This window comes from Tenrec ecaudatus, chromosome 17 (genome assembly GCF_050624435.1).
Source record: "Tenrec ecaudatus isolate mTenEca1 chromosome 17, mTenEca1.hap1, whole genome shotgun sequence".
Classification (NCBI taxonomy): domain Eukaryota; kingdom Metazoa; phylum Chordata; class Mammalia; order Afrosoricida; family Tenrecidae; genus Tenrec; species Tenrec ecaudatus.
Window position 1 is genome coordinate 48,948,546 of NC_134546.1, and position 279,566 is coordinate 49,228,111.

Sequence of the window (279,566 nt, forward strand, 5' to 3'; positions counted from 1 at the left end):
ATGGTTCTCTGACTTCAATTTTAGCAATTTTGTTCATTCATTTGATGGTTCTCCGACTTCAATTTTAGCAATTTTGTTCATTCATTTGATGGTTCTCCGACTTCAATTTTAGCAATTTTGTTCATTCATTTTTTTCTGATAGGAGCATTTTTCAAACTGATGTCATATCCTTCTGAGTGCCTCAAACTAGGTCTTGTTCAAATATGTTTTCAAAAGAAAGCACACATTTATTTTGGTGCAAACTCTTTTTTTAAACCATGGATATATTTTTCATAATGTTCAATTTCCATGAACTTTTTGAAGTCTTATATTTTTAGTGCAGCATTTTAAGGTCTACGGTATTGATTACCTGTAAATGTTAAGCCTTGAAAATAATTAAATAAAACATCTCTTCACCAAATGTACTCAGCCATCGAGTTAATTCTGCCTCATGTTTAGTAAATACGCAATTCAAAGATTTTAAAATTCGAATTGATGGTGGAACCTTAGTGGTAGAGTGGACTGCTACCTTCAAGGTCAGCAGTTTCAACTCATCAGCTGTGGGAGTTAAGGATGAGTCTTTTTTGCTCCGGTAAAGATGTATGTCCTTGAAAACTCACAGGGCAGTTCTATTTTGTCCTACAGGGTCCTTATAAATCAGAATGGACTCGGTGGCAGTGACTTTGCTTCTTACTGATAATGAATGTTCAATGTCCCCATAGCAACTTACAGTTTCTGTGCCTGACATTTTTAATCTTCTAGCCATAGATAGTCAAGAAATACACTTACTGTTAAATATCAGCCTAGTCATTGCTAGACATTTTGTATATACTCATTAAAATCTCATATATGTGCACATTCTGCCACATTTACATTGTTTGGTAACTGCTTTAGTCTATCATATGAATAATTAACCCAATAAAAAACTAGTGTATAGAGCTATGAGGCAGTGAGGGGGCCAAGGGATGACACCCGCTCAAGATAACTGCAGCACTGGGTGTCACTTATTGGTTTTGCTCTGTACATGTCAGTTCTGCTCTGCAGAGATACATGATAATTGATTACGATGTCCATTTAATAGCATAAAATGGAAACAGAACATCCAGAAGAATGTTTCCCAACACCGAAACCAATGGTGAATTGGGTAAGTGCACAGCAGAAGATATGGAAGAGGAGCAAGCATTTACAAGACCTGGGAACACTGATGAGATGGTTGAGCTGCACGTTGTTTCAGAGCGGGAACACCGGGGCAGTGATTGGAAGAGGAGGTGAGACTATGAAGACTCTTCATACAGACGACAAGGCCCAAGTTTTGACCCCAGACAACAGTGCCTGGGGGCATATTGAAACAATTGGAGAAATTACACAGAAGATCATCTCTACGTGAACAGCGGCCTGTAGTCGCCACCCTCCACTGTAACCAACCAGTTCCTGCTGGCATCTGATGCTGTGGAATGATTAAATGACCGATATTGTCAAGAAAACAACTTTTCAAATTGAGACTCTGGATTCCTCAGTTAGGCAGGAGGAATCATTAGGGTCAACGGTGCTAAAAACAACAGCATCAGCAACCAAAAACTTCATAAGAACTCTTCCACGACAATTGAGCTTTTCAGTAATACTATCATCATCATACTGACAATAGACATTTTTATTGGAAGAAACCCTGATAGGGTTGCAGAATGCAAAAAGATCGCCCTTGATCTAAATCTAAGTCACCCATCAAGGACACGAACAGCGTTATGGTGCCTATTTTTTTTACATTGAAACCTACATCAAACAATGATATTTGATGATTGCCACGGGCAGCCTGTGGGGTGCCCCATGCAGGGAAGAGGTGGGTTTGACAGAAAGACTCCTGGTGAGGATGGATGTCCCATGCCTCCATTGAGAAGAGATGTTGCTGAGATGAACCTTTATGGAGCACCTCTTCCTCCTGCATATGGTAGCCAGGGTGATAGCCAAACTCAATCTTCCTTTCCCTCCATTGCCACCGCATAGAGGCAAGGAGCCAATGGCTATGGGAGACCTGGAGAGCATTATGGTGGTATGGTTGATTCCAGTGCTGATGAAATTTGGGACTTTGCAATAAATGCAGGGAGCCTATCAGTGTGGTAGTGGCTAATGGATCCTAGTGGCCCAGGATATGATTAAACCTGTGCAAAGGGTTGTGGACCATGTGGTGATCTTGATGGGCCAATTTTGAGTACAAAGGTATAAAAGGGGGGAGCGGGAAGGGAGGGGGAAAAAGAGGACCTGATGCAAAGGGCTTAAGTGGAGAACAAATGCTTTGAAAATGATGAGGGCAAAGAATGTACAGATGTGCTTTATACAATTGATATATGCATATGTATGGATTGTGATAAGCGTTGTATGAGTCCCTAATAAAATGTTTTTAAAAAATAAAATAAATGAAAAAAGCATTCTCCCCAATTTGACTGAACCTATTATTGGCAAAGGTGGATTAAACAAAATCGGCACGAGTCAGGATTTTCAATCAACACTGATGAGCCTTCAGAAGGGTGTGAAGGTCCAAGCATTACCATTCCAGGACTACAAGCTCAGATACAGAATGCACAGTGGTGGTTGCAGAACAGTATGAAACAGAATTCTGGAAAGTTTTTCTAAGACTAGCAACAGCTGAGATAGTCCTGCACCTTTAGAATTTGTATCTGCTTCTGTTAAAAAAGTCAACATTCCTCTGCTTCGTAGGTGTTCTGTATTTGACATACAGGGAAATCTGGCTGTTCACCAGCTGTGATGGCATGGTTCCTTACAAACTGAGTGGGAAGGGCAGGTGTACAAATACTAACAGTGAAATGTGGAAACAGCAGCAGAGTGAATGAATTTTAGTTTTGGTTCGTTGGTGGTGGTTTAAAACAAATGCCCCCTTGTAATGATTGTGAACACCTTGCTTTTATGTTCATTTTAACCTTTTGGGGGTGAGATGAGGAGGAAAAGTAAACAATAGTTCACATGTCCTTGGCTTTCAATTCAGAGCAGCCTTCCCTAATGTAGTGCTCTTTTGTAAGAAACTCATTCTAATTTAAAAAATAAATTTAGTGAACCTAAAAAAAGACTCCATGCATAATATACAAGGGAACTTCCAAAATTAGTTGAAGATATAATTAAAATATAATTGAATTTTTCCACAAAATTTTTGAAGTCCTCCCGTGTGTAGTTATTTGAAGCATATAATTTATATGAAGTATAGGTAATGAACTTAGCAAAGTTTATTCCATTCATTTATTTACTGTTCATAATAGATAATTTTGACAATCTCAAAAATTAGCTGAAATCATGTGTGTTCCAGGACACATCATCCTGAGATGGTGCTAACAATCCTGAAAGCTAAATGGAAATTAACTTATTCCCAATCAGGGCACATATCCTTCGGTGCAATTTTCTATTCCTTTTGGGTATGAAGAAAAGTATCTAAGTCATGCACATTAACAAAATATAAAGAGGTTTGTTTTTCTGCTAGTTTTCCTGTCATGGTGAGTTGTTATACATCTGGAAAAAAGCTACTTGAAAACAGAGGAAAACCTAAGCACAAGTCACTGTTTACTGAAGTAGCCCCATAAGCGTGGGGCTTGTTTTTAAGCCTCTGAACTCAAGGCCTCCAGTCAACAGAGGCAGCTGTTGTGTTTATCCTGTCTGAGAAAACGCAGACATGCTCAAGCATTCATCTTGGCCCACTTATTACATTAGAGAGATTTTAATTTTTAATGTTTGTCTTAGCTCTGTGCAAGAGATGAATCTGTCTATACTGAAGAAGTTGTATAAAACTGGCAGAGGATATTCACCAACAAAAATTTCTGTGGCTTGCCACCTACTATGAATGCTAGCGAAGCAAATCACCTCGTCATGTCTGCAGAGCCCACTGATTTCAGTCTTCGTGAGGAGCACAGATGTCAGACGCAACACGTTGCAGTAGTGTAGTCTGCTTTCAATTACAGCTGTGGTCTTGGTGGTGAGGGGTGGAAACTGCTCAATAAGTCTCTTTTTGATAACCCCTGGAAGGTTTGCTCCAGAAGTCCTTAAGGTAGACCCAAGGAGGACTGGCTGCCTGCTGGCTGACCTTATGGTATTTTGTTTAACTTGATCTTGAGAGCGTCATCATGCTGTGTGATCAGCACGACCGCTCTTTCTATTGAGTTTCCTTAGTTTTATTGTTCGTTTTAGAGGTAATGCGTGCAGTTAGGCTAAGGGTACTTGGGGGTTTCTATCCAATATTGGCTTTTTGCATGCAATAAAATGTAAAGAATGCTTGGGTGGTCAAGCTTAAAGCACGTCTGCAGCTGTGGTTCCAACTTCTAAGCTACATTTTTGTGTCATAATTACAGGTCCAGGAAGGTGGAAAAGGATGAATATGAAGATTTGTCATCAAATAAGAAGTGGGTTTTGGCACCCAAATCCCAGGATTCGGATGTGACGCTTATTCTCAACAAGTTGCTAAGAGAATATGATAAAAAGTTGAGGCCAGATATTGGAAGTGAGTGCTTATGTATGTTATTCCAATTAAACATGTTGTGATTATAAATATTTTTAAGTTTTTATTTTGAAATGTAGATTCACAAGAATTTATATAGACATTACAGAGAAGTCTTTGGTATTCTTTAGCCTAATGGTTACATCATCTTTTGTAGTAGTTCAATATGAAAACCACTGGTATATTCGATGTATATAGTTCTACCCCATTTTGTCCCATATATAGATTCATGTCACACTACTTTAATCAAAACATGTCATTGTGACCTCACCACAAAGATTTCCCGTCATCCCTCCCTTCATAGTCATACTCACTACCCTCACCAAAAAATCCTAATCCCCAAGAAATCACCGATCTCTGTTCTACATCCACATTTTTGTCATTTTGAGAATATGATATATGGAATCATTTAGTATATGACTTTTTGAGACTGGCTCCCCGCCCCCCTGTACTCAACAAATGATTTTGAGTTCCATTCAAGTTGTTACATGTATCAATAGATATTTTTAATTGTTTTTATTATTTTATGGTATGAATGATCCACAGTGTGTTTAATTATTTTCTTGGTGAGGAGCCTTTAAGTTGTCTCTAGTATTGAGCAATTATAAAGAAAATTACCATGAATATATATGTACAGCTTTTTATATGGACATAAGAAGATTTAATTTCTCTGGGGTAACTGATGGTAAATATGATTTCTGGAAACCATCAAACTCTTTTTTACAATAGTTGTATCGTTGTGCATTCCCACCAATCATATGAATGAACCAGTTTCTTTGCAATTTCACCAGCAATTGATTTTGTCACTTAAAAATTTTTTCTAACTTTAATAAGATTGATCATGGTAAAATATATGTCATAAAACATTTCAACCGTGTGTGTGTACAATTCAGTGATATTAGTTACATTCACTACAATGTGCAAAAATTACCACTCTCAATTTCCAAATTTTCCTTTACCGTTACTGTAAATTCTGTACTGTTAAGCAATATATCCTTGTCCCGTCTCATTTGCACATAGTAACCACTAGTGACCTTGCCAATCTGGATATTTAGTCTAAATGAGATCACACAATTGTCCTTTTGCATTTGGTATTTTCATGATTTTACAAAATTTAAGCCATTCTAGTATATTTACTGATATCTCGTTAGAGTCTTTATGTATCAACAAGGTGAGTCAAGGAGCCCTAGTAACACTATAGGATAAGCATTGGGTAGCTAACCTCAAAATTGGTAGTTGAAGCTCCCCAACTGCTCCACAGGAAAGAAAATGAGACTATCTATGCCAGAGTTTTTTAAAAAATCGTTCACAGCCTCAGAAACCCTATAGACTTAGCCTCAGAGGGTCATTTTGAGTCAGAATTGATGAACGGCAGTGAGTTTGGTCTGGGAAGGTTAGTAATGCTGACCTCTTTTTTTATAGATGGTATTTGCCTATTTTTTTTACATTGTAGTTTTTTCTTTTGTGTTTTTTGAATAATTTATGTATTTTAAGATATCGTCCCTTGTCAGACATATGGTTTGCTATATTTTATCTCAGTCGGAGGTTTATCTTTTATTCCTCTTAACCGGACTCGCACATGTTGATGACTATTACTTTTATGGCTGATGCTTTTGTAGTAATGTCAAGAGTGTTTTCTTGATCACATTCCCCACGTATTTTTTATTGTTCTTGCTTTTAAAACTCTTTAAAAGTTATGTTTTATGTTTTAATTAGTCATTCTTTGATGTAAATGCTACATCAAATGTGAAGTTTAGATGAAAGGTTTTGTTTTGTTTTGTTTTGTTTTCCTCTAGATATTCAGTGACTCCGGTACCATTTCTTAAAAATAAATACATAAAATCTAATCTTAAATTGAATTGCTTGACGCATTAAAAAATCAGTACTTATGTGGGAATACATCTAGGTTATATTCTTTCCCACTTACGTGTGTGCCTGTTACCTCATCAGTACCTCATGACCTTGATCTTGATACCTACTTATTAAGTCTACAATTGGGTAGAGTGAATCAACTTTATTTTTCAAAATTAACTCTTCTAGTTCATCTGCCTTTTTAATACATTTTTAATGATTTTGTTTATATCTTTAAAAACTTGCTTGGGGTTTGATGGGAGTTATGTTAAACCCATATACCAGTTTGGGGAAATTTTGCCATTCCAAACTCATAGCAAATATCTCTTTAAGGGAAATTTTAGATCTTTAATTTCTTTTATCAGTTTAACAAGAAATTTTACCATACACGTTCTGGATATGTTTGTTAGAATTGTATCTAACTACTTTTTTTTTGAATGACTGTAAATGGTACTGTGTTTTAAACTTGTTTTACTGCAATTTTATAGAAATGCAGTTAACTCATATTATATCCTTCAACTAATAAACATCCTTCTTGGTATTAGGATTTTAACTAGATCTCTTAAAACTTTCTATCCCATCATGTCATCTACACATAAGGAGAGTTGTGTGTATTAGTTTTCAGTACGCATGTATTTTATTTTTCTTTTTATGCTGGCTTCAACTTCGAGTTTGTTTGAATAGAGTGACGGGTAGGTTTTCCTCTTCCAAGAGCTGGAGATGAAAACGTTCACCTTTTCACCAATAAGTGTGTTATTATCATATATTCATTAAGTTGAGAAAGTTCACCAATTTCCAGTTTTCTGAAAAATCTTTTTGTTGTTTCATAATGAGTGGATGTTGAATTTTTCCAGATGCATTTTCTGTATTGGTTGAGATGGTCATGCACTTTCCAAGCTGGCAGTTACTAGCTGCAGTTGAGTTGATTCCCTCTCCTGGCTACCACCTATGTTTCAGAGTGTCACTATGCTCCATGGGTTTCCAGCAGCTGTGACCTTTACACCCAGCATGTTTTCCAAAGTATCTGTAGGGGGATTCGACCATAAACTTTTTGAATAGTACCCTAGTGCATAACTGTTTACAATATCCAGGGAATATTTATGTGGTGCATTACAATGATTTATTTTTGAATATTGAAGCAGCCTTTCATCCTTTAAATATACCCCACTTGATTATAGTGTGGAGGCAGAGATGGTTCAATGATAGAATATTTATCCTCTCTACAGAGTTGAGTGTTGGCCAAGTACCTTAAGCATAGCCATAATCCATCCACGGGGGTAACATGTGAGTATGATGTTGAACAGATTCACTAGAGTCTCTAAGTTAGATGGAATTTGAAAAACTACCTGGCAGTCTACTTTCTCACAGTAGATTTCCATCACCTTCCAGTCACAACTGATCATGAGGATGGCCATAGGACTGTGCAGATTTTCATTGTGTTGTGCATGGGATCACTATGAGGGGAGGACCAATTCATGAGAGCTAACATTAATGACTATAGTTTAAATTTTTTCTATCATTGTTTTTAAAAATCCATCTAGTTTGGGTAGCAAGGTAAAGTATCTTCATAACATGAGTTGTGAAATATTCTCTCTTTTGTTTTCTAGAGTACATTGTGTAGAGTTGGTATTAATTCTTCATTAAGTGTCTGATAGAATTCTCCACTGATATATATAGGACCTGTAATTTTTTTTGGTGGAGCTTTGTTGTTGTTAATTTCAAAATTTAAAAATCTACTTTATATTGGGTGCATGGAGGTGGTTTGTGCCCTTTATGTAATTGCACATTTTATGAATTGTCAAATGTTTATGTATAGACTTGTTCTTAATATTCCCTAGTATAGTTGTGACATACTTTCTATCTTCATTTTTCCTCTTGGTCGGTGTTTGCTAATTTTTATTTCATTGATGTTTCCCAAGAATTAGTTATTTGTTTTATTGGTTTTTTTTCATTTTCAATGACTTCTGCTTTTTCTTTGTTGTTTTCTGCTTTAATTGCTTTGCATTTGTTATTCTTCTTGAAGTTGAATGTAGATCTTTGATCACAGTGCACGTCTAGCGCTTAAATTTCACTCTCAATACTGCTTTAGCTGTTCCACCCATTCTGATATACCTTATGGTGGCAGAATGATTACACACTGGGATACTGACCTCAGAGTCAGTGGTTTGAAACAACCAGCTACTCTGCAGGGGCGAGAAGAGACTTTCTACTTTTGTAAAGAATTACAGTCTCAGAAGCCCACAGGGGCAGTATTACCTCTGTCCTGTATGAGTTGGAATTGATTTCATGGGAGTGATTTTAGTTTTTTCTCATTCATTTTAATTCTATTTGATCTATCTTTTTCTTTTGACTTGTGGATTATGGAGAAGTGTGTTTCTTAGTTTCCAAATAGTTGGGACTTTACTTTTACCATTCTGTTGTTGATTTTTAGTGTGATTTCATTGCGATAATTACTCCGTAATGAGTTTTAATTTTTAAAATTTGTTCAGGGTTTTTTTCATGGCCCAAGATATGTTTTGTTTTGGGATATGTTTTGTGGGCACTTGAAATAATGTGTACTCTAGTTTGTTGAATTTATTAGATTCTGAAGGTTGATAGTCTTTTGGGGTTCTTCTTTAGTCTTGTTAACTTTCTATCAAATTATTCTGCTAGGTGTTATGATGGGTTAGCAACTAACATATTAAAAAGAGATTTCTTTTTTCTCTAAGATACACATGATGCATTTGGCCAGGGCAATTGTACTATTAGAGAATATAGTGATTGTAGGAGGCACATATTTTTAGGCTATACCTGTGACCTCTTCCTCTTCTGCATAGATTCAGTTTCATTTAAAGAACAATAACCCTTCCAAATCCCATACTACCCAAGGCCCTACATCCTGAGGCCCCTCCCCCAGTCTGAAACCAAGCACTCGAGTTTATCTGCAGCAGAGAATTTGCAGATATGTGCCCAGAAGGATGCAGGATATATCACATAGATACCTCAGTTACTACCCCTTCTATAAAATGAAGGACAGCGACCAGAGCACTACTATGCTTCTTTCTAGCTTTAAAATTTTATTCATTAAGAGATATATCAATATTAGTATTTCAAAGGTGAATAAGTCCATTAATACCATATTTTTCATCATAATTATATAAAAGCAGTATCCAGTGAAGAGTGCATAGTTATTCTACATTTCCACTGAACAGGGAGATTTTTAAAATGTTACTGATTTCCTCATTAAGCATCAATCACTGATCAACTTTTTAAACAAAGCCAAAAAAGCTCCTTTGCATCTGTACACTCATCGCCCACGTGGTATTTTGCTTGCCCTGTGCATACCCCAGCCAATCACTTCCTGTCCTGCTCCCATTCACTTGTCCATTTGTTCTCCGATGTGGATAATTGCACCTAGGTTAAAACTGGGTGAGCTTGGCCTTCAACTTGAATATATCTGACTCTCTAGCCACATCTGTAGCTATATCTTTCATCACTTCACTATTTGTAGAAAGTGTAAGCAAAGCCTCGTGAAAAAAAAAAAGAGGGCACATGCCCATGCACTGACATACAACACAACACTTGGCAGGAGCTATGTAAATGATTTTGATGTATCATATGCAATAAAAGTAGGAATTTATTGATTCCAGGATCTACACATAATTGGGAATTTCTCAAATAAAGCAGCATATATACAATCTATGAATGAATGTTTCTTTTTAAAAAGACAACTCTTGGAAGGCCTCATGTGAGTTGGGCCTGAGAAGTCTTTACCACATGTAAGAAGAGCTCTGTGGTATTGCTGAAACTCTGGTGTGGACTGAGCATGATAGTGGGACAGGAGGAAAGTCAAGGGAAATAGAGGAAAGAACTGGGAGGCAAAGGGCATTTATAGAGGTCTACACAGAGAGACATGTACATATGCAATTATATTTATATATGAGGATGGGGAAATAGATCTATGTGCCTATGTATATAGGTTTAATATTAAGGTAGCATAAGTACTTTGGGCCTCCACTCAAGTACTCCCTCAATGCAAGAATACTTTCTTCTGTCAAATTGGCATTCTATGATGCTCACCTTCCCTACACAACCGCTGAACACAAAGCGAGTAAATAAGCAAATGTGGTGAAGAAAGCTGATGGTGCCCGGCTATCAAAAGATATAGCATTTGGGTCTTAAAAGCTTGAGGGTAAACAAGCATCCATCTAGCTCAGAAGCAACAAAGCCCACATGGAAGAACACACCAGCCTGTGTGATCACGAGATGTCAAAGGGATCAGGCATAAGGCTTCATCAGAACAAAAAAATCTTACCATAGTGAATGAGGCAGGGAGTGCAGAGTGGAGACCCAATGCCCATTTGTGGGCCACTGGAGATCCCCTTACAGAGGGGCCTAGGGGAGGAGACGAGTCAGTCAAGGTGCGATGTAGCAATGATGGAAATAAAAACTTTCCTATAGTTCCTAAATGCTTCCTGCCTCCCCCCTGCCCACTATCATGATCCGAATCCTGCCTTGCAAGTCTGGCTAGACCAGAGGATGTACACCGGTACAGATAGGAACTAGAAACATAGGGAATCCAGGGTGGATGATCCCTTCAGGACCAGTGGTATGAGTGGTGATACTAGGAGGGTAGAGGAAGAGTGGTTTGGAAAGAGGGAACTCATTACAAGGATCTACATGTGACCTCCTCCCTAGGGACCAGACCAAGAAAAGTGGGTGAAGGGAGACGTTGGACAGGGCAAGATATGACAAAATAATAATTTATAAATTATCAAGAGTTCAGAAGGGAGGGGGGATCAGGGAGGGAGGAGAAAAAATGAGGAACTGATGTCAAGGGCTTAAGTGGAGAGCAAATGTTTTGAGAATGATGAGGGCAATGAATGTACAGATGTGCTTTACACAATTGATGTATGTATGGATTGCAATAAGAGTTGTATGAGCCCCTAATAAAATGAAACAAACAAAAAAAGAGCTGACACCAAGGGCTCAAGTAGAAAGAAAATGTTTGGAAATGTTCATGGCAACACTTGAGCAAGTGTGCTGAATGCAATTGAATGAAGGATTGTCATAAGATTTGTAAGAGCCACCCAATAAAATGATTAATAATAAAAAAGAAGAGCTCTGTGGATTCTGCTTTAGAGATAAAAAAATCACTAAATAAGAAGCCATGGAGTAGTAGGTTCCTCTTTTGTTTCATGAGTGTAGAATTATAAGCATTGTCATTTAACTGGTTAACTGGTAGAAGTCCTCACGGCTCCTGGCATAGGTGAAGAGTATTTAACATTGGGAAACAGTGTTCAGTGGTGGAATCTAGCAACTTGATGATGTTCAAAGTAATTGATCCAAGAACGATGCTGCTGAATTACACATGATTTAATTTCCTAAGTCAGGAGGACTGTACTTAAAAGAATTTCCTATAAAAATCTGATATCCTCTTCCTTTCTTCACTACTTAAAAAATATGAAACTATCATTCATTCAGAATATTTTGCTGTGTTATTTTATCCTTAGTTCACTTTACTTGCTAGACACCATTCTGTCTCTTCTTCGGTCAGTACTCTCTTTCTACCAAGTGTACCCTGCAACAAGCTTTGCTTTCAGTCACAGAACAGTGAGGATGCTGTTCACTTTAGGTTCTTATGATTGTGAGAAAACAGCACTTTCAAGTAGATTTTGGTTTTCCCACGTTGGAGTAAACTGAGATTGTCACCTCTGATTGTAAGCCCATGAAATCTCCACTTTGCTTCTGGAATTCATTCCGAGCTCCTGAAATTGACATAAATAAGTAATCCTTTACCTGGTACGTTTTTTTACCTCTTTACTGTCATTTCCTGCTTTTTGTGCCTCAGTCATTGAACTCACTTGTTATACTTCAGGGATACTTGGTCACCAAGTCTCATGTTTTGTTCACCTAGACTCTTATCTAGTTTTCTTTTTGACTTAAAGGTCCTCATTTCTCCCACTTAAAACAATTAGCTCATTCTTTTTTGATACTTTATTCTTATGTCCCACTAGAAGCTTCTTTCATGGCCTGTCTCACTTAACCCTCCCTATTTGGATGTACTAAAAGTACCCTGGGTTCTTGGAGCATCAGTGAATTTTTCACTCCTCAGGGTTTTAAGAAATTCAAACTACTTTAATGAAAATAAATATGGCTTCCCTCTCAATAGCTAAGCCTTGTATACTAAATAAGATAAGTGATTGGGAAAAATAGGAGATTTATTACTCGTTTTTAAACATGAGTGGCTACAGTGCAGATGTGTATAACACATTGAAATGACCATGAGAGTCATTTACCATAAGCAGCATATCTGATAATTATCTCTTGGCTAGATCCCGGGAGAGGGAGCCTTTACTGTGGCTCTTCCTTAGAAGGTTACCTATATGGGCTTATTTCCCATGCTTCCCTAAAGCTTATGTTCCCAGTGTAGTCACCTAAATGTGGAATGAAGAATACTCAATCTTTAGGAACTTCCACAAGAGCAGATTGATTGCATGGATGAGGAGGTGGAGCATGCTTATTGCAGAAGACACAAAACCCAGCTTCCTTCTCAGATGCGTTTGCTCACATAACCAAAAGAAAAACAAGCTTTCTGTCTGTCATTGAAATGATTCTGATGTATAGTGACCCTGTAGAACTGCCCCTGTGGAGTTCACATACCCCTCCCAAATGGGAGCGTGAAGGAAAATGATGTGATCATGGTACCTTGGTGATCCAGCAGGCCCAACCAACTAAGTGGCAGGGAGGGAGTGTTTTAATACAAGTAAAAGAAATAAATGAGCCCTAAACTACGTTGTGGGGATGGTGCAGGACTAGTAATATAAACCCCTCAGGAACAGAAATGGGAGTAGTGATACCAGTAGGGGAGGGGAAAAGTGGGGGGATGTGGGGAGAAAGGGAGAACTGATCACAATCATGGACACATAACACCCCCCTTTTCCATGAGGGGGGTAAACAACAGAAACGTGGGTGAAGGGAGGCAGTGGTCGATGTAAGACCACTGTAAGATATGAAAATAATAATAATGTATGAAGGGTTCATGGGGGTGGGAGGGGGTGCAGGAGGGAAAAGGAGGAGCTGATACCAAGGGCTCAAATAGAAAGTGGATATTTAGAAAATGATGATGGCAACCTATATACAAATATGCTTAATACAATTGATGTATGGAGGGTTATGAGAGCTGTAAGAGCCCCCAATAAAAGGATCTTGAAAGAAAAAAGGTGCAAAGATAAGAAATTATAATTTGCTGTATTTAAGTGCAGTTAAATTGGCTCCTACTCATAGTAATCCTGTGAACACCATAAGTAAAAAATGACTATTACCTGGATTCTGTGTGTCATGACTTCTTATGTGTGCCAGTGCTCACCTTTTTTCAGAGTATATATTTTAATGCTGATTTTGATTTCCCTCTCCCCTTGTGATTTAGAAAAGGTCAGATGATCCCTGTTTTAATTAAACATTGAAAGGTTCCTATCTTGTTTTTTAACTTTTCCATAACTCCTAAACACATTAGCAAATACAGAAAGATCAATATGTCCGCCGGTGAATTCCTCTCTCTAGTTATCACTTCCTCTACTTCCCTGTTTGTGTAACTATGGTTTGGATCAGAAAGCTCCCGCCCAGTGAGCCTTTGCACGGCGAGATGTTGCCCTCGAGTTTTCATGGGGCTTCTGTTGCTCATCTGTGGGGAGCACTTACCTGTGCACCGGCATCCAGTGGAATCATAGGCAGGCTTCTCTTCCTGTCAAGAGGAGGAGAGGTTGCTAGTCCCCAGACCAATCTCCGAGAGACTGTTTATTTCAGAGTACTGCTAGCCCCAGTCACGCGTTCCTTAGAAGGGTAGGCCCCCCTTAAAGTACCCGGGCCCAAACTCCACAGTCAAGGGCTTTCTGTAGCAGTTGGTATCCGCTCAGCAACCAACAGTGAACCAGGCAGGAACCCTCACAAAGGCAGTAGATGTCGGAGCCCCACTGACAGTATATTGGCTGTGCATGTAGGCTTCATTCAAGTGATTGGCTACACTGCTCCAGAGAGACAGACGTGAATTAACCCTATTGGGTCGAAACCAAACCAAACTCACTAACATTAAGTCAATGCCGACCCATAGTACCCTATAGGACAGGATAGAACTGCCCCTTTTAAGTTTCCAAGACTGTAACTCTTTACAGGCATAGAAAGCCCCGTTTATCTCCCAAGGGATTGGCTGGTGGTTTGGAACTATAACCTTGAAGCTCTCAGCCCAATGGTGACCACTGCCTTACCAGGGCTCTGTGCGGATTATATGCAAGGTGATTTGTTTGCTAGGTTTCGGCAGCCCCAATCAGCTGTTTGCAGTAATGACCGGCAGGATCTAAACTGACCTCCAGGTAGATCTGATTTTGCAGGCCCAAGGTAGGGGACACCTGGAGGCATAGTGGTTACACATTGAGTTATTTTTTGTTTTGTTTGAATCATTTTATTAGGGGCTCATACAACTCTTTTCACAATCCATACATACATCATTTGTGTCCAGCACATTCGTACGTATGTTGCCATCATCATTCTCAAAGCACCTGCTTTCTACTTGAGCCCTTGGTATCAGCTCCTGATTTTTCCCCTCCCTCCCCGTTCCCCTCTCCCTCTGAACCCTTGATAATTTATAAATAATTATTATTTTATCATATCTGACATGTCCCTCACCCAGTTTTTAACCTTCAGGACTGCAGTGTGCAGCCTCCAGGTGCTCTGAGGGTGGGAGCAAAGGAGGGCTTTCTAGTCTCACAAACTCAGAGGCAGTTCTACCCCATCCTCTGTTCGTCAGAATTGGCTCAGTGGCAATGAGTTTGGTTTTGATTTGGAGGTACAGGGAATTCACAGTGTGTAAATTGTGCGAATGCTGATTTTCTGTTGCAATTCAGTGTAATCTGCCAGCTGCCAGCTATGAAGTGGAATGGAACTGGCTCACTCAGAATTCACACACAGTGAAGTCTGCCTTGTTCATTTCAGAGCTTCCCTGGTCATATGCTGGCTATGGGGGCGGCCTCATTCAAGCGGCTCAGCTTCTGCCTAACAAAAGCTTCCCTGAGCAGTTCTCAGCGTCTGGGGGCTAGGGGATGGACAGACCTCAACTGTCCCTTGAGGACATCTGTTCGGTTGCTTTCAGGGGCCTGAGTTATGGAGTGCACACCCTCAGACTCTTTCTGTAGCAATGCCAACCAGCTGGGCAGCTCACAGTTCCTGGTGTAAGAATGGTTATCCTGCTCAAATGGGTCCGCAGAAAGGTCTACCTTATTTCCAGAGACGTTTGGGGTCTTGTGTTTGCACAGGAGGAAATGTGGTTGTTAGAGAAGCAGACTTCTTTAATGGGCTTGCTTCCTCCCTTTAGAGCAACTCGTGCTCGGGAGAGGAGTCTGGGTGACATAGCAGCTGGTGGTTGATTGGTTTATTCTTGCCTTCCTGTAATTACCTGCTACTTATGCGCTGCTACCCAATTCCGAAAGCCTGAAGTCCAAACACGGTTCTTGGATGTCTTGATATGTCTGTGGAGGAATGTTGGGACAATGGGAAGCCCCAGTGGCACATCGATGAAATGTTCAGATGTTAACAGAAATGCTGCCAGTTTGAACCCATTGGTTGCTTTGGGGAGAAAGACATGGATGGACATTTGCTTCTGTGAACATCGACAGCCTTGGAAACCCGATCGAGCAGTTCTACTCGGTTTGATAGACACTGTCAAAACAGAATCAACAGCAGTGAGGTTTCGGTTTATGCTGAAACTCTTTAGTGTTTCCGAAAGTGGGTGACACCTCCCCTGGGGGTGCTGGAATGACCCAGGAGGGACTGCGAAAGCACACACCTACACTTTGCCCTGCTTTCCAAGTGCTTAGCTGCCAGGGGTGCTGAGTCATTGTTTTTCTGAAGAGGGTGTGGTAGATCAAATACATTGTTGTGGAACTTATGCTATTACTTTTCCAGAATCTTGTGTTTGATCTCATAGAACTTTGACTTCTGTATATATTATGTCAAATTTATTTATGTACCATCTTATCATTTATTGTATAAATAGTCATATAGTCAGATGAATCTTTAAGAGTACTACGTAGTCAACTATTACTGGTGTCTTGTGGTATCCCAATAGGTTGTGTTCCTAGAATTTATTATTAAATATAAATAGGAATCCCTCCTTCCACTGAGAATTTTAAAAGATAAAGCATGCAGCATTTGAATTGTAACTCCTTAGACAAATCCTAAAGAAAAAAAACAACTGTTTTCTAAATGTAACCTGTGAAATTAATTCACAAAAAGTTAGGAATTTCAATATTGCCCAACTGTCCTCGGGCACCAAGTATTGACACGTGTGTTTTTCTCCACAGTAAAGCCAACCATAATTGATGTGGACATTTATGTTAACAGCATTGGGCCTGTGTCATCGATAAACATGGTAAGAAGCTATTTTATTTTCTGATCTGTGACTCTGCATCTTTCTTCCTTCCATGCTCACTGTAGATTTTCCTTCTGAGATTTACCACGCTGGTCTAGAATTCACAATTGACTTATTAAGAAGGGAACATTTGTTCATAGTTTAAAGGATGAAAGTGGTAAAAACTAAAACAGGACTTCTGACACTCAAAGTGAAATATTGATCTCATGGTTTAGAAATAGTTCCCCCTCTTCTATATATATATTTTCACCTTATGGTTATCTTGATGAGATTGTTTGAAATTTTACAGTCATTAGTTATACTTGACCTCATGACCTCATGAATATAAGAGATGAGTATATATGACAGGTCTTAAACATAGTTCATTTTTACTAAAATTCAAGAGATCTAGATGAATATATATGACGGGTCTTAAACATAGTTCATTTTTACTAAAATTCAAGAGATCTACCTCATAATGTAGATCATAGATTACCCCGATCTGCAGGTAAATCAATTGTTTTTTTTACAGGAGTATGCATAGAATCACACATGTAATTTCTCTGAGTAGGGTATTTCTACAGACATGCAAGTAAACTGAACGCAGAATCAGCTGTTTTCAATTGAAAAGGCTTCTCTGTAAGAGAGTTCTCTGAGTGCTTCTGTTGTGCTGGAATGCATGTGGGTAAGGCCTTGTGTGAATCCTCTCATCTGAAGGTGGAAAGGATTTCAGGAACACCTCAAAGCTCTGGGAAACTCAAGGGACATGAGAATTCCTGTCCACGGAGTGGCTTCTCTGTTTCCATATGTGTACGTCTGTTCCAGGATTGTGGACTGTGTGATGCTGGGGTGGGAAATTGTCAAGATGGCATTCTAGCTTTCTAGTGCTCTGTGAGTAGGAATGACTCCTCCAACATTAGTAGCAAAATTATTTTTTTCATTGACAGGTTTTAAGAATATTCGTCTTTACTCCAATGATATAAAGGTTACATGTGTATGTAAATATACATGAATAAAATCCTCATGTAATTAATTTCCTGAAGAAAAAATTTGGCAAAAATAGCAAAAGACTAAATAGATAAGAATATTCACAAAATTCATGAGGGAGGGGGGAGCGGGGAGGGATGGGGAAAAAAAGAGGACCTGATGCAAAGGGCTTAAGTGGAGAGCAAATGCTTTGAAAATGATTAGGGCAAAGAATGTACGGATGTGCTTTATACAATTGATGTACGTACATGTATGGATTGTGATAAGAGTTGGATGAGCCCCTAATAAAATGTAAAAATAAAAAAGAATATTCACTTTACACAATTTATAGGTGGTAGACTGACTGTATCTTAAAAGCAATGTGTAAATATAATATTTACTTTTCCTGATAAGCAAAGAGAGAATGCGCAGTTATTAATTTTTTCATTTCTTTTCTGGGCTCTTAATTGTTATGTACCAATTTATTCATCACTTTCAGGTCTAATACTAATTTATTTTTTACATTTATCTTTGTAGAAATATAATTCATGTTCATATAAATATAATTATAGAAAATAATTTCTACACATTTCTCTGTAGAAATATAATCACTAAAGCTCTGGGAACTGGTTGTCTTACTTACAGAGGGGCTTGATAAAGTTCTGTTAACTGTGAGATGACTTTGGCTTTGCCATCTGGTTAGATAGAGCCATGTCCTTTATGAAACTTCAGGTTGCAGAGTAAGGTGATAAATCAAAGACAACCACTGCAGGTGCCAAGGATGCCCTAACACGGGGATTCCTCTTGGAGAGTTGGGAATTCAAACAGATTTCTCTGCTTAAGGAATTTGAACCTGAATTTTGGCCAGTAGGCAGAAACTTGGATTAGGATTGATACTAGCCCTTATGCATATTTGAGGTGAGGGGGCTTTTGGTGATAACAATGGGGTGCATGAACATGTTGGTTGATGAGACCTAAGCACCGTAATCCCTGTTCTGCCCCCTCATTGGCTGACGTTTTCAGGTGTGATGTTAGGAAGCCATGTCTTGTGGAATCTAAGAAACAATAGGAAAGGAGCAAAATTCTATTCCTAAATGTCGATTATTACTTATGAAAATTTTCTGAAGGCATCTAAGCTCTGGAATACTCATCATTTGAAATGAAGGCAAGAGTGCAGCATTCCAGTATGATTTTGCTTGGTTTTTCTCTGTATTTTTTTTTATCTATTTGGGATTCACACACAAGAACACTAGTCACATGGATGTTGAACTTTCTACCTTTTCCCAGTAGTTTTTTATGAATCTATTCTCTCATCCATCTGCTCTTCATGCTTCTGACAGTGGAGACCCTTCTGACCTAGCTTCTAACATGCTAAGACACTTTGCATCCGTTGATTGCTTAATTTTAGATGCTGTTGAATTCTTAATTTGCATACTGTATTTTTTAGTTCTAAAATTCAAATTAGATTTTTTTCCAAATTAGATTAGATTTCAGTTCTTTAGTAAAATTCTCCATTTTGGCTATCTGTTTTTTGACATCTTTCTCTGACTTAATTGGTGTCCACCATTTTACCTTTCTAGTTTCTAGTATCCATTGCGATAGCTACACAGAAACTCAGAGAAAAAATAATTATGATTACAGGGTTTATTAAGGATGTTAACAAATTGTAATGCCAGTCAGAAATGCTCAAGATAGTTGTTGACCAGGACATGTTACAAAGTGTTGGGTCTCTAATAAATATCCAAAGGGGCACACCGCTCTGCATTAAACCTGAACTTGAAGGCATTCAGCTCAAGCTCCATGGGTCAGAAAACCCAAGTGTCTCTATTAAGTGTCTCCCGCCCCACCATTTCAGTAAGCCTCAGATCAAAGACACTCAGCTCCACTTCCGTGGGTCAGCAAGGTCTGCTTCTCCAATTCAGTGCCTAGAGGCACCCCACTCCACAAGCCAGCTCGTGTACAAAAGCACTCCGCTTAACTTGCTCCATGGGTTAGGATATCTACCACTCTGTTCCATGCTCTGGGTCCTGGTCCTGCTGCCTCTGATGGTCTGTCTGTCATCTGGATCCAGGAGATTCTCTATACAGGGATCTCAGATTCAGAAGACAAGCTCTTCTCCTGGTTCTTGCTGGTGTAGAGATCCCTCCTCTTGATTCAGGGGGTTCATTGTATACATGTCAGGATGGAACTCCTGGGAATCCTAGTCAGAATTACTCACAGGTGAGTCCTATCAGTATCTTTCCCCACTTTCTTACCAGATGCATGCCGGGAAATGTCATTTGGTGGGAGTTCGAGACTTTGGCTGGAAAAGCCACATGAAGTAAATCACTGCCCCTGAACACATTAATCATCACAATTAAGATAACATCTTGATCTCTATTGTCTGTTTCAGTGCTTTTATCACTTTGCTCTTATGCTTGGCAATGTTTAAAAAAATTGTAGAGGCTTTGGATGATGCTTCCTCTGCCCCACCCCCACCCCTTCCTCTGTAGGCCTGAATGAACTTGAGCCTGGTTTCCAGACTTGGTGATGTCCTATCTGACTTTGGGTCACCTCCAATACTAGTTTATCACCTAAAAGGTCAGAAGTGAGTGTTTGCGGTGCATCTTATGACCACTCCATGAAGGTTTTAAATTCTAATTTTATATTCCTAGCATTCTCTAATGGCTAAAATTCTACCCTTCTTCTTAGCTATTTTAGGATTGCTTTTTCGCCTCTTGCTGTGTGACTTAAAAAGCAATCCTAAAAGAGTCCCCTAAAACAGTCTCTGGAGAAGAACACGAGCTTAGTAAAAGTCAAGGGGCAGAGAAAAAGAGGCAGTCTCTCCACAGGACAGATTGACACAGTGGTACCAAAAAAAAAAAAAAGGCTCACACATAAGAATATTTGTGAAGACAGTGCAGGATTGGGTGGTGGATCATTCTGTTGTGCACAGGGCCCGCTATGAATCAGACTGAATGGGCAGCACCTAACAGCTCTTTGGGACTTAGCCAGCAAATAGCGTGAGTGGGGAAACAATATTGAGGGTTTGGTTCAACATCTTTGTATATTCCCTGAGTTCTTGGCTCCTCTTATTTCAAAAGACTTGGTTTCCCAAACTATAATTTTGTTTCACACACTATAAGCATCTATCATTTCTAGCAGCCCAGTTCTCAATATCATATACCCTGCCAGTGGTAGACAAGTTCTAAGGAAGTGGCACGGAGGGGTTCGATGTTCCAGAGTGAGCCCAGACTCTCTGCATCTGCCTTAGAACAATATTTTGCTTGAAATGTGTTTTGCCTAACTTTTCTGTTTGCTTCAGTGGTTGCATTGGTTTACCAGAACTATCCCATTATAGCCCTGTATCATTGTTTTGAAATTTTAGGTTCAGTTGAAATATGGTTTGGTTCTTAATAGATAACAAAGAATGAATTGAAATAAGGCCTAAATAAGCTTTCTTACTTGCTTCAGTAGACTCCAAAAAAAAAATTCAGCATCGTGATATGTAGAGTTTATTCTAGGATCCAGTGTTTCAAAGTTTCATTAGGTAATTCTTTTAGCAATGCCAACATTAGAGAAATGAAATACTTGCTTATCTAGTTGTTTAAGAGGATGGGCATGGACATATTTCCAATATTCTTTTGAGACATGAAAAGCAATTCTTTACTTATATATTTTTTTCTTTACTTATATTTCAAATAGTTTTATTGTTATAGACTTCATATATACAATTTAATCATTCAACCATATTACAAAGATTTATACAATTATCACTACAATAAATTTCAGAATAGTTGTTTCTCATACTCATTACTGTAAGCCCTGCCATGCACCTAGGCCATTATCCATCCAGTTACTATATCCATAGATCTACCTATTCTGGATTTCATGGACAGAAAATCATACCCACCATCAACAGGAAGCAAGCAAACAAAACGAACAACAATGATTAGGTAAAACTTAGAAAAACCTCATTCAAAAAGAAAGCAGAACTATTAAAAATTGAAAACAACTTTAAAATGGGACAGACAGGAGATCCAATGATAAGGTATGGCATTTTCACCTAACTACATGTGCTGTGATTGACGTCACACTGCTATCTGATAGCAAGCCCTTCACATCCCTGGACTGTGCTCAGAGCGAGTGTACTGGAGGCATAGCTTACATGGGGACCCTGTAAATGGATTTGGGGCCTCCACTGCCATCCACCACTCTCTACCAAACTGCAGTTCACAATTTAAGTTCTGATACTATTCCGTCCCTCAGATTTTCATGTTAGTATTTATAATCCTTGAATCACACAGGCTGGTGTGCTCCTTCTGTGTGAAATTAGTTAATGCCTCAATTTTATGACTGCTTGTTTAAAGATGAGCCTTTAAGACCTCAGATACAATTCTTCCTGAGAGCCAGGCACCATCTGGTTTCTTCACCACACTTTGCTCTAGCACCCATATCTTCATGTTTGGTCATTCAGGGATTATCAAGCAGGTCCATGTCATGGGAATTAATTGCTCTTAGATTAGGATTAAAATAAAGTGACAGCTCAAAATTTATTCATACATCTATATCATATATGTGTCTCTACATGTATGTGTATATATTTCATATATAAGTCTCTAGAAATTTTTAAAAAGCTGAAAAGTGAGGATGTTACTTTAAGGACTAAGGTAAGCCTGACCCAAACCTTAGTATTTTCAGTTACATCAGTTGTATGTAAAATTTGAACTTTTAATAAGGAAGACCAAACAAAATTCAATTCATTTGAAATACAGCATTGTTGATGAACATTGAAAGTACCATGAACTGTCAAACTCACTGCTAACTCATAGCAGCCCGAGAGGACAGAGTAGACCTGTTCCTGAGAGTTTAGGGGACTCGAAAGCTCTGTCTTCCTTCTGAGGCCTGGCTGGCAGCGACTCCACACATCTGTCTTGGAAGAAGTACAGCCAGAATGCTCCTTAGAAGCATGGATGGTGAGACTTGTCTCCTGTGTTTTCAACGTGTTATCAGGAGAGCTCTGTCCTTGGAGAAGGACAGCATGCCTGGTAAAGTGGAGGGGCAGCTAAGAAGAGGAAGACCCTCGACTATACGGATGGACACAGTGGCTGCAGCAATGACTTCAAACATAAGAACAATTGTGAGGATGGAGCAGGGCCAGGTGGTATTTCTTTTTATTTATTTTTTATCGTTACATAAATTAACCCATTTATTACAGGCCAGAGAGGTTTCAGCTAGTGGAGCTTCTACTTGTCCTTCAATTCCTGCAGTCTTCTGATGGCAGACTTTTCTGTGACAGCAGAGGTGGTATTGTAGGTCCAGGCTCCACCGGCTACTGTCTTCATGCAAGAACCGCAGTGCCAGATGCCCACGGCGCGTCTCTTCATCTTGGTTTTGCTGCAGAAGGAGCAAGTGTACTTGGCATGTTGCCTGATTTCAATTTTCTTCGCCATTTTCCTGAGGGAGGCGCCGTAATGGGTCCCATATTTGCCCACGATCCCGACCTTCTTGGTGCGTTTGGCCATCTTGCCGCAAACTAGTGCCGAGCCAGAGAGGAGGGCCAGGTGGTATTTCATTGTTTTGTACACTTAACAACAGCAGACTAAATAAGTATGATGAAAAATACATTTGTACATTTTAAATATCCAATATAAGTTATATATATGCATAGTAAATTCTGAAATCACTATTGAAAAAAATCAATAGATGACATACAATGTAATATTCAAAGCATTCAATAGAACCAGAGGAAAACAAAAAAGAAAAAACAGGACTACATAGATGAAATGTAAAACAAATAGTAACGTAGGAAACCAGGAATGTATCAGTAGTCATATCAAATACAAGTGGACCAAACACTAATTATGAATCCAATACTTCAGTTTTGTAATGGCAGTATTTGAGCTTCTGATTATTTTGAAAACAGGACAACAAATGGTCATTATCTGAATCATGTAGAGAGTGTGACAAAGAAGCTGTGTACAAAAATATGATCTCCTTTGTATTTTGCTAACATTTTTTCAGTTGTCCTAACTGCTTAAAATAGGAAAGTTGATATAAAAATGCACCAATTATTGGCATATTATTTATGCATCCCCAAATAGATTTTACATCTCTCATCTCAAGCTATTTTCAAATAAAAATATATAATTGCTACTTTCAAGCGTATCCCAGACTGAGCTTTTAGCTGTTGCTTGGTAGCTAATTATAATATCCAGGCTGGTGACAGAGAAGAAGGGAGCTGATCATGGTCTGATGCTGGAAGAAGAGTGAGGATGAGAAGAGAGACTAATACCAACCAATATATTGCTTGGTCATGTGCTCCAGGGGCTGGGTGTCACACCACAAAATCAAAGGTTTTGGGGTAAAAACTTAGTTCATAGTTTGGTAGGATTGGTGAAACACCACTATTTTAGCACCCATTCTCCCAAATAAAGATTTCAATTTTAGCTTTGAGAATGTGCATTAAATCTTAAATCGTGAAGTCATAGCTCTCTGATAACTGGTTCACTTGACATGAAGTGAATATGTATTGGTTATATCCTGGTTTGTTGATGTAAAGATTCGATACATGTGCACCCTGCTACAGAAAAATAATCTAATCGAGCTTGTTGAGAGTGCATGAAAGATATATGCTATGTCAACATTTTATCCTAAAATTGTGAATGAGTGTGCAATATCTGGAGAGGGGAAGAGAGACATTAAACCAAAGATTAGGAAAATCCAAAAAAGAAGGTAAATAGTTAAATTCAACTTAAGTAAACAAATCACATGTTTTGAATCAACCAAAACGTATGCATCTGATGTCTACATGAGGCAGCCTTGTTTCCGATGAGTGAGGAAATATGCAAAGAGTGATCTCAGCTTTCCAGGTACACTTCCAAAATGTTGTGAGAGGGACTGGCTCAAAGTGTCCACAGTCACAGAGGAGAAACTCATAGGCACTGAGAAGTGAAGTTTCACTCAGTCCATTTGAATTCTCCTAGTGTTTTACGATCTTCTCACCGATAAAGCTAGGAGTAGTCTGGATGGCGTGCTGACCCTCCCTGTTTTTCTACATCTGAAACTCATGATCCATTCTTTGATGTGACGTGTTTGACTTTATTATTTATCCCCAAATTTATGATTCTACAGTCCTAACAATGGAGCTCTTCTCTGCATGCCTTTGACTACTAAGATGCATGTGCTAGTGGTCCTCTTCCCACCATCAGCTGCCATAGTCCAGTCACACAGGCAAATTTCGACCTTGCCTTCTACATTGTAACCTTAATATAGCTAAGCCCTGCAGTAGCCACGGGCCTGCATCCTGAAACAAGGTGAGACATCGTGGTCAGTGGAATCTTTCCTAATCAAATTAAATGCAAGTCAGCTCAAGTCAAGTGCCTCCTCCAGCTACAGGAGTCCAAGACACCCAAGGCACCGAGAACTTAAGAAAATACTTCTAAACCAAGAAGACAGCAGGCAGATGAGAGCGCTGTCAGTAGCCAGCAGCAATTGGTATTCATCTGTTGTCCATGTAGTGTGCATCCACTCATCCATCATTGAGGCACCTAAAGAAGTATTACTGCCTGCAATCTTTGTTCCAGGCAGAGGACTGCACCACTGAATCGAATAGTTAGACTTTATCTCTGAGGCAGAGGCATCTTAACGTACCGTTCTAAAAGTCTGTCCGTTTTCTCACTCTAAAGTTGATATATTAGGATTTTCTTATTGTTGTATTTTAACTACTTACTTCTTTTCCAAATACTCTAGAAATGATCCTCTTTATTGATGTTGGGCAATGTTGTATGTGTTTAGGATCCCATGAACAGTATGTCAGGGAATTATTTCAATTTTACCAGTACTGCAGGGATAACAGAATGAGCTAGACCTTCTCCAGCTACCAATTTCAAGCTGTGTGAGGGTGGTTGGTGTGGTTTGAGAGAAAAGTATGCCTAGTCTTGAGGTACTAAATATCACCCCTTTCTTCAAATATTTTGAAAGATTTATCTTTGACTTGTATTTTAATATAAATGACATATATATTATATTTTGGATTTTTTTCTCACAATAGTATTTTTAATCAAGAGACTTATATATATTTTATTTTAAAAATCATTTTATTGGATGCTCGTACAACTTTTATCACAATCCATCCATCCATCCATTGTGTCAAGCACATTTGTACATATGTTGCCCTCATCATTCTCAAAACATTTTCTTTCTACTTGAACGGTTGCTATCAGCTCCTCATTTTTCCTCTCCCTCCCTCACAAACCTTTGATAATTTATAAATTATTATTATTTTTTCTTGTTTTCCACTGTCTGATGTCTCCCTTTACCCCCTTGTCTGTTGTCCATCCTCCTGGGAGGGGGTTATAGGTAAATCATTGTGATTGGTTCCCCATTTGTCTCCCACTTTCCCTTTACCCTCCTGGTATGGCTACTCTCAATATTGGTCCCAAGGAGTTTATCAGTCCTGGATTCCCTGTGTTTCTAACCCTTGTATGTACCCATGTACATGCTCTGGTCTAGCCAGGTTCGTAAAGTAGAACCTGGGTCATGATAGTGAGGGGGAGGAATCATTAAAGAACTAGAGGAAAGTTGTGTGTTTCATCTGTGCTTCACTGCACCCTGACTGGCCTGTCTTCTCCCCACGCCCCTTCTGTAAGGGGATGTCCAGTTGCTTACAGATGGACTTTGGGCCTCCATTCTGCACTCCACACCTCATTCACATTATGACTTTTTTGCTCTGGGTCTTTGATGTCTGATATCTGAGTCCATTGACACCTCGTGATCACATAGGCTGGTGTGTTTTTCCATGTGGGCTTTGTTGCTTCTCAGCTAGATGGTCGCTTGTTTATCTTCAAGCCTTTAAGACCCAGGCGCTATATCTTTTGATAGCTGGACACCATCATCTTTCTTCATCACATTTGCTTATGCACCCACTTTGTCTTCAGCGACTGTATTGGGAAGGTGAGCATCTCAGAGTACCAGATTATTAGAACAAAGTATTCTTGTGTTGAGGGAGGCCTTGAGTAGAGACCCAATGTCAATCTGCTTCCTTAATACTAAACCTGTAAATATATTGTACATAGATCTATTTCTCCATTGTCATATATTTATATATGTGCATGCCTGTATTTAGATCTCTATAAATATCCTTCCTCGTAGTTATTTTTTCTATTTCCTCTTACTTTCCTCTTGTCCCACTATCATGTTCAACCTTCATTTGGGTTTCAGTAATTTCTGTCGGTTACATTGCCCTTGATCAAGTCCTACCAGGCCCTCCTTGCCATCAATTTTTGATCACTTGTTGTTCCCTTGTCTCTGGGTTTGTTAACACCCACTTCCTTTCCCCCGCCTCCCCCTCCCTATGTACCCCCAGAACTGTCATCCTGTTTTCTCTCTTCTGGTTGTTTATCCCGCCTATCTCAGCCAGATAGACTTTCAGAGACAACAATATGCACAAACACAATAGCGAGCAAAACAAAGCAGTGACACATCAGATAAAGGCCTTATTACTTAAAATCTACAATACTTTGCTAACTTACAACAAGAAAAAAAAAAACAACCAATTGTCCACTGAGGAGGTGGGCAAAGCACCATAACAGAAGTTTTGCAAGGGCAGGAATCCAAATGGCCAATAAATATATGATCAAATGTTACAGAGCTCTAACCATAAGAGAAATGCAAATTAAAACAACTGTGAGATACCACAATAGCATATTTTAAGAAACTTTGACCCTGAAATATATAGAATATAAGAGGTACCCCCCAAAACCGATGCTCATTTTTTAATATGAGTCTAAGGTTCTGAAAAAAAGGCATAACAGTGGATGACCCAAAAAGTCCTGATTTGTGGCAGTTGGGGCACTGGTTTTGCCACCACGACAATGCAGCTGCTCATGCAGCCATCTCAGTGTGCCAGTTTGAGGCACCAAACAGCATGCCTTTCATGCCCCATGTACCTTACTCACCTGGCCTTGCTCTGTGTGACTTCTTTTTGTTTCTGCTAATGAAGAGGGACATGAAAGGACAGTGATTTGATGATGTAGAAGTGATGAAGAAAAAACTGAGAGAAGTGCTGTCAACTATCTAAACAGATGAGTTTGAAAAATATTCCAAAGAATGGAATTGCACATTTGACAAGCATATTAAGTGTAATGGAGAGTACTTTGAAGGTAATAAGGTTGTTTTGTAAAAAAAAAAAATTAAATACATAACTTTGGAAAAACATTCCAGGTTTTTTGGGGGGTACCTCCTTGTATGTAATTACTATGCTTATAGTGAAATTCTACAGGTATACATCATTCAATATCCATTAAGGCGACATCCAACCACATATGTTAGTGGTCTGATAGGATCCTTCCTCTCTCCTTCCCTCCTCCTCCCTTGCCTTCTTCCACCTTTCCTTCCTTCCTTCCAAGGGAAAACACCTTTCCTTTTGCTTATAATTTCTCCCTAATTGATTTTTAAAGATCAACAGACTTGTAAAACTAGGGTACAGGTGGATGGTAGAGGGCACGCATCTGGGCATGGACTCACCAGTTTGTTAAATGGGTGGCCAAGGATGGCAACTGCAGGACCTGCACTGCTCCTGTGGGGAAAGAAAGAGCAGGCTTGCCAGGGCTGGTCAGGCTCTACTACCTCCTCATTTGCTTCTTTCAGGATTTGTCTTACTGCTGTCCTCTCAGCCACCGCAACTATCACCGTCCATTCCGGCAGACAGCCCACAGCTTCGGCAGCAGCAGTGGTGCCAGAGTAGTAACAAGGATGGCTGGAATGTGGTGCTCACACAATGTCCGAATCAAATGACATTCTTTTTCATAGAATTCATCACCATTCACATATCTCTGGTTTATATACATCTCAGGTCCACTTTAGAGTTCTTATCACTCGATGCCAGTGACCATTGTCAATCATCCTCCTGAAGTTTAGGGCAATTTGAGGCAATTTACAAGTGTAAATCTATGTAAAACTGAATAATGGGTAGGATGCAAGTAGGGGCATGGAGGACACACATCTGGGCATGTCATCTGGACATTATAATGTCATTAATATAGCCAGTGGTATAGAATTTAACTCACTGATGTGAAAAGAAAGTTATATAAGTATAGATCAGATATGAACCACATTAGATGAGTTTATTTGTACAAATTCAACTCTTAAATGATTAAGCATTTTTATATTAACAATGGAGGATAGTGACAGGGCAAATTTCCCTTGACATTCCTTCATAAGGACAGAATCCTCTCTGTCAGATGAATACATGTTACAGCAAAGCAAGGAGGGCCTGAAAATCATGAATACGTTGTGCTGCCGGACCTCCTGTCATTGGAATTCCTTTAAACCAGGGATCCAAACCAAAGTTCATGATCCCCATCTAGGCTGATGGCTGAGGGGTGGCAGTCATCTATTTATTTCTCACACTGGGAAATTTCCATCTTAAATCCAAGGGCTCTGGGTAAGTTTGCGGTAAAGTTCATCTAGTGAGGTTTTCACATCAAGTCCTTCTGGCCTTGCCTTTGAAGGATGCTTGAAAGGACAGCATTTCAAAGCACAGCAGTTTACAGCACATGACCTGGGCCACCAAAGGTTGGATCTAACTAGGTCAGAAGTGTCTGCTAAGGACATAGTGCTGGATTTATTCTTTCCTTGGGGCCTATATAATCACTGTTAAGCACTTTCCCCGTGGGAAGTTGTCGAGCTACTTGTTTATCTTGGAAGATGATTGCACAGGAAACGGAGGATACATGCAGGTCTACTTCCCTAAGTTAGGGTGCTGGTGGAGAATATTCGGGCCAGTGTACCGTTAGTAGAATGTACCATTGGCAGAAAGTGCCACCGATTCCCAAAAGATCAAACATGTCTGGCTTGGAAGAAGTACGTCCAGAATGTTCCTTAGAGGCAACGACGGCAAGACGTCATCTCATGTTTTGAATGTGTTCTCAAGAGGGACTGGTCCCGGGGGAAGGACACCATGCTTAGTAAAGGAAAAGAGCGGCGAAACAGAGGAGGATCCTCAGCAGGATGAATTGACCCAGTGACTACAACAACAGGCTAAAACACAGGAGCAATTTTGAGGATGTTGCAGGACCAGGTGTTGTTTTGTTCTTTTGTACCTAGGGTCACAGTAAGTGCCAACCGACTTGATTGCACTTAACAACAACATAGTTGCCAACTCGGCAAGTGGATAGTGCCCTAGTTGTTCCAAATGTTGACTGGTGGGGGGTTCCTTTTCTCCCTATGCCTTCTTTCCCTCTGTACTCTTTGCTCTCTCTGACAGTTTATTGATTCATTATCAAATCATCGCTCTTTATATACACGATGCATTTTCATCAGTTTCGGACATTGCTCTTCATGTTTCTCTGATGTTCGTGTTTTGCGGAACGGAAGGCTCCACCAGTTGACTTCTGTGACTGGGGACACATTTGGCAGCTGACACACAGAACGGATGTCCCAAGGTCTCTTTGAACACTTATTTCCCCAGACTCAGAATCAATCGCAGATCCTTCAATGGGGAAGTGCATTTAGCAAATACCACCTGACAGAGAGAGGAGGCCATGTCTCATGGTTGCTATTGCTTGTGAAACTTCAAAGTGATTGGATCTAGGACTTGGGTAGTGTTTAAAAGAGCTACCAGCACCTCTCCAATGTGGTCTCTGTGGTGCTACTGTGGAGTTTATCAACGCTCAGGCAGTCACCTGTTCGGCAAGAGTTATTAATGACCTTTTACACAAGGCTGGCTTCCCTTGTGATGGGTATTGCTGCTGTTGCTGAATTTCCCTGAGATCTGCTTCCTCTGTGCATTGTTGCATCCTACGGGAGTTTTTGCTCTTTCTCACCCTTAGGGCCCTGCCCTGCCTGCTGATGTTTTGCTTCCTTCAGTAGCTCTCCCTTCTCCAGCGTGAGACTCTGTCCCATAGGTACTAGTCATATCATCTCTGAGTTCCTCAAGCATTCCTCTCCGTCCTTCTGACAACAGCATCTGTGTCACCTGTACCTGGAAGTCCGTCAGGACTCTCCTCCTAGCTCTGTTAGCACTTGCCCAAAAAAATGGTCCAGAGGTCATATCTGACTTCCCCTCGCTTCTCTGTTGCCTAAGGCAGACCTCAAACATGCTTCCACCTTCCATCCTTCTTTCTCTATTCTAATGCCAACCATTCCTGCCATGAAAGTCTACTTCTATGCCGAGTTTGATAATTCATTGCAATAGTCACACAGAATGCCTAGACAAAACTCACAATTATGGGAGTGTATGAGGGAAATTACTAAGTTGCCACATGTCAAGATCAGTAAATAGTAAAGACAGTCATTTGTCGACAGCAACACCTGTCTTCAGCCAGGTGCTGAGTATAGCCCAGTTGTAGCCTCATGTGCATGTGGTCCCTTGGCTTCTGCTTCTGTGGCCTGGAAGACTGTCCACAGTGCTCTGACCCAAAGTCCTCTGTTCTGTCCCATTGTCTCTTTGCCTCAGTCGCTGGCCCAAGTCTGGCTCCCTTGGCCTGCCCCACGGTCTCCATCTCACAGCCTCAGGTGCCTCCGGCTTTGGCCTCCACTACTTCAGATAGAGATCGCCGACCTGCGCCACTTCCAGTGCTTCTGGGATTTCTTTCTAGTCCTGTGAGCTGATTCATCCTTATAGATAAGGGAGTGACAACTAAAACTGACCGATCCCCACTATTAGTCTTATACACCCCCTGTTTGCATAGGCTCACTCAATCATATGGTGGAAGTGCAAGAGACATGGATATTAAGAAGTTTCACTCTACCACCAACAGCTTGGGGCTGTCAGATCGCCTCTGACTTCACCAAGGAGGAGGAGGAGAATTTGCTTCAGCATCAGCCCTTGATTTATTCCTCTGAGTTGAGGTCAGTCGTGGCTGAGCTGCCTGCGGGGACAACGTCAAAGGGAGCCTCTGCTAAATCATAGACCAGACCAGGCTTGGGAAGTCACGTCTTTGCAACCTTTGTTTTAAAAGATTGTAAACTGGTGTACAGGCGAAACTCATTCTGGCTAATGTTAATATGCAAGCTAAAAAAAGAACTAGCAAACAAGTAAATCATTATCTCAAATGTGCCTGCAGATTAAAGTTAATTCTGGTCTCTCTTTTTTAACTTTCGGAACTCTGAGTCTCTACTGTGTTAATTATATATAAATTTTCTAAGACAACACGCTAGAATTGCCAGGCCATTGTTTATACTTTGTACCCGAGAGCCCTGGTCGCCTTTTCATAAACCACAGCTTCTCAGGAGACCAGCTGCAAGATGGGTACAGTGTTCCATTTGGGTGCTTTTTAGCACCAAAAATATAATGTGGGATAAAGAAAAGCAGTAAAATCTATTCCTTAAGGACTCTAAAATGTATTATTACTTAAGCATTTATTCTTTATGGGCCAATGTTTACTGGTTACTTGGGTAACTTACCCACTTCACCATCTGAGCTCCTTGTGGCAAATACAAAAGACAAATTAGGAGTCCTGGAGGAGACAGTTAATTGCAAGATGAGTGGTTCAAACCCATAAGCAACTCTGTGAGGAACAAATGAAGCTGTCAACTTCAAAGTACCATGGTTAGGTGCCATAGAGTCAGTTCTGACCCATACTGAAGTTATGTACAACAGAACGAAACACTGCACTGCACCACTCTCAAAACCATTCCCATTGTTGCAGCCACCATGTCAATCCATCTTGTTGAGGGCCTTGTTTCCCTGCCCCTCAATTGTACCAAGAATGATGTCCTTCTCCAGGGACTGGTTGTGACATCATGTCTAAAGTATGTAAGACAAAGTCTCCCGTCCTTGCCAATAAGGAGCACTCTGGCTATACTTCTTCCAAGACAGGTTGGTTTGTCATATTCTTCTCCAACACCACAGTTCAAATGCATCAATTCTTCTTCCGTCTTCCTTATTCAATGTCTAACTTTCACATGCATAAGAGACAGTGGACTATACCATGGCTTGGATCAGGCACACCTTAGTTCTCAAAGTAAAATCCTTTCATTGCAATACTCTAAAGAGGTCTGGTACAGCAGATTCACCCAATGCAACTATCTTTTGATGTCTGGACTGCTGCTTCTGTTGACATGATTGTGAATCCAAGCAAGACAAGAGCCTTGACAACCTCACCCCTTCTCCATCAATCATGATGTTACCTGTTGGTCCAGATGGGAGGATTTTTAATCTACTGTCCATCGAATCGTGCTCCATACTGAAGGCTGAAATCTTTGATCTACATGAGCAAAAGTTTCCAAGTCCTCACTTTTAGCAAGCAAGGTTGTGTCATCTGTACATTACAGGTTTTTAGTAATGCCACATTCTCCCTCATGTTAGCCAGCTTCTCTGCTTATTTGCTGAGCATACAGATTGAATAAGTATGGCGAAAACATACAACCCTGACACACACCTTTTATGATTAAAAAAAAAGCAGTATTCCCTTCTTCTATTCTCACAACTGCCTCTTGATCCAAGTACAAGTCCTTCATGAGCACAGTGAAGTGTTCTGGAATTCCCCTTCTTCTCAAGTCTATCCATCGTTTCTTATGGTCCACAAAGTTGAATGCCTTTGTATAGTCAATGAAATACAAGTAAACATATTTCTGGTATTCTCTGCATTGAGCCAAGATCCATCTGACATCAGCAGAGAGTCCCTTGTTCCACATCCTTTTCCAAATCCGGCCTGAAGCTCTGGAAGCTCCCATTTGTGGGTGATCTTCACCAAAATTCGACCTGCATGCAACATCAGCGATGTTATTCTATTGGGTCATCTTTATTTCTAATTGGGCTCAAATATCTGCAATCTTTCATTCAGTTGGCCAAGTAACTGTCTTCCAAGTTTCTTGGCAGAGACAAGTGAGTGCTTTCGGTGCTTCAGCAGCCTGTTGAAATATACCACCAGTTGGTATTCCATCATTTCCTTGCAGCAGCCTGTTTTTGGCTCATCCTTTTAGTACAGCTTCAACTGGTTCCTTCTATTGCTATTACGGTAATTTCCGAGAGCCTGGAATGCCAACTAGTTCTCTTTTTTTGCACACTGACGCTGTATTTTCTTTCTATCTTCTCTTGGTGCTTCCTCTGTCATTCAGTATTTTGCCCAGAGACTCTTTCAATATTGCGACTCAAAGCTTGAATTTTTTCTTGAGTTCTTTAAATTATGCTATACTGAGCATGTTCTTCCCATTTGGTTTTCTAACTCTAGGTATTTGCACATTACATTATAATATTTTACTCTGTCTTCTAAGCTGCCTTTTGAAATTTTATATTCAGCTTATAGTCGTTACATAATTTCATATCAACTTGATTAATAAAGTGTAGGGGTGGAGTTTAGCCTGTAACCAAGTAACTGCTTGATGAACTCATTTGGTGGTACGACCAAGATAAATGACTCATTGGAGGCTTGCCTCCCTCTCTCTCTGCCTTCACATCTTTGCTGTTGAGTCTATTGGATGGCTGCTGGCGACATGCTAGAGACCTGCCAGAGCCCTTTGATGCTTGTACCACCATTGGATCCAAAAGACTTTGTACCAAGTGGACTGTGATCTTCCTGCATTCTGCATCATTGGATGTGGCTGTGTAAGTCTGAAGATGTATTTATGGAATAGTATCAGACTTACGGAGTAGTGTCAAACTTATGGACTTGATCTGGGCCAGGCTGGGATGTTGGCTTGATATATAATTGCTTCTTATTATAAAGCTCTCTCTTACCCATTTACGAGTGTCACTGGATTTGTTTCTGTAGTCCACCTGGCCAAACACAAGCTGCTTGACTTCATCCTTTCTTCCATTTGCTTTAGTAACTCTATGATTAAGAGTAAGTTTCAGAGTCTCTTTAGACATCCACTTTGATCTTTGTTTCTTTATTTTTAATGATTGTTTGCTTTCTTCATGAATTACTGCCTTGACGTCATCCCACAGCGCATCAGGTCTTGGGTCATTAGTGTTCTATGAGTCAAATCTCAAATTCAGGTGGAATAGACTAAAAGTTGTATTTTGATTCTTGTGGACTTGTTTTAATTGTGTTCAGTTTTAACTTGAACTTACATATGAGCAATTGATGGTCTGTTCCACAGTTAACCCTTTGCCTGGTGTGGTAGTTACAAAATTTCATATCAGCATGATATGCAGAAGTATAGGGTTGGAGTCTAGCCTGTCAGTCAGGTCACAGCCTGGTGGTACCTCCTTATGGGTGTAGCCTTCTTATCAGGAAGATCCTGGGAACTTTCCCTTCCTCTCTCTACTTTTTACCCGTCTATTGGCAAGGTGCTCTTGAGACCTGTGAGCCCTGTGATGCAGCCACTGCCATTGGATCCACACAACTCTGCATCCACCAGCCTGTGATCTTCCTGAATTCTGCATCATTGCAGGTGGCTGCATGACTCTGAAGAGGGATTTATGGACTAGTATCGGATTATGGACTTTTTCTGGGCTGTGCTAGTGTGTTTGTTTGATATATTTGCTTCTTTATATAAAGTTGTTTCTTACACATATATTGGTATCTCTGGATTTGTTTCTCTAGTCAACTTGTCCTAACACACGTGGTTTTATTTGCTTATATTGAACTTTGATGATATCATCTCTTCCCATAGATGTAACTAATTTGATTTCTGTGTATTCCATCTGGAGAAGTCCATGTGTATAGTTACTGTTTTTATTGTTTTTTTTTAAAAAAAGATATTTGCTAGGAACAAGTTGTTGGTTTTACAAAATCCTATCACTTGATCTCACTTTCATTTCTATCACCAAGTTCACGTTTTCCAACTACTGTTCTTTCCTTTTTGTTTCCAAATTTTGCTCTCTAGTCCACAGTATTCATCAATGTATTTGGATTGCATATTTTATCATTTTCAGCCGGCAGTCTTTGATAGAATACTTCAATTTCTTCATCACTAGTTTTGTGTTGGTGCATGAATATGAATAATCACTGTATTGCTTAGATATCCTTGAAGTTGGATAGATATAATCCTGTCACTGGCAGCATTATAATTCTTGATGGATTATGTAATGTCCTTTTTTTAACCATAAATGGAATGCCCTTCCTCTTGAGTGTGTTATTCCCAATATTGTAAACCATTGGACTTTCTGATATAAAATTATCAATGCCAGTTCATGTCACCTCATAATACTTAAGATATCTGTGTTAGTCTGGGTAGACCAGAGAAACAAATTCATGTACACCCATATGTGTATGAGAAAGAACTTTATATACAAGAGCAATTGAATATTGAGAAAGTCCCAGCCCAGTCCAAATCAAGTTTATAAGTCGAATATTAACCCATATGTCCTATACCAATCTATAAAGTCCTCTTCAGACTCACCAAACACATGAAATGATGCCAGATGCAGGAGGATCACAGGCCAGGGGGTGGAAAGTCTTGTGGATCCAGTGACAGTAGAAGTACCTCAGTGCTGGCAGGAGTCTCCACATGACCCCTTCCGCTCCAGGGCTCTAGCGTAGCTCCATGTGTCTTGTCAGCAACCATGTCTCAGAGAGAGGGAGAATGTGTCCTGCCTCCAAAAAACTATCTCCTTAGCGCCTCCAAATGAGGTCATCAAGCTGTGACCTGATAGTCAGGCTAACCTCTACTCCTTCCCTCTTAAGTCACAAATGGACTTGAGACATTGTACTTCCTGATTTCCAGAGTTCTCTGTGACCTGTTACCTGATCTGTAGACCCTGGATTCATTTGCCTCTCACATCACAAGTCTGTCTAACTTTGAATTCAAATGCCTCCAGACTTTAGTGTTCCTGCCTCCCTTGGGTTCATCACCCAAGCTACAGGAGTCAGGAGAAATCCCCAGTTTAACATCTATGCCATCGACTAGGATCTGGACTGGATTTGCAAGGGTCTACAAATATGTGAGATATTTTCTTGATATAAACTCTTTCTTTCCCTTCACCTATTTTTCTGTTGTACGTCCCCCAGGGAGGAGGTTATATATATCTCTGTGTAATCAGTTCCCCCTTTCTACAGTGTAAGATATGACAAAATAATAATAATTTATAAATTTTCAAGGGTTCATAAGGGAGTGGGGAGGTAGGGGGGAAATGAGGAGCTGATACCAAGGGCTCAAGCAGAATGCAAATGTTTCAAGAATGATGAGGGCAACAAATATACAAATGTGCTTGACACAGAGTTGTATGAGCCCCTGATAAAATGATTTATAAATAAATAAATAAGCTCTTTGTCTCTACATACACATATATATGTATATATGTACATGTCATTTTATATATACATATATATGCCAGATGACAGGTCATTTATATATGTGTGTATCTATATATGTATACATACATATTATATGTGTACATATGCATATATATCAGATGGTATATTTGTGTGTACATGTGTGCATGGAGAGAGAGAGAGAGATAGCACTGGTTTGGCTTCTCTAGAGAACGCAGTCTAACACAAGGTTTGAAGAAGGTGGTTCTAAATACCAAGTACAACTAGCTTCCCACTTACAGAAACTCAGCCTATAATTGTTATGAGTATTTCCTCCTTAGATGTGTATATCATTTTTGTCCACTTATACAATATAAGATGAAAAAAATAAAAATAATAAAATAAAGTATAAGCTGTAAATGGGGCTGGTTCATTATTGGCTGTCCACAAATTTGTTGTTACTGTATTAGGTATAACTATGATTTCATAGTTGTCTCTATTTAAAAATTAAGTGTGGTTTAAGATAGGTATCGGTGCCCGAGTGGCAAACTGGGCGATTTATTGAACTGCTAACCACAAGGACAGCAGTCAAACCTACCAGAAACTCCATGAGAGAAAGATGAGCCTGTCTGCTCCCACAAAGACTTAGTCGTGGACACAGTCACTGAAGACAAAGTAGGTGCATAAGCAAATGTGGTGAAGAAAGTTGATGGTGCCTGGCTATCAAAAGATATAGCGTCTGGGGTCTTAAAGGCTTGAAGCTAAACAAGCAACCATCTAGCTCAGAAGCAACAAAGCTCACATGGAAGAAGCACACCAGCCTGTGTGATCACAGGGTGTTGAAGGCATCAGGTATCAGGCATCAAAGAACAGAAATCATATCATTGTGAATGCAGGTGAGTGCAGAGTGGAGACTCAAAGCCCATCTGTAGGCAATTGGACATCCCTTTACAGAAGGGTTGAGGGGAGGAGAGGAGCCAGTCAGGGTGCAGTATAGCAACAATAAAACATACAACTTTCCTGTAGTTTCTAAATGCTTCCTCCCCATCCACTATCATGATCCCAATTCCACCTTACAAATCTGGCTAGACCAGAGGATGTGCACTGGTACAGATAGGAACTAGAAACACAGGGAATCCAGGACGGATGATACCTTCAGAACCAGCAGTGTGAGTGGCGATACCGGGAGGGTGGAGGGAGCGTGGGTTGGAAAGGGGGAAACCTATTACAAGAATCTCCATTTAACTTCATCCGTAAGGGACAGGCAACAGAAAAGTGGGTGAAGGAAGATGTTGGACAGTTTAAAATATGACAAAATAATAATAATTTATAAATTATCAAGAGTTCATAAGGGAGGGGGGAGCTGGAGGAAGGGGGAAAATGAGGAGCTGATGCTAGGGGCTTAAGTGTAGAGCAAATGTTTTGAGAATGATGAGGGCAATGAATGTATGGATTGTGATAAGAGTTGCATGAGCCCCTAATAAAATGATTAAAAATAAAAGACTTAGTCTTGGAAACCCAAAGGGTTTATTCTACTCCATCCTACTGGGTCACTATGAGTCATAATTGACTCAATGACAGTGAGTTTTTAGATTACGGGTGCCAAGTTGAAAAAGAGTGAAAGTAGGAGTCAAGGTTGTGTGTCAACTTTGCTGGGTCAAAAATCCTCAGTGGTTTGACGGTTAAGATGTAGTCATCCCCCAGTAGAAGAGCTAACATATGTGATCATTTCCATGATGAGATTGGCTAAGAACAGTCAATCAATTAAAAGGCAATTTCTTTGTTGACATGGCCTGCCTTGGTTATATAGAAAGAGAAACAGAAAGGCAACGCTTGCTTGCTTTTTTCAGGGTATGGACTTCATCTAGCTTGTCATTTGACCTTGCACTTGTACCTGTGGCCTGCTACATTTTATTTATCTAGAGAATCCAGCCTAAGGCAGTTTTGTACTTCTGATAAGATGGTAATTGGACTTTTTGGATGTATATTGAACATTAAGTTCTTATTAAATATGCACACAAAATGAACATTTCTTTAGTTCACTTGTCTAGCATTACATATTATTAGTTTTCTATGTTAAATATTTTAATGAATTTATCATTTTTCCTCATTTTTGAGACACTGAAATCTTAACTACTTGGTTTGATGAATAGACTTAGCAAAATCTTGTGTTGTCTTCTTTTAGAAATCAAATATCAAAAGATTTTTATAAGATTGCAAACAAAATCTTGACTTACTAGTTTTGTAGAATCATGAAAGCAGATAAATTCAGTGTTAGCACATTTCCTATCATTTAATGTTTGTGACACTCGTCAACTGACTGAATATCTATTATGTTCTGTGACCATTAGTTATTGATTAACTTAAACTATAATTCTAGAGAATTAAATGGCTTGTGGAGGCCAAAAGTTGAATAAATTAGTAATGCTTCTCTTATAGCATCATTAATATTTGATACCATTTTAAACATGCAAAATGCAAGCTAAAAGAGACTGGGACTCAGTAAGTGATCTTTCAAATGCTTTTCTTTCATTGCCATTCTCAGAAGAGTCATTATAGTTGTCTGTCGCTTGGGAAAGATTTCAATTTGCATGACGATATCATCACAGATTTATTTAGAGTCACAGTTTTGCTATCATAATCTGTCTTGGAAGAATATAGCCAGAATGCTTCTTAGAGATAGGGTGGCAAGAATTTATCTTACTTACTGTAGACACGTCAGGAGAGGCCAGTCCCTGGAGAAGGACATAATACTTAGTAAAGGAGAGGGGCAGTGAAAAGGGCCCTTGCTGAGGTGGATTGACACAGTGACTTAAATGCTGAGCTCAAGAGGGAGCAATTGTGAAGATGTCGCAGGACCAGACAGGGTTATGTTTTGTTTTACGTAGACCGGAACCAACTCGGTGGCACCTAACAGCAGTAACTATCATAATTTAATTAGAAGAGATTTAGATGATATAAAACCCTATGTGATAATATGGAACATTTAAAATATAGTGATAATATCAGAAATTGAAGCGCAAGTGAGATCTTACCTAAACCTAGTAGGCACACATATGACTAAAGGCTTGTTGATAAATCTAGAAAATACCTGAGACCAGGCTGATGGTGAACTTCTCAGGAGTAAATTAGAAGGCTCATCAATGGCATTCCACAAACAACTAAAACTAGAATTTCCCCACCCCACCCACCAAGCCGCCCATGTAAATAAACAAGAAGCGCAATGTGATGCCTGGTCAGATTCCTTAAAGTTTGAAGAACTCATATTCCACATCCAGGAATATTGCTAACTTCTATCCATAGAAATATAAATGCCTCAAAACAAAACTATATTTGAACGATTGTCTGAACAACAGTATGCTATATTTGAATTGCAAATATTGATGGCTTAATCAATGCCGTAGGGTACTAATGCTGTACATGGGAACTTGCACTTGAAAAGACTGATGCTTACATCAAAAACAAGTAAATGCTACCTGGACGATTATGATTTTGGACCAGAAAATTCTCTATCATGGTGGTATGGTATATGTCACTTGCGATTAAAATTATCTTTCTGTTGAACATTACTGAAAATACTGCTATCAGTTAAGGATGTAAAATAAACTTAAAACCTCAAATGCTCACAATGTTACCGTGGAGAAAAAAAAAACACTGTAATAATGAAGGAGGCCTCCATATGGCGGCCAGAAGACTTCCATCAGAAAATGGAACTTGAACATATACACTGCTCATTGCTTTTCATGGGAGTATGCTTGATTGTGTTGGCATTGATGGATGGCAACAAATGAAAAATGCGATCCTCGGAAGTTCATGTAAGTCTGGGAATCCATGGTTTTCATTGATTGTCTGCCAGGTGGGCGTAATGCATCCGAGTGACTAAGCTCTTCCACTATCAGACTCACATTCCCTAACAGCATCACTCCGGTAAAACCATTCAACACCAGTCACACATTAGGATAGGTTTCATCACTTCCACTGTGAAGCACTGCACAAGACCGCAGACATATAACAGTGGCACACACTGTAAATACAGTTGCTCAAAACCTCAGATGTACAAAAACCCTCTTATATGGTAAAATATGAGCCTCAGAGATAAGCTCCCAAAAGTCAGAGAAAAGTCCTTCCTCAGAAAGACCAATGGTTTAATCCTTTCCTGCCTAATTTGATCATTTTAGGCAATTTTATGTTGTTGATAATTCGATTAGTAATGTTGGACAGTTTGTTTTATTGTTTAATTCAGGTTTTCTTTAAATGAATAGAAGTAGATATCCAAAAGAGTCGGAATCAGAGACTCAAACACAGACTTACACACTGATGTTTGAAGCAGTTAAATGTCCAGCAGAAGAGTAGATAAGCAATATGTAGGGTACAGCTTAATAACGGGATGCTACTGTTTACTAAGAGAAATGAAGTATTGATACATACCACAGTAAGACTGGAACTTGAGGACATACACTTTCAAAATAAGTCAACCACAAAAGTGCATAAAGTGTGGCCTCACATATATAAGAAGACAAAAATAGGCAAATGCACAGAGAACACAGTGAATTCATGATTACCAGGGGCAGGAGAGAGGGAAATGCTGCCTATGGAGCTCTAAGTTTCTGGACACGGTTATGGAAACTTTGCATTGATTACGGATAGGGTTGCTAAACTAATTATTGTAAATACTCTCAATAATTTGAACAGTGGTGTGAGGTTGAATTAGAGACAGTTGTGCAGGAGAGCTATTTATAACAATAATAAAAATGAGTAACTGCTAAGGCTATTAATGTACAGCCAAAGACCACACAGGATTTGGTTCTTTGACTTGGAAGTCTAGAGTAATTATTTCATGGGACTTCCTAAAGTAGTGGTATCTCACGTAGAGCTGGGATTCTTAAAATCTTGTGAGCAGCCATCTAAAGCACAAGGTTGCTGTTCACCTGAAGCAACAGAGGAATCAGGAGATTCAGCTATAAGTGGGAAATACAGAATGTAAGGCTAATTGCCTCCAGGAGAACACGTCTCTTTTGCCATAGACCAGAACTGGATGTTGCCTGTCTACCACCACTGAGCATTTTGAAACAGCAGTTGACACACCATTCACATACCGTGCATTTCAGCTGTTCAATCATATTTTGAAAATTGTGCAATCATCACCACAATCAATTTTAGGATATTTCTTCTTTGTATTTATTGTTGTTAGTGCCTCATTTCTCCCCAGCCTCTGAAGCCAAGTCCCTAGGAAACTATTTTTCAGTTACTGTATCTATAGATTTACGTATCCCAGATTTCAAATACAGAAAAACATACAAGTTCAAAATTTTAAAATAAATAACAACCAAGAAAAAGCCAGAATAAAACAGAAAAATATCTATCAAAAAGAAATCAGAAAATATTTTTAAAAACATAACAAATATACAGTAGATAACCAAAAGGACCATATGAAAAGATGTCACATTTTAGCCTCACTACATTCGAGTGATCCACCCTACCATGCACTCTGTCTGATAGCAAGGCCATTCCCATCTCTGGTCTGTAGTTGAAGGGGATTCACCAGAGGTTGAATCGACAGGGTGGCCCTGCAAATGGACTTTGGCTTTCACTGTCATAGGTAGCCTTCTGTAAAAATGGGTAGTTCGAATTTAAGCTCTTATGCGGTTCCCTTCTCTAGATTTGGATTTTATTATTTACAATCCTTGGATCATGTGCTTAGTCAATGTGAATTTAATTGACACTTCACTTACATGGTTGCTTTCTTTAATAAAAAACACTTAAGATCCCAGATGCTGTTCTTTGTGATAGCTGGACATGATCTACTTTCTTCACCACACTTTACTATAGCATCCATATCTTCAATGATTCCTTCATGAGGGCAAGTATCCAGTGGAGCCATACCAGAAGAATCAACTCTTCTTAGTTTAGGGCTACAATTAAGTGCAAGCTCCCAATCAATTAATGTATCTATGATTTATACATGTTTCTGGTTCACTTTGGACACATCATTATTATTTTCTTGAAGAATATTATAAATCATCCCCATGGGGCATATGATTATTCATATTATCAAAAATTTAGCCAATGATATAGGATTTAACCACCATTTGTCTCTCGATGTGTCTTACTGTGTTGGCTTGTGTATTGGGATGCTGGAAGCTATCCCACTGGTATTTTAAATGCCAGCAGGGTCACCCAAAGTGAACAGGTGTCAGGGGATTTTCCAGACTACAAAGAACGATTCAGCTGCCCACTTCATAGGAAGTAGCCTTTGAAACCCTCATGAATAGCTTGGAAATATTTTCAGACACTGAAAACCTAATGAATGGAAACAGATCATTGTCAAGGATGATGCTGGGCCTCTCCAGAACACAGTCAAAATATGACCATGGTAATATGAAAAGATAAATCTTGGGGATCTTTATTTGCTGATGGGCATGACTCAAGGAGATATAGCCATAAAAATTTGCTAATGATTGGACTTGGAATGTGCGAAGTATGAATCTATTAAAATTGCAAGTAATAAAAAATGAAATGGAACACATAAAGATCAATAGCCTAGGTGTTGGTGAGCTGAAACGGACTGATATCAGTCATTTGAATCAGAAAATCATATGATTCACTATGCCAGGCATGACACAAACAGGAGAATGGAAATTCATTCACTGTCAAGAAGGAACTTTGCCAGGGATGAGATTGTATCTATCCACACAGAAGGAATGCCAGTCAGTACAACAACTATTCAAATTTTCCACCAGATCCAAAAGCTAATGATGAAGTTGAAGGAGCCTTATCAACTACTTCACTCTGAAATTGATCAGCTCTGCAATCAAGGAGTAAGGAACGGTGGTAGAAAAATATGGTCTTGGTGGCAGAAATGAATATGGATAACACACATAGAATTATGCAAGACTAATGACTTGTTCATAAAAGTGCTGTTTTTTAGCAACACAAACAGCCACTATATACATGGACTTCTCTAGATGGAACACACAGAAATCAAATAGACAACACTATGGTAAGAGATAATAGAGTCATTCAATATTGTCAACCAAAACCAGGCAAAAGGCTGACTGTGTAACAGATCACCAATTGGTCATCTGTAAGTTCAGATCTAAGCTGAAGAAAAAGAAAGCGAGTCTATGAGAGCTAAATTCTGACCTTGAATGTTTCCTACCTGAATTTTGAGAACATCTTAGAGGAGCAGATTTGCTGTATTGAATGGCAATGACACAAGACCTGATTAGTTGTAAGACATCAAGCTGTCATTCATAAAGAAAGCAAAAGAATATAAAACGAAAGTAAAGAAAGAAATATCTAAGAAGAGACTCAGACACTGTCTCTTAACCATAGAACAGCTAAGGCACATGAGAATGAAGTCAAGAGCTGAATAGAAAATGAAAATAAAACAAAGAAAACACAGTAAAATATTATCATGCAATGTGCTAAAACCTAGAGTTAGAAAACTAAAGAAGCAAACATGCTCAACATGTCATAAACTGAAAGAACTCAAGAAAAAAAATTCCAGCCTCGATTTGCAATATTGAACGATTATATGCACAACGTATTGAATTATGGAGAGAGCATTAGAAGAAGATGGAAAAAATACAAAAGGAACTGCTTTGTTATCATTAATTAGGCATCATCGAGTTAGTTCTGACCCATAGTGGTCCTGTGCACAACACAATAAAATATGGTCTGATCCTGCACCATCTTCACAATTGTTCCTATGCTAGACGCCAGTGTTGCCGCCACTGTGTCAGTCCTCCTTGTTGAGGGTATTATCTTTCGCTGCACCCCACTTTACGAAGCATGATGTCCACTTCCAGGGACCGGTCTCTCCTAACAAGTCCAAAGTATGTGAGACAAATCCCCCCCGTCCTCGCCTCTGCGGAGCACTCTGACTATCCTTCTTCCAAGACAGATTGGTTTGTCCTTTTAGCAGTCCACAAGAAATTCAATAGTATTTGCCAGTATCACAATTCAAGTGCATCAATTCTTCTTTGGTCTCCTTTTTCAATGTCCACATTTCACATTCATATGGGACAATTAGTCCTCAAAGCAATGCCCTTGCTTTTCAATACTCTACAGACGTGTTCCGAAGCAGTGTGGCTCATGGAAAAAGATAACTAGGCTTGAGTAGAAAGGGTAATTACAGAACACGTCATTGCGCTCATGCAGAATTTGTGCATGACTCAGGAGGTAGGTGTGAGAGCAGAACAAGGGAATACTGTGTGGTTTAAAGCCAGAAAATGTGGGTATCAGGCTTGTATCTTCTTGCCATACTTATTCAATTTGTATTCAGAGCAAATAATCAGAGAAGGTGGATTATATGAAGAAGGATGTGACATCAGGGTAGGAGGAAGACTCACTAACAACCTTCAATATGCAGATGACACTTGCTGATGAAGATCAAGTATTGCAGCCTTTAGAGTGAATTACAACTCAATGTAAAGACCAACATCCGCACAAGTGGACCAACAGGTAACATGGAGAAAATGGTAAATGGAGAAAAGATTGAAGTTGTCAAGGATCTTGCCTTGTTTAGATCTGAAGACAATTGCATTGTGTGAATCTGCTGACCAAGACTTCTTTGGAGCATTGACAAACAAGGATGTTATTCTGAGGATGAAGATGGGCTCGACTCAGACCATGGTATTTTCAGTCACCTCACATGCATGTGAAAGTTGGACATTGACTACGAAGATTGAAGAAGAATGTAGGTGTTTGAACTTTGGGACTGGCAAAGAATATTGCCACAAAGACAAATAAACCTGTCTTGAAAGAAGTATGGCCAAAGTGCTCCTTAGCGGCCAGGCTGGTAAGACTTTGCCTTACACACTTTGGCCATGTTGTCAGGAGACACAGGTCCCTAGAGAAAGGCAAAATGCATGGTAAAGTAGAGGGCAACAAAAAGAGCAAGGCCCTCAATGAGATTGATTGACACAGTGGCTGCAACGCGGACTGGAGCAAAAGAACCATGGTAAGGAGGGCGCAGGACAGGGCAGTGTTTTTGTTCTGTTGTGCGTCAAGTGGCTATGGGGTGGCGCTGCTGGATCACAGCTAAGAAGGACACAGAGAATTTGAACACTGTAGATAAAAGGAAAATATATGTGTATAGGAGCATTTTTAAACCAAAATAAGTGGATTGTTGATTTGTACAGATTTTAAAAATTAGGTGACTGTACACTGTTTACGCCAACCTTGAAGGTTGGAGATTGGGCAGCACTAGGCACTGCATTCTTAGTCCAAGGGCGTATTTCAGTTCCTTTGGCCTGCTATTGTGTTTAAGATGAAACGCAGTTCATTTAGGAAGTGTTCCCAATCAGATCCCCTGTGTGCCCTATGAAGGATGCACCTCAAAAAGACAGAGTCTAACTGCTTGGTTGTCTAAAACACACAGCCTGGGTCCACAAGGGCTATAATAAAAATTGGTCAAATTTGTCTAATTAGGGTAGAATCCCGATCTCATTCTTGCGGTGGGGGCCTATATCCTTTCTGTTGAGTGTTTTCCCCAAAGGTTGGCTGCCCTGCCCAGCTTACCCATGGAGCAAAGTGTAGTCTCCCTCTCCTGGAAAAGCATGCTCCGCTCCACACATTCCCACAACCTTTTGACTTGGGTTTCTAGGAAGGTTCGGTGAGCATCCTTAAAGGAGTGTCTGTTGATTTGGGGTGCCCGGAAAGCAATGTTTTGTTGCAGAAACCAATTAGTCTTCTCCCTCGCCTCAAATCATGGGAAACTGGCCCATCCAAGACATTTCTAATATGTTCAAATGAGGTTTATTTTCGATTCCTATGTGATTCATGAGCACTAGAAAGGCACTCTATCTCTGTGCTTGGGAGGCCAGACTAGAGGCTTTGATGACTTGAGAACAGAAGCCTGCCTCCGCTTGCCGTTCATTCTGATAGTAGTGTCTTTTCTGATTGGCCAGTTTCACTTGGCCTGATGGTGTCCAGGTCCATGCATGTCAGGATGTGTTTCATGGTTCCATCGCGGGTTTTTGTTTGTTAGTTTGAAATAAACGTGTGTGTTATTGAGCCTCCAAGTCCACTTCAGGTTTACTTTGTCTCTGTTTTCAGTTAGTCAGACCCATATTTAGAACGGAGGAGTAAGGAAACTACGGGGTTTCTTCCCCCATGAAGCAAATTCTATCTATCTATCTATCTATCTATCTATCTATCTATCTATCTATCTATCTATCTATCTATTCATTCATTTAAACTCTCTATTTTTTGTCCTCCATCCACAATCCTTTCCCTCTCCACATTCCTAACCTTGTCCCTGGCCTCCTCATGGTTATCAAACTCCTGTCTATTGGTGTATAAAATGCCTTCTGTGTTTTTTATAATGATGATATTTAATGCTTATCGTTGCTAAGATTGACTGAGTTTGCTAACTATAATGGTCTCTACTTTTGTCCATGTCTTGCGGTGTTGAAGAGAATAACCATTGTTTTTCATTGGTGCATAAAATTCCATAGTATGAATGTATCAGAGCTTGTTTATTCTTTCCTTTATAGTTAATGGTTCGGAGCTGTTTCCATGTTTTTGCTATTGTGGCAATTGCTGCAATAAACGTAGATGTACAGGTGTCTGTTCATACTATATTCTTAATTTCTTTAGGGTATATACCTACCGTAGTAGAGAGTGCTGAATCATCAGGTCCTTGGTTTTGCATTTGATTCAGGAAGCATAATACTGATTGCTTTGAGGTCCTACAACTCTACAGCTCATTAGCGATGTAAAAACATTACTATCTCTCACGTCTCTCCAGCGTTTGTTATTTTCTATTGCATAAAATTTTTCCAAAAGTGTCAGTGTGAGGTGATATCTCATTATTTTAATTCATATTTCTTTTATTGCTAATGATTTCAAACATTTCTTCATATTATTTTAACTGCCTGTCGTCTTGGGTACATTACCTATTAATGTCTTGTGCCTATTTTTTTGATTGGATTATTTGTGTTTTTCTTGTTAATATCTTGTAGTTTTCCACAAATTTTGGAGATTAGCCCATTATCTGATGTATTATCACTGAATATTTTTCTCAATTCGTGGGTTCTCTGTTGACATTTTTTGATATCTTTATACCTTTATTTTATTTTATATTTTATTGGGAGCTTTTACAGATATTATAATCCTGGATTCCAGACATATTCTTTACCTCCATTATGTAGCACCAGCCCAATTTCTCCTTGGTAATCAGGATCAATCACACACTCAGTACAGTGACACTCTTCCTGACCTGTTGATCCAAAGGCATAAGAAGCCCAAAGTGGCCAGGGGGCATTCTCAACTGCAAGTTCAGGAAAATCCGTGCTATGTTTCCAGGTGGGAGAGTTCCTTCCTTCGGGAATGGAACCTCCAGGTCTGAAGCGCATAGGGTTGCTGGGACAGGAAGCAAAATTGCTGCAAGTATTTATGCATGTAATCGTGAGTGGTGCCACCCCAGCTTGCACCCCTTGGTTCCTGGACCCGTGAATCCTGTTTATTGGAGACACAGCACCATATATTGGCTGCTAGTTTAAAGCAGACACAGCCTCTTACAGAACCTTGTCCCAGTCCCGCAGGTTGTTGCCACCTACCTGGTGCCATAATCATGTCTTTAGGAGACCATTCCATCATTCTGTCAAGCCAGCAGCTTCAGGATGATGAGGAACATGATACAACCAGTGAATTCCATGGGCCTGGGCCCATTGATGTACTTCTTTTGCTGTAAGGTGAGTTCCTTGATCTCAAGCTATGCTATGTGGGATGCCATGCCAGTGGATAAGGCATTCTGTTAGGAGTTTTGGCAGAAGCATTGCATGCAGGTAAGGCAAATCCATATCCAGAGTAGGTGTCTATTCCAGTAAGAACAAAATGCTGTCCCCTCCATGATGGAAGTGGTCCTATGTAATCAACCTGCCACTAGGTTGCTGATTGAGCTCTCTGAGGAATGGTCCCCTATCTTGGACTCAGGCTTCTGCTACTGGCAGATGGGGCACTCAGCAGTGGCAGTGGCCAAGTCAGCCTTGGTGAGTAATGCTCATATAGCTGTGCCCATGCGTAACCTCCATCCCTGCCACCATGTCCACTTTGTTCATTTGTCCATGAGGCACTGACAGGAGTGGCGGAAGAAAGAGTAGGACTAGTCTCCACAGTGTGTGTCATCTTAACCTCTTGATTATTAAAGTCTTCCTATTCAGAGCTGAGCGTTCACATGAGACATGATTAACTTTACTTTCTTGGCCCATTCAGAGAGGTCTGTCCACATACCTCTTCCCCACACCTCCTTGTCACTAATTTTACAATCATGTTCCTTTCAGATCCCTGGCAATCCAGCCAAACCACTAGCCATAGCTCATGAATCAATATACAATCTCACGTTTGACCATTTCTTCTTCCAGGAAAGCTGAACGGCCAGGTCCACTGGAGTTGGAGTTCTGCCCATTGGGAGGATTTGTTTTCACCATTGTCCTTTAGGGAGATCCCAGCAAGGAGCTGTAGTGCTGCTGCTGTCCACTTAGAAGTGGCACCTGCATATCGTGCAGAGCCTGTAAACCAAGCATGATTTTCTGTTCTTCAGTGACCTTATCATAAGGAGCTCCCCAGGAGGCCTTAGGTGCAAGCTGAGGGAAGGAAGGCACTGTGACAGGAGTGGAGACTGTGGGCATTTGGGTCACTTCTTCATGCACCTTACTTGTCTCTGCAGGTCCTGCTCAAGCCCTGTCTCATTTATGCCACTTCCATTTAATAAAGGAGTGTGCTGTGTGTCCAACTTTATATACTACTGGCTAAACTGCCGATACTATCAGTAGAATTACCTTTTTTTCCCATGGGGATTTTTTATAATGTCCTTTATGATAAAATGATAATAATGTTTCTAAAGTGAACCAGACTCATATAAAAACCATAGGTATATAAGTGGATTTGGGGCTCAAAATTAATGATAGCACTAAGCTAAGAACAATTACTTCTCACAAAGTGATAACTCCTCAATACTTGTCCTCATGAAGAGATCATTGAAGATAATGAGTGCTATAGTAAAGAGTCGTGAAGAAGCTACATGGTACCTGGCCAACAGACAGAATAGCACCTGGGGTTTTAAAGCTTTGTATTTAAATAAGCAGCCATCTAAATGAGGCACCAAGTAAGTTCACACAGAAAAAGTACAGCAGCCTGTGTGATCCAAGGAATGTATATAATAAAATCCAATTGGAGGGAGGGAATGATATCAGAGCTTAAATTTTGAACACCTGCTTGCAGAAGCCTATGATTGATGGGTGAAGCCCAAAATCCATCTGCAAGGTCCCCAAGAGGATTAAGCATCTGGCCCAGTTCAGAAATGCGACTAGTCTTGCTATCAGAGAGCATTGTGAAGTTGATTGATGCTCATGCAGTTGGGTTAAAATTTAACACCTTAATTGATCTGCTCTTTGACCCACTTAAAATTTGTTCAAGTTTTTGTTCAAGTTCACTTATTATAATATGTTTTCAATTGAGGTTTCTCTCGATATTATTAGGTCCATTGTTGTGGGGTTTTGTTTGTTTCTTTTGTCTCTTGATTTTATTTTGCATGCTTTTTCTGTATATTAAACCCAGGATAGGTAAATCGATCGAGTCCGTAACTGGATTAATAATTTCCTAGGAGCATGGCACGTGAGTCTGAGAGAATGAGGAGGGCTCATAGCAATGGGTGTGGGAAAGAAGACAATGTTCTGAAATTGATTGTGGTGGTGATTGCCCAGTTCCTAATAGCACTGAACTGTTGAATTGTATGATGTGAATTGTATGCCAATGAAAAAGGGAACAGAAAAGCAACTTTTAAAAGTGGTTACTATAGTTACCGGGATACAGAGAATTGCTATAATAGAAGCAAACAAAGTATTTGAGACAGGGAACAAAGAAAAAAGAAATTGAAATGATATCCATAGCAACAGAAAGGTCTATTGAGTGAGTTGATTATACTTTCCTGTACCTAATAATATGAATAACAGCCATTAGTAATTTTACAGACTTAAAAGTCAAACATGAAATGTGCATTCATTGAAAAAGCTTTGAAAGTTTACAGGTGACACTGTAAGTTGTGATGATTTGTACTTTTGGAAACCATGAGATCATTGGTTGCTACAATATTGTCATTATTTGCTACGTAATTCTAAAAAATTCAATTATTCTGTGTGAGTGTGTGTGTGTGTGTGTGTGTGTGTACTACCAACCCTGTCAGATGAATGGGTGCACAATATAGGATAGGAGGAAATGATAGAACTAAATATATGAGATCTAGAATAATATGAATAGAATAATATGAGATCTAGAATTCACAGCATTTTGCTTTGTTCTTAGTGTGGAAAAAATCTGGAGAAAAGGGAGAGATAAAAACAATCAGAAGGCAAACAGAGGGCTCAAAAGCAGCTTAGAGATTCCCTGTGATTAATTTGCAAATAGACCTACATACTGTTAAGTACCTACTGTAAGCCAGATACAACTTTCAGTACTTGAAATCAATGTTTTAAGAAAAATAAATCCCTGTCTTCCTAATATTACAGTCTGCATGACAAAAATTAATAAAGACAATACAAATAACTCTTGGATGCAAAAAAAGTGTTTTCTGTGCATGCGTGGTGTGTGTGTGCGCGTGCGTGTGCGTGCGTGCGTGCGTGCGTGTGTGAAAGAACTGATTTGATGACAGTGGATTTCGTTCATGGCGTTAGTGCTAAAAGAACCTCGGTTGAACTGCATTCTCTTGGGAAAGTGGAGAACAATATGGCAGCATTCCAGGTAGTTAAATTGAAGCATTATCTGGATTCTTTCCATTTTAGACGAGAGGCGTGGATCCCAGAAGCTACACTTTTCATGATGGTTTCTGAAATTCATAGGCTCAAGCTCCCTGGTCTAGGGAAGTAGCTTGAAAATACCTCCTCTGCTCTGAGATTGCTCATCATCCTGAGGCTCAGTGAGCACTAAAGGACAGCCAGACACCTGGAAGGCACTGGAAGGCAGACATTCAGAATTGTGTGTGAATTACAAAACAAGGATTATTATTACACATATTACCTGTATTATATGTTATGGAACCAAAATATATGTATAAACCTTATTTCAGATTGTAGTTGTTAAGAAATGGTGAATTAAAATTATGTCTATGAATTCTTTTCTTTATTTAAGATGTGCCAAAATCAATGGGTAATTTTCCTTTTGCCCTGTGCTGTCGCTACTTGTATCTCAGTGGAAATTCATTGCCGTGGACTTGCCCTTTGCCAATCACCGCTCTCGTTTTCCAGTACGAGACTAGAACCATGAATTCTTCTACCACCGCCTTTTCATCATACAAATTATTTTTCCCTTGAAATTAAATTGATAAGAATCCATAGATAATACTATCTACATTCCATTTTCATAAGAAGATCCATTCCATCCAGAAATTCCAAAGCGCTTTCCCAAAATACCAATAACAAATTGTTCAGCACCTATGAGTGTTTTTTAAAATATATATGGAAATTTTTCATTTTTGAATTCTATTTTTCCATAAACTTTGAATCCTGCCTCTTTATAGCAACCCATGAAAGACCATTGAGTAATATATTAGTTGTTTACTATATTTTGCACTACAAAAATGTGTTATAAAGTAAATATGAGTTTACTTCAAAAGCTGGAATTAAAAGAAAACGGTATTCTCACAAATTTTTTGTAGCACCTTCATAAATAAATAACATTTTAAAAATAATAATAAGCATACTACCTAAAATTGAATCTAGGCTGATAGGTTTAAAGAAATAAACATTGCAAATTACAAAAAGTTAAACCGCTAAGGAAAGAGGAAATGATCAGTTTGATGCACAAATAGATCAACTGATAAATATGCCTGTCAGTTAGCTCGCTGAGTAGCAAACCTGCCAAGAACCTAGGAGTTTAATCATGATCTTTAGATTGACTGGAAAATCCCTCTGGGTGAGCTCTTCTAAGAGAGTCTCATGTGCTTGTTTTCTAGTTATCTCAGTTTTCCTTGGATCATGTGCTTCATGGCCAGGAAGCTGTGTGGTGAAGTAAAATCTCCTAATATGACGCTTCTACCCAGGTACCCTCCGTAATACCCACCAAAGGTCCGGGTGCACTATGCAAAATGTATTGCAGCACTGTGCAAATATTACACTGATAGAGAGGATAGGTCAATGTTTGTTACCACTCTCCACTCCACTTTACCTTCAGGCTAAAAGGATTAGTCATCTTTGAAGCAGTAGGAGGAGAAACCTGGAGGATCTCAGAAGGACACATTCAAGATCTGTCTGAAATGGCAGAGGCTGCTGAGGCCAGAGGCATCGTAGACTAGGCAAAGAGACTCTGAGGGTCAGCTGTGAGCCTATTGGGTTCCTTCTCCTTATCTGGCCAGAGACTATGGAACTGTGGGGCAGAGTGACAGGTGGGCTGGTGTTCTGGGCCATGGAGGCTAAGGCCAAGGGGCCATGTGCCTGAGAGGCTGAGAACCAGAGGCCGACTTGTCTACTGGCTGAGACCAGTGATTATATCCTTACTATTTGCTGAACCTGATCTTGATATGAGCCTGAATTTGGTAACCAGGTAACTTCCTTAAAGAGCCCCCCTCTTAATTGTATTGTTTAAATTACTATCATTGAGTTCTGTATCGCCATTACAACAAATTGTCAAACCCACATAGGTGTGGAGTGGTGTGGGAGGAACGGTTGGTGTCAGACTAGGTAAAGAAGGATGAGTCAGAGAGGCTTCTCTGACGCCTGCCTCGTGACAATAGGGAAGCCACAGGAGGTTGCATACATCCCTCCATGGCTGTTTATTGCAACTGACCATGTCTACTTCAATTGTAGTGGTTGTACGTGTCTCAGGACCAGAATGCAAAGACATGCCTCGGTGCTCATGCAATCTCTCATGTTGGCATACTTGCGTTGGGCCAGGAAATCACATGGCAAGTGATTGTTGATCGGGTGATCCAAAGGTGTGAAGCTGTGAAGGAGATTATTATGTGTATGTGAAGTGCCTTCGAGTCTGGGTTCCAACCCATCTCGACCGTATGCACAACAGAATCAACACCGACAGCCTGGCACCATCCTCACAATTGTTCGTGTGCTTGAACCCATTGCTGCAGCTGCCATGTCAATCAATCTCATTGAAGGCCTTCCTCTTTTGCGCTGTGCCTCACCTTTACCAAACATGGTGTCTTTCTCCAGGGACTGGTCTCTCCTGCCAATATGTCCAAACTGGGTAAGAGGAAACCCTGCCATCCTTGCCTCTAAGAAGCCCTCTGATCATACTTCTCCCAGGCCTATCGGTTTGTTCTTTGCACAGTGCATGGTACCTTCATGTTCCTCACCAGCATTGTAATTCAGATGCATCAGTTCTTCCTCAGTCTTCCTTATTCAATGTCCAACTTTCACATGCATCTGAGGCAATTGAAAAGAACCTGGCTTGGGTGAGGCACAATGTAGACCTCAAAGTAACATCCTTTAAAGAGGATATTTACCTAACACAACTCTGCATTTGATCTCTCAACTACTGAACAGCCAAGAACAACCTGTGAATATTGATTGTGGATCCAAGCAATAGAAAATCCTCAACAACTTCTAATGTTTCTCCATTACCATTGTGTTACTCTCTTGGTCCAGTTGTGAGGCCTTTGGTTTTCTTTACCTTGAGTCATAATCCGTGCTGAAGGCTGCAATCCTTGATCTTCATCAGCAAGTGCTTCAAGTCCTCTTCGCTTTCGTCTGTATTGGTACTAAGCTGTCCTCCCATCCTGATGCCACAGTCTTCTACACAAAACCAGCTTCTCTGATTATTTGCTCAGCAGACAGATTGAATAAGCATGGTGGGAGGCTATAACCCAGGCACATACCTTTCCTAATTTTACACCGTTCTATATCCCCTCTGGCCCCCAACTCTTTTTTTTCCCACACAACTCAAGACTTGAGTTTTTTTTCCCTTGAGTTCTTTCAGTTTAAGATATGCTGAGCGAGTTCTTCCTTTTTAGTTTTCTAACTCTAGGTCACACTGCACATTTTTAATCCAATATTTGACTTTTCAAGCTGCCCTTTTAAAATTTCTGTTCAGCTCATTGACGTCATCATTTCTTCCCTTTGTCTTAGCCTATTGTATGATTAAGAGTCAGTTTCGGAGTCTCTTCTGACATCCCCTTTAACTTTTTCATCTTTCCTGACTATTTGGTCACCCTTTTATGTATGAGTTCTTGATGTCAATCCCACAGATCAACAGGCCTTCTGTCATTAATGTTCAAATCTGTTGAGATATTTTTGAAATGCATGTGGGGTATATTTACAAATGTTTTCATCCCTGCTCACTTTCAGCACGAAAGTGTTGCGTCATCTGCACATTGTTATAAACCTTCTTTCATTCATTATGCTATATTTTTCTTTATATAATACACTGATCTGATTATTTCCTTTGGTTATTTGCTGTAAGTGTTTTGGCTGTCAGAGACTTATTGCATTTTTTTCAACTTTAACCTGAACTTACAGGTGAGCAATTAATTGTCTGTTCCATGGCAGCCCCTGGCTGGGTTTTAGTTGCTAATATTGAGATTCCCAACTACCTATTCCCACAGCTGTAGTCAATTTGTGTGTTTCATCTGGAAAAGTCCATATGTAAAATTCCCTTTATTGTTATTGGAATTTTTTTTTGCAATGAGCAAAGCCATTGTTCTTAGAAATTCTATTTTGTGATTTCCAGCTTAATTTCTCTCCCCAAGTCCTTATTTTCCAAATACTGTTCCATCGTGTTTCCAACCTTGGCATTCCATTGACCAATAATTATCCATGTATCTTTAGTCCATGTTGATTAATTTCAGACTGAAGACATTGGTAGAATTATTCCATTTCTTTATCACTAGCATCTGAGGTTGGTGCATGATTTAGAATGATAATACTGATTCTGTTTCCTTGTGTGTGGATATGTATTTTCCTAGCACAGACAGCGTGGTACCTCAAGGCCAATCTTGAAACGTGCTTTTGGATGGTGAGTGTGATGCCATTCCTCTTGAATCCATCATTCCCAGCATAGTAAACCGCATGATTTCTTTTCAAAGTGACCAATATTAGTTCATTTCAGCTCACTAATACCAAGGATATTGGTCTTCAGGTTTTCCATTTTATTTTGCCAACTTCCAGTTTTTCTGGATTCATACTTAGTACATTCCAAGCCCCAACTACAAATTGATGTGTGAACTGTTTTTTTCACTTGGACTCATGCCCCGCTAGGAGATGAAGACCCTGAAGGCTTTCCTCCAGCAGGCGTTACTCCATCCTTGTCAATATTGTCGACTCTGTTGAGAAGAACATGGTCTTCTCTAGTCTCTATTCAATATGGTCGACTCTATTCAGTCAGGTTTGCGTGCCTCTGACCTGAGCGGCTCAGCTTCTGACACTATTTCTGACAACATTTTACTTCGATTTCTTAGGCTTTCAGTGACTAACAATGTGTCAATCCTATCTAGAGGTTTTTCAGGTGGCAATTCCTCCTCAGTGGACCCACCACTCCTTTTGTAGTCTGTTCTTAGTCCGGAAGCTCTGCTGAAACCTGTTCACTTGGGGTGAACCTGGACATATTTGAACTATCGGTGACATAGCCTTCAGCATCACAACAATACAGGAGCCACCACCATACGACACACTGACAGATGAGCTGTAAGGAACAAATCTAATAATGTAAAAGAACCTAAAAACTTAAAACCATAAGCCCTTGGCTTGCTCAGAACCTTTTCAGTGCCTAGGGACATCGGGCCTGCACTTGTTAGGCCAGTGTTAGTGCTCAGCAGGAAGCAGAGTGCCCTTCTGGCCTCAACAACATTATCTTCATCCCTCTAATTGTCTTTGCAATACTTCTTTTCTTTTTTTTAAATTAATAAATCTTTTTATTGGGGCTCATACAACTCTTATCGCAATCCGTACATACATCAATTGAGCAAAGCACCCTTATACATTCGTTGCACTCGTCATTCTCAAAATTCACCTTCCACTTGGGTTCCTGGAATCAACTCGGTTTCCTTACGTCTCCTTCTCTGGTAGGAAGCTGTCATTCATTTACTGCTGTCAGATCCAACTGATTACAGCCAGCGTTTGGATGTTATTTTCCAACTATCACTGCTCTGCAAGCACCATTGCTGGTTACTCAAAGTCCATGTAATTAGGCTTAATCCTCTTTGTCTAATAGTCAAGTTCTCTGCTTTAGAACCCAAATGGATCACCTATTTTTTTCGTAAGCAAATCAATCGCTATATCTATCTTATTCTAAGCACTATTGACAGTGTCCCCATACTCACAACTCTTCTTTCTAATTCATTTGTTCTTTTCTTAATGCAGGATCCCCTCAACTACATGACTCCTTTCTGTCTGGATTCTCCTTGCTCCACTTTTCTTTCCGTGCAGACTTGATTTGGCTTTGGGCTGCCCCTCCTTACAGCACCACTCGCCCACTTTTCTCCTTCTATTGATGCCATATTTCTTTAACAGAGTATCTTGACCTGTGGCCCATACAACTGAAAATTCAACTAGCATTCCATTTCTACAGCCCTAACACTGCCTGTCCCCACCAAGATAGCGCAGAATTTGTATATGTAGCAACCTTCTTTCCTTGGCTACCAGATCCCCCATCTGACTGGTACACCTGAACTGTCATTGTACAGTGAGATCTAGGAGCTCATGCTGCATGTGAGCTGTAAGTAAGAACGTGGCTTTCGGCCTTATCTTCCCACTGAGAGGTGTTGACTTGTACCTGAATGTTCTGCCCCACTTGTTGGAATACTCTGTGCTTGTGTCCATCCCAGCACCACCTATCCTGCCCACAAGTTGAGAGGTTTTATATTCTCTGCTCTATTTCACAGTTTCTGTTCTCTGTCTACCCAGGGTGGCCCAAAGTCGCAAAGTCCCTCGTGACAAGTATTTCCGCTAAAGCCCCTGCTGAAGGTTTCCAACAGCTGAGCTCCGTTCCCTTCTAAAGCCCGGAAGAGCCCAGTACCCCTGGTGGCAGGACCCTAGGTCACCACTCTGTTTCTTCTCCCAACCTCTCCCCATTGGAGCCAGGCAATCACTCCTTCTTGTGTGTGCTCCGTATTATTACTTGTAACTCTTTTCGAGGCAAACAACCAGTGATGCTGGTTTCTCTGAAAACAAGGACGAGCTCAGCCGAGAGGTTGCTAACTAGGTGGCTGAAGGCAATGCGTGGAGGGGGAAAGGGAAATAAAGGGAACCAAGACACCATGTTGTGACAAAATGCAAGGAAGAAGGAGCGTTGGTTGTCGAAAGTAAGAGTTGTCCAAAATAATTTCAAACAGGCTCTTAAACATCTTATCACTCTTCCATTGATGGTCATTTAAAGCCTACGTGTGCTTGCAGTTCAAATGCTCATTAGCTGAGTATTCACTCCAAAGGCTCACACAAATTTTTATCCCAAATTTACTAGCAAAGAGATCTGTTTTATGAAACATAGTAAAAGCGTACTGAAACTGTATATTGTGCTACCTTATATACTCCTGTATAAGCCGGGTTTTTCAGCACATTTTTATGCAGTTTTTGTGGTAAAATTAGGTGCCTCAGCTGATATTCAGGTCGGCTTATACTCGAGTATATACGGTAGTTTCTTTACATAAATGGCTTGCTGATTGCCCTCGCCCACCACTCTGTATGTTTGTCCTATTGCGGTGGCTTGTGTGTTGCTGTGGTTCTGGAAGTTAGGTCACTGGTCTTTCAAATGCTAGCAAGGTTGCCCAAAGTGAACAGGTTTCAACTGCACTTCCAGACAATGACAAAGGATGCATTACCTCACTTTGGAGGAATGAGCGCCTGACAATCTTATGCATAGCTTTGAAATGTTGTCAGATACTGAAGGCCCAAGGGATGGAGCAACCTGTTGTCAAGGCAGTGCCAGAGCTTGGGCCCCTTGGGTCAGAAGGCTTTCCAAAGGTGACCGTGGAGCCGCTACTTCTTAGGAGGAGACGACATCAATGGAGTGAAGTGTGGCAGGCTGGAGACTCGGGATCTTCATTTGCTGCGGGGTCACCACTCAAGGTAGGAAGAAACAGCTGTAAACGTTTGTTAATGATCAGAACTTGGAATGTGGGATGTATTAATCTAGGAAAATTGGTAGTTGCCAGAAATTAAATGGAACACACAAATATCGCTATGCTAGGCATTAGTGAACTAAAATGGACTGGCATGTCATATGATTTACTATGGCAGGAATAACACAGTCGAGGAATGGCATGGCATTCGTTGTCAAAAAGACATTACAAAATCAGTTTTGAAGTCCAGTTCTGTCTGTGATAAGATTATATCTATCACCTTCAAGTAAATTGAATCAATACAACTATTATTGAAACGTATGCACCAATACAAAAGCTAATGACGAATAAAGGATCCTACCAATGACTTTACTCTGAAATTGACCAAATATACAATCAGGATGCATTGGTAATTATTGACCAATGGAATGCAAAAGTTGGAAACAGAGAGGAAGGAAATGGTAGTTGGAAAATAAGGACTCAGTAATGAAAATGAAGTTGGAGATCAAAAATAGAATTTTGCAAGACCAATGGCTTATTCAGAGAAAATACCTTTTTTAACATCAAAAAAGGCAGCTATAGACATGGACTTGTCCAGATGGAATACACAGACATCAAATTGATGACAGCTGTGGGAAGAGACAATGGAGAAGCTCGATATTAGCAGTTAAACTGGGCCAAGGGCTGCTATGGAACAGACCATCAATTGCTCTTATGAAAGTTCAGGTTAAAGCTGAATAACATTTAAACAATTCTTCTACAGCCAAAATATAACCTTGAATTTATCCCACTTAAATTTCAAGACTATCTCAAGCAAATATTTGAGGCATAGATCACTGTTGATAGAAGATAAGATAAGCTGTGGAAACACAAAGAACATCATTGATGAAGAATGTATAATTATGTCCCAAGTAAGGCGTTGATAACGAAGAAAGCTAAAGTGCCATTAAAAATAAGTAAATGTCAGAAGATCAAAGTGGATAGCAGAAGAGACCCTGAAATTGGCCCTGATTCATAGAGTAGCTAAGGCAAAGGGAAGAAATGATAAAGTCAAGAGGCTGTTGTGCACACACCTAAAAATGATGGGGAGGGGGGACACTGAATGGTGTAAAATCAGGAAAGGTATGTGCCTGGTTTATATCCTCTCATCATACTTATCCAATCTGTATGCTGTGTTAATGCAAATTGACTAGAGAAACAAATCCATATGTGTGTAAGAATGAGCTTTATATCTAAGAGCAATTGTATATTGAGAAAACATCTCAGCCCAGTCCAGACTTCGTCCATAATTCCAATATTAGCCCATATGTCTGATCCTAGCCCATAAATTCCTCTTCAGACTCATGCAGCACATGCAATGATGCCAAATGCAGGAGGATTACAGGCCAGTGGGTGGAAATTCTCGTGGATCTAATGGCAGTGGAATCACCACAATGTCTCCTCCACTGGAAGGTGAAGCAGAGATAGAAAATGGACCACCTCCAGGGAGAAAAAGGGGAAGTACCCAGATCCTCATGAGAAGGCCGTGTCCACAAGGAGGCATCATCAGGCTCTGACCTGATTGATAAGCTACACTCCACCTGCTACACCTACTTATCTGTTGACATGAAATTATGCAAGTGCCACATGCTGAGCAAATAATCAGAAAAGCTGGCTTGTTTGAAGAAGAATGTGGCATCAGGATGGGAGGATAGCTTATTAGCAACCTGTGATATGTCAATAACATAATCTAGCTTGCTGAAAATGAGATGAGGATGTAAAACATTCAGTGATGTAAAATGAGGATGTAAACATTTAGTGGTGGAGATCAAGAATTGCAGATTTATGTATGGATTACAATCCAAAATTCAAAAGACCAAAATCCTCACAATTAAATGGCAAAAAGATTGGAGTTGTCAAAGATTTTATTTTGCTTGGAATCACAATAAATACTTATGGAAGCAACAGCCAAGAAATCCAAAGAAGCGTTGCATTAGGTAAATCTGCTGCCTAAGACCTCGTTAAAATACAGGAGAGGAGATGGATCAATGAGGGTGCGAGGTAGTACCGATGAAGAACACAGCTTTCCCCCGGGTCCTGGATGCTTCCTCCCCGCAACTACCATGATCCGAATTCTACCTTGCCGGGCTGGATAGGACAGAGGCTGTACACTGGTGCATATGGGGGCTGGAGGCACAGGGAATCCAGGGTGGATGATAACTTCAGGACCAGGGGTGTGAGGGGCGATGCTGGGAGAGCGGAGGGTGAGTGGGTTGGAAAGGGGGAACTGATTACAGGGGTCTACATGTGACCTCCTCCCTGGGAGATGGACAGCAGAGAAGGCAGGGGAGGGAGACTCCAGATAGGGCAAGATATGACAAAATAACGATGTATAAATTACCAAGGGCACATTGGGAGGGGGCAGCGGGGAGGGAGGGAAAAAAAAAGAGGACCTGATGCAAAGGGCTTAAGTGGAGAGCAAATGCTATGAGAATGATTGGGGCGGGGAATGTATGGATGTGCTTTATACAATTGATGTATGTATATGTATGGATTGTGATAAGAGTTGTGTGAGTCCCTAATAAAAATGTAAAAAAAGAAAAAAAATGTTTAACCCTAAAAAAAAAATTTGGTGTAGATGTTTCCCTTATGCATGTACCAATATTGATACATTTTGAAAATTGATGCTCATGCTTTAGAATAAAGCAATTATGTTTTGAATTAAAAAATATTAAAGAGCATAGTCCTTGAGGACTATGATGCGCCTGACCCAAGTCATGGTGTTCTCAGTTGCCTCATATGCATGTGAACGTTGGGCATTGAATAAATAAGCCCAAAAACTAATCGATGCCTTTGAATGATGGTGCTGGTCAAGAATATTGAAAGTGCTATGGCTGCTAAAACAAAACAAAACAAAGACCAAATCTGTCTTGGGAAAAGCACCACCAGAATGTTCTTTAGCAGCAAGGATGTGGAGACTTTGACTCCCACACTTTGAACATGTTAACCAAAGATTCCTCTCTCTGGAGACACATCGTGCTTGGTAAAGTGAAGAAGCATTGTAAGAGAGGAAGCTCCTCCACAAGAGGGGCCGACACTGTAAGTGACTACAACAAGGGGCTCAACCATACGAACCCTTGTGCAGATCGAGCAGTGTTCCATTCCGTCAATAGTCCCTAGGGTTGCTATCAGTTGGAACCAACTTGTTGGCACCTAGCAGCAACAACCTATTCGTTACACAGCAACTTGACAGACCCGACGCCAAAATTGTATGTAAAGGTGATTATCTCCCCTCTACTCTTGAGGGCTTGTGTTTTGCCTTGCAATGTTCACGTCTTCAAACCACTCTAATCCCGGGGGAACCAAAAAATGTGGTCATCTATGAAGGGATTATTTGAGTGGAAGGGCAGATTTGAAGGCAGAGAGTTAGTGTAGGCTTCAGGATTAGTGGATGGATGTGGTCAAAGGCACTTTTTCCAGGACGATTACGAAGAAATAAAATGAAAAATATTTATTTCCATCTCCTCTTACGGAAGAGATAAAATTGATTTCCTGTAGCCATGGCTGCAACAATGGGCTCACGGATGAGAATCGCTGTGAAGGTGGTACATGACCAGGCAATGTTTTGTTCGGTTGTGCGTATGGTCGGGATGGGCCAGAACTGACTCGATGGCACCTAGCAATAACAATCATTGCTAAGTATTTGTGGATGAGCAATTGATCAGCTTTTAATTGGCATATGTCTGTAATGATCCTTTATAAAGAAATCATGTGTGCTTTCCCCTACTGACTTTTATTATCAAAGATGTACTAGGCCATGTGGTACTGTGCTAGAAACTGGGGGAAAAGGGTATTGTGTCCTACAGGATTGTCTGTCTCTTGCCATCACAAATTTTAAAGTTCTTTTTCTTATTTGTCTCTCTATTTTTCATTTGATCCTCTTTTTTATAGATGAGAGAGATGTTATTAGATATTTTGCATAGGTATTAGAACATATTTTTCCTTATTCCAAATGCTGCATGAAGTAATACATGGCTTATTTAGGAATCATTAAGTACTCCTGTGTTGAAATAAATCATGAATACAGTTTTGCCATGAGCACTGTGACTTAAATTGGGGGGTGTTGCATATTTTTTCACCTATTTCATCTATTAGTACTTCAACTTAATTTCACTGATATTTGTAATAATATAGAACATTATTTACAATGTAAGAATGTTTTTTTCCTCAGTAGGAATTAGGGATGATTAATACCATTACAAAGAAATTAATGAAATAAAAAAATACAAGTGTGAGCATGAAGTGTTTTTCCAAAATTTAGTCAAAATAGATACACAATAAAACATGCACCCCGAGCTCGTTTTTATACAATCCTGAATCAGAGTTTGGGACAGTCCTTGAGAATAAAGAACAACTTGCCCCACCCACAGTGTCTAGTGTGGAAACCTCCTTAGCAACAAGGGGTAAAAGAGTGGACTCTCACTGCCACCGAGTTGATTCCAACTCATAGTCATCCTAGGGGAAAGAGTAGAGTCCACCCCTCTGGGTTTCTGAGACGAACTGCACTTCCTCTGTACACTATTGTTGCAGGAATGTGTTCTGATGCTTCAGCCAGATCCAAACATAGCCACGTCCCTACCAATAGCTGAAGTTCGGGCATAAGATGAAGTTATTGTGTCTATCAGTCAAAATTACAAAGTAATTTCAGAGTCGATCTCCACTCCTTTCTTCGGAGCTGCGTTTGACTGAACTCAACCATCCATCTTTCTCAAGAACCTTCTCATTTATTGCAAATATTGTAGAAAGATAGCAAGGCATCTGCTCAGTCTTAAATCATCACCTGGTACTCAAGGGGGAGTGGAAATTGCTTACTTCAACCTGTCTATTGTGCACCTCACAAAGTGTTTAACTGGAACTCTTATGCCACACATTCTGTCAGCATTCCACACCTACTCTTCCAGCTTCTCCCGTGATTAACATAAACCACTCTGCTGTGTTTCACCATGTATCACAGTGTGAAGACCAGATCCAGGTCTAGAGTAGGAATGGGGGCAATTGTACTATTTGCCTCCAAGAAGGGAAACTGAATTGTTGAGTTAACATTACTAAAAACCACCACGGTCTGTACTCAGCCATGGAGTATTTTTCTTACCCTGCCCTTGTCAAAAAAAATACAAGAAAGCTTCAAAAAGTTTATGACAAAATGAAATGAAAAGATAATGACATTTTCCCATAATATTTTGAAACCCCCTCATACACTCAGTCCTTCCTTTAGGGAGGCAATAAACCAAAAGGTCAGTCCAGGCACAGCCCTAAGTCAAAGTTATGAGTGTGTATGTCGCTCTCTAAATCAAGCCAGGCCCTGCTTCCCTTGGTCCCCAAAGCTATAAATTAAGAGAAAATGCCATCTAAGGTCTCTCTGCCCGTAGCCTGCACTTTACTTACAGAGCTTGGGGAAAAAACAAGATCAATGCAATCCCCAGCTGCAAACCTGCAGGAATTCTGGAATTCACCGAATCACTCCTGCAGAGAGAGACCTGTCTTAGATGTTTGCCTTGAGAAGTCTGGTTCTTTTTCCCAGAATGCCTCCTTGCCTCTGCTGCTGCATGCAGTGTCTTCTATCCCTCGCTCTTATTCTGCCTTCTTGCTCCTTTGTCTCAGTCTCCTTGTCCTGTGCTTCTTTTCCTTCACTCTCGAGCCTTGCCTTGCTGTCAACCTCACGTTCCTTCTCTCTAAAGAGTGGGCAGTGTTGCGTCAGTGGAGGCCTGGCCGTGTAGTGGGGAAGTGTTTGGTGCTAGCTGAAAACCCCGTAGTTGAAACTCACCAGCCACTCTGTGGAAGAAGGACGTGGCAGTGTGTTTCCATAAAGCTTACAGCCTTTAGAAACCCTCTATGGGGCGATTACACATCGTTCTACACATTTGGTATGAATTGGACTGGACTTCACAGCGATAGGGTTTGAGTGCTTTACTGATAGATTTCTCACCTACCATGTGAGAGACTCAGTTTCAATTCATGGTCAATGCAACTGATGTGCAGCCAGCACCTCTCAGTGAGTGGAGGGATGCATGTTGCTATGATGCTAAACAGGTTTCAGTCGAGCTTGTAGGCCTACTACAGACTATAATGAAAAGCCTGGAGATTTATTTACAAAACCAGCCAGTGGAAACCCCGTGGATTACAAGGAACACATCGTGGTTGTGGTACAGGGGTGAGCAGTGTTGTTTGTGGTCCATGGGGTCACCAAAGTTGCTAAAACACAACTTTTAGACTAAATCCAGGTAACTTGATTACATTTTAGAACAATAGTCGCATTTAGTCTCTTTTCCTTGAGTCATTTCTATGTCATTAAATATTTCAGAGTGTGGGAACTTAATCCATTTAGTATTGGGTTCGGTGATTTCTACAAAGCTGTAACTTAATAGAATGTTAACACATTTGTCAGTGTTACTGCTTTGCTGACAGGATGGGGATGGAGCACATACCTCTTTTTACCCCAGAGGCTTTGTGTTAGATATCGTTTGCTTTTCTATGCCATAGCTACTCTCAAGCTGGCCAAGGGAGATCATTGATTTTTGTAATAACTGGAATAGTACACAATTAAATGCTTTATGTTGTTGCTGTTAGTTGCCAGGGAGTTGGTTCTGACCCTGGGTAATCCTATGCACAACAGAAGGGAAACTGCCCAGTGCTGGGCCTTCCTCACAATTATTCCTATGCTTGACCCCTTGGTTGTAGCTACTGTCCCAATCCATCTCCTTAAAGTCTTTCCTTCTTTTCGCTGCCTCTCTACTTTACCAAAAATGACATCCTTTTCCAGGGACTGGTCTCTCCTGACAACATGTCTAAAATATGCATAAGGTTTTCTGTGGCTGTTTCTTCTGAAGTCGGCTGACAATTCCTTCTTCCTAGTCTGTTCTCGGTCTTGTAGTCCCACTGAAGCCTGTTCACTTTGGGCACCTGTCTAGCACTTGAAATACCAGGGACATAACTTCTAAAAATACCAGTGACATATCTTCCAGCATCGCAGCAACACACAAGCCACCACAGGATGAAAAACTGACAGCCAAGTGGTGGAACTATATTAAGTAGTAAATACGTGTTAATAAACAACCTTTATCCATTCTCAACTCAAAATGCAACAAAACGGTTATGCGACAAATGTTCTACCTTCCAAGCTGTTATGGGTGTTGATTTTGCCACACATTTCACTCATGGGTAATATTCCAGCCTTCAGTTCCACATGAAATGACCTCAATTTCCTAAGTAAGCAACATGGAACTCCATGGCACAGTTGTTTAAACAGTTCTGCTATTGGATCACTAGTTTAAACCCATTGGCCATTCTGTGGCAAAAAGACATGACTATTTGTTTATATAAAGAATAGCCTTATGCATTCTATACTGCTCACCTTCCCGACACAACCGCTGAAGACAAAGCGGGTAAATAAGCAAATGTGAAGAAAGCTGATGGTGCCCGGCTATCAAAAGATATAGTGTGTGAGGTCTTAAAAGCTTGAAGGTAAACAAGCAGCCATCTAGCTCAGAAACAACAAAGCCCATATGGAAGAAGCACAGCAGCCTGTGTGATCACAAGGTGCCAAAGGGATCAGTTATCAGGCATCAAAGAACAAAAAAATCATATCATAGTCAATGAGGGGGGAGTGCGGAGTGGAGACCGAAAGCCCATTTGTCGGCCACTGGACATCCCCTTTAAGCAGGGTCTCTGGGAGGAGACGAGCCAGTCAGGGTGTGATGCAGCAACGATGAAACATACAACTTTCCTCTAGTTCCTAAATGTTTCCTCCTCCCCCACTGTCATGATCCCAATTCTACCTTACAAGCCTGGCTAGACCAGAGGATGTACACTGGTACAGATGGGAACTGGAAACACAGGGAATCCAGGGAGGATGATCCCTTCAGGACCAGTGGTGTGAGTGGCGATACGGGGAGGGTGGAGGGAGGGTAGGTTGGAAAGGGGGAACCAATTACAAGGATCTACATGTGACCTCTTCCATGGAGATGGACAACAGAAATGTGGGTGAAGGGAGACGTCAGACAGGGCAAGATATGACAAAATAATAATTTATAAATTATCAAGGGTTCATGAGGCAGAGGGGAGGAGGGAGCATGGAAGGAGGGAACAAAATGAGGAGCTGATGCCAGGGGCTTAGGTGGAGAGCAAATGTTTTGAGAATGATGAGGGTAATGAATGTACAAATGTGCTTCACACAATTGATGTGTGTATGGATTGTGATGAGTTGTATGAGCCCCTAATAAAATGATAAAATAAAAAGAATAGCCCAGGAACCCTTCGGGGTATGGTAGTTCTACAACATCCTCTGGGTAGCCAGGAGTCAGAGGTGACTCGGTGTCCATGTGTTCTCCGTTTATGTGTGGTGTAAGCCCTCTTTGCACGCTGTCTGAATGCTTGTCTAAGCACAGGCTTGCAGTGACTCCGTAGGACAGAGCAGCAATGCTCCCTGGGTTTTCCCAGATCATCAGTCTTCTCAAGAGCAGCGTCCTTCTCTTTCTCCTGTTGAGCAGCTGGTGACTTTGAACTGCTGACATGACAGTTATCTGCCCAAATGCTAAGCTCACTACTCCACGGGGTTTCCTGAAAGAGCCAGAGTCTCCTTAATATTCAGAGCAAGCAGAGCTGTAGTTGAGAGGCTTCGGGGTGTGCAATGACTAAGTGGCTGGAGAAGCAAGCCGGGAGCAAAGTTCAAGCAGAGTCTCAGGAGAGCTCTGCCTGCCTGCCGTCTTCTAGCGCATGTGTGCGTGCCTTTCCATGGCAATCTCGGGAACTGGACCCGCTGGAGCCAGAGAATCGAAGAGGAAGTGTGTGTGCGTGCCATTTCTTTCTGTCTACCCACAACAGATTTACAAAAAGCAAAATGTGTGTTAAAGAGTGCTGAGGCAAAACTAAGCCTAAGCCCAAACCGTGCTTCCGCTGAGTAATCTCTGACTCACAGCTAGCTGTAGGATGGGTAGAGCTATCTGACAGAGTTCCCGAGGCTGTGATCTTGATGGAAACAGACTGCGGTAACTTTCTTCCACAGAGTGGTTCATGGTTCAAGCTGCTGACCTTGTGGTTAGCAGCAGAACTTGTACCAACAGAGTCCTTCGGGAAATAGGTGTCACGTCCTGTGGAACTGAAGAGCGGAGGCATAGCAGCGTGTGTTATGCGTGGGTGGAGTATGTGTCAAAAGTAACCCCTGGAATAACTTGGAAGGTGGAACATTTGTCATACACCTGGATCGTTGCTTTTCAAGTAGATGCTGGATAAGGAATGTTAATTAGCATGTATGAGCTACTATTGGGTACATTTCATCAGGAATCTTACTGGGGCTAGGCGATCAGCATCGGGTTGATCTCACCATGGTAGTGATTCAAAGCCACCAACAAGAAAGATGCTGCTCTCGACTCCTGTAAAGATTTCCAGCAACTATAGTGATGGCCAGTAGTTGAAATAGTCTTCATGGCAGAGGGCTCAGTGGTAATGTAGTCAATTGACTACTATTAAGTTATTACAAAAAGAAATTATCTCAGTTGGCCAGTTTGAAAGCAGTCATGGCAGAGAAATGTTAGTAATACCTACTAACAGAGGGTTTTGTAGAGCTAAAGAGGCCTGTATCAGCAAAGCACTAACAGTGAGAAATTCTGCGTGTCAAACGTCTCCTAAAGAGCAGCTTTCCATAAGAGAAATGTGATTAGAAGCAGGGCGTGTTTGGTGTCTAGTTCAGACGTACCTGTGTAGTCCCATGTTACACCAGCCATGGGAGCCTTCTCAAACTCAAAATTTGCCTCCATAACGGAGTCCTTCTGAAGCCGTTTTGAATCGGCATCAGCTAAGGTAGCCAGAACTCTTAGACTTGTTTGCTGTTTTAGCTTCATCCTTTTTTCTGTGGGTGGTGAGGTGGGGAGAGGCATTTGAAGGTGGGAACAGGTGAGCTGCATTTTATGAGGTCGTTCCTGACTGGAACAAAGAAGTTTATTATCACACGAGCTAGTTTTTATGGATTACTGACTTTATGACAAGAAATAACTGTTCTTTTTAAGGATTTAATAATTTCCTCTCATCTTTCAAATACCTTCAGAAGTTAAGGGCTAGAATTTTCCCCATTTTTTGGATGAGAGAAACAAGACCCCTGTAAAGGACTGACTTGCGAATTCAAGGTCTACATCCACACTTACAATGATATTTTCTATATTTCCAAGTTTTCAATAGATGTATGCCTGCTTTATTACAATTTAATGTTTTAAAACATGTTCACGTGTGTATCACACTATTACTGGTATTACTATTTAACATCTGTCAAATGTATCCCATGTTAAATTAGGTAATGTTAAGGTGAGTGGGGACGTGAGAGCATCATCATGGAGGAGAACAAACTTCTGACACATGCAAAAAGGCTTCCAGAAAATTCCTTAACAGTCCTGCTTTCTCCTTCTGATTTGTTTTAGGAATATCAAATTGATATATTTTTTGCTCAGACCTGGACCGATAGCCGCCTTCGATTTAATAGCACAATGAAGATCCTTACCCTCAATAGCAACATGGTGGGGTTGATATGGATCCCAGATACCATCTTCCGTAATTCTAAGACTGCAGAGGCCCATTGGATCACCACACCAAATCAACTCCTTAGAATCTGGAATGATGGGAAAATCCTCTACACTTTAAGGTAAGATGCTCTGTAGGTTTCAATTATTTGCTATCTAATTTTAGATTCTCTATTTAGATCACTAAAGGGATGAAACCTTATTTTCATCAGCAAGTCATCGTTTTTCATGTCTTGAATACTGTAACATTCTAAAATATTTAGTCATAGTGCCAAGGGTAGAGACATAAAGCATATATAAATAATCAACAGTGAAAATCTCACACCATCAGAATCCATCCCTGCTGGAAGTAGGCTATAAAAAATGATCCTTAATACTCTGGTTTCTCTTCAGATCGCATAAATCTTTCAACTTACATTAAAAAAAGTGATCTTTAATATATTTAATTTACCAGTCTTGGCAGCATAAATAAAGAAGTATTGGAGAACTAATTAACAAATGGAACGATGGCCAAGTTTGAAACCACAGGGGGATTAAAAAATGCAATGCATCACTAATCACCATGATAGCTTCCATGTGATAAATATGACTGACTGGACAGAAGACAGTGCAAGAACCTTAGAGGGGGAACTCATTTTGGTCCTCACAGAGATCCAGCAAGGCGAGGGAAGCTACATTTCAAAATAGAGAACTGTCTGAAGCAGGGGTCCTCAAACTTTTTAAACAGGGGGCCAGTTCAGTGTCCCTCAGACCCACTGGAGGGCCGGACTATCGATTTAAAAAAAAAACTATGAACAAATTCCTATGCACACTGCACATATCTTATTTTGAAGTAAAAAACAAACAGGGCAAAAACACCTGGTGGGCCAGATAAATGTCCTGGGTGGGCCGCATGTGGCCCGCGGGCCGTAGTTTGAGGACGCCTGGGAAGTCACCAAGGGGATTTCTATCTAGGTGTGCCTTTCTCAGCAGCCTTTTAGCTGAGACCATATAAATTTGATTGAACCCTGCACCACACCAGCCCCTCTATGTGCCTAGCATTGAGCTAGGTTCCTCGTGGTCTCCAACAGTGCAATTATGCCCTGAGGCTTCCAGTGCCCTGAGGCTCCTGGAAGTCCAAGGTGCAGACTTACAACTTCCTTTCACTGACTTCTCACAAGAGGACACACTCCACTCATTTTTCCAAATCAAATTTCCTCTGCTATCCTAAAATAGAGGCGTCCTGGTGTCATTGTGGTTACTCGAGGGGTGCAGTCTTCAGGGTGAGCAATTTGAAACTATCAGCTGCTCTGCAGGAGAAAGATGGGATTTTTACTTCAGTAAAGCGTTACATTCTTGGAAGCCCTATCTTAAAGGGTCTCTGAGTTGTCATCTACTTGATGGCAGGAAAGTTCTTTTTTGTTTTAGTTTTTTGAGGTTTTTTTTATCCTAGAGTGTGCCCATTTGGCTTTTTATAAGCAAAAGGGTGTAGAATAAGTATCATTAATTTATACAGAAAAAATTGAGCATTCCCAAACCAAAACCAAACTTACTACCATTGAGTTGACTCCCACTCAGAGAACTGCCACAAAATTCAAAGCTATGGCTCCATGATGCTGAAAGACTGAGTATAATTCCTCGGGAAGGAGCTTGGAGACACCGCTCCTGCTGCACAGGGGGCTTGCTACTCCCTTAATAACTCACTGGGAACCAAAGAGTAGATTCTGGTTTCCTTTTGTGACTTTTTTCATAAAAGTGAAAGTCCTTTGGGGATTTCTTTCACTTATGACAACAGGTGCTAATGTGCTATGCAGTCCAGTCAATTCCAATTCACAGCCTCCCTTTGTACAACAGAAGGAAACACTGTATCAACCTCACATTGTTGTATAGGGGCTCATTGTTAATGTCACTGTGTCAGTCTGTTTAATGGCGGGTCTTGTCTTTTTGGTTGACCCCCTACTTTGCCACACGTGATAGCCTCCTCTAGGGACTGGTTCCTCTTGATAACATGTCCAAAGTACATAAGACAACATCTTACCATCCTTGATTCCAAGGAGCATTCTGCCTGCATTGACTGCAAGGCACGTTTGTTTGTTCTGGCGGTCCATGGTGCTGTCGTTATTCTTTGCCACCACCGCAATTCAAATGGATCGATCTTCTTTGGTCTTGCTTATCTATTGTCCAAATTCCTCATGCTATGAAGCAATTAAAAACACCAATATGTGAGTGAGGTTTACTCTAGTACTCAGTATGTTATCTTTGAATAGACCCCGTGCAACCGATTTGCCCAGTGAAACATGTTATTCGATTTCTTGTCTTCTGCTTCCTTAAGTATCAATTGCAAGCCCAACTAAAATGAGATCCTTGACAATTTCAGGCCTCCATTTCTCATTTGCTCTTTACTAGTTTAGTTGTGAGAATTTTCATGTTCTTTACATTGAGTTATCGCTACTAAATTTCTCTGATCTTCATAGGTTAATGCTTCAAGGCCTCTTCACTTTCTGCAAGCAAACTTGGTTCATCTGCATGTTGCACATTATTAATGGACCTTCCTCCAAAAGGGTTTACACCTTTCTATAATCCAGCTTTTCAGATCTTTTGCTCAACATACAGATTAAATAAGCACGGTGAAAGTATACATCCCTGACATACACACTTCCTGAGTTACCCCACACAGTATTCTTGTTCTGTTCAAGTGCCTGTCTATGGATAGTTTCTACATGAGCTCAAGTATTATTCAATTGGATAACTTTTGCATAGTCATTAAAACTCAGGTAAACATCGCTCTGATATTCTCTGATTTCCATGAAGAACCAGTTGACATCAGCCACGATATACTTTGTTCCATGTCCTCTTTTGAATTTGGCTCTACTTTGGTAGTTTCCTATCAATATCCCATTGAAACAATTTTAGAATTATCTTCAGCCAAGTTTTACACAGATGGGATAATGGTGACACTGTTTGATAAATTCTGAAATTTGTTGGATCACCTTCCTTTGGATTTGGGAACAAATATGATTCTCTTCCAGTTGCTGGCCTGATAGCTGACTTCCATACCTCTTCACATGGTCATACGTCTTCCGTCAGCATGGCATCACTGTCCTGAACCACTTCAAATGGCATTCCCGGAGCCCTATTATTTTGCCAATGCCTTCAGTACAGCTTGGACTTATTCCTTAATTACCATTGGTGCTAATGTAGGTATCTCAAAAATAATAGCAATAATAAAATTAATAGAGCAATTAGCAACTTCTTGAACTTTCAAAAAGTATGGTTTTCCCTTCTTCTCTGTGCTTCCTAGTATTTCTCTTCATGTTTCTTTTCATTCTCCCCTCAGGGGCTGGTCTTGTTGCTTCATTTGCAGGACATGGAAGTACACTGTGTCATCATGTGCATCCTCATGCCGATAAAATCCATGTCTCTCTGGAGGATTCCCTTGTATTTCTATCCAAACCAGAACATCGCTTTAAACTTCAGCTTTAGGGAGAATCTGCTAGCATTGTATTTCCACACTGAAAGTATAAAAGCATGCCAAATCTAGTAAACATCAGTTGGAATGTGCATTTTATATTCAATATCCCTCATGAACATGCATGCAAAATTTCTCAACATCTTATCCAATAAAGCAAACCCTTATATATGAATGATATAATAACCCAGTGGGATTCATACCAAGTAAGCAAAGATGATTCAACATTAGAAAATCAATTAATGAATCTATCACATAAATATAACAAAGAAAAGGAAACACATGATCATTATCAGTTGGTGCAGAAAGGAAGCTTACAAAATCCAACACAAATTCCCTTTTTGAAAAATTCACTATTAATTAGAAGTGATTACATATATTATTATCATTCCATAGTTCAATCATGTCAAGCAGAATTGTATAATTGCTACCACAGTCAGTTTCCAAACATTCTGTTTCCTTCTGGACTCCCTGACATTGACTCCTTATATGCCCCCCCTTTTAGGTTCATCAGTCCTGGGTTTCATATACCAAAACATAGAAAAACATATAACACAACTTCAAGAGGGTGACCTTCAATGACATAACACCTCTGAGATATACCCTAATATGAAAACACAAAAGCAAAACAAGAATACAGAAAATGCTGAAAACCAAATTAGGTCCACCATACATCAGAGGGGGAATTCAACTGACAAAATTTTACCTGTTCAAGTCAGATTTGTGCCTTTGATCTTCTACACTCATCTCTCCAGTGCACTCTGTTTAGTGCCCACTATCCTTCCATCCCTCAATCTGGGTACAAGAGTTTCCCGAAGGCTTATTCAGTATGTAGTCCCCACAAATGAATCTTGGGCTCCGACTGTTATCCACAGCCTTCTGCGAACCAGATCCTCACAATTTAGACTCTGATACTAATCCCTCCTTTGACTTCAGATTATGTGATTTACGATCCGTTGGTGATTGATGATGGTATGCCTCTTCCATGTGGCCTTAGTTGATATCTCACTTAGCTGACAGCTTGTTTGTAGACAAGCCTGTAAGACCCCCAAGTGCTACTTTCTCTGATAGCCTGCCACCCTCTAATTTCTTCACCACATTTTGCTATGGCACACTTATCTTCTGTGTTCCCTCCCTGAGAGAGTATTGAGCAAGACCATGATGTAAGAGCTAATTGTGCTTACATTGGAGCTAGGATTTAGTGTAACCCCAAAACCCATCCCTGTACTTAAAAATGTTTTTTATTGGTTGGGAGTTAGTACATATATCATATCATTCCATAGTTCAGTCACACCAACCAGAATTGTACAGTTGCATTGACAGTTTCCAAACATACATATTGTTCTTGGACTCCTTTACATCATCTGCCTTTTACCCCCACCTCTACCCCCCCAATACGACATAATACCTCAGAGATACACCCTAATATGAACAAGCAAAAACAAAATAAAACAGAAGGTCTGTCACAAGTTTGCCGAAGTAATACATATCTTATAGGGCTACAGCAAGATCATGATGTAGCAAGGTCAAGGCTAACAGCAGATCCACAGTCTTGGTACAGCTGTCTTCCACTTCCTCAGACACCAGGCATTTTTGGACTTAAGTCCACAGGCTACAAGCATGTCTGAGGTAGAGTCCAGTTCACCCAGTGGAATTTCAACATGGGATCTCGTTGGGTCAGCCTCTGGTGCAGCTGTGCACCTTGCAGATCCAGGATTCAGTATCCCAGCATTCCACAGCACCTGGCCTGTTTCCCCAGGATGCACCCAGAAGCCCAGGTCAATGTGGCCCATTCAGTGAGAACCACCAGGGACACTGCCCTTTAGTGTCCCCAATAGTATTTCAGTCATTCTGCTTCCCCTATTTTCCTACCAACAGACATGTGTTTGTGTTCCCCCAGACATGTTTTCCCCATCAGATCTCTATCCCTCTGATATGATAGGGCAATCTAACTTTCCAGGGGTACCTCATCATAGATTTACATGGCAGCTACTCTGCAGAGTAGACAAAATCCCCTTCACCTCCCTTGACTATTTGATGCCAGCTGATGTGAGGCGCTCTCCAGTCATGTGACCTTCAAAATACTTACCAAGAGAGGATGGCGTATGGTTCATTGGCACTGGTCAGGCTCTTTACCAGTCTGCCTGACACATGTACACACACACCCCACTACCACCAGGCAGCAGATTGGATGCCCTACAAACCTGAGCTTATGAGCATTCTACTTGTTCTTATAGCAGTGAACTCACATAGTATTTGAGCCTTTGTGATTGACTGATTTCACACAGCATAACGTCTTCCAGATTCCTCCACATCATGAAGTGTCTCATGGTTTCACTGCTGTCTTTAAGAAATGCCTAGTATTCCATGGAAAACACAAATTCTTGATAAAGCACTTAACAATATAGAAGGAAAATTACTAAACATAATATAGGGAGCTTATACAAAACCAGCTACCAACTTTACTTTCAACAGAGAGAAACTGAAAGCATTCCCATTGTGAAAGGGACCCTTTATCATCATTCATTTTCAATATTGTGTTGGAAGGTTTAGCCAGAGATGAAAAAGCAAGAAAGGAAAATTAAAAGTCTCCAAATTGTGCAATAAAAAGTTGACTTCTGTCAACTTGCAGTTCATATGCTCTTATGAATAGAAAAATCCCAAAGACTTAGCAAGAAAATTGCTGGAAAGAATCATAAAAACATACAAGATCAACATACAAAAATAAGTTGGATTTATTTATGCTAACAAAGTATGAAAGGGAGATCAGAAAGTACCATTTTCTTCAATAGTCATCCCCAAATGGAAGACTTAGGAATAAATCTAAGCAGAGGAATGAGATTTGTAAAAAGAAAGCTGTGAAACCATTACAAGAAACCAAGAGAGACCTGCATACATGGAAGACTATACCACGTTCATATATGGGAAGGCTAACATTGCAAGCATTTCACTACTATCCCAAATTAATCTACAGTTGGAAACAACCTAAATGCACATCCGTAGGAGAACAGATAAGTAAGTGTTGGTAAATACACACATTGGAATACCAGGCGACATTAAGGTGGTGTCATGGTCACTCGTTGGGCAGCATGAAGGTCAGCAGATTGAAACGATCAGCACTTTGCAGGAGGAAGATAGGCCTTTCTCTTCCTATAAAGATCTAGTCTCAGAAACTCACAAGGCCAATTCTACTCTATCCTCTAGGGTCGCCATGATTCAGCATCCACTTGATGGCAGTGTTTGAGGGGGTTGTGGTTTTTAGACTAATTTGTAGAGCACCTCGTCATATGGATGGACCTGGAAAACATTATGCTGAGGAAAATTAGTATCAATCCTAAAAGTGAAAATATTGTATGAGACTACTATTATTAATGTCGAGGAAATATTTACTCACTAAAATAAATGTTTTGTGTTTTTACTGTTACCTGGGGTGGACAGGAAAGTCACAGAATAGAAGGCAAGTGAGTATCAACTTGGGCTAAAAGGAAGACAACATGCAACAAGCAAATAATATTGTATATGCTATCTTGCAATACTTGTGATTCACAAATAGACGCTTAGACATGCAGGCTGAACAGGAGCTAGAGGAAGAGTGGGGCTATATAAACATACGCACACATATGGCTTTGACAAAGGATATTTTTGTCCATCTGTATTTAACTTTGTGTAATATATATCCATGAATATGGTGGAGCATACAGAAGAACATTCATGAAAGCTTCTTTGACATAACCAAACACATTGAGGGCGTCCTGGGTCTAAGAGGCCAAGATTATAGTCTCCAGTAGGCACCAATTCAATGTCTTATATCCTACTTTGGTGAGTAACGACTGGGTCTTAAAATGAGCAGCTGTCTAAAGAAGCAACTATTGGTCTCTCCAAATCCAGAGGAAATAGGAATGATGAAAAGGGAAAGGCGCATTGTATGGATGTGCTTTATACAATTGATGTATGTATATGTATGGATTGTGGTAAGAGTTGTTTGAGTCCCTAATAAAATGTAAAAGAAGAAAAGAGAAAAAAAATGATTAGGGCAAAGACTGTACAGATGTGCTTTATACAATTGATGTATGTATATGTATGAACTGTGAAAAGAATTGTATCAGCCCCAATAAAATGTTAAAAAAAAAAAAAAGAAAAGGGAAAGGCGCTTGGAAACAATTAGTCCAGTGGACTAAAGGATCACGCAAGGTTCAGCCTCTACAGCTCAGAGACCAGAATAACTATGTGGTGTGGGTTTCGGCCTCCACGACCAATTGCTCTGAAAAGGATCTCGTTAGAACATCCTAGGCAACGTGTGAGAAAACATGTAACAGATTTCAAAATAACAAGAGACCAGGTTAAATGGTCCCTTCAGGTTTGGGACGTACCTCTCCCTTGTGTTAGCATAATCAGACATTTCAGATCACAGCTTTGTCTTTTACCCAAGGACAAACTTCAAAGGTTAGGAAAGAAAGAGGAATGAGTAGAAATAGGAAACGCAAGTGAAAAGTGAGATAAGTGATGATACACTGAGGAGATTAAAATTCATGAATTGAAACAAATTGTATTAGAATTTAAAGTGTAAAACTGATTATCATCTAATTCACAATAAAACAAAACAAAAGAGCTGTACTAGGGGACTGTGCTGATGAATTATGTTTACATTTAGAGATAAGTTTGTAGCAGATACTCATCAATTTTCTTCTCAATCCTTCAGGAAATACGATGAGTCTCCAAAGTGGAGTTGTGCTTCAATAAAACCTAGATTGGAAACATGTCAAGTTCTGGATTGCTTATATAAACTCAAAAAAAAATCAGTGTTTCATGCTCTGGATTAACTTAATGTACATACTTAATATAGTCACTCAACTACCTGGTGAAAAAGTGGAGAAAATTCCAAATATGGAATGCCCCCTACAAGTGAATTAATTTGACATTAAACCTCTTAAGTCCATTTTACTAGTTTCACAATGAAAAGGGGATTTCATTCAATCCAACAAATTGAAAACAACTAGTGTTAAAAGAACAGTTGATTTTGTCCCCTCTGGACTTGGTTTTTATTTTAGGCACAACTCGCAATTTTACTAATAGGGATTCTCTTTGTCCCTGATAGTTCAAAGCAAAGCAAAATAGTTCAGCACAAGAGTATCTGTACAAATTACCGAGTGAGCATGTCCACTGCCCAGAGCCCATTTGTTCCTTGTATGACAACCCATGTCCCTGCACTGTGGGACCAGGACACTTCCATGACTTTAGCTCGGCGGTTGTTGCTGACACCACGGGTAACGCTTGGCTCTTCTGTAGGCTCACCATCAATGCAGAGTGCCAGCTGCAGTTACACAACTTCCCCATGGATGAGCACTCCTGCCCGTTGACTTTCTCCAGCTGTGAGTAGTACCCTGTGATGTGACAATGTGGGGGAGGTGGGGGTGCGCCTCAGTGAGGACCCAGGGTCTGATGGATAAGGCATGTCACCTTTTTATCACTGCAAAATTCAACCAGTGAAAACTGATGGGAATTTTAGTGTTGGTCTTCTGGGTGTTTGCACTATAGAATCTGTTACTAGGCTACATGTTACCAAATAGGTGCAGACTAACCACTCATTATTCTGTTCATCCATGGTCCCGTAAGGAGCCTTATGTTAATAAGGTCTTATTCTTTAGAAGTATAAAAAATTCTTTTTTGGACGTTTTGAGCTTTAATATCTTAAATCACGGTGATGTGTTATTTCGGTAGATCATTATTTTACTTTAAATTAGTCCATGTGTGCTTCACTGTATTGCGCTTTTTTTCTGCCACATATTGAAGGTTGTGGCAACCCTACGTTATGCGAGTTTGTTGGCGCCATTTTCTCAACAGCTTGTGCTCACTTTAAACTTCTGTCACCGTTTAGTATTTTTTACATTATTTCAAATATTTTTACAATGTCTTACACAGTTAACACAGTATAAACATAATTTTATGGGCACTGGAACCCCCCCCCCCAAAAAATTTATGTGATTCATTTTATTCTGGCATTTGCTTCATTGCAGTGGTCGGGAACCAAGCACACAATATCTCCGAGGTATGCCAGTAATCACTTACACATTCTTAGAATATCTTGGTGCTAGATACAATAATACCTATAAAGCTAAATAATAAACGCCAAATTTATTTGTTTAGTTATTAAACAAATACACATTTTTAAGTCATGACATTTATTTTTATTAAAATTTAAATGGAAAGTTTTAAAATAGAATACAATTTAGTATGAAAAATGGAGCTGAGACACAGCACGAGGTTGAGGAAATTGACTCATGGAGGCCCCATATATTTAGAGTAAAACTGTAGCTCCATGGTGTTTTCGATGGTTTATTTGCCGGAAGTAGCCAGGTGTTTCTTCTGAGTCATGAGGCATGACTGTGGATTTGAACCTCCAACCTTTCAGTTATCAGTTGAACACTTTGTTTGCACTAACCAGTGGGGAAATGACATTGTGACCTGTTGTTTATACTCAATGTCTGTTCTGATTAATTGGTACTCCAGGATGCCTTTTTGGTAAGAGAAATATTTGGGATAGCCTCCTTAGGGGAATATAAACTAAAGCGTAATCCTTTACCTCATTTTTCAAATGACTAGAAGTCAGCACTTCCGCTGTGGTTGCCTCCTTTGCTCTGGTTCAGAAGTTAGAGCTATTCAGAGCTGTTCCCTTGGGCCTACAATAATATTCCCACTGTTCTTAGTTGTTGTTTTTCTGCTCACAAAGGAGACTAATGTTAAGGAAAGTATGCAAAATAGGAGCTCAGAATGTTTCTTTTATGTTTTAAGAAGCAATGATTATTGCTGAGGACTGCTGTGTTTTACTAGGAGGTACTCTATTAGTATTTAATGTGGGAAGATGCTTTATGATGCAGATAAGCCTCAAAAATGTAAAGAAGAAGATTGGGTAACAATTGTTATTCCATATGTACAGCAAGAAAGAAACAACCCAAAAAACAATAATTTCATTTACATGTACACTAACTTGATTAACTTTTGAGTGCTCATTTGAGTATATTAAGGGAATATGGTTAGGTTTTCAAAATGTCATAAGAATCCCTTATCTGGTAGCATATGATTTTGGTTGTGTTCCTTTAAAAAAAATGTTTTATTTTCAATTAGATGAATGTTTACAGAGAATATAATCAGTTTTAAATTCAACAATTCATTTTTGTCTCAATTTATATATTATAATCCCCTCAATGTACCAAGTCATCTCATTTCCTCCTGTTTCTGGTTTCTATTCCTCTGTCTTTACTAACTAGCTGATTCTGTTCCAGATCTGGAGGGTGGCTACCAACCATAGTCTTGGGTCCTATAGTTTTCTTCAGTCTTTTTTTTTTTTTTTTTTGAGAGAGAGATCTTTTACTAAGTTGGAGCAAGGATAGGACAACCTCAGGATCTTATCATCAAGATGGAAAGACCATTAGCATAACAGTCATAATGTTGCCCAGCATTTGCTGAAACATATAACTTTGAAAAGAACCTAGGCGATCAGAAACACTGTCACATGAACACGATGGCAGCATATCAGTAAAACATAGTTACTGGTGGAACCTGTGGTTTGAGAGTTGTGTTATGGACACGTGCTTTATGTAAAGCAGAGGGGACACCCCTAGGTAAGTCCCTAGGGGAGATTTCCCCTTCCTAGGCTGGTTAGAGGGTGGAGGTAATCTACTTTCCAATTCTCCGTGTCTGGGGGCAGGACTATTCATATTCCTCGTCAATAGTCACATGGGATTCAATGAAGGTTTAATGTACGAGGGGGCTCTGCAACTGGATTTGGGCTTTCTCTCTCATCCATAGCCTTCTGAAAACTGGATGCTCAGAATTTAGACTCTAATACCATTCCCTCTTCTCATCATGATTTTTATTATGAACACTCCTTGGATCACATAGGCTGGTGTGATTTTTCCATGTTGATTGAGCTGACACTTCCCTTAGATAGCTGTTTGCTTACGACATCTTTCTGATAACTGGACACTGTCTGATTTCTTCAGTACAATTCACTATAGTACCCATAAATTTATTGATCACTTCATGAAGGCAAGTATCAAGCAGGGCCACATCATAAGAAGTAATTGTTCCTAGATTATTGTTTAAGACTAAGTGTGAGCTCAAAATCTATTTATATATCCGAGGTTTATGTCCAATTTAGAGGCTACTTTTCAGTTTCTTGAGAAATAATATAAATAACCTACCTGGGACATTTGGTAATTCTAACAAAAGTATTATTCTAGCCAGGAGCATAAAATTTTAAATTCTAGTAAGAAAAATAAAATAAACAGATATAGGAAAGTATATTAGACTGAAATGAAACATTCACTTATAAAGACTAGAAATTTAAGTGAACAATTCTTAAGAAAACAATGAGAGTTAGAAACAGACAAAAATTTCAATAGCACTAATTCACTAAGGAAAAACTTTGTACAAAGAAATAAGGCATGTCACAAAAGCAAAGAAAATAGCAAGTTTATATTGGTCTTGGGTTGTCGATTATTGTGTAATCTAAAAGTGAGCAATATGAAACAATGTTCAATGACTTCATAGTTGATGACCTTGGAATTGCTTTCAACTGCTTCTTCTCACTGTAGGATGTATCAGCTTTAAATCTGAAGGAGTATTTCAGTTCCTTTAAACTATAACAGGTGTATTTAAGGTTCACTTAATGGCTGGGTTAGTCTGGGTACTTTAGAGAAACAAATCCACAGAAACGCATGTATAAAAGTGAGTTTTAGATAAAGGTTAAGATGTGCACATCAAGAAAATATACCAGCCCAGTGCTGCCCAAGCCCACAAGTCCAACATTAACCCATTAACCTATATGTCCAACACCAATCCACAAAGTCTTCCTCCATCTCACAAAACAGACGCAATGATGCCAACTGCAGGAGGAAAACCGAGTCAGTGAACGTGTAAACATCTCAGTGCTGGCAGGGGTCTCCACACAGCTGCTTCAGCACCCCGGGCTGCATCGGGGTAGGACCATGTGGCTTCTCCTCAGGGATGTCTTGCAGGAAGTGAGCCTTGCCAGCTGAAGCAGGGAACTGGCTAAGGCAGCTGCACCCCGGTTCAACCATCACAAAGCAAGAGACCTGAGAACTAGAAAGGCGAGGCTTACTGAGTCGTTTATCTCTCTGCTCTTCAATTAACACCACATGTGTTTATCGGCCAGGTTATCACAGTAAACTAACTACCTCAATGGCATTTCTAAAACAAATAAATACCCTCCTCCTTTGGTCATGAATTCTATTGAATTTCATGGAACATCACTGTAGAAGCGTCTATTAAATTGGAGTGCCCTTGGGACCATGATTGATCAGGGTGAGTTTGTTGCTATCATTTTGCTGTGTGTTTTTTGTTTTTGTAGTCCTACTGGTTTCCTTGTTCCTCCTCTATGTGCTGCTTTGAGTAATGTATTTTCAATGTATTGATTTCTGTGTAGTGTTTTCCTGAATGTCCTCAATGTACCTGCTGTTGTAAATTTGCTGCCCAAATTGTCCCCTCTACTATTTTTTGTAATGCTGGTCTTGCTTTTACAGATTCCTTTGAGTTTTCCTTGTCTGGAAATACCTTTGTTTACCGCCAATATTCGAGGGATAGTTTTGCTGAATATAAAAATCTTGGGTGTCAGGATTTCCTTTCAGGATTATGTATATGTCACTCCATTATCATCTTACCTGCATGGTTTCTGATGAGAAACCCAAGTTTATCCGTACTCATTTTCCTTTGTAGGTTACTGTTCTTTTTCCTAGATGTTTTTAGGATTCCCCTTTTTCCTTGAAATTGGATAGTTTGATGATATGTGGCAATGTTTTTCTTTGGGGGTCTCCTGTTGGGGGCTCTCTCAGGTTCATGAACAGATTTTTTTTCCTTTTATGGTGTTAGAGACATTTTATTCCATTATTTCTTCTACTGTTTTGTGTGAAGACCTTTGTTTACTTGTTTCTTGGTGCTTTGAAATCCCAAAGAGATGTAGACCATTCCTTTTGATAGTATCCCACATAATTCCTAGGCTTTCTTTGGGTTCCTTTCCTCATTTCCCTCAGTGATAGTTGAGGAAATTTTCTGCAAGCTCACTGATTTGGCTTTCAATTTCTATTCTATCATTCTTCTCTTTTAGTTTGTCTAATTCTGTTATCTTATTTTCAATCTCCTGTAATTCTAATTGGTATAGGGTTTTTAGTTTTCTATCCTCTACTTCTATTATTTTCTCAATATTTCTTCTATCCATTGAAATTATCTGAATATCATTCTTCTATTTATGTTAGTGTCAAGGTTTTTCTTAATCCTATTCCTTTGATTCTGGGTTTTGTTCAGGTGCATGTGCCTGCCTTTATTGTCTTTGTATTTGTGTGTGTTTGCGTGCTGTGATTGATTGCTGTTTCCACAGCATCATGGTACAGCTATATGTGTTGGGTGACCTACTGAATTTTGTGAGTGTACTTGACTCTGTCAAGTAGTGCTAGAAAGGAATAATAGCTATGAAATCAAAGGAGTTTGAATTTTAAAAAATAAGAAAATAAAAAGAGAAGAGGAAACAAAGAGAAGAAAAAAGTTAGTTTAAAAGATAAAAGAAAAGAAGAGAAAAAAAGGAAAAGGGAGATTTTGAGAATGAGAAAGAAAACCAGGAGAGTTATTCATTAGAGAATTAAAAGTGTGTGTGTGTGTGTGTGTGTGTTTGTGTGTGTGCGTACATACACACGCGTGTGCACAAGCATGTGTGTAGGCTGTTTGGATGGATCATTTCTTTCTTTCTGCAGTCCAGGACCTAAGACTCTGTCGTCAATGAGAGTTAGGTGAGTCACATTGAAAATGTCTTGATGATAGTTGTGTGCCTGGGGCAATTGTAGGTTGGACAGTTGGACCTACAGTTCATAACCATGTTAGGGATTCTTTGCTGTTGCCACAGGGGGCTGTGCCAGGACCTAATCTCTGGCTTTGGGAAGGAGGGACAGAGGCCTGGGTATTGGCTCCATGGGCAATCACTTTTAAGGTTGGATGCTGGTTTTGCTTGAGCTGAACAGAGGCCTGGAGACTGGCATCATGGTAGTTTTCTCCCCAGCCTAGTTGCTGGCACCTGGTTGGTGAGCAGAGGCCTGACAGTGGTGCAGCAGAAGTCTGTTCTCCAACCTAGACACTAGTGACATAGTGGTCTTGAGTAGTGTGGTTGGCTGGGAGCTGGGGTGTCAGGGGTGGAGGGAGTTCAGGGCACCTTGAATGCAGGTAGGTTCCCATCTTTCTCTGTCCCTGTTTGGTTTCTCAACCTTTGGAAGGTAACGATTTTGATTCACTTAATTTGAAAGCTATTCTGGGGCAACTTTAAAACCTTGTCCTACCTTTCTACAGATTTGTAGAGAGTTGCAGTTATGCATGTTTTCAGGCAGTCATCTTAAGTAAAGATCAAATATATATCTGTTGAACTTGTAATGGTTCATTTAAAATGAATAAAACATAATAAGACTGAAAACAACTCAGATAACTTTATTGGCTTCCCATATAAATGCATTTGATACATGATAAAAGTTTGCTAAAATCCTATGCAGAGGATTATGAGCATTATAATAAGACAAAAATGAAACAAGGAGATAAACATTAAAATATGTATACATATAGGAAAAGAATAGAACAAAAGTAAAATTTATTGACCACTATGTAGGATAAAAGTATTCTAATAAAGAGAATAGCTTAAGGTTTTTATTCCAAACTTTAAATAATACATATCAATAAGCCATTATACTCATTAGATATTCACACATGTTTGTCATATTGTGTGACTTCTTTGTTGCCGTAATGCTGGAAGTGATGTTATTGGTATTTCAAATATTAGCAAGTTGACCCCAAATGAACAGTTTTCATCAGATTTTCCAGACTAAGTACAGAGAATGAAGAAGGAATAATGTGTCCACTTGTGAGGAATTAACCACTGAAACACATATGGACAGGATTGAAACGTTGTCAGTCACTGAAAACTGGATGAAAAGAAGCCGGACATTGTTAGAGATAGTGCCAGGAGATTCGCCCCTGATAGGCAGGGCACTCAGAATAAGAATGAGGAGGAGCTGCCTTCTCAAAACAGAGATCATAATGACATGGCTAGAGCAAAGCTTGCAAGAGTAAAACCATAGGACCTTCGTTTGTTAAGCAACATAACATCTATTAATACTTCGAATTTGGAATGTACAAAGTATGAATCTAGGAAAACTGAAGTCAGCAAAAGGAAATGAAACTTTAAGATCAATATTGTAATCAGAAAATCAGATGATTTCTTATGCTGGGATGACAGATTCAAGTGGAACGGTGTTGCATTCATTAGCAAATAGGACTGTTCGGGATCTATCTTGATGTGTGATGCTATGATAGGACAATATCTATTCAAGGAAATACAATCAATATAACTTTTCATGTTTATTCACCAACAACAAAAGTGAGTGAGGAAGAAATAGAATTTTACTAGGATCTTAAATCTGAAATTAATCAGACATGCAACCAAGGTGCAACAATAATTATTGGGAATTGGGTTGCAAAGTTTGAAAACAAGGCAAGAAAGAACAGTAGTTGGAAATTATGGCTTCAGTTGCAGATTACATGATAAAATTTTGAAAGACCAAGGACTTATTCATGGCAAACCCCTTTTTCCAACAAATATGGACTTCTCCAGATGGAATGTGCGTTAATCAAATTGACTACATCTGTAGGAAGAAGCTCTTTATCAACGGCCAAAACCAGATCAGGGATCCACGCTGGAACAGACTATCAATTGTTCATGTGTAACTACAAGTTTAAGCTGAAGATCAAACAAGACCACACAAAACAAAATAGAACCTTGCGTATATTCCACCTGAATATTTAGAACATATCATGAATAGATTATATGCATTGAACATTAATGACAGAAGACTTGATGAGCTGAGGGTTGACAGCAACAACATAATGCATGAAGAAAGCCAAAGGTCATTAAAAGAGAGAAAAGAAAGATCACAATGAATGTCAGAAGAGACTCTGAAATTCGCTCTTAATCCTGGTGTACGAAGGCAAGTGGATAAATGATGGAGTCACAGAGCTCAACAGAAAAATTCAAAGGACAGTTGGAGAAGACAGAGTAAAATATGACAATAAAATATGCAAAACCCCAGAGTTATAGAACCTACAAGGACGAACACGCCAAGTATAACATAAACTAAAAGAGCTACAAAGATATTCAAGCTTCAAGGTTCAATATTGGAAAAAATATTGAATGATACTGAAATCATCAAAAGAAGAGGAAAAGTATACACAGAGTCACTGTAGGAAGAATAACCAGTTGACATTCAGCCATTTCAAGATTTGGCATATGATCCAGAATCATGAAACAGAAGGAAGAATTCCAAGCTGCACTGAAAGCATTAGCCAAAAATAAGTTTCCAGGAATTCATGGAAAACCAATGGAAATGTTTCAGTAAGATGATGAAGCACTGGAAGCACTCACTGGTCTATGCCAGGAAATTTTTAAGACAATTACTTGGCCAATTGATCCGAAGGGATTCATATTTGTACCCAACAGAATGCTCAATTTATAAAATAGTATCATTTATATCACATGCAAGTAAATTTTACAGAAGATGACATAACCATGTGTTTGTTAGACATTTGAGTATCATTTTTGGTGAACTGTCTGCTCATGTGTTTTGCCCTCTACATAATTGGGGAATTTCTTCTTGTTATTGAGGTTATTCTATAAATTTTAGTAATTAGTCTCTAGTCCATTGTGTCATGGCTAATGATTTTTTTCCCAATCCATGAATGCTTTGGTATGCATAATTGTTTTATTTTTAGTAGGTCACAGTATTTCCATAATGTGTATCCTTTATTATACAAGGGGGAACGCCCCCCACAACCCAGAATTTATATTTAAATTTTAGTTTTACAAAACAACTGTATCACATTCAAACTTTATACAAACTTAATGTGTCAAATCTGGGGTTCCATTCTCAGAAACATTTTTTAAACTCATCTGTTTGCATGGCTGACAGCATCTCCCTCAGTTTTTCCCTTCATCTCTTCCTCATCGTCAAATCACTGTCTTTTCCATGTTCCTCTGCATTTGTGGAAACAGAAGTTACATGGAGTGAGGTCAGGTGAGAAAAGCACATGGAACAAGAGAGGCATGCTGTTTTTTGCCCCAAACTGATGCACTGATATGACTGTGTGAGCAGGTGCATCGTGGTGGCAAAACCAGTCCCCTGTCTGCTACAAATCAGGTCTTTGTTGCCACACACTGTTACACTAACTTTCCAGAACCTCTAAATAGTACAACTTCCAAATGCACTATGAGTCGACATTTTCATCTGGTCCAGAAGTTGATGGACATCCAGAAGAGGTTTGTCATCAATTGACATTTCGTCTACAAGAAAATCACTCGTACACTTGAGTTTTTTCCATAACACTGTCCTTATAAGCTGTTTTCAACATCACAACAGTTCTGTGGCATTTTTCCTGATCTGGAAACAAAACTTGACAGCCACACGCTGTTCTCTTAAATCAGCCATCACAATAAACAAGGTTTGAGTGAAACCGCTATTATGAAAAGATTCACCAGGACCATAGAGAGCCTTCCCAGGTGATGCCACTGTTTGCATTAAGTCAGAGCAGGTTGCTTGATCCGTACCTAGTGGCAAAAATGCATACTACCAGACCTCCACCTACTAGAGCTTTTGCTGCTTTCTTGGAGGTACCCCCCGTAGTATATATTGGTAGTCTGTGTATGCCCTGTAGTAGGGCCCTTAAGTTTGTCCCAATTTTTTTTTTATTGAGGATCCTTGTAGCTCTGAGATTTGCATAACAAATCCACCTTAAGTTAGCTTTTGTGCAAGGGGTGAAGAATGATGCCTCTTTATTTTCCTACAGGTGGAGGTCAAATTTTTCCAGAATTATTTGTAGAACAGGCATTCCCTTGCCCATTTAAAAAATTTTTTGGTGGTTGGGGGGAATTTTTTTGAAATCAGTTTGCTGTACGTGGATGGATTTATTTCTGGGGTTTCTATTCTGTTTCGTTTGTCTATTTATTTAGATTTGTGCCAGTCCCATGTTGCTTGACTGAGTAAAAAGTTTGAGGCTGGACAATGTGAGTCCTCCTACCTTGTTCAGGTTTTCAAGCAGATCTTAGCGTATCTTGTGTCTTTTATCTCTCCATGTAAAGTTTGTAATTCCGTTTTCCATTTCTTTAAAGAAAGAAGTTAGCATTTACATGGAATTCAGTTGCATTGATAGATTGCTTTTAGGTAGTCTTGGCATAGTTTTCTTATCCGTGAACATGGGCTATTCTTCGATTTGTGTGGGTCTCTTTTGGTTTCTTATGAGAGTCTTCTGTGGTTTTCATTATATGTTTTTTGTTGTTGTTCATGCCTAAGTTTTTAATCTATTGTTTGACTGTTGTAAGTGTTATTGCTTTCTTGATATCTTTTTTCAGAGTTTTCTTCTCTGATATAAAATAATCCAGTTGACTTTTGCTTGATAATCTTGTATCATGCTAAATTAACGAATCCCTCGATTGTGCGCAACATCTCTTTGTGGATTCTTATAATTCCCTCTATATAAAATCATATCATATGCAAATAGCAAGATTTTAACTTTTTATTTACCCAATTGCTTTCCCTTGATTGGCTTGTGTTGTCTAATGGTTCAGGCTAAGACCTTCATCACAGTGCTGGCATCCTTGTCTGGTTCTTGGTCTCAGAGTAAATGTTTTCAGCTTTCTCCTCTTGAGTGTGATGTTGGCCATTTAAAACATGATTGTATTTGATATAAAAGCCATGTATCATACACGTCCATAGCTAAATTGCTTTTTACAATAGTTGTATATACAGCATCACAATCAGTTCAATTGCTCCCTCGCCCCTACCACATTCATTGTTTTTTCTCCAGTTCCTTTCACCCTCCCCACTTTCCATCCCTGGTAAACCATTGCATCAGTTATTGTCTGTATGCATCCACTCTTCCTGTGCTTCATAAACTGAAATCCTAACATAAGCAATAAAGAATGTAACAAAAAGAAGAAAATACTAATAATATCAAGATTAACAATAAAAATAGAGAGTAAGAAAGTAAAGACCACTGGCAATATTTTAAAATCAGAGAACTTTCTGTCATGGAACAATCAAGAATTATTCAAGCCTAGAAGAAATTCAGGTTGGTTAAGGAGGGAGGTCATCTGGCCAAGTATCATATTATACCATAGTTTGGCCCATTGTACTCAAGTTTACAATAATCTCTGTCTGATAGTAAAGCTGTATGAATTCCTTGCCTATGGCCTGAGAAGATCAGCCTGGGGCTTAATCTGTCCTAGATACTCCGCAAATAGATTTGGGGTTTGCACTGCCCTCCACAGCCTTCTATAAATTGGGTGTTCACAATTTAAGCTCTGATGCTTTTCATTTCATCATATTTGGATTTTGTTTTTGTCACCTTTGGATAATACAGGCTTGTTTGCTTCTTCCATGTGGACTTAGTTGACTCCTCACTTATATGGCTGCTTGTTTGAATACAAGCCTTTAAGGCCCCAGACACTATTCCAATTGATAACCGGCACCATCTGCTTTCTTCACCACAGTGAAATTTGGGAATGAGAAGGTTTGTTGTGAAATTTGTGTCTCAGGTTCTGACTGACCAGCAAAAAGAGCGCCAACTGGAAACATGCTGTGCTTTGAAAGAACAACGCCCAAGCAACCCAGACTTTTCCCCAAGGTCATTACTGGTGATGAGACATGGTTCTATTCTTATGACCCTGAAATCAAACATCAATCTAGTTAGTGGAAGATGCCATAATCACCTCACCCATAAAAGCTTGTCAAGTGAAATCAAAGGTCAAGATGATGCTCATTTGGGGATTTTTTTTAATTGAGGGAATAGTACATTTGGAGTTTCTTCCATCAGGTCAAACTATTAATCAAGATTTCAATTTAGAGCAGTGGTTCTCAACCTTCCTAATGCCACAACCTTTTAATACAGTCTCTCATGTTGTGGTGACCCCCAAACATAAAATTATTTTCATTGCTACTTCATAACTGTAATTTTGCTACTGTTATGAATTATAATGTAAATATCTGATATGCAGGATTTATTTCATTATTACAAATTGAACATAATTAAACATAGTAATTAAAGCATAGTGATTAATCACAAAACAATATGCAACTACATATTGTGAAATATTTGTGTTTTCCCATGTTCTAAGGTGACCCCTGTGAAAGGGTCATTCCATTCGACCTCCAAAAGGGTCACAACCCGCCGGTTGAGAACCACTGATTTAGAGATTCTGAGAAGATTGCGTAACAGTGTGTGACAAAACCTGATTTGTGGCAGACGGGACTGGTTTTGCCACCACAACAATGCACCTGCTCATGTAGCCATCTTGGTGCATCAGCTTTTTGCAAAAAACTGCACGCCTCTCTTGCCCCAGCACCTTACTCACCTGGTCTCACTTCATATGACTTCTTTTTGTCTGTGAATGAAGAGGGACATGAAAGGACAGCAATTTGACAACCTAGAAGAGGTGAAGAAAAAAATGAGGGATGTGGTGAATGGAATTGCAGATTTGATAAATATATTAAGTGTAATGGAGAGTACTTTGAAAGTGATAAGGTTGTTTAATAAAAAAATTAAATGCATAGCTTTGAAAAAAATCCATTCTTTGGGGGATTACCCCCTTGTATAACCCGAATACGAAGGAGGGGGTAATATCAGCCTAAATTGTGAGAATCTGGTTTGCAGAGGCTTATTAATGACAGTGTGAGCCCAAAATACATTTGTGGGATCTGCATAGGAAATAAGTCTCTGGTGATTTCCTTTAAGGATGGGAAGAGAGTGGTTACCAAACAGAGTGCAGTGGAGAGATGACTATAATAGATCCAAATCATAAACCTGACCTGCGCAGTTAAAATCTGGTCAGTTGATCCCCTCCTCTGATGCACGTTGGGCCTGAACTGGATTTCAACATTTCCTGTATGTTTTGTTTGCTCATATTGGGGTTATGCCATTAGGGGACACCCTCTTAAATTTTTGTTATGTTTTTCTGTCTTTCAGTATATGAATCCCAGGATTGATAAAGCTATTGGGACAGCAAGTAGAATAAGGTTTTCTGGGGGGTCCAGTGCTAGTGGTGGTGGTGGTGGTGGTGGTGTGTGTAAAAGGGAGCTGATATCCAGGAGTTCAGGAAGGAAAATAATGTTTTAAAACTGATTGTGGTAGCAATTGTACAATATTTCTTGATGGGACTGAATGATGGAATAATATGATATCTGTATTAACGCCCAATAAAATGCTTTGAAAATTTTAAAATGAAAATAATATAAAAAACAAAACCTAAAATAATTGCTATTCATAGCCCTGGGGTATAAGGCAATTGCTTTGATAATATCAATAATTTTCTAATGGTACAGAAGTCAAGGTATTGTTGATGTGAGGGGTTTATGCAAGGATAGTCCAGCTGTGAGCTACAATCCATGAGTTATTGCTTGCCCAGATTGATTTCTTAATGTACTGAGCTCTGTTTACATTAAGCATGGGAGTTGGAACAAGGGGATGATTTCCTGTACCATTCTTACAAGCGCAGATCCTTACCTGTTAGATTAATACCTGTCAGATTAATGCAACAGGAGCATTGGAATACTAAATAAATGTGGTTCTGGGTCCCCTTTCATTGGACACCCACTAAGCCGGGGATCCACCCACAGTTCTAAGACCGCCATTTTCACAGTCTTGAGGTAACCATCCTTTGCTTTCTCTCTCATCAGGGAATTTCAGTCCTATGTCCAAGGGCTACTGGTAGTTTTGAGGTAAGGCCTAGTTTGTTCAGTCAGGTTTCCACATCGAGTCCTTCTGGTGTGGCCCTTGGGGGATGCCATGCTCCCTATAAGGCCAGCATCTAAGGTCATCTTAGTGCTTTGACCTTGGTGTGGTTCACTGAGAGTTGGCTAGAAACATATTTGTTATCTCTACCCAGGAGCATAAAATCAATTTATTTCCCCCCTTACATTCCCTATAATTATTGCTAAGTTGCCTGCTCAATGTGAGGTTGTTCCTCCCAATTTAATCATCATACCCACCCGCCCAAACATCAGTGCCTCCTCTAATTTCATCGATGTTTCCCTAATGTTGACTCGTCACTTACTCTCTGATATGAATCCCATTTGTTCATCTTGAATTATTTTACTGACACTCCTGGCCATAGTTTTGTTGAGGATTTCAACATCAGTCTCTGTGGGTCCTTTACTGGTTTGGCATCAGGGTTACACTCCCGGCATTGAATGAGTTTGGCAGTCCTTCTCTATGTTCTGGAATAGTCTGTGTAGAATTAAAGATAGGTCTTCACAGATTATTTGGTAGAAATGCCTTGTGAAGCTCTTTGGTCCTAGGCTTTTAATGGCCTTCTCTATGTCTTGTTTAGTTAGGGTCATTTGAGCTTTTCTACTTCTGTCTTCAGTGATTTGGGTAGATGGTGTTATTTGTGCATTTCTTCTAGGTCATCTAGCTTGTGTGAGCACAGTCCTTCGTAGTCATGTGCTATCACTCTTTTTATTTCACTTGGATCTGTTGAGATGTCGCCTTCTTCATCCCCAGTTCTAGATATTTGTATCTTCTATTTTTTCCCCTTGTTAAGTTTGCCAGTGGTCTGTCAATATTGTTAATTCTTTCAAAGAGCCAACTACTTTGTGTTATTTCCCATTTTTTATTTCTCCAGTTTGTTTATTTCTGCTCTGATCTTTTTTTAACAGTTTGATTGGCATCTAATTCACATATTATACAATTCAGTAGTTTAACCATATTAAAAAGAGTAGTACAGTCACCACCACAATCAATTTTAGCACATGTTTTTCTTTCTTGTACTCTTTGTTTTTAGCTACTCATTTCCCCCCAACCTTCCTTGCCCTGCTCCCAAGGAACCGTTAATCCAGTTACTATCTCTGGGGGTTAATCTATCCTGAATTGGGGATGTTGTGTTACCATTCTTGTCTGTTTCAAGGAATGACTTAATTTCATTCTCTATTTGATCTATCACCCAATTGTTTTTAAGTGGTATGTTGCTCAGTCCTCTTGTTTTGTCTCTATGCGCCTGTTCTTTCTATTATTGATTTTTACTTTTATAGCACTGTGATCTGAGAAAATGAATTATAGGCTCACAGTGTTTTTTAATTTGTTTTGGCTTGCTTTGCGGCCTAGCATGTGTTTAATTATTGAGCCTCTTGGGTGTGTGCTGCTCTGGAAAATATACGGTGTTCTTGTTTGATAGAATATTCTGGATTGTATGTTTAGGAGTTCCTTTCCTGACCTTTGAGCCACGTATTATTCCCATGGTCTGTTTGAATTTCTGCCTCTTGGCCCGTGTGCAGGTTCTTCATGAACACAACGAGGTGTTCTAAAATTCTCATCCTTCTCACACTTACCCATAGTTCTCACTCTTACCCATAGTTCTCACTCTTACCCATAGTTCTCACTCTTACCCATATAGTTCTCACTCTTACCCATAGTTCTCACTCTTACCCATAGTTCTCACTCTTACCCATAGTTCTCACTCTTACCCATAGTTCTCACTCTTACCCATAGTTATGCAAAGTAAAGTAAACCAGTTTAATAATTTCTCTATGTGTAATGCTGTGACACTAACTATATTCTTCAAATTGTGCAGTCATTTTTACCCTTCATTGTTGATACGTTTTCTTCCCCTATTGATAGAAACTTCCTGTTATCTTTCCTTTCTAACCTTTCAAGTTATTGTTATGGGTTTGATCACAAAGATGCAAGTTAATTTAAAAATAGTGATTTGGAAGAGCACAAAATTAAATAGTTATATTACAAGTTATTTAAGAGAGCACGATGCTTATGGCAGACATTCTTCATCGCTTAAGGTAGACAGGTTTCTGATTTCAAGAAAACTTAAGGGATGTTATAGTTTATGGTTTCGGGGGGAAATAGCATCTCAGGGCAGTCATTTGGGGGTTAATTTAGCCTAAATGGTACCAGAAATTTGAATTCCATAAGAATTTGAAATTATAGCATTTATTTTCCCCCTGCTGGTGAGGATTCCTCTACAGAATCTTTGATGAAAATATTTAATAATGGTAGCAGGATCCAGTCCAGTACTTTTATTTTAAAGGACACAGTTCCTAACGGAGGTTGTTAATCACACATTCCATTTCCTCTTCCTCTGGTGCTCTGGGCAAATAGACAACTGTCGTTAGAGTTTGAGTGGCTGCTTGCAAGATTTTAAGGCCCCAGATAATACTCCATGAACCAGAAAGTCGAAAAGAAGTTCTAACAACTTTCTAAAAACTCCATTAGGCCAATTAACTGCAATCCTCCTTGAGGCCATAACATGAGTTCTGCAAATCAAGAAAAACAGATCCTATGAGAGTTTTGCTGTACATAATAGCCTCAGCAACTACGCTTCGTTTCTGAATATGTATAGTGTTAGTCTCGGTAGACTAGAGAAACAAATCCATAGGTGCTCATACGTGTGTAAGAAAGAGGTTTATAGACAAGAGCAGTTGGATATTGAGAAAACATCTCAACCCCATCCAGATCAAGTCCATAAGTCTGATATTAGCCTATATCCCCGATGCCAATCTATAAATTTCTCTTCAGACTCACGAAACACACGCAATGATGCCAAATGCAGGAAGATCACAGGCCAGTGGGTGGAAAGTCTTGTAGCTCCAGTGACGTTGGAAGCATCTCAGTGCTGGCAGGGTTCTCCACATGGCTTCTCCAGGTCCAGGGTTCTGGCTGCATCAGGGTAAATCCATGTGGCTTCTCCTCAGGGATGTGTTGCAGGGAGTGAGCAGAGAGTCTGTCTCACCTCAAAGGAGGAAATCCAGGAATTCCCAGAATTCTCAGGAGAAGGCTATGCCCACAAAGAGGCCTCATTGGTTATAACCCATTGACAGACTAGACTCCACCCCTTTGAGCTTAATCCTCTCAATTCCCAAATTGACACCAGATTATGTAACTACCACATATATATATATTCACACTGCATCTACCAATTAATTTCATTTTTTTATAAATCTACAATTTAGTGACATGATTTACCATAGTTAGCTGTGTAAACATTTCCATTACTCAATGGGAATTTTTAATAATAATGACCAGAAACTCTTTGCTTCATGAGGAATAACTTACTTTTCTTTTCCCTATTACCCCTGATAACAAGGTTTCTATGCACATACCTGGTTTTTTCTTTTACTTAAGTGAGGTCATATAATATACAATCTTTAGTACATTCATTTATTAACTCAGCAAGCATCCTCAAACTTCACCCATATTGTAGCAAGTACTTTATGACTCTATGTCTCTTTCTGAATGTATTCCATTTTATGTATGTACTACCTTTTATTTATCCATTCATATGTTGAAGGAAATTTAGGCTGTTTCCACTTTTTGGCTATGGTGAAGAATACTATGTATTTAAAAGATGTTTTTAAGTTCTTTGGATGTAAGAGTAGGCTTACAAATAAAATGGAATTGAAAACTAAATGGAATTTTTCCATGAACTTTTGGAGGCCTACTTTTGTATTTCTAAGGTTGAAATTTCTTCTTCATATAGTAATTCCATTTTTAATTTAGTTTGGTTTTTTTTTGTTTGTTTCTTTGCCAAATCATCGTGGCATATACTATAATAGATGCACCATTTTGTGTTCCTACCATCAATAGAAAGGCATTCAAATTCTCCTTCATCTTGATCAGCATTTCTTATGTTCCAATTTATATTCCTCTTAATGATTCTAGTTGGTTTGAGATGATTTCACATTGCCATTTTGATTTGCATCTCTCTGAAGCCTCTGAAAGATACATGACTATTTTTCCATAAGTTTGTTGGCCATTTGCATATCCTCTTCCATCAAATATCTGTTCAGGTCCTTTCCTCATTTTTTCATTGGATTTTATTATTGCTGCTGCTTTAGAGTTGAAGCCCAATTACACTGCTCCTGTTTTCTCCAAATTTTATGGTTTTAGTTATTGTACTTAATACATGTCTACTTGTAGATATTATATGTTGTGAGGCATAGCTCTTGTTTCATTTTCTGCAAGCAGGATTCTAATTTTCCCAACACTATTTAGTAAAGAGAAACTTTTTTTCTTCCACAGTGAAAGGATTTAGAAGCCTTTTAAATAATCAATTCAACTTACTTGTTTGGGTATATTTCTGGGCTTTTAATTCGATTCCATTTGTTTATATATCTAATAGTATAGAGTAAACAAGGTATTTTGATGCCTGTAGCTAAATGTTTGGGGAATGGGAAGTGTGAGTTGTTCAACTTTATCTTCTTTAAATTGCTCTAGCCATTTGGAGTCTTTTATATTGTGTATTTTCTATAGACGATCTTTTAGAATTTTGACTGGAATTTCATTGAATCGATAAGTCATTTTGAGTAATATTGACATCTTAAGAATATCAAATTCTCCAATTCCTTAATATGAGATGTCTGTTCTGTTGATCATATATCTAGGTCTTCTTTAATCTATTATTTTACTTTGTATTCTTAAAAACAGTTTAAGAAACAGTTTTATTTGGCATATAATCCATATATCCTACAGTTCAGTAGTTCAATCATATCAAGAAGAGTTGTACAATCATACCACAATAACTCTTAGAACATTTTCTCCTACTCATTGTTAGTATCCCTTCTTTTACCCCCAATTTCCCTCCCATATTCCCAAGAAAGCATTTATCCAGTTACTGTCTTTATAGATTTACCTATCCTGCATTTCATATACAGAAAAACATACAAATAACAACATCAAAACAAACTAACAACAATAACAAAGTAAAGCAGAGAGAAACCTCAATCAAAAAGAAAGTGGAAAATACTAAAATCATCCAAAAAGTGTCTAGTTAGGAACCTAGTAGAAGTATATTCTCCCCTGTGTGTTAGACCGGGTTGACTAGAGAAGCAAATCCAGAGACACTCAGAGAGAGTTTTATATCAAAGAGAAATTACATACTGAGGAAACATCCCAGCCCAGTCCAGACCAAGTCCATAAGTCTGGTAGTAGCCCATATGTACCACTCACGATGCAGGAAGCTCACAGGCCAGTGGGTGAAACTCTTGTGGACCCAATGGCAGTGGAAGCCTCACAAAGCTGTCTTTGCTGCATGGCTTTCTCAGGTCTCAGCATAGCTCCCCGTGGCTTGTCCACAGGACGATAAAGGCAAAGAGAGAGTGCCCAGAATCTACATGAGAATGCTGTGCCCCCAAGGAGGCATCATCAGCCTGGGACCTTATAGACAGGCTAGACCCCACCCTCTGCTCATTTATCAATTTGACATGATATTAGGCAACTACCACACCTTGGGTTCCACACAAGTATTGCTAAGCATGACCCTTGCCCGTCTTGACCTGAATTTCCAGTAAAGTGTCCTTGTCACTTTGGTGGGAGTGTCTGTTGGATTGGGGTGAAGTTAGCATAACTTTGCATGGCAGCAACTGAATCATCGTCTCCCTCTCCCAGATCTTGAAAAACTGACTCCAGCTGAGAAGTCACTCTCTTCTGTCAAAGTGGTTTTTAAGATGTACATTTAGAGGGGGTGATATATATTTTATGGACTCTAGGAAAGCTCTCAACTGTTATTTAGGGGGCTTGCATTAGACCGGGTTTTCTAGAGAAACAAATCCAATGACTCTCATATATGTGTAAGAATGAGCTTTATATCAAGAAGTCATTATATTTCAGGAGAACATGCCAGCCCAGTCCAACTCAAGCCCATACTGCCAACTCTAGTCCCTGCATCCCTCTTCAGACTCAAACAGTCACATGCACTGATGCAGAATGCACAGAGATGACAGGCTGGTCAGTCCAAAGTCATGCAGATCCAATGGCAGTGGATCTGGCAGTGATTAGGCTCAGCCAGAAGGAAGGTGAAGGCAGAGAGAGAGAGAGAGAGAGGGGGGGGGGGGGTTCCCAGGGCCCTAGAAGACCACAGTCACAAGGAGGCGCCATCAGGCTGTGACCTGATGGATAGGTTAAATACTGCCCCACACTTGTTTTTTCTTTTAACGGTAGCACTTATTTAAACAAGAAGAATCAAATTTCCAGTCATAATAGCAACAGCAATAACCGAAGGCCTTCCCCGTTCTAATCGAGTTTTGTCTGTGTGTTTGGGTTTTTTAAAAAATCATTTTATTGGGGGCTCTTACAACTCTTATCATCATCCAGACATCCATCCATTGTGTCAAGCACATTTGTACAAATGTTGCCATCATCATTTTCAAAACACTTGCTTTCTACTTGAGCCCTTGAGATCAGCTCCTCATTTAACCCCTTCCTCCCCACTCCCTCATTATCAAAATCCTCAATAATTTAGAAATTATTATTTTGTCATATCTTACACTGTCCAACTTCTCCCTTCGCCCACTTTTCTGTTGTCCATCCCCAAGAGAGGAGGTATATGTAGATCCTTGTAATCAGTTCCCCCTTTCCACCCTTCCCTCCCTCCACCCTCCTGGTATCGCCACTCTCATTACTGGTCCTGAAAGAATCATCTCCCAATTCTACCTTACAAATCTGGCTAGACCAGAGGATATATATACACTGGTGCAGAGAGGAACCACCCCTACACTTTTATAAGAGGGGTGCCCCCCCCCCAAAAAAAAACAGAAAAAAGCTCTGCTGGGCAGAACTTTTGTAGTACACATTTTTCCCAGTAAGCAATTCATTCTGAGTTAGTGCCCCCACTGGTCGCCTGGGAAAGTTCTCTCTGATCATTGTGAATTTTTTCATAAAAGCAGTTTCACTTGAACTTTGTTTTTTGTGATGGCCAATGTAACAGAACAGTGTGCTGCTGTGAATTTTGTTTCCTGTCAGTAGCAATGACAAACCTCATTCTGGACGTCCGTCAACTTCCCGAATGGACAAAAATGTTGACAGAATTCGTGCACTTGTGCTCAAAGACCAGCGATGGACCATCGAAGAGATCGGGAAGTTAGCTGGACTATCTTGGAGCTCAGTTTAGCAAATTTTAATGGAAGATTTGGGAATGAGTACGGTCACTGAGAAATTTGTACCTTGGGTTCTGACTGACTACTGACTGATGAGGAGAAAACAGCGAGTGGAAACATGCCTTGCTTTAAAAGAACAACTCCAAAGTGACCAGACTTTTTTCCAAGATTATTACTGTTGACTAGACATGGTGTTATTCTTAGGAACCTGAAAGCAAACATCAGTCAAGCCAGTTGAAGTTGCCATCATCACCTAACCCCCCCAAAAAAGCTAGTAAAAATCAAAGATCAAGATTTTGCTCATTTAATTTTTTGATGTGAAGGGGATAATACATCTGAAGTTCATTCCACCAGGTCAGACTGTTAATCAAGCTTTCCATTTAGAGGTTCTGAAATGATTGCGTAACAGTGTGTGACAAAAAAGACCTGATTTGTGGCAGATGGGGGACTGGTTTTGCCACCATGACAATGCACCTTCTTACACAACTATCTCAGTGCACCAGTTGTTGCCAAAAACCAGCATGCCTCTCTGGCCCCACACACCTTACTCACCTGACCTTGCTCCATGCAGCATCTGTTTGTTTCCATGAATGAAGAGGGATATGAAATGACAGCAATCTGAACAGGCAAAGAAAAAACGAGGCAGGTGCTGTCAGCTATCTGAACAGATGAGTTTGAAAAATGTTTCCAAGAATGGACTCAATCGCAGATTTGATAAATGTGTTATGGAGAGTACTTTGAACTCAATAAGGTTGTTTTGTTTAAATTTTTAAAATAGTTTTGAAAACCAATCTGTTTTTAGAGGTACCCCCTCTTTTATATTCAAGTTGTTATGAAATTATGTATCACAGGACTGGCTGCCCTGAAAGCAGTAATTCTGCCTATAAATAAAGTGTTCTTATATATGTGTTTGATTTTTAGAATGTCCCTGTCAGCTACTTTTCCACCACTCATGCTGTATGCTTTTTTTAATTTTACTTGGTAGTCTGTGTCTGCCCTGCAGTGGAACCATTCAGTTTGTTCCAGACATAAATCTTGGGTTTACATTTAGTTCTTTAATCCATCTTGAGTTCATTTTATGCATACAGATAGATATGAGTCCTGTTTCATTCTTCTGTCTATGGAGATCCAGTTTTTCCAATACCATTTGTTAAAGAAGCTGTCCCTATCCCATTTGATAGGTTTTTAGTAGGTGGATGCATTTCCTTCTGTTAATTGCTCTATGTATCTATAATTGTAGCAGTACCAGGCTGCTTTGCCTACTGTGGTTATGTAGGAGGTTTTGGTGTTGGGTACTGGGGGGCCTCCTACATGTTTTTTAAAAATTATTTTTAAGAAGCTCTTTGCTTATACTGCTTCTCTTATCTCTCCATATGAAGTTAATAATTAGTGTTTCCATTTCTTATCTAGGCTACTAGTCTCTGTCTCTTTATAAGTGCATTTAGTCCAATAACTTTCAATGAGATCATTAATATCTATGGTTATATTGCTGTCATTTTGATTTATGTTTGTGTGTGTGATTAGTTACTTTATTCTTCCTGAATTTTTGTTATGTTTTGAACACTGCTTTGAGTGTGTGGGGTTTTTTTTTGATGAATTGTCTTGTATGTTTGTCTCAGATTTGGGTATTGCTGTTGTTGATTTTTTTTTTTTTGGCCATAATACTCCATTTAGTATTTTTTGTAGTAGTGATCTTGTGTTTGAAAATCCCCTTAATTTCTCCTTCTCTGGGAATACTCTTATTTCTGCCTCATATTTGAGTTACAGTTTTTCTGGCTACAAGATGCTTGGTTGACAGTATTTTTTTTTGGTAAGAATTTCTATATGTCATTGCCTTCTTGCCTCCTTCATTGCAGCTGAAAATCCCGAGCTTAGTCTAATGCCTGCCATTTTGTGTGTGTCTGACCTTTTCTCTCTGGCTGCTCTTAGAATTTTTTCCTTGTCTATGATTTTTGAGATTCTGACCATACGTTGTGGTGTTTTTCTCTTGGGAGTTCCTCTGAGTGGGGTTCACTCCGCTTCCTAGAGAGTTATCTATCCTTCCTTTATGCAATGAGGGAAATTTTCTTCCAGAAGTTCTTGTTCTCTGTGGATTTGTTTGTTTGTTTCTTCTTCTTTTGGAATACCTACTAATGGCAGGTTGTTCTTCTGGATCATGTCCCAAACTTTGTTAGGATTTCTTCCGTCTCCTCTGCATTTTCTGTTCCCTGTTCTCTCACTTTGGAGTCCAAAGATCTGTCTTCAAGGTCACTAATTTCTGTTTTTTCGATTATATTTCCCTGTTCTTTTATAGTACTGTATAATTCTGTCATCATAATATTCAACTGTTTCTATTTGAAGTTTTTCTTGTAAGGCTTGCAGTGAGTTTTTCTAGCTTTTATATGCATTCCTTTTTCTCTCTCTCTCAGACTCTTTCTTAATCTGTTGCACCTGTGAAGTAATCATTCTTCTGAATTATTTTTCTGGTAATCGCATGGCATGTTCAATTTGTGTCATTTCTTTTGCATCCGGGTAGTCACTTAGTTATGTCTATTTCACTTGTTATTTGCGCGGGTTGATATTTCTGTTGTTTCCTTGGCCTCTTGCTGTAGTTGTTAGGGGTTGCAAGGAGGAGGGGTAGTTAATGCTGTTGAGTGGTGTGGCGTAGGAATAATAGACAATTCAGAATAAATATCAGGTGAGCGATCAAAGAATGTAAGGGAAAGTAGAAGAGGATGAAGAGGGTGAATTAATGCAAACTAACTGATTTTAGTAAATAAAAAGGAGAAAAAAGTTTCTTATTTTGTAAAAATGAAAGAAAAGTTAATACTGATTATAAAAGAATTGTAAGAGTAGTGTGATCTTTTGTTTTGAAGTAAAAGAAGGAAAGAGGAGGATTGAGGAAAATAAAAAGAAAGAGAAAAGGAAAAAGCTACATTTTTCTTCCCCACTTCTGCCTCTTTTATTTTATCCGTGAATGGTAGTTAAATGAGTAGCGCCAGTAATAAAATAACTAGACACCTGAGAAGGGTAGAGAGGCTTAAAGGAGAAGAGGGATATGCTTTAGAGTAAATGATTCAGGTCTGGAGAAAACTTTTGATATAGAGTTCATGTTCACAAGACATTTACATATTTTTACTACTGTTTCTTGGTGGGTGCATCCCATCCTTATTCTATGGATAAAATGTGCTTTAATGCCTGTGCAAAATAGCACTGTCCAAGGAGACCCTAATAAAAGAACCCTGATCCAGGACACGAATAGCAGCACCTTAGTGACAGGAGCCCCAGTGGGCTGCTTTGCACGGCCAACCAAATAAATCTGCTTTCCCTTCCAAACTGCTCGCATGCCCTACCAAAGAAGCCCAGCTAGCACAGTGGGCTCTGCGTTGGCCTGCTCATCACAGGTTCTCTTGCTCAAACCCACAAGCTATTCTGCGGGTGAAAAATAAGGCCCTTTGCTCTTGTAAAGATTTACAGCCTTGGAAACCCACAGGGGCAGTTCTCTGTCCTAGAGGGATGCTTTGAGCCAGAATCAATTTGATGGCAGTGAGTTTGGTCCATTTCAAATAAGTTGGTAGTGGTGGTAGCTAGGCCCCATCTACTGTTTCTAGGTTCATTGTGGAGACTGATGATTGTGTGATTCATGTATCCATTGGACTCATTAATTTTTCCACATATTTTATATTTTCTCCACTCTTCTTTCCTCCCAACAGGGAAAGACCACTTTAGAAGATTACTTAGAATAAGCTTTTAAGACTCAGTCACTCCTCAGCAAAATAGGAAGAAGACCATTGTCTTTGTGGTCTATGTTATGCCAATTGACCTCTGAGACTGTGGGCTTGGGTGCCCTGACACACAGACTTATTCCCTCAAAGTATTAAGTTACATGAAGAAGTTTTCCTAACTTTGCACCCGGTATGCTTCAACACATGTATGTATGAATGTATGTATGTATGTATGTATTTGCAGCAGAGTTGAATATCTATGTACAGCATTTAATTTTTTGACTGCAGCTTTAATGAGTACTTTAAAATGAAATCCTTATCAAGTTCAATCTGTTCTTCATTTATCATGATAGTGCTTATTAGTAGAGTTGTGAGGGTTTTTTCCTCTTTTGTTGATATATAATCCCTACTGCAGGCTACAGAATAAGTAGAGTAAATGGATCCAAACCTGATGCACATACTTCCCAATTTCATCATACAGTATTCCATTTTCCTGTTCAAACAACAGTCTTTGAATAGGGACAGGATCTGCATGAGCACAACTATATCTTCTGTTGCTCTTGTTGTTGTTGTTGTTGTTAGGTGCCATTGAGTCAGTTCCAACCCATAGCGACCCCATGCACACAGAAGGAAACACTGATGGTCCTGCTCCACCCAAATAATTGTTCCTGTTTGAACCCTGTTCTTGCAGCCACTGTGTTGGTCCATCTCCTTGGAAACCTCTTCTTTGCTGCCTCTCCACTTTACCAAGCATGCCATCCCTCTCCAAGGATGTGTCTCTCCTGACATTTCCAAAGTATGTAATATTAACCTTGGCCATTCTTGCCCCTAAGGAGCACTCTGGCCATACTTCTTCCAAGACAGATCAGTTTGTCCTTTTAGCAGTCCATTTTACTTACAACATTGTTCTCCATCACCATAATTCAAATGCCTTGATTCTTGTTCAGTTTTCCCTGTTCGAAATCCACCTTTCCCATGTCCACAAGGCAATGGAGAATACCAGGGATTGGGCCGGGAGTGCCTTAGCCTTCATAGCAATACCCTTGCTTTCTAGTACTCCAAAAAGGTCTCGTACAGCAGATCTACCCAACACAATGCATCATTTGATTTCTCGACTGCTGCTTCTATGAGCATTGTCTGTGCATGTAAGCAAGACAAAGTCCTTGACAACTTCAACCTTTTTTCCATTTATCATGATGTCCTATTGGTCCACTTGTGAAGGTTTTATTCTTCTTTACATTGAGTTCTAATCCATACTGAATGATGAGAGCTTTGGTCTTCGCCATCCAGTGCTTCATCCATCCTCATTTTCAACAAGCAAGGTGGTGTCATCTGTATATTACAGGTTGTTAAGAAGCCATGCTCCAATCTTGATGCCATATTCTTCTTCATATAACCCAAATTCTCTGATGATTTGCTCAGCATACAGACTGAGGAAGTATGGTGAGAGAATACTACCCTCAATACAGCATACACTTTTTCTGATTTCTAGACTATGCATTATTCCCTTGTTCTGTTCAGACAACTGCCCCTTGATTCATGTCCAAGTTCCTCATGAGCACAGTAAAGTGTTCTGGAATTCCAGATCTTCTTAAGGGTATCCATAGTTTATTATGGTCCACACAGTCAAATGCCTTTGCATAGTCAATGAAACACAAGTAAGCATCTTTCTGGTATTCTCTGCTTTCAGCCAAGATCCACCTGACTTCAGCAATGATGTTCCTTGTTCCATGTCCTCTTCTGTCTCCGGCCTAAATTTCTCTGTCAACGTACTGCTACAATCGTCGTTCGATGATCTCAAGCAAAAATGTACTTGCTTGCTACATCAATGATATTGTTCTATAATTTGAGCCTTCTACTGGGCCACTTTTCTTCCAAATGTGGATAAATATGGATGTCTTCCAGTCAGTTGGCCAAGTAGCTGTCAGTCAAATTTCCTGGCATAGAAGAGTGAGTGCTGCCAGGCTTCATCAGCTTACTGAAACATTTCAATTGGGATTCCATCAATTCCTGGAACTTTGCTTTCACTTGTGTTTCAGTGCAGCTTGAACGTCTTCCTTCAGCACCATTGGTTCTTGCTCTTATTCTACCTTCTGAAACGGTGGGATGTCAGCTAGATCTTTTGGTACAGTGACTCTATTCTTTCTATCTTCTCTTGATGCTTCCTGCATCGTTCAATATTTTGTCCATAGAATCTTTCAAGATTACAACTCAAAGCTTTAATTTTTTTCCTTGAGTTCTTTCAGTTTCATATAGGCTGAACGAGCACTCCCCTTTTGGGTTTCTAATTAAGTCTTTGCACACTTAATTATAATATTTGTATGTTTCTTCTTCAGATGCCCTTTGAAATTTTCTATTCAACTCTTTGACTTCATCCTTTCTTCCATTTGCTTTCGCTCCTCTGGGATTAGTAGCAGTTCCAATTGCCTTCTGACATTCACTTTGATCTTTTCTTTTTTTATTTCTTCTTTTGCTTTTTTCTATGAACTCTGATCTTGATGTCCCCCCACAGCTCACCAGGGGTTCTCTCATTAGTGTTGAATTGTCGAATCTGCTCTTGGGATGTTTTTGAAATTTAGTTGGCAGAGATTCAGAGTAATATTTTGGCTCTCATGGGTTTGTTTTAAATATTTTCAGCTTTATCATGAACTTACATTTGAGCAGTTGATGGTCTGTTCCACAGTCAGCCGCTGGCCTGGTTTCAGCCGCTGGCCTGGTTTCAGCCGCTGATATTGAGCTTCGCCCTCATGTCTTCTTACAGATGTTGTCATTTTGATTTTTGTGTATTCCATCTGAGGAGATAGAGGTGTGTAATCATCTTTTGTGTCGTGAAAAATGGTGTTTGTTATGAACAAGTCATTGGTTTTTCAAAATTCTATCATGTCATCTCCAGCTTCAATTCTATCGCCAAGACTATATTTTCCAACTATTGTTCCTTCCTTTTGTTTCCATCCCCCAATAATTATCAATGCATCTTGATCACATGTCTGATCAATTTCAGATGGAAGGCATTGGTAGAATTCTTCATATCTTCGTTCCTGGCTTTTGTTAGTGGTGCATACCATAAATGTGAATAGCAGTTGCATTGATTGGATATCCTTGAAGGGGGGCTAGATATAATCCTATCAGAGACAGCACTGTACTTCATGACAGATTGTTCGTTGTCCTTTTTGACAATTAATGCCACACCTTTTCTCTTGGTTGCGTTATTCCCAGCATAATAAATCATGTGGTTTTATGATTAAAAATGGCCAATACCTGTGCATTTCAGCTCACTAATGTGTATGATATCAATCTTTATGTGTTCCCTTTCATTTTTTATTGCTTCTATACTTCTAGATTCTTACTTTGAACATTCCAAGTTCTCATCGTGAGCAGGCTTTTGCAGCGGTGTCACCTTACGTAGAACCATGCCCCCATCAACACCCGTCCTTTGCCCATTTTATGATTCTTCTTATTACTGAGTTCTTACAGTTTTCTATATATATTTTTAGAGATTAGACCATTATTGGATGAGACCACTCTGTAGTGTATTTATTTATTGTTTTTTAATTTATTACTTTTTAATAAAACTTTTGATGAGCATATATTTTTAATTTCTTTGAGATCACATCTATTTGTTTTTTCTTCTTCAATTTTTATATTTGTTCTTGTGATTGGTATTCTGTTTGCACAGAAGACTGTTGTTGTTGTTGTTGTTGTTGCTGCTGCTGCTGCTGCTGCTGCTATTGTAAGGGCCGTCGAGTTGGTTCCAACTCACAGTGACTGTGTGACGTAATGAAAATAGGCCTGACATTGAGCCATCCAAATGATTGCTGTGTTTGAGCCCTCTGTTTTGGCCCCTTTTTTCACTGAACTTCCACTTTACCAAACATGATGTTATTTTCCAAGTATTTTCTCGTGATAACATGTCCAAAATACATGAGATGAAGTATCTCCCCTCTGACTTCTCAGGAGCTTCTAGCTGCACTTGTGAAACAGATTTGTTTACTCTTTTGGCAGGGCATGATCATTTCCATAGTATTTACCAGCGCCTAATTCAAATACATATATATTCTTTTTTGATTTTCCTTATTCAGTGTCCAACTTCTCCATGCATGGCGTGGGTCAGGTGCACCTTAGTCCTCTATGTGACTTCCATTCGCTTCGACGCTTTGAAGAGGTCTGTGCAGGAGACTTACCCAAAGCAGTGTGTCATTTGATGTCTTTACTGTTGCGTTTATGAGCAATGATTGTGGGTCCGAGTAAGATTAAATCCTTTACAACGTCGATCTTGTATTCCTTTATCGTGATGCTATCTACTGATCCGGTTGTAAGGGCTTTGGTTTTCTTTGCATTAACTTGTAATCCATATTGAAAGATGCCATCCTTGATCTGCATCAGCAAGTGACTCAAGTCCTCTTCATTTTGGGCAAGCAAGATTGCATCATCTGCCTATCTCCAGTTACTGATTAGCCTGATGCCAGGTTCTACTTTAGAATGTCCAGTTTCTTGGATTATTTGCTCAGCATATTGATTTAATAAGGAAGGTGAGTGAATACACCCTGATGCACACCTTACTTGATTTTAAATGCAGTATTTCATTGCTGTATTTGAAAGACTGACTCTTAGTTCATGTACTTAGTTCAGACTCTTAGTTCTGCATGAGCGCAATGAAATATTCTTACAAAATATTAGGTCCACAATTTTTACTTATATATTCTTCTAATACATTTATGGTTTTAGCTTTAACATGTAGGTCTTTGGTTCACTTGAAGCTAGCTTGTGTGCGTGTGTGTGTGTGTGCCATATTGGTACTATTTAAAATATGATCTGTCCGTTTGTCATGCTTTGGTGGCTTGCGTGGTTCTGTGATACTGGAAGCTATGCCACCAGTGTTACAGTAGGGTCACCCATGTGTTTCAGTGGCGCTTCCAGGCTAGTAACAGATGAACAAGAAGTAGGTAGTCTAATTCTGAGGGATTAGTCACTGAAAATCGTGTGACTAGCAGAAGAATGTTATCAAATATAGTTCCACAAGATGAGTCCCTTGGGTTGGAAGGCAATCAAAGTAAACCCAGAGAAGCACTGCGTCCTCAGTGCTGGGACTCTTAATGAGGTAGATGGTGGAAAGCTTTCAGAACCTTCATTTTCTGTTAGGGCAGGATTCATAATGATTTTAAAGAGCCACAGACATCTATTAATAATTGTACCGGGAGCCTGTGTCGCCGCCCCACCCTGGTCTCCCTCGGCTTCGGCACTCCCGTCGTGGGGGCCCGGTTTCCTCAGTACACCCAGCGCCAGCCACCCCAGAGCCTGCTCCCAGCCCTTCGGAAGCCCCTGCGTCAGCCCGGGCCCGGGTGGGGGAGGATGCAGTCGGCGCTGCTACTGCGAAGACAGCTGGCAGAACTCAACAGAAATCCAGTGGAAGGCTTTTCAGCAGGTTTCATAGATGACAATGATCTTTATTGATGGGAAGTCATTATTGGTCCTCCAGATACACTTTATGAAGGTGGTGTTTTTAAGGCTGATCTCACTTTCCCAAAAGATTATCCCCTTCGGCCTCCTAACATGAAATTCATTACAGAAATCTGGCTCCCAAGTATTGATAAAAATGGCGATGTGTGCATTTCTATTCTTCATGAACCCGGGGAAGATAAATATGGTCATGAAAAGCCAGAACAACGCTGGCTCCCCCTCCACACCGTGGAAACCATCATGATTGGCATCATTTCCCCTCATGGGGACTCACCTGCTAATGTCTATGCTGCGAAAGAATGGAGGGAAGACCGAAATGGAGAATTCAAAAGGAAAGTTGCCCGCTGTGTAAGGAAAAGCCGAGAGACTGCTTTTGAGTGACATTTATTCAGCAGCTGGTAACTTCACTTATTTCAGGGTCTCCAATTGAGAAACATGACTCTGTTTCCCGTGCACTCTACCCACCTATTGCTGGACTTCTGTTGTAACACGTTGCAAACACTGGCTGGAACTGGGCTACAATAAAACATGCCACGTCTCAATGCTGCCAAGAGCCTAACCAGTGCCAACTTACAGATGATGACGCATTTTGAATTCGAATGGACTGTGTTACCCTTCAGGAAGAACTGTAAAGATGTGTACATAGCACAACTTGATCCGGATAGTATATATACTGTCCATGGACATCCGCAAATACACCTTGTACCAAATAATGCTTTCTTGTAGTAGAATAAGAATCGTGTATATTCTTAAAAGATTTTAGCAGGGTTTCTTTCCCTATTCATCGTTTCTTATCAGTTTTAAGACTCCTTAAAGCACGGCAGATGAAAAGCAATTAGGATTTGAAAGTTTCCATTTAATTTCCTTTTAAACCACCGAGGCTTCATTAACCCTTTCACTCCTTCACTCCACTGTTGCATCTTCTTTGTTTGGGTGCAGTCCTCTCTGCTGCCATCCCTCTGTCTTCTCAAACCATTTCCTTCAGATGCGGAAACACATGATGAGCCCCTCCTTGATTTTTTAATGACGATTTCAGAGAAGTGGTCATCAGTAGGTGCTTTGTCCTTTTTGTACTCTAGTCGCACCCATCTCTCCGACTGGATGTAGCAATAACCTTTTGGGCTGTTGAGAGCTCTTGAACCCAGTCATGATCCTCGAGAACTAAAGAGTTGGTTCTGAATTCAAGTTAACAGAAATTTACCCTAAATAATTCAGAATTCTGAATTCCACCCTGTCTTCTCCCAGCCCCCCTCCAGTTGCCTAATGTGAAGGTTGGATAAACAAAGCACACACAACTATTGGCTTTCTACTTGACATCTGGGTTTGCTATTACAAATGCTGTTTACCCTCCAACCCAACTCCTTCCTTGGCCCTTTATCCTTCTTTGCCTCTATTCTCCACTGCAGATTTCCCCCTCACCTATTGTACAAAGAAATTGCGATGTATATTTTCATGTAATTTGATTTTGGAATTCTGTCACCTTATGTAGTGAGTTCTTCCAAAATACCATTTTTTCCATTAAAAAAAATAATAATTGAACCTTAGCATGTACAAAATTTTAAACTAGGCATATTGAAAATTACAAACAAAATTAAATGTATCATAGAAGGATCGATGTCCTCAGCATAAATGAGCTACTATGAACTGATATTGGCCATTTTTATTTGAAAATGTAATTTTTTTGTGTGCAGCAATGACACATTCAAGAGAGATAGCATCACACATTTCATCAGAAGAAATATTTCAAGATATATACTGAAGTAAATACTCCACGTGATAGGATGATATGTATACACCTAGAAAAAAAGATCAGTTCATACAAATCAGTGATCAAGAAATTTGAGATTTCAACCAAATTCTTTAGTTTGAAATTCATCAAACAAGCAATCAGTAAGCATTGATAATTACGGAGGATTGTAATGTGAAAGGTGGAACCAGAGGATGGATCCGTTGTTGCTTAATTTGACTTTGGTCATGGAAACAAGCTGGAGAGTGCAGGTCAAACTTTTGTCAGATAAATGCCTTCTTCCTTGCAAATACTTTAATGTTTTCAGCAATGGAAATGGCAGCAATATTCATGGACTTCCCTAGATGGAACTTACAAGATTTCAATCCATTACATCTGTGGAGATAGAAGTCCTGGTGGCATAGTGGTTAATTGATGGGCTGCCAACCTCAAAGTCAGCAGTTTGAAGCCACCAGCCCCACTCCATGGTAGAAAGGTGAGGCCTTCTACACCCTTACAAAGGTACAGTCTCTCAAACACAAGGGACATTTCCAACGCATGGTGACATTTCTATGTCAACATGAGTTGGAATCCACTCACTGGCAGTGAGTTTAATTTAATTTCTTTTCTTTCTTGGAAGAAACAATGGAAAAGATAATTGCCATCAGCTGAGATTAATATAGTCGATTAATATGGCTCTTTTAGCCAGAATGCCAACCACTTGTCTGTCATTTTGTCCTACTGAGGTGGCTTAAATTGTTGCTGTGATGCTGGAAGCTACATCACTGGGATTTCAAATACCACACGGGTCTTTGACAGGGTACAGGTTTCAGTGGAGCTCCCAGATGAAGAGCAGACTATGAAGAAGGAATAGGCTCTCCAGTTTGGAGGAATTAGCCCCTGAAAACTCTAGGGTTAGCATCAAAGCATTTTCAGATACTGAAAACATCCTGAATAGAAGCAGAACATTGCCAGAGATGTTGCCAGAAGGCAAGTCTCTCCAGTGGAACAGCACCCAAAAGATGGCTGAGTCAGAGCTGCCTTCTCAAAGCAGAGTTGATCATGATGATTTTGATGGAGTTCAAATTGCAGGAGCAAAATCTTCATGTCCTTTTTTTGCTGGTGGGGCATGACTCAACATGCAAAGAAACAGCTGCCAACATCAATTACTAACTGGGCCTTTGGATGTACGAAGTATGAATCTAGGAGAGGTTGAAGTCATCCGAAAGAACATGGAGTGCATAAAGGTAGATATTCTAGGTGTCAGCGAGCTGAAATGGACTTGCATCGCCTCTTATGAGTCAGAAAGTCAAATGGATTATTATGGCTGGAATGACGAATTAAACAAGAATGGTGTTTTATTCATCTTCTCAAAAGACGCTTCAAGATCTCTTGACGTACAATGCTGCCTGTAACAGGTTAATATGGATCCCAAGCCAGGAAATCGAGTGCAACATTATTCCAATTTATGCACCAACCACTAAAGTTAGTGATGCAGAAATTGAAGAATTATAAGAACTTCTTTGATCTGCAATTGATCAAACATGCAATCCAGATGCATTGGTTATTATTGACAAATGGAATACAAACGTTGGAAACCAAGAGGATGGAAAAGTAGTTGGAAAATACCATCCAAGTGACAGAATTGAAGCTGGAGATCACATGATAGAATTTTGCAAGACCCAAAACTTCTTCCTCACAAATAACTTTTTTCCCCCACGATTGGATAAGTGGACTTCTCCAGACAGGAACCCACAGGAATCAAATAGACTATATCTGTAGGAACAGACAACTGAGAAGTTCAATATCAGCAGGTACAATGAAACCAGGGGACGAGTGTGGAAGAGACCATCAACTGCTCATATGTAAGTTGAGGATAAAGCTGAAAAAGTTAAGACAAGTTCATGGAAGCCAATACTGACCTTGCATATATTCTATCTGAATTTTGAGAAAATATCTCAAGAACAGATTTAATGCATTGAGCACTATTAACAGAATGCCTGATGAGATGAGGGATGACATAAAGAACATCATTCATGAAGAAAGAAAAAGACCATTAAAAAAGACAGTAAAAGATCAAAGTGAATGTCAGAAGAAACCCTGTATTTTTGTTCTGAATTATAGAGTAGGAAAGGCAAATGCAAGAGATGGTGAAGCCAAAGATCTGAACAGAAAATTTCCCAAAGCAGCTTAAGATGACAAAGTAGACTATCGTAATGAATTGTGCAAATACCTACATTTTGAAAGCCAAATAGGAAGAACACCGACTGCGTATCTTAAATGGAAAGAGCTGAAGCAATTCAAGCCTTGAGTTGTAATATTGAGCGATTTACAGGTAAAATATTGAATGAGGCAAGTAGCATCAAAGGAAGATGGAAAGAACAGCCAGTCGGCACCCCTCCATTTCAGAGGTAGCACATGAGCGAGAACCAATTGTGCTGAAGGGAAAAGTGCAAGCGTCACTGAAAGCATTAGCCAAAAGTAAGAATCGAGGAATGAATGGCATAACAATAGAAATGTTTAGATAAGCCATTGTAGCGCTGGAAGGACTAATTTGTCTCTGCCAGAAAATTAGAAAGAAAACTACTTGATCAATGACTGGAAGAAATCCATATTTGTACACATTCCAAAGAACGGTGACCCAACAGAATGCTCAAATAATAAAACACAGGTAATTAAAATTTTGCTGAGGCTCACCCAACAACTAATGCAGCAGCCCACTGACAAGGAGATACCAGAGATTCATTCTAGGTGCAGAAAATGACTTGGAACAAGGGATAGTATAACTGGTATCAGAACAATCTTGGTTTAAAGCAGAGAATACCAGAAAGAAGTTTATTGTGTTCCATGGACTATAACAAGCATTTGACTGGTTGGATCATAACAAACTACGGGTACCCTTGAGAGGAATGAGAATTCCAGAGCACATCGTTGTGCTCATGTAGAACCTGTGCATGGACCAAGCAAGTATCCGTTGTGCAAACAGAGCCAGGGAACGCTGCATGGTTTACAACCAAGAACGGTGTGTGCCAGGGTTGTGTCCTTTCACTAAATTTATTCAATCTGTATTCTTAGCAATATCCAGGGGAGCTTGGTTGTGTGAAGAGGAATGTGGCTTCAGGATTGGAGGAAGTCTGGTTAGCAACCTGCAATATGCAGAAGACACAGCCTCGCTTGCTCAAAGTGAGAAGGCATCAAGCACTTGTTGATGAAGATCCAGGATTGTCGCTTTCCATGTGTGCAGATTACAGCTCAATGTGAACAAAACCAGATTCCTCACAACCGGATCTGTAGGCAACACTGTGCTCAACAGAGAAAAGACCGACGTTGTCAAGGATTTAATCTTGCTTGGATCCACTGTCTGTTGTCATGGAAGCAGCAGCCAAGAGATCAAAGGATGCATCTGCATCCATCGTACTGGGTGAATCTGCATGAGAACTCTTTAAAAGTGTTCAAAAGCAAGGAGGTTCCTCTGATGACTGACTTGTGCCTGATCCAAGTCATTGTATTTTCAATCACCTCATATGCATGTGAAAGTTGGACATTGAGTAAGGAAGAGTGCAGAAAAGCTGATGATTTTGAAATATGGTGCCGGAGAAAAATATTGAAAGTCCCACGGACTGCCAAAAGCACCAACAAATCTGTCTTGGAAGATGTAGAGCCAGAATGATCCTTGCCTGCAAGGAAGCTGAGACCTCAGGCGTAATCAGTCCCTGGAGAAAGATACTGTTTTTGCTAAAGCAGAGGGGCAGTAAAAACAAGGAAGGCCATCCGGTGGACTCAAGCGTAACCACTGCGAGGATGGCACTGGACCAAGTGGTGTCTCCTTCTGTTGGACACAGAGTTGCTTTCAATCAGAACTGACTTGATGGATCCTAACAAGTACACACACTCTACATTTGATTCATTTATGTTGTACTTATTTAAAGAATATGCCAACAAAACCATTAAAGAAAATTGTTTCATTGGTGGGTGACCATTGCTTTTGTTCCTTGTTTTATAAAAGTCACTGTGAAAAAAAGAGTAAAATTAATTCTGAAATTTTGTCTAAATTTGTTTTGCATTAATAATTTCAAGTCAAAGCAGTAAATAAAGTGAAAAATTCATACTCCCTGGAAAATAAACAGCAAATGAGCCAACAAGATAGATCATTAATCATACCATATTCACTTGAGGAATATTTGGTAAAAAGACTTATGCAGGTTATAATGTACACAACAAGATATTCACTTTTAGAGTAATTCATCTTTAAAATGTTCACAGTTAAAATAATTACAAGTCTTCCATATCATTTTATTTTAATACTGCATAAACAAAAGCTGTTATTAGTTAAAGTGAGCATATGAAGGAAGTTCTAAGTTAGTAAAAGCACTTGAGGGGTAGCCAGCTTTGCTTGCAATTCCAAAATATTTGAGAGAAACTTATAATTAAGATGATATTGAATGGTTTGTGGGGAAAACAGATTTTAAATGAAAAGCAATATGCATGTACTAACAGAAATGAGCTCTCAGCTGTGTTTAATTAGGCACAAAAATGTCCTTATTTTCAAGTTTTATTGTATATCAAATCCGCTAGAATATATAAATTAAATGTATACTTTCACATTTTATTGGGAATTTTTGTGTTTAAAAATACATTAAGATAAAAAAATACATTAAGATCAGTGCCTAGATTACGATGAATTTCAGATGGAGAATTACACTGGTAGCTGAGAAGGTGAATCCCACATACTGAAACTTGCTGGTAGAATAAAATTATATATTCTTTTTTAATTATATATTCTTTTAGTGTAATTTTATACTTACTTGAATGACAGATATCTCCTTTTCAACTTTTCAACAATTATTTTTTGAAGGTGGATAAAGGAATATGTTGATGATTTTCCAATATTCCTGTTTTGTTCCAAATATGTTCAGTTTTCAGAAGAGTAAAACAAATAAAATACTGTCAGGCCTACGTTAGATCTGTAGCTTACTCTAGGAATTGAAATGCCCATGGATAAAATGTGCCTGGTAGGTTCCTTAGAAATCTTAAGGCTTAAACTTTTACGTGACTCCCTGACATGTGGAGGACAGGAGTTGTGGTGGTACCCAGAACTGCCCCAAGGTGGACCGCTCCAACCTCACCATTGCCACACCCACAGCGGCCTTCTCTCTCCCCCAGGCTTCCTTCAGTGAACAGAAAGACGGGTACCACCCCAACTGCCAACGGTCACATGGCTCCTACATTGGTAATGTGCATTTCAATCCTGCCCCTGTTGTTTCTTCTCGATTTCTCAGTTTCTTCTAAGAAATATAAAATTATAATGGGGTTTCTCAGGGACTCGAGACCAGAGTTCAATAAATGAGACCCCTAAAACATCTAGAAAAGAGGTTCAAAGGTAGTGACATCAAAGTTCTACCTTGAAGCAAGTCACACAATCACCATAAGGCCAGAGTGTGTTGACCCGACTGCAGATATCGATTGTGACTAATGCAATTTGCCCTCCTACAAAGTAGAGGACGTATAATCTCCCTAAATGGGAAAAGGGCAGGGAGGAGGTCCATAGTCCCAAACTTAAAGCCCAGAAGTTGGTTCGGGGAACCCCAGAACCAGCTCTGAACCTCCAGAGAATAGAAACAGAAATACAGTGATGGTTTTGATGAGAAAGTTAGACAGTGACTAAGAATGACTGGAGAAAAAACTGATGCCTTTGGATGAATGTGTTCACCAGGAATAGTGAATATGCCATGATGCCAGATGATGAAGGGAATTTGTTGGAAGAAGTACAGCCGTGGATGTGAGGCTAGAGAGGCTTTATCTCATGTACTCTCAACATGCTCTCAAGAGGGACCACGCCCTTCAGAATAGTATCATACTCGGTGAAACAGATGATCTTCCAAAAGGAAATTTCTCAATGAGGTGGAGTTACTTAATGACTACAACAATGGGTTCAAATATAGCAACAATTTTGAGGATGATGCAGAACTTGGCAGCATTTTATTCTGTTGCATGTGAGAGCTCTGTAAGTCAGAACTGACTTCATGGCACCTAACAACAACAATGAGGAAAAGTAATCATCTCCTGAGAACTTCACAGCTACAGACAGAGCTGAAGGCAGAAAACAGGTTTCCAGCAGTTGGGAAAAAGCTCTTAGATGACCAAGGATTTCTTTAGTGCCTTTTTGAGTGTCCCTTCACAAAGCACCCTGAGAAGTCGCAGCAATCCTGGGCTCTTGTCCACAATGTACAGCAGAGACACCTCTGACTGCCAGTCTGTCTGATCTCTGCCACCTCCCTCTGCCCCTCTCCCTCATCTCTGCCAACATCCCCCAGCTATGGGGCTACAAGCTGCAGGAGCCAGAAGAGGCTGGGACCCTCAGCAAGCTTAGAGTAAGTAAGCCCAGGAAATACACAATCATATTTCTAAACCATAATTGTTACAAAAAAGATTTTCCTTTGTCAACCAAGAGGAATACATCTCCCAGTAATTATGGTGTCAACTTTAACAATCTTTTTGTGCTATCGACGTTTGTTTGCTTTCGTAAAGGTTGTCAAGCATTTGAGTGAGCACTGGCACTCAGCAGGCACTGACGGCAATGCTTGGGGAAACAGTTGTTGTGACCAGTAGAGCCATCGAAGAAGCTGGACTCCAGTTTAGTCCAGTGGACTCTTGCAGGAGATGACTTTATTGACAGGGATGTTACGCATGCAGCTCACCATTTAACAGCAGAGTTTTTGCTCCTTCTATTACGCATAGAGAGATTTCCATTGTGTTGGAATTAGCTTTTCGCCACAATATGGTATGGCAAGTCTTTATCCTTGTAGAGGGAAAATGGTTCAAGTAATCATGTGGTGACTTGCTTCTGCCTAAACATGATGTGTCTTTGCTTTTTCTCACCCAGTGCTTTTTATGCACCGGGCTGCTAACCGCAAGGTCAGCAGTTCAAAACCTCTAGCTGCTCCATGGGAGAAAGATGAGGCTTTCTACTCCTGTAAAGAGTTACAGTCTCAGAAACCCATAGAGGCAGTTCTGCCCTGTCCTCTAGGATCTGACTATAAGGCAAAAGAGACTCAGTGGCATCTTGTGCTTTAGACTTCCTTTGCATCTTGTGGCACTTAGCCATGCCCTCCGTCCAGATCCCCAAAGCACCCACTTGAGCGTTCTGACCCACGCAATGCCTTTTCTTCTAATTTTATTCTGACCTTTTCTTCTCATTTTCATTTTTAAAAATATAGTATAGATGCCTTATTCTTTAGAGCTCTCTAAGTTATTGGGAGTAATCTTTCATAGTAAACAGGTATACACTCAGGAATAAATGATCCGGCATGGTCTCTCCTTCCTGCTTTCACTCTCACCTGAATCACCCAAAGTGCTTGGCACTTCTGTGGGAGCACAGCATATTTCCACGACCCCCAGCAGCAGGAATCCCCACATGTGTTACTGCAACTAATGTAGCAAAATGGGCAGAAGAGTCGTTTGAATTTTCAATGACTCCCATGAAGCAGAATTATCAATATTACATATGAAGTTTTCTCTCGTCCATTCAAACATAAGGCTTTTGTGTGTATTTCAGAAAATAGGTAAGAAGAAATAGCAAAAAAAAAAAAAGAGGTGGTTGGCATATAGTAGGCAAAATTTCAGTATCATGTGATACCAAATGACATAAGAGTAACTAATGACTACACTGTTACTTTGACATATAGGTCACAAAATGGAAAATTGCTCACCAAACACTCACAGTAGGCTCTTGAAAAATAAAATGTCTTTGATGCATTTCTTTTTTTATTTCTGTTGACAATTTCCTTGTTTATTCATTCCACCCCCCTTAAAATTCTTACTTATTTAATAAGTTGTGATGTGTGGTATATATACCGTTTCCCCCCCTTTTTTTCCATATCAACATTATCATTCACTGACACCAAGTACTTCCATCACATTGGGGTACCATCGCTCCTATCCATTTCCAAAATTCCCATAGTGCTTAACATGACTCGTTTAATGGAAATTTACGTTAATTTCAGTTGTTTGCTAAAATAAAGCTTCAATGACTATTTTTGTGCACTTTGCACATGTGTGAGTGTAGATAAGCAGTTGGTCAAAAGATATGTGCACCTTATAATTTCATTATTGCCAAGGGACGTTCCACATAGGTTGGATCATTTCTTTGATGCATTTCATACACTCCCCAAGTCATGTGTTTTTTGTTTCTTGAAACTCATTTTCTTTCCAGTTAACTTAAATATTGGAGTGTTGCCATCTTGGCTATAATAGCCCAAACTGTTAAAATATCAAGTAATTCCCTGCTCTTGAAACCTTTTATTTTCATAAAATAATAAATATACTGTGGATATTTCTCTTTATGTTTCTTTTTCATTAAAGTATTCATATCTAAAATCATCACCTGGTGTTCCAAATAACTTTCCGTTTAGATGATTTAAGATAAGGTGAAAAAACATGTTGTACCGATTAACTGAAAGAGGAATCTCGCTACAAAGAAGTAGGGTCAAAGGACCAGAGATATCAATAGGGAGAAAAGGGATGTCCAATAAATGGATGTGCTCAGCAACTTTTGTTATGTTTCTATCCTTCTTATTCTCTTTACTAAATCAGACAAGTTAAGTGGTTTTCTGCTGTTGCATTTTATTTCTAAGTAGCTTTTTCTTACAGAATATGTAAGAAAAGTCTGTGTATAGATCTAAGCACTCTCCCGAGTCCCGCTGCAAGCCCTTACGCTGCCTAACATGACTGGTTTCACATGGAGACCAAAAAACAAGGAGGTGGATAGCATTCATGACAATTGTGTTGACTATCCACTCCAAGCAGAATGTGTCCTTTCTCTGGTGTTCATGGGAAAGAAGGCTGTATGTTATTTATTGTGGTGTTTACACAATTTCATGTCAACTTGATAAATAAAGTGAAGGGGTGGAGTTTAGCCTGTCAATCAGGTCACAGCCTGATTGTGCCTCCTGGTAGGCGTGACCTTCTCATGTGGATTCTGGAAACTTCATCTCTTCCTCCCTAGAGGCAGGACACACTCTCTGTTTGCCTTGGGCTCCCTTTTGACCAGCCACATGGAGCCATGCTAATGGCAGCCAGGACCCTGGAGAGGTGTCTATTGCCATTGGATCCACAGGATTTTCCACCCACCGGCCACTGATCTCCCTGCATTCAACATCACTGCATGTGCTGCGTGAGTCTGGAGAGGAATCCATGGGCTAATATCAGACTATGGGCCAATATCAGACTTATGGACTTGATCTGGACTGGGATGTTTTATTGATGCATAATTACTTCTTAATATAAAATTCTCTCTTACACATATGAGAATCAAAGAATTTATTTCTCTAGTCAACCTGGTCTAACACACAGTGTTAAGGAGCAACTGGTGACTCCCAAAAAGGAAAAATGAGCCACTGCTGTTTATAACTTTTGACAGACTTTTTTCCATCATTCAAAATTACTTTGAAAGAGAAAATTCACTTTGAAAAAATCTCTAAATGAGTCAGTAATCCACTTAAGTAAGTTAGATATCCACCTAATCTATGTTGCAGGGTCAATAAAATGATCACCTGGACTATAAACGCCCCCATGCTCACGCTCACTACATTGATTTTCTAAATTATATCTTCTCCCCCTTTAATGCATGCAATGCCTAACATTGAAATTAGTAGGGTGACTAAATCAGTGCCCTGGATAGAGAAGGCTACGTATTTGCCTAAGCCTGCCTTTTAATCTCGAGTCCAATTCAAGTTCACTGATTCACTAGAGAGACTCATCGCAGACTATGTTTATGTCTAAGACTTTCTATATAAAAATGATGCAAATCAGAAGAAACCAGAAAAAAAGTTTATATTGGTATATCTTTCTATCCACAGGGACCAGTATAAAATGCTTTTTCTCAGAGAAACCTGTTTGAATAAAACAATTCAGAAACTGTATGGGTGCCTAGACACATGAGCACATTTTGTTACATGGCCAGCCATGGTAATTGAAGAACAGGGCTCTAAATAATGAAACCAGGTACATCGTCAATCTTGACACTTGTACAAAGCAATCCTGATAAATTGGAATGGCATGATTCTTTGCTTCCAGTGTACAAAATAACATCTTTATTCATTGTCATAAAGAATATCCAGAGAGCCATGTGTAGCCCTACAGATGGCCAGCGACCATTCATGATTCCAGTGTTCCTAGAGACATGAAATAAAGTATTGCACAATGAGGTCTAGTGTGTTCAGTATTTTCCAGTTAGACTTTTTGTGTTATCATACTGAAATGACTGGCTAACAAAGGCGTGTGTTCCAGAGAGAGAGCATTGTACAAAGTCTGCACTTAAATCTGGACTCCATATGTTATTGTGACATTTGGTGTAAGCTACGTAGTCTACTTACATTTTTGTTATCCTTATTTCTAAAATGAGGACAGTAAAGTAACTGGCATATAGACTTGTTGAGTGCTGAGTGAGTTCGTGCATGGCAAATGCTCAGCATAAAGGTGACAACTGATGAGTCATGGGGAGCAGTGGTAAACCAATTATGCTAATATGTTCCACAAAGCCTAAAATTTAATCTTGTTTAGAATTTTTTTAATTAAATACATTCCTAAAATAGTAGAGTTAAGCTTTTGAAAACTACTGGGTTTTGTTATTTTTCATTGGAGAATGAAATTGTAATTGATAATAAAGATTAGACCACAGATAGACTTTTTATTAAATGACATATAACCATGTTCTAAGTTTTGCCCTTTTACTCAGTGTTTTGATGTTTAATATGATAGACAAAGAAACAGCTTCTGTTTTCAAGGGAGCTTGTTTTAACAGGAAAAGTTAATGGTCCATGTTAAGTCTTCATTTCTGGCAAACGTTGTGTGTGGGGTGTATTATAGAGTAATCACCCTTCCTAAAGGATGAGTTTGTAACCATTTCAATACTTAATTCTCACATATACTTTAAGTCTTCTCCTTAAAATTTTTTTAAATAATATTATTGGGGGCTCTTACAGCTCTTGTAACAATCCACACATCAATTGTATCAAGCACAATTGTACATAAGTTGCCATCATTATTTACAAAATATTTTTTTCCTACTTGAAACCTTGGTATCAACTCCTCTTTTTATACTCCCTCCCCTACCCTGGCACCATCGTGAACCCTTGATAATTTATAAGTTATTTTTATTTTCCTATCTTACACTATCTGCCTGCCGTCTCTCTTCACCCACGTTTCTGTTGTTCATCCCCCTGGGGGATGGGGTGGAGGAGGGGTATGCGATTGGTCCCCTCTTTCTCTCCCAAGTCTTCTCTCCTAGCATGAAATATTTAGGAGTTCAACAGCAACAACAATAAAAATGGTGATAGCTGAGCTGTGGTCCAATAGGGAAAATCCATCACCGAAGGCTTTCGTCCCCAGAGACAGAAAAGCAAAAAGTGAGATAAAGTCATCTTTAGGTTCCCACATCCCTAAAAGAGTCTGGTTTGGCTGGAAAGGCCTGAGAATTGAGTGTGCTTCATTTGATCTCTCCATACACTAGTGCATGGGGATGCCGTATTTCAACACTTGAGAGAAGTAAATAAATATTCAGGAGGCTGATTTCTTTGCCAAGCACTTAAGCTGGGGTAGTTCGCATGGGAAAGCCATAGCAATAGATTTTAATTCGATCAAAATTATGAAACGCAAAACACAAGCGATTGAACAAAATTTTGATCTTGAAAAGACAACAAACGAAAAGATTTTTAGAGGCTTGCCCTGCTGCCTCTCTGGGTATGGCTTATATTAGTAAGACATGGATTTTTCTGGATCTATCAGTCCTTCCCATTCAATATCTACATTATTTTCTCTAAAGAAACCTGAATGAGGGGGAAAGAGTTAAGATAGCGTCCAGGTTGAATCACCCACCCAGTGCTCTTGTTAGATCAGAAAAGAACCACATAATACTGGAAGCAGGAAAAAAATCATTCAATAGCATTCAACATCCATTCCTAATTATGACACTCAAGATAGGACTGGAAGGAAATGGCCTCAATATCATTAAAGCATATATGAAAATCCAACATCCAGCGTCACAATCAATGGAGAAAATTCCAAAACATTCCAACTGAAAAAGGGAACCGGACAAAGATGCCCCCTGTCCCCACACTTATTCACCACCGTCCTGGAGGTCCTGGCGAATAATAGAAGGCAATGGAAGTATCTCAAAGGGGACCGAAGATTCACAAAGGAGGAAACCCAATGGCCAAGAAACCTGAGAAAACATTCCTGAGCTTTAGCCATCCAGGAAATGCAAATCAAAACAACTATGAGATGCCACCTAACACCTACAAGGATAGCCCATTTGACAAAAACAGTAAGCAACAAATGTTGGAGGGGGTGTGGTGAGATAGGAACTCATTCACTGCTGATGGTCTTATAGATACAGTCAGCCACTGTGGAAAGTGAGCTGGCAATACCTGAAACAAATAGAGCCATGTGTTTCCCTTCTCTAAGTATGTTTCTTCATTTGGGAAATGATATCTTCTGCATAGTTCTTTTGATTTGGTTTAAACGGAATACAGGATATTCCACATAGGCCTGACAGAAGCAATGCTCATCAATGTTTCTTTTACTTCCACTTAGATTGTGGCTAGGCCCTGATGAGATTCAGAGTCCTGGCACTTGCTCCTCGGACAGTCCTTCTGTCATTACTTGTTCCATAATACATGCCTTTGCATGCAGTGACTCAGTAGTTGCTTAATTTAAGTTTTTTGTTGAATATGATGACATCTATTTCTGTTCATCTGTGTTTGTTCCCTTTCATGCAAATTTGTTTTATAGCTTCATCAATCAAGATCTATCCAACTCATCACCTTGAGGGACCTTTCAGATGCAACTTCTCTGACATTTGAAAAACTTGAACAAAGAAACCCCTAAATAGGATTTTTAGGATGAGGAACAGAGTTTCGATGGAACCTATTTTCACATGTGACTTCTACTAAATCTTTATATCATTGAGCTGCATACTCAAGAGTGTCACGATGTGGCTGTCACCCTACAACACAGTGTCCACAATACATCTACTCTGGAAATGTTATTTTCCTCTGGAATTCTTAGACAGAATGTCAACTAAGTCGCAGTGTTGTTGTTGTTGCTGTTGGGCCATTGAGTGTGTTGTGCCATTGAGTCCTTCGTGTGCAGCTGAAGGAAACACTGCCCTGTCCCTGTCGTGCTCCCAAGTGATCTGATGTTGGAGCCCATCAATGCAGCCACTGTGTCCGTCCATCCTGTCAAAGCTCTTTCTCTTCTTCACTACCCAGCTGCTTTAACAAGCATGCTGTCCTTCTTCTAAGACCCGTTTGTTGGTTCTTCTGCAGTCCATGGTACTTTCAATATTCTTCACCAGCACCATAGTTCAAATCAGGGTTCTCAGACTACGATCCATGGGCCGCATGCGGCCACCAAGGACCTTTATTCCGCCCGCCGGGTGTTTTTGCCCCATTTGTTTTTTTACTTCAAAATATGATGTGTGCAGTGTGCATAGGAATTTGTTCATAGTTTCTTTGTTTTTTTAACTATAGTCCGGCTCTCCAACAGGTCCGAGGGACAGTGAACTGGCTCCGTGTTTAAAAAGTTTGAGGACCCTGGTTCAAATGCATCATCGGTGTCCAAATTTCACATGAATATGAGGCCATTGAAAATACCATGGCTTGGGTGAGACGTACCTGAGTCCTCAAAGGTCTTGTACAGCAAATTTACCCAATGTAATGCATCCTTTGATTTCTTGACTGTTGGGTCCATAAGCATTGATTGTGGATCCAAGGAAGATGAAATCCTTAACAATGGGACTAATTTGTACAGAAGAGAAGCAGGGATTGGACTGGGACACACATTTTAACAACACAAAAAGAACTAATATAATTCACATCTTATATAGTTACATTTTTAAAGGACTGTATACAATACAGTAGCTCTTGGGGTATTAATAAAACTGTGGAAACCTCACCAATAACCCATTTGAGAATATTTTCATCATTCTAAAATTAAATCTTATTCTTAGTCCTCATTCTCTCTCTTCTCTAGCCCTTGATAACATCTAACACACTTCCTGTGCCTGAAGGTTGCTCTTTTGGAGACTTCAAATAACTGGATCATGCCCTTTATGCCTGGCTTCTTTTAGTTAAAATAAAGTATTTAAGGTTCATTCAGATCATAATATGTATTATTACTGCATTAATATTTTATTACTGAATAATAGTCTATTGTATGCTGAATAGCCATTTGATTATACTTTCCCAAGTTGATGGACATATACACAGTATTCATTTTTTCACTATTGTGAATAATACTCCTTTAAAGCTACATAAACAAGTATTGACATGTTTTTTAAATGTTTTGAGGATATATATCTAGATGTGAAATTGCTGGGCCCTCTGGTATATATTCAATATGTGTGGAATTGTCCAGCTGTTTAGTACAATGATTGCAGTGTTTTTTATTCCGACTGATTTTACGGCGCCCAGGACATGACGCTGGGTAAAGTAGAGGGGTGGTGAGCAGAGGGAGCTCCTAGGTTGACTGGTGGCGCCACAAAGGGCTTCCGCCCAGAAACAGTTGTGAGGATGGTCCAGGACGGAGCAGTGTTTCCTGCTGTTGTGCGTGGAGGAGCTGTGGGGCCTAAGTGACTCTATGGAACCCAACAACAACAATAACAACAGAGGGCTTATTGGAAAGGACCCAGCAAACTCTGCTCCCTCTAGTGTTGGCCAGACTGTTGGTTTGCTGCCATCCGAGGTTGAAAACTCTTGGAATGTAAAGTCAGCAACGAACTGGCAAAAGTGAGGTAGGAATAGGGTGAGCTAAAATACCATCGACCTGGCTAGCCTTAGCAACGTTGGCCTTTCGTCTCCATAGTTTTTAGAGTTTTGTAAAGCTTTTGCTAATTTTCAGCTTTCTGAAAAGTTGATCTTGTCTCCTAAGAGTCACAGCTTTTATTGTTGAAATTCGCCCCAGCGTAGCACGTCCAGTCGATAGGATATTTGTTATCAGCTTGATTCTGCCTTCTCAGCTAGCAGCCATATCTTTAAAGTGTTCACGGGAGCCCGTCTTGATATGAAAATTTTATATGCAGCAAAAGCACCTAGCATGCTAATGGGAAACAGTAGATCCTCCTGCAACATTTTTGTTATTCTTGGCATCTGACATCGATTTAACCTTTCATTTATTGCCTGAGATATGGACCACCTGCAGGAAATTTGTAGTTAGCATCTAGAATACAGATACCTTGTTGACAAATTGTATTCTGGGAAGCATCCAGTCAATAGCTGGTTGCCTTAATTGGTGCTAGAATTTCTGGCACCTTTCTGTCAATGCACTGCTTCCCCCTTGTTGGCTTATCTTCAGGCAAATTTTACTTGCGTATGATATTGTTCGATAATGTTTGCAATCTGTTGGGTCACCTTTCTTCGGAATAGGCACAAATGTGGATATCCCATCGTTGGTTGACCAGGTAGCTGACTTCTTAATTTCTTGCCAGAGACAAGGTTAAATTTCTGAGCATGAAATCTGTGAAGGGCTGTAAGTTACAGTGGAAGCCCTAAGTTAATTGATGAGTCTTCATACTACCCTGCAATATACAAGTGACACAGCCTTGTTTGCTGAAAGCAGAGAGGATTTGAAGCACTGGTGATGATGATCAAGGACTAAAGCTTTCTGTGTGAATTGTTGCTCAATGTAAAGAAAAATAAAATCCACACAACACACCAAGAGACAACATCATGGTAAATGGAGAAAAAAATCACACTTATCAAGGATTTAATTTTGCTTCGATCCATAGTCAATGCTCCTGGAAGTGCAGTCAAGAATCATGGCATGTTGCAGTGGGAAAATCTGTTGGGTAGGACCTCTTTAAAACGTTGAAGATCTCCACCCGGTGCTCCAAGCTGTGAATGCAGCATACTGGCATGAAGCAGGGAACCAGTAGAGAGGTCAGAGGGGCCTGCCCCAATCCCAAATATGTGGACGGTGACCACTCCCCCCAGAAGAATTTACCTCAGAGGACAACACTGAAGCTACAGCTCAGGGAGATCAGAGGTTGATCATGTTTGATCAGAGCATATGGGAGAAAATGAAGGGGGAGGAAGAGAGAGTGGAGCACATCCTGCCCCTCCAAGTCTTGAGGATGATATCCCTGCTCAGAGCAGCCAATGCACAGAGAGGACTATATGACTGGCCCCACTACAAGACAAGACATCCCTCGCTGACCCATAGCCCTACAGGGGACAATACTGGAGACCCAGTGTGGTAATTGCACCTGATCTGACCCCACCACACTGAGGCAAAACACTAAGGGTGTGCAACAGAGCAGCAAAGGGAGCAGAGCAAGGGAGTTCCGAGGGAATACCAAAAATAGACTTTGGGGCAAAGGTGTGGCATTCCATCAGACTCCACTGAAAAATAGTCCTAAAGGTCAAGAAACAGACCTTGAACTATTTAAAGGCTTTTCTCTTTTTTTGGTCACTTTTGTTCTTTTTGTTTTGTTGCTTTTGTTTTGTTCCGTCTTGTTTTTGTGCATATTATTATCCCTGCAGGTCTATCTAGATAAGATAGGCTGGATAAACAATCTAGAAGAGAAAACAATGGGACCGACAGTTTCAGGGGGACATGGGACAGGGAGAGCTGAGGGAAAGGAAGTGATGTTAACAAACCCAGGGACAGGGGAACAACAAGTGATCCAAAATCAGTGGCAAGGAAGGTGTAAGAGGCCTGGTAGAGCTTGACCAAGGGCAATGTAACCAAGAGGAATTACTGAAAACCAAATGAAGGCTGAGCGTGATAGTGGGACAAGAAGAAAGTAAAAGGAAATAGAGGAAAGAACTTGGAGGAAAAGGGCATTCATAGAGGTCTAATTACAGGCATGTACATATGTAAATATATTTACATATGATGATGGGAACTAGATCTATGTGCATATATGTATAGGTCCAGTATTAAGGTTGCAGATGGACATTGGGCCTCCACACAAGTACTCACTCAGTGTAAGAACACTTTGTTCTATTAAACTGGCATTCCATGATCTTCACCTTCCCAACATGATCGCTGAAGACAAAGCAGGTGCACAAGCAAATGTGGTGAAGAAAGCTGATGATGCCTGGCCAACAAAAGAAGTAGTGTCTGGGGTCTTAAAGGCTTGAAGGTAAACAAGTGGCCATCTAGCTCAGAAACAACAAAGCCCACATGGAAGAAGCACACCAGAGTGTGTGATCACGAGGTGTCGAAGGGATCAGGTATCAGGCATCAAAGAAAAACACAATCATATCATAGAGAATGAGGGGCAGTGCAGAGTGGGGACCCAAAGCCCATCTGTAGGCAACTGGACATCCGCATACAGAAGGGTCGTGGGGAGGAAATGAGCCAGTAAGGGTTCAGGGTAGCAATGATGACACCTACAACTTTCTTCTAGTTCTTCCCCCACTATCATGATCCCTATTCTACCTAGAGCAGAGAATATATACTGTAGGAGACCCCAATAAAATGATTTTTTTAATGTTGAAAATTTAAAAATGTCACTTTGATAACTAAAGGCCACCTGCCTCAAGGCTTGGCATTTTCAATGGCTTCATATGCATGTAGGCAGCAGAAGACATGGTGTATTTTAATTATGGTTCTGGTAATAAATATTGAAAATACTCTGGATTGTCAGAACCACAACCAAAAACTCTGTCTTGGAAGAAGTACAGTCAGACTGCTCCTTAGAAATGAGGATGGTAAGACTTCGTCTCACATACCTTGGACATGTCATCAGGACACAGTGCTCAGTAAAGTAAAAATGGATCGACACAATGGCCGCAACAAGCGCAAACAAAATATTTTTAATGATCGTGAAGGACCAGGTGCTGTTTCATTTTGCTGTGTGTTGAGTTGCTATGGGGTGAAACACTTTGTTGTGCTCATGCAGAACCTGTATATGGAACAAAAGGCAAGTTGTGTAAACAAGGAAATACAGCATAGCTTAAAATTGGGAAAAATGTGCACCAAGGTTGTGTCTTCTCACCATACTCATTCAACCTATATGCTAAGCAAATAATCTGAGAAAAATTGACTTTATGAAAATTAATTCAGCATCAGGAATGGAGGAAGGCTTGTTAACAACCTGTGATATGAAGATAACACAACCTTGCTTGCTTAAAGTGAGAACAATTAGAAGGATTTGCTGATGAAGATCAAGGATTGCAGCCTTCAATATGTATTACAGCTCAAATTAAAGAAAACTCACATCCTGACAACCGTACCAGTAGGTAACGCCATTATAAATGGAGAAAAGTTGAAATTGTCAAGGATTTCATCTTCCTCGTTTCCACAATTGGTGCTCCAGGAGGCAGCAGTCAAGAGATCACAGGATTTGTTGTATTCGGTAAATCTACAGCAGAGGACCTGTTTAAAGTATTTAAAGCAAAGGTGTGACTTTGAGGAGTAGGGTGCCCCTGACCCAAGCCATGGTATTTTCGACTGCATCAGATGCATGTGAAAGTTCATCATTAAATAAGGAAGCCCAGAGAAGAATCAATGCATTTAATTATGGTGCTGGTGAAAAATGTTGAACGTGCTAGGTCTGCCAAAGACCACACAACGCTGTATGGAAGAAGTACAGCTCGAGTGTTCCTTTGAAGTGAGGGCATGGTGAAACTGTCTCGTGCACTTTGAACCTGTGTTCAGAAGAAGCCAGTCCCTGGAAAAAGACGTCATACGTGTTAAAGTGGAATGGCAGGGGAAGAGGAAGAATCGAGAGGAACGATCCATCAAGAGATGAAATGACACAGAGGCTGCAGCAGTGGACACCAACGTAACAATTATGAGGATGGTTGTATTAATCTAGGTAGACTAGAGAAACAAAATTCATAGACACTGAGATGTGTAGAAGAAAGAGCTTTACATAAAAGAGCAATTAAATATTGAGAAAACATCCCAGCCCTGTGCAGATCAAGTCTATAAGTCCGATATTGGCCCATGTGTCTGATACAAATCTATAAATCCCTCTTCAGACTCACGAAACACATGCAATGACACTGAATACAGGAAGATCACAAACCAGTGGATGGAAAGTCTTGTGGATCCAGTGGCAGTCGAGGCATCTCAGTGTTGGCAGGGGTCTCCACGTGGTTCCTTCAGCTCCAGGGCCCTAGTGTAGCTCCATGTGTTTTGTCAGCAATCATGTCTTGCAGGGAGTGAGCATGTGTCCAGCCTCCAGTGAGCTATTTATCACCTTAACGTCTCTAAATGAGGCCATCAAGCTGTGACCTGATTAGCAGGCTGACCTCCTCTCCTTCACTCTTAAATCTCAAATTGACAACAGATTATGTAACTACCATGATGGTGTAGGACCAGGGATTAATTAATTCTGTTGTACGTAGGATTCCTATGAGTTGGAACTGACTTGATGGCACCTATCAACAACAGCAACAGTTGTCTGAAGTTAGTGGACCATTGACTATCTATGTGTGCTTAAGCCCTGCCCCCTTAGCAGCTTTTAGGGGCCCCTGCTGCTGTTCAAGTTGAAATCAATTAGTAACACTGCTCAGCTGAGCACCAGAATTAAAGAGAATGCGGCGGGAATATGTTTAGAATGTTTTAAAAAATACTTTGGAGACAAAAATTGTGTGTATCTAAACACAGTGGAGAAAGGAAAGCAGGAAAAGTGTTATTTACATGCCTTCACTTTCTCCTCTTTTCAGTATTGCCTAGAGATAGGGTGTTTGTGAGGAGCAACAGCTGGCCACGATGCCAATGGCCACAGAGAGCCATCACAATGTGGTGATCTGCAATTCACTGCCAGGTAACTACTCCCGGGTGGAAAATATTGGATTCCTGCCCCCGATATCTGGCATCTTGTCATAGACTTGTAACAATCTAAGAAGGAAATAATGCTTTGTGTATAATAAGCAAAGCTAGATAAAGTAGCGTTGGAGTGGTGGTTGGTGGTGAAGTATCTGTGTAAGCATTGCATTATACGATGGTACTAGGATAATATACATTTGGCAAGTATAGTTAGTCTATAGTAAAAATGTAAGAATTCAATTAATGTAAATTGATGTTCATAAGATGTTTCACTGAACCCAAGCACTAGTTCAGATACTTTCTATACACAGATTGTCAGCTCTGACAGTTTCTTAGAATACACACACACACACACACACACACATACACACACACACACACACACACACACACCGGAAATCAAAAAGCACTGCCACTACAGTACCAGTTCATATGTGCACTGGTTTAATCAAAATAAAATATGTTGAAACATCGCTGCAAGCTTATTGCATAAGCAAAAAGATCTGTAAGAGAGAGCAATGCCTTGCAAGGGAAGAAGTGCAAAGGGCTCAAGGGAGACTGCAGGGACCCGTGACAACTCAGACCATTGCTCCCCAAACAAGAGAAAAGGAGTCTTTAAGCTGCGAGGACATTGGCTATTATGAGAGGAGGTGGGGAATTTCAAGAACAGAGCCCACAGGGTCACTTTCTGGTAATAGGGGTCACATGCAACAGGTGTTAAAAATGAGAACGACGACACAGGCTTCTTGGGTGTTATCACTTATTATGGGACAATGAGCAGGCTCCCACGCACCTGGCTCCTTCCTTCGTGTCCTCTGCTTGGGTGTTATTTGCTCTTGAATTCAGCATGAGTTCACAGATGTCTGGGCTATTCTTGCTCCTGTGTTCAGTCTGAGCTGGCCAAACCTGAATGCTGTCGATTAGGAAGTGGTCCTAAAAACTGTTATTTTTATAAGGAAGAAAAATACATTATTTTTGCAGGGAGGGAAAGCAATTCATAATTAGATAGGCTATTTAATGTGCCATGAGTTTGAATATTAACTGAATATGGGGTGTGATTGAGCCCCCAAGTGTGATCCTAGGAAAATTAAAAATACAAAGAAAGTTGCACTAAAGTATTTTTTTTTTCATCATGAAAATCACCTGTCTATTCTTTGAGTATAGCAAAGCCTATCAGAGGAGAATTTCATTGGAAACTTTACCCCATCGCCTCTATAATTCTGATGTTGCTCCTTTAGAATCCTTTGTTCCCAAAAGTCAATGCCATTTCAAAGGGCCACAACTTGAGTCTCTCAAGAATGTGCAGAATGCTGAATTATTTGGACATGGGTCAAAGAGAGGCAAGCACTATCTTCAGAGGTGGATGGACCTAGTAAGAGGCCATGTCCAGAAACAATAGCTTCCCATTATGATACTTGTATTTCATACATGGTTGTTTGATTTTATACCAAGGTTTTTACTTGCCCTCATATGTAGGTATATACGTCTTTTTTAAAACTGGACATGCATTCATCATGAGGTTTCAACTCCAATCTATTACTTCAAGGACCGTGCTAATCTTCCCTGGATGATCTGTTAGCTTCCATCATCAGACACCCTGAACGCCAGGAGGCGATGGCAATATATTTGTATGAGGGGGCTTTAAAAGTCCATGGGGAAATTTGATTATATTCCAATTCTATTTTTTCACGAACATTTTAAAACTCACACATACAGACATATATGCTAGAATTTGCTTGTTTTTTAAATTTGTGCTGATAATGAATTACTACTGGGCTAGATATTCATCCCTAGATAACTGTGCCCATATTGCTACTCCCTTAATCCCTTCAGAACTAGTATTTCTCACAGGACAGTATATACAGCACATGAAACATCACCACTGTTCATACTGCAGTCATATCTCACACTTGTCTACGCTTGCCACCTGAAGTTGAGAACTCTCCAATCTTACTTCCAAGCAGAGCATAGGTAACCACCTCAGGCTACACATCTAATTATTTGGTAACCTTTTCACCAATTTAACCCCAGACATAATCTTATTTCCATGTCTGGCATAATTGTGTGTCATATTCTGGCACCAGGGACCATTTCCCACATTTCTATCTTTCTTGCTCCATTTGGTAGTGTAAGTGTGAGGTCTATACTGAGGCTCAAGTAAGTTGTACATGACAGTGACGGATGAGTTGTATAGGTCAGTGACAGTAAGAAACCCTGAACTTGGTGGTCAAATGCCCTACCCTTCCCTCAGTACCTCTCTTCTCCTCCAGGAACTGGTGTGCTTCAGTGCTGCAAGCTTCAGATCTCTGGAAACTCCAGCTCTACCTCGACCGTTTCTGTCCCATGCAGATTGAGGAAATTCCCAGAACTTTCCCGATCAGAACAATGTCCCAGGCTATCTGAAAAGTTAGCCATAAAATACTTTTAAGCAATATAAATAGAAATAACTCAGTAGGGGGAGATAATTCTGGGCCTGGAGGACCCTTATCATGGGCAGCAGTTCAAAACTTTCTAATCCTATAAACAGTTACAGTCTTGGAAACTCACAGGGTCAGTTCTACCCTGTCCTAGGGGGTCACTATGAATCAGTATTAATTCATGGCAGTGAGTTTATTCTATGTAGACATTTTTAAAACTTTAGATTCACTAGCGTGTAGTTGAGGTTTTGATTAGTTTTTGTTTTTTCTTCACTAGTCTTCTGAAAGCTAGAAAGATTGGCAAACTATTCTCAACTACTTGCTGAAAAATCCGTCTGGTAATGATCAGCACTAACTCTGCTCTCTGCTTTTGAATGTATTAATTCTACCACAACTCTTTGCTAGGTATTAGCAAATCCCAGTTAGAAATATCAATATAACAATTCATGTGGATCCAGGGCTTTCCTGTGTTAGGCACTATAAAATCAATTTAACATTAATAATCAACTAACCTTCCTATCACCATTTTTCAAATAAGGAAGATGATCGATCCATTACTTTGTCCAGTATAAGTGATGGGGCAAGGTATAGGCCCTAAAGGAAATACAAATTTCCTTTCCAGTTGAAAACAGACTACACCTACTTTATTTGGTTAGTTATTCAGTTGCTTGATGTTATCAGGAAATGCAAATATGTAAATATTGAGATTATGAAATTATTAGATCATAGATCTTATTTAAGTAGTGCCCACTAATCTAAGGACCTGAGATTCCTGTGTATAAAAATTAAACTCCTTTAAGTTGCTACTTGCCACAAGGAACTACATTTTTCATGTACTGTTCCATCTCAAAACACAAATCTTTTTTTAAGTCAATGGGAAAAAATACCAGGACACATCTCCCCCGACAATAGCCCAAAACCATGAATACAGAGGGACAGCATAGACATAGCAACTTTGTTTTAAACAACTATTTTATTTTGAGCATTTCTTTCAAAGTATTCCTTTGTAAAGGAATACTCCGTCTAAATTTCATTCTCTTGGGGACTGTCTTGGGTTATAGGTTTATTGTTTTAAGTTTAAGTTATCCTTATAAACCATATGGCAGCTATCTCAATGCTCTCCCCACATCTATAATGAATGGCTTAATGGATACAGCACAAAACAGCCCATGGGATGGCTGTGCTTCTTCGTTTCTGATATGCAAAGCATCCCTGAGAAGATAGTTAACTATTCTGGGTCCCCAAACTTCCAAATAGAAAGTAATCAGACAATCCCAACATACACTCTTAAGATAAGAACAGTGGGAAAATATTTCTTTTCCTCTTGCCATCACTGAAATAATTGTTGGAAATTTTTCTTTCGTTTCCATTATCTTGGATTCAAACCAAATCTCGGTCTGACCTAAGCATGTCCGAGATACAATTAAAAGACCCAGGTCAAACCAAGTCACCATTGAACCATCTTTTCATTTATCCCCCTTCTCTGTGGTATGACCTCCTTGGAAGAAATGCCAAGAGTGGCCATTTCATAATGTCCTGTCAACATGAGCGTCATCAGCATCTAGCCTGTCAATCAGATCATAGCCAATCATGCCTCTTTGTGGGCATGGCCTTCTCCTGAGGATTCTGGGACCTTCTTTTTCCCTGGAGGCGGGACACACACTCTCCCTATGAGACATTCCTATTGACAAGTCACATGGAGCTACTCTGATGTAGCCAGAGCCCTGGAGCTGGAGGAGCCACACGGAGAGCCCCATCAGTGCTCAGATGCTTCTACCAACTGCCAGTGGGTCCACAAGACTGTCCATCCACTGGTCTGTGATCTTCCTGCATTCAGCATCATTGCACGTGTTGTGTGAGTCTGAAGAGGAATTTATAGACTGGCATCATACAAAAGGGCTAGTATCGGGCTTATAGACTAGATCTGTACTGAGCTGGGATGTTTTCCCAATATACAATCGCTCTTTTATATAAAGGTTTTTCTTATACACACAGAGTGTCTATGAATTTGTCTGGCTATTTCAACACGGACTAACATAGCAAGCTGATTTATAATGCTGGTGGTGATGTCTACATGAAGATAAGTGTAGCTTCAGAATCTCGGAGCTCTATATTAAACAAGTGTATCAAAATGGAAAAGTATTGTTTCTAGACATCTTCTCCATCTGCATCTGTAAACTTTGAGAACTAAGACGAACCTGGCTCAAGCTATGGTATTTTCAATTGCCTCATGTGCATGTGAAAACAGCACAATAAAGAAAGACCACATTGATTTGAATTGTGGTATTGTGGAAAATATTGAAAGTACTATTGACTGCCAAAAGAACAACAAATCTGCCTTGGAAGAATTATAGCCAGAGTGAGTCTTAGAAGCAAGGATTGTGAGACTCCAGCTCATGTACTTTGGACATATCGTCCGAAGACGCCAGTGTCTGGAAAATGACATCATGTTTGGTAATGTAGAGAGCCAGGGAAAAAGAGGAGATGGACAGACACAGTGCATGCAACAATCCATGCAAACATACCAATTGTGAGGATGCATAGGACTGGGAAGTGTTTCGTTTTCTTGTCCATGGGATCACCATGTGTCAAAACCATCTTGATAGCACCCAACAAGAGCAATATCCAAAGAGACCAGGCCATGGAAACGAGCATTGTGCTTGGTAAAGCAGGTCATCACAAAAGAGTAAGACCCTCAATGTGATGGACAGGGACAGTGGCTGTCACAATGGCTCAGGTCGAGTAGTAATTTGGTATTTTATACAGAGTCGCTATGAGTTGGATCCAATTTGACAGTTCCTAACAGCAACAAGACTATGATAAATATAATACTAGGAGAACTTGTCTGCAACTACTCACTGATTGTAGAGACAAGTGTAGACACATTTTGTTTTGAATAAACCTATGAACTGAAATGCTAGTAGCAATTCTTTTGGACTTATCTTAGCATTATTTTTAAAAAAGGTTTGTGATCAGCTTGGGAAACCACTAGAGGTTTTAAAGTACAGGTTTACACAAATCACCTGAAATGAGCCTGGTGTACAGAATTTTCCAATTAATTTTGCCACAACTATTTTCAGAAAGATCATTTGGGATTATATGAGGTGAAATGATGGACAAAAATGTAACTACTCACACCAGCAAGGCCAGTCAAGAGAAACCTATTTCCTGTAGACTCTTATCTACGGAGAAGTCTCAGATCTTAACCTGAGGATCTTGGCCCTTTCTGCCTGCATTTTGATGATTTGATAATTACTGATAAATAGAATTAAAACATCAGAAATATGAAAGAACAGAGGTTAGAAATTTTTGGACCTTTCCAGATGGAATACACAAGAATAAAATGACCACATCTGTAGGAAGAGATGATGGAGAAGCTCAATGTCATTAACCAATACAAGGCTATGAAACAGATCATCAGTTACTCATATGCAAGTTCAGGTTGAAACTGAGGAAGTATAAAACAAATCCACTAGAGCCAAAATACAAACTTCTGCACTTAGCATCTAATTTTAGAGATACCATCTCAAGGAAATATTTTTTCATGCTGAATGCTAATAACTGACACCTGGTGAGTTATGGGTTGGCATCAAGAACACCACACATGAAAAAAAAAAGGAAAATTCATTGAAAAGACAAAAGTCTGGAGTCCTGGTTGTCTATAGTACATGACTGAAGTCACCAAAGGCTGAATGCAAACTAGGTTAAAAATGGCCAATTAGGTACATGACATCAAGCTTACTCTTCCGTTAGTGGTCAGTGTACTGAGTGGTGAGAGTTTGTCCTACATGCATGCTGCCCCACCTGGTTTACCTCTGGACAAAAGAGTAGTAACTTTTTCTGGGACAGACATGCCCTCTGCCTCTTGACTTAGGTTTCCAATAAAGTTCACTAATCACTCTTGTAGAAGTATCTGTTAATTTTGGATGACCATGGAGTAATGTTATATAGCAGGAACGGATTGCTTTTCCCTCTCTCTCCATAGTGGGAAACTCGCCCAGTTGAGATGAGGGCTCCCAGTTGGAGTAGTTTTTAAGATGTACAAATAAGAGTGTTACATGGATGATTAGGCATGGCAGACATGCTACGTTGTTTTCTGTGAAAATGAAATAAATTACATGACTTGAGATCAGGTGCCTGCCTTTGTCTTGGTTTTTTATTTTTTATAGTATCAGTCTCATATAACATTTGCCCTTTTCTGATCGGCTAATTTCACTCAGCATAATGGATTCTGGAAACCAGAATTGTTTCATGGTTTCATCACTATTTAGTTTCCTCCCCCCGAAGGAATTCATAGTATTCCATTCTATGTCACAGAATTTCTTTATCCATTCTTTACTGATGGGTATTTGGGCTGGCTCCAGTTTCTTGCTATTGTGAACTGTGCTGCAATGAATGTGGGAGAGAGCACGGCTATTGGTATTTAGCTTCATACTTCATTGGGAAAATGCCCAGTAGAGATATTGCTGGATCATGAGGCATTTCTATTTCCAGCTGTTTTAAGTAGCTCCATATCACTTTCCATACTGGTTGTACATATTTCCAAGCAACTCAGCCGTGTATAAGAGTTCTTTCTCCACATCCTCTCAGGAGTTGTTGTTTTCTGGTTTTCTATTTTTTTTTTTTTTTGCTATCATTGTGGATATAAGGTGATATGCCATTGTGTTTTAATGTGCATCTCCAGATAGCTAGTAATCATGAGCATTTTTTTCGTGTATTCGTTAGCTGTTTTACTGTCATGTTTTTGAACTGTCTGTTCATGTCTTTTGCTCGTTTTTAATTGGGTCATTATTTTCTTATTGAGGTGTTGTAGAGTTCTGTAGGTTTCTGGTAATTAGATCCTTATCTGTTGTGCCATTGCTTAAAGAAAAAGGTTTTTCTCCATCAATGGGCTCTAATTTTAGTATTTTGAGGAAGTCTTCAGGTGTGCATAAGTATTTCATTTTTAGTTGATCCCACTCATCTGTTTTGTCTCCATTATGTGTGCCACATTGCTCCACTAGGTCGTCTGGATATGCTCTGCAATAGAGGAGTCCTTAAGTTTACACTCGGTCGTCTCTCTATGCTCTACAATAGAGTCCTTAAGTTTGTCCCAACTTTCTCCTTCATGTATCTTATAGCTCTGGGGTTTACATTTTGGTATGTAATCCATCTTGAATTTATTTTTGTGCATGTGAAACATATGAGTCCTGTTTAATTCTTCTGCGTATGGAGGAAGTTCTTCATTTATCCTAGGTTTGTTTCCTTGCCACATGAAATGGTAATTAGTTTCTCTATTTCTTTAAAGAATTAAGTTGGGATTTCGATCAGGATTGCATTCTATCCATAGATTATATTAGATAGTATTGAAAATTTCAGTCTGCTTAGCCATGAACACTGGATATTCTTCCATGTATGAAGGGGTTTTTTTTTGGTTGTTTGTATTGGTGTTCAGTAGTTTCCTTTTACATATCTTCGATTCTTTGTTTAGAATAATTCCTAAGCATTTCATCTTTTGTGTGGCTATCTTTCATAGACCAGACTAGAAAGATTCGATTTGGAACTCCCACTAAGCACACTGAACGTTCTTTATCTTACACACAAGCAGGAACAGATGAACTAAACCGAAATATCCCTGTGCGCCTGGGGCTAAAATGCCCAAATGTGAAATGAAGCACATGGAGATGGAAACTGCCCCAGGGATATCAATGTGGAAGTCTTTGGCTCAAAATCCATGTCTTGAGGGTGTCCAGTTAAGTGGCAACTCAGGACTGGCATGTATATGCTACTTTCCTAGTCTCTTTGACTTTTCGTGATATGCATATCCAAGTTATGCCTCTGTGAAAGAGCATTAATGAAAATGTGCAGTATCTCCAATCCTCGTTGTTAGTGTAAATTGTGTCCAAGTCTGCACAAATCAACAATCCCTGTATTTTGATCTAAAACACTTTCCTATAAGTGTATGCTTATTTTTCCTCAGCAGTGTATTAAATTCTATGCCAGTAGCTAAATTAATGGTAATATTAATTGAACTACCATATGCTCATGGAACAATTTATAATGTCTTTCAGCCAAATAATATGTTTAAAATGAATCAGGACATATATAAAGCTAAAATATAGGAACGGATATTGAGCTAGCCTTAATCAGAGCCCTAACCTAAGAACAAGTCGTTCTTATGATATGACCTGCTCAATACTTACCCCCAGGAAGTGATCACTGAAGTTATGAGTGCTGTAGCAGAGTCTGAAGAAAACAGCTGGCGCCCAGCCATCAGAAAGAGTAACATTTAGAGTTTAAAAGGCTTGTCTTAAAACAAGCAGCCGTCTAACTGAGGCATCAACCACGTGGAAGAAGCCCTCAAGTATGTGTGATCCAAGGATTATAAATAATACAATTCAAATCTAAAGGAGGGAGTGGTATCAGAGCTTAAATTATGAGCACCTGGTTTGCAGTGAGAGCCCCAACCCCATATGCAGGGTTCCCCATGGGGATTTCTATAGGCAAAATATTGAATGATGCTGGAAGCATTAAGAGAAGGTGAAAATAATGCTTTCACTGTACCAAAAATAATTAGTCGATATTCCACCATTTCAGGAGGTAGCATATAAGCAAGAACTAACGGTGCTGCAGGAAGAAGTTCAAACTGTTCTGATTGCATTGGCCAAAAATAGGACGGCAGGAATTTTTGGAAGAGCCATTGAAATGTTTCAGAAAGCTGAAGACACGGTCTCCCAAACGTATGGAGCAGTTCTACCCTGTCCTGTAGAGTTGGTACATGTCGGCAGCAACTTGTTGGCTCTGAGTTTGGGTTTAGTTTTTTCTGTTGGTTTGTTTTGCTTGCTCCCCTTCACCTCCACCAATTTTATACATTCTTACTGATGAAAATTTCAGAAATGTTCAAAAGTAGAGATGATTAAAAACTCATCATACCCCCTCCAGCTCCAAGCACATATTTCCTGACTTCAAAAATAATTTTTTTAAAGATTTTTTGGTCCTTTTGACATCTCCCTCACCCCTATGCTTTTTAAAAACAATTTAAAACCATTTTACTGGAGGCTCTTACAGCTCTTATAACAATGCATAAATCTATTTTATCAAGCACATTCGTCCATGTGCTGCCATAATCATTTTCGAAACATTTTCTATCTACTTGAGCCCTTGCTCTCAGGTCCTCTTTTTTCCCTCCCCCCACCACCTTCTTGACCCCTCAATAAATTATAAATTATTATTATTTTCACATCTTACACCATCTGCTCTCTCCCTTCACCCACGTTTCTGTTGTTCATCCCTCTTGGTGCAGGAGAGGGGTGTTACATGTTGATCATTGCAATTGGTTCCCCTTTTCTCCCCCTTCTTCCCTCACCTTCCCCCCACCCTCATGGTATCGCTACTCCCATTACTGTTCCTCAGGGTTTTATCTGTCTGGCATTCCATGTGTCAAGAGCTCTTATCTGTACCAGTGTACATGCTCTGGCCTAGCTAGATTTATAAGGTAGAGCTGGGATCGTGTTAGAGGAGGGGAGCAAGTATTAAAGAACTAGAGAAATGTTGTGTGTTTTGTCTCATCAGTGCTATACTGCACCCTGGCTGACTCGTCCCTTCCTTGCAACCCTTTTGTGGGGGGGGGGGGGATGTCCAATTGCCTACAGATGGACTTTGGGTCAAACTCCAGCCCCCCTCATTCTCATCGATATGATTGTTTGTTTTGGGTCTTCTGATGCCTGATACCTGATCCTGTCGACACCTCGTGATCACAAAGGCTGGTATGCTTGTTCTGTGTGGGCTTTGTTGCTTCTCTGCTAGATGTTTACTTGTTTGACTTGAAGCCTTTAAGACCTGAGACACTATATCTTGTAATAGCTGGCCACCATCTGCTTTTTCATATTTGCTTATGCACCCATTTTGTCTTCAGCAATCATGTCAGGAAGGTGAGCATCACAGAATGCCAGGTTATTAGAACAAAGTGTCCTTGCATTGAGGACTTGAGTAGAGGCTACCTTAATATTTAACATACATATATCAGTACATAGACCTATATCCCTATTGTTATACATCAATATTAGTATATTTATATGCTAATATATTTATTCATGTATATATTTATAACTCTGTAAATGCCTTTTGCCTCCCACTTCTTCCCTAAATTTCCTTTTCCTTTCTCTTCTAGTACTATCTTTGCTGGTTTGAGTATCAAGGTTATATTTATGTTATAAAATGAATTTGGAAGTGTGCTGTCCTTCTATATAATGGATTAGTTTGAGTAGATGTGGTATCAGCTCTTTCCTGATATTTCTGAGCCCCCCAGTGAAGCCATCTTGCCCTAGGATTTTGGGGGGGGGGGAGTGGAGAGAGCTAAAAGGCCGAGAAGCAGTGGGAAGGGTGCTATATTTTAATGATCAGTTTCTTATTTTACTCAGTTTTTCTACATCAGTCTTGGTTCGCTTAGGCAGGTGGGGTTTTCTAAAAATTTGTCGATTTCACTTGGCTTTCGAGTTTGTTGGAGTCGAGGTATTCATCGTATTGTATTATTATCAGTTTTATTTCCTTTGGTTCTTCTGTAATGTTGCCCATTCAATTTCTTGCTTGGGACATTCGCATCCTCTTTTTCTTGTTTTGATTTGCCAGTGGTCTGTCAATTCTGTTCATCCTTTCAAAGAACTAACTTCTGGTCCTTTACTTTCTATTATTTTTCTGTTTTATGATTCATTTATTTATCTTATGCTCTTTATTCTGGTGGCTGTGGGTTTATGTTGCTGTTATTGTTTTAGTTGTTGGATTAAGTTGTTGTTTTCTTCTTTTTTGATGTATACATTTATTGCTATAAATTTCCCTCTGATTACTGCTTTTACTGTGCCCCACAGGTTTGGTGTTTTTTTCATTTTAATTATTGATTCAAGGAATATTAAAGTTCCATTCCTTATTTCTGCAATTGCCCATTCGTTTTTAAGCATATGGTGTTAATCAGCTTTTATTATTTTGATTTTCCCCTTGAGTTTCTTTGTGTTGATTTCTAATTTTATAACATTTTTTTAATAACATTCTTATCTGAGGAGATTGCTTATAGTATCTCACTGTTTTTACATTTATTTAGGGGTGTTTGTGACCTAAAATGTGTTCTAATCTGGTAAATATTCCATGTATGCTGGAAAAGATGCATATTTTTTTGTTGGTGGTGGTAGAGTCTAAGAGTCTAAGAGGTCCCTTTGATTGATTGTATTGTTTACTTTATTTTCAAAACTACTTGAGCGTGGTATATTGTTGTCCCCTACTATTACTTTTGTGTTTCTTGGCTGTCTAGATATTTATTATGACATGTAATTTTGTTCAATATCCCTCTTGGTCTTTATTTATTCCCCTTCTTTGCTTCTCATGGTGAATTTTGTCTTCTATTTTACCAGCAACTAATGTTTCCATTCCTTTTTTAAATAGCAATTAATTTGGTCCATTTTTTCCCAACCTTTGCCTTGTAGTTTATTTTTGTCTTTGTGTCTAAGGGGTGTTTCTTGTAAGGAGCATATTGATGGGTCCTATTTTCTTATCCATTCTACTGTTCTCTGTCTTTTGACGGGTACATTTAATCCCATTACAATCAGTGTCATTATTAATAGGTATGAATTTAATGTTATCACTTTGTTGGTTGTGTTTTTGGTTTCTTTGTTTCTCATAATATTCTGGATTGAGTTAATTTTGTTTGTAATTTTTCTGTCTTCTTTCCCCCTTCTTTGCCATTATTTTCCTGTCTATTGAGTCTTTTTAATTTCGGTTATGTGTATCCATTTTCTTTGACATTATTTTTTAATTTATTAATTTCAACCCCAAATTAATATATTTTCTATTGAAATCGGCTCAAGTTTCTCCTATTTGAGTATTTTGTGACTGCATTATTCCCTCTGTTTACCTCTTAATTGTCTTATTAGAGATTCATATGTCTGCTTCCCTCTTTTAAATTTTGTAATTTTCTTTTACTTTGATGATTAAGTTAACTTCTGACCAATGTTGTCTTATGTTTTGATCTCAGATTCATCTCTGCTACTATTTTGATTCTATCCAAAGAATTCTTCTTAAAATTTTTGTGAAGTTAGTCTTGTTTTTCTGACAACTTTTAATTACTTTCTCTGGGAAACCCCGTATTTCTCCCTCATCTTTGATCAAAATTTTTGCTAGAAATGAGATCGTTGGTTGACTTCTTTTTTTCTCTCAGCTTTTGATATATGTCATCCCATTGCCTTTTGCCTACATGGTTTGGGCTGAAAAATCAGAGCTTAGTGGTACTGTTTTCCCTTTATGTTTTTTCCCTACTCTGCTATCGGAATTCTTTCTTTGATTTTGGAAAGCTCGAGTAGAATGTGTTGTAGGGATTTTCATCTGGGGTCCAGCTTGACTGTTTTGTTTTGCTTTCCCAGCTTTATATGTGATTATTTTATTCCGTTTCATGATGTCATGGAAGTTTGCTCCAATAGGTCTTGGACAATTTTATCTGGGTTTTTTTTCTCCTTTGGTTTTTTTTCTTCTTGTTCTGTAATTCCTATTACACACACATTACTCTTTTTGATCGTGTCTCACATAATTCTTAGACTTTCTTAAGATTGAAAACTTATATCTTTATGGCTTAATTTATTGTAGCTTGATCTTCAGAGAATTGTTTTCAACCTTACAAAAATTGAACCATTTATTTAATTTTTACTACTTTGCTCTTCCAACATATTTTCTAGTTCTAATATCTTAGTGTTTATGTTCTGGATTTTTGTTTGGTATTTTTGTATGTTTTCTAATTTTTCACTTATTTTCTCAGATTCCTCTTGTCACGTTTTCCAGAATTATCTTAAAGTCATTCTTTCTTTCTTTTTAGCTATCTTAATCTTTGAGATAGTTAAGTTTTATTGTGCCAACCTGGCCAGTAAACACATGTGGGATTAATTGAAGGGTGGAGAGATAAATGGCTCCGTGAGACTGGCCTTTCTGGTTCTCTGGTCTCTTGTTCTCTGATGGTCAGGTCAGTATGCAGCTGCCTTAGCTGGCAAGACTGACTTCCTGTGAGACATCCTGAGGAGAAGCCACAAGGACCTACCCTGATGCAGCCCTGGATGCTGGAGAAACTGCGTGGAAACCCCTCCCAACACTGAGGTGCTTACACCGTCACTGGATTCAAAGCCTCTTCAACCCACTGACCTGTGATCATCCTGAATGGTGTCATTGTGTGTGCCTTGTGAGTTTGAAGAGGACTTTGTAGATCGGTGTAGGACATATGGGCTAAGTCAGACTTATGGACTTGGACTGGATTGGGTTGGGATTCTTTCTGAATGTACATTTACCTTATATATAAAAGTCTCATAAAATGTGGCTTTTTTGAATTTTGTTTACATCTGTTGGACATACCTAAGAATAATTTTCTGTGTTTATTTTTGGATTGTTTTCTTCAGGAAGGGCTTTCAATTCTATATATTGGTCACTTATTTGTGCCATTCTGCCTTGTTTATTCTTATGGGCTATAATTTTTTGTTGTTTCTGAGATGTTTTGTTATTTTTAATTCGTGATTATTTGATGATGAAGCGGTACTGGTGCCGGTGGTGTTCTTTGTACACTGGGTGACTCTGTTGGAGGTTCAAGGTAGCCAGGATAAATATGGGGACAATTATCTCCTCAGAAAGACCAAGACAGGAATGATTGGGGAAAACAAACAAAAAGCAACATAACCAGACAAAAAAAGAAGCAAAAAAAAAAAACCAAACTCATATGCAAAATCCGAAACAGAACAGAACAAAAGCACCCAGAGGACCTCAGGCTGGAGCCAGCAGCAGAAAACAAGAAGCAAGGAGAAAGGAAAATGAACATTTAAAAAGAAAATTAATTCCCAGTTAGCACCAGTGAGACCTTCCAGCAGCTGTTGCAGCTCTAGGACACAGAGCGGCTTGGACTCTGCTATTTGTTTATAAGAAGCCGGATCCTGCCCTGCGATCATCTGGACGGCTCCAGCACTCCCTCTGCCAAGGACGAAATTGAGGACATTCGCCCTGTCTCTTTAGAGCTCCTTTGTGGGCCCCTCACTTTTGCCCGGAGAGGGAGAATAGGTGGCCCCATTGAGAAGAGAGAGAGGAGGGGGGAAAGAAAGAGAAAGACGGACAGACAGAGGGGAAGAAAAGAAGAGGGAGGAGAGGAGGGAGGGAGGAAGGGAGAAGAGGGAATGAAAAGAGAGAGAAAGTAAAGAGTGAAAGCGCCATGCCAACTATGGCAGTCCTGGTTCACTGATGCGCTGTGCGCTTGGGCGCCCTGAGGAACTAGAGATAGCCCAGTTATCGCTATAATGGCCTCCAGGGGTGGGGTGGGGTGGAGTGGTACGTAGTGAGGGGTGGAGTGGTGTGGTATGGTGTTGGGTGGGGTAGGGTGTGTGGGGTGGGGTGGGGTGGGGTGGGGTGGGGTGGGGTGGTGGTGGGGGTTGGGGGTGGAGGATGGAGGGGTGGGATGGGGTGGGGTGTGGTGGGATGGAATGTGGTGGGGGGTAGGGGTAGACGGTGGGGTGGGGTGGGGTGGAGGATGGAGGGGTGGGGTGGGGGTGGGTGGGGTGGGGGTGGGGGCTGGGGGTGGAGGATGGAGGGGTGGGATGGGGTGGGGTGTGGTGGGGTGGAATGTGGTGAGGGGTGGAGGATGGAGGGGTGGGTTGGGGTGGGGTGTGGTGTGTGGGGTGTGGTGGGATGGAATGTGGTGGGAGGTGGGGGTAGAGGGTGGGTGGGTGGGATGTGGTGGTACGGTGTGGTGTGTGGGGTGGGGTGGGGCGTGGCACAGTGAGCATCCCTCCATCTGCCCTGACAGCCCCAGGAATTCATAGGTTGCACGTGACTTGCGCATTTTCTGTGAGGGCAGTTTGGTTCACTCGGCTTCCCTTCTCCTCCGAGTCTCAGTCTTCCAAATATGTCTTCACTATCAATTTTCTCCTGCTTTTGTTGAAGAGGATTTTTGTAGTATATCTTTTGAGACCACCTTTTTTAACCCAGATTCCCTCATCTGTTTTCCATTTCTCCTTTTTTCGAGGATCTACAGGTATTTGATGTTTACTGTGCGTTTTTAACTTTCTTCAATTTATGTTTTGCCTTCTTCTTCACCCAAGTTAATATATGTCTACTCTAGGTAGTAATTTACCCAGTTTATCCTCCTCCTCGTTCTTCCTGCTTTTCTCTACTAGTCCCTAGAGGAGGGATAACGAGGAGGAGGATCTTCCACGAGATGAATCGGAACAGTAGCTGCAACAAAGGGCTCACAGCCAACAGCATTCGTGAGATGACACGGGACTGGGCAGTGTTTCATTCTGTTGTACACAGGACACAATAATCTATGTTATAATCAAACCCTATAAGAAAACACTTAACAGAAGCGAATGTTTATTTCTATAAAACATATTTTCGCTGGCTTTTTTCTTCTCGAGAACCCTGCCTGAGATAGCCAGGCTGATGACTGAGGAATGCTACACTGACCCTGCAGATTATAATGCATCATGAACCATCTAAATTAGGTGGCATTTGGTCTTTCATTTTAAGAGGTTTTGTGTTTTTAAGAAAAACTGTGACTTAAAATGATATCTTCCATTGGAAGATCAGAATTATAATTTTCACGTTAATATTTCAAAAATGTATTTCTTACAATGTTAATATTTGCTCTGATTTTTTTAGATGGATATCCCAAAGAAGAAATGATTTATAGATGGAGGAAAAACTCGGTTGAGGCAGCGGACCAGAAATCATGGCGCCTTTATCAGTTTGACTTCACAGGCCTCAAAAACACCACAGAAACTCTGACCACCCCTTCAGGTAGGAATTAACCTAAATGAAGTATATCTTCCTGAATAACATTTCATCCCCCGACCCAAACTTAACCCATAATACCTAAGACATGGTGTGTGTTAAACTAACTAGGATACTGAGGTAATATTGGAAGCAAAATAACTGATTGAAAAATGAGAATATTTTAGAAGGTGTGTGATTAGGGCAATATTATGTAATTAAATCTTTTTTTGTTTTGTTTTGCTAATAAAACAGTCTAGGATTACTCACCGCTGGCCATATTTAGATAAACCTATTTTACAGCTGCTAAGAGTTGTACGACTTTTCACACATAGAGTAAGAAACAAAGATTATTGAAAATTCACAAATAAAAGCTAGCATAAAAATCCTTAAGTTTTCATTTCTAGCTTCTTTGTTGCTTGTTATAAAAACTTTTTCTTACATTGTGATATTTTTTCCAAGATATTCAGTATAATAATTACTGATTTTATTCATTAAGTGATCATGATTTGCATATTATAAAGCATAAAATACAATGTATGCATATATTTCACCTCCTAAGACGACTGGATATGCTTTGATTTTATTTCTTTGTTTCTTCTGTTATTTCCTTGTGGCCACTATTTTGCAAGAGATTTTCTTTGGCAGGATATGGGATTCATATTGGAGTTAAAATGCTCTTTTATGCTGTTCTTATAATTCGTTAACATGTATAATGCATTAGCTACCAAAATTCCATAATAATTTATTCTATTTATGATGGGTTTAACATTTCAATTTTGACAATTGATGATAAATATTCTTCCTTAAAGCACAGTCCAATTTCTTGGTAGAATTTTAAAACAGAAAGTCATTTCTGTCCTGGGGAGAAGCGAAAGATTCCCATCAGTTTCAGGGTAAAGATGATAGTGTTGTCTGTGTTTAAATATTAAACATCCAGGAGGTTTGAAAGAGTAGAATATAATAATTTACGTAAATGAGCTCTGGAAGCAACATAAACTACACATTTGAGGAGACCTTTACCCAGTTGTGAGTCACCTCATATTAGTAATCTGTTCAAATCTCTGTTGGTTCTAGCAGCTCTTTTGGGAGTAAGGCTACCCAGGGAAGGACTTTTCCCAATGGTCAGATCTAACCAGGAGTCCTCTCTTTGTGGACTAGGAGGGTAAGCCTCCTGCAAAGGCCATGTAGAAAATCATGGAAAGGCTTCAAAAGGAAACGAAAGGTGCTCCACAAAATGTTCTTCCTTTTTTAGTTTAAAATTCCTGAAGCAAAAAAAATTCTTGAAGCCATTTTAAAATAATTTTATTGACATATAATTTACATACTATACAAATCAATGGTTTAATGGTAAATGCATTAAAAAGAGTTGTGTGTTCATCACCACAATCAACTTTAAGACATTTGTTCATTCTTGTATCTCTTATTGTTAGCTCCCCATTCCCTTATGACCTCCCTGTCTTATAACCCTAAGAAACTATTAATCTCATTACCTAGATTTACCTATTGTGAATTTCATATAAAGAAAATCATACAAAATAGATCCCAGCAACAATAACAAAATAAAACAAAGAAAAATTTCAATAAAAAGGAAACCAAAGAAGGAGAAAGAACAAGTTAAAAATGGGTTAAAATCCATTTACAGAGCCGACACATGGATTAACCCTCTACTGAATATCCTAGATCCATTGACCAAAGATGTCAAGAGATTTATCCTCAGAATCAGTATATTTGAAAGTGACTTATTGCAGATATAGTTAGGTTAAAATTTAACATCTTACCCTTTTGACCCATTTTTAACAAAATGATTCTCCTACATGATACTGATATATTATTTCTTTTGCAAAAAATATCTGAAGATTTGTCGCTATCTTAGTACCTCTGCTTCTGTTCTTTCTTGAGCCCACTCTATGATTCCCATTCTCACCCATCCAAAATCTTCTTTAAGACTTTGACCAGTTGTACTGCTGACCAGTACCCCATGACGGTAAATCAAGTTGTTGGTTCTGTTCTTAATGTACTTGTCAGAACAGTTTCCCCTCCTGCTCAACATCTTCTTTCTTTTACATCAGCATAGTACTCCCTTGGATTTTCTCCACGTTACCTGTCCATTGCTCTGCACTCTCCCCTGTGCTGGGCCTCTCTATTCTTCACACTGTATTCACATGGGAACACCCAGGATTCTGATCTTGATTCACCTCACTTTGTCATCTACATTCATTCCCCAGCGAATCTCATCTAGACTTCTTTCATGCTAACTCCCAAAGTTACATCTTCAGCAATTATCCCTTAAAGGTCAGGTCTGAGGGGTCCATTGCATACTCAATATCTTCTCCTGAACATCTAGGGGACATTTTGAGAAACAATTTACGTTTCACAGAAAGAAACAATATATGTTTCATCAGGTTCCCAGAACAAGAAGGAACAACAACAACAAAAATCTACAGAGAAAACAGTACAAGAATTCATGGAAGAGAATTTACCAACCATCACAAAGGAGGAGTAAATAACTATTCAAGTAGATGAGAAAACTATAAGTAGGATATCCCCTATAATAAAAACATCAAGACATACTGTAGTCCAATTATCCAACTTCAAGGAAAAGGCAAAAATAACAGTCACCTATCAAGGAAAACCAATAAGGATAAGCTCAGACTTCTCAGCAGACATTATGCGGGCAAGAAGCAATGGAGTGACATAGACAAGACACAACAGACAAGGGACTAATGAATAAAACTCATAGAATTCCGCAACTTCTCAACAAGAAGAAAAGAAATAATCCAATGACAAGGTGGGGAAAGGACATAAATAGCAGATACGCCAGAGAAGGCACTTGAATAGCAAATTCGCCATAGAAGAAACATGAGGAAATTCTCACAATCACTAGCCATCTGGGAGATGCAAATCAAAAGAATCATAGGATATCACCTTATACACACAATGATAACCCAAGACAAAACAAACAAAGCAGAGAACAAATACTAGACAGGGTATAGAGAGACTGGAATTCTTATACACTGCTGGTTGTAATATAAACACGCACAACCATACAGAAAATGATATGGCACTTCCTCAAACAACGAGGAATAGAAATATGATATGACTCAGCAAAGCTTCTGCTGGGTATACACACAAAAGAATAAGAGAAAGAACCCTAGCAAACATATGTTCCCCCAGTTCCTAGCAGCACAATTAGCAATAGCAAGAAGCTGTGAATAGTCTAAATGCCCTCCTGTTGAAGAATGGATAAAGAAATGCCCAGAATGGAATACTATGCATCCTTAAAGACCCAATGAAACCACAAAACCCCTCACGACATGAAGGGCTCTGAAACCATTAAGCTGTGTGAAGTTAGTCAATCGCTAACGGGCAAATGTAGGCGTCTACTACCCTAAGGATAAAAACTAAGACAAAGTCTGGTTACCCGAGCAAAAGGCAACTTCCCTGTCTAGCTCCCATAATTTATATGTCACTCCTTCATTAGAACACCTTAAAAACGACGTCATGAAAGGTAGCTTCACTACAGATGGGGTTAGTTTCCCATGGTGGAGGGAGAACAAGACGACTAAGGAATTCCTGACATATAGCAGGGTTCTGCAGTCACTCCAAACTAACAGCCAATTCTACGCGGGTGGACTTTGCTAGGAGATTGGATCAATAGGAGGTGGCGTTATGTCTGTATTGGAGTGAACAATTGCACTTCTGATAGTGGGTGGGCCAAGTGTGGCTTTCAGCCATCCGGGTGGGGTGGGGGAACAACAAAAACCTTACCTTTGCTGGTAGAGACCTCAATAGGAAAATGTGCCCAATATTATGTTCCTAACTCGGAATTTTCAACCAAGTTCCCAGCCAGCCCCTGCAGGCACAGGCACTGTTCTATAGAAAGCTCAGACATGATGCTCTGTTTCTTTCACAGGGGAAAGAGATGGGGCTTTCTACTCCCGTGAAGAATTAGCGTCTCAGAGACCCATAGGAGCAGTTCTGTCCTATCCAATAGAGTTGCTATGGGTTGATATCAACTAGAAGGCAGTAAGCCTGGTTTTGAATTCCTTCATAGACCACACCAGAAGGACCTCAATTAGAAACTCCACTAAGTGAATTGGGCTTTCCCTTAAAATCATATAACACAACCAAGAATGGAAATAATCCCTTGAATTCTGAGCTGCAGTGCCCTAGTGGGAGAAGCTGAAGATTTCTGTCTCAAGATTAAGGCACTGGTAGTCATGAGGTATTTCATTGCTGTGGTATTTTTTTTAGCTGTATAATATTCTACTGTGCACAAATCTTCTTGATATGATTGAGCTATTAAATTGTATTATATGCTAATAATAGTGTAATCAATAAAATAAAAATATTAACTCCTGAAATATTTCATAGTATACAATGTTAACATTGTTTCAGAGTCTCTTCTGACATCCACCTTAGTTATTTTTCCATTCTTGTTTTTTAATCACCCTTTTTGTTATAAAGGAAAAAATTTTTTAAATCATTTTATGGGGGCTCATACAACTCTTATCACAATCCATACATACATCCATTGTGTCAATCACATTTGTACATTTGTTACCATCATCATTCTCAAAACATTTGCTTTCTACTTGAGCCCTTGGTATCAGCTCCACATTTATTCCCCTTCCTCCCAGCTCCCCACTCCCTCTTGAACTCTTAATAATTTATAAATTATTATGATTTTATCATGTGTTACATTGTCCAACATCTCCCTTCTCCCACTTTTCTGTTGTCCATCCTCCAGGGAGGGGGGTTATATATAGATTCCTGTAATCTGTTCCCCCTTTCTACCCCACCTTCCCTCTACTCTCCCCCTATTGTCACTCTCGCCATTGGTCCTGAAGGGATCGTCTGTCCTGGATTCCCTATGTTTCCAGTTCCTATCTTTACCAGTGTACATGCTCTGGTCTAGCCGAGTTTGTAAGGTAGAATTGGAATCATGATAGTGGGGTGGGGAGGGGACATTTAAGAACTAGAGGCAAGTTGTATGTTTTCTCGTTGCTACCCTGCACCCTGACTGGCTGCTCTCCTCCCCATGACCCTTCTGTAAAAGGATGCCAAGTTCTCTACAGATGGGCTTTGGGTCCCCATACTGCACTTTCTCTCATTCTCAATGATATGATTTTTTTTTGATGCCTGATATCTGATCCCTTCGACACCTCACGATCACACAGACTGGTGTGCTTCCATGTGGAATTGGTTGCTTCTGAGCTACATGGCCGTTTGTTTACCTTCAAACCTTTAAGAGCCCAGGCCCTTTAACTTTTGATAGCCAGACACCATCAGCTTTCTTCACCACATTTGTTTATGCACCCACTTTGTCTTCAGCGATCATGTTGGAAAGGTGAGCATCATGGAATGCCAGTTTAATAGAACAAAGTGTTCTTGCATTGAGGGAGTACTTGAGTGAAGGCCCAATGTCCACCTGCCACCTTAATTCTAAACCTATAAATATATGCACATAGATCTATTTCCCCATCATCATATGTAAATATATTTACATATGTACATGCCTGTATCTAGACCTCTATGAATGCCCTTTGCCTCCTAGTTCTTTCCTCTATTTCCTTTTACTTTCCTTTTATCCTGCTATCATGCTCAGCCTTCATTTGGATTCCAGTAATTCCTCTTGGTTACATTGCTGTTGATCAAGCCCTACCAGGCCTCTTCCACCCTCCCTGCCGCTGATTTTGGATCACTTGTTGTTCTTTTGTCCCTGGATTGGTTCCCCCACCCCCCATTTCCTTTCTCCCCCCCCTTCCCTTCTCCCATATCCACCCCCACCAAACATTGGTCCCATTCTTTTCATCTGCGAATTATTTATCCTGCTTATCTGATCTAGATAGACATGCAGATACATTAATAAGTGCAAAACACAGGCAAAGCCAAATAAGAAAACAAAGCAAGTCAAGACCAACAACAACAAAAAACAAACACAAAATAATAATACCAAAAAGAAAGCCACTGACAAAAATGGAGAAGCCTATAAGGAGTTCAAGGTCTGATTGTTCGCCTAATTTATGAGTGCTTTCCAGTCAAGTCTGATTGTTCGCCTAATTTATGAGTGCTTTCCAGTCAAGTCTGATGGGTGCCACACTCTGTATCCAAAGACTATTTTTTGTATTCCCCAGGTATGTTAGGGTTCTCTAGAGAAACAAAACCAGGATGCTAATAATTTTATATATATATATATATATATATATACATAGAGAGAGAGAGAGAGAGAGAGAGAGAGAGAGAGAGATAACATAGGAAATAAACAGTTCGTTAATCTATAAAGCAGTACAAATAGCTCAGTGCAACTCACTCCCGTGAGACAGTTGTGAGACACTGGCAGTCCTTCAAGTCTTAAGGGCCGCCGGGTAGTCCTCTGTGGCACAATTCAGGCTGTCCGGGCACAGGCAGCAAACAGCAAGGTAGGTCACCAACAGTCAGCCAGATGACAGGGTCTAACAGTCCCCAGCTGAAGAGATGTACATTCCAATGGTATGGCAAAGCTGGTCTTGAAGGAACCTCAAATTACAGCGACACAGTCCATGGGTTAGGTGTCCCACAGATAGTGTAGCTTGCAAATGGAGGCAAAGAACAAGCAAGGCAGCCGCAAACTGGTATGATAGTCAAATAGCAAGAAACAAAAAAGGTAAGGCTCACCGAGCCATTTATCTCTCCACCCTTCAATTAATCCCCATGTGTTCATTGGCCGTGTTGGCACAATAAATGTTAACTATCTCACCAGGGGTTTCATCAGTCTGTTTCCCTGTTGTTCTGCTCATGTCCTCAGTGCCTAGCCCCAGGATGATGAGGCCAGACTGTGCCCTATTCCCGCACTGTCTGCAGTGCTGTCCCCCGTGGTGCCATGGTTCAGTGAGGGATGCCATGACCCGTGGTGGGCTCCCTGTGCATTGTCTGCTCCGAGCAGGAACATTGTCCTTGGGGCTTGGTGGGCCAGGATGTCCTCTCCTCCCTCTCCATCCCTTTGCGTTTCTCCCGTGTGCTCTAATCTGATGCGCCCCTCTCCCCAAGCTGTAGTCCCAGTGCTGTCCTCTGAAGTGCATTTTTCTGAGTGTGTGTGTGTGTGGGGGGGGGGGGGGTTGGCCCACATAGTTGGTGTTGGGGCCGGTCCCACAGACCTCTCTATTGGTTCCCTGGTACATGCCAGTGTGTTATATTCATGTCTTGGTGTATCAAGTTGAAGCCTGGTCTCTCTCTCCCTCTTCTGTGGAAATATAAACAATACACTCCCCTGGGTGGATCAGAGTCCTACCCATGTCTTTTTTGTCTTCTTTGTTTCCTCTTTTTTTTCTTTCTTTTTCTCTTTCTTTCCCCTTCTTATTTAGTTGGCTACCGTATGTATCCCTGGATTGAGTTTGGCCCCGCCATAGTTGCTGGACTATGTGTGTGTATATATAGCAGCTTTCCCCCTATGCCCATTTTCTTGTAAGATTACCCCAGTGGACTCATGTTATACTTGTCCTTTTGTGCTTGACTTACTTCACCTTAGCGTGATTTCCTCCAGTTCTTCCCATGTGGCAATGTGTTTCATGGGCCATCATTGCATTTTATGGACGCCTAGTACTCCGTTGTATGTATGTGCCACCGTTTTCCATTCATCTGTTGATGGAAATTTAGGTTGTTTCCAACTCCTTGCGATTGTGAACAGTGCCGCGATGAACATTGGAGCACAAATGTCTCACAGTGGTTTGTTTCTTGCCCATAAGAGAAACTTTAATGATAATAAAACATACATTATTATCTTTTATTGTTAGGTATATATTTTATCTCTAACATAATTTTTATAACAATCTTAACTGTAAATTATGTGTTTACATTTAAGATCATCAACTTTGTATTAAACAGTGTACTAAAATACTAAACCACACCCCGATTCCAATAGATTACCCTTAACCCTCTCCTTATTTTTTCTTCTGCCTCCTAGGGAATAACATCTTTCCATTCACCCTTTTATTTTCTTCATTTAATATATTCTTGGTGTTCTCCCACAATTCACCAGGTCATTTGTGATCAGCACATCAAATCTGTTCTTGAGATGGTCTTAAAATTCAGGTGGGCTATACTCAAGGCTATCTTTTGGCTGTCATGGGTTTAATTTCGTTTTCTTTGCCTTCAACCTGAACTCATATATGAGCAAATGATGGCCTATTTCACAGTTGGCCCCTGGCCTTGTTTTGGCTGTGATTTTTTAAACATAATCATCTCTTCCCACAGCTGTAGTCAAATTGATTCTGTTCTGTTCCATTTGGCATAGTCCACGCTTATGTTGTTGAAAAAGAGTATTTGCAATAACAAAGTTAGTATTTCAAAATTCTTGTCATGAAATCTCCAGGCTTGTTTATATAATAATTTACACTCTCTTTTCTGCCAACCTTCACTCTACAATAACCACTAATTATAAATGCCCAGAATATAGATATTGATGGTTTCTGTTTAATTTTTGATAACTTCCCATTTTCCTAGATTCATACCTCATATATTCCATGTTCTTGTTAGTAATGGGTTTTGCAGCTATTTATTCTCATTTTGAGTTATACCCTATCAGCAAATTTTTGAAAGTTATTTGAAAGCTTTACTTCATCTATATAATTCAGTCCATCTCTAGTTTAGGAGTCAGTTCTGCCTCAGTCATACTTTGAATAGTTTTCAACCTGAGGGTTTAAACTTCTGGCACAGGAGTTGCCAATGTTCTGCTCCTATTCCTAAGGGTTTCTGTGGTTAATCCATCAGAAGTGAACAGCCTATTTCTCCTTTCTAGTCTGTTTTTAGTCTCTGCTAAAACTTATTCACCATCGAGATCCTGTGGGCATTTGAAATACCAGTGGCATAGCTTTCAGCACCACAGCCACAGATGAGCCACCACAGTACGACAAATTGACAATTGGGTTGTAGGGAATGCTTATAGATTTATTGATAGTCATGGCTATAAGCGCATCATTCATAATAGAGTTAGAGCTGATTAGAAACTAAAGGGACGGCCTGACTTCATGTGCAATTCAGATTGGCAGGGTTTATAGAATTATATTTTAATGTGTAATGAATATTGAGATAAGATATAAAGTTTTAAGAAAAGTATAGTTCGAATTTTAGAAGCAGAAGTCATTGATAATAACTCAAAAACTCAGGCCATCAAGTCAGTGCTGACTCAAAAACTGTAACTATTTACAGGAGTAGAAAGCCCAGTCTTTCTACTACGGAGCTACTGGTGGTTTTGAACTGCCCACCATGCAGATTACAGCCAAATACATAACACGCTAGATCTCCTGTTCATAGAGAATGGGTTAGTAGAAATGCCTAAAGAAAGACTAACTCAGAATTGTCCTAAATAGAAGAAAAGTTTCAAATCCCATATTAAAGTATATTAGTGAATACAAACGTACCAAAAAAGACATTGAATCTCTACCATTAAGTCAATTCTGACTGACAGTGACCCTATAGGGAAGAGTAGAACTGTTTCTGTGGTTTCTGAGCCTGTAACTCTTTACAGGAATGGAAAGCCTCATTCTTCTTCCATTAAGGAATCTAAAGGGAGGTGGCGGATAAAGACACATTGCCTTCAGAGAAGCAACGATAACACAGATGTCTTACTGTAAGCCAGAAACCATGGCAACCAAAAGACCATGAAATTTAGAGTGTGGAGAGATACCGATAATTTAACATCTATTAAATAACTAATAGAAGATGAAATGATGGTGGTAGGGCGTGATCAAGTGCAATGTAAAAGGGAGGAATTACTGACACACAAATGAAGGCTGAACATGATTTTGGGACAAGAGGAAGGTAAAAGGAAATAGAGGAAAGAGCTAGGAGGCAAAGGGCATATATAGAAGTATAAACAAAGGCATATACATATGTAAATATATTTATATGGGAGGATGTGAAAATAGATCTATATGCATATATGTATAGGTTTAGTATTAAGGTAGCAGATGAACATTGGGCCTCCACTCAAGTACTCCCTCAATGCAAGAATACTTTGTTCTATTAGACTGGCATTCCATGATGCTAATCTTCCTGACACAATCACTGAAGACAAATTGGTGCATAAATAAATGTGGTGAAGAAAGCTGATGGTGCCCAGCTATCAAAAGATATAGGGCCTGGGGGTCTTAAAGACTTGAAGGTAAACAAGTGTCCATCTAGTTCAGAAGCAACAAAACCCACATTGAAGAAGCACACCAGCCTGTGTGATCACAAGGTGTCAAAGGGATCAGGTGTCAGGCATCATCAGAACAAAAAATCATATCATTGTGGTTGAAGGGGAGTGCAGAGTGGAGACCCAAAGCCCATTTGTAGGCCACTGGACATCTCCTTACAGAAGGGTCTCAGGAAGGAGACAAGCCAGTCAGGGTGCAATATAGCAACAATGCAACATACAACTTTCCTCTAGTTCGTAAATGTTTCTTCCCCACACCCCATCACTATCACGATCACAATTCTACCTTACAAATCTGGCAAGACTAGAGAATGTACACTGGTACAGATAGGAACTAGAAACACAGGGAATCCAGGGCGGATGATCCCTTCAGGACCAGTGGTGAGGGTGGCGATGCTGGTTGGGTGGAGGGAGGGTGAGGTAGAGAGGGTGAACCAATTACAAGGATCTACATATAACCTCCTCCCTGGGGGGATGGACAACAGAAAAGTGGGTGAAGGGAGATGTCAGACAGTGTTAGACATGACAAAATAATAATAATTTATAAATTATCTTGGGTTTATGAGGAAGGGGGAAGAGGGGAGGGAGTGGGGAAAATGAGGGGCTGATGCCAGGGGCTGAAGTGGAGAGCAAATGTTTTGAGAATGATGAGTGCAATGAATGTACAAATGTGCTTTACACAATTGATGTATGTATGGATTGTTATAGGAGTTGTATGTACCTCTACTAAAATGATTTTTTTAAAGAAGATGAAATGGTTTTTTCAAGCTGAGAGAAAATAGGGAGAGAAATTGATTGATGGAGGAAGGGATGGAGCTAATGAGTGAAACGTGAAGAGGAAAAGTGATTTATTTTGTGATCGTTAGAGAAGATTTATTCCTCTAACTCTTCCATAAATTGTTAAGATTTGTGCATGCTACTCCAGTTATTTCCCATAGTAAAATACCCATGAACCTGAGTTTAGTTCTCTAAAATCACTTGGAAAAGACACAGAGCATTTTTTTCTCCCAGATGTGAAATGGGCCAGAATTGTGAAACCCACTTTGCTGTGGGCTTCCATTGGTCATATTTGGGGCTTGATTGCAGCAGATTTAATCTCAAACCAAATCCATTGCCATTGAGTTGATTCCGACTCATAAAGACCACTTGTAGTTTTTCCAAGGTCGTAAATCTTACAGGAGACGGTCGCCTCATCTCTCTCCTGTGGAATGGGCTGCTGAGCAGACTGTGCGGTTAGCAATCCAAAGTGGCATTGTAGGGTAAGCTTGGACTTCGCTTTTGCATACTTAGCTAAGTATTAGTAAGTATTGCAATGATAGGCATCCTAATCAGCCAAGTCAGAAGCTCAAGGTCCCAAAGTGACTAAAACACTAGCTCTCCCCACGGTGCCTGTTTTATTACAAGACACCAACTAGGTTCTGTCAGACTAGATTTGTCATGGTCCAAGTAACCATGAGAAAGAGCTGTTCTTGTATGGATATTGCAAAAGCCACATCATTTGGTGTGACTCTGACATTTTAGCAGTTCATTTAAACTTTATGTTTGCAACTTCTTTAAGGAATTTCCCTAACTCCCCAAAGAGTCTTCTATAAATGAGGTTTGCTATCTTTTTAGAGTTTGGAAGATTTTAAGGTTTTTCTCTCACAGCACTGACAAGAACGACCACAGTGCTTTAAATCAGGAGCACTGAACCCAGGGCTGCTGGAGGGTGCAGGCAGGGCGCTGCCTCGGTCACCTGCATTGAGAGCTTGAGCAGCGTCTGTGGCACACCGAGACACTCCTCTCATCGAGCAGAAGGAAATTGTCACCTCCCGTCTGTGTTCACTGTGAATTTCAGTTAACTAATATGTCCATGTGGCATACTTGCTAAACATGCATGCACAAATAATATCTATTATTGCTGTTCTTAATTTATTTCCTATAAAGGAGGATTATGAAAGTAATGCACAGGCTTGGTTTAGTTCACAGTCTTTTCAGTCATCTGCTTGTGTTTTATTTAATGAGACATATTTTAACAGAGGATGATGATCAGACATTTCTTGAATGCAAATAAGAATATATGTTTATCGGCCCCCTATACCAGCTGCATGGACAACTGCCCCTCCATCCAGAAGAATTTACTTAAGAGGCCAGCACTGAAGCTGCAGCTAGGGGAGAGGGGCATGTTTGATCAGAGCAAATGGGAGCAAATGAAGGGGGAGGAAGAGAGAGTGGAGCAAATCCTGGCCCATCAGGCCTGGAGGACGATATCACTGCTCTGAAGAGCCAATAGACCCTAAGGGGGACAACACTGGAGACTCAGGGTCGGAACTGGCCCAGACTGATCCTGTGACACTGAGACAAACCACAAAAAGCGTGCTGCAGAGCAACTGTGGGAGCAGAGCAGGGAGCCCCCAAGGAAGTCCAAAGGACAGACTCTGGGGCCAAAGCATGGTACCCCATTGGACCTGACTGAAGGACACGTCTAGACACCAAAAATCAGACCTTGATTTGATTACAGGTTTTTCTCTCTTTTAAAATTTTTTTCTTTTAATTAATTTATTCTATGGGTAATTGGTTTCATTTTTGTTGTCATTGCTGTGTTCTCACTCATCGCCTATCTTGCTAGGACTTGATTTTTGGTGCATATAATTATCTCTACAGATCTATCTAGATAAGATAGACTGGATGAATAGTCTGGAGGAGAAAACAACGGGACCAATTGTTCCAGGGGGACAAGGGAGAAGGGGGGAGAGGGTAAGGAGATGGTGCTGACCAACCCAGGGACAGGGGAGCAATAAGTGACCTAAAATCAGTAGCAAGGAGGGTGTGAGAAGCCTGGTAGGGATTCAGCAAGGGCAAGGTAACCAACAGAAATTACTGAAACCCAAATGAAGGCTGAGCATGATAGTGGGACAAGAGGAAAGTGAAAGGAAATAGAGGAAAGAACTAGGTGACAAAGTATTTATGGAGGTCTAAAGACTGGAATGTACATATGTAAATATATTTATATCAGAGTGTGGGAAAACAGATCTATGTGCGTATATTTATAGGTTTAGTATTAAGGCAGCAGATGGACATTGGGCCTCCACTCAAGTAATTACTCAATGCAGAAACATGTTGCTCTATTAAATTGGCATTCCAGGATGCACACCTTCCTGGCACAATTGCTTAAGAAAAATGTGTGTATAAGAAAATGTGGTGAAGAAAGCTAATGGTGCCCGGCTATCAAAAGATATAGCGTCTGGGGTCTTAAAGGCTCAAAGATAAACAAGTGGCCATCTAGTTCAGAAGCAACAAGATCACATGGAAGAAACACACCAGCCTGCATGACCACAAGCTGTTGCAGGGATCAGGTATCAAGCATCAAGGTACAAAAATAATATCATTGTAAATGTGGGTACAGAATGGAGTGCAGAATGGAGACTCAAAGCCCATCAGTAGCAAACCGAACACCCCCTTACTGAAGGGTTGTGAGGAGGAGATGAGCCAGTCAGGGTGCAGGATAGAAACGATGAAACATATAACTTTCCTCTAGTTCTTAAATGCTTCCTCTTTCTCCCCACCCCCACTATCATGATCCCAGTTCTACCTTACAAATTTGGCTAGACCCGAGGATGCACATAGGTACAGATAGCAACTGGAAACACAGGGAATCCAGGACAGTTGACTCCTTCTGAACCAGTGGTGAGAGTGGTGATGCCTGGAGGGTGGAGAGAATGTTGAGTAGAAAGGGGAAACTGATTACAAAAATCTACATATAGCCTCCTCCCTGGGAAATGGACAGCAGCGAAGACGGGGGGAGATGTCAGACAGTGTAACATATGACAAAATAATAATAATTTATGAATTATGTAGGGTTCATGAGGTAGAGGGGAGTGGGGAGCGAGGGGGAAAATGAGCAGCAGATATTAAGGGCTCAAGTAGAAGGCAAATGTTGTGAGAATGATGATGGCAACAGATGTACAAATGTGCTTGACACAATGGGTGGATGGATGGATTGTGGTAAGAATTGTATGAGCCCCCAATAAAATTATTTCTTTTAAGAATGAATTTTAAAAAATTGAGAGATGAGAAATCCTAACTATAGGCCAAGGTATTAAGAAATAGGAACTTACATATTGTAGTACGTAAATACTTTAGAAACCTTGTGGTTTGCACTAAAGCTAACTTGTACATCTCTGTGATGTAGTAATTATATTTCAGATATGCTGTCAAAGTCATGTGCTCAAATGTCTGTAACTATATTATTTGTACAATTATTAATTGTATTAATTGTGTAGTTCAAAACTATAGCTTTATGATAGTCACACAATAAAATACTACATAGCAGGGGGAAAATATCTGTTTAACAAAGCTGATTAAGAGGATGTTTTAAATTTGATTTCTTCTTCACTTTTTGTCATATTTACTTGAATGAAACCAGTCCAAGTTTTAAAGTCAGAATCTTAAAAATAGCAATGATGTCTTTGTATAAAAGATTGAGTGAAAAATGTCAAGCTCACTGTGCAAGTGATTCATTCTCTTCTAACTTAGCGAGGAAATCAAGGAGAAGGGGAAACAGCAACAGTAACGGGGGGAAAACAACAGAGAAAGCACACTGTCTGATGGAACCCACAGATCATTTGCTAAGACATTTAAATTATATGGTACAAATGATATCTGAATATATCTGTTATTTTTAAAATCACATTTGATTTGTTACCCCTTACGACCATCGTCTTCTTTTTGTTGATCCTGAATAGTCTGCAAAATATATCAATAGTGATATTTATACTTAAAGCATTTTGTTGTTTTCATTTGATACTCACCATACATTTGTGGAAGGTAGTACATATTTATTTTAGAGATAAAGTATTGAATTTTCAGGATGTTGTGGGCATGGCCTAAATCAACAGATCTTGTCTGCATTTGGACAGGTCTCAGAACTGGCCACTGTGATGACAATGATTTTTCCATGATATTATGGAGATTTGTTTTCTTAATGTAGCTAGCACCAGTTTTCAGAATGTTTTATTTTCTCTAGTTCACTGCTCCATGTGGTGTTTAAATTATCATTGTTTTATGTATTGCCTGGCAAAGCTAGTTCTTTATATAAATTTGTTAATTATGATGGCAAATTATTATTTCTAATTAATTAATCCCACTCTGTCACTAGAGCTCCCAGTTTAGATAGAAAACCCTGGGTTTTTAACATTTTATTATTAATTAATTTATTTGTTTAAAAATTATCTATTTATATTATCTTATATTTTATATAGTTTATTTAATTATTAATTTATTGAATATTTATTAGAATTATCTATTATATTATTTTATTGTTTTAATTATTTCCCTTTTTGAGGAGGTTTAGTGATGAAAAAGCTAAGACTGAGCTGCTGAATGAAGGTTAGTGCTTTGAACCCACTGGCCACTCCACGAAAGAAAAATGTAACAGTACGTTTTCATAAAGATTATAGCTTTGGAAACCCAATGAGACTGTTTTCCTCTGTCCTGGCGTTGCTATGAGCAGAAACTACTACCTGGAAATGGATATTCCCATATTTAAAATATTGTTGTTGTTGTGTGACATTGTCTGACTCACGGTGACCCAATGTACAACAGAATGTTTTGCTGCCTGGTGTCGTATTATCCTCGTAATTATTATATTTGAATAATTTGCTGTCCTCACCATGTCAACCAATTTTATTGAATGCCTTCCTCTCTTTCATCGTTCTATACTTTACTGAGCAATATAACCTTTTCTTTATTGATAAATTTTAAATTTGTTAATTAGGTAGAGTTTTACATTTCAGATCGATTACTTGGTGACAGTCTAAACCACTAATCCAAACTTCTAGTAGTCCATCCACATTCATGCCTCCTCCACCCTCCCGATCCCACCCAGACATGGACCACAATCCTGCATTTCATCTAAGACAACGCTCATCAACAGTGGAGCCCATTACCCAGCCCCCCTCCTGCCCTATACCCGCCTGATTGGCGATCTGCAAAGTCTGCCCCCTTTGCTGTTGGTTTCTCCAGATAATGTGTCCAAATTACACGAGACAAAGTCTCACCGCTCTCACTTCTAATCAGCACTTGGCTGCACTTCTTTCAAGAGATGTGCGTGTTCTTCTGGCAGTCCAAGGTACGTGCGTATTCCTCACCGACGCCCTAACTCAAGTGCATTAATTCTTCCGCCTTTATTCATTATCCGGGTTTCACATGCATATGGGACAATTGCAAATACCATGATGCACCTTAATTCTCAAAGTGCCATCATTGTCTGGTAGGGACAGTGAGTGCTTTACTGTGGCTCTTCCAGCCAAAGCCTGTAACCCCCACCAAACAACCTTTCCCTGTGTGAGACTGGTAAGAAAGTGGGTAAAGATACTGGTAGGATTCATTCCTATTCAATTGCAAATAGGATTCCCTGGAGTGCCCTACTGCTGTGTATAAAATGAACCATCTGAGAAACAGGAGTAGGTATCTCATTACCAGCAAGAGCCAGAAGTGGAGAGCATCCTCTGGACCCCAGATTCCTGTGCAGTGAACCTCCTGGATCCAGATGACAACTACATCCGAAAAGAGGCAGCAGAAGGAGCCAGAGTGTAGAACAGAGTGTTGGACCTTCCCAACCTGCAGAACAAGTAAATATTCTGTGAAGGAGTCTGGCTTGCATTGTGGGTGCCTCTAGGCACCCAACAAAGGATGTTGGCATTGCTGAGTGCTTTTAGGCTGAGGCCTGCTGGAGTAGGAGGTCTCTGGACACCTAATTCAGGGAGTTGGACTTCCTGGACCATGAAGCTTAAGCTGAATGCCTTCTGAGTTGAGGCTTGTAGCTGAATAGTATGCTCTTTGGACATTTATGAGCAGACTTGACATAACTTTGTAACATGTCCTGATAAACAACTCAATTCTGAGCAGTTCTCAGTTAACATTACAACTTGTCAACTTCCTTAATAAGCCCTCGATCATGCGTTTGCCTGTGAGTTCTGTGTCACCATTGCCATGGATATTAGAACCCAGAGAGGTAAAATAGGAGAACATTGAGACGACTCAGGTCTTTAACACTTTGAAGTGGTCTTCAACAGTAAAATTGCCCAATGTTTGCCATTTGATTTCATGACTGCGGGTAAAGTGAAATCCTTGGCAATTCTTCTCTCTCATGATGTTGTCTATTAGTTAAATTGTAAGGATTGTTGTTTTCTTTACAATGTGTTGTAATCCTTACTAAATGCTCTATAGTCTTTGGTCTTCATCAGTAAATGCTTCAACTTTGCTTCGTCTTCAGTAAGTAAGATTATGTCATCTGCATATTGCGAGTTGTTAATGAGCCTTCCTCCAATTTTGATGCCTCTTTTTTTATATCGTCAAACTTCTTGAATTATTTACTCAGCATTCAGATGGAATAAGTATGGTGAAAGAATACAACCCTGTGCACACGTATTTTAAGGCACGTGGTATCTCCTTGTTCAGATCAAGCCTTGCCTCTTGATCGATGTACAGGTTCCACATGAGTATAATGAAGTGCTCGGAAATACCCATTCTTCACAATGTCGTCCATAATTTGTTATGATCCATATATCCAAATGCCTTTTCAAAGTTAATAAACAAAAGGAACCACCATTCTGGTATCCTCTGCTTTCATTCAAGACCCACCAGGTCAACAATGGTATCCCTCTTCCATGCCATCTTCTTAATCTAGATTGAATTAAAAATGCTAGTTAAACTCTATGGTTTTATATAATTGTAATACATCCTACAATTCTTTATTATACTAATGGAAAATGTATACTTGTTCATAACAACCAATGGTAAACCCCTTGGAACTGGCTTAAAATAATGATTGAGAGTTACTCTTCCTTCCCCACTCTAGGAAGTATTAGGAGCACCCTGAATGGGGGAAAGTAAAATCATTCTTTAATCCTTGTCTTAAATCCACTGAAGATCTCTTTTCTGCCTTCATCCTAGGAAGTACTTTGTACCACAATTTTTCCCAAGCTCACCACACCTGTCACTTCTACCTGGTTAAATTTTAGTTATCTTAAAGATTGATTTTTTTACTCCTAGGAAACAATATTTAAGACACACATCCCTAAACCTAAGCTAAGCAGGGAAGCTCTGTATTTCCATGGTGTCCTGAACTTGTCCCATTAGAACACATCATGTTATCCCACATCATAATGTGGATTGTAAACAAAAGGAAGCATTAGTAGTTGAGAACAATAATCCTACAGTGAGCCTGCCTGGATTTAAATTCCAGGTTACACTTAAAAGCTTTTGTTTACCTTGCTGAAGTTGATTACCTTTTTATGACTCAGTTTCTTCACCTGTACTAGGACTTATCACATGCATAAGGACCTTGTGGAAACAATATGGGTTTGAAGATAGCCAGGAATCATTACAAGAATTGCCTTTATGTAGTCTCCCAAATATGTTTAAATATTTGTATCCTGGGGATTGAGCAAATGAATCACTTCAAAGAAACTACTTAATAGGTGCATGAATATTTAGAAAAGAAAAAAAGCACAGCTTTGTCTAATAAACAAATCAGAAAATTTTAAAAATCAATTTGTTAACATTTGGTTGTTATTTCAGAAAACATTCTATGAGAACATTAAGGGTAAAGTTACATTTTAGTATTTGATCCTTTATTTGTTTTTTACCCATTTAAAGTTTTATGATTTAAAATTTAAATTAGAAGGTATACTTTATTTAGTAGTTTCCAAGATAAAACTTGCTTGGGATATATACAAAAATTTGGAAAAGAAAAATAACATTGATATAGTTATTTGATGTATATGTATAGAGGTCCACACACCACATGGTTTGCCAATTTTGTTTTTATGTAAACACTGATTGATTCTAAGTAGGAATTCAGATTTAAGAAGTCCACACATCTTTGGAGCAGTTAACTGGTACCTTGGGTTTAATTAGCGCCTGGGTTGTTAGGTGAAGGATTGCTCTTTATTCGTCAATTAGGGAATCTGGGGTTAAAACAGTTCATATTTGTCCAAAAGAAGAAGCATACCACTCACCTAAAAGATTTTAATCTCACTCCCATTTTCTAGCTTTACCCTTTCATGATGCATGTGACATATGGTCCTTACATATATTTTATTTCTTTGCATTTAGTGGGGAGGTCTTATCTCATGTTCGGTGCACATTGGCATCTAGTTAGGACCTGTGTAACTGGGTGGATCAGAAGAAAAGGACCTCATCCTACCATCTCTATCGCCAGAGACCCCTGAGGACATATATGTCCAACTGAAATAATCAAAATTCATATTACCTTAATTTAAAAATTTTAACTCAAAATGCTTTCCATTCCTGAAAATATGGTTTTAACAATTGAAAACAAAAAATATTTCAGCCTTGAAGGGGTTAATCAGGCCTACATAGATATTTCCAAAATTACAAAACATTTCTTTGCTAACATTAATCTTCCTTCACTACATGGTCAATACTCTTGGTGAAATGTTACCTGCTGATTGGATAACCTGAGTAACATTTCCTATTTGACCAATGACACTTTTGTCCTTAGATTTATTTCTGCAGATGACACTGAGTTGAAAATGCAGGGCAGGGAAATTTATTTGTACCCAAATAGTTTCTTGCAGATCCTAATATTCCCTGGAAAATAGCCCTACATTTTGGGTACATTTCATTCCTAATTTGATCTCCCCACTTATCAAAAGGATGAAGAATATATTTGCACATCTGTTCGTTTTTTCCTATATTTCATCTATTTTATTTCTCATACCTGAAGTGGTCTGTGGTCAGAATCATGCTTCTCATAATTTGTAGTTTAATGTCTCCATTTTATTTGCTCTAAGACAAAAACAAAATAAATATACAAGAGGCTTATTAAGTTGATCAGAACACTATGTAATTACAACAGGCATACAGGATTATTTTAGTCATCTGGCCTTTGGCAGTGGCCTTGTCAAGTACTCTTCTCTTGTTCTGCTATTGAGATGACCTCACTGGCCTGGATAGAGGGGTCATGGAAACCCAGCCTTCGTCAGCTCTGAGAAGTATAACTTCACTCCACACTGTAGCCTGTGTCACTGATGACCTTGGATCAGTTTTCTCAGAGAGAAAGAAGTCACTGAGTTAAAGTGTTTGCTATTCCTAGACAATTAAAGAACATAATACAAGAAGTTGAAGAGAAACTTACATTGAAATAAGAGTCTTAGGATGTTTAAGAGTTACCCAGTTATTTTCTGTGTCCCTGGTTCAGATGTGTTAGCAATGTAAGCAGGTTGCAAACTTCTCCATTACAGTAATGTTATAATTTCCTCCTGTCAGAACTATACTTTTAGTAATAACCAATAGGAATATTTTAAGTCATTTTATTAGGGGCTCATACAACTCCTATCACAATCCATACATACATCAATTGTGTAAAGCACATTTGCACATTCATTGCCCTCATCATTCTCAAAACATTTGCTCTCCACTTAGACCCCTGGCATCAGCTCCTCATTTTTCCCCTTCCCTCCCTGCTCCTCCTCCCTCATGAACCCTTGATAATTTATAAGTTATTATTTTGTTATATCTTACACTTTCCGACATCTCCATTCATCCACTTTTCTGTTGTCCGTCCCCTAGGGAGGAGGTTACATGTAGATCATTAAAATCGGTTCCCCATTTGCAACCCATCCTCCCTCCACCCTCCCAGTATAGCTACTCACACCACTGGTTCTGAAGAAATCATCCGCCCTGGATTCCCTGTGTTTCCAGTTCCTATCTGTACCAGTGTACATCCTCTGGTCTAGCCAGATTTGTAAAGTAAAATTGGGGTCATGATAGGGGGTGGGGAAGAAGCATTTAGGAACTAGAGTAAATTTATATGTTTCGTCGTTGCTACATCGCACCCTGACTGGCTTGTCTCCTCCCCGAGACCCTTCTATAAGGGGATGTCCAGTGGCCTACAAATGGGCTTTGGGTCTCCACTCCGTACTCCCCCTCTCATTCACAATGATATGATTTTTGTTTTGATGATGCCTAATACCTGATCCCTTCGGCCCCTCGTGATCGCACAGGCTGGTGTGTTCTTCCATGTGGGCTTTCTTTCTTCTGTGCTAGATGGCCGCTTGTTTACCTTCAAGCCTTTAAGACCCCAGATGCTGTATCTTCTGATATACCATCAGCTTTCTTTGCCACATTTGCTTATGCACCCATTTGTCTTCAGAGAGCATATCAGCACATAACGATATGATTTTTTGTTCTTCAATGCCTGATAACTGATCGCCATAGGAATTTTTTATGTTAAATCTGATTGCAATAATTTATTGTTGGTTTTTTACCGAAAGTTTTTGTTTATCAACAAAGTTCTAGAGACTTTCAACTTACATGGTGTTGTACGATATCAACAGCAGCAGCTCATTCATTCGGACTAATTATGTTGAATGTAGAGCAGTCTCTTTAAAAGTGGTTCATAATGTCAATAATAACTTAAAGGTACAGAATTAGAAATAATAATATCCACTCAAATGTTTCTTGAGTAGATGAAAAGGTACACTACAACAGGAAAAATAATGACTAAGAGCACATGCTTTGGTCTTGGTTTGCAATCCACATGGTCAGCAGTTTGAAACCACCGGCAACTCTGAGAAATATTGAGCTTTTTTTTTCCTTGTTCATTTTCCAACTTTCTTTCTTTTTTTTTAATTAAACATTTTATTAGGGGCTAATACAACTCTTATCACAGTCCATACATATACATACATCAATTGTATAAAGCACATCTGTACATTTTTTGCCCTAATCATTTTCTTTTTTTTTTTCCTCATGAACAGTAGCAGTCTTGGGCACCCATAGAGGTTCTCTAAGAGTCAGCATAGACTCAATGGAAGCGGGTTTGATTTTGAGTTTAGCTGGCCTTGGCTTAAATCCTTACATTAGGCTGGGTTCTCTAGAGAAGGTTGGATTCTTTCTCATATAGACACACACGCACACGCACACACACACCAATGGTGCAATGGTTCTTCAAGAACTAGTGGTGTCGAAGGAAGAAATTCAACAGCACTGAATGCATTGACCAAAAACAAGGCTCTGGGAAATGATTAAATGCCCATTGAAGTATTTAAGCAAACCAAAGAAACACTGAAACCACTCACTTGACTATGCCAGGAAATTTGGAAGAAAGCTAGTTGGCCAACTGACTGAGAGATCCATATTTGTACCTATTCCAAAGAAAGGTGACCCAACAGAAGGCTCAAACTAGAGAAGGATATGATTGATAATGCATGCAAGTCAAATTTGCTTTAGGTTCATACAACAATATTCGCCACAGTGCATTGACTGGGAATTGCCAGAAGTTGAGCTGGATTCAGAAGAGGATGTGGAACAAGGAATATCATTGCTGAGGTCAGATTGATCTTGGTTCAAAGCAGGGAATGACAGAAAGATATGTAGTTGTGTTTCATTGACTACGGAAAGGCATTCGGCTGTGTGGAGCATAATAAACTGTGGGAAAAATGGGAATTCCAGAACACTTCACTGAGTTCATGAGGAACTTGTACGTTGATCAAGAGGCAGTTGTGGAAACAGAACAGGGGAATACTGCATGATTTAAAGTCAGGAAAGGTATGTGTCGGGGTGGTATCCTTTGACTATACTTGTTCCATTGTATGTTGAGCAAATCACCAGAGAAGAGGGTTATATGGAGAAGAGTGAGGAACCAGGACTGGAGGAAGGCTCATTAACAGCCTGCAGTACGCAGATGACACAAACTTGCCTCCTGAAAGTGAGGAGGACTTGAAGCACGTGCTGATGAAGATCAAAGAGTGTAGCCTTCAGAATGGATGATGAGTCAATGTAAGGAAGACCAACCTTCTCACAACTGGACCAAAAGGTGACATCAGGATTCAGAGAGAAAAGGTTGAAGTTGTCAAGGCTCTTGTCTTAACTTGGATCCACAGCCAAAGCTCCTGGGAGCAGCAGTCAGGAGACCAAGAAGCATGCTGCATTAAGTAAGTCTGCTGTGCAAGACCCCTCTAGAGTGCTCACGAGCAAGGACGTTACTCTGAAGACTAAGGTGTACCTCACCCAAGTCCCGGTATTCTCCACTGCCTTCTATGCATGTGAAAGCTGGACGTTGAATAAGGAAGACTGAGGAAGAATCAATGCATTTGAATTGGAGTGCAGGAGAAGAATCTTGGAAGTACCACGGAATGCTAACAGGAAGAAGTAAGGCCAGAGTGTTCCTTAGGAGCAAGGATGGCAAGACTTACGTTCTTTGGACATACAGTCAGGAGAGACCAGTCTGCAGAGAAGGACGTCATGCTTGGTACAATGGAGGAGCAGCGAAAAGAGGATAACCCTCAGGGAGACTGACTGACACAGTGGTTACATGAATGAGCTCGGGCACAGGACAGTTGTGAGGATGGCACAGGACCGTGCAGTATTCTGTTCTGTTGTACATAGGGTGGCTATGGGTTGAGCCGACTCGATGACAACTAACAACAAAAGAAATGTACTGCCAATTCAGAATCTCTACTCTAGCAAAAATATCATTCAAGATGTAAAGGAAAATTAAGACATTTTTAGGTGAAGAAAAACTGAGAATATTCATTGCCACTAGACCTACCATAACCGATTGATCAAAGAAAGTTCACTACAAGAAAATAAATTATTATTGTAAATGAATCCTTGGGTATCAAAAAGAAAGAACATACAGTAAGTAAACTATAGGTGATACAATAGACTTCCCTCCTCCTTTTGAATTTTCTAAACCGTGTGACAGTTCCTGTACCTGAGACCCTATACTCTTTGGATCTGCAGGTCATAGTTGTAAAGGGATGAACACACCCCCCTGCAGACACAGTGCTGATTTCACTGAGCTGGAAGGTTAGAATGCCATCCCATCACTTTGTGCTCCATATGCTTGTGGTTCAACAGGCGTAGAAGAAAGTAGGGAGTCGTGTGACTGATCCTGGTTAACAGGTAGAAATTGAATTAACATTGCATGAAGGAGGTGCAGAAGAATGTGTCTGGAATACAGGACATTCCTGAGAATGTCTCATTTTATTACCACCTGCTGTGAGTAAAACCAGTGGAAAACTATAGCAACCCAGTTCCAGCCTGACTAAAGACACAGACCCTCTTACGAATGATGGTGTGGGTCATCCCCAAACACAAAGAATCACATCCAGCTGAGGGGCTCAGTGAGGGTAAAGGGAATGACTGGTTACAGAAGCAAGGACTATAATTATTATGAGCATTTCTTCCCTGAATGTGCGCATAAGTATTTTGGTTTTCTTCACTTATATAGAAGATGTAAATAGGGCTTTGCATGTTTGGTTGTATGTGTGTGAATTATAGTATGTTTGGCATAATTATGACTCTATAAATCTTTATGGAGCCTTCGTGTTATAGAGGTTATACGTCCGGCTGGGATCCCCATGGTTGGCAATTTGAAACCACCAGCAGCTCCATGGAAGAAAGAATGGGGTTTGTATTCTGCAAACAGTTATAGTCTCAGAAAGCCACAGTGGGGTCTCAGTGAGTCAGCATTGACTTGATAGCACTGACGTTTGGTTTGGTGGTTGTTGTTGTTGTTGTTGTTTAAAAGTCTTTATTTACAGAGTATATATGGGTCAAGGTGATGTGTGCAGGTGCCACATTAATCAATGCTGGACAGTGATGGTTAAGTGATCAAGGTCGTATGTTAACTTGGTTAACAAAGATTCTCAGTGGTTCACAGTTGGGATGTAATCATTCCCCATGATGAAATCTGCTATGAAAAATCAATCAATTGAAAGGGTATTCCACCCTGGCCTGTAGCCTGATTGGAATGCATATGGACATTCTGACACAGCTCTTCTGTTTCTTGATTGTTTTTTGTTGTTGTTGTTGTTGTTTTTCTGGATCTGGATCCTCCATCTGGATCCATCAGAGCTAAGGTTCTTTGAACTTGAGTTAGAGACCTGCTGTTCTTCACTCGAATCCCAGGAATAATTAGCCTGTGCAGACTCTGAGGAAGTAGCCTGACATCAGACCTGTCCGTTTGGGATTAATTTGCCTGCAGAGCCTGTTATATGACCTGCTGGTTCCTCGGCTCCTGCAACGGAGGCAGCAAAAGCCTCCATTCTGATAGCTGACCAATGAGCTTAGAACTTGTCAGCCTCTACAATGGGGTGAGCCAAATGCATACATACATGTATACATGTATGCATCTACACATGTCGTTATGTTCTTAGGTTCCATCAAGTAGGCTCTGACCCATAGCCACCCTATGTACAACAGAACAGAACACTGCACGGTCCTGCGCCATCCTCACAACTGTCCTGTGCCCGAGCTCATTCATGTAACCACTGTGTCAGTCAGTCTCCCTGAGGGTTATCCTCTTTTCGCTGCTCCTCCATTGTACCAAGCATGACGTCCTTCTCTGCAGACTGGTCTCTCCTGACTGTATGTCCAAAGAATGTAAGTCGTGCCATCCTTGCTTCTAAGGAACACTCTGGCCTTACTTCTTCCTGTTAGCATTCCGTGATATTTCCAAGATTCTTCTCCTGCACTCCAATTCAAATATATTGAGTCTTCTTCAGTCATCCTTATTGAACATCCAACTTTCAGATGCATAGAAGGCAGTGGAGACTACTGGGGCTTGGGTGAGGCACACCTTAGTCTTCAGAGTAACGTCCTTGCTCGTGAGCACTCTAGAGGGGTCTTGCACAGCAGACTTACTTAATGCAGCATGCTTCTTGGTCTCCTGACTGCTGCTCCCAGGAGCTTTGGCTGTGGATCCAAGTTAAGACAAGAGCCTTGACAACTTCAACCTTTTCTCTCTGAATCCTGATGTCACCTTTTGGTCCAGTTGTGAGAAGGTTGGTCTTCCTTACATTGACTCATCATCCATTCTGAAGGCTACACTCTTTGATCTTCATCAGCAAGTGCTTCAAGTACTCTTCACTTTCAGGAGGCAAGTTTGTGTCATCTGCGTACTGCAGGCTGTTAATGAGCCTTCCTCCAGTCCCGATGCCTCACTCTTCTCCATATAACCCTCTTCTCTGGTGATTTGCTCAACATACAATGGAACAAGTATAGTCAAAGGATCCCACCCGACACACACCTTTCCTGACTTTAAGTCATGCAGTATTCCCTTATTCTGTTCCCACAACTGCCTCTTGATCCACGTACAAATTCCTCATGAGCTCAGTGAAGTGTTCTGGAATTCCCATTTTTCCCACAGTTTATTATGCTCCACACAAACGAATGCCTATCCGTAGTCAATGAAACACAACTACATATCTTTCTGTTATTCCCTGCTTTGAACCAAGATCAATCTGACCTCAGCAATGATATCCCTTTTCATAATATTTTGTCATAAATCTCTTAAGTTTTACAAGCTTCAGTGTAATGTCCTCTATTTTAGTTTCTGTTTTCGTTATTAGCATCTTTTAGTCTAATTGATTTTCTCGATTGGCAGATGGTTTCGTTTCTTTTTTTTCTTCTCTGGTATATGTTTTCTTTCTTCTGGTAGGTTAGGCTTAGGTTTATTTTCTCAACAGTTGGGAGAGTCGTCAAGTAAGTTGTTCATTTGATATCATTCTTCTGTTTCATGCAGATGTGACTTCTGGCCTTCGCCGCATCCCATAAGTTGTGGTGTATTGTGCTTTCATTTTCATTTGACTCTCGAAGTACTCTGATTTCTTCCTGTAATCCTAGTTTTAAATGTCCTTATTTGGTGTTTATTTTTAATTTTTCTTTCTGATATTTGTTTCTTACCTCATCCCATTGTGTTCAAAGAAAATATTGTTTATGCTTTTAGTCTTTTTAAGTTTACAAAGGCTTGCTTGTAGCCTTAAATACGTGGACTATGCTGGAGTAGAATACATAATATGTGGTTCTTGGGCGGAATGTGCTATATATGTTTGTCATGTCTAATACGTTGATAGTATCATTCAGGTCTTCTGTTTCCTTGTTCAACTTTATTCTGATTTTCTGTCCTATATTAAAAGTGGTATATTGTAGTCTCCAACTATTTTGTCAGGCCTATCTATCTCTCCCATCAATTCTATCAGTGTTTGCTTTGTATACTAATATATAATATGGATGTTGTGTACATGCATATTGATTTTTATCAAATATTCTTGATTAATTGATCCTTTTATCACTAAATACTGTCCATCTTTATGTCTTCAGATAGATTTTTTTCCGTAAAGTAAACCTTATCTGGCATTTGTGGCCCAGTTCTTTATTGTCACCAGTTCTCATTTGGTTATTATTGGCATGAAAGACTTGCCCCACCTCTTTTCTCTTTCATCATGTTTGTGTCTTGATCTATGGGATGTCTTGTAAATAGAGCAGAGTTGGATATGCTCTGTTTTGTTTTATTTTTGTATTCCAACCTGCCACTTTTTGTCTTCTGAAGGAGAATTTAGTCCATTTATATTTATGGAGCTTGTGGTAAGAACTTGAAATCGGAATAGGAGAAGGTTCATTAGCAACCTGCATGACACTACTTGCTTTTTGAAAACCAAGAGGACTTCAAGCGTTTACTGATGAAGTGCAAAGAGTACGGTTTTCAGTATGGATTACACCTCCCAGTAAGGAAAGGAAACAGCCACACAACTGGACAAAATAACATGATGGAAAGACGGAAGTCATCAGAGATTTTATTTACTTGGAGCCACAGTCAATGTGCTTGGAAGCAGCAGTTAGGAAACCAAGCAGCATATATTGTGCTGGAAAATCTGAGGAAAACACTTCTTTCAATAATTAAAGAGCAAAGCTATCACTTTGAATATTGAGGTGAGCCTGGCTCAAGGATTATATTTAATGCTGAAAATAAATAAAGAAGACTGGAGAATTGGTTCGTTGCATTATGGTGCTGCCAAAGAATATTGACTATATCATAAACTGCCAACAGGATTAAGAAATCTACTTTGGAACAAGTATTGCTTAACTATTTCTTAGAAGTATGAAATTCCAGACTTCCCCTCACAGACTCATGAGGACATGTTATTGTGGGATCCGGCCCATGTCTGAATGGGTCCTAAAGGATGGCTGTGTAATTGAATGGAAGGAATTAAGAGGCACATAAAAGTTCTGGAGTGCTCACCTCCGTGGTATCAGGAACCCAGTCTTGGAGAAAAATAAAATGCATATATAGTCCCAGGCATACAAGCCCCCCTAATTACAGGTAACCTCATACGTAACAAAGTGGGCTGTACCTACCCTCGTGGTCCTTGAGTTCATTGGAGTAACCTAGCCCCAGTGCTGGGGCAGGTCAGGGGAGAGACTGTCCTCGGAGCAGGGAGAGCAATAGCAACACGTCTGTTCCCATTGATAAAGCTGCCTGCCAGATAGCCATCAGCCATGTGCTTCTAAGAGGTAACTTTAAGGTAACACAATTATGGGAGGATATTGTGGGGATTAATCTTAATTATCTGAATGTACTTGTGACTCATCTCTAACTCAAAAGGGTGAAGACCTCCCTCCACCCAGAAGCTTGGCCTCCCAGGCTTCTGGGAAATGAGAATAAAGAATTCGTCCGCACACACACTCTTCCTAGTCCTTAGTCACCAACATATGATCATGTGGGACCAGTTCCTGGAGCAAGGCGTCATGCTTGGAAGAGGGTCAGTGAAAGAGAAGAAGAGGTTTAATGAAATGAATCAACACAATAGCTCCAATATGCTCAGCCACGGTCATGATTGTGAGGATGGCACAGAACGGGCTGGTGTTTCATTCTGTTGAACAAAGTATCATTGAGACAGAACTAATTCAATGACACTTTACCCAAAAAGTGACATCTACTATGCAGCACTGGAGGTACAATGATTAAGAGCTAAGCTGGTAATTGAAAGGAAAGCTGGTTCTATGGTGCCAGCTCTTCCCTGGGGAAAATGGGGAGGTCTGCTTCTGTCGCTATCTCAGCTTTGGAAATTCTATGGAGATATCTTACTTTGTTCTTTAAGGTTGTTAGAAGTCAACATTGACTCAATGGCAGGAAAAACAAAAAAAACTGAAAGACTCAGCAATGGGTTTTTGTTTTTCACTCTCTTTAATTGGTTCTTTCTTTTGCTTGATTAAATCTGTTGGTAAGACCTTCTATTGTGTTTCTCACTTTAATCATTCCCCTTTCCATTGCAATGTATCATATTCTAAATCCTCATTTTGTTTTTCATTATTTTACCTATTTCTTTGAGATTGTAGCCTATCTCTCCTCTTACATCTTTCATTATGTTTACTCTAGTTGAGTTCTTTTCCTCCATTGTTTCACCATTATTTGATTATTTGTAAATGTGCTTTTTCTCCCTTTATCATGTTCGGTTGAATAGGCCATCTCGTCTCTCGTGTGTGTGTGTGTGTGTGTGTGTGTGCTTATGATTTTTTGAGGGAGGCATTGTTCTGCCTAGTGTCAGCATTTTTGCCTGTACTACTTTCCAAAATAAAAGCAAAAATTTTTTATCTATGCAGACACGTTGGCCTATGTTTACTGTTTCCAATGTCTCTCTTCTCTGTGATAGCTCCTTCTCCCTAACTTTTTAAATTTAATTAGGATTCAATTAATTTAAATAATTAGGATTCAAAAGTTAGAAATCTTGATTTTTAACTAACAACATCTGCCAAGCACACCAGAGAACCCACTATGGCCAATCATTCCCCAGAGAGTACTGCCTCTGAGACAAATCATCAATCTGTCAAAGAGATGGTACAGTTCTCGCTCTCTCTTATTTCTCCTCTCCATTAACTCTTTCTGCATCCAAGTTTCATGATGGGTGTAAAACTGGTAAAAGCTTTCTTTTTTCTTTTTATAGCTTCTTACTGTGAATTGGGAAAAAGTTGAAAAGCAAATTTGTTTTCCATTTGACAATTCATCTACAACTTATGGCATGGCATTGACTGAAATCACTACCACTGCCCACTTTGTCCCCATGTTCCCTTTCCTTCACCCAGCTTTCCTAACTGTTTCTGCCTTCAGGGTTTCCTCCCTGTGCAGATGATTCCAATTTGATCTCTAATGGGTTATTTTTCAAAGGAGTGAGTGCCTTCTTGGTGTTCCCCTCATAAGTTGAGCTGTTGTTTGGCTAAACATTGAGCCATGGTAGTGAGTTCAGTTCCTTTCTTGGGGGAAACTACAGGCCATGGCCTGGGTGTTTCAACCAGTTCGCATCCGACCAGAAGGCCTGGTCTTTTTTTATTATTTTGAGATTTGTTGCACATTTTTCCTTTCTTCTTGCTCTATCTAGGCTCTTCTATTGTGATCTCTGTCAGAGCAAACGATGGCCAGACACCATCTAGTGATTCTGACCTCGAGGTCTTAGTTACTGACATTCAAATGGACTAATTATTTTCATACATATTTGATTATATTCACTCTGCTTTGCTCCAAATGAGGAGAGACCAATAGTTACCAAAGATACTTGCTCACATGGTTTTGAAGACTCCTCAAAGTAGGATGCATAAAAATGGATTTGTGGACATTATTTGACTTTGGTGTGCCCTGAAAGCATGGTCCTAAGCTCCAACCCCAGTGATTCATCTCTCAGGATTTTCAGTTCTGACTATGGAGTTTGTTTGTTTGTTTTGCTATGGAGTTTTAAAACACTGTCTCCCAGTGCTCTCCAATCTCGTGGATATATTGAAAACATGTTTTCCGCAGGAAAACCCACTCCCAGCAAACTCTCTTCTGAACTAGACATTGCCCGTTGCATTTGCTCACTGCTTCTTGCACTCCTCTGTGTGGGCTTCTTAGACATGAGCTGACATTCAGTGGAGGCACGTTCAAATTGTCCTGTTTCAGGAGGGAAGGAGGAACTTACACTCCCCCAGAAGAATCTCAAAAAGCTCATTCATTTTGTAAGTTTCAGAGGCTCTGTGGTGGATGGGGGAGTTCATCTCTACTTAGCTGCCCCTTCACCTGACTATTCAGTAAGAAAGTCTAGAAGTCCTTATTCATCCAGTTTCTGATAGTTGTTACACAGGGGAGGGCTTGTCACACTCTGAAAAGAACCCCAGGTGAATCTGTCTTGACCTGAAATATTGATATGTCAGCTGTGTGTGTGTAATACATTCAGTATATCGGCCCGCATACGTCTTAGTCCCCAGTCTTCATCACCAACCAGAGAGGAGAGTATCCATATCCAAACGGTGGCAGGAGCAGGTAGAGTGCTGGCTGTGGGGTGGGACTCAACCACACAGGCCTTCTGCGGTAGTAGAGGAGGGGGTGTATCACTCTGCTCTGATCCCCTTGGAGGACTGCTTGTCTGTGAGTGCAGCTTCCACTCAAGAAGCCTGGTTCCCAGGACAAAGCACCTTCCATCAATAGTCCTTGGCACCAATGAGAAATGAGGGGAAACTATTCCACATTAACCCCAAGGGAGATTTGTCCTATGGTTTCGAAGACCTGAGCTATGGCATGTATAGTGAAGCAGGTAGAGTGCTAATGATGGGAGAATAATCCACTGCGTGGGTCTTGGGTAGCGACTGACAGCAAGCTAGAAGGTGACAATGTGTGAGTGGCGCAGCCCGCCTTGTTTCTCTAAGAGCCCCACTGTAATTTGTTGGTTCATGCGCTAAGCCTCATTCAAGATACATACTTCCTACTCAACTTCAAATAGCACTCCTCAGCACTGACCAGGATAGGAAACAGACAGGCAAGAACGGACTCCCCAAAAGGTCAGTCCTGTTGGTTTCAGCGACCTTAGGTATGGGATGTACCTGGAAGCACGTTGACTATGAGAGTGGAATCCACTGAAAGATCTTTAACACTTTACACTTGACTTTCAACTGACAGCGTCCAGGTGGAAGACATTCTGGAACACTCCAGAGAGGCCTGGCTTGTTGATTTTAGAGCAGAAACTTGGAGGGGGGCAATCAGTACAGCTGACTCCTTTACTAGAGCCACCCCCAAATTCACAGTAGCTGGTGGCCTGCTGGTTCCCATGGGAAAAGCAATTTTTTAATTGCATCTAACTTATTGCTGACTCATTTATTCTTCCATGCTTTCTTTTGCTCCACAATTGGTAGTTTCTTAAAGTCAAGCACTATTTTCTTGCTCTATTCCTTGTAGTATTTGAGGAGGAGAGTCAGATCAATATTCTGTTTATACCATCATCTTCACAGAATCAGTCATTGTCTTTAAAATGTTTTGTTTGTTGTATATTTCTATTCTAAGCTTACTCTTTCATTTTTCTTCATATTTTTTATTTCTTCTCTGAGACTTTGTGCTTTTCATTTATTTCCAGCATTTTGTAAATGCTTGTTGCAACATTTTATAATGGCTACTTGAAAATCTCGGTGAAATAGTTCTTGCATCTCTATCTTTTTATTGCTAGTGTTTGTTGATGATCACTTTTCATTCTACTTAAAATCTATGTAGATAGTACAGCAAACAGGGGACAAAGTTATGTAAACTTCATAGTCCTAACTAAACACCTTGAAGGACTGGGTCACTAACCCTGTGTTTTTAGGACTGTAGCACAAAGACATTAAGGCCAATTGACCAAAGACAACACTCGAGGCCCCACTTTGATGTGTAGCAACTGGGCCCTTAGAAAATTGTGAGGCTACCTAAGGTGAACTCTGGGTCTTCTCATTCAGAAGGAAGTAAATCAAAGGCAAATTCTAATGGACAAATGGACCATGAAAAACCTCAGTCTCCAAGACCCTGAGACTAGAAGTAGATGGTTCCTGGTTACCACAACTGCATGCTCTGAAAGAGATCACATGCGAAGGTCTTAGGCAGAGTCAGAGAAACACATGTGTGTGTGGTGGAAGGGGTGGGGGGAATCTCAAAATAATAATAAAGACTTGGCTCACTGATCTGATAACTATATGTGGAACCCTAGGAACTATGCCCACAAGTTCCCTTCAGGCCTGGAACCGAACTCACCTCTGTGGCTCTCCTTTCAGCCAAAAGAGATGCAGATCTATACGGTGAACAACGACACCAGAGATACACACTCCTTAGTATACTAAGTCAGAGACCAAAGGGCAGAAGATTTTCAGGGAAGAAGTTTAGAAGGAAGGAAGGGATAGAAAAAAAGTGACTGGATTAAGGAAAACAGGAAACACAAGGAGGAAGTAGGGAAAATGCTATTACCATGTGGGGATTGCAATTAATATCGCAAAACAAGTTGTGCATGAATTTTGAAATGGAAAATCAATTTTCTCTGTAAACCCTCACCCAAAGAAGAATAAATTAAAATTGAAAAAGTATTCTTTAAAATAAATGCTTCTCAATAGAGCAGTTCAACTCTGTCATGAATTAGAATTGACACAACAGTGACGAACAACATTCGATTCCTTGCTGTTTATAGATGAAGTAATAGTGCTGGAAGTAATTTATGAGTCTAAATGTCTTCTATTTGTTCCTACAGTCTTCCTTTTATCTCATTCTGTTTAATGATCTAATTTATTAATATTGGCACACATTAATTTGACAACCTATCGCATGGAGTCAAATCAATATTAGAAAAAATCCCTTTGTGAGTTGCGTTTTGTTCAAGAGGTATTTCTTTTATATCATGTGTGTAATTGTTTGCTCCCCTCCTTTCTCCATTCTTTCTACCTTCCTTTCTGTCCTTCCCACTCCTCCTTCCATTCCCATCTGACAATGTAGGGTGACGTTAGTCTCCCCTCAAACTGTAGAACTGATGTGTGTCCCTTAATGCTGCAACCTCCTTCGACATCGTTAGTCTGGATGATGAGGAGAGGAGTGGGCATTCTTCTCCCTGCATCTGATTCTTGGTTTCTTTCTGATTTTGAAATGCTGTTGTTTCTGATGATGACATTTGTTTTTGTTTACTTTTGCATACGTGACTATTGGTCAATTTATAACTGTAACCTTCTGGTAACTTGACATACTGTCTCACCAGAGACATGGTGGTTTGTGGCACTTTTGTAGTAATTGTTGTGACTACGAATCATTCCATCCCATGACATAACTGGTTGCTTGCTTACTATTTGAAAAGCAATGTCTTTTGAGATGTAATAGAACTTCGTTTATATTTTGGCTATATTTGATGGAGCATACTCCCATGAAATACATTCAGTGTTCTATGAAATATGATATATGTAGCTTTTAGACTAAGAAGACAGTGAAGGAGGACGCGGCTCCCCACCTTCAAAGGAAGGAGCTACTGAAAACATTAGCATTGCTCTGAAACGTTGTCAGACACTGAAAAAGTGGACAATGGAAGCAGAACATAGTTGGCGACAGTGCCAGAGGATGGCGCCTCAGGTCTAAGTGGACTTGAATTATGACTGAGGAGCAGTGGATTTCTTGAGGTAGAGTCAGCCATGGCGGCATGAGTTGGGTAAAGGCTGAAGGCGTGGTGCCGATGGGATCTTTCTTGGCACATGGGCATGAGTCAGGAAAAGGAGAAACAGCTGTAAAATACGCGCTAATGATCTGAACTTGGAATGTGTGAGATATGAATCTAGGAAAATGAGAAATCATCAAAATGAAAGGGAACACATAACGATCGATATATACATTAATGAGCTGAAATGGGCAGGTATTGGTCATTTTGAATCAGAAAATTACAGGATTTACTATGCTGGGAATAACACAATCAAGAGTAATGCTGTTGCATTCGCTGTCAATATGGACATTGTAAAATCCATCATGAAGTGCAATGATGTCTGTGATAGGATTATATCTATCCACCTTCACAGAAATCCATTCAATACAACTAATATTTGAATTTATGCACCAACCACAAAACTTAATGATGAAGAAAATGAAGATTTCTACCACCGAGTTCAATCTAAAATTGATCAAATGTTCAATTAAGATGCATTGATATAAAAAAAGATGCATTGATAATTACTGGAAGTTGGAATGCAGAAGTTGGAAACAAAGAGGAAGCAACAGTAGTTGGAAAATATAGACTTAGTGATAGAGATTAAGCAGGAGATAACCTGATAGAATTTTGTAAGACCAATGATTTGTTCATAGCAAATATTTTTTTCAACCACACAAAAGGCAATTATACATGTAGACTTCCCCAGATGGAATACACAGAAATCTAACTGACTGCATCTATGAAAGCCCCAATGGAAACGCTTAATTACAGCAGTTAAAACCAGACTAGGGGCCAACTGTGGAACAGCCCATCAGTTATTCGTATATAAGTTCAGGGTAAAGCTAAATACAATTGAAAAAAAGTCCACAAGGTCCAAAGATGACCTTGAGCCTATTGCACCTGTATTTCAAGAACACCTCAAGAGCATGTTGGACACATTTAACACTAATCACAGACTGGAAGAGCTGTGGGTTGTCATCAAGATCATCATTAATAAAGGAGCAAAATGTCATTACAAAGGGGGGAGCCCCCTCCCTGGGGGACAGACAACAGAAAAGTGGGTGAAGGGAGATGTCGGACAGGGCAAGATATGACAAAATAATAATTTATAAATTATCAAGGGTTCATGAGGGAAGGGGGAGCAAGGAGGGAGGGGAAAATGAGGAGCTGGTGCCAGGGACTTACATGGAGAGCAAATGTTTTGAGAATGATGAGGACAATGAATGTACAAATGTGCTTTACACAACTGATGTATGTGTGGATTGTGATAAGAGGTGTATAGCCCCTAATAAAATGATTTAAAAAAAAACAAACAAGAAACCACTAGTCTACCATGCCTTCTTTGCCAATTTACTGAAATTCCTCAATAAAGAATTCATCAACTAATATAAATATGGAAGAGTGTTTTCTGGTCATGTCTGAAGGGGTGCCATGCCCTGGCCCCAAAGTCTGTATTTGGTACTCCCTCAGGACTTCCTTGCTCTGCTCCCCTTGCTGTTCTGTTGCACGCTCTTAGTGTTTTGCCTCGGTATGAAGGGATCAGATCAGGCGCAATTCCCACACTCTGACTCCAGTATTGTCCCCTGTTAGGCTATGGTTCATTGAGGGATGTCCTGTCTCATAGTGAGGCTGGCCATATGGTCCTTTCTGTGAATTGGCTGTCAGCAAACATACCTTGAACTATTTCTAGGCTTTTCTTTTTTCTTCTTTTATCATTGGTTTTTTGTGATTGCTGTTGCTTTGTTCTGTCTTGTCTTTGTACATATTATTATCTCTGCTGGTCTCTCTAGATAAGATAGGCTGGATAAACAATCTAGAGGAGAAAACAACTGGACCAATGGTTCCGGGGGAACATGGGAGAGGGAGAAGTGGGGGAAAGGAAGTGGTGTTAGCAAACCCAGGGACAAGGGAACAAGTAATCCAAAATCAGGGGCAAGGAGGAAGTAAGAGGCCTGATAGGGCTTGATCAAGGGCAATGTAACCAAGAGGAATTACTGAAAACCAAATTAAGGCTAAGCATGATCGTGGGACAAGAGGAAAGTAAGAGAAAATAGAGGAAAGAACTAGGAAGCAAAGGGCATTTATAGAGGTCTAAATACAGGCATGTAAATATGTAAATATATATATATATGATGATGGGGAAACAGATCTATGTGTATATATTCATAAGTTTAGTATTAAGGTAGCAGATGGACATTGGGCTCCACTCAAGTACTCCCTCAATGCAAGAACACTTTGTTCTATTAAACTGTCATTCCATGATGCTCACCTTCCCGACACGACTACTGAAGAAAAAGAGGGTGAACAACCAAATGTGATGAAGCAAGCTGATGGTGCCGGCTATCAAAAGATTAAAGCATCTGGGGTCTTAAAGGCTTGAAAATAAACAAGTGGCCATCTAGCACAGAAGCACCAAAGCCAACATGGAAGAATCATGCCAGCCTGTGTGATCACGAGTTATCAAGAGGATCAGTTATCAGGCATCAAAGAACCAAAAAAAATCATATAATTGTGAATAAGGGGGAGTGCAGAGTGGGGACTCAAAGCTCATCTATAGGCAAGTGGACATCCCCTTACAGAAGGGTTGCAGCGAGGAGATGAGCTAGTCAGGGTGCAGTGTAGCAACAATGAAACCTACAACTTTCCTCTGGATCTTAAATGCTTCTTCCCTCCACTATCATGATCCCAATTCTACCTTACAAATCTGGCTAGACCAGAGGATGTACAGTGGTACAGATAGGAACTGGAAAAAGGGAGTCCAGGACAGATGATCCCTTCAGGACCAGTGGTGAGAGTAGCGATACCAAGAGGGTGGAGGGAAGGTGGGATAGAAAGGGGGAACCAATTACAAGGATCTACACATAACCTCCTCCCTGGGAGATGGACAACAGAAAAGTGGGTGAAGGGAGATGTTGGACAGTGTAAGATATGACAACATAATAATACTTTATAAATTATCAAGGGCTCATGAGGGAGGGGTTTGGGGTGAGAGGGGATAAAATGAGAGGCTAATACCAAGGACTCAAATAGAAAGATGATGGGCAACAAATGTACAAATGTGCTGGACACAATGGATGTATGTATGGATTGTTTTAAGAGTTGTATGAGATCTTAATAACATGATTTTTTTTTAATACAGGGAAGAAAGAAAAGAGAGTTTTCTTCCAGTTAATTTTTAATATTATTTCTTTCTGTTTGGAAAGGATATTTTGTATAACTTCAATATTTTAAAATGTGCTAAGACTTGTTTTTTAACCTAGGATTTGGTCTATCCTGAAGAATAATTCATGAATATAAGAGAAAAACATGTGTTACTAATTTAGGATAAAGTGTTATTGGTTTTTTTTTAAATTTCTAACTGCTTTATTGTGAATTAGGTGAAGGTTTACAGAGCAGTGCTTAGTTTTTCACTCAACAATTCATATACATTCTGAATTATCAGTTACTCTATTTTTCTAAATCATTTTATTGGGGGCTCTTATTACAGTTCATCCATCCATCCATTGTGTCAAGCACATTTATACATTTGTTGCCATCATTTTCAAGACATTTCTTTCTACTGGAGCCCTTGGTATCAGCTCCTATCCCCCATTTCCCCCATCCTCTCTCTCTCATGAACCCTTGATAATTTTTTTTTCATGTCTTACACTGACTGCTATCTCCCTTCACCCACTTTTCTGTTGCCTGTCCCCCTGGGAGGGGGTTACATGTAGATCATTGTGATAGAGTGTTATAATATGAATAGACTTCAATTTTTTCATGAAAAAAATGAAATTAAAAGATAATGCCTTTTTCCCCATAAACTTTCTCAGGGCCCATCATATGTTCACAAACTCTAAATAGTTTATGATTGTTATCTAGTCTTGTTAGCTCTCTGTTTGAAGGACTCCTTTTAGTGTTTCTTATAAGTTGGCCTGTTTTTGTCAATTATTTAATTTTCATTTACCTGAAAAGGACATTTGAAGGAAAACTTTGCTGGGTATATAATTCTTGATTTTCATTTTTTTCCTTCAGAGCTTTATATATGTCATCCCATTACCTATTTGCCTACATAATATATGATAAACAATTGGAGATTAGTCATAGTGATTTTCTTTCAAGTTATATTTTGTTTTTCTTGAACTGCTCCCAGAATACTTTTCATATTTTGTTTTTGGAAAGTTTCAATAAGATATGCCTTGGTGATTTTCCTATGAGGCTTCTCTTGTGTGAAGTTTGTTCAACTTCTTAAATGTACACCTGTTCATTTTTATGATATTAAATATATTTTATTCCAACAATCCACAACAATTTTCTCTGTGCTTTTTTTTTAGATAGAACCTAGCATTTTATTTAGACCTTCATTAAAATGATGGAATTGAAACCCAGAGATATTTACTAAACCTCCTAAAGTAGCTCTTGAAAGGCACCTCTGTTTAGGACATTCACAGAATTCATAAGCACGTAAGCAAGCTGGCTTTGCTCTACCACACCGACCAAGTCAGCTTTCTTCATGGCCCACTGCACCAGCTCAACCCTCCCTTCTGTGAACACAGACAAGTCCCCTATAGGTATAACTTTAGTGTGTTTGTTTGTTCCTTTTGTTAAAGGAATGTTGTGAAAAAGCTTCCATCTGAGGTAATATTTTCTTTATACTTATGTCACATCCCCAAATAAAAAGTAAGCAATCAGAAGACAGTCAAGCATGAAAGGATTGCCTCCTTTCAGCCCCAAACACTGTCTTCTGAAGGGGGCTGCTTTCTCTGTTCTTACACCAGCTGTTCAGAATGCTTATAGGACTTGTTTTTGAAAAGGAAACAAAGATCACGGTAACTCCTGAGAGGAATTATGTGCAATGTGGAGTGCTCAGTATTATATAGGAAAACAAATTTATCTGGTAACAAATTGTATACCCTACTGACCCTTATCTATCACCTGTGACTTCTCTCTATGACGTTTCAAGGGTACCAAGCATCTGCTTTTCCAGAGTTAAGAGTTGGTGAGGCTTGGCTAGTACTAAAACATGCACAAGATTCAATTACTAAATGAAACCATATTGCATGCATCCTGATTACTTACATCCTCCAAGACAGCTGAGAGTGGAGACCTTCTAGTTTGGTGTTGCTCAAGAGGTAGCAATTAAGAGCATAATAACCAGGGGGGTGATTTAATAGTAACTGATCTTTTTAACTTTTTATGATGTCAGGCTAGAGCTCCAACTGGAACTGCCCTGACAACGAACAACATAATTAGAAATGAATCAAGTTAAAGGGAGGAAAAGGGAAGAATTCACCATCACAATAGAGCTCAGGCTATTATAGATTCATGCAGTCAGAGCTATGATATTGCCAGAAAGCGGCTCTAATGGGACTGTGAGAACTTTATATGAACCTTATAAGGGCAGTGCCAGCATTTGGTGGGAAGCCAATGCAATCAGGAAGTCAATGCAATTGAGCTTTAGGGGAAAAGACTCAATTTTAAAGCATTATTTGCAACCGGTTTTTTTTTTCTGTTTCTGAGCAGCTACATGGATCAATCATGCTCACTAAACTCAGTATAATGATCAACAATACACTATGGGCAGAAGAGCACACTCATTGCACTTGCCCCCACGCTAGCTGAAAGTCACTACGTTGGTTAGAATGAGTGCAACTTATCAGGCGATAAGAGAAGACAGAAAGAAGGACCTTTTCCTTCCAAGTTTGAAGGCTTCTCTGTAGCCTACGCCAAGACTGGGGGATGGGCCAAGGACTTTGGGGGGAAGTTGCCCCTACCAAAGTGGCCATAGGTTGAGGTCCTCTAATAAATTCATTTCTTTCGATTCAGGTCCCTGACAGTAATTCCAAGGAAGAGGTAACAATTCTTCTTCACAATTTCTGAGAAGTGTCATAATGAAAAATGGAGATAGCTAATAGGCACGAAGCTCCAATAGCATATGAGACCTAAACAGGAACCTTTTTGGACAGAGCTCCTTTAACAAGGGCTGTTGTCACCCAATGAGCAGCCTGAGCAGCCCGCTGGTCCACCTTGGTATGATCCTCCTGTACAGGGATCTCTTCCATGAGCTCTCCACCCACAGTAAGGGTCCATTATGAGTCTTCAGCCAGTCAGACCAGCATTGCCCGAGGGCCTCCGATGACAAATCTGACACTTGGCTGCGAGTGGGAGACTGTTCTCAGCAAGATGCTTTGCAAGGACGACGACTCGGATGACTTTCTCCTTCCGAATATCCCTAATCTAATCAGACAAACATCGCCATCATGCTTAACAGATCTACCATCTGTGTGAACTATGAGGGAATAAAACAAAACAAAACATAAGAAAAAAACAGCAAGAAAGTACAATAAGCCAAACTAGATGGGTAAATAAAGAAAAAAGAGCAACAAAAGAAAAGTCTAACTGTGAAGGAAAAGTGAAATAGAAGAACGAATGAAAGGAAAACAAAAATGTATAATGCAGTAAACAGCAAGGGAGTTTATCAGGAAAAATAATAGATTACGACAAGTCAACAGCAGTGAACAGTAAGGATATAGTCATGGGTCCAATTGGGGGTGGAGAGGAAATCTCTTCTCAGACAGCAGCCAAGTCTCTCTCCAATCCTCAGTCTCTGGACGATATGGTCTCTTGGTTTCCGCATCTGCCGGACCATGTAGCCAGTCCATTTGTCATCCTGTTTCTATGTCTGAGCCCATTGTTGCAACCATGTGTCAATCCATCTTATCAAGGGCCTTCCTCTTTTTCATTGCCCCTCCCCTTTACCAAGCATGATGTCCTTTTCCAGGGACTAAGCTCTCCTGATAACACATCCATCCAAAGTACATGAGATGAAGTGTCATCCTTGCTTCGAAAAAGCATCCTGGCATACTTCTTCCAAGACACATTGGTCGGTTCTTTTGGCAGTCCATGGTGGTTTCAGTATTCGTTGATAGCACCATCATTCAAGTGCATTGATTCTTCTGTGATCATCTTGATTTAAGGTCCAACTTTTATATGCACATGAGGTGATTGAAAATGCATGGCTTGAGTTTGTTACTTCTTAGTCCTCGAAGCAATACCCTTGCTTTTCAACATCTTAAAGAGGTTTTGTGCAACAAATGTACCCAATGCGCCATGTCCTTTGATCTTTTAACTGCTGCTTCCGTTAACCTTGATTGCGGATATAAGCAATTATGACAAAATTTTAATTTATTTCATCTCAGATAAAAACACTGTGGAGAAAAGAACAAGTGGAGAGGGAGGTAATAAAGGCAAAAACTGGACCAGAAGTAGGATGCAAAGAGGAGAAAGCTGTGGGACACTGGGCACCGGGCATGAGTTGACACTCACCAGTTAAGGAGATTATGGGATGAGGTGTCTGATGGGGTGGGTTAGACACTATTGATTAGATGGGATTCCTAGATACTTGCCTAGACATTGTCTGGTGCTAAGGAAACCTGATCCAGAAGTAAAATGTGCTGGCTCGGGTGGTAAATGAGGTCAGGATGCTTGTTCCAGGAAGCAACTCTTTCAGGCCCAAAGGGCATCGGCATGCAGGACAGCTTCATATGAAAGGCGTTCTTGGCATGTTGGGGGTGGCCAAAGACAGACCATTTATCCAACACTTTGCATTTCACTAGTCTGATGAGGGGGAGTTCACACACTTGTAGGAGTAGGGCTGTCTGACCTCAAGGGGAGCAGGGGTGATGCAGGCCAGGAGTTATCACTAGCTGCTGGGTAGCTGAGTTTCAGGATTGGCCAGGCTTCTGACCACCAGCAGAGTTTGAGAGCGGTGAAGGCTGCTGCCTTTTTATTTACCAGTCTTCAGTGTGCATTTGTGTCATCAGGCCTTTGTCTTGATCCATCAGTTCTGCCTGTGAAAGTTCAATGTGGCTGCACCGCACATGCAAGCTAACAATTCACCCATTTTCCTCTTCTCTTGCTGCTTTTGCTCAACTTTTCTTCTGAGATGGTATTCAACACACTGCTCTATCTTGTCCTCTGAAGCTCAGGATTCTAGAATTATCATCCGTTTCTGTTTCATTTGCTCTTTTGTGTCTTTATTGTGGAGGGTCTGTGTAACACGTCTGTCTCAACTGTCATCTTCCTGTACGTCTCCAGCTCACACTCTTGGATTTTATAATTTAGATACAGTTTGATAATTGTTATTGAATACAGTTATATATTTATTTTATCAGGTTTTAAAAATCATTTTATTGGGGTCTTGTACAATTCTGCTCACAATCCACACATACATCCATTGTGTCAAGCATATTTGTATATTTGTTGTCATCATCATTCTCAAAACTTTTTCTTTCTACTTGAGCCCCTGGTATCAGCTCTTCATTTTTCTCCCTCCCTCCACTTTCTCCCCTCCCTCCTGAGCCCTTGATAATTTATAAATTATTATTTTGTCATATTTTACACTGTCCAACGTCTCCCTTCACCCACTTTTCTGTTGTCCACCCCCAGGGATGAGGTTATATGTAGATCCTTGTAATCAGTTCCCCCTTTCTGCCCCACCTTCCCTCCACCCTCCCAGTATGGCCACTCTCACCACTGATCCTGAAGGGATCATCTGTCCTGGATTCCCTGTGTTTCCAGTTCCTATCTGTACTGATATATAATTCAATTACCAAACAGTTCAATGGTTTACATCTATTAAAAATAGTTGTGCAACAAAAAGTAAAAAGAAGAAAAAAGGATTTGAATATTTTTATCACTCATCATCAAGCCTAGAATTTGGATTCAATTAAACTACGTTATTTACTTAGAAATATTATCCAACAAGGTTTAGAGTTCTGTCAGAATTGGCGATTGGCATCACATGCTAGTGATATTTGAGTCAATATGGCATTGTGTTGGAAAGACTAGAAGAAAACTGAGATTTCTGACCTGCTCATCTAACAGTTTTCATGTGCATTGACAGCATATATTCTGTGGTTAAAATCAGATACATTACATGCTCATTGTTAAGATATTCTACAGTTTGGAGAGAGGGGTGCGTCGGATTAAAACACATGGGAGAAACGCAAAGGGATGGAGAGGGAGGATAGGATCCTGGCCCACCAAGCCCCAAGGATGATGTTCCTGCTTGGAGCAGACAACGCATGGGGATGACAGTAGGGCTGGCTCCATCATGGGACACGGCATACCTCACTGAACCATGACGCTGTGGGGGACAACACTGAAGACATAGTGCACGGTCTGGTCCCATCACACTAGGGCGAGGCACTGAGGGCATACAGCAGAGCAGCATGGGGAGCAGAGTGATGTAGCCCCCCCAGGGAATACCAAAAATGGATTTGGAAGACAAAGTGTGACACCCCATTAGACCCAACTAGAAAACACTCATAAAGAACAACAAACAGACCTTGAACTTTATATAGACTTTTCCATTTTTGTCAGTGGCTTCCTTTTTTTATTGTTATTTTGTTCTTGCTTTCTGCTGTTGTAATTATGGTTTTGTTGATTTTGACATCCTTTGTTGTTTTATTTGGCTTTGCCTGGTTTTTGCACTTATTAATGTATCTGCATATCTATCTAGATAAGATAGGCAGGATAAATAGTTCAGAGATGAAAAGAATGGGACCAATGATTCCTGGGGGATTTGGGTGAAGAGGAGGTGGGAGAAAGGAAAGGGGTTGGGAGCCAACCAAGGGACAAGGGAACAACAAGTGAACTAAAATCAATGGAAGGAAGGTTGTAGGATGCTTAGTGGAGTTCAATCAAGGGCAATGTAGCAGCGAGGAATTACTAAACCCAAATGAAGGCCGAACATGATAGACAAGAGAGAAGTAAAAAGGAAATAGAGCAAAGAACCAGGAGGAAAAGGACATTTATAGAGGTCTAAATACAGGCGTGTATGTATGTAAATATATATATATATAATGAGAGGGGAATAGAACTATGTACTCATATCTATATGTTAAGAATTAAGGTTTCAGATGGACATTGGGCCTCAACTCATGTACTCCCTTAACACAAGAACACTTTGTTCTAACAATTCGGCATTCTGTGATGCTCACCTTCCCGACACGATCACTAAAGACAAAATGTGTGCATAAGCAAATGTGGTGAAGAAAGCTGCTGGTGCTCGCCTTCCAAAAGATACAGTGTCTGGAGTCTTAAAAACTTGAAGATAAACAAGCAGCCATCTAGCTGAGAAGCAACAAAGCCTACATGGAAAAAGTACACCAGCCTGTGTGATCATGAGGTGTAAATGGGATCAGGTATCAGGCATCTAAGACCAAGAATAAAACCAGACCCAAGGTGAATGGGGGGAGGGACATCGAGTGGAGACCCAATGCCCATCTGTAGTCAATTGGATATCCCCTCACAGAGGGTCACTGGGAAGAGATGAGCCAGTCAGGGTGTACTATAGTACCAATGAAACACACAACTCTCCTCTAGCTCTTTGGTGCTTCCTTCCCCCCACTAACATGACCTTAATTCTACCTTACAAATTGAATTAGCCAAGAGCATGCACACTGCTACAGATAAGAGCCCATAACACAGGGAATCCAGGATAGATAACCCCTCAGGGCAAACAGTGAGAGTAGACATACCAGGAGGATTAGGGGAGGGTGGGGGGAGAAAGGGAGAACCGATCACAAGGAAAAATCTAGAATCCCCTCCCAGGAGGATGAATAACAGAAAAGTGGATGAGGGGTGACAGAGAACAAAGTAAAATAGGGGAAAAATAACCTATAACTTATGAAGGGTTCATGAGGGAGGGTTGGTGGGGGAGAGAGGAGAAGAAATGGGGAGCTGAGGTCAGCTGATATCACTGACTCAAGTGGGAAGACAATGCTTTGAAAATGGTCATGGTGGCATATATGCAAATGTGCTTGATGCATTTGAGGTATCAGGCACCAAAGACAAAAAAAGAAAGAAAATCATAGCATTGTGTGTGAGGGGGAGTAGAGTGGGGACCCAGAGCCAATTTGTGGGAAATTTGACATCTCTTTACAGAAGGGCTGCGGGGAGGAGATGAGCCACTTAGGGTGCAGTGTAGCAATGATGAAACATATAATTTTCCTCTGGTTCTTGAATGCTTCCAGCCCCCCCCCACTATCATGATTCCCCCACTATCATGCTACCTTATAAATCTGGCTGGGCCGGAGGATGTACACTGTTACAGATAGGAACTGGAAACACAGGAAATCCAGGACAGATGACCCCCCTCAGGACCAGTGGTGAGAGTGGTGATACCAGGACGGTGGAGGGAAGGTTGGGGAAAAGGGGGAACAGATTACAAGGCTTTACATATAACCTCTTCCCTGAGGAACGCTGTCTAGTGAAGAAGTGGGTGAAGGGAGAAGTCGGATGGTGTAAGATATGCCAAAATAATAATAATTTGTATATTATCAAGGGTTCATGGGGGAGGGGGGGTCCGGGAGGGAGGGGAAAAAAGGAGGAGCTGATGCCAAAGGCTCAAGTAGAAAGCAAATGTTTTGAGAATGATGATGGCAACATATATGCAAATGTGCCTGACACAATGGATGGATGGATGGATTGTACAAGCCCCCCAAAAACTGACTTTAAAAATGGCTCTCAAATGGTTAACAAACACATAAGAACTTACTCTCAATCACTAGGCAACAGGAAGATGCAACACAAAGCAAGGATGAGGGATCAACTTATACCCAAAATGAAAGAGCATTTTAAAAAACAGAGAACATCTGAAACCCCACTTCTACAAAGGGCGAGTTCTAATTTTGCTGCATTGTGATTTAAACGATGGAGTGTAATAGCTCAATGCGTTTTAGTGTTGGTGCTGCTTTATTGCCTAAAGTATCGTCAAGTCCAGAGTATGTGAGCATCAAAAGAAAAAATGAAATGATCTTTTGTTGAGTGAAGTATTCTATATATGTCTATGAGACCAAGTTGATTGTTATATTTAATGTTTTTAATCTTTGATTTTCTTTCTGGCTGATAGATTTTTAATCAAAAGTGATGTATTGAGGTCTCCTAGTATTATTTTATTATTATCTATTTGTCTCTTCATTTCTGTAAGAATTTGATTAATGCATTTTATTGTTTTTCTTTTGAGGCATATATATTAATTATGGTTATGATTTCTTGTTCAATTAAAGATTTCATCTATTTTGTCCTCTATGGTGTGTGCTTCCTTTGTTACATCTGCTAGCCTTTGTATACCCTGCACTGGGTCCCTTAGATTTGTCCCAATTTTCTCGTCAATGGTCCTGATAGCTTTGGGTTTTACACTTAGGTCTTGATCTAACTCTGAATTAGGTTTTGTGCATCTGATGAGGTACAGGTCTTGCTTTATTCATCTGGAGATGAATATCCAGTTTTTCCAGCACCATTTATTAAAGATGGCATCCCCTTCCCATTTAATGTTTTTTGGGCCTTTGTGGAAAATCCATTGACTGTAGGCCAACATTTTCATTTCTGAGTTTTCCGCCCTGTTCCATGAGTCTATGTTTCTAGCATTATACAGCACTGTGTTCTTTTGAGAACTCTGACTGTGTTTTGAGGTCAGGCAGTGCAAGACCACCTACTTTGTTCTTCTTTTTGATAAGTTATTTGTTTATCCTGGACTTCTTCCCTCTCCATGTGAAATCGGTAGTTAATTTTTTCATTTCTTTACAGAATGATGATGGGATTTGCATTTGTGTTAGTCTGGATAGATAAGAGAAACAAATCTAGGAAGACTCATAAATGTACAGGAAAGTGCTTTATATAAAAGAGGAATTGTGTATTAAGAAAGCACCCCAGCCCAGTCCAGATCAAGTCCATAAGTCCAATATTAGCCCATATGTCCGACAGCAGTCTATAAATTCCTCTTCAGACACACAGCACATGTAATAACGCTGAGTGCAGGAAGAACATAGGTCAGTGGATGGAAAGTCTTGTGGATCCAGTGATGGGAGAAGCATCTCAGTGGTGGTGAAGGTCTCCATATGTCTCCTCCAGCTATCTAAGTGTCTTAACAAGAGGAAAGGGAAGGGAGAGAGACTCAGTCTAGACTCCAATGTCCTCTTTATCTCCATTATGCCTCCAAGCAAGATCATCAAGCTGCAACCTGATTGACATGCTAGACCATCCATTGGCTCAAATTGAAAGGAGATTATGTAACTGCTACAGAATTGGATTGAATTTTTTAGATTGTTGTAGGTAGTATTGACATTTTCAAAATATTGCGTCTTCCTATCCATGAAGGAGGGTTAGTTAGTCTTCCATTTGTGTAGATCTCTTTAGGTTTCATATTCTGTGGGTTTCGTTTCTTTGATTAGGTTTATTCCTAGATATTTCAGTGTGTATATGGCTACGGTGAATGATATTGTTTTCTTGATTTTTTTTTCAGAATTCCCATTACTAGTATATGGGAATCCCATTAATTTCTGTTATTGTGTATGCTGCTACTTTTCTAAATTCTTTAAAGTAACTAGAGATCTTTGCTATAATATCCCTCACAGGAAGATCTATAGTCTTCTCCTCCACCGGGAGTTCCTCTGGATCCTTATCTGCATATGCAATAGCTAATTGTGTTGTTTACTCCTGTGTTAGAAACTGTGCAGAAATCAACTGCTGCTTTGGAGACATTGTGTTATTGTTTATTCACTTTTTTTAATGACTCTGAATACAGAGTTATCCTCACCTACCTGTTGTAGAACATGAGTAGTGAAGGGTGGCCAGACAATTTGGCATCAGTCTACCTTTAGCAGAACCAAAAGGCTCTCATTCAAAGTCCTGGTTTGAGGCTGATTCCTAAGTCACCAGGGGGTTACCTAGAAATTATCGAGCGAAACAGCATGGTAGGGGAAAGAAGAAACCAATTAGAACAGCAATCACCAAAACTTTCTCCTGTGGGACCTGTATATCGGTGTTGGGTACTATTACTATTCGTGCATGGGGCTTAAGAGCAGATAGGCGTTAGCACTTTGAATTCTGGGTCCATAGGGAAATGCTCACTCACTGCCAAGCTGATTGGCTCCCCTAATTCATGCCTTCTTGATTCTGCACCCAATAGGAGTTGGTCAGTCCTCTTGATGTTCTGGGGGAAACCTGCCAAAATCCAGCCTCCAAGAGGTCCATCCACATGCTGGGATCCAGTCCACGGAAGACCCACATCCCCCCAATCCAACCTATAGGCAATGAGGAAATCTAGACCCTATCATTCCCAGGGCTCAGAAACCCATGTATCCTCCAGGCCAAGTTCCCACTCAACATTTCCCCATTTATGTTGAAGAAATGGTGTTGATAAGTGTTGGAGAAAGGACGGGAACTAGTACATTACCACTGTGGTCTGGAGTAGAATGGACCAGGGCCTTGGGTGTCCTGCTGGGGCAAAACAGAATCTAGGATACCCCTACCCCTCCAAATGATTTTTGTTAGTTTCTCCATCAAAGCACCCTCAGCATGTATTTGCTTTTCTCAGAGTAGGATCTGGAACTCAGACTGCTGAAACCTTTCCACAATTTCAGAAGTTTTTCTTGAGAGAGGAAATCAGGTGGCTCTGACTATACAGCCATGTTGTTTGTCTCTGTCAGTTCCTGGAGTCTTGTTTTTCAGTAATACCTTCAATGAAGTTTTAACATCCTCCTTCTATATCACTGGTTCTCTATTATATACTTTCTCTTGGTAAGACTTAATATTGACCAATTCTTTTTAGTACAATAACTAATTTAATTTGGATCCCATGCTTCCTGAATTATTTATGTATTATCCATACATGGAAATAATAGCATGTGCTTTGAATCTGAATGTTTTTATGAATGTTTTCATGTATTGGATATTTCCTTAGTCAGAATTCTCCAGAGAAGCAAAGCTCCATGTCCATATCTACATGTCATCCATCTGTCCAGAGAGAGAGAGAGAGAGAGAGACTGATATCAAGAAAATCACTCACATAGTTTTGGATGTATGCAAGTCCCGTCCAAATTTAGGTAGATTCCAAGATCATGAGTCATGCTAAGATGAAAGCTACTGACTTCAGTGACTTTGGGGGTTGACGAACCCAAGATCAGAAGGAAGACGATAGACCAGTGGATATAAAGCAGGAAGAATCGAAGATTGGTAAGCTAGATGACAAGTCATATGGATAGCTGCTGACTGCTCATGGATCCCAAGATTGATAGGCAATATGGCAGACTATTGATTTAAGTCCAGAGAACCAGAGGTCAATGGGCCGGGGGAAGATCCAGACCCAGCTAAAAAGCAAGCACGCTTTTCCATGCAAAGCAGGTCACACTACTGAGCGAACTTTCTTACAAATGCATCAGAGGTGAAACCTGAAAGACAGGATTGCCTTCCAAACCTAATCTTCTTACAACTGATGGGGGGCTCACTGCACATCCCATTTTGGAGTTGATTATATTGTTTGAGGTTACATCGTGGAGGATTACTATGTCTTAATGACAAAACACTGAGAATACTGGCCCAGCCAAGTTCCCACAAAAATCTAACTATGATGAGTATGCAGTATGATGGAAGAAGGATCAAAGGTGGCTTGGCTGTAGTACTGGGGAACTAGAAAGACACAATGCCATTTGCCTAGCAGCAAAAATTGTAGGTGAACTAGCTGGTTATAGAGTAGAAAGGAAGAGCAACTGGAGTTCATTGGGGACTTTCTGAGTTTGACATGCCATTTAGATATCTGTGTGGGCACATTGGAATGCTAGCAGGCATATTAGTCTGGAATTTCATAAAGTGTTCCAGAATAAAGGCATAATTCTCTGAGACATTGATAACCTTTAAAACCCTGTGAAATTAGATGAGGTGCCCAAGAAAATAAAACAGGATGTCACTGTTTATCTTCAGGGCTCTCAAGTTGACTCTGACACAAGAGAACAATATCCAGTCCTGTACCATCCTCACAATCTGTGTTGTTGTTGCTTGAGTTTATTGGTGTGGCCACTGTGGCAATCCACCTTTCTAGGAGTCTTTCTTTTTCGCTGACCCTCCGCTTTAACCAGCTTGACGTCATTTAGATAACATATTTGAAGAAAGTGAGGTGAAGAATTACTATCTTCACCTCTAGGGAGCATTCTGACATCCTTCTTCCAAGACAAATGTGTTTGTTGTTGCTTGCAGTCTGTGGTATATTCCATATTCTTTGCAAACAGTATAATTCTAGTGCAAAAATTCTTCTATGATCTTTATTGATCATTCAGCCTTTGCATGCATATTTTCCACTAAAAATACCAAAGCCGGTGTCAGGCACACCTTAGACCTCAAAGTGACCTCCTGGCTTTTTAATACTTGAAGGAAGCTGCTTTGAAGCAGATGTGGCCAATGCATTCATGACTGCTGCCTCCATGGGCTTTGGTTAGCAAATGTAGTGAAAGAAGATCCTTAACAACTTTAGTATTTGCCTCACTTATCATGATGTTGCTTCTTGGTCCAGATGTGGGGACAATGTTTTCTTTAAGTTGGCAAATAGGGAAGTTTTAATGGTCACCAATGTTTCATATCTTTCTTTGCAATCAGGAAGCAAAGCTGTGCCATGTTCCTATTGGAGTCTGCTAAGGAGTCTTGCGCCAATCGTGACACTACGTTCTTCATATATTCGTATGATTCAGATCATATTACCAGCATAGTTTGTATAAATATAGTGAAAAAGATACAATCTTGAGGCATGCTTTTTAAAAATTTTAAACCATGTAGTATCCATTTATTTGGTTCAAAACTGCCTCGATGTCTGTGTGCCGCTTGCAAAAAATTAAGTGTTCTGAAATTCTCGTTGTTTGATTCTTCCTTAGTCATTCAATCGCTTGCCCATAGAATCATGCAATATTTCAATTCAAATGTTAGATTTTTCTTCAGTTCTTTCCGCTTGAGAACCACTGAGCATAGTTTTCTAATGCCAGTTCTTCACCCATTTCATGATAATACTTTCTCAAGTTTACATTTTAAATAACTTACCATTTTCTTGATTCATACTTTGCAACTTCCACATTGTAATTACTACTGAGAGTTTCCTTCTTTCCCCCTTCTTATTTTGAGCTAAACCACCCCAGCAAAGAAGCTCTTGTAGGCTTTACTTCTCTATGTCTTTAAGATTGACTCTGCCATGAAGAGGCAGTTCTTCCCCAGTTGTATTTCGAGTGCCTTGCTACCTGAGTGCTCACCATCCAGTACTACATGAAACATTGTTCTTCTCGTATCTGTAAGGATTTCAGTGGCTGTTTTGGAATTAGATCACTATGTCCTTCTTCTTAATTTGTTTTGATTTCAAAGATCCACTTAAGCCTGTCCACTACAGTGATTCTACTGGTATTTGACATATTAGTGGGATAGCTCCCAGCGTCATAGCACTACACAGACCCCCTCAGCATGACAAACTGACCGACAAGACCGAATGGGAGGGGAGACATCTCAGGGCTAAGCCATGGCACTTTCACAAAGAGAGGTTCCAAAAGGGGAAAGGCTCCCAAAAAGAAGACTGAACGGAGACAGGCAGCAAAGAGATTAGAGAACATCTGTAGGCCACCAATTTTGTTGAGCTGACTTCTGCTGTCACCAGTCTTCAGTAGAGAAACACCTACTCAAGGAATGAAAAGACAAATGGGACATATGCCGAGGTATCAATCAATCTTGCCAATCAATCCTGTTGAAGGCTTTCCTTTTTTTTTTTTTCACTTTACCCCCACTTGTCACACATGATCTTTTTCTCCAGGGATTGATCTCTCCTAGCAACATGTCCAAAGTAGATGAGATTAATTCTCACCATACCTGTCTCTTGGGAGCATTTGGGTTGTGATGTGGGTTGAAACATAAGAACAATTGTGAGGACAGCACAGGACCAGGCTGTGTTTTTGTCCTGTCGCACCTAGGGTCTCGAGGAGTCAGAACCGACTCACTGGAACCTAACAATAACAACAGAAGACAGTCACAATAACAGCAACAAAACATAGATCACATGAAATAAGAGTGTTTGAAGATCATTAGCAAATAAAATACAGTGATCAATAATGAAAGCTAAAGCAGAAGTAGCAGTAATAGGGTATAATATGCTGATAAAGCCCATAGGAACATGAAGAACAGCATGAGCAGAACTTGGGAAATTCTTGCGGCTGGACAGACAGACGACATCAGGACAGAGAAAGGAATGGCATTGTCAACCATTCATTTTATGCGGACACACAGTCGATGCTCATGGAGGCTGAAATCGAAGAATCCAACAACATATTGCACCAGACAACTCTGGTGTTCAAGACATATTTAAAATGCTAAATAGAATGGCAAGGATGCCACTTTAAGAACTATAAAGTGCCCAACCGACATCTCAGTATTTTCAGTTGTCTCGTATACATTTGAAAGATGACCAGTGAGTATGGAAGACTCCAGGAGAACTGATGCGCGTGCATTAGGATGTTGGCAAGGACGACTGAAAGTGCCTTGGGAGTCCACAAGAGCAAGCAAATCTGCCTGACAGGAAGTATGGCCAGGATGTTCCTTATGAGATAGTATGATGAAACTCCACATTTCTTACTTTCTAATTGTTACCAAGAGACCCAGTGTGTGGAGAAAGATATCATGCTCAGTAAAGTAGAGGATTAACCAAAAAAAGAAAGAACCTTGAAAGCTGGTTTAGCACAACGACGGCAACAGTGTGCTCAAGCATAACATCAAATGTTAGGATGGAAAAGGTGTAGGCAATGTTTCATTCTGTGGTACATACGGTTGCTATGAGTCAGAACCACATAGGTTACAACTAACAACAACAACAATGAAAGAAACTAAAGTGTGTCAGAGAATGAATGGACAGAAGAAAAGAATAGATTGTCAAAGAATAATCACAAATACCTAACAATGTTCCTAAGGAGGAGAAAGAACAAAGAAAGCAAAATAACACCTTTAAAGCATTTCTGCAAAAGAAAAATTCTAAAATGTAGGAATACACAGATCTAGAGACCAGGCCTCCTGAAAACAAGGCATACTAATAAAGTTATAATAAATCAGGAAGAAAGGAGATAATGAAAACAAGAAAAGAATGTCCAAGATGCCTCTTTGTATTCAATATTGAAGATATTTGCCAGTACAAAAGTGTGAAGGAAGAATTGGGCAAAATAATCAAAATTTGAATTGCTCAAGAAGGATAAGATTTTCTAAATTAAAAGGAACAGAATATTTAGAAAACTAAGTACAATTTTTGCAAGGTATATAAACATAAGATATTTATTTCTGGATACTAATAATAGAGTGATCAAAATTTAATAATATCATTGTCCATATTATTCATTGATTATTACATTCATACAACATGCATGGGGAGCCTACAAGTCCATAGAAACAGATATATATATATATATATATATATATATATATATATATATATATATAGAGAGAGAGAGAGAGAGAGAGAGAGAGAGAGAGAGAGAGGCCTAGAACTAAGTACCACATATGATGTACAATAACTTTATAGGATAAAATTAAAATTTAATTGAAATATTTTCACAGTGAAAAATTTTAAACATAGTGAGGAAAAAATTACTCTACTTCTAGAGATTCACATTGAAATAGATCAGGGATGGGTAAATATTTTTTTCTGCTACGGCCATCTGCAGATCACAAGTTGTTAATAAATCTTCCTTCAACCCTGAATGCCGTAAATTATTCCTTCTGTTTCTGGATTGCCACAGCTTAGGTGCCAGAGACAGGAACAAATAAAATGAATCTAACAATATTAAGTAAAACATAAAGCACAAAGCCAATAGGCTAAAATGGACGATATAACAAAATAGAAACAGAAGTCTGTAACACATGACCATACATAATATAACAGCTTTTTATTAATGAAGAAATTTCTTAACACTGTTTGAGAGTTGAGTTTCTTTTCTGTTACTCAGTGGGAAGGCTGTTGGACCTGGCCATCGTGGAGTAGATGGACAGTTTTGTCTCCTTGCCAATCCACGCATTTACTTTGGTGTCTTACCAAACAAAGACACAAACATTGTCTTCAAGTGATTCCAACTTCCAGCAACCTTATAGGACAGAACAGAACTTCTCCATTGGGTTTCCAAGGCTATACATTTATATGGAAGGAAAAGGTGCATCCGTCTCCCTGAGAAGTGGCTGGGGGCTTTAAACTATTTACCTTTCGATCAGTAGCCGAGATTTAGTGACTTCACTACTAGGGCTCCTTTGCTGTTTCACAATGACTTGCAAAATGTCTTGCAAAATGATGGATACTAAAAACAATTAAATTTTAAAATATCAACATTTTTTATTATTCCCTTATTTGACATTGTGTGATTGTAACATTATTGCCCAACTCATCCATTTAACAAAATATTTTAGAAATTATTTCTTAAGCTATTTTCACATGAGAAAATTGTCTTATTTTTAACATTATCTTATTACAGGTGATTATTTTGTCATGACTATATATTTTGAACTAAGTAGAAGAATGGGATACTTTACTATTCAGACATACATTCCCTGTATACTGACTGTGGTACTTTCCTGGGTGTCATTTTGGATCAAAAAAGATGCAACACCAGCAAGAACAGCATTAGGTGAGTTTGAGTTTCCCAATACTTTTTCCAAATACAGTTTGTGTAATTTTAATATAGGAATATTTTAGTGCCTTCAGTTAAAGGCACTCTGTTAAAATGTAGCTGATCTGAATTAAGGATTACATCACCCATATTTAGAACTTTCTTTTTAAAGTCCATCCAGTTAGCTTCCCTTTCTGATGATTGAATTAATATGGGATAAAGGTTTTAGAATAAACAATTCCTTCTTCTGATAATATGTTGTATGGCTAATGTCATCACACAGATGTAAGCAATTCCAGGAACTTGCTATGTTTAAAATCATATGTGTTACATTATGTGAGTGTAAGGATTCAACCTATGTAACACACCTGTTCGGATTGAAGGTACAATATTGGTTTTAAACAAAAAAACAAAGCACTGTGTCATTGAGTGGATTCAAACTCATAGCAACCCTGGAAGACAGAGTGGAACTACTCAATAGGACTGCAAAGCAATAAGTCTTTTTTTCTCCTGAAACAAGGAGTACCATTTTTATGGGTCCAATTGTGAAGAAATATTTTAAGAGTTCAATCTATTTCATGCATTCTTGGGTTTTTGGACTTGATCCTTTTGAACAGTTTACAGAATAAATTACAGTTTAGAACAGTTTACAGAAAGATTGAACCGTTGGTACAGAGAAGCTGTACATAATCCCCTTCCCTGTGCATAGTTTCCACTATTATTAGCATCTCACATTGGTGTGGTACATTTGTTACAATTTCTAAGCCAATGCAAACACATTATTATGAACTAAATTCCATGTTTTACATTAAGATTCACTCTTAAGATGCCACTTTGATGACTAAGGTGTTTCTGATCCAAATTATGGTCTTTTTAATGGCCTCATGGGGTAAGCATTGGGCGCTAGCCACAAAGTTGGTGGTTCAAACCCACCGGTTTCTGTGCAAGAGAAAAATGAGGCTGTCTGTTTCTATAAAGATTTAAAGTCTGCAAAACCTAAGGAGAAATTCTATTCTGTCTTACAGGATCATTCTTTCTTTTTTTACATTTTAATTGGGAGTTAATAGATAAATCATCTCATTTTATAGTTCAATCATATCAAGCAGTATTGTACAATAGCTACCATAAAGAGTTTCCATTCTTTTTTTTTCTTGGACTCCGGACATCATCTTTCTTTAACCCAGCAGTTCTCAACCTGTGGGTCATGACCCCTTTGGTGGTTAAACAATCCTTTCAGAGGGGTCACCTATGACCATCAGAAAACACATATTTCTGATGGTCTTAGGAACCAAGACACCACTCCGCTATCCATCTGCAGGCATGCCTGCCCACATGCAGATATGCTGATCTGGTTAAAAAGAAGCTATCTCCACCTTTGCACTGACGTTGACTTTTTACACCTGCAATGCAATATTCTGGTGTTATATTAAGACTGCTACCCATGCTACACCATGCTTCAAGACAAAATTTCATGTATTTGTATTTAGAAATAAATATTTCACAATATATAATTACATATTTTATGTGCTGAATCACTATGCTTTAATTATGTGTACAATGAAAATACATCCTGCATATCAGATGTTTACATTATGATTCATAACAGTAGCAAAATTACAGTTATGACATAGCAACAAAATAATTTTATGCTTGGGGGGCACCACAACATGAGGAACTGTATTAAAAGATCGCGGCCTGAGGAAGGCTGAGAACCACTGCTTTAATCTATCACCACCACCACCACTATACACCCTGCACCTCAACCCCCTCAAAACCCTTATTCTGCTTACTGTTCCTATAGGCTCATCAATCCTGGATTTCATATACCAGAAAAACATATAACATAATGTCAAGAGAGTGACCCCTAATGACATAACATGATTTGAGCTTTTCAAGGATATCAAACTAGTATTAATGCCATTTTGACATGGTATAAATCAAATAGCACGGAATTCTTTGGTGAATGATTGGAAAGATTGAAAGACAACTTTCACAATCTATAGATTTCGATGATGGATATGTTGAGAAACAATAGCTTCACATTTGAGTGTTTTTATTTATTAAAATTTCTATGATTTTGTATCACTAGTATTTGACTTAACCTTGTATGTTGTTATATTGTGAAAATCTTACATTTATACATGTAGGAAAATCTTACATTTATACATTGATATTATAACAAAAAACAAAGCAGTGCCATTATGTTTGTAGATATATTACAAATAGTGGGATACAGTTTCCTATTTTGCCATCATATACAAATGAAACATCTTTTTAACTAAATCTTAGATGGAAGTGAGGCTGTATTACCCTTGTAACATGGGCTTAACTAAGTAAACATTTGGATTTAATTTTTAAATATCAGAAACTACATTATTATGTAGAGCTTTGTATTTCAGATCCACTAACCATTCTATGGATGAAAGATGTGCCAATCCTCCTTGAAAATCACAGACCTGAAAGCCCTATGGGATGGTTAGACTCTGCCCCATACAGTTGCTATGAGTGACAAGCAAATGAATGGAAATTGGTTTGGAAGCACACATAAGTATTAATATTTTTAAATGTCCTTTTTCCTATTGTTTGTGAAAGTAATTCTTTTCTCTGAGTTACTTTCATTACAATAATAGGGAATTGTCTTTAATATAGAATTCATTACCTGAAGATATCTTTGCTATGTGAATATTATGTTTTTATATTATTCCAAGTATTTTATAAAAGACGTATTAGTAGACAAATTCTGCTTTTGCCCCCTAGAACAAATTAAATGAAACTAATTCCTACTCACAAATCCTTCACAAAGTAAGCACAGTTAAGGGTTATACTCATGAAAATAGTAATCTCCATTTTAACATGAGAAAATTAATATTACTTTTAGTTTTAAAACAAGGTTAAATTTTTTAGTATTTTATACACTCACCTGTCAGCCAAATTTATAGAAGTAGCATATCTTCACTGTATGAAATTCATTTTTTCTAGTTCAACACCAAATTCATTGAATTTATTTTAATGGTGGTGTAACAATTTGGAGAGGGATATCAATAATCATTGTACAACATGAAGAGTATAATCAATGGCAATGAATTGTTGAAATATAGAACTTGTTGAATTGTAGAATGTTTTGTTTGTATATTTTTGCCAAAATCAAAAAAAGTTACATGAATAAAAATGAGTACACAGAAGAAGAAAATAATCTACAATTGATTGTGGTAATTGTACAACTCTTCTTGATATGATTGAAATATTGAATTATATGATATGTGGATAGAGTACCAATAATATTATTTTAAAAAGGAAATCAATCAAAGTAATCTACCAGTATAAATAGAAATAAAAATATGGGTCTTGTACAAGTACATGATCAGAAGAATGTTCCATGTTCATGGATAGGAATACTTAACATTGTGACGATGTCAATACTGCACAATGCAGTCTAAATGGATTATGCAATATGCCAACATCTTTCTTTAAAGAAATTAGCCACCAACTTTATATGGAGAGGAAAGACGCTTAAGATAATAAAGTCACTACTTTAGAAGAAGAACAGAGTTGAGGGCCTCCTCTATCCCAAGTTCAAAACCAAATACACAGCCTGGTACTTAGTAGTCAAAACCACCTGATACTGGTACAATAGATATGTTCACCAATGAGACAGAATAGACACCTAAGAAATGAATCCATTGACCTACAGACATCTGCTCTTTGACAAAGGACAAAATACATTAAAGTGGGAAGAGATTATCGCCTCAACAAGCAGCAGGGGAAAATTATATTTCCATTTGCACCTCAACTCAACAGACTGCCAGTAAGTCAACACTGACTCATAGTGGCACCCTAAGTGTTTTTACAAGAGTAGAAAGCACAGTCTTCCTCCAGCAGAGTTGCCATGGTGTTGAACGGCTGATCATGTGGATCTCATCCCAAAGGGTAACAACACCATCAGTGCTCCTCTCCATTTGCATAAGATTGAACTATGATGTGTTATCTCACTCTATTTACAAGAATAAAATTATGGTGGATCAAAGGCCTCAATGTAAATACCCAAACTATAAAGATTATCAATGAAAAAGTAGGGATACACTTAAAGGCCCCAATAAATGGCATAAATAAATTATAAAACAAAAAGCACATAGCAGAAGACAAAATAGATGAATTGGATCTCCTTAAAACAAGACACTATATGCATCAAAATATTTCATCAAAGAGTAAAAAGAGAACCCACAGACTGGGAAAACATTTTTAGCAATAATATCAGACAAGGAATTAGTATATCAGATCCATAGATGACTTCAACAACGGCCAAAAACAGATGAATAATCCAATTAAAATATGGGATGAGGCTATCAACAGACAACTCACCAAGGAAGACATCCAGGTAGCTAACAAACATCTGAAGAATTACTTGCAATCACTAGCCATTTGAAAGATTCAAATTTAAACAATGATGAGATACTGCCTCACACTGGCATTGATGGAAATATTTTTAAGGAAAACCAAAAGCATAAATTAATCATTTAAAAAAACAGAAAATAGCAAATGCTGAAGAGAATGTGGAGTTCTGTCGGCAGAGTGGCTCTTGCTTTGGGCACTTAGCCACAAAGTTAATAGTTCAAAACCACCAGCCACTCTGCTGGAGGAAGTTGTAACCTTGGAAACCCGAGGGAGCAACTCAATACTATCTTATAAGATTGCTATGAGTCAGAATTGACTTGATGGCGATGGGGATATTAGTATTAGTGGATAATACACACAGAAATTGTAACACTCTTACATTGCTGGTGGAACTGTAAAACTGCACAACCACTCAACAACGTGATATGGAAATAGAAGTAACATATCACTCAGCAAACTTTTTACTCAGTCTCTATCCTAAAGAAGTAAAACTAGTAACATGAACAGATGTAAGGAACTGAAATGCTTGTAAGTGGAAGAATGGATAAATAAATGTTGGTACATACACACAAAGCATCCCTAAAGAGAAATGATGAAATTGTGAAACACCTCAAAACATGGATGGATTTGGAGGACTTTATAATGAATGAACTTAGAAATCACAAAAGTATAACTGTTGTATGAGAAAAAAATTGAGATAAGGTTTTTATGCAAAAAGAAATAGACTTTGATGATGGCCAGAAGTGGGAGTAAAAGGGAGGGAATGGGAAGCAAGAGGTTATGGGAATGGAGATTATTAAACATGAAGAAGAGCAAATATATACTGTCTATGTTGATATTTTCATCCAATCTGATCATTTTTATAATCTAAAAAGTTTAGGTCATTAATATCTTACTCGGTGATACTAATGAAAATACAACATTTCATGATATTTTTTCTTTCTGAAAAAAGTGGTGGTAGACCAAGTAAGTTTGGGAACCTATGACCCAGGAGGTAACCAGTACTACCTAGGATAAAGGGGAAGGTAAGATTTTATAAGAATAAAAGGTAGAAAAAACAAAAGGGGGAAGGTAAAGCTTCTCAAGTTTAATACGATTTTAAACTTGTTGAATACAAAAATGAAGATCAGAAATGTAACCCCCCACATAATCCACAATAAAAAGTTGTGTTCATTTTTTTAATAGCCTAATGGAGAACAGATCGACTTTGACACTCATGAAACCACCTTAAGTCAGAATTGACTCAACAGCAACTGGCTTGACTATTTTTACTTTAATTAGCCCCTACTTTTTCATTTTTCAGTATTCATTCTGTTTTGTTATTTGGAACTTATTTAATAGGACTAAAGTAGTTCTTTGAAAAAATATATGCAAACTTCTTGAGATTAATCAAACTTTTAAAAATACAGATAATAAAAAGAACATAATTATAGATCTATGCCAATAGAATGAGATGCTTACATTTATCAAGATTTCAAGAAGAGGGGAACTTCTGGGAAAATGACACCAATGTAGAATCACCTGCCTAGAGTTCCCATTGGGTGACCAGCAGATCAACAGGTGAAGAGGCAAACGCTGGGAAATAGGATGTGAGACCTAGACTCTCAGCATCCCAGGGTTTGTTTTTCAGACCTCCCTCTGATTTTCACCCAAGAAACCTTAGCTGAGCTTGCTGCAGTGTTTCCTTCTCACTATGCCCAGAGTCTTATGTGTCCCCTTCCATAGCAGGGTAAGTGGGGATTGACTGCCAGCCACCTCCAATCTCATGTGGTTCTGTGACCCACCAGTGTGGTGAACTATTCCAAGACAGTCTGCTCCCCACAAGTCCAGCATCCAGCCCTACACCCATAGTGGCCCACTGAATAGATCTTTCAAAGCTACAGTCCCTTACCAAAGTCACATTCCCTCCCCTCTTTACAAGGGCACAGCTCTGCAGATAAATAACCTCAGCTATCTCAAAAGGGATGCAGCCCCAGTAAGACAGAAACATAGCTAGACCTTTAGCAGCCTCCAAGACTTTATTAGGTTTGTTCCTGTTTTCTAATGAGAAATAAAACCACAAAATTCTTTCCTGCCAAAAGAAAAAGAACCCAGCATTTTCAGGTCTCTCTGGGGATTTCCTTTCTAGGCAGCTGACAGATACTGGGGCTCATAATCATTAGTAGGACTACCCCCTGATTGGAAGTACATCCTCCTCCCAAGCTACATTGGGTCCCCACTACCATAACCTATATCCACACAGGGACCACAAACAAGGAGCAGAAAATTCAGAGTGGTGCAGAAATCCACACAAAAAGGGTACTCCATTATAAACACAATAGCAAAAGGGTTGCACTGAATATACAGAGTAGATAAATGACTGGTAGATTTAGTATACCTCTCACCTACCCCAACCCCTCATCACCTCATGACCCTGCTTTCTCCACTGCAATAGCACACACTCTCTTATAACCTAGCAAGGAACATCACATCTCTTATAAGTCTCTTCTCAAACTCATAAAAAATTAATATACTTAACAGAAAGTCTTCCTATGATTAATACCACCACTTAAAACCTGCTCCTGAGCACCTATATCCTACTCCTCCTACCCACTCAGCTAACACTACCTCGTCATCTACACACAATACCATTTCCAGCACCTATCTAATCTTTCTCTAACCTAAAAAGGCAACCCCTCCCCACTACACAACCCAGAAATCTATGCATCACCTACAGCTCAGCCACTATGCAGTGTAAAGAAGAGCAAACAGCAATTATCACAATCAATCTACTTAAGTTTTTTTAAAAAAGTCAACCACCGAAGATAACCCAAACCCAATGGAATATACAGAAAAAAGCCCTTGAATTGACATAGAGAATACAAGAAAATGATGCTTAGCGCCTTACAAGAGATTAGGGGTCAATCCTGAAAACAGATGAAGAAATGGAGCTACTAGAAACCTCACACCCAAAGGTAATTAAGGAATGATGTAGCAGAAATCAAAAACAAGGTACAAGATCTGACCAATATAATGAAAGACAAAGGAAGAGACAATAACCATTCAGGAAGCGGAAAGAACACCAAATAGATTAAACCCCCCAAGAAAGGCATCAAGACATATACTACTCAAGTTCTCCAACTTCAAGGAAAAGGAGAGAATCTTGAGAACAGCTAGAGAAATAAACGGAATCACATATAAAGGTAAACAGCTCAGACCTCTCCTCAGAGAAGAGTAAATGGGAGCAACATATTCTGAAAGTTGAAAGACGACAACTGCAATCTTAGAATCCTTTATCCAGCAAAGCTTTCCATCACATTTGAAAGAGAAATAAAGTTTTCTCAAATAAAATATTTAGAGAATTCATAAAAACAAAACCAGCATTATAAAAAACACAATCTAGCTCTTTATGGGCAGAAAGCATATAACCATAGCACTCAAACATGAAACCAACACAGTGTGTAACACCACCCAGAAACCATCACACTGAAAATAGTACCCAAAACATTACAGATCTAGTTGAGATATGAAGACAAGAATAAACTACTCTCACACACACACCACCCTATAAAGAGAAAATACCAAACACAAACAGTACAAGATGACAGTGATTAATCTACATTTAAATTTAAATACACTGAATGTCAGTGGACTACATGCTCCAATCAAAAGACAAAGAGTAACAGACTGGATTAGACAACAAGATTCATCAATATACTCCTTTCAAGAGGTAGATCTCAATCTCCCAGACAAAACTAGACTGAGTGTCAAATGCTAGTGAAAATTTTACCAAGCTAATAGAAGTCAAAAAAAGAAGGGGTGGCATAATTAATCTCTGACAAAATATGCCACAAGGTACATGATATAATGAAAGACAAGAATGGACATTATATAATTCTCGAGGGATCAATAGACCAAGAACTCATAACCATAATAAACATATATGTGCCCAATGAAAGACCCTTGAAATTCATCAACCAAATCCTCAAAGAGATGAAAATAGAAATCATCAGATCAACAATTACAACAGGTGATGTCAATACACCACTCTCAAAGGAAGATAGATCAACAGATAAGAAACTCAATAAAGAAACAGAATAGCGAACAACAAAATCTAACAATTTCACCTCCTAGTTATGGAGCTCTCCCACCAACAGCAAGAATATGCACATTCTTCTCTAATACACGTGGCTCATATTCTAAAATAGACCACATGCTGAGCCATAAAGCAAGCTTTACCAAATTCTAACACATTGAGATCCTTCAAACCATCTCTTCTGACCGCAGTGCCATACAGCTGGAAATCAACAATAGAAAAAAAAATTTTAAAAACACTTGGAAACTCAACAACATACTACTCAAAAAAAGACTGGGTAACAGCCAAATAAGAGAAGAAATTAGAAAGTTCTTAGAAACCAGTGGTAATGATAGCACAACATACCAAAAATCTATGGGACGCAGCAAAAGCAGTTATAAAAGGTCACTTTATTACAATAAATGCCCACATGAACAAAGAGGAGAGAGTCTTGTTTGGCACCTCTAAATGCATGGAGATTCTGTAAATATTTGATTTTTTTCTATGTGAATTAATCTTTGATGCCTGGGTACCTAAATGAACTCATTTCTCAGATGTTCACGTAGATCAATTGTTTAAATATGGAGGGCCATATCTGACCCCTTCTGGCTTCCCTATTGCCACCAGGTAGGACTCAGACTTGACTCCATGTTCAATCCTGTCTTACTTATTTTGAAACCAACTATTCCTCCCATACTACTTCAATGCTAGATTCAATAATGTGTTGCTGTGGCCACATCGAACTCAAAGACAAAACTCGCAATTATGGGGGTCTACTGAGGGGGAAGTTAATAGGAAGTATAATCCTTCCAACAACAAAAGAACAAATAGTATTAATAAATGAACTGGAAAACAGAAAACCAATGGGAAAATTAACAAAGAAAAAGTTGGTTCTTTGAAAATATTAACAAAATTAACAAACTGCTAGCAAACAGCAAAGGAAAAGAAGGAACAGATGCCACATCAAGAATTAGGGATAAAACAGGGGAAGTCATAACAGACCCTTCTTTTAAAATAAAAAAAAACATTTTATTAGGGGCTCATACAACTCTTATCACAATCCATTCATATACATACATCAATTGTATAAAGCACATCTGCACATTCCCTGCCCCAATCATTCTCAAAGCATCCACTCTCCACTTAAGCCCTTTGCATCAGGTCCTCTTTTTTTTTCCTCTCCCTCCCCGCTTCCCCCTCCCTCATGTGCCCTTGGTAATTTATACATTGTTATTTTGTCATATCTTGCCCTATCCGGAGTCTCCCTTCCCCCCTTTCTCTGCCATCTGTTTCCCAGGGAGGAGGTCACATGTGAAGTAGGACAAGCCGCAGCCAATGAACTGGCGAGATTGGGGATGCAGTTAACAGTGGTCTGCAGACCCCCCACTCACAATCCAAGTTTCACTCTTGTTGCTGGTGCCCTGACTGCCTGTTGTCCACTCCCAACCCAGGGGCCTTTGTGGGCTTGCCCTCAGCACGTGCAGCCTCCAGAAAGTCAGCCCCTAGACTTCCACCCTGTCTACTGGATCCACATGCAAGGACCTTCCTCCCACGGGTACAGAAGTGACTCGTTGGGTGACAGATTCTTCTGAGTTGCCAGTGAGAGCTGGAAGGGATTGGGGGTATGGAGCAGTTTTGTTGATGCTTCACAGACTAGTCTGTGGGCCTGACACATCCTGGGCAACTCCACAGGTACTCCCTTGGGTCTCAAGTGGTTCTGCTCATACTGTCCTTGGTGTACACGACCCAAAGCACCCTGAGGGCCATACTCTCAAGTTGCCTCCTCCTCCGAAGTCCTAGTTTCAAGAAGAAACCAAACCTTACTGAGAATAAAAAAGGTTTGTACATCAAAGAAAAGAAAATAGTTTTATGGTTGGGGGTCACCACAACATGAGTAACTGTATTAAAGGGTCGCAGCAGTAGGAAGGTTGAGAACCACTGTCTTAAAGAATAAAAGTGCATGGCATACATTGAAAGACTTCATTAAAGAGTAAAACAAGACCCCACAGACTGGGAAAAATTATTTAGTAATGACATAGTAGTCAAAGGACTAAATATTAAAATTTACAGTACCTTACAAGCCTACAAAAAAACTAATAACCCTCTGAGAAGGTGGACAAAGAACTTGAACAGATTATTCATAAACAGTGACACTCCAATGGCTAATAAACACATGAGGATATGTTCTCATTCAATAGCCATCTGGGAAATGCAAGTCAAAACAACCATGAGATATCTAATACCCATAACTGTAGCCCAATTTAAAAAAACTGAGAACAACAAATGCTGGAGAGAGTGTGGTGAGATAGGAACCCTTACTCACTGCTGGTGGTCATGTAAATACAGGCAGCAACTGTGGAAGGCGATATAGTCATTCCTAAACCAGGTGGCAATTGAAATACCATATGCTTCAGCATTTCTGGGTAAATACCCTGAAGAAATGAAAAACAGATCATGAGCAGATGTTTGCTCTTTACAGCACAGTTCACAATAACAAGAAGCTGGAAACAGCCTAAATACCTATCAGTAGAAGAGTAGATTAAAAAAAAATCTCTGGTATATACACACAATGGAGTACTACTCACACCCCCCAAATAGTGATGAAACCATGAACACCTCAAAACATGGAGAGAGCATGTTCAGTGAAGTTAGTCACAAAAGGACAAACACTGCATGAGTCCACTACTGTAAGAACAAGCAACCAAACGGGCACAAGTTCAAGCTTGTACGGCATCCAATCTGCTGTCTGAGGGAGAGGGGGGCGCGTAGCAGAGAGCCTGATGGGCGCCAATGCAGCATAGACCATCTGCTCGTGGTACATATTTTGAAGGTCAGTTCGCCAGGGGCACCTCATGTCAGCTGAGATCATATGGTCAAGGGAGGGGTAGGGGCTGTTGTCTACAGAATAGCTGCCATGTAAATCTATAAGGCCATCCCCCTGGGCAGGTAGAAAGACCTACAAGAGGGATGAGAAATACTGATGGAAAGAAACAATGCAGCAGAGGGAAAAGGGAGCAAACATATCGGGGGGAACACAAATGCATGTCTGTTGGTAGGAAAAGAGGGAGGATCAACCTCCAGTTGGGGGAAAGAGTGACTGAATATGCTTTGGAGAACACTAGATGCGGTGTCTTTGGTGGTATGAGCCTAATGGACCACATTGACTGGGCTTCTAACTGTATCCTGGGGACCCAGGCCCAGGCACTGGCACACTGAATCCTGGATCTTCATGGCATGCAGCATGCTCCAGAGGCTGCATCAGTGAGATCCCATGTGGGAATTCCACTGGTTTATCTGGACTCTAACTCAAACACACATAACCTGAGAACTTAAGTCAGAAAATACATGGTGTCTGAGAAAGCAGGAGACAGCTATACCAAAATTGGTGAACTGTTGGTAGGCAGACAAACAAGGTCTTGCTACGTAAATGCCTAGGTGCTGTGTTAAGGTATGTGTTGTTCTGGCAACCCTGTGGTGGACATTCTGTTTCATTTTGTTTTTGTTTGTTCACATTAGTGTTCATTGCAAAGCTGTTTTATCATTGGAGGTCATCCTCTTGAAGTTGTGTTATCGATTTTTCTGGTATTTTTGGTATATGAAACTCAGGATTGATGAACCTATAAGGACAGCAAGTAGAATAAGGGTTTCATGAATGAGGGGGTACAGTGGGGGGGTGGTGGCAAAAGGGATATGATGTTCAGGAGTCCAGGAAGAAAAAGAATGTTCAGATAGTGATGATAGTAACAATTGTACAATTCTGCTTGACATGATTGAACGATGGAATGATATGACAGAGGTATTAACTCCCAATTAATAATAATAATGAAAAATAGCAAGAAGTATAAAATATAAGTAGTACTATAATCAGTAATGAGATTACATAGATTAAAATCTCCCCATAAAAATATTAATCTCATGCTTTTCTAGACAAATTCTACCAAACTTTGAAGGACAATTATGTTAATCCAATGAGAATATTATAAATTTCCTACATAAAAAATTTAACAGCTAATGTGCTCAAGTCCTTCATGAACATAAATATAAATATCCCATTCAAATATTAAGAAGCAAGTCTTGACCAAGTTAAGCATTATCAGAAATAAATAGAGAATAACAGGGATAGGATGTTGGGTTAACATTAGTTAATCTGTAGCTTAATATAGATCTTTATGTATTAAGGACAGATAACAGCATAATAAATAACAATAAAGATACTCATTTATGAGTTATAAAAATAAAACTAGCATGTAATGTAGTAATTACATTATTTTAAAGAAAGCTTGAATTAAATCACATTATTTTAAAAGAAAAATTTAAATTATCTAGAGAACAAATTAATGTGGTTAAATGTAATAAAATTAAATTATTACATATAGAATATTGATAGGGGGAACAGCAAGTAGTGTTAATATATTTTGAATCCTTGAGGTTGAGGGATTGAATATTTTGAATGATTTAAAGTTTGGTAAATTAATTGTGCATATGCAAGTCCTAGAGTAAATACTATAGAGAGAAAACTTGCACCTTCCAGAGTAATAGAAGGAAAAATAGTATAATTTCAAAACATCTATACAGAAAAATGAGGGACAAAGTAATATAGAACATTTACCACAAATGGAAAGCACAAAGTACCCTGTTAGAATTAAACACTAATATATCAGAATGTACTTAAATATTGTTATGTCCTTAGTGTCACGGAGTTGGATGTGAATGAACTAAACATGTTAGATTTTTTTAAATTATCATACTGAGTAAAAATATTTACACAATATTTGTTTATTCTTCTTCATGTCATCTTCACTCCTTTTTCACCTTTTCTTGTTAGCCATCATTTGCATGTCTCTGTTTTAAACATCTTATGCAATTTTTTATCAAATCTTCTTTTGTTACTTCATAAATTTGAAACAAAGTCAGACCAACAGAGTGTTGCAAATTCATTCATTCATTCATCAGTTCATTCTTTGAAAATCATTGATTAAATGTCTAAAGTGTACTAGACACGCTTCTCTCTCACTGCTGTGGAGTCAGTGCTGACTCATAGTGCTACCCCTTGTGGGTCTCTGAGACTGAAACTGTTGACGGGAGTGGGAAGTCCAGGCTTCCTCCTGCCGAGCTGCCGGTGCTTTAGAATTGCCCACCATGTGGATGCAGCCCAACGCATGACCATGTGGACGCAGCCCAACACATAACCACTGCTTAGGGCTCCGCACTAAATACCATGCTAGGTGACAAAGTAAACTTAGATGAGCCAGGTACTGTTTTACTGTTCATTGTCACACAATCTATTTGGTTATGTAAACATGCAAAATGTATGATATTCTCTGAAATCATGCAAAGCACAAGATTCATCGGTGGACGGACGAGCTGAGCTGCACAGGTGGTTGGGGTACTGCGGGGCTAGAGTTCGATAGGGAAGGGTGGAAGGAGTTACAGATTGGATGGGGAGGGAAAAGTAAGAAAGGGGCTATGTAGGCGGGAGAAGAGTGTTTGTGAATGAAAAATATTTCATGAAATATAAACTATGCACCCCACAAAAAACGGAACAAGACATTGATCATCAATTTGTTCTGACTCATGGCAAACCCGTAGCTCAAAGTAGAACTACTTAATAGAGGTTTCAATTCTGTGACATTTCAGAAGCAGATTACCTTTTTTCTGAGGCATGTCTGCGTAGGTTGTAACTGTCAACATTTTGATTAGTAGATGGGCCCTTATCTGCTTGTATGGCTCAGGTACTCCAGGGAATGTACAGGGGGACATTAAGTAGTAACTTTCCTGAAAACATATTTAGAAGACAAAACATACAGTAGAAGAATGATTTGATACATTGGAGATATAGGTTAATACAAATATTTAAATATTATCATGAAGACTATGATAAATACTCATATTTAAAAGTTCCTTGTAAAATTGTGTCTGTATTAAAATGAAAATGAATACTAAATTAAGTGTGTGGGCAACATGAAGGAGGATAACAGCTACGCTACAATGGGGTGGTTGTCGGTTGTCTTGTTATGTTTATTCCACGCTGCCTTCTTTTACAAAGTTACAAATGTCCCGATGCAGGCATCACCACAGTGCTGACCATGACCACCCTCAGCACCATAGCCAGGAATTCCTTGCCCCGAGTGTCCTATGTGACTGCCATGGACCTCTTCGTGACCGTGTGCTTCTTGTTTGTCTTCGCCGCTCTGATGGAGTATGCCACTCTCAACTACTATTCAAGCTGCAAGAAACCAACCGTCACAAAGAAGAAGGCATCGGTGAGTTCTAGTGGCAAAGATCTTTGTGAGGACACTGGGATGATCACTTGAGATAAGTACACTCTGTTTAGATGTACTTTTATTCCTGTGGACCCTGTAAAAGATTATATAAATACATACTTTAAGTAACGGACAGATTTTTCTGAAGACATGCATGTGAGTCTCAGACCTCTGTTCGATTTTGCTGATCAGTCTCTCGTGTAGTCTTTCTTTAAAAATCATTTTAGCTCAGGCTGATCCATAGAATTCCATGGTGGTTTTAAAATCACTCTTTTCTGTGTTTCTTATAGTTAATGTATCCAGAGTCCTCAAAATGGATTCACGAAAGAATAAGCCTACAAACCCCTTCCGTATGTATAACATTACAGGTGCAAAATTTCTGAGACCTTCTACTAATCAAAGATTAAATATAAAAGATGTTACTATATATGTATGCATGTAGTTAGTGAATGAGTAATGCAAACACCCATTTTTACATTGTATTTATTTTTAATTCTCAGTATAGAATGTTTACAAACTAGAGGAGAAAATTAGTCATAATCCTTCCACACAGTGATTACCAAAACCCCCAGCAATCATGGAGTCAATTCTGACTCACAGCCACCCGATTAGGGCAGAGTAGACCTGCTCGTGAAGGTTTTAAGGCTGTAATGTCCATGGACACCCAAGATCTGTTCTTTCTCCCAATGGGCAACTGACAGGTCGGGACTGATGACTCGACAGCTGGCAGCCCAACTTGTCAACCACTAAGCCACCAGGGCTTCTGTGATTTAGTGTATGACATACATATTTCTAACTTTTTTAAAGGTTATTTAAGTAATCTATATGATTATATTTTAGACAAATGTATTTATATTATTTTATAACCTGCTTTTGTTATTCAATATGTTCTGAATAGGTTTCTATATCATAAATGATATATATATGGTAATTTTAAGTATTGTAACATATCCTCCTATGTAATGCACCGTTAACATTAATGTGGCTTGGATATTGGGGTTACCTATACCATTTCACAATTTTAGACATTCTAAAATCTACACTGTATATGCATCTTTGGTTATCTACTAGGTACAGATTTCTTGAGCATTCAAAGGGTTTGCATGGTCATCGCCAAATGGCGTTAGTAGCAAGGCCAGAACACTTACCTTCCAAAACTCTGTGTTTTGTGTGATCGCCAAACAGAAAAAAAAAATGATACCATTAAGTAGCTCCTAATAATTTTCTTTTATTATTGAGGACATTAAATATTCAACTTATTTTTATTTGATTTGTTTCCATGAATTGCTTTTAATATTTTCAAAAGTAGCAATATTCCAGGTATTTACATGTCACACATTATGTGTGCTATGTTTTAAATTACATATCACTTTTACAATCATATTACATACATAAAGGACAGTAATTTGTTTTGCTCCTTGTGCCTCTCTTCATGTGCATGTCTGATTTCACTTAGTTAAACTTACTCATCTTTCCTTTTGTGGTTTCTGCCCCAGTAGCCTGCTCAGGAAGATGCCCACTGCTCTTAGAATTACGTAATTCACCTTTGTTCTAAGTGCTCTTCTGTATGAACTTATTTCACCCCAAAACGAGCCATCACATAGATGAGGACACTAGCCTATCTGGTGTGTCTCTTAGCCATCACGCTAGACAGCTGCAGATGTATGCGACCAAACTTCTATCCAAAAGTAAAAGAAAGATGTTCTTCTGTATGAAGGTTTCTTGGTAAAAATACAAGTGGTCCACGTGACATAATACGTTCTAATACTGAGTGGCCACTTTCCCAACACTGTGCCCTGCTTGGGCAAATGAATTAACCAGCCAGTCTTTTTGATCATTTGCCCAAAGGAAAAAAGCCTTGGGCAAAAAGTCACATGTGATTTAATTGTCCATTACTCAACCGAATTTCAAAATGCATTATAACCAACTTTATTGCAATAGGTAGCCAGTTGCCAGTGAGTTCATTTTAATTCCTAGCAACTCCATGTGTATCAGAGTAGAACTGTGCTCCCTAGGATTTTCAATGGCTGTGGTTTGGGGGAAGTAGACTGCCAGACTTACTTCAGAGGCACCTCTGTCACCTCCAAGTTCAGTGTCACCCTGGGCTCCCATTTGACAGTTGTTAGCTTTTGGAAGAGTGTTTCATATAGAAGAACTCAGCGTATACCTGAAGAATGAGCAGTGAGTCTCCTTGAAAATGCCTCAGTGCTAAGAATGGCTACTCATTTATGAGTGAATACAAGATATCCTCATAATACTTTTTAACACTCATAAGAATAGGTACCCATTGATGAGTGAATGACATACAGTCGACAAATTGGCTTTGACATGTCAATAAGATATGTTGGGAAAAAGAAAATATTCAACTTGTACTCGTTTTTAATGACTCCAGATGGCCTGTGGTCAGTGGTGGGTTTCAAATAATTTAACAACAAGTTCGCTGCTCTAATGACCATTTTAAGTAATAAAAATGATAATATGGAAGGAGATAGTTGATTGTTTCAACATGGTATCAGAATGCCGCTATTTCACAGATGACTGACTGTTAAGAAGGAAAAAGAATGTAAATTTGTGATTTCCACATTGGCAGCTGCCAAGCCACTTACATTAGAACCCTGATTACAGTACTATTTTAACAAATGGTTTGCTGAAATCAACAACAAAAAATTAGGTATCTGTTTTGCAAACCAGCGGAATGCCACCATTCCCGATGGCGTCCTGTTACCTATGGAGAACCACCTTTTCATACACAGCTGCTCCGGACTTTCCACGACACAGGAAGAATCTGCCACCTTTCTTTTACACCATATATTTCTAAAAAAATATATTATAAAAAAGCCATTTTCTTTTCCACACTTCATTATTTAATTTTTACCAAAATGAAACCCAACCCACTGCCATCCAGTAAATTCCAATTAATAGCAACACTATTGAATGGAATAGTACTGCCGCTGTACGCTTCTGAGGCTGTGTATCTTTATGGCAGCAAAAAGCCTATTTTCCTATGAGGAGCACATGGTGGGCTCAGACTGCTTGCTTTTCAGTTAGCAACCCATGACAACTCCTAATTCTGAGTCCCAGCAACACTTTATAGCAGGGGTCCTCAAACTTTTTAAACAGGGGGCCAGTTCACTGTCCCTCAGACCCATTGGAGGGCCAGACTATAATTTAAAAAACTATGAATAAATTCCAATGCTCGCTTGCACACTGCACATATCTTATTTTGAAGTAAAAAAAACAAACGGGGCAAAAACACCCTGCGGGCCGGATAAATGTCCTCAGCGGGCCGCATGTGGCCCGCGGGCCATAGTTTGAGGATGCCTGTTTTATAGGGTTTCTAAGGATGAAGCCTTTGTGGGAGCATTGAGTCTTATCTTTCTCGTAAGTGGACTTGAACTACCATCTCTGTGATTAAGGGAGAATACTATAATATGTAAGGGCTAGCTATAATTCAAGTGTGCGGAACAGAGTTACAGGGACTTAAAATAGCTAACACAAATATGAAAATATGCTCAGCCTCTGCACAAGTACTCTGAGAAATTCAAGTTTCAAGTACTGTAACAATGTTTCTCTATTGGATTTGCAGATTCTGAAAAGATGTGGGTGGGGTGGGTGTACTCTTTCGGCTGAATGTTCTATTAGACATAACACACACTGCTCAGTACACTTCAGGCTATTGTGTTGCGGCTCATAATAATTGCATTCTTCTTACTGCCCGCAGAACTACTCTCTCCTCACCATGAGGCCGCCCCCACCAGCGATGGTGACTCTGAACAACTCCATGTACTGGCAGGAGCTTGAAGACACCGGGGTCTATGAGTGTCTGGATGGCAAAGACTGTCGGAGCTTCTTCTGCTGCTATGAAGAATGTAGATCAGGATCTTGGAGAAAAGGGCGTATTCACATAGACATCTTGGAGCTGGACTCATATTCTCGGATCTTTTTCCCCACATCTTTCCTGCTCTTTAACCTGGTCTATTGGGTTGGATACCTATATCTCTGACTGTGCCTCAGAGCAATGAGTTCACACCCATTACCCGGCTCTACTTTTCCTCATCTGCAGACTTAAATGACCACTGCAGCGACAGTGACTAAAAGTGCCCATTCGTGTTACCTTTGAACATCACCAGAAGTCTTCAACCAACGTTTTTATTATGTATTACACATACACACACTGAGTTTTAAAGACATTCTTGTTAATCCTTACTGAATCTGTAGCTTGCAATGAGTTTTGGATATTAGAAGCAGCTGTCTATTACCATACAAAATAATCTATAAAACAAGTAGGTAAACATCTGAGAAGTTTTCTTAGACCCCTCCCCATCATATGTCCTTCCTTCGGTCGTTCTCCCTGGTGCCCCCAGGTGTCTGGTCACTGCAGTCCTGGACACCGGCGGATTCAGCCTCCCCCTTGTTGTGCTCTGAACTCTTGAGAGAACTACAGTGAGTTTTGACCTCAGTTTCCCCTATTTCTGTCCTCTTTGGCTCCACACCACTAGAGTTAGCCTTGAGCAAGGCTTGTAATGGGTGTACATGTATACCATCCAAGAGTTTCCTTTTAAGGGGAAGATATTTTCAAAGTTCTCATTTTGCTGAATCTATTACTTCAGCATCTTTGGTTGCCGATTGTCTCTGACCATTCAGCTCAACCCCAAACTCACTGCCATAGAATCAATTCCATCTCATCGTGACCCCACAGGACAGATGATTAATCTTCACGGAAGCAGAAAGCCTCCTCTTTCTTCATGGAGTGGCTGGTACTTGAGAACTGCTGCCCTAATTGAGCAGGTAGCAGGTAGCGACCCACATTGGAACCCATTTTGCCACAGGGGTTCCTTTTCTCTGAATAGGAGGCTATTGTTTTCTTTCAAACGATGGAAACCAGCAGATTTTTGCTTTCAATAACATTACATCTTAAAAGTTGTATTTTACTAGAGCAAATCTCATCACAGCGTATGTACCTAATATGTTATATGTTATATTAGCATGTATTCAATAGTTATCTTCATTTTGCAAAGAAATTTATACAATATTTACAAGGTTTTGTCTTGAAAACATACTCTAAAGTGTAAAACAAATATATATTGATTTTTAAAAAATTCTTAGTGAATATTGGTTTTTAAGTCAAATTAACTTTAGATGCGAAAATGAGTAATTATCATCAAGTATATGTTTTGATGAACAAAGATTGTTTTATACTTTGAAACATGGATATATAGTAAAATCCCAAAGAAAATAAATCATTATAATTAGTACTCTTTTGATATTTTTGTAATGTTAAACCAACTTGCTTCTTGATATTACTTCTTTGTTATAACTGAGTGCCAATATGTACATAATTCATAAGACTCTTGATGTTTCTCACCATTGATAAAAAGAAGCAAAAACAAAACTAAACAAAAAAATATACCAGTTAGTAGATATTTGGTACTAATAACTAAATTAATACTTTGGTTTCTGATAACTAAATTTTTGGTAGCAGAACCTCGTCCCATCTTTCTCACACAAAAATTTGGTTGGGAACCATAATTTTTTTTAAATTTCTATTTTACAAACTATTATTACTCAGAAAGAGTAAGATGCTATTCAGAAAAAGGATATGTAACAATTAATTCCATAGCACACCAGACCTAGTAGGTGAAGTGAACAAATGAGTCCAAATATTTTTTTATTTATAGGAGTTTTTACTATTATTAATGTAGTTGACATCAAGTGAATGCAAAGAGATATACAGAAAGACAGGATCTTCCCAGTAATTAAAGAATAAGTCTACATAGTGTGAGATACATAAACCATTTGTTTCCCTTCCATTAACTCTCTGACTTTTGATTTGTAAGTAGGTACATATACCACTAGTCACTTCGCTTCTATTTACAAACTTACTGCCATCAGCTCGATGTCAACTCATAGCAACCCTGTAGGATAGGATAGAACTGCTCCTGTGAGTTTCTAGGACAGTAATTCTTCACTGGAATAGAATGCTGTGTCTTTCTCCTGAGGAGCAACTGGTGGTTTTGAACTGCTAACCTTTCAGTCAACAGCCCAACATATCATGACTACCATGGCTCCTAGCTTCTATATGTCATCAGTACCAATGAAAATAATAATGATAACAATAATTGTTTGTGTAGGAGAAAGTTGAAACTCTTGGCTTCGATGAAATGTATGCTTTACTGGAGAAGAGCATGTCCTCCTTGACTAGTGTTGTCTTTCACTGCACACGCAGCTCCTTCCAACCTCCAAAAAAGGAGCCAGCTGCTGGAGGGTAGAGTAACTTCATGTTCAAGTGAGTTCAAGGTGAAGCTTAGTCACCCTTAACTTACAACTTTATAGATTCTAGCACCTTGATGAATTTCAACCTGGTAGATTTTTTAAAATAATTATGAAGAGAGCTAAATTTTCTAATAGAACTCTTCTTGCAAGGAAAGTAATCTAAAGACATTTTCGTAACATAGATTTAGCCTAGTTTTAACTCAAACAGCTTTATTGAAGTATTTTATTTTAAAGCCACAAAACACAGGAGGATGTTGTTGACAAATCCTATGTGAAATTCTTTATGTAGTATGCATATGTAATCTGTTTCCTGAATCCAAATAGCTCTTATCCTTAACATGTTATCCACCTGGCAAAATTGCAGTAGTTAATGGTTTGTTTGTTTGTTTGCTTTTAAGGAGAACCTCCCAAAAGTGAATGTTACTAAAAAAATATAGATTCATTCTTGTTTGTGTAGAAATCTACACAAAGGCCTCTCTCACTGAGCTTGCCTAGTAACTCAGTGAAATGTGTAACCTCTCTTGATTTCTCCAGGTGAGTCCCAGCCTCTCAGATGAGCTTCTAAGCTTCCAATACAGTGGGACCTGTGCCAAGCACAGTTCAAAGTGAATCGCTCATTTAGGTCATGTGTTACCATTGTGGGAAGGAAAAGGAGGAGGCCTGCAGAAAGCTGGGGAGGGAAAGTGCAGCCATCCTTGTGCATAGTAAGGGTATGCATAGGACACAGCGATAAGACTGTTCCACACAGAGCCCCATCTACATCCAACACTCTGAGTCAGTATATTTTATATGCATAGCTAGGGAATATTGTTGGTGTTGGTGTTGGCTTTGCAACAGGGATATAGAACCTTTACATCAAAGTAATTTTCCCTGAAGACACCTTGTTTTCATAGCAGTAACTTTTTAAGCATGTTGTTTTGTTGCTCTGGACAACACAGGAAGATAATCGGTAATTTAATTTTTGCACTAACTCATGCTTGCAACAAAGGAGCCTTCGTGGCATAATGTGTTCTGTGTTGAGCAACTAACTGCAAGGTCAGCAGTTCAAAACCAACAGCCAGGACGAACATGATAAGAATAAAAAGGATAAGAATTCAGTCATTTCTGGGAAAAAGAACAAAATTTTTCTTAATCTTTTTTGCTTAACCTTTGAGTGTTTTGAAGTCTAATGATGGAGGTATTTACACTCCTCCTTAAATTTTTTTTCAATCGCAAGTTAACAATTTCAGGATATAAGCATGACCTACTTTTTATAAGGTCAATAGGGAAAATATTTCTATTAATTTTTTCTCAAAATTTCCTCAAGCTGGATAATGTTCAATTTTTAATGTTGCTAATAAAACACATGTATGACTACACTGTTCACATATAAATTCATCAAAATATTGTCCAGATAAAATAAATCAATACTAAGAACTCATTGAACAACCAATCAGTCACTGATACAACTTCAATTTTTTTAACCTAATCAATTTTTCAGGTCATTTTATAAGTGAGGACTCCAAAAAAGTTTGTGAGGAAAGAAAGGAAGTAAGATATAATGGAATTTTTCCTTGAAGTTTTAAAGCCCCTTGTAGCCACATTGCGCTAGGTCTTAATCAGGAAGACAATACAGACCGCCCAATACATATGCACAAAGCACAGGCAGAGCTCGAGTTCAGTTCATTGAAGTAAACGTAATATTTTTGCTTGCATTATTCAGATGATCACCAGCTTTCTTCATTCCCACTTCTGTTTCTATAAAGCATGATGTCTGCCTGTGAAAAGGACCGGTTCTCGTTTGGAAGTGATAGTAATAGTTCCTATTTGCAAGCAACATAAGTGGAAGGGCGATTGCAAGTATGGGGTCCTCATTTGGAGCCGTCGCCGCTGTGCTGTGCTCTTTTCTGACTGTTGGGAGTTCCAATCGTGTGTACCTTTACTTTTGTCTTTCACCCAGACTTCTCGGCCAGAGTGAAGGGCATTTATGTACTTCCAATTGGTATTTTCTGAGATGCCACAATCAGGACCCTTCAGCAAGACAATGTCAGTCTTTTCGAATGACTGTTTTGCCAGGAGTCATCCCCACCCCCCACCCCTAAAAAGCATTTAGTTCCCATTTTCCATGGCGCATCTTCCTAATACATAGCACTTTGTAAAGTGGATTCCTCGAATCACGTTTGAGAAAAATACCTTTGCTTCCCGTGCTGAGTTTTTACTGTATGAACTGTACAACCATCAGGATCCGGACAACAATAGGAAGCAAGGAACTAGCAGTACCTATTGTCAGGTAAGTCAGACAGGCTGAGTTTCCCATCAGGAGACTGGAGGTCAAGCAAGCAGGTTGCCCTTGGGAGGATTTTGTGGCGTTTCCAGGATGATCCCCCAGTGTCCAATTATTCAGTAAACAAGGTAAGCAAGGGCTGATTTGTACTTGCTGTGGGTCGAAAGATTCGCATTGTGTTCACCACATCCGAGTATTCCCGATCGAATTGGCATCTATCTCTCTCCCAATCCCACACCACTTTCCTACAGAATCAAAGCCTCTTTTCAAATTTATAATCCCTGACAGGGATTAGTACCCAGTAAACAAGGTAAACACAGAATTACTTGGATTTACTTATTTAACTGGAGTGAATAGTTTCACGTGGTTTACAACATTTCTTCTGCTGCCTGCCTTGTCCATCGTCTAGGCTTTGCGTGCATATGAGGCGATTGAAAATACCATGGCCTGGGTCTGGTGCAATTTAGTCCTGTTGGCTCCTGAACGCCTGTAAGAGGTCTTTTGCAGTAGATTTCCCCACTGCGATATGCCTTTTGATTCCTTGACTGATGTTTCCATGGGTGTTGATTGTGGATCCAACTATAATCAAATCCTTGACAGCTTCAGTCCATTCTCTCTTTGTCATGATGGGTTTTTTGTTTGTTTGTTTTGTTTTGTTGTTAATTTTCTTTGAGATCTGCACCCTGACTGATGGGGGAAGCCTTTCTTCTGAGGCCAGCTCCCACATCCCAGTCTCCTCTTTGAATCAATCTAAGGCATCCTCAGCTTCGTACGGGCAGCCCTGAACCCCTGCTCCTCCTAGAAAACATGTTCCCAGTTGTTGCCCACCTCAGTCAAGTCGTACAGGCAACGGTTGTATCAGCCCAAATTCCAAAATCATCTCAGACCCTCATCCCCTCCTATTTCCAGTCCACCTGAGGTTAGGACACGTGTCTTTAAAAACATGTCTCACCCTCTGTCCACTTTTCACCCCTTCCGGGCTTCTCACGCTGCTGTTGGAGAAATACAACAGCTCCCACCATTCTCCTCGTGCCCCCTTCCCCCTACCTCCCCCACCCCAAACAAAAAACAAGTGATGCATCCAAACCTGTTGATTGCCCTAAGTGGATTCAGACTCACATCCACACTACAGGACTGAGTTGAACTGCCACACCTGTTGTCCAGCGAGGCAGTAGCAGGCAGTTTGATTGGCAGCCAAACTGGGCTTAGGTAATATACTTTTTTTAAAAAATCACCCAGAATAAAATCTGCTCTACCAATGCCAGGTCCAGAAGCAACAGTTGTCCCTGATTCCGTGGCCCCCTTCCAAAATGTCTGGAAATGCCTGAGTATTCACGCTCGCATTTCCACAACAGTGACCCCCATTGCTCTGAGCCTCTCTTGTCCCTCTTAGACACAATTCACAGGCGCTCTTTCTCCATCTTCTCAAGTGGACACTCCCTTGAGTCAAAGTCAAGAACCTTCCCTTGGAATGACCCACTAAGAGCTTGTTCGCTCTGCTTCCAGGCTCGGCGCCCCTCGCGTTCTGGGAAACCTGCCCTGCTCCCCACCACCCTAGACACCCCGGGGGACGACATGGACAGAGGACCCCCAAGTGCCCTTCCCCTGACGAAGGAATGATGCTGAGTCCGTTTGTCTCCCGGAGAAAGGAAAGGGCATGCGCCTGGCCTCGTAGCCCAGTGGAGGAGGAAGACTACTAGCCTCCCAAACTCTCCCGCCTTTTCGCCCCTCCATGGGAAGGAGAGTGCGCATGCGCAAAGGCGAGTGTACATGCGTCTATCGTGATGCTGTTAGTCCAATTGTGAGGGGGTTGTTTCCTTTATATCTAGTTGCCATACATGAGGACAGCTTTGATCTGTATCAGTAAGTGCTTCATAGCGTCTTTACTTTCAGCAAGCCAGGTGTGTCATCTGCATATCACAGGTTGTTAGTAACTTTTCTTCTAGTCCCGATGTCACATTATTCGTACAATCTAGCTCTTCAGATTATTTTCTCATCGTGCAGATTGATTAAAGACAGTGAAAGGATAAAACGCTAATGAATACTCTTCCTGATCATCAATGCAAATTATCCCCTCTGTGAATAAATTCATCTTGGATAGAAATAAAGATAGGCAAAAAATGTATTGATAGAATTTATAGCGCTTGCTATAATTTTAATTATACGTGTTTATAATAACCCTTAAAACATTTTGAAAGACACTTTTAATCCTTCTCAAAGTGACTAATTTTGTAACAGTAGCAATGTTTGCATTCTAGTATGGTTTGTACAATGACATGACATTCTCTTCTTCGCGAGTAAAGAGGAAATAATTCATCCCTTAAGAGTAAGTATTCTATTAAAGATTATTTCAAGAATTAAGCCTGGATTATCTTTTTAGGAGAGCTTTTTGAAGCCCCTTATACAACATAACAAAACAGATGACAAATAGCCACCAGCAAATTTGTGTAGGAGTCAGTGTTCAGGGATAACTTGGAAAAGGAAGTGTAGTGTGAAGCATGTAAGCATATAAACCAGCCACTGTTTGTTGATGGCTCTCCTGTTGGTGAAGCTGATGTGGAGGTCCTGGGAGATGGTACAGGTATAAAGGGAGACAAAAGGAGGGCAAGTGGGTTCTCTGACATCCACAGATCTTCTTTACTCAGGAAGCAGCTGTCCATCCAGGTAAGGGGGTAGATGGATTCCAGAATCCAAGAGCTGCCAGAACTTTGGAATCAGTACTTTAAGTGCTCTGTGTACACATATTCAGTCAAGAGGGGTGACTCACAGACACGCCAGACAGGAAGGTTACACTATCGTCCACATTTCTCACCATGTGACCTTGAAACAGACCCTGCTCCCTGTGGAACTGACTCAGGCCATGAGACTCTGACAGGGAAGTGAGTCTGTCTGGATGGCTCCGAGTCGGAGCCCTCCTCCCAGTGGAACGTTTGATCATCCTTCAGCTTGTAGTGGAATTAAATTAACTTAGCAACTGGATCACTACCATTTTGAGTATAAAAAAAGATGAACCAAAAGTTAGTTTATTGTTTCATACAGTTTATAATTAAAAAAACCCACAATAAAAGAGGTACACAAAACAAGATAATGTTATGAGTTTTAAAATATTAATGAAAGCATTAAACAATACCTGACAAAACAATACAATTCAAGATGGGCTTCTTAAAAGATTTATTATTGATTGGGAGTTAATACAGATCTTATGTCTTTCCATAGTTCAATCACATCAAGCATTATTGTACAATTGCTACTACAATCAGTTTCACTTGTAATATTATTTACTTTTATCTGAACATTATTGCATTGTAATTTATCCTTAACCATCTTTTCACTGTAGGAGTACTATTCCATTCTTTAGTCTAAGACAGTAGTCATGGTGACATATTAGAAACAAGTGACTTTTCTTAACATTGTTTTCATCTTAGAAAAACCCATTTCTGCTTCTGCTGAGCTGATAGCAATTGTTCTGACAATAGTTTTATCTCTTTCAACACTTTCAGGAGTTACATAATTAGCTATAATAGCTTGTGGGAAATTGGGACATACACAAAGCTAAAATGAATGGCCGTATGTCACTCTGGTCGTTTGGCACTTTTCCTCTTTATGTTATATGTTTGTTTATTGAAGTAACAAACACAAGAGAATAAAATGTACTTTATCAAAATTATAATGAGATTTATGAAATTAATAAACAAATATTATAAGCATAGTTCCATTTAATTTTTCATACCTCTGGACTGAATGAACACTACTACTGGTGCTTAGAATACACTCTCGTTCAGATGAACTTTTACAAAAGAGAACGGCACGTAAATTTGCGATTTCCACATTAGGGGGCTGACCCGCTGCGCACCTTAGACCCATGATGACAAGTGCTCTTGAACAACTGGTTTGCGAAACTCAACAAAAAATTAGCTACTGGTCCTTCCGAAGTTCTGAGAACTGACTGAATCCCACTATGGGAGCCCACCCCGCCTCTCCTACAGGCTTTAGTACAAAGGCTACACCCATCCCTCTTTGCCCAGTCCTGGACCTGCCCGCCCCTGCCATGGCTTAGGACTAATTTGTGTGCCTATTTTGCCATTTGTAGCCATACCTTAGTCTTTATATTTTTATTTCTAATGCAAAGAAATGTCCCTTTTGTCAGAAGTCCTGGAGATGGGAGTGACTGTCTTTCTGGCTTTGCGGGACAGATCAGAAGAATGAGGGGAGCTCAGGAACCTGGGGCAAAGGGTGCACATCTGCCCCGGGTAAGGCAAGCCAGAGAGGACAGGTGACATGGGCTGCCCTCCAAATGACCCCCTCCAGGTACCCTTATACCTGGCTTCACCAGATGATCTCTTCAGATAAAAGCCATAGAGGGATTTTCTCAGAAACCGTAGGAAGTAATCTTCCCTTCAGTAAAAAGCGAATGTGTGCATGGTTCCTAAGTGAATCTTCCCAATCTACTGCAAAAGTCCCTGAGCAGAAATGCCCAGTCCTCCCCTGCAGAGCCTCCTCTTTGCACGGGTGTGTCAGTCTGGGTACTTTAGAGAAACGAATCCACAGAAACATGTATAAGAGAGAGTTTTATATAAAGGTTAAGTGCGCATCAAGAAAACAGCCCAACCTAGTACTGCCCAAGCCCACAAGTCCAACATTATCCCATTAACCCATATGTCCAACACCAATCCACAAAGTCCTCCTCCATCTCACAAAACACACGCAATGAGGCCGACTGCGGGAGGAAAGTAAACCGAATCAATGAGCATGTAAGCATCTCAGTGCTGGCAGGGGTCTCCAGGGCTGCATCGGAGTAGCTCCATGTGACTTCTCCTCAGGAGTGTCTTGCAGGAAGTGAGCCTTGCCAGCTGAAGTAGGGAACTGGCTAAGGCAGCTGAACCCTGGTCTGACCATCAGAAAGCAGGAGACCGGAGAACTAGAAAGGCGAGGCTCACTAAGCCATTTATCCCTCCGCTCTTCAATTAACCTCACATGTGTTTATAGGCCAGGTGGGCACAATAAACTCACTACCTCAATGGGAGAGGGTGCGTATTGTGCTCTTTCCAAGGATCCTGGGTCCAAGGACAGGGGCTGGAGAGGAAAGTCATGGAGGGGGGGAGGGGGCGGGGGGACGCATGGGGCATGACAAAAGCTGAGACCATGGGGCTCATGGATTGGATGTGTCCTCTTGCGGGAACCAACACAAGATTTCCCCTTAAGCAGATCCAGAACACGCAACCCAGCACAAGGAGCCAGGCCGGGAGGAAAGCCCCAAAGGGCCCCTGTCCAGGTCCGGCCATCACCGCCCTCCTCTGGGAAGCTGAGTTCCCACGGATCGCAGGGACACTCCAAGAGCGCTGAGCACGTGTCCCCAGGGCCGGGACCAGGGGTGCTATGGCTTTCTTGAAGCAGAGTCGGTGGCTGCAACCCCATTTTCAGATGTAGTGGCAGCTGAGTCACCACCAAACCATGTCTCTCATGTTCAAAAAAAAGACTCCCAATCTCTGGGTTTGAGATAAATAAAACATATATGTTGTATATCAGTGTATATCAGTGTATCTGTTCTGATTAGCCTGGGAGCTGCCTGAAGGACTGAAAAGACAGATGTGACTGAAAGACAGATTCTGGCCTGACTCTGAGCTTTCACTGATGACTGTGCCGCCCTGAAAGTTTCTCGCAGAAATGAGCTCTTTCAAACTCAACTCACTGCCGCTGAGTAGATGCCACCAAACCAGAGCCCCTGTGGGACCGAGTCGAGACTGCAACTGTTTAGGAGAGCAGAAAACCTCATCTTTCTCCTGAGGAGCGGGTGGTGGTTTTGAACTTCTGACTTTGGGGATCACAGCCCAACGTATAACCACTATGCTCCCTAGGCTCCTGAGCACTCTCAAAAGCAAACTGTATCTTGAGGAACTGAGCAAACCAACACTTTGTTGTATTCCAATGTCCTTGTTCAACAAGAAATAACGAGACATCCATAGAAACTATGAACAGTGAACCATTCAAAAGGATGAGATGAAGGGAGTCAACTAATCTCTATGAAAGTTTCAATGCAATTGAATAAGAAATAAAAACTGTTGGAGACTGAACTTTCATCTATGTTGATGGGATGGCAAAATGGTGCCGCTGCTGTGGAACAATTTGGCAATTCTTCAAATGTTAAACTAGATTTACCATATGACCTAGTGAATCCTTTTCAAAGCTTACAAGAGAAAGGACACAGCTGTTTGTAACAAATATTTATGGTGACACTATCACAGTAGACGAGTGTTTCCCAAAGTGGATGATATCACCCCATGAAGGGCAATGGAATGATCGGGATGGGCTGCACCCCTGGATCCCTGGATCCCTGGATCACAGACTACAATCCAGGGAGAATAAAACTTTTTAATCACCAGGGTGGCACTGAGTTGTGTTATTTTTTTTCTGAAAAGAATGCTGTAGGCTAAATAATTTTGGGAACTTGTGCAATATACAAAAGGCCTGGGCAACATAAATTCCCACCAATAGATTAGTGAATAAGCAAAATGAAGTATATATATAATATTATTTATCCATGAAGAGAAATAAAGCTCTGATACTTACTACAACATAAATAAAACATGCTGAAGAAAAGAAGTCAGTCGCAAAAGGACATTGTTTATGTGATCCTAATAGGTAATGTGCTAGTCTGGGTAGACTAGCAAAACAAATCCATGGACACACATATGTTATAAGAAAGAGTTTTATACACAAGAGCAAGTGAACATTGAGAAAACACCCCAGCCCAGTCCAGATCAAGTCTGTAATTCCGATATTAGCCCATATGTCTGATACCAATCTATAAAGTCCTCTTCAGACTCAGGAAACACATGCAAGGACGCCGAATGTAGAAGATCCCAGACCAGTGGGTAGAAAGTCTTTGGATCCAGTGGCATTGGAAACATCTCAGCACTAGCAGGGACCTCTGCATCAGGGTGGGCCCATGTGTCTTGTCAGCTGCTATGTCTCCCAGGGTGTGAACAGAGAGTTGCCCACCTCCATGGAGGAAGTACCAGATTTCCCAGAATTCTCAGGAGAAGGCCATGCCCACAGAGAAGCCTCATTAGCTATGATCATTGACAGTTACATAACTACCAGAGGTAAATATATAGATATTATAATTTATTTCTATTTACCATGGGCTGGAGGGAGAGGCAAAGTTGTTGCTTAAGTGGCATTGAATTTTTAATAATGATGATGGAAATATTGGGAAACAAATAGAGATAATGTTTGCACAATATGGTGAACATAATTAAATGTCACTGAAATTTTCATATACATAGTGTTGAAATGGTAAATCTTTTTGTTATATATAATTTAACATAGTAAGAAGAGCCTTGCACCCTTCTGTTGACGATCATTATCCATTCAGATATCAATTCCTAGCATTGTTCTATGCCTGGTGGATATTATGAGTCACCAAGGGAAACTATGTGGCCTGATACAACCATCATAAATAATATTTGTATGACACCAGACCTGAATAACGGTGGAAAGCATTAGCAATTTGCATGGCAAGAAGCTCAGATATCCATGGAATCATGTAACTATACAAAATATACATAGAAACAGCGATGGAGGATATGCACAGCATCAACAGACTGGACTTTCCCTCTCCAGTGTTTATCCATCATTAATGAATACCACCTGTCAATAGCGCAAGCCAATCTTATGGCTATGATGTAACACCATTTCTTGGGAGACTCACTACACATATGCATAACGTGGCTGAGCTGGGAATTGGTTGTTTCTTTGAAAGAGGTAAATATTCCAGATAGGAGTTTGCTTTTCCTAACAAGACTTTTCAGGCTTACAGGACACGCTGTTCATTGCCATGGCAGCCACCCAGCATGAGATTTCCTGTTCAGGCTAGTTTCACTTGTCAGAACTTCAGATATTCTCATGGATGATTTTTGTGGTCTCTAAATAAATCATTTCATCAGTGGAGAATGTCTACTTAGCAGTAGCTGATAAAATATATCCACAACTCCCCAGGCAAGTAACTTAAATATTCTAATCATTTTAGCTAAAATCCATTGAAAATTGATGGAGCAGAAATAAAAGACAAAAATAGGAGTCTGATGCTTAATAAAGGGTGATTGAACAAAACAAGACTTCCTGGTCTCTTGTTTGATCGTATTTGTTTCCCTCCCCTTCTTCCCTCATGCCATGGAGACTGAGTAACTCATAAATCTTAACAGAATATGTACATAACATAAATCAGTGAAACACTGTGATTAAGTGAAGCAAACATAGGTCTGTACCAATTGTTTACATTGACTTAAAGATCAATAGCCCTTGGCGTTCTGAAAGCAATGTACAAAAGAATAAAGATCTCCTGGTGATTTAAAGCTGGGCATTTAAAGAAATTAACATCTACTTGCTGGTCTCAACGGCATAAATGGAAAGCTTCGAGGAACAGTTTTTCATAAAAGAAAAGCCCTTTTAAAGAAGGAAAGTAAAAATAAATAAATAAATAGGTAAATAGGCCATCTATACCCATGTCCATTGCAAAGCATATTTTGCCTAATTCCTCATGTCTAAAGTTTGACTGTTGATAAGTCCGGCACTTGGAGCTCTTGGTAAAAATAGATACTTACTTTGGAGGCTCTGATTCAGTAAAACTGGAGAAAGATGAAAGTATACACATTTTTAAAAAAAGAAAAAGAAAGTATAAACATTTGTCAAACGCATTATCACTAAGAAGTTTAGAGGTTGAAACTGCGAGATATGTAATAGATGAGTAAACCTTACAGGTCCTTCCCCAAAGAAGGTATGAAAATCCAAGACATTAACAATTAAGCATATGTTATTACCACTTGAGCTACGATTCATAAGGTCAACAGTTTGAAACACCAGATGCTTCTCAGGACAAAGACTGGACATTGCACTCTTGTAAAGAGTTATAGTCTTGGAAATCCATAGGGGCAGTTATACCCTGTCCTATATGTTGTTGTGAGTCAACATTGACTCGGTGGCAGTGAGGGAGTGACAGCAAATATTACAGTTCCATTAAAGTAGCACGGCTTTTCTGACTCTGATAGCAATGTGAACCCAACCCTACATGGTCTGGTCTGGGAGCCTGTATGAACAAAGAGGCTGAAAGAGCCAAGATGCTAGAATCACAGCTCCTAATGAAAAAGCCTCCAACACACCACTCAACTCATCAGATACTCTTACCCACAGACATGCAGAAATTCCGGTTTGTTCTCTGAGACACTAAAATTCTTTTTCATTCGCACAGTGGGTGAGACACAGCATGAGTGTAGGAAGTAGAAGGTGGTTTTGAGTGAAATTGACAAAGATATAAATTTTATTAATGAGACCTGACAAATAGCAGAGGAAGCCAGGAGTGTCATCTAGCAGCTTCCTAGCAAGACAATAGCAAGAGCTTCTACCACTGGTGAACAAGAGACTGAAGTTCAGACATCCTCATGACTGATCAACAAATTCAGCTCGTGGCCTCTGTGCTCTACATTGCTGGCAGCACCTGGCTGTTTATGAGACCTGGGCCCATCCCAGTGCGACTGAACTAAATATACATTGATGGGCACGTTGAAATTGAAAGTCACTGTTCTTACTGTTTCAAAATTGTCTCCACAAATAGATTAATCTTATGCTAACTTTCTAGGTTAAGACAAATTAAAGGATTCCAATTCAATGAATGTTTGTCAGGCATTGTCATGCACATTTCAAATTTAACATGACAATTTCATTTGTTGCCTGATGCATATCCCAAATTCAGATTTATTTTGTATTTTCATTCTCTCTCTCTCTCTCTCTCTATATATATATATATATATATATATATAATTTTATTGGGGGCTCATACAACTCTTCTCACAATCCATACATCCATCCATGTGTCAAGCACTTTTGTATATTTGTTGCCATCATCATTCTCAAAACATTCCTTCTAGTTGAGCCCTTGGTATCGGCTCCTCATTTTTCCCCTCCCTCCCCCACCCTACTTCACGAACCCTTGATAATTTATAAATATTTTGTCATTTCTCACACTGTCTGATGTCTCCCTTCACTCACTTTTCTGTTTTCCATGCCCCAGGGAGGGGGTTATATGTAGATCATTGTATTTTCATTCCTATGGAGTTATAAATCCTAAGAATTATTATCTTTTAAAATTCTCCAGGAGCACAAATTTATATAACCATTAGAATTCATAAAAATCAGACATATTTACAGATGTTTGAACATGTTTTAGATAAATTCAGCTGAAATATCAACAGTTGAATAATCTGTAACAATATGCTGAGAAGTCCTAATTGGTCGCTGTCATACAATAGCCAGCTGGATGAGTCTCAGGGGGACTTAAAGATTCATGCAACCTGTGGAGTCTAATGCAATCTGACTTTACCTATAGATCAAGTATGTGCACACAGTCATCAATAAAATCAAATATCTGCATTGTTCCTTCAGGAAGATTCTTTCTGTGTGTAAATAAGAAGACTGCTGACAAACTTGCTGCTCCATATAGCATAGACCTAGAACTTGTGGTCCATAAAAAAGTCCTTGTCGACAGTGCATGCGGTGCAACAGGTAACCAACAGCACTCGAAGATGTCTCACTTATTTTACTATATTCATTGTTATGACTCTCAATGTTCCTTCTCTATTTATTTCATTTGGTATCAAAAAATAGACACTTGAGAGAAAAAGCGTCAATAAAATCATCTGGACCATGAGTTGATAGAGCATCAATAAAGTAAGGAGATCTCTAATATATCTCCCAGCTTTCAAAAACGTGAACAACAATCAGAATGTAGTTGCTACACATATGTCTTACATTACTACGAGTTAAAATGTCACATTTTATGGATTGTAAACTGACAATGAGGACCAGATTTCTGATCTGAATTTATACACCTTCGATAGGAGGTACAACAAGGCAAGTAAACATAGGTAATTTCCCTTTAAAATATGCTTCAATTTTCTTGAGGTGGGGGAGAAAACGGGAACATTTGTAGGATGATTATTCTATAGTACATATTATACATTGGGGAAATTTTAGTTCCATTCTATACAAATGAGGTGCAAGAAAATCAGTCCTCAGACAGAAACCTCTTGCAATAATGAACATGAAGAAAGAAGAGAAAACCAAAATCAATGCCTAAACCCAGCATCTTCAAAAGATGGAACACAATAAATCCTCAATTAATAAAAGTGTCATAAGGTTAGAGCAGAAATAAATGGCTAGGTTAACAATGAAACTTCAACGAGACAAAAAATTGTTTCTTTGAAAAGATTAACAAAGTTGACAAACCATGGGCAATCTCACAAAAGGAAAAGGAGAATATGCAAATGTCAATAATGAGAAATTAAAGGGATGACATCACAACAGATCCAAGTAGAAATTTTAAGACAGCATACATTAGTAAGAGTGTACTCCAATAAATTAAAAAACCTAGATGAAGCAGGCATATTTATAGAAATGCACTATCTATCTACCCAAATTGACAATACTAATGTGACAAATCTCAAAAAACCCTGAATAATAGGAAAAATAGGTCAGGTTATTAAAAAAATATTACAACAATAAAAGGCCAGAGCCAGATAGTTTCACCGGGGAATTCTACCAAACACTCAGAGAAGAGTTAACACCAATTCTACATAATTTGTTCCAGAATATAGCAAACTCCAGGATAGCAAACTCCAAAACTCATCGTATGAAGTGAGCATAACCTGATAATAAATCCCACAAAGACACAAACAAGATAGAAAACTGTTGAACAATAACCCTCATAAGCAAGGAAGCAGAAATCCTCACCAAAATCCTAGCCAATAAAATTCAACAATACATCAAAAAAACAATACAACACAATCAAATGGATTCATAATGGTTTAACATTAGGAAAAATAATAGAGGACTTCCACCCATGTTTGAGGCAAGCAGAGCTGGAGACGAGACCAGAAGCCAAACTTGGAATCTGACAAGATGACCTGACTGCTTGGCAGGATTATCAAGGAAATGCAGTTTGCTGACAGAATCAATTCCCAGCATTAAAGCCGAACCAGATGAAAGCATGTGATCATTGCTGGCCCTCAGGATTCCCCCTTTGAGGGAAATACTTTCAAACTTGAGCTCTTACTACCAGAAGAATACTCAGTGGCAGTTCCTAAAGTATGTTTCAAGACCAAAATTTATCACTTTAATGTACACAAGTTGAGAAGAATATGTTTAGATCTATTGAAAGGTTAGTGATCCCCAGCACTGCAGATAAGCACAGTTCTGCTATTGACCCAGATTTCATAAAGACCCAGAATCAGGATTTCCCAGAATCCTCAGGAAAAGGCCATGCCCACACAGAGGCCTCATTGGCTATGACCTGATTGACAGGCTAGACTCCACCCCTTCTCAAGTTGACAGGAGATTTTGTAACTGCCTTGGCTGACCCTTGTCAACTTGACACTCTTACACAACTCTTTAGCTATATATAATTTTTAAACAAAACAATAATAAAATCTGTACCTAACAGGATAAAACTAAAATGTGCCACCCTCATTTAAATATAATATTCTATAAGTGAACAGAACAGAAATAGTCTACACTTAGGTGAACATTTACACCATAATCCCACGAGCACATTCCCCCAGCTATGAAAGTTGGTCAGCCAACCATTTCATGCTTTTATCCTCCTCATTTTGGGTATCCGATTTCTATACTGCCCACTTACATCAACCCAGTGCTGAGGAGACAATCATAGTCTTTGATGTGAAGAATCTTCATTCCACTTGGACCTCTTGAGTTTGCATCCATAAGCAAAGTCAAACCAGGACACAGGCCATCCATATAGTCAACAGCAATATACACTAATTCACAGGCTCAAAAATCTTTTCTTCATCTGGCCGGGTTCTGGTCAACTAAATTAAAGGACGATCATAAAGATTTAGTAAACACTGAAACAATGGTGTTGAAGAAAATGACAAGAAAATTATTTGTATTAAAGGAAACAGCGCTATCAGAAAAAAGACCGCAATGACTTCAAACGTATCAATAATCACACTGTGTGTAAGTAGATTAAATGCAGCAGACTACAGATAGAGAGAAGCAGAATGGTTGATAACAGAACCCACACCTTAAACGCAAAGTCAAAATTAGACTAAAAATGAAAAGATGGAAAAAAATATATCAATCGGTAATAAGATCAGACGGGAAAATCAAATACATGAAATTGAATAATACCCCAATTAAGAGCCATGAAGTAATGAAAGTAATAAAATTTAAAAATAATTTTTAAATAATGAAAATTTTAAATTCCTTGACACACTGCATATCAGAGCCTATGGAACCCTGGGAACATGGGGTTCAGAAAGCTGGTCGCTCTTGTTTGCCACTGGCCCAGCGCAAAGAGGCAGCATCTCCACAAGCTGCTCACTGAAACTTCCTTTAGCACATAGGGTTTTCTCAGCTCTACTCTCCACTGGGGCCCTTTGAGTGTATTGCAATGACAAATCCCTTCAATTAGACGCTGTTACTTGCACCCATGGCAATCTCCACGGAATCAGAGCACAACTGTACTTCAGTATGAATAGGGTTTTCAACCCTGTGACTCTTCAGATGCTGATGACCCGGCATATCTTCCCAGGCACTTCTGGTTGTTTCCAAATCATAATCCTTTGGCAAGTAGTTTTACATAGCCAGGGATCTAGGTCCCACTCAATCCCGATCATGGTTTTTTGTGTATTTCCAAAATATGACAGTGCATTTTGTTACTATGCTACCGGTGTCATTGCCTGACATAAAACATTGTTTTATTTGTGAACTAAAGAGAATTCTTGCTTAATTACAAAAATAGAACTGAATTGGAGTTATAGGTGAGATTTATCTTTGGAAAGTGAATTTACAAGCCTCAGAAAAATAATACGCAGCTTATCTGTCGTCTAACTTTTTTAAAATGCTGCCTTGTGTTAACTCATTTGCACTACACTAACTAGGATAGGGAGGGAATGTCAACAGAAATCTTCATCGTCATGGAAACCACATGCTCTAGAAGGCACATTTCCCTTCGCAATGAATTCTTTTTCTGCATTCGCCTCCTGTGGAAGACAGACTGCAAATGCTGGGTAAGACCTTATCCAGAACAAATTTTCTTAGTCTACTCTCCTTTTTTCTGGCAAGAGAGAAAGACCTCCTCTGGGCAGCCTTCACCAATCCATCAAAATGCTCAGCAGTCTCAAGGTAAGCTGTAGTGGGATGGGGCAGAAAATGAGTCTTTACTATATAAACTCACATAAAGCTTGAAACAGATTTGTCCCCCATCAATATGGCGAAATGATTGAATTTGTTTTACAGATGAGGCCACTGGCAAGAAAAGCAGAGACCCAACCAACTAGTGGTAGAAAAATAAGATTTCAAACCTTCTGCTCCTGCCTCTAAATTATGAAGTAGGCAAGTTAAGAAGAGAAGATTATATTTGCATACATAATGGTTTTGACACTTTAAAATAGTTGTCCAATCTTCCTTCACCAAGAAAACTCACTACTAAATTTCAAACAGCATTTGATTCAGGAAAAAACAACAATAATACACATTAGTGATCTATGCACAGCTTTTGCAATAAATTTATGTAAATAGCATCACATTGTGTTGTTTATATTGTATTAGAGTTTGAAATCTGAGCCCTCAGTGAAAGCCCTAAATCTATTTTCAGTCTCCACATCGAGTCAGCCTCCACTGACTTCTTTCTGACCATTAATTGACCTGATGCAAAGGGCTTAAGTGGAGAGCAAATGCTTTGAAAATGATTAGGGCAAAGAATGTACGGATGTGCTTTATACAATTGATGTGTGTATATGTATGGATTGTGATAAGAGTTGTATGAGCCCCTAATAAAATATAATAAATAAATAAGATAAGAAATTTTAAAAATTGACAATGTAAATAGCTTTGCCCTCAGACAGAGTATGTTTGAAAGTGCATTGCTACCACTCCCATAGCCAGCCTAGGGACGGGCATCCTATCCCTTAGGGGCTTATGTACGTGTGTTCTTGATGGAATTTAGGGGACTAGGGTCACACAGTCATGAATCATACCCTGAGGCAATCTTGTAAATTTTTCTCTCAGCAATAGTGCATGTACTCAATCATGTTTCCCCCTCTGAAATCCTGCGTGCAGCGTCTCTCCCAGGATCGACCTTCCCTCCATCAGGATTTTGTGATGGTTTTCTTTGTTCTCCGTGTCCTGTTTAATGATCCAGTGCGTGCTGATTGTTTTTCTCATCAAGATGCATTGCCTCTGTCTATGGTTTGTCTGTGTCCTGTTGAAGACTTAACAAATTTGTCTCCATAAGGTATATTTGAACTCAGAATCTCTTTTTCCTCTAGAACAATACTTCACTATCTTTCAGTTCTAGTGATAAGAGAGCAAAGCTGCCATTCCCTGGACAACCATGAAAGTGGTCATGGGCAACTAGCAGTATGCGGAAAGCCCATTTCAAGACTAATTCAATCTGCAGAGCACAGTTAGAATGTGGAATCACCTAGGCATGGCCACCACTGCAAATAACAGTTTTCTGCATACCTCAAAGATTCTGTTCACCCAGAAAGTAGAAACCCAAAGATTGTCAGAAGAGCTCTTGAAAATATTGCTTAGCGCCCCGCATGTGGCGCACAAGAAAGGCCGCAGGCAAGGTTCCTGCCTCAGGGATTCTGTGAGCTGTCCTACGGTCTCTAAAAGTGTTCTCAACAACAGATTCTTCACGGGTGCCTGGGAAGACTGGGCGAATGGGCAGAGACAGTTTGGTCTCCATTACCATACCCTAAGAACAGTACCTGGCATGTTGTAAATACTTGATACATGTGGATAGGATGTGTGCAGGACGAGAGGGAGAGGAGAAACTAAGAAGAAAACTCACTGCCACAGAGTCCATTCTGATTCATAACAACTCTGTAGGACAGGGCAGAATTGTTCCTGTGGGTTTCCAAGAACGGATGGGTACATAGATGAATATCATGCCCCCTGTTCATCACCTTTAAGTATCTCATCTGGATGCGCTGCTTCTTTTCAAATTACTCTCTATGTGTGCTTTCGGGTGCTGGAGATAGGTGTTTCCCTTGAAATGGATACATACAAACTTCTTTTTTCATTTGCAAAGAAGTTATTTTCTTTAAGAATGTAGTCTTTACGGAGAGGCTTAGGAGGATGTAAAAACAGACATAAAAGTATGGTTTAGTATAAGGCATCATGCAAAAAAAAGATATAAGTGTGTGTATGTATATATGTGTGTGTATGTATGTATACATGTGTGTATATATATATATATATATATATATAACCATATTGAATGAAGGGGGAAGTGCAGAGTGGAGACCCAAGGCCCAAGTGTCTGCCAATGGAGATCCCCTCATAGAGGGGTTTAAGAGAGGAGATGGGTCAGTCAGGGTGCGAGGTAGTACCGATGAAGAACACAGCTTTCCCCCAGATCCTGGATGCTTCCTCCCCCCAGCTACCATGATCCGAATTCTACCTTGCAGGGCTGGATAGGGCAGAGGCTGTACACTGGTACATATGAGGGCTGGAGGCACAGGGAATCCAGGGTGGATGATACCTTTAGGACCAAGGGTGTGAGGGACGATGCTGGGAGAGTGGAGGGTGAGTGGGTTGGAAAGGGGCAACTGATTACAAGGATCCACATGTGACCTCTTCCCTGGGAGATGGACTGCAGAGAAGGGAGGAAGGGAGACTCCAGATAGGGCAAGATATGACAAAATAACAATGTATAAATTACCAAGGGCTCATGAGGGAGGGGGGAAAAGGGAGGGAGGGGGAAAAAAAAGAGGACCTGATGCAAGGGGCTTAAGTGGAGAGCAAATGCTTTGAGAATGATTGGGGCAGGGAATGTATGGATGTGCTTTTTACAATTGATGTATGTATATGTATGGATTGTGATAAGAGTTGTATGAGTCCCTAATAAAATGTAAAAAAAGAAAAAAAAGTATGGTTTATCGGGTTTATTTACAGATTGTCTCCAGGTCGCTCGTGCTCTCTTTCTCCCCCCCTCTCCTACTTTGCATTTGACTTCAGCATCGAAGGACAAAGGGACACCGGTGGATAGGAAACAGCAGCCTTGGTGGTTACTCAGAAAGACCGCCCAGAATGTCCAACCTAAGAAATGCTTGGTACAAAGGAGGCTGGAAGCATGCAGAGAATTGGCCTAACACTGTCTTTTGAACAGTGTCTAGATTGCCACACTTCTTTAACCTTGGATGTCTTTTAGCTTGGGGAGTAGACATGCCTTCTCCTCAAGTTCTTTCATCTAAGGAAGTTATCAACTATTTAGCACATTTGTCTTCAAGTGAACAAAGGCCTGTCTGTGATACTTGCCAAATGTGTGGCCTCCAGTAAGCCGCTAATGGTCATTAGCTATTGTGACGATGATTACTGTTCTTATGGCTCCAATTCCCATTCATCGATTTGCCACCTCCTATCTGCTCAGTTAGCAACAAGCACTACTTGCTCTCTGGGGAAGTGCATTGTGTGCCTTACTCTCTTCTTTCTTCCACAAAGAGACTCTTGGTCTGATCTGAGGCTTTCTCCTCTGTGCACTAGGTGGTGGGGTCACACAGAGGCAAGGGATTGACTGTGGCATTGCTCACTGTTTAAGAAGCAGTAGATTATGTCTTTGCACATGAGGATGAAGCATAATCTTGTTTGTGTATAAGTAATCCCTTTGCGAAAACATTGCAAGTTTAAGAAGAATATGATTTCATTAGGATGTGCCATAAGGTGAATTTAATATGCCTGATAATTCCTGGAGAAAAGCAAGGTATTTCAGTATTTTTAGTTCATCTCATTCATGTGTGAAGTCAGCAAACTTTAAAAATACAATTATTTTTATTACTCCAATTCTGTACAGTCTGCTTATTTGAGGAGTATAAGGTAATAGAATCTTAAAAAGACAACGTGTAATTGACTATGCCAGAATAACTATTACCACCATGGTCTTTATAGATCCATACTTGCCTTTACCTTAGATCATTAGCACATAAATTATTTACTGACTCCTCAGAGGTCAATTTCATGTCCATACCAAACACCCTCCATCAATTCTCAAACTTCACCATGACCTTCAATGACCAGGAAAATAGTTCATGATCATGACCTCTGGGCTATAATGTGGACATATAACACAAACTTGTAAGTCTTCCCAAAGAGCAAATACATCATATTTACTTTTTACACAATTATTTGAACTTTTAAGCTAATGTTTTGCTTTGATTTGACTTTTCGTTTGTTTTAATGCCAAAATATCTGTATAATGCTTTTAAGTCTTCACTTCACAAATACTGCAACTACTCCGCTAAGGTCTTCCTAATAAACAATTATGTGGTGCTAAGAATTAATCAGAAATGGAAACAATAAAATTTCTCTTCTCCATTTATACCAGAATCCCACTATAAATAATCAGATAAAGCATAAAGGACATAACAGATTGTACTAAGATTTTGAGTAAGAACGGAGTGGATATTGAAATGCCTCAACCACTTCAAAGTAATTTTAGACATCAGTTATCCTAAGAGTCCTTTTCCTGCTACAGCGCCCGCAGTCTCTCACTGTGACCCTCTTTCCCCACAGCCTCCTGTGCAGTTCCGTTCACTGTGACCTCCTTCTCCTCCCTGCTTACCTTTCTTCAGCCCAGTCCTCAGATTCCTCAGGAAATTGGTTTTTAATGGTTGTTTTGGTTCCATTTTGTTTTCGTTTCTCAGAAATAGAGCTCCAGGCCTTTCTTCCGAGGGGTCCCTGGATGGACTTACCAAACACATACTTAAACTACAATGCCAGCTGAATTGTCAACCTAGAATAATGTGTGATATTTAAGTAAGAGCACTGATTTGGAGATATTGAGCCTGAAACTTGGGGTGGGGACATATAGGTTTGCTTTTCAGCAATATCAACTCTATTACTAGAAGAGAGAAAGCTTTCTTTCATGGCACATGTGGAAACTTTGACTTCAGTGACGTGGTGTTGGAGCGATGCCGCTGCAGTTCCGGCTCATCTCTTGCTTTTCCCAGTTTGTCTAGTGTAAGTCGTATTAATGAACCAGCCTCCCTATACTTCTCATCCTGACAGAATTGCAGAAAGATATCAAACACACAACCACCCAGAACCTCACTTGTCACCAACACTTCATCTGTTAGTGGTGATATTTCAGGTATTAACATTGACACCTCATAGCATGACTTAGCACACACCCCCCTTTCCTAATAATGGCATACTTGTCTATACTAACATAGATAAAGGCTGCAGACTTTTCAGTGTCTTTAGGCCTAATTAGACCTAAGAAACTATTTAGATAATTCATTTTTATGATTTTCTTCTCTAGAACTATTCCTGGTATCATATATGTTAGGTTTGATTCTCCATTGAAGCAAAAGCAATTACACTTACATCTACATTCAAGGAAAATGGCTAACTCGGTTGTAGAATTGGTTACATCTAGTTAAACTCGTGTGTGTTTGTGTGTGTGTGTGTGAGAGAGAGAGAGATTAAAGCTGGAAGCTTTCCCGACTCAAGTTACAACTAGGGTTGGGAAGATGGGAAGACAGAAAAAGAACCGGAAGCAGGAAGATCACAGGCCATTGGAGGCCGAGTTGAATTGGCAGGTGAAATGTTATGTAGACCTCTTAGAACAGCATGTGAAATGGCAGGCCATATCCCAAGTTCAATGAAGTGGTGGAAAATGCAGCAGATGAAAGATCAGCAACAATTTTGGATCCACTTAACTCTGCATTAACAGACCTGTGGTCTGCCTGCCTCCTGCGTAGTTTTCCTGCTTTCTAGTTCATCAGACAGAAGCTGCATGAGTAAGAAAGGGCCTCTAGCTGAGCATCTGACCCACAGACTTGAACTGCACTGGGCCTGCTGTTCTGTGACTACGTGGGCAGCTTCCTTGATCTATACTTCTTTTTATATATAAATATCTTTCTTTTTCATATGTGAGTATCACTGATTTTGTTTCATTACAAAGCCCAGCCTGACAGGCAGTCTACTTCAAATTGCAAGAATAGAGAGTTACAACCCCTGAACCAATGGCCAGACTTAAGCTAGCTCACAGACCAGAACCCCTTGAATGAAGGGGAGGCCAGAAGAACCTACAACCCTGCCAAAGATTATTCTGTTGGTCTTTTTCCCAGCCTTCTCCAAAGGGATCGGCAGCCTGTTATAAGAGTGACTTGCTTGTTCACTGGAGAATAGGAAATACTCAGACTTCTCGGGAATTACTGGCCAACTGGCTCTAAATTTATACTAATTCCATGATGCATAAGATGTTTGAAGGCCCATCAGTCAGAGTCATGGGAAATGGTGGTCAAGTTATCAATGGTTCATCAAACAGTGGGTCCAGTGGTCCCCAAACTCATCCTGCAATATTTTCCCAAGCTCCAGAATGCACACTTGGCACAACCCCCCTATTAGAGTCCTGAAATGTGGGATAAGGGCTATTCTGATAGGAAAAGCCTAAAGGAAGACCGTAGAATGACCTCTAAGTAGGAAAATAATAAAATAAAAGAAATAGTACATTGCTGGAGGCATTGCAGAGATTACTGTCACCAGAAAGAACTGTAAGGACACAAGGATGGTGATTTGTACCTATTTCCATTTAATTTGTATATTTGGCCTGTAGTCCAAACTGAGATAAAATTAATTTCTGTTTATTAAAGCCAAGAAAATAGTCCTTATGACACAATAGCATGTAGAAGATTCTGAAAAGTCCTTCATAAAGACATTTGTTGAATTGTTTCAACTATTTCTAATATGTCATTAAATCAATTAATTAGAAAGAACACACACAAATACAGAGAAAAGCAAAGCAAATGGATCTTGGAGAATGACAATGGATTATTGTAAAAATAACTGGTGATTATTTCAATTTTAGCTATGTAGTCTGTTGTCCAATACAATTAATACATCTCCTGATACCTTGTATGCAGTTATTAATCCAATGTCTTTTTCCCATTTCCTGTCTAGGACCACCAAAAGTTTACCTTCACCTGACCGAGGCAACACTACAGTTTCATGATCCTCCGTCACAGTGATTTCAACTTCCAGCACTGTGCCATAATTTATTCAACAGGAGCATGGATTACCTTCCTTCCCACAAAATGCCACACTGGTACATGACACTGATACAGAATATTGAAGACATTATGCTAATTGGACCTACTAAGGAAGAAGTAGCAATGACTGTATATTTATTAGAGAAACATCTGGGTGCTAGAGGGGGAGAAATAAACACGCCAAAATTTCAGGAAATGTCTACTTCATTAAAACTCCTTGGGGTTCAATATGTGGCTAATGTCAAGATATTTTTACCAAAAGAATAAGATTGAATAATTACTATGCGTGGCCCCTTCCACAACTAAAGAAGAGGCAAAAGACCAGGAAGGTGTCTTTGGATTGGGGATGGAAGATATCCTTCATATGGGTGTGCTACTTCACCCTATTTATCAAGTGACTCTAAAAGTTGCCAGCTTTCCACAGCTCAGGGAGAGGGGCATGTCTGATCAGAGCACATGGGAGAAAATGAAGGACGAGGAAGAGAGTGGAGCACATCCTGGCCCACCAAGCCTTGAGGATGAGATCCCTGCTCAGAGCAGCCAATGAACAGAGAGGACCAAATGGCCAGCCCCACTATGAGACACGACATCCCTCACTGATCCATAGCCCTACATAGGACAACACTGGAGACATAGTGTGGGAATTGTGCCCAATCTGACCCCACCACATGAAGGCAAAACACTAAGGGCATGCAACAGAACACCAAGGGGAGCAGAGCAAGGAAGTCCCGAGGGAATACCAAAAATGGACTTTGGGGCCAGGGCATGGCACCCCATCAGACATGACTGGAAAACACTCCTAAAGGTCAACAAACAGACCTTGAACTATTTACAGACTTCTCTCTCTCTCTCTCTCTCTCTCTCTCTCTCTCTCTCTCTCTCTCTCTCTCTCTCTCTCTAGGGGTCATTGCTTTCTTGTTGTTTTCTTTTGTTTTGCACTGTCTTGTTTTTGTGTATATTATTGTCTCTGCTGGTCTATCTAGATAAGATAGGCAAGATCAACAATCTGGAGGAAAAAACAATGGGACTGATGGTTCCAGTGGGACATGGAGAGGGAGAAGTGGGGGAAAGGAAGTGGTGTTAACAAACCCAGGAACAAGGTGATCCAAAATCAGTGGTGAGGGAGGTGTAAGAGGCCTGGTAGGGCTTGATCAAAGGCAATGTAACAAGAGAAATAGCTGAAACCTAAATAAAGGCTGAGCATGATAGTGGGACAAGAGGAAAGTTAAGGAAATGGAAGAAAGAACTAGGGGGCAAGGGGCATTTTTAGAGACCTAAGTACAGGCATGTACACATGTAAATATATTTATATATGATGATTGGGAAATAGATCTATGTGCATATACTTATAGGTTTAGTATTAATTTAACAGATGGACATTGAGCCTCCACTAAAGTACTCCCTCAATGCAAGAACACTTTGTTCTATTAAACTGGCATTCCATGGTGCTCACCTTCCCAACACGATCACTTAAGACAAAGCTGGTGCATAAGTAAATGTGGTGAAGAAAGCTAACGGTGCCCAACTATCAAAAGATATAGAGTCTGGGGTCTTAAAGGCTTGAAGATAAATAAGCAGCCATCTAGCTGAGAAGCAACAATGCCCACATGGATGAAGCACATCAGTCTGAGTGATCATGAGGTGTTGATGGAATCAGGTATTAGGCATCAAAGAACACAATCCTATCATTGTAAATTAGGGAGAGTGTGGAGTTGGGACCCAAAACCCATCTGTAGGAAAGTGGACATCCCCTTACAGATGAGCCACCGGGAGGAGACCAGCCAGTCAGGGTGCAGTGTAGCAACAATGAAACCTACAACTTTCCTCTAATTCATTAATGCTTCCTTCCCTGCACTATCATGATCCCACTTAAACCTTACAAATCCAGCTAGCCCAGATGATGTACACTGGTACAGATAGGAACTGGAAACACAGGGAATCCAAGACAGATGATCCCTTCATGACCAGTGGTGAGAGAGGCGATACCGGTAGGGTGGAGTGAAGGTGGGGTAGAAAGGGAGAACCAGTCACAAGGATCTACATATAACCCCCATCCCTGGGGGGTGGACAACAGAAAAGTGGGTGAAGGGAGATGTCAGACAGTGTAAGACATGACAAAAATAATAATAATAATTTATAAATTATCAAGGGTTCATGAGGGAACAGGGTGGGGAGGAGGGGTGAGGAGCTGATACCAAGGCTCAATTAGAAAGAAAATGTTTTGAGAATGATGATGGCAACAAATGTACAAATGTGCTTGACACATGGATGGACTATGGATTGTGATGAGTAGTATGAGCCCCCAATGAAATGATTCTTTTTAAGTGTGGTGGAGAAATTAGATGGTGCCCAGCTATCAGATAAAATAGCATCTAGGGGGAGAAAACTATATATATTTTGGGTCTTAAAGAACTGTTTTCAACCAAGCAGGCATCTAAGTGAAATGTCAACTAAGTCCACTTGGTAGAAGCACACCAACACCAGTGAGTGACCAAAGATTGTAAATCAAATAATCCGAAGCCAAAGGAGAGAATAATATCAGAGGCTAAATTGTGAGCATCTTGTGAAGCTGTAGCCCCTGTGAAGTCACCACACCAGCATTGTTGCTACCACATCAGCAATGCTGTCAAAATGTTGGTCTTCTCTTTGTTTTCTGTCTTTTTCGTGACCTTTTGCTTTCTCAATGTGTGATGATCTGGATGTTTTTTTAAACAAAAATTTAAAAAATGATTTACAAATCATTTTTTTAATTTGTGGTCACTAGTGATCAGTATGTCAAATCTGTTGTTGAGATGTTCTTTAAATTCAGATGGGATATATCAAGGTCATACTTTGGCTCTCACAGACTTGCTTCAATTTTCTTCAACTCAACTCAAACTTACACATGACCAGCTAATGGTCCATGGAAGGCTCCTGGCCTTATTTTGGCTGCTGGTATTAAACATCTCCACAGTTTTTCCTTACAAATGTAGTCAATTTGATTCCTGTGTATTCCATCTGGAAAGTATAATGATATAAAACTTACTGCTATTGAGTAGATTCTGACTCATAACAACACTTTATAGTTGACATTATGGAAAAAATGAATTTGCAATGAAGGAGTCTTTGGTCTTGTAAAATTCTGTTATGTGATCTCCTACTTTCTTTTTATCACCAAAGTAACACTTTCCAACCACGGATCCTTCCTCTGTTTCCAGCTTTCACATAACAATCAATTAATCTTGCTTGTTTATTTAATTATAATCAAAGAAGTTGATAAAATTATTCAATTGGTGCATCATTAGCTATAGTGACAGGTATATAAATTTGGATAATAGTTATTTAGGATGAGTTCACTATAACAGCAAAACCAGGGATGTTTAGATTTATGTAAAGAGAAAAATATATATATTTAAAAAGTCATTCACAAACTTATAGAAGTGAAGAAGTTCAAGTCCATGGGTTACATATTAAACTAAAAGTTTCTCCTGACTTCTGTAGCTTCTCAGATTTAGGAAGGCAAGGTTAAAAGGAAGATGCCTGGTTGGTGAATGAAGAGGCCTTGAATCCAATTTGTTATTGGAGAGGCAAATAAATCCCAGGTCTCAGGGACAGATAGTAGGCCTTTGACAACTCCCACAATCAACAGGGAATATTGGCTCAAACTTAAAGAAAATTGAGGTTGACAAATTAAAATCCAGAAAAAAGCAAATAAGCATTTTTCAGTGGCAACCTTATATTAGAAAGGGCGACACCCCTGAGAAAACTTCTTTTTAATTGTATTAGGGCTGTGACCTTAGTAAGGGTATTGCACTCCAGCCATATCTTATCCCATTGTTGGCTTTTGCTACATTGTGTTAGGTCAAGTCATGAGGGATTACTAGGTGTTGACTGCCAAATCATTGAGAATCCTGGCCCAGCCAAGTTGACACAAAACCTTAACTATCATGGTTGTAGTCGATGTGATACAGCACAGCTTCAGCTTGTTGAAACAGTACAATTGGTTTCTCATCAATCTTGCAGCCTTGTTTTTGACTAATTAATTCAATTCCACTTGAACTTCTTCTTTCAGAACCATTGGCTCCTTATCATATGCCACCTCCTGAAATGGTGGAATGTCCTTTTTGGTACAGTGATTTTGTGTATTCTTTCCATGTTCTTTTGATGTTTCATGCATCATTCAATATTTTGTCCATAGAATGCTTCAAGAATGCGACTCAAGGCTCTAATTTTTTTTCCTGAGTTTGTTAAGTTTCAGATATACTGATCATGTCCATCCATTTTAGCTTGCTAACTCTAGTTCTTAGTGCATTTCATAACAATATTTTAATTTATCTTCTCAAGCTGCCCTTTGAGGTTTTCTACTCAAATCTTCAAATTCATCCTTTCTTCCATTTCCTCTCACTACCCTGTGATTAAAAGTAAGTTTTAGAGCCTCATCTGACATTCACTTTAAATTTTTCTTTATTTCTTGTCTTTTTAATGACCTTTTACTTTCTTCATGAATGATGATTTTGATGTCCTCCCACAGCACTTCAGGTCTTTTCCATTAATGTTTAATGAACTTCTTCATTGTGTCTTCACATGAATGTAATCAGTTTGATTTCTATGTATATTATCTGAGGAAGTCCATATGTATAATCACATTTTGTGTTGTTGAAAAAAGGTATTTGTTATTGAAAAGTCATTGGTTTTGCAAACTTCTATCATGTGATCTCTAGTTTCCTTTTTGTCACTAAAACCATATTTTATTTTTCCTCCAAATTTCCAACTTTTGCATCGCAATCGCCAATAGCTGTCAGTGAATCTTGATGGACTTGCAATTTCTAATTGCAGTCATTGGTAGAATTCTTCAAATTTTTTCATCAGTAGTCCTTGTAGCTGGTGCATACATTTGAATAATAGCTGTAACGATTCAGTTTCTTTGAATGTGGGCAGATAAATGCTATCCCAGACGGCATTGTACTTCGTGATGGATTTTGCAATGTCTGGTTTGACAATGAATGCCACAACTTTCCTCTTGATTGTGTTATTCCTGGCACAGTAAATCAAGTGATTTTCTAAATAGCCAATATCAGTCCATGTCAGCTCATTAACGCCTAGCATATTGACCTTTATGTGTTCCATTTACTTTTTGACTTCTGCTTGCCCTCGATTCATACATGCACATTCTGATTCCTAATCTTTAACAGATTTCTGCAGCTGTTTCTTCTTACCTTGAGTTGTTCCCAGTCAGAAAACAAAGATCCCAAAGGCTCCATTCCCACAAGCTTTACTCAATACATTCACCATGGCCAACCCCATTCTGAGAAATCGGTCACAATTCAAGGGTCCTTTTGCCCGAGGCAGCCTATCTTCTGGCACCATCTCTCACAATATTTGGCTTCCAGTCTTTAGGCCTTGTGTATCTGACAATATTTCAAAGTGATGCATAAGGTTTTCCGGGCCTCATTCATTTGAAATGGGGAAATTAAATCCTTATTTGTTTATTCTTAGTCTGGTTCATTGTGTTCATGCACAGGAAGACTTAATATTGTGAAAATGTCAATGCTACCAAAATAATCTACAAATACAAAGGAATTCCTAAACAGATCCCAACTTCATTCTTTAAAGAAATGAAAAAGCTAATTAACTCCTTAATATAGAGAAGTAAGAGGCTTAAGTCAAGCACAGACTTTCTCAAAAAAAAACACGAGCAAAGAAAGTGATCTTACACTAACCTGACTTCAAAATCCATTACACAGCCCCAGTAGTCAAAACAGCATAGTACTGGTATAACAACAGATACATTGACAAATGGAAAGGGTAGAAAACCCAGACATAGAAGTATCTGACTACAGACAACTGATGTCTGACAAAGGGCAAAAAAAACATTAATTCAGAGAGGGGTTCCCTCTTCAGCAAGTGGTAGGGGAGGCAGATATTGGATCTCCATCTACAGAGGAATGAAACAGGACAAACACCTCAAGTCCCATGCCCAAAAAATGAACTTAAGATATCTTAAAGACCTAAATGTAAAACCCAAAGCTACCAAGATCATCAATAAGAAAATTCGGACAACCATTAAGGTTCTATTGCAAGGCATACATGGACTACCAAATACAATTAAAGAAGCACACACAGTGTAAGACAAAATAGATGACTAGGACTTTTTAAAAACAAAATACTTATGCACATCAAAAGCCTTCATCAGAAGAATAAAATGAGAGCCCATGAATGGGGAAAAGTCTTAATTTCTAAAATCTATAGAATTCTGAAACACCTCAATATGAAATATATATATCCCAAGTAAAAGGTGGGCAAGGATATAAATTGACAACTCACAAAGGATGACAGTCATATGACTAACAATCACCTGAGGAAATGCTCACATTCACTAGCCATCCCTAAGATGTAAACCAAAACAATGATGAAATATCATCTCACACCCACATGGTAGCCCAAATAAAAAAAAAAAAAAAAAACCAGAGAAAAACAAATGCTGAAGAGAGTGTGAAGAGAAGGGAACTCGTCTACACTGCTGATGGGCTTGCACATATGTACAACCATTGTGAAAAGAAATGTAGCAATACTTAGGCCATAGAAATACCACATGGTCCATCACTATCTATGCTGGTTAAATACCCCAAAGAAAGAAGAGACAGGAATATGCTCTGACATGTTTGCTGTAACAAGAAGCTGGAAGCAGCCCATATAACCATCCGTAAAAAAAAATAGACACCAAGACAGAAAAAAGAGAGAGATCATCTAACTAGCTCCAAGTCTCACTGTTGTGCTGACCCAGAGTGGATGAGTACCCCTCTGTTAAATAGCGAGCAAGCCCTGTTATATTCCACCAATCCAATCCCCGTTGCTTTCAGGGACCCATAATCCAGGACCCACTTGCCTAACGCCACTTAGACTCTTTTAACCCTCAGCATTCGTGGCTGAGGGGTGCGCCTTCTAAGAGACCCCAGTGCTCTTCCTGTAGTGAAGGTTGGAGAGGTCTAGTGCCCCCAGCCCCCACCCACACTTTCAGTGTGCCCCCCTTGTGAATATCCTCCAACTAGTTCAGTTGAGGTGCCAAGCGCTGCCCACACACACACCTGAGTCAGAAGTTGGCAATCAAGATTCCTCAGGGACTTCATCATGACTTTGCTCCTATTGCTAGTCTGTTGCACACCCGTCTTAGTTTGCCCCAAGTGGGCGGGTCAGAGCGGCCACACTCACGAAGTGTGTCTTCAGTACTGTCCTCTGTCTAGGGAGGGGGTGGCATGCCTCGGGCTGAGGCTAGCCCTGCAGTCCCTCACAGAGGGGCTACACAGCAGGGATGATATACCCAGAGAGCAGTGTAGCACCGATGAAACCCATACATATCCTCTCCTTCTTTAATATTTCCTCCCCTCGCTATTATGGTTTTAGTTTACCTCATTAATCTTGTGAGACCTGTGTGTGTTCATTTGTATAATTAAGGTCATTCAATGCATAAAATCCAAGCTAGAGAAACCCTTCAGACATACTAATGGGAGTATTGATTCCCTGAGGGTACAGGAAGAGAAGGGGGGAGGGGAAAGGGGAAACAATAGCAACGATGGCTATATAACTCCACTTGAGAGGAATGACTAACAGAATTGTAGGTGAACGGATACACTGGATGGTGTAAGATACAGCAATAACAATAACACTAATAGTAATAATAGTATGTCTGCATTGTGATAAGAGTTGTATGAGTCCCTAATAAAATGTAAAAAAAAAAGAAAGAAAGAAACCCTACAGAGCAGTCTACTCTGTCCTATAGGATCTGGATGAGTCCTAATTTAAAAAAATAGTAATTCTAATAATGAAACTGACATAGGAAACTTGTGGGGGAAGAAACAATGGATAAAAAGTATGGGACATGCATACAATGGAATACTATGCCCCCCTGAAAAAACAGCAATGAAACATCTCATGACATGTATGAGGAAGTACACCCCCAAAAAACACAACTGCACTGGGCAGAGTGGAGCTTTTGTAATACACGTTTTCCCTCCTAGGCGAGCATCTAGAAACTCGTTCTGAGTTAGTGCACCCAGTGGCATCTCCTCGGAAGGTTCTTTCTTGTCACAGTGAAATTTTTCATAAAAGCAGTTTTGTTCCAACGTCATTCTTTGTGATGGTCACTTAAGCGAACAGTGTGCAATTGTGAACAGTGTGAAATTTTGTCTCCTGCTTGGGAAAAATACTGCAGAAGTGGTTGGATTTTCAACACAGCTTACAAGGACAGCACTATGGGAAAAACTCAAGTGTACTAGTGGTTTTCTTGTTTCAAAAAAGGTGAAATGTTGATTGATGACAAGCCATGTTCTGGACATCTGCCACTTTCCAGATGGATGAAAATGTTGACTTGTAGTTCATTTGGAGTTAATTCCACCAATCAGACTGCTAGTCCAGCTTTCTACCTAGAGGTTCGGAAAAGATTACATAACAGTGGGCAACAAAAATGGCCTAATTTATGGCAGACAGGGGACTGGTTTGGCCATCATGACAATGCACCTGCTCATGCAGCCATCTCAGTGTGCCAGTTTTGGGCAAAATAGACTTCATGCTGCTCCTGCCCCACAAACCTTACTCAACTTGGCCTCGCTCCACATGACTCCTTTTTATTTCCATGAATGAAGAGGGACATGAAAAGGTGAAGTAAAAAATGAGGGAGATGCTGTCAGCCGTTCAAAGAGATGAGTTTGAAAATGTTTACAAGAATGGAATTGCAGATTTGACAAATATATTAAGTTTAATGGAGAGTGTTTTGAAGGTGTTAAGGTTGTTTTGTAAAAAAAAAATTAAACACACACTTTTTGAAAGTCCAGTTGAGAGAGGAGGAAGTACCCCCTCGTATGTACGTGGAAACCATTATGCTGAGTGAAGTTAATGGATCACAAAAGGACAAATATTACATCAGTTCACTGCTATAAAGATAAATGCCAAGTTGACGGCAGGCTTCTGCTTCCAGGTCATGTAGTCTTCTCACCTGGTCTGCCAAGCAACAGCATAGGAAACCTGACTAGTATGCAGGAACCATACACCAACCCTATATGCATATCTTTTTTTAAAACCTACTTTGACAAAGAGAACCTAACCTCGGCTGAGGTCAGTTTTACAAAATCAGGGATGAAGGAGCTGATCATTCAGTTGCTGCCATACAAAATTATGGCATGGTCATCCCAAATCAACAGACAGAGTGATACGCTAACCCTACTGGACATCCAAGTCAGGATGGGGAGAGGGGAGCACACATTTCTACAAGAAGGCAAGTATATTTCTATTTGTAAGAAAACACGGAGAAGCAACCTCCCATAAGGGATATAAAAATGCTTAACAAATAGAAGTCAGGGGGAGAGCATGTCTAATACTATGTTCCTAGTGAGACATTTTTGACCTAGTTTCTATCCAAACCCCTGGTGACCCAGACTGTGTGCTATAGATTAATGGGAATTTAGACTTTGTTATTTTGAGGTACACAACATCATTCATAGCCCGCACCAAAAGTATTGGATGTGGAAACCCCAAAAAGTGAACTGGGCTGTAACTCAAACTCATTGTAGCCCTTAGACTTAAAGCCGAAAGTAGGAGAAAAAGCAGATGACTGCTGCCCCAGGATATGGAACTGGTGGTCATTGGACTTCGGTTTGAATCTCTTGCCTTAAGGGTGTCCAATGAATGGTGGACCAGCACTACCATATAATTGCTATTTTAATGCACTTCTTACTGTATTGTTAGTAAGTTTTCAATGTGTAGTGTTTTCAATGAAACTTATCTGACCATAGTTAAGAAATATGAATAGCCTGGTTATCTGACAGAGGGCATCATGGTAGGTATAATTAGGTTAAAATGTAACATTTTATTTGATATCCTTTTGACCATTTAACGTTGCTCCAGGGTTCTGTTCTGCTTTTTAAGGGGAAATAAACATGGATTAAAACTTTAGCAAATCCCCCATGAACCAGACATGTGAACAGACTAGCTAGCATGCAGCGTGCATGGAGAAGTAGATTATGGCAGATACAATCAGGTTAAAATTTAATATCTTATCCTTTGCTATCCCTTTTGACCCATTTTAAAGTTGTCTGAATTTTTAATATTTTCTACTTTCTTTTTGATTGATGGTTTACTCACTTTTATTTTGTTGTTGTTCATTTGGTTTTGTTTTTTGTTTATTTTTATGTATATGAAATCCAAGATAGGTAAATATATACAAAGAGTAACTGGATAAATGATTTCTTTAGGGTATGGCAGTGGAGGCTGGGGGAAATAGGAAGCTAAAATAATGAGGAGGATAAGGAAGAATATTAAAAATTACTGTGGTTATAATTGTAGAACTTTTTATATAATCAAGCTATTTAATTTTATGATATGTGGATTATATGTCAATAAAACTATATAATTTTTTTAAAGAAAACAGAAGGGACAAGATAGGGCTGTGAGGTGGATAGTCAGGTTTCAAAGCAAGAGTATTATAGGACAGCCGAGCTACCTTAAAGAATGAGCAAATAAACTGTGAAGGAAAATAAACACAAACCTTGGGTGAATTTTCATTGTTGTTTTTTTGTTTTGTTTTGTTTTTCTCACCAATACAGTTTTCAATTTTCTTAAAACTTCTTCATGATAATCCCTGATGATCTCCCTGTGTCTTTTAAGAAAATCTATCAGGATGACCCTTTTAGGATTTAAAAAAAAAAAGGCCCAAACCTGAGCTGACCTCTCTGCCTTGAATTTAACTGGACCAGGAGATTATTTCAGTAGCTACTGTTTTGATTGGATCTTTCTTTTGAAGTAACGTCGTGAGACTAACACAAGGTTATATTGAAAGAACTTGTCTGCAACTATACTAGAGGCATGTTTAAATTTTTTGTTTGGAATAAACCTGTGCATGTATGAACTGAAATCCAAGTAGTATTACTTTCTTATTACCCTCATATAAAATGATTATCTAGATAGCCCCAAAGCTATGAAATTCTATCTAATTTTTTCATGATAGAATAAAGAGGAAGTATTATTTGAAAGACATCTGTGACTAGAATAGTTGCCGGACACCTGGATTCCCAAAAGAGCTCCGAGAGTTTCTGTCAACAATAAAAGACTTTCTTGATGACAATCCCAGAAGTTCCTGAGACACATAAGTGCCCAGGCAAGCTGGGTCAAGGGGTGCCCACCAGAAAAACCTGGAAAGGGCTTAAGTTCAGATCGATCCTTCAAAATCAAATAAAATGATGGTTGGATGGTTTAAAATATGACCTGGACAGAAAGTAAAGCATTCACTTTGGAGCTAATTGGTTTTGCTACTGCTTTCTGTAATACAACCAGAATTTTCTAATCCAAACCAATTCTTTAATTAAAAATATTTTATTTATTTTATTTTGGTTTCAAATTTTGATTCTATTGCCTATTAGATGTATCAGCTAGGGCAAATTTCAGTAAACTTCCTGGTTGTATAGCACAGTAATCTTAGGACTTCCCATGTAGGATGGATATAAGCATGTATTAATATATATTTTTAAATCTGGTAATATATATTATTTTTAATACCATGTTTTATTTTGACGACTCACAAGTTTGCCAGAATAATGCATATCCTAATATAAGATATAGCGCATTGATGTAGCAACACCTACCAACAGCCTTCCAGAATTGGTACAGCTCTCATCTGCTTCCTCAGACACCTTGTATTTTCTGACTAAGTCCTCAAGTTCTAGGTGCGTCTGAGGGAGATTCCAGTTCACCCAGTTGAAGTCCCACGTGGGATCTCATTGGTGCAGCGTCTGAAGAATACTGTGCGCCTTGAAGATCCAGGATTCAGTGCCCCAATGCAACAGGACACCCAGTCTAGGTCCCCAGGATGCAATCAGAAGCCCAGGCTAATGTGGTCCTTCCAGGGCATGCCCTCAAAGGGCCTCCCTCTGGTGTCCCCCAAAGAATTTTCAGTCATTTTCCCCCAGATATCGAACTCAGTACTCACTCTTTTCCTAACAACAGATACGTCATTGTGTTCCCCCAGTCGTGTTTCATCCGTTTCTCTCTCCTGCGTTGTTTTTTCCCCGTCTGTATCTTTCCTCCCTCTGATAGGGCTGTCTACCTGTCCAGGCGGCCTCATCACAGATACACATGTCAGCCTCACATTACACACCCCTCTTTCTCCTCCCTTGACTATTTGAACGCTGCTGACATGAGGCACCTTCCTGCTCAGTGCGTTTCTAAATACTGACCTACTCAAAATGCTTACCTGGAGCGGGTGGTGAATGGTTCCTTGGCTTGGCCAGGCTGTCTACATCACCCGCTGTCCCCAGTCAATAGCCTGGATGCCATACAAGCTTGGGCTGGTGCCCATTTTCCTGCTTAATTCTACAGCAGTAGACTCATACGAATTTGTCCTTTTGAGCTTGGCTAATGTCATTCAGCATCATGACTTCCAGCTCCCTCCACATGTTGAGGTGTTTCTTGGATTCATCGCTATTTTTTAGTGATGCATAATATTTTAGTGATGCATAAAATACAGGAGTTTCTTTAACCAATCATCGACTGATGGAAATTTAGGTTGTTTCCAGCTTCTTGCTATTGTGAACAGTGCTGCGATGAACATGGGGTGCAAACATCTGTTTGTGATCTGCTCCTTATTTCCTTTGGGTACATCCCAATAACGGTGTTGCTGGATCATATGAGATTTCAATTGTCATCCATTTTAGGTATTGCCATATGGCCTTCCACAGTGGCTATAGATATCTACAAGACCACCAGCAGTGGATAAGAGTTCCAAAACTCACCACACCCCATCTCACAAGACAGCATTTGTTGTTCTAAGGGGTTCTTTTATTTTTGTTTTTTCACTTTGGCTACAGTAATGAGTGTTAGGTGCTATCTCATGGTTGTTTTGACTTGCATTTCCCCAATGACTAGTGAAAGGGAGCATTTCCCAAGGTGTTTAAAAGCCATTCAAATGCCGTCCTTTGTGAATTGTCTGTTCAAGGCCTTTGTCCACCTTCTCAGGGAATGAATCATTCCTTTTGTTTCTTTTTGTAGACTTGTAAAATACTGTAGATTTTAGTAATTAGTCCTTTGTTCTGTCATTGCTAAATATTTTTTCTCAATCTGTGGGCTCTCTTTTTACTCTCTTAATGAAGTCCTTTGATGTATACATGTGCTTTGTTTTCATAGGTTCCACTCATCTATGTTGTCTTCCAGGAGGGTGTTTCCTTTGTTTTCTCTATTAGCCTGAGTAGTCCGTCCACTAGGGCCTTAAACATGACCTGACTTTCTCATCCATGATCCTGACACCTTTGGTTCCACATTCAATCCTTTGATCCACTGTGAATTTGTTTTAGAGCATGGAGTGAGGTATGGGTCTTGCTTCATTCTTCTTCAGGTGAATATTCATTTTTTCCACCACCATTTATTGAAGAGGGCTTCTACTTCCCATTTAATGTTTTGGGGGCCTTTGTTGAAAATCAGTTGTCTGTTTGCAGATGTTTTTATTTCTGGATTTTCTGTCCTGATCCATTGATCTATGTATCTACCATTACACCAGTATCGGGTGGTTTTGACAACTATAGCTGTCTACTAGGATTTGAAGTCAAGTAGAGCAAGACCATTTACTTTGTTCTTCTTTTTAAAGCACTCTTTGCCTATCCTGGACTTTTTCCCTCTCCATGTGGAGTTAGTAGTCATTTTCCCATTTCTTTAATGAATAATGCTGAGATTTGGATCAGGATTGCATTTAATCTGTATTTTGCTCTAGGAAATATAGACATTTTCACTAGATACAGTCTTCCAATCCATGAACATGGGATGTTCTTCTATTTTTGTAGATCCCTTCTGGTTTCTTTTAATAATATTCTGTAGTTTTCTTTGTACGGGTCTTTAGACTTTTTGGTTGGGTTTATCACTAAGTATGTCAGTTTCTGCATGGCTATTGTGAATGGTATTGTTGCCTTGATGTCTTTTTCAGCCTGCCCATCATGGTCTATAGGAATCCAATTGATTTCTGCTTGTTAATATTGTATTCTGCTACACTACCAAATTCCTCTATTATTTTCAGTAAACATATTGTGAACATCTTGGAATTCTCAAGATGTAAAATCACATCATTTGCAAATAGCGAAAGTTTCACCTCTTCTTTACCCATTTGTACTCGTGCCATTTTCTTATGATACTGGCTAGGACTTCCAGCACAATATTGAATAAAAGTGGGGATAAGGGACATCCTTGTCAGGTTCCTTTATTCAGTGGAAATATTTCCAGCTTTTCTCCATTGAGTGTAGAATTGTCTACTGGTTGTTCATATAAGTCCTATATTGTATTTTTGTTAGGAATGGGTGTTGGATATTATCAAATGCTTTTTCTGCATCCATTGATATGCTCATATGGTTTTTGTCTTTTTTTCTTGTTACTATGGTGGATTATGTAATTGTTTTGGAACATGGAACCATCCTGCATCCTTAGTATGAATCTCATTTAGTCATGATGCATTGTTGGCTTTCTGTTTAGTTGTTTTGTTTTGTTTTGTTTTGATATGTCGTTAAAACCTATTGCGAGGATTTGTTGAGAATTTCTACATCTCTATTTATGAGAGATAACAATCTGCAGTTCTCTATCCTGGGGAGTCTTTGCCTGGTTTTGGAATAAGGGTTATGCTGGTTTCATAGAATGAGTTTTGGAGTTTGCTGTCCATTTCTATGTTCTGGAAGAATTTGTGTAGGATTGGTGTCAGCTATTCTCAGAATACTTTGCGGAATTCTCCTGTAAAACCTTCTGGACCAGGGCTTTTTTTTAGCTGGGAGTTTCTTGATGACCTTCGATATTGCTTCTTTTGCTATGGGTCAGTTCAAGTTCTTCATGTCCATATGCATTCATTTAGGGAGAGAATGTTTTTTCTAGGTATTTAGAAAAACACGTCCTCCAAGTTATTGCATTTGTTAGCACTCAGTCTTTTATGGTATTGCATTATTAATCTTTTTTATTTCATTAAGTCTGTTGTGACTTCCCCTGTTTCATTCCCAATTCTTGATATTGACATCCGTTCCTTTTCCTTTAAATTTGCTAACAGTATGTCTATTATGTTAATCCTGTCAAAGAACCAACTTCTTGTTTTGTTCATTTTTACCATTATTCTACTATTTTCCAGTTCATTTATTTCTTCTCTAATTATTATGATTTCTTTACTTTTGCTCTTGGAAGGATTATGCTGTTGCCTCTGTTCTAATTGTTGGATGTGCTGTGTTAAGGAGTTGACCATGATTCTCTCCTCTTTTTTACATGTGCACATTTATTGCAGTAAATTGACCTCGGATAACCACTCTTGCTGTGTCCAATCAGTTATAATGTGTTGTGTTATCATTTTCATTTATTACCATTAGCTTGGTAAAATTTTTGCTAACCTTTGATTCTCAGTCTGTTTGTGTGTGTGAGTTTGAGGTGTGTTTCTTGAAGGCAGCAGAAAGATGAATCTTGCTGTCTGATCCAGTCTACTATTTGTCTTTTCACGGGTACAATTACCCCACTAACATTCAGTGTAATTCAATCTAATTGTAGGTTGGTTGCTATCATCTCTTACTACTTAAGTTTGATATTTTCCTTTCTTCTCCATTCACAGGTGGTTTATGGGTGAGAGTTTATTCTTGTCTTCATCTCTCTGTTTGGTCTGTGATGATTGGGTGTTGTTTTCCGTGTGTTGGTTTCTGGGTAGTGTTACATCAGGTGGTGGTCTCAGTTCATGTGCTGAGGTTGTTGGCTTTCTGTCCATAAAGAAATGGACAGGGTTTTTAAAATCGTTTTATTAAAGGCTCATACAACTTTTATCACAATCCATGCCTACATCAATTGTGTAAAGCACATTTGTACATTCATTGCCCTCATCATTCTCAAAACACCCGCTCTCCACCCAAGCCCCTGGCATCAGCTCCTCATTCTCCCCATTCCCTGCTCCCCCCTCCCTCATGAATCCTTGATTATTTACAAATTATTATTTTGTCATATCTTGCACTGTCCAACAGCTCCCTTCAACCACATTTCTTTGTCCATCCCCTAGGGAGGAGGATATATGTAGATCCTTGTAATCGGTCCCCCCTTTCCAACCCACTCTCCCTCCACCCTCCCAGTATTGCCATTCACACCACTGGTCATGAAGGAATCATCCACCCTGGATTCCCTGTGTTTCCAGTTCCTATCTGTACCAGTATATTTTGTAATGGTGGTTTTGTCGTTATGAATTCTCTAAACGCTTCCTTATTTATAAAACATTTTTGTCTCCTTAAAATTTGAGGAAAAACATTGCTGGATAAAGGATTATTGGGTTGCAGATGCTGACTTTCAACTTTTGGAATATGTTGCTTCAATTTCTCCTTTCCTCCATGGTCTATGCAAAGAGGCCTGAGCCTACCCTTATCAGTTTACCTTTTTATATGTGACTTCTTTTTCTCTAGCTGCTCTCATGATTCTCTCCTTTTCCTTGAAGTTGGCTAATTTGACTACTATATGTCTTCATATGGTGTGGGTGGGGGGTTGGTGATCTAATGGGTGTTTTCTCTGCTTCCTAGATGTTTATCATCTCTTCCTTTGTGATATTGGAGAAATTTTCTCCAAAAATTCCTTTAATATTTTTGCTGCAGCTTATTTGTTTCTTCCTGCTCAGAGAGCCCAATAATTTGAACATTGTTATGTTTCATGGAATCCCACATCATGCTTGGGCGTTCTTCAGGTTTTTGTTTTTTATTTAATTGCTTCTCTTATTTGCTGAATTCTGTTTGGTTTTCTTGGAGTTTACCAATTCAATTTTCACTTCTACCATTCTAGTGTTGAGATCCTTCACCTTTTTTCTTAATTCTGCTACCTCATCTCTAAACTCTTTAATTTTTTTCATTGTGAGGATTCTTGTATCTCTCTTTTTTTCATCTATTTTCAGAATTGATCTCCTAATTTATTGCACGACTCTAAACAACATTCTCTCGAATTCTCTATCTGACAATTCAAGGGCTACTTCTTCTGTGTCAATTTTTGGGTATGCATCATCTTCAGTAATTGATTTTTGTTTCTCTAGATTTTTTGTGATAGATGTGGGTGTTGTCTGTTGTGTGCATCATATTGTGGATGAACTAAGCTACTGTGTCAGTTTTTGTGATATGTAGGGAGGAAGGGCTGGGTCTATAGGTTAGAGGAGGATCAGCTAGGTGCTGGAAATGTGTGGATGATGAGGGCATGTGTGGTAGCTACATAATCTGTTGTCAATTTATGGATTCAGAGTGTAGGGGTGGAGCTTAGCCTGTCAATTAAATCGCAGCTGGATGGCCTCATTTGGAGGTGCTAAGGAGTCAACAGCTTGCTGGAGGTGGGACACTTGCCCACTCCCTTTGAGACTCTCCACTGGCAATGCTCACTCCCTGGGAGACATTGAATCTGACAAGACACATGAAACTATGCTAGTTCCCTGAGCTGGAGGAGCCATGTGGAGACCCCTGCCAGCACTAAGATGCTTATAACGCCAGTGGATCCACAAGATTTCCCACCCACTGGGCTGTGATCTTCCTGCAGGTGTTTTGTGAGTCTGAAGAGATTTTATAGTTTGGTATCAGACATATGGGCTAATATCAGACTTATGGACTTGATCTGGACTGGACTGGGGTGTTTTCTTAATGTATAATTACTCTTTATATAAAGCTCTTTCTTGGCATACGTGCTGCCAAAGCGAGCACATAAAGCTCTTTCTTATACACGAGTCTCCCTAGATTTGTTTCTGTGGTATATCCAGACTAACTCAGCGTGTTAGTTGGATGAATAGGAGAAATAGGTTATAGGTGCTTGGGAGTATTTTTTGTTAGTGGTGTTCATCTTAGGAAGTCTTCCTATTATGTTTTTTAATTGTTAATGAGTTGGCGAACAGGGTTAATGGAGATACGTTTTTACTTGATGAGTTAGAGGAGAGTAGGCATTCTTGAGGTGTAGGAAGCAGAGTCTAGAGATTGTTGTGGTTGGGGTGTATGAGAGGGAGATTAAATCCACCAGAGGCCCTTACTGACCCTGTAAATTAGTAGGAAGAGTGCAGTAAATTATTTGTGTTTATAACTGAATGTCCCTTTATAAGAGATTGCTGCAAAACTCAGACTTCTCCACTCCTTACATATGGTCCAGGGTGGATATAGGCTATTGTAGTGAGTACCCCAGGAAGGAGGGGCTTCTGATGAAAAGGCAGCCTGGCAAAGGGCAGTGAACCTACTGTTCACCGTCTGCCTTGCCAGGGGTGGGGAAGGTCACCAAGTAATCCTGACTTGCTGAGTTACAATTCCTCTGGCATAGAAAGAAGTGCTGTGTTTTCTTTCTCAGAAGCTAATAAGAATAAACCTAACAACTACCTGGAGCCAGCAATGTTGTGGGTCTGAGCTGTGTCTCTGACTCTCACTGGGGCTGGCTCTCTCTGTAGATAGCTGGGGGTGCCTCCAGGGCCAGAGAAAGCAGGGAATTTGGCCTGGGATTGCTGGCCCCGGGAAATGCTAGGGAGCATGGCACACAGGTCTCAGGTGCAGGGAAATGCAAGGGAGCATGTGTTGTCATGAACATGGGTGTGCCGTCTTTGGGAAAACTGACCAAAGATCCCTGGGGCAGTAAGACCAGAGCTTAATTCCCTTAATTGGCCCCGTCACCCACAGATCCGGTGATCACACATAGGGAACTCTAAATGGGTGACCCTATATCTTTATTAATGTTTAAGCACGTTTCTATACATGGAAGAGTGAGACTCAGACCCAAGCTAGTCATTTTTTCCCTCCCCCATAGTCTTACCTTAGCAAAGCATCCCCATTCTTCAAAGCAAAGCAGAAAAACCATCTTCTCTTTGTGGCCTTCCCTGATCCCTATAGCTAGAATAATTTCTCTTTTCCTTTGCTGTTCTGTCATTGTTTATTATTATTATGAGAACACTTTAAAATGTTTGCTTTAAAATTAGATCTTGGAGCAAGTATTTTACCTCTCCCCTATATCGTGAACTTTTTGAGGCCATAAATTGTATTTATTCATCTTGGTTAAGAATTTTTACTAAATCTGTTAGGTTTTTTAAATAAAATGAAAACATGTTTTGAATGAAGTAAAACTGCATTTAAAATAGTTTTCCTTATAAATATGTATATTTTTGCCCTCTCTTCCAAAGGGATGACAGTAATAACTAATAAAAATCAAGTTGTCATAACAAAGCACCAGTTCCACAATCAGAAGTGAAAGCAAAGAATTTTATTAAAAGGTAGAGAGAGTCACAGATCAGGAGACACACACTGCCATGGAGTCATGTTGGGAGCCATCCCAGCCATGCTGTCTAGCAAAGCTGCAGCCTGGTTGAAGAAGCTTCTGCAGAGCAGAGCTTCCCAGGAAGAGTTCCAACATCTCTCAAATATTTGCTGTTGTTAAATCCATTCTTGAGAATTTCATGCATTGTCATGGTTCCCACACCTGGAGTGGATGCGAGGGCAGTCTTGAGAAGTACGAATGAAGAAACCAGATCTAAAACGTGCTTCAATATGACGGGGCTTTCCTTAACTGAGGCATGGGAGAGGCTTAGACAGCAAGACATCTTTGGGAATTCTGAGAAGGATGTGTGGGAATTAAGTGAGGAAGAAACCCCAAAGTTGAAGTGAGGGGAGAAAATGAAACCCACCAAAAAGCCCTGGAGTCCATTCAGATTAGGTAATGGGAGACTCTTTTAGCCTCCCCGATATAGAGGACCTTATAGACTGCCTCCCCCAACTGACACCCCTTTACCTTGGACAGGGGCTTACATAGAAGGAGAGAGAATGATTAACATTAATAGAAAACCCTTAAAATGGGAAACATTAAGTCTTTGGCAAAGAATCAGATGGTTTGGCTCCCCATGGTGCCTCAAGAGTCGGCAAACACAGACGAGACAACATGAGAGATGTTCTGGTGGAAGCAATCTCTCCTGAATTCTTCCAAAGAGCTTTATTTATACCATAAGAAGTTTTGCAAACCACTACATAAAAATAATGACTTATGATTAACTCCAAAGTCACCCTTATTGTTTCTACTAAAACCTGATAAAAAACGTATATGGTCTGTACTTTTTTCTATCACTTTCTGTCCCCTTCCTGGTTCTTTCTTTCAGTACTGATTGTCTTATAAATTACATGCTATTCTTGATTGAGGTGTTCAGAAAAAATTTGATTAGACTCATATCCTACTCACTGCCCTATTTTTTGCTCACAATACTTCTTTCCTGGTTGACTAATTTAACACAATGAAACTGCCTCATGTGCTACTTCAAAGCCTAATATCTACAAGCAGTTACTGCTTCTCAAATATTTTCCTTTACAAACTCTCCCATGGCAACTGTTCCATTGTCTACCTATGTCTCTTTTATATTTTAACAATTATTTTCACAAACAATGATTCTTCACATAAGGGAATTTGTCTGCAGTTAAACTTTCATAAGAAGCTGAATTGTGTCTTCAGGGCAGCAGAACTAGAGATTTTAGACAAAGATGTGTGTTGGTTCGAAACGGAGTATAATCTAGATCTGGAGCTGCCATTTTCATTCTCCACGTGCCTTAGTTTTGTGATTGACTTACACATTCAAACTCATTTGGTCAAACTACCACTATGGCACTCAGATAACCAAAAAAGAGGTACTTTTGCAAGTTTTGCAAGCATTTAATATTGCTCTATTTGTGCTTTTGAGACTCCAGACACTAAATCTTTTACTAGTGGTGGCCAATCACTTTGAATTGGTTCTCAAAGTTGAAGGTAATGCAAATAGGGTCACATTAGAGGTACAATTTCCAAAAGGCCTGACCCCCAGAAATAAACTTTGTTGTCTTTGAAAATCAATTACATCTAAATATGTGATTCATCATCTTACAAACCCCTGATTGGCTGTAGCAATGAGATATGCAATGTAAATACATTTAGATACAGGATAAATGCAGTACAAATACATTTATATGCAGTACAATAACATATTCAAGACAGTTGTTTCAAAGTGTGGAGAATAACGTGAGCTAAATGTAAGAGTTTCACAATTCACTCTAAGTGTTAAAATACTGAGACCATGTATCAAGATGGTGACCAGGTGAGCTGCACATACTGAGGACTCTTTCGGACAAGATAGGTTTAGTGTCCAGGGAGCCAAGTGAAAGGATTCTGGTGAGTGAAAGATCCCCCTGGAATAGCACCCAATCTCCACCCAGCGCATCTGTCCTGAGCCAGGGCCTCAGTGATCTGGGATCCGATTCTGAGCCACCGCTGACATGATCAGTGATTGACCCACTTAATCCCCAGACCGGGTCTCCACACCAGGAGTTACTTGGCTGCCCTGCCAAGACACGCACAGCTGTGGTGAGACCTGCCCCCTACAGCAGCTGCCCACTAATGGGACTCCACTAGGAAGTTTCCCTTTCCCACAGTTCCCCTCTCCCCACGTGGCAGCGATCCACCCATGGGCTTGAGTCCCTCCTCCATTCACCCAGGGCCCCAGTAACTGACCTGCAGTCTACTGATAGCTGGCTGGGTGGACTGCACTGGGGACGATCCACCCCCATTGTTGCCTGGCACCTCACCACTGGCACCCCCGTCTTCCCGCCACCTCTGCCAGCTTTGCTCCTGCTCCCTGCCTGGGAGGCCACCTTACGGTGCACTCTCTCATCCACCAACGCTTGGCACTTCCTGCTGGCACGCGCCCACTGCCAGAGCCCATCCCGATTCTACCCACGGGCCTGAGTTTCCACCAGAGCCACTTCAGGTTGGCCCGCGCCATTAAGGTGCCCTGCTGGGTTCCCAGCGCCAGCAGCCCCGAGCACTAAGCCTGCCTGCCCCAGCCTGTTCCTGCCAGTGCGGAGGGCTGCAGCCACAGCCCTGTTTCCCTCCGGAAACTCCATTGTCCGTTCCCAGTCTCACCCACGGCACTGCAGAGTCCTGTGACGTTCACGGCACCTGCGGACAGAACCATAGACATTGCTGCCTGCTAAGGAGGCTGATGGCATGGCTTTCGGAGGCTAGCGATGCGGCTTTGTGTTTCCCACCAGAGCCGTTTCTGTCTGCTCCAGACGGCCCAGGCCACTGCAGTACCCTGAGGCATCCCCAGTGCCAGCAGCCCCAAATGCCTTCCAGCCCCAGCCCATTCCTGCCAGCATAGGAGGCAGGCAACTTGGCCCGACGTTTCCCACAGCACCCCTTGCCGCCCCAGCCCTTTCCGGCTGGTGCAGGAGGTTTGCGCTGCGGTGCGTTTCCTGCCGGCATACCCTCCGCCCACCGGCCTGCAGGGACCCGGGGAGTGCATGCTTGATCTGAAGAGTATTCATTCCCCTCACATCACCTGGCTTCGGAGCCCTAGATCAGCAACTCTTCCCATGGCAGCGAAGCTTCTGCCACCTCTGCCTTCTATTAGGCATCTTTAAAAATTGGAGGGGGAAAGGAGGAAATTTGGGGTGCTTTTTTCCTTCTCTTTTTCCTTTTCCATGATTATTATTATTTCTTTTTCCTCTTCTTTTCTGCTTTTCCTTTTCTCTCTCTCTTAAATTTTTTTAATTAAACAAGAAAAAATGCTGCTAAGTGTGCCCTAACAGAGCAGATCAAAGCTGCCTAAGGGCATACATTTAGGCTTCAGCCCCCACTCCAGTCACTGAAACTTCTCACCACTGTTGGCCACTGAACCATCAAGGAACTCTGCCTACATGGCAGTCTGACCCACCCCGATAGTAGGTCACAGCTATCCCCCTGAAAGCATCCTTAAAAGTAACACAGAGAAGGACTTAAAGTCCACCCTGGTCTCCCAGAAACATGGGGCCCACAAAAGGATCAAGGAAAAATCAACAGACCACATCACTCCCAACCAAAAAAAACAGAGAGACAGAACACAGTAGTAGAGTTAATGACACTCATAGAAGAATCAGACATGGACCTGTCACAAAAGGGAATCTTCAGAAATCTGCTTGGAGTAATGCAGGAGCTGAGGGAAGCAACACAGAATAAGGATTCAATGATAGAGGAGATGAAGTCCACAATAGAGGGAATGAAGTCCACACACCAAAGGGAAATATAGGTGCTAACAGATGAGGTAGCCAAAGCCGCACACAAGGTTACAGAATTTACAATTAGGCTTGAGGAGGCAGAGAACCATATCAGTGATCTCAAAGACACTCAAACAGACCCAAGCAAGCGGGAAAGAAATCAGATAGGAAAAGTAAAGAAGATAACCTGAGATCAATGACAGATGCTATAAAGAGGAATAATATTCGAATAATTGGTCTAACAGAGCAGAACACACCACACAAGTTGACAGCCAAGATAGCGAAGGAATTTATGGAATAAAACTTTCCCTCCTTAATGAATGAGATCCAGGCATTCGAACAAGAAGCAGAAAGGACACCAACTAGACCAGACCTGAAGAAGAACTCACCAAGACATATAACAGCAAAAATATCCAACTTCGAGGAAAAAGAGAAAATTTTAAGAGCAGCAATAGAAAGGAAGACAATCACATACAAAGGAGCTCAGGTAACAATATACTCAGAACTATCAGCAGATAGGACAAGGAAATACTCAAAGAATATGCTGCGAGACACCAAACCCTGAGGAAGATACTGGCTGACTCACTATGGCTAGAGGATCAACTTCCACCAAGAACAAACAGGAGACCAACATATAGCCCATCTCCATTCAGAAGCCATCGTGCCAGCAACAATTACCAAGAGAAAAAGGCCTCAGATAGAAACTCCCCACTCAAACACAGCACAATGATATGAAGGGAAATAGGAAAACACCCCAAACACAAGACAGGGTATGACAGGAATGGAGGTAAATTCCTCAAGCTGATACAAGCTATCTATGAAAAGCCAACAGTCAACATCATAGTTAATGGAAATAAGGCAAAAACAACCCCACTGAAAAAGTGTACCAAAAAAAGGATGCTCCTTGTCCCCACTTCTATTCAGTATGATACTGGAGGTTCTAGCTGACATAAGACAGTGGAAGAACATCAAAGGGATCCAAATGGGAGGAGGAGATGAAACTATCGCTATTTGCAGATGACAAGATCTTATACATTGAAAACCCTAACAAAAGTTCCACAACAGGAGTACATACAGCAATAAAGGAATATGGAAGAGTGGTAGGATACAAGACCAACAAACAGAAGTTGGAAGATTTGCTACACACATAAGACAGGACCATGGATGAGGAGATCAAGAAGGCAGTACCCTTCACAGTAGCCAAAAACAAACTGAAATACCTAGGAATATATTTAACAAAAAAAAAAACTAAAGACCTATACAAGGAAACCTACAAGACCCTACTACAGGAAACCAAAAGCAAGCTCCAAAATGGAAGAACACCCCATGCTCATGGATCAGAACACTCGATATAGTTAAGATGACAGTCTTACCCAAAGCGCTTTACAAGGTCAATGATATTCTGATTCAAATACAAACAACCTTCTTCAAAGACTTGGAAAAACTGATCACCATTTTCATATGGAGAGGAAAGAAGCCAGAATTAGCAGGGAACTTCTCAAGAAGGACAAAGCTGGACTAGTTGCCTTACCCAATTTTAATATCTGTTACACAGTGACAGTGGTCAAAACAGCATGGTACTGGCATAATGACAGATACTCAGACCAGTATAAGAAAAGAATAGAAAGCCCAGGAATAAAACCATCAGCACGTAGACAATTGATCTTCAATAAGGGTCCCAAACCATCAAGTGGGAAGCGGATGCCCTTTTTATCAAGTAGTGCTTGAAACAATGGATATCCACATGTAGAAAAATGAAACAAGACGCTTACCCCACCCCATGCACAAGAATAAACTCAAGGTGGGTCACAGACCTAGAAGCAAACCCCAACCCATCAGGACCATCAAGGAGGGAATCGGGACAAACCTAACATCTTTGGCCCAGGGAATTCATAGGCTCACTGCAACAGGGAAGGGTACACACACAGGTAAACTGGAAATCAACAAATGGAATTTAATAAGAATAAAACACCTTGAAAGACTTCACCAAGAGGGTGACAAGACAACCCACAGACTGGGAGAGGATTTTTAGTAATGTCACATCAGACAAAGGGCTCATTACTAAAATCTACAACACCCTCATAGCCTGCAAAAAGAGGAAAACAATTAATCCCCTAAGGAAATGGGCAAAAGAACTGAAGAGAACTTTCCTTAGGGAGGAGACCCATATGGCCATCAAGCATATGAGAAAGTGTTCCTGGTCATTAGCATAAGAGAAATGCAAATTAAAGCAACCATGAGATACCACCTAACACCCTGAGGCTAGCCCAAATCATAATATCAGAGAGCAACAATTGTTGGAGGGGTTATGGTGAAGTAGGAAGCCTCTTCCACTGCTGGTGGTCGTGTAGATATGTACAGTCACTGTGAAAAGCAATCTAGAGATCCCTCTACTGGGCATATCCCCAGATGAGATAACAAATACAACACGACCAGTCATCTGCACTCCAATGTTTATTGCGGTACAATTCACAATTGCAAAGACTTGGAAGCAGCCTAAGTTTCCATCGATAGAAGAGTGGATTAGTAAACTCTGGCACATACACACAATGGCGTACTATGCAGCACTGAAAAGCATGGACAATCACATGTCATTTCTTTGGAGAGTTGGAAGGAATCATGTTAAGCGAGGTAAGTCAATCTCAAAAGGATAGATGTAACATGAATCCCCTGAGGTCAGTACAATCAACACAGCAGGAATAGAATAGGCACTTAGCTCTCAATACACGGGTGGAAGCATAGGTAGTCAAGGAGAGGTCAGACCAAACCCAGGGAGGTACATGTGATTCCAACATAAAGTAGAGGAAAGGTGGAAGGAGGGGGGATAATAGGGGTGGGGAGAAACTGAGATGATGACATGGGGGGAACAGGGCACTAACCAACCCAAGGGGAGACTGTTGGTTGTGTCACCACAGAATTGGAATGTCCATACAGACCCCACCTTGAAATGCCAAACCAGGAGGGCAATGTAACATGTGGAAGAATCCATCAAAAGACTGGACTATGCGGATGGCCCCAACCAGAACCAGCCTGACCTCCACCATGGAAAGGTGTGCCACAGAGAATGACACTAGACCTTCTGGTGGGGGAAAGGAACCGACCTACCATACACAGAAGGAAGTGGAAGCAAATGAAGGGGGAGGAAAAGAGGAGGGTACACCCTAACTCACCAAGCCCTGAGGACAATAGCCCCGCTCAGAGCAGCCAATGCACAGAGAGGACCAAATGGCTGGCCCCAATACAAGAAGTGATATCCCGCACCGACCCATAGCCCTACATGGGACAACACTGGAGACACAGTGTGGGATTTGTGCCCGAGCTGACCCACCACACTGAGGTAAAACACTAAGGGCGTGCAACAGAACAGCAAGGGGAGCAGAGCAAGGATGTACTGAGGGCGTATCAAAAATAGGCTTTGGGGCCAGGGTGTGGCACCCCATCAGACCCAATCAGAAAACACTCCTAAAAGTCAACAAGCAGACCTTGAACTATTTTATAGGCCTTTCTTTCTTTCTTTCTTTTTGATTTTGTGTGTCATTGGTTCTTTTGTGTGGTTGTTGGTGTCGTTGTTTTGTTTTTCTGTTGCTTTGTTTGGCACTGTCATGCTTTCATGTGCATATTATTATCTCGGCAGGTCTATCTAATAAGATAGGCTGGATACACTATCTGGAGGAGAAAACAACGGGACCAATGGTTCTGAGGGAACATGGGAGAGAAGGAGGTGGAAGAAAAGAAGTTGTGTTAACCAACCCAGGGACAAGGGAATGATGAGTGATTCAAAACCAGTGGCAAGGAGGGTGTGGGAGGTCTGGTAGGGAGTGATCAAGGGCAATGTAACCGAAAGGAATTACTAAAATCCAAGTGATGGCTGATCATGATAGTCGGACAAGAGAAAAGTAAAAGGAAATAGAGGAAAGAAGTAGGAGACAAAGGGCACTGATAGAGGCCTAAATAAAGGCATGTACATATGTAAATATACTTATATATGATGATGGGGAAATAGATCTATGTGCCTATATTTATAGGTTTAGTATTAAGGAAGCAGATGGACATTGAACCTCCAGTCAAGTACTCCCTCAATACAAGAACACTTTGCATGATGCTCACCTTCACTTCACAATCGCTGAAGACAAATGTGTACATAAGCAAGTGTGGTGAAGAAACCTGATGGTGCCTGACTATCAAAAGATAGAGCATCTGGGGTCTTAAAGGCTTGCAGGTTAACAAGCAGCCATCTACCTCAGAAGTAACAAAGCCCACATGGAAGAAGCACACCAGCCTGTGTGATCATGAAGTGTTGAAGGGATCAGGTATCAGGCATCAAAGAACAAAACATCATCATTTTGTCCTCCCCTGCCCTATATGAATGCTGAAGACAAATGTGTGCATAAGCAAGTGTGGTGAAGAAGGCTGATGGTGCCCAGATATTGAGAGATATAGCATCTGGGGTCTTAAAGGCTTGAAGGTAAACAAGCGGTCATCTAGCTCAGAAGCAACAAAGCCCACATGGAAGAAGCACACCTTCCTGTGTGATCACGAGATGGTGAAGAGATCAGGTATCAAGCACCAAAAGAACAAAAAATCATATAATCATGAATGAGGAGGAGTGTTGTTGTTAGGTGTAATTTAGTCAGATCTGACCTATAATGTGCACGTCAGCATGCAATGCTGGCTAGTCCTGTGCCACCCTCACAATTGTTCTCGTGCTTGAGCCTGCTGCTGCATTCACAGTGACAATTCATCTCTTTGAGTAACTTCCTTTTTCTGCTGACCCTCTACTTTACTAAGAATGTGTCTCCTTTCCAGAGACTAGTCAATCCTTACAGCAAGATCAAAGTATGCAAAACAGTCTCACCATCCTTGCCTGTGAGGACAACTCTGGCCGTACTTCTTCCAAGACAGATTTGTTTGTCCTTTTAGTAGTCCATGGTACTTTCAAATCTCTTTTCCAGCACATTTCAAATACATTGATTTTCCTTATTCAGTGTTCATGTTTCCACATGCATAGGGAGTGATTGAAAATACCATGGCTTGTGCCAGGCCCACCTTAGTCCTCAAAGTAACATCCAGCTTTTTAATACTCTAAGACATCTTAGGTAGCAGATTTACCCAATACAACATGTCTTTTAACCTCTTAACTGTTGTTGTATGAGCAGATTGTGGATCCCAGCAAGACAAAATCCGTGACAACTTCAATCTTTTTCCATTTGTCATGATTGGTCCAGTTGTGAGGATTTAGGTCTTCTTTATACTGAGTCATAATACATACTGAAGGTTTCAATCATTTATCGTTATGAACAGATACTTCAAGTGCTCTTTGCTTTCAGCAAGCAAGGTTGTGTCATCAGCACATTGCAGGATGTTAATAAACCTTCCTCCAATCCTGATGCCACATACTTCTTCATTAAATCCAGATTTTCCTATTTTCACAGCATGCAGAATAAATAAGTATGGTGAGAGGACACAACCCTGAAACTCACCTTTCCTGATTTGAACCATGAAGGAGTTCCTTGTTCTGTGCACACAGCTGCTTCTTGATCCATGTAAATGTTCCACAAGAAAAAAATGAAGTGTTCTGGAACTCCCATTCTTCTCAAGCTTATCCATACTTTTTTAATGATCCACACAGTTGGATATCTTGCCATAGTCAATAAAACACAAACATCTTGCTGGTATTCTCAGCTTTCAGTCTAGGTCCATTTGACATCAGCAATGATATCCCTTGTTCAAAGTCCTCTTCTGAATCCTGCCTGAACTTCTGGAAACTTGCTATAAATGTACTTCTGCGACTATTGTTACATGAGTTCAACAAAATTTTACTTACATGTTATATCAATGATACTGTTCTATAATTTTAGTTTTCTGTTTGGGTTACTTTTCTTCCAGTCAGTTGGCCAAGTAACTGTCTTCCAAATTTCCTTGCATAGATGAGTGAGTACTTCAGTGCTTTATCAGCTTGGTGAAAATCCTCCATTGGTATTCCATCAATTCCTGGAGCCTTGCTTTTGGTTAATGTCTTCAGTTCATCTGGAACTTCTTCCTTTAGTACCATTGACCCTTGCCCATATGCTACCTCCTGAAATGGTAGCATGCCAGTTACTTCTTTTTCATACTGGGAATCTGTGTATTTTTCCCATCAGCTTTTGATGCTTTCTGCATCATTTAATGTTTTGCACAAAGAATCTTTCAATATCATAACCTTAGGCTTGATTTTTCTTGAGCTCTTTCAGTTTAAAGTATGCTGCTCATGTTCTTCCTGTTTTGGTGTTCTAAGTCTTTGCATATTACATTATAATATTTTAATTTGTCTTATTTGGCAGTCATTTAAATTTTTCATTCACTTCTTTTACATCACCATTTCCTTTAGCTACTCTATGATTAAGAGCAATTCATGACAGATCTGATGAGCTGTGAGAATATCATTCATGAAGAAAGCAAAAGGTCATTAAAAAGACTGGAAAGAAAGAATATATCAAAACGCATGTCAGAAGAGACATCAAAACACATAAACACAAGGATGATAAAATACATATCATGCAAACATTAAAAAAAACAAAATAAGAGTGGGTGTTTTAATATTAAATAAGACATTGTAGCTGTTGAATGCTTTCAAAACAATTTTGACTCATCGTGACCCAATAGGACAAAGTAGGATTGTCTATCTAGAGTTTCCTCAGCTGAAAATCATTATGAAAGCAGATTACCATGTCTCTTCTCCTTTACTGCTCTTGGGTGGATTCAAACTGCTGACTTTTCAACCTTCTGCTTAGTTACCAAGCTAAATCCTTCCGCCACCAAACTCCTAAGTTAGCCATTATCAGACAAAGTGGAATATTACATAAACTTCAAAAAGAGAGAGCGTGTGTGTGTAACAATTCCAGAAGCAAAATCTGACAGGGCTGGAAGAGTAGGCAAATCCACAATAACAGTGTGAGGCGTCACCATTCCTTTCTTAGTAAGTAATAGAATTACCAGTCAGAAAATTAGCAAGAATATAGAAGCACTGAGCAACCCAATCAGGCAACAGAATCTAATCAAAATATAGAGAGAAATTCTTCCAAAAACAGAATACCCCTTTCCTCTATATGTATCAAGTCTTATAGAGCATTCATCTAAATAAACCACATCCTAATTCATTAAAGAAAAAACACCCTAAAATGATAAAAGAATTAAAATCATTCAGAGTATGTTATCTTGTCATATGACATCAAACTAGAAATCAATAGCAAAAAGACAAGAGGAAAATCTCAAAATAATTGAAAATTTACACATCAATGAATCAAAGAGGAATAATAAAAAATGAATAGGCCTGAATAAAAATTAAATACAATGTATATGTTAAAACATATGTAATTTAAATAAAACTGTGCAGATAAGATGACTAACTGATTACAATGAAAGCAAGTCCCTCTACAAGTACAGGATAAATTCATAAGGGATGAGAGAGAGAGTAGTCAGGAAATCAATCCAATACACAAGTGACGCAAGGCACTCCCCCACCCCCCACCTGACCCCTCTGAAATAAAGGGGTGGTGGGAGTGCCAGAAGGTGATTGGAAAAGGGAGAAGCACAGCATTTCCTTCCATTGGGCCAAACTGATCTCACAGCAGACTTGAAAGGCTGATTAACTACTCAGCATCTGTGGACTCTATAACCCTGGTCTCTAGACTGACCACACACTCTACTAATCCCTCAAGTAGTAATGGCCCCATGGAGGTGAAAGCCCAGGTAGAAATGTACCCTGGGACTAAGGAGCACCCCTTGGCTGATAAGGGTCCTGACTGTTGAACACCCTAGCAGGCTAGTACCCCACTAACAGTGCTCTAGAGCCAGGGACCTTGAGCTTGCAAGGCTCCAGTAACTACCCCACATCCTGGGTGAAGTGCCAGCTGACCTGAGCAGGCTGGCTCCCTCAAGACCCCATCCCCCTGTCAGCATGCCATTTAGACCATACTAGGCCATGCGGACAAGTTGAAGCAAGTTGGTTCTTGCTCCTCTCCCCCACTAGGTTATCTAGGAAAGTATCAGACACAGTTCCTTCTCTCCCATCCCCACTTGGAGACCAATACCATCTAATCAAAGTGAACTCCACACCCTCTGCCCTCGACCACCTGACCTCAACTCCTTTAAGACAACCAGCTAAAATTAGCCTAACGCTAAAAGAATTCTGGTCTCTTAGCTCCAGAAGTCATCTAGCCCCAACCCCTCCCTTATAACCCAATCTAGCCATGACAACATAAGCACTCAAAAAGAGATGGCTTAAATTGTATAGGCTATGGAATTACCAGAAAAAAGTAATTCAGAAGAATGATGACTGTGCAAGTACAACAGATAAAGAGATTCTTCGAAAAAGGGGAAAGAATAGAAAAATTAGGAACCTCACTAAAAGTCTTATAAGAAAAACTCCAAACAGAAGTCAAATACTGCTATGATCCAGATTTACACACTATAAAAAAGAGAGAAATATAATTGAAGAGATTGGAAATCTAAGAGAAGAATGAGCACCAAAAATTCAAAGGAGACCCCAAAAAAGCCTAATCACAATGTGGGACACACTCAGAAGGCTCAACTCATGATTTATAGCTTCCCGGAGAGGAAGAAACAAAAAAAAATCCACAGAGCTCCTGGAAGAAAAATTTCCCTACTCCATGAAAGAGGAAAATATAACTATGCAGGAAGCCAAGAGAACCTAATCAGGAAGGACCCCCAAATGAAAACTCTACAACATATTTTAGTCAAACTCTCTAAAATCAAAGACCAGGAAACATTCTAAAAGCAGCCAGAAAACAAGATAAAGAACAAAAGAGCAACAATTAGAATAAGCTCAGATTTTTCAGCAGAAACCAGACAGAAAAGAAGACAATGGAGTAACATATATAAAGTCTTGAAAGAAAGGGGACAAAACTGTCAACAAAGGCTCTCATATCCAGAAAAATTATTACTCAAATATGAAATAAAATATTCTTAGACAATGAGAAATGTAAGGAATCTGAGAAAATTAGACCACTACACCATAAAACCCAAAGTGGAGTATTGTGGCCCCCAAATCAACCAGGGTAGAACACAAATCTGAGACCAACATACAGGACAATTCTACACAAAAACCAACATACTCAAAGCAGTTTCCAAAATAGCAAAAATACAGGTAGGACAAAAGTTCTTTTCTTTTCCCTATAATGAATGACTGGACTTTGGATTCATATTGCATTATACTTACAGATCATTTTGAGTAGTATTGACTTTTTCACAATGTTGTTTCCCAATTTAAGAACATGGTACATTCTTACATGGATGTGGGTCTCTTGGTTTCTTGTAATAGTATTTTCATTCTCTGGTTGTATCTATTTCTAAGTATTTCATCTTTTCTGTGGCTAGCAAACATGTTATTGTTTTCCTGATTTCCTTTCTTCAGAGTCCTCATGGTTAGCATAAAGGTTTTCTATTGATTTTTGTATGCTAACCTGATACCTGAAAGTTTGCTGAATCTTTCAGCTAGTTCCAATAATGTTATTTAGTCTTTCGGATTATCTGTGTATAGGATCATGTCAAGCGCCCAGGACCTATAGGGGATTATATGCGTGGTTGCTAACTGGAACATTAGAAACTTGGAAACCACTAGCTGCTCCACCAGTGAAAGATAAGCTTTCTACTCCTGTTATGATTTAAAGCTTTAGAAAACCATAAAGGCAGTTCTATTCTGTCATTTAGGATCCATGTGAGTTGGAATTGAATTGACGGCAGTGAGGTCATATTTGGAAATAGAGAATATTTTACTTCTCAGCATCTTTCAAGTCTTTAAAATAACTGATTGACACAATTTCTGAAATTTCCATTGAGATGTTGTGTGGTGCTTGTGCTTTGTACTACTTCATATGAGGTGGGCCATGTTCTCACTATAACAATAGGAAACAAACTTGGGAATTCTGCCAGTTACTTAATGTATCTCTCCCAGCTCTCTGACTGTAACCAGGAGCTGATGCTGTACTGGGGAGAATGATTTCTTTGAAAAGAATCAAGCAAGCACAAGTGTGTGGTCTGTATCTGGAAACAGAACTTGGCTTGCCAGTGCTTCAATGTGCTCCAGGCAATTCAGGTGTTTGAGTGCAGGCAGGAAAGCAAGACATGTGGGCCCTCATGTTTACTGCAGCACTATATTCACAATAGTAAGAAGACTGACACAACTTAGGTGCAAATCAGTAGAATAATGGATAAAGAAACACTGGTACAGACACATAATGAGATACAAACATCAGTTTAAAAAAAGATGATGAACTCATGAAGGACATCATGTGTCTGGAGAACAATACGCCGAGTGAAGGTAATCATAGAAGGACAAATATTATACCACTGTTCTAAGGAGAAAACAATGACCACTACAAAAGCAGACTCATACCAAAGGCAACAGGCCTTGGAGGTTGTTAAAGGGTTGGCAAAGGGGAGGATGGGGATGGGTGATAAAGCAATAGGTTAGATAAAGGGTCAGTAAACTGTGGCTCTCAGGCCATATACAGCCCTTTCTGTATGTACATGTGGCTCTGAAACAACATTGAAAATTAAAATAAAACTATCATAGTTTATGGAAATGCTAAAGGACAGTATTCAGATAGTGGTGATTTAATTTGTTTGTAAAAAGATATTTATGACACAATGGTTGGAGGGATGGATTGTGATAAGAGCTGTAAGAGCCCCCGATAAATGAGTTAAAAAATATGATGAGACTCTTCTTCCAGGTAAAAAGTGGTACAACCACACAGAGCCTGCATACCCTGCTGTCAGTCAATCAATGGAAATAGAAGGCACCATTATTCCAGGTAATTTAATATGTAAAATATTACTAAAATAAACTTGGTTGGTGCAGCATTCCCCAAGGAGAAAGTTCAGCGGGTTAGGGAAGAAGGAGGGATGGAAACAGGAAACAGGGAGAGTGCAGAATCAGTGATGGTACACTGAGGGGGTTTAAGCGCATGAGCAGAAACAAATTGTGTACAGATTACCATATGAAAAACTGACGATCCACTCTGTAAACCTTCACTTAATTCAAAACAAGAAATTAAAAAAATTAGACAGTTGTGAAATAATACATGACCTGCCACAAGTCAAATTTCTGGATTTTAATTAATGATTGAAACCCCCCAAAGAAAAATATAAGTAGATACAATACAATTTTATATAATTTCAGTGACTGGAAAAATGAGAAATTAAAAAATTCCATAATGTGAAGTTTAATGCTTAGGTTGTCACTGATCAGATACTAGCATGTCCCAGATCCCTGTGGTTTGTAAGGGCCCAGGAATAAGGCATGCTCACACACCTACACATAGCAGCCAAGAGTACAGCCATGGGTTTTTTAAAGCATAGGATCACTTCAAAAGAAATAAAGCATTCATAAGATACATTTTGCTTTGGGAGTGAAGTGGGTCCCACCCTGCTGGTTCAGAAAGGATGTTGTCTAAGGAACATGTCTTGTTTTTTTAAATGGCACTATGAAAGCCGAGGGCATCACTCCCTTGCAGATGGTCAAGCAACTTTCCAATTAGTTGCTCCGTTCATCTTTGAGTCTCTTAATTTTATCTTATTTCAGGGTCTGAGTCAACATGAATTTGGATTTATCTCCAGGGACAGTCCTGTGACAGCATATTTACCAGGCTTCAAGGTTAAGGTGTTTACCAAGCGAGTTCTCAGAGGGTCCTTTGTTCATAACTTGTTCACACAGGATCTTACATGCATTCCCTTCACAGGCCAGTCAGGAGCCCCTGCTCTGTCTCGGACACATAAGTTCTTCCAAGGAGTAGTTTGCTGAAAACTTGTATTCCATTTCCCA

At 39.8% G+C, this 279,566-nt stretch overlaps 1 protein-coding gene and 1 pseudogene across 1 annotated transcript; both read left to right on the top strand.

Annotated features, from left to right (window-relative positions):
• Positions 1 to 1,089: 1,089 nt before the first annotated feature.
• GABRG3 (gamma-aminobutyric acid type A receptor subunit gamma3) lies at positions 1,090 to 219,153 on the top strand. The gene is made up of 10 exons (XM_075535553.1): positions 1,090 to 1,247; positions 4,326 to 4,474; positions 16,657 to 16,724; positions 69,245 to 69,465; positions 78,078 to 78,160; positions 145,495 to 145,632; positions 200,307 to 200,459; positions 214,954 to 215,150; positions 215,441 to 215,500; positions 218,872 to 219,153. The coding sequence occupies exons 1-10, from the start codon at positions 1,090 to 1,092 to the stop codon at positions 219,151 to 219,153; spliced, it is 1,509 nt and encodes a 502-aa protein (XP_075391668.1).
• On the top strand, positions 107,818 to 108,306 carry LOC142430595 (ubiquitin-conjugating enzyme E2 G1 pseudogene; annotated as a pseudogene).
• Positions 219,154 to 279,566: the final 60,413 nt, after the last annotated feature.

Bases quoted from the DNA above. Each gene is read 5' to 3' on its own strand.
- GABRG3 (XM_075535553.1), top strand. From the start codon at position 1,090: ATGTTTCCCAACACCGAAACCAATGGTGAATTGGGTAAGTGCACAGCA. The intron at 4,475-16,656 runs GTGAGTGCTTAT...TTTTCTCCACAG, and splicing joins GTTGAGGCCAGATATTGGAA to TAAAGCCAACCATAATTGAT. The intron at 200,460-214,953 runs GTGAGTTTGAGT...GTCCCGATGCAG, and splicing joins ACCAGCAAGAACAGCATTAG to GCATCACCACAGTGCTGACC.